A 243,793-nucleotide genomic window follows, 5' to 3' on the forward strand; every position below is an offset into this window, starting at 1 on the left:
ATCAAAGAGGAATTGATTAATAAACTTATTTATTACGCTCGTCCGAGCTATGCTCATTTCGGCCTACGAAATTTTTTCTCAAACTAAAACATATGCCATTTTCAGAATATGTAATGACGAATTAGCAAGGTGTTGCCCATTTCGAAAACTTGCAAATGACACAGCACAATACTCAAAACCAACAAACAACCTTGCACTCAATCGTCCCTACCAAACAAAAACGATTAGGTGCAGCGATCTCTTAGGGCCCATTCCAAGAACCATGAGAGGTCACTGTTATGTCTTTAGCTCCGTGAATTGTCCGCCCCCAGTAGCTGAGTGGTTAGCGCGACAGAATGTCAATCCTAAGGGATCGGGCAGCCACGATTCGTAATACATCTGAAATGTAACGTCCACTGTTCAAAGTGCCGTCAGTGTAAACAAGAGGTGACCGAGACCTGTAACCAATGGCAACCCATACCATCACGCCAGGTGATACACCAGTATGGCGATCACGAATACACGCTTCCAATGTGCGTTCACCGCGATGTCACCAAACACGAATGCGAACATCATGATGCTGTAAACAGAACCGGATTCATCCGAAAAAATGACGTTTTGCCATTCGTGCACCCAGGTTCGTTGTTGAGTACACCATCGCAGGCGCTGCTGTCTGTGATGCAGCGTCAAGGGTAACCGCAGCCACGGTCTCCGAGCTGATAGTCCATGTTGCTGCAAACGTCGTCAAACTGTTCGTGCAGATAGTTGTTGTCTTGTAAACATCCCCAGCTGTTGACTGAGGGACCGAGACTTGGCGGCACGATCCGTTAGAGCCATGCGGATAAAATGCCTGTCATCTCGACTGCTAGTGATACGTCGCCGTTGGGATCCAGCACGGTGTTCCGTATTACCTTCCTGAACCCACCGATTCCATATTCTGCTAACAGTCATTGGATCTCGACCAACGCGAGCAGCAATGTCGCGCTACGATAAACCGCAATCGCAACAGGCTACAATCCGACCTTTATCAAAGTCGGAAAAGTGATGGTACGCGTTTCTCCTCCTTATACAAGGCATCACAACAATGTTTCACCAGGCAACGCCGGTCAGCTGCTGTTTGTGTATGATAAATCGGCTGGAAACTTTGCTCATGTCAGCACGCTGTAGGTGTCGCCACCGGCGCCAACGTTATGTGAGTGCTCTGAAACGCTAATCATTTGCATATCACAGCATCTTCTTCCTGTTGGCTAAATTTCACGTCTTCAGCACGTCACATTCACGGTGTAGCAATTTTAATGGCCAGTGGTGTAGTTCCATTAATCAGTCATTTACGTTTACGTTTTAATTATACGTTAAAGAGGAAGAAGGGTGAGGTAATTTCATCATTAAGAGATCCTAAGATCTGCTTCAGGCGGCAGTCAGACAGGGCCAAATCTTCATTTTCGCGTTCAGTATTTTCCATTACGCACATTAATTTTACACCGGCCAGGAGTAGCATCTTGGTTATGACTTACCCTACCAGGATCCTACTTAGAGTCTTCTGATAGTAGTCACAAATTGGTTTGAAACCTCAGGAAATTTTCTTCCCATTTTTAATGTTTAGGAGTTATTGATAGTGATCACCAGCATGCGTATGTAGTTGGCAGTGGTAAAGTCACGCGATAACATTAAAAATAATATTTGTTTATTTTATTGTATTTCTTTTCAGAAGCGTTGAGCTTAAGCCCGCTGGCTGCAATTTATTGATGTTAATGTTATTCTCTTTGTCGTTGTATTTTGTTTGTGTTGTAACGATACTGCTCGTTTACGACGTTGCCCTTAGCTTAGCGTCTTTGTTGTAGATATTTTATATTATGTGCCCGTTATATAATAAATCTGGGTAGTGTAAATTGTGGGATCACTCCGTGATAACAAGGGCGAAAGCGTGCTTAGTAGCACAACAGATCACTAGTTGTAACAATATAGAAATGGCAGATACACGGGGTACTCAAGAGAGCCTAAGGGATGAGAAAGAGTTGGCTTTGTTAACAGCACAAGGCACAGTTGAGGGTAATATCAATCCAAGGGAATCTTTTTAGGATGATATACACAGTCAAGCCCGTGGTGGGCAATATGATAGCGAAGATGAGGAACAGAGACACACTGAGGCAATCGTAAAGATACGGGACCAAGTGTAGGGAGTCCACCTGAACGAACAACTAAGAAGCGTAATAGATCGACGTCACGATGCAGCATATCAGAGATGTGCGGTGATGACTGTTGTGAATACCAAGAAATGGAAAGGGAAAAGGGCAGAATATCACCTAAGAGTAGAGGAAGAGAGAGTCACAATATGAGAGAAGATTTAGATAACACAGGTGTGCTGGACATCCTTGCATACCTAAAAGCAATGGGAAGTGAAATGGGTCAGCTCTGAATCGGCAAGCCAAATAAAAAAGGGGCGATGTTGAAGTACTCTAAGAAATGGGATGTAAAATTCCAAACATTAGTGTCGAGATTCAGTCGATAAAACATGAAAAGAGGGAAGTGAAACATGAGGTAGTGATGCTCCCAACAAAACTAGAACGCGAGACTGCGGACGTCAGAAAAACCGCGAATGTGGCAAGATTACTAGCGAGGGGTGCAAAGCGGATTGCTCTTGAAACATTAGAGAAGACAGAAAATACGACAAAGATAGGTAGAGGTGCATTAACGAAGTTGTAGAGGTGCTTCAAACAAGTAGAAATAACGCAGCTGCAAAAGACAGAAATTGCGCAAAATAAGGCACTGACCGTGGAGCTCTCACAATTTAAACAAAACATGGAAAGCGAAATTAAGCAAGTCAGGTCGCAACCTGACCTCAGAAAAGAAATAGTAGGCGATTTGGAAATAACAGAAACCGAAAGAGCCAGTTCAAACTCAGCATGATCATGTCCAAGCCCAGACGATACTAGAATGTGCTCGAATGTGAGTTGCTCGTCAACTACAGACTGAAAACGTGTGTGGAGAGCAACGAAATATCGCTGGAGATATGGCCCCTGCGTCTACACAGGGCACGACTGGGTCGCAAATTGCGAATACGGAGAACGGCAATGAGATATTTCATGTCCATAATTGTTACCCGATAATGCGCACCATGGAACGTTTTTCCAGTGATGAAAACGCGACAGGGAGTAGAAGAGAAGACGCCCAGTTAACGGTAGACAGGAAACGCTAGCGCCAAGTGAGAATGTGGTAGGTCGAGCGGGAAGAAATTCTAATGAAATTTTCGATTTTAAACATTTTATCTCTGTACGAAAATTTCAGCATTACAAAGACGAGGGTAATGTTTGACACCCAAAAACTTTTATTGGACATTTGATTTATTATTACCTTCTCACTGGCCTCTGACTTACAAACTGGACTTCATGTGTTCGCATATCGAGGGAACATCGGCCGAAAGCATGCGGAACATTGCAAAAAGTGCACGTCATATGAAGAGGTTCGCGACGCATTTTTAAACAAATACTGGTCCAAGAAGAGACAGGACAGGATCAAACAGGAAATGATGATGAGCAGAGACTTGGAGAGTTCAGGGTTCCGTAGTCCGGTGAAGTATTTCGTAAACTTGACAAAAAAAAAAATCAGTATTTGGACGATCCATGCACACCGGCTGAGATCATAAGATTGTGTTACATGAAGCTGCCAATTTCCTACCAGCAAACGCTCGTCGGACGCTGTGGAAGTGATGTAGAAAGGATTCAAGTGTATCCTAAGAGAGTTGGAGTTCGCTTTTAACGGGCAGCATGTGCGAGAGAAACGTAGGCAGAGAGATGTGAAAAATGAGAGAAGGGAGAACAACGAAGGGAATAATAGAGGCCATAATTGGCAAAACAATCTAAATCGGCCGCCTCATCAAAACATGGACCATAGATATCGTAGTGGGAACAATGCAAGAACTATGGCATAGAATATAGGCAACAAAATGAACATAGATGAGAGCCACAAAATAAAGGCGCATCATGGGGCGACAATACAGAAACTCGTCAACGGTCTCACCAAGGATGGGGTGGACTGAATAACAACAGGAATCTGGAACAATCAATTGAAATTAGACCACCTAAGCCTGGGAGAGTACGCCAAAACGACATAGAAAGTGAACAATGACTAGGCCAGACGACGGCCACTAGTGAAAATGCGCCCGTAAACCGTCTCGGAAGTAAAAACATAAATATTATAGAATATGAGTTCATGAGAGAGATATTACTTGAAGAAAAGGAAACGCTACTCAAACAAGAAATCTATCCAGTGGTAAAAGTACATTTTGGAGGAATTATGGATACTGCTGTAATAGATAGTGGAAGTGAACTCTCAGCTATTTCAGATAGGATGTTCGCTAAATACAAAGATTCAGTTAATTCACCGATGCTCACAGTACAAAGAACGAAGATACGAGGTGCGTTAGTTGGAAAGGGTATGTAAATATCGCAACAAACACGTCTAGATTTTGAATGCCAAGGATACCAGATGACTGCAAATCTGTTCATAATACCGAAACTAACAGCTGATATAATAATGGGTGTAGATTTTCTTTCAGCGCAGAAAGCTATCATTGATCTAGGAAGAGGGGAGTTAACGTTACGGAAAGAGAATGAAATAAAAATCAGATATGATGCGAAGGCAATATAAGCTCAAATTCCGGGGAGCTGTTTAAAACTTCAATTCACGGACCAACTTGCAGTTCAGAGGGAAGAGTGTAGAAAAAATAATGAGAATAGAGCAGAGTTCAAGCCAGGACGTGATCAGATTAATGACATTAACAGTAAGATTGATTCGAAACTCGAGAATCTGGAAAACATATGAAGGGCTTATTTCAATAGTGGTACAAGTACATTACCTCCACTTTTCTGCCTATAATGCTTCTGAAATTAATGATCCAAACAAACAGAAAGAAAGGTTTATCTCTAGCAAGAAGCCATATGCTTGAATGTTTCTGGTATCTCAATTGCAGATTTTTCAGTGCTAATTTAACTTTAGGACTCTGTATCTCAATATGAAGAAAAATGGACTTGTATCACTATTGAAATAAGCCCTTCATATATAATATGGACAGGCAAGGTTTGGAGCTTGCACTCAAAAATAACGCAGAGATCTTCTTACCTAAAACCGGATACATTAAGAGACAACAATATCAATTTGAAGTAAAGAAACATAGACCATTTCGGTTACGTCCTTAAGCCATCCCATGGTCATATCGGGAAAGGGTTCTCGGTGAGCTACCAAGAATGGAGGACGAAAGCGTAATTGGGGCCGCGAGATCTGAGTACAATGGTCCATTACGCATAGTAGACAAAAAAGGACGGTGGAATTTGACTGGTGTTTGACTCATGCCAAATAAATACCGTTATTGTACCAGAGACGGATCGCCCTGGAAGGCTTGATTAGCTCCTTCAAAGATTTCACGAAGTTTCGGTGTTTCCTTCACTTGATTTGCCATCGAGCTTTCGGCAGATAGAGCTCGATCCTGACTGCCGAAAATACACGGCCTTTATTGCCTTCCGTAGATGTTCTCAATGCAAAATGCTCTCTTTTGGATTGAATATATCTTCAGCTGCATTTATCAGGGGTTTTAGCAAAATATTGAGTGAAGAATTAAAATAGAAGAATACGTGTTATGTAGACGATATAGTGGTAGCAGAAAATACCTTGGAGAGACATAACAAACTCTTAGAGGAAGTGTTAAGCAGTTTGAAAAGGTATGGGATGATTGCAAATATTGATAAGTCTTGTTTTGGGAGCAGCAGGGTTAGCTTTCTGGGACACGTGATAGCAGGAGAAGGGATTAGTCCCGACCCAGAGAGGATGGCAGCAATTGTAAAGTTTGCCACTCCTGCAACCAGAAAACAACTGAAAGGGTTTCTAGAGATAATAAATTTTTATGGAAAGTTTATCTATGTAGAAACATTAGCTAGTCCCCGACTCTGCCAATTGACGGGAAGAGGAACACACTGGGTGTGGGATGAGTGTGCAGACCGAGAATTCAATAATTTGAAGGCGGCACTCGTCAATGTTCCTATTTTGTCACATCCTGAGTTATCACCGGTTTGGGAGTTATGTTGTTTCAGGAGTTTGAACAAGACGACAAATTATTACACAGAACAATCGCCTTTGGTAGCAGCGTACCATCCAAAAGTGAAAGGAATTACTGTCACCACATTTGAAGCCCTTGCAATAGTATGGGTTTAAAAAGTTTAGATACTTTCTGTATGGTAGAAAAACAAAAATCTATACGGATCATAGGGCCCTGGAATTTCTCCTAACAGCCAAACTTCCACATGGAAGACTAGCGAGATGGGTAGCTGTGCTTCAAGAATACCAGTTTTCAACCGCCTATGTGCCTGGTCCGGCAAACGTCATTGCTGACGCCCTGTCCCGTTCACCTATTGGTATAACAGAAGAGACGAAAAAATGGTTCAAATGGCTCTGAGCACTATGGGACTCAACTGCTGTGGTCATAAGTCCCCTATAACTTAGAACTACTTAAACCTAACTAACTTAAGGACATCATACACATCCATGCCCGAGGCAGGATTCGAACCTGCGACCGTAGCAGTCACGCGGTTCCGGACTGAGCGCCCAGAACCGCTAGACCACCGCGGCCGGCAACAGAAGGGACGGCGGAAGCATTAGATCACGAGCACTTTTCGTTGTTCTACCTCAGAAAGGTTGCATTTGAAAACTTCGTCACTGCAACGAAGCGGAATATCCAGAATGAGCAGGACAAGGACCCAGATTTATTCAAAATAAAGGAAAAAAGGGAAGGATCAGCCGCAGGCCCGCATAAGACAGCACTACCTAATATTTCTTGCCTCGACCTATGTCTTAGGGATGGATGAATGACAGAGAGCATGTGCCTTAAGTCTAAAGAAAGACAGGAACTACTATTTTTGAAAGAGCATAAAAAAATTGTAAAATTAGTTAAATTTCATCTGATAACATGGGTTACTTTGCGTATTATTGTATATTCTATTTGTCATGTCTAGAAAAATTATTCCAAACATAAGTAGCAGACTGATTAAATAATAAACTTGTAGTAATTAAATATATGGCAGTACACCCATGAATGAACTCTGATGCCTCAATTGTTCCTCTGCCCTCGTATTCTTATTAGTTCGCTTGTGCAGACAACTGATGGTTATATTATTTTGAACTAGATGAGATAATACTGTAAGAATTACCCCATCCTATTACAAAATAGTTCATTAGGTGGGGGTATTGTAAGCTGGCTAGCCCGCATCTCGTGGTCGTGCGGTAGCGTTCTCGCTTCCCACACCCAGGTTCCCGGGTTCGATTCCCGGCGGGGTCAGGGATTTTCTCTGCCTAGTGATGGCTGGGTGTTGTGTGATGTCCTTAGGTTAGTTAGGTTTAAGTATTTTTAAGTTCTAGAGGAATGATGACCTAAGATGTTAAGTCCCATAGTGCTTAGAGCCATTTGAAGCATTTGTAAGATGGCTATAATTTTGCAACTTACAAGCATTCGTGTACATACTTTGTCGTGATTTACAACCAGATTTAGTTATTATTTCATAAGTTGGACATCGTACATATGAATATTTAAAGAAGACTTACATTGTCACGTACACCTTGTGAATAATTGTTAACACTTATTGCATGAAAGGTGATGGAGTGTCTTTATTATCGAAACAGCGTAATGAGTGACTGCCTATACAGGTAAAGGTTGGAACGCCAGTGGAATGAAATGGCAGGCGTAACTCAGGCCCTGGGTGGAAACGCCCACACAGGTGTGTTGGTCCTGCTTAACACAGGAAGTAACCCCAGACGGACTGCCGGGGCACCTGAGCTCTGAAGCACAATACAGCGTCGGCTGGTAGGTATTGTAGTGCTACCAGAAGGATAGCCGGATAATACTTCGAAAACTCTGAAAATCTTGGACGCCACAGAGATGAACGTGGAAGCGTTACCTCAGAACTCACTCAGGCTGGGTTATTTCCGAGGATTTTTACTCTGAGAAGAGTATCATTGTATGAATTCCTAATTAATGGTTATAGGTATTTCCTCGCAAACTTTCCGTGCTGGACGACAAAAGTCTAAAATATGGTTGGTCGGCGTTCGGAAGAATATGTAGAGACAGAGAATATTCCGTGGTTTGGAGAATATGATTCGTTTTCTGCAGTTACGAGGGAGGGGAGCCGAGCTTTGCTGGGAAACCAGCGGTGGAGAGAAAGAGGTCTTCCATTTTGAGCACCCGTGTTTGACGGTCGCTCATTATCAGCTTTTGTTGGTACAGACGGACTTGCTGTCTTTGCTCTCGGGTGGTTTTACAGTTAGCGAACAGTTAGGCACTGCACTGTTGCGAGCTTATATGATTCTGGACTTCGCCTCCAGCTAGGCAGTCGTCGTTGAGTAAGCAGCGTTTAGTGATTGGAAGCACTTCTTCTGCTTATACTCACGTGAGACGCTATCTGAACCTCGTCCTTGTGGCTGGGAGTTCGCGTTTCTCGTCTGTAGAACACAGAGAGGAGAAGACAGTATTAGATTTTACTAGTCAGAAGACCGTCTTCTGCTGTCCTACTGTTTGATTGAGCTGTTTTTATATTTTGTGCCTGGAAGTCTTCCGTCGTCGCAGACGTATATGAGAACCGTCACTCCGATGCTCCGTACGCAGTACATACAGTGATATTGGTAATTGCTTCGGCTTGTTATGGTTATAAAGCCATAAAAAGGGGCAGCTTTGGATAACTGATCAGTAATATTAGTTAGGAAATTGATTTGTGTCTCTTTATTTCCAACAGACTTTGATATATAAACATTTGTGATATATGAAGGGGTTTTAATCTACAATTAATGTACAAGTAGAAACAGCATTTATCATTTTGTAGTTACTAGTTCCATTAATCATTCATTTATGTTTATGTTGTAATTTATATGTTAAAGAGCAAGAAGGAGGAGATAATTTCACCATTAAGAGATCCTAAGATCTGCTTCAGGGGTTTGTCAAAAATGGCTCTGAGCACTATGGGACTTAACTTCTGAGGTCATCAGTCCCCTAGAACTTAGAACTACTTATACTTAACTAACCTAAGGACGTCACACACATCCGTGCCCGAGGTAGGATTCGAACCTGCGGCCGTTGCGGTCGCGAGGTTCCAGACTGTAGCGCCTAGAACCACTCGGCCGCTCCTACCAGCAAGGGTTAGTCATACAGGGGCAAATCTTCATTTTCGCGTTCAGTATTTTCCAACTGCGCACATTCATTTTACACCCTCCAAGAGTAGTGTCTTGGAATTTGTGTCTTTGATCACTGACGACGCGATGTTGAAGTGAGCAGTTTGTGTTCTTGGTCGCCAACAGCGCGACGTATATGTTGTTATGGAGTAGATTTTATGGATATATTGTATAGGGCATTAAAGGGGGACATTTGGTGTATAGGAGCACTGGTATGTGTGGGTAGACGTGAAATGCTGGGAAATCACTCGACATAAAGAGAACCATATTCTGGACCATGTTAAGATAGACAATAGTGCGAAAGTGTTTCAGGAAACATATTAGGCGAAGTTTTTAGGGCTATGATAAATTCTATGCTTTTCTGTTAGGAATGCACACAAAAACGTTTGTAAGGAAAGGGAAAATGAAGCTTAACTCACCAAGTTGGAAATAGTTCCCGCCTGTGAGTATGTCACAGTAAACTAGTCACTGCAATTCAGAGTCGTGTGATCATTTGTATTATTATTATAACTTCGAGAAAAAACATAAGTTTTGTACATTCAACGTTATATCTGGTGTATGTTTAATATATTGCAGAATAATGATTGTGTAAGATAAATATCTCCACCAAGGTGTATAATAAAAGTGATGTATCTGAACGAATTGTGTGAAAAAGGTACTTTGAAAGAGGTAAGAGTGAAGGTCGAAAGTCAGGTGATATAATCCCCTGTATGGGACATAAGGTGGCGGAAGGAGATAGTTTCATGGATTAATGCCACAGCATGTATCTAGTAGTACGATTATCCTGTATACCCATCCTGAACCACTGCATTTCCGACTGATCAAACCCAAAAACCATTAAACATGGAATACAATGATAAATATAACGTAAATTATGTACGTATCGCAAAGGTTAAATTAATAATGACAACACAAAAACAGGTTACGCACTAAGCAAATTAATTAACCCTTCATCTACACATTACTTTGTATAATTAGTTTATACTATTTCGTTGTTCATAATGACAAAGCCCGGGCCAAGTGGTCCTAGACTTGAGAAGTTAGGATATTTCATAATGTTTGTCTTGCTCATATCTTGATCACAGGGTATTTCTATTCATGTTTTACGTTGTACTATATGTAAGTAAAAGAATTCTTGTCGACCTGTACAGAGACGCTGTGCACGAGGGAGCAGACACACAACGGTCCTTCTGTCTCGTGACCAGCGGACAGCATAAGTGGTAACGTCCAAAGACTGGCCGCAGCTAGCGAAGCTCTGGTTGCCAGGGGCCCTCCCCTCACAATGCAGCTGGTAGCTGCCGGCGAATGGCAGACCTAATTTCCCCACTGAATAAGCTTAGCCGCAGCACCTGGGGTGAGTTAGCCTCCTTAGAGTGTGTTGCAGCTGCTACAGCTCAACTTGGTGAACGTTGTCGGCACAGCTTTCTAAATGAGATGAATAGTCAGCACACTTGTCACAAAAAGCAATGTAGTTAATAGACTAAACAGCCCTCCACTTGCGTTAGTAATCTGCAGGATGCTACAAATAATTAACATCACGTCGGAGGAGGAACAGAGAAGAACTTATCATTTATCCTTTTCTAACTGTAGGAAATAACTGTACCGATCCCTTGATGTTCCCATGAACCTTCCTGTAACATACCACGTAAATGGGATCAAACGGCACGACCTATTTTCGATTTCTTTGTGGAAACGTGTAGAAGAGGTCCACAATACGAAGCTGAACTTGCAACGCATTTCCGAGAACTCACTTTAAGATGAACACTGTTCATTCCACTTGTCATGGGACAATGTTATTCTGATCAGTGACAATAATGACATGCTTTGCTGCACACGCCTATAACTAACTAGACCTCCACTGTTTAAGAATAGACTAATCTGTCAACATACTTCATGCTTAAGCAACCGACGTCATTTTTCGGTGGCCAGGCATACGAGAACTTCGACTGAGTAGCACACTCTTGAAGGAAGAAAACAACGAGACAGTGCCTTGTAAATATTCATTTCTACCTTAATCATGTTTCGTCACTCTAAATCCTTTTCCTCTTCCGAAACAATTGTGTGCCATTAATTGAAATCCCAGGTGTTTGTGAGCCTTAAGTACGACTAGTGCTCAGTGCTAAAATGTAAAGTCATGTACAGATGGCAAGAAACCGAGGGTAAATTTTATTCTTTGTGTTTTTCTTATTTTCGCTTGCCAGTGTAAAAAGTCGTCTAGAGCAACATAATTCTAACATGTGTCATTCATGTAGCTTCAAAAGTAACGTCTTTACTTCGGGTTTATCTTTTCGAATATATAAAGCAATATATTTGATGGAAGAGAATATTGTTTAGAGGTATCTGTCAGTTGGTGTCACCCCAGTCTAGTGTGTTTGTAAAACACAGGATGATTCACGAAGATATGCAAATATTTTAATATGTTATTCTACAGCCGGCCGGTGTGGCCGAGCGGTTCTAGGCGCTTCAGTTTAGAACCACGTGACCGCTACGGTTGCAGGTTCGAATCCTGCCTCGGGCATAGATGTGTGTGATGTCCATAGGTTAGTTAGTTTTAAGTAGTAATAACTTCTAGGGGACTGATGACCTCAGATGTTAAGTCCCATAGTGCTCAGAGCCATTTGAACCATTTTTTGTCATTCTACAAGTAAAACAGAAGAAAAAAGTTCATATAAGCGTAGGTAAGCAAATTTTTAGTTACGGAGTTACGGCTAGTAAAATATTTTACCCGAAATTTAGCAACTTCGCGAATATGAAGCCACCGTAAAACTGTACAAGGTGAAAGTAAAGCACGATTTCAATTTACTTTGTTGTTATTGGTCTGGTGAATCTAATACAACATATTCCAGACATGTATCTGCAGTAGTTGTACAGAACTTCCGGAGAAGCAAAGATTATTATACAAGTAAATTTGTTTACTTTCCATTAAGAATGTAGAAACTGAAACGTGGTACTTAGGGAAAGCAGGAAAGGTGTGGACGGGGCCCAATCAGTTACCGTTGGTTGCTCAGAAAACACATACATTTTATTTTTAAAAAACAGAACTCTCAACAATCATTTTTAAAAGATTTTACTACACTGGCGGCTGAAAGTCTTATTAGAAGAATTACAAGTTACTGTCGGCTGAAGGCAACAAGCTGAAGGCCTGATTAAAAAGGCTGAAAATTATTCACGGGCTTAAGGCCACAAGCAATTTCAGAATACACAAGGGCTGAAGTCCTAAATTACAAATAAGGTGGACAATTACACTTTAAAAATACTAAAACCCTTTCCAATAATCTTAATGACTTGTAACAAGCTATAGTGATGGCTAAAGGCCTCAATAAAATAGGATTGAAAATTATTTGTCGGCTGAAGGCCACAAGCAATGTTACAAACAATTAACGGCTGAAGGCCCGATTAAGAAAGGATTCAAAATAAGTAGGGACTGAAGGCCACAAACAATTTTCAGAATACTGAACGGCTGAAGGCCTGCATTACAAGTAAGGAAGGTGGTTGCATACTGAAATACTGAAAACTTTTTAAAACAATCTTAACGAACTGTAACAGGCTATAGAGATGGTTGCAGGCCTTATGAAGAGAAAATTAAAACTATTTGTCCGCTTAAAGCGACAAGCAGTATTACAAACAATTAACGGCTGAAGGTCGGAATTACTAGTGGAAAAGGTAATAACATGTTAAAACATTTGGATAAATTTTAAACAATTATGACGACTTGTCCAAATAAGACAGAGTGATCCACAAACAGTGTTCCCTGGATCGACCTGAGGAAGGTGACTACAGCTGTGTAACCGGTGAGGCAGGCAGCTAAGAGTTGTACTCACGTAACAGGATGGCAACTCACACTAGGGTTAGCTTAAGCGCCGACCGACCGACTAACCAATCCACGTAACGTCCGATCACCAGTACAATGACGGAATATTTTTAGGCAAGGGCGAAGAGACGGACAGCACTATGTCTTCAGAAAAACACACAAGGCCGAGGGAAACATTAGAACCAAGGTAGACCTCCCAAAAACATATGTACAGTACAATTCAAGAGGCTGTCGAACTACACGCCGTGTTGGCCAGCACCAATACGACGAGGAAAAGTACACTGCTGGAAAAGTAGGCTAACCTCCAAGGCAGGTAACTGGTGCGTTAGCGGCCACAAGGCAGAAAATACCGCTGGTTGCGCTTCACTAATAAGAATGATACTAAATCCAAACTAACAGCAAGCAGCAGAAGGCGGCTAATAGCTTCCGCCAACCAGACAGGCTCCATTTGTTGCGGTTGGTCTCACCGACCCTGGGAGCAGCAACACGCAAACAACGGCGAGATCTCAATCACTCAACTTCAAATGTCCTGGGTTCGGTCATCGGCTACAGCCCCTCGATCTGACAGTGGCTACACGCCGCCAGCAGTCCCGGCCTGCCCTTGCGTTGTGGACCTCCTCGCTGCTCCGTCCGAAGAAGCCCCCGAACTGCCTCACACGCACGATGACCCGGAAATACTAGCCGTGGCACCACAGTTCTGGCTATCGATAACCGCTGCTGCTGCCACTCGCGGACAAGCAATACTGGCAACCCAGTGGAACCATTAACACAAGAAGGAATCGAGACGCCACTACCCCTATTACACGACGTCAAGTTATGAACGGCAGGAACGCGAGCCGCACACGGCTTAGAATCGTTTATGTCATGTCATGCGAGTTATTTCAGTCGTTTCCTAACCTTGAAACAAGTCAGTTTTCTGTGCTCTTCAGTGAAATAATATAATAACAACAGTGTATTTAAGTGAAACCACATTGTAACTGTTGTAGTTTGTAGTTTATTTATGAAATAGGGATGCCTTTCAAATTTAGACACATTCACACAGTTTCAGTTAATGTTATTACCATCATTTTTTCAAAATTAAATTCTCTACAACTTCTGTTTAAAACTTTGTGCAATTGTACGGAATTTTAAAAAAAAGTTGGGCCAAGTAATTAATAAATTATAAATTTTCACGAAATTACGTCTTTGCTTCGTTAGATGTTCTGGAAAACTACTGCAAATACACTTCTGGGACGTATTTTATTCGATCCACTAGACCAATAACAACAAAATAAATGGAAATTGTGCTTTACTTTAACCTTTACTGTTTTACGATGGTTTCATATTCGCGAAGTTGCTTAATTTCAGGCAAAATGTTTATTAGTCGTAACTCTGTAACTTAACATTTGCGGACCTATGTTTGTATGTACTTTTCTCTTTAGTTTTACTTGTAGAATAACATATTAAAATATTTGCATATCTTCATGAACCAACTTGTACAGTAGGTCACAATCATGTCAAATATCGAAACTCACTTTTACGAGAAGAAGACAATAAACTTTTGTTACACTATGTGTTTGAAGTACAGTAATATATTTTTTATGTCGAATCTGAATATATAACAATTATTTACTTAAATGAAAGTAAAAATTTCATATAACCATAGTAGCATGAATGGATCACACAATACTTCGTAAAATTTCTCTGAGAGAATGCTGTGTGGAAATCACCATTTAAATAAAGAGAGAACCATCCTAATGTACTTGTAATGTTTTCTCTTCTCCCTCGAAGCATACTTACGGTAGACTCACGTTTGCATTAACTGGGCATCAAATTCTTTAAATGTTATTGTGTCATTACCAGTCACAAGGATATAGATACTATTTTGCTTTTGTAAAACTCAGTATTAGAACTACATCTACTTTAGGCCGTCTACCAGGTGTCAAGAAGATTGGACAAACTTTTGTCACTGTGGGAGTCTAGTTAATAATATCGTGGATGAACGCGCCATTTTTCATAGTTTTTATTCATGTAAAACTACCTTTTTAAGTGCCTTACATAAAATTAAATCTAGAGGCATACAAATTTGCTATGTTACTATTTTGAATACTCAGTGAATGTGCATGATTTTCCTCCTTATTTTCTTTATTTTTTAATTCAATGACCTTCTTTCAACTTCTTATGACAATTGTAATTCAACTTTTAGTTGCATTGATAAATGTCTTTACAACGGTCGCCGAAGCGAGAACGCTGCATGGGTGGCACCACCCACTGAGATAGACAGTATGCTTTTGCAGAGGGACTTCGCCATTGCGTCACAAGTTGCATAAAGTGATTTTCCCCTCTGACGTATACAATAGGCTTCATACCCAGCTAAAACTCCGTACAAGCTTTCATATCGCCACTTATTGCACTGCAGGGTGGAAAGAGCGTTCCTCGGCCCACGCATGGGAGGGATTTATCTTGGATGCCAAATTCTGAGAATACTGGCTCATGGGAAGTGAATTTACTCCCCCGATTATGGCTGTTTGGTTCTGCTCTTTTTTGAGAAACTTCTAATAAATTATAAGAATCCTGTGACTTAAGCAATGCATAGAAAGAGAAATGCTGATTGGCTTAAATGGAGTTGGAACGCCCTAATCTGACAATGTTAAAATTTGTGATATGGCTTCCCTGTATTTCAGGAACCACTGAAGCCATTGACATGAAACTTTTACAGGACATCAAACTGTATGTTCTGAGTCTACTGAACTACAATTATTACATTTTAAGCCACTGCTTTCCCAAGTACAGTTTTTTTAAGTACATAGTTAAAATTTTGTGTACTTTTTTGTACCTTATCCTAAATAATTTTAATTATACATAACATTATGTATTTTAGTTCAGTAGACTCGTGACATGTATGTTATTACTCCCTGAAAATTTGAATACTCTACTCTGAGTGGTTTCTCAGATTTAGAGAAAAATGCAGCAGATAATGTAAATTTTCAGGAACGGCTTCTGAAGTTTAAAAAGACTGTAACTCACATGATATTTGCTTATTTTTTATTTTTAGTCACTCAGAAGCACCCTGCACCATACTGTATATCATCCTCTTGATCTTTTTGCAATCTTTTTCTTCTTTTCTTCTTTCTGGATTCTTTAGTCGCGAACCATGCTGCATACTCTGCATCAATGCGAATCTTGTCCATCCGTTCAAGTTCCAGGATTAATTCCCATATGCTGTAGCACTTTCATCCTACCAATGTTGCCATCATTGAAAGCAATAACAGCATCACTGCCCGCTACTTTAGTGTTTTCATTCCAACAAAAGCAGTTTTTGGTAAGCGAGTCCATGTAAGATCACTGAACGATTCATTGGGATTTTGAGTCTAACCATGCAGACACTTCTTCAGTAATTCAGGATTTGCCAGGTCTCTGTAAATATGTTTTATGATATACATGACTACTGCTGGGATGGAATGCTTATAGCTGTATGAACTGTTTGAGTACTCGGCACTGCGGTAATTGCACCATGAATCAGGTCAAGGAGGGCAGAGGTGGTGTACTGGTTTTTCATCAGTTGACAATCTGTGGAAGAAGGTAGCCCATGCTGCCTGCTTCATTTTCAACAAATCCTCGGTATTATTTCTAGTGGCCACCCCATAATACTGGTGTAGTTCATCCATCATTTTGTCTGTCAGCCTGCATCTTATGGTTTTACCATCAGAAAGTTTCTTGTCTCTCTAACCTTGTTTCAACTTCCTCAACCTGGTGCCCATCCTATTCTGGACACGACCTTTATAACACGGAAAGCCATAGCCTTCTGTATAAAAAAATTACCGATTGTATTAGATCATGAAGTAATGCACGTAAAAGTTTTAACATTGGAAACCAGTGTAGATATTTAAAAAAAAATTATATATATATATATATATATATATATATATATATATATATATATATATATATATATATATAATTTTATTCGGAAAATTGCAAATTTTATAAGGAGATAAAAATATGAAGATTTGAATTTTTTTCTGTTCTGACTCCCCTTAAACACCATGCCGTCAGACGGGTGGAAGAACACGTTTACCTGGCAAGCATGAAATGAAACAACACGCGGAATTAGACAGAATTTCTTTTCGTTCTTCAGTACAGTCTCTCTGCACTCTGCTCCGGCCTGTGATTGGCAGAGGTAAGCAGGAAATGATAGTAAGATGGGGAATACCAAGCTTCATACTTTCCAACACGAGAAGCCGGCCTTTGTTTCATTTTTTGATTTTCTGAGTCACGCTGACAGTTTTACGAGATTAAAAGGCAACTCTATGTCCGGCTGCCCTCGCAACGGGCAGGAGGTAGTACTGCTAACTAACTAGCAAGTATAGACAAGCCATCTGACTTAACGCATAGCCAAGTAGACAGTTGACCGAGCGAGGTGGTGCAGTGATTAGCACACCGGACTCGCATTCGGGAGGACGACGTTTCAATCCCGCGTCCGGCCATCCTGATTTAGGTTTTCCGTGATTTCCCTAAATCGCTTCAGGTAAATGCCGGGATGGTACCTTTGAAAGGGCAAGGCCGAATTCCTCCCCCATACTTCCCAAATCTAATGAGACCGATGACCTCGCTGTTTGGTCTCTTCACCAAGCAACCCAACCCAACCAAGTAGACAGTTTCCTGTTTAATCTTCAGTTGTGACAGACTAAGCTTGTTCATAACTGCAATATTTGACAGACTTCTGGTTATGCTTATGGACAGTGGAAGGCACCTAAATAATTTTCGTTCGCTAATCCATGTGTGGGGAGCTTTGGCTGTAAGTGTGGATTTGCCATTCGTGCACCCAGGTTCGTCGTTGAATACACCATCGCAGGCGCTCCTGTCTGCGATGCAGTGTCAAGGGTAAGTGCAGCCATGGACTCCGAGCTGATAGTCCATGCTGGTGCACTGTTCGTGCAGATGGTTGTTGTCTTGCAAGCGTCCCCATCTGTTGACTCAGGGATCGAAACGTGAATGCACGATCCGTTACAGCGATGCGGATAAGATGCATGTCATCTCGACTGCTAGTGATACGAGGCCGTTGGGGTCCAGCACGGCGTTCCGTATTACCCTCCCGAACCCACCGATTCCATATTCTGCTAACAGTCATTGGATCTCGACCACCGCGAGCAGCAATGTCGCGATACAATAAACCTCAATCGCGATAGGCTACAATCCGACCTTTATCAAAGTCGGAAACGTGATGGTACGCATTTCTCCTCCTTACAAGAGGCATCACAACAACGTTTCACCAGGCAGCGCCGGACAACTGATGTTTGTGTTTTAGAAATCAGTTGGAAACTTTGCTTATGTCATCACGTTGTAGGTGTCGCCACCGGCACCAACCTTGTGTGAATGGTCTGAAAAGCTAATCATTTGTATATCACAGCATCTTCTTCCTGTCGGTTAAATTTCTCGTCTGTAGCACGTCATCTTCCTGGTGTAGCGATTCTAATGGCCAGTAGTGTAGAATCTCGAAGGCAGATCAAGAATCAGTAAAGACACCGAATGAAAACATCTCCGCCATTATATCGTTACCTCTATTCTCTAGTCCGTGGATGTATAGACATAACATTTACAGAATTGCGCACATGTTAATCCCTTCTTTTCTGCTTCTGTCAATGATATTGGCTTAAGTGTGGCACTGAATGATTTTTTAACTTTCTCTTGTTAATAAGTAATGATTTGGAGTATTAGCTTTAAGAAGGCAGACTTTTTTTATACCGTTATCATGATAAGTTGCAATCAATTTTTATTACTATATTGCATACTTCATATGGTCTTTTCGGTAGTTTATTAAACACGACACACAAAAATGAGGGAGACATTAATCACCAGCAATTAAACTCCCATTTGATTCACAACAGTCTGACCAGGTCACCTGTAATGCATACTCTTGACATTTTACGGCAGACTTTTTGAACAGTGTTTTTCCTCCAGATTTCGCATTTCACAAGCATCTTTGCTAAGCGCAAATAAATAAAGAAAAACAACACGATTTCTGCTCTCAAATAAAGGTTTCAGCAATTAATTTAATTTTAATATGACTGAGTAAGAATTGGAGATTTCCAACATTAAATCGATAAGTATTCCCCAGAAATGGAAGGAACTACATAATTACTGTATTTGGGCAGATAGCTCTAAAAATGATCAAAGAGCATATTCCTTTCCTTCAATCACAGATGTAGTAGCAGCATAATGAAGACAGCAATCATGACAGTAATCAGCGAATTATCTGGTAACCTCACACGCTGCAGTTGTGTTTCTCGAACTAAAACATTTGTTGTCATAGAAAAATTTGATATTGGCATCAAATGGGAGGTGTGAAAACTAGAATGGTCCTTATTACATGCAGTCATGAGATTAGAATAATACCTGAATTAGAAACTAGCAGGTAATTACCCAGTTAATCGAGAGAGCCGGATTTTTCACAGCTTCTAGGCGCATCGTCGGACACAACAACACAATGAGGACGTTGCCCACCGTCAGTTGCAGTGGTCTGCTGGATGGTCGTTATTTGATAATTGCGGCGTATAGGTACGATTTCCACTCATAGTGTCCATTTTTAACATTCACGGAAATATCTAATTCACCTATGGTAACGCCAAGTCCAGAATTTTAGATCGCACAGTGGTTCAGAGTCCGCATTAAACACAATATCCCTTCACTACCAACAGTGTCAGAGCCTGTTTAAATGGCGCCATAACAAAGGCGGCAGCCGCCGAAGTCACAAACTCTGTCGCCAGTAGACTAGCACTACAAAGTTTATTTCATTTAGTTTAGGAATGGTTATTTCGTTCACAGTGTTCATATTTAATTTGAACTTGAGACGTTGCAATTTTTGGTCCTCGACTGGAGATCTTTGCCTTGATCAAGTCCCGAGCAGGTGCGAAAGCGTATTTTAGTTAGTAGTGGTTACGTCTGCTGGGCTTCTGTCCAGATCCACAACAAAAAATTTCGTCACGTCATTTATAGTTCAAACATGTGGACAAATGATTCTTCGTGAAAAATTAGTACAGTGGCGTTACTGATTATACTCAATTAATATTGCGGTTTCTATAGAGCGTTTACCGCTGTTTATCGCTTTTTCTTTAACTAGTTCCTTAACGACCACTTTATGCAAAAACCAATAGTCACAGGAACATTTAGAAGGTGCGGGAAAACCTTATACAGAGGAAAAATACTTCGAACTGTCATAGACCTTTATTAGTCCAGACATTGTCTCAGAATATCTTGTTCATGCAAACATTTACTTTGTTTAAGGATTGCTACGTATTTTATGTGCCATAGTTAGTTGTTTCAGATTGTAATGAGATGGTAATGCTTTTGAAAATCGTTGTAACCTGTACGAGCGTTAGGGACTAACTTATCTCTAATTACGTGTTTTTCTAGTTTTTGCAGTATCATGGTGTGATGTTACACCGCACTGATTGCCTTAAAGAACAGTGTTGGCTAGTGGTCTCTCGTGGTATCCATTTTGTATAGTCGAACGACTGTATCGCAAAGCGATTAGAGGACCCACTAGACAGCTGCGTTATGTTGGTTGCATGCAAATCACAATTCAGGTCGTTCGGATACTTTTGCGCATGATAGTACAGGGTGTTTCAAAAATGACCGGTATATTTGAAACGGCAATAAAAACTAAACGAGCAGCGATAGAAATACACCGTTTGTTGCAATATGCTTTGGACAACAGTACATTTTCAGGTGGACAAACTTTCGAAATTACAGTAGTTACAATTTTCAACAACAGATGGCGCTGGAAGTGATGTGAAAGATATAGAAGACAACGCAGTCTGTGGGTGCTCCATTCTGTACGTCGTCTTTCTGCTGTAAGCGTGTGCTGTTCACAACGTGCAAGTGTGCTGTGGACAACATCGTTTATTCCTTAGAACAAAGGATTTTTCTGGTGTTGGAATTCCACCGCCTAGAACACAGTGTTGTTGCAACAAGACGAAGTTTTCAGTGGAGGTTTAATGTAACCAAAGGACCGAAAAGCGATACAATAAAGGATCTGTTTGAAAAATTTCAACCGACTGGGGACGTGACGGATGAACGTGCTGGAAAGGTAGGGCGACCGCGTACGGCAACCACAGAGGGCAACGCGCAGCTAGTGCAGCAGGTGATCCAACAGCGGCCTCGGGTTTCCATTCGCCGTGTTGCAGCTAAGGTCCAAATGACGCCAACGTCCACGTATCGTCTCATACGCCAGAGTTTAAACCTCTATCCATACAAAATTCAAACGCGGCAACCCCTCAGCGCCGCTACCGTTGCTGCGCGAGAGACATTCGCTAACGATATAGTTCACAGGGTTGATGACGGCGATATGCATGTGGGCAGCATTTGGTTTACTGACGAAGCTTATTTTTACCTGGACGGCTTCGTCAATAAACAGAACTGGCACATATGGGGAACCGAAAAGCCCCATGTTGCAGTCCCATCGTCCCTGCATCCTCAAAAAGTACTGGTCTGGGGCGCCATTTCTTCCAGAGGAATCATTGGCCCATTTTTCAGATCCGGAACGATTACTGCATCACGCTATCTGGCCATTCTTCGAGGAATCTGTGGCGGTACAAACTGCCTTAGACGACACTGCGAACACCTCGTGGTTTATGCAAGATGGTGCCCGGCCACATCGCACGGCCGACGTCTTTAATTTCCTGAATGAATATTTCGATGATCGTGTGATTGCTTTGGGCTATCCGAAACATACAGGAGGCGGCGTGGATTGGCCTCTCTATTCGCCAGACGTGAACCCCTGTGACTTCTTTCTGTGGGGGCACTTGGAAGACCAGGTGTACTGCCAGAATCCAGAAACAATTGAACAGCTGAAGCAGTACATCTCATCTGCATATGAAGCCATTCCGCCAGACACGTTGTCAAAGGTTTAGGGTAATTTCATTCAGAGACTACGCCATATTATTGCTACGCATGGTGGATATGTGGAAAATATCGTACTATAGAGTTTCCCAGACCGCAGCGCCATCTGTTGTTGACAATTGTAACTACTGTAATTTCGAAAGTTTGTCCGCCTGAAAATGTAGCGTTGTCCCAAGCATATTGCAACAAACAGTGTATTTCTATCGCTGCTCGTTTAGTTTGTATTGCCGTTTCAAATATACCGGTCATTTTTGAAACACCCTGTACATCGCACTTATATTATCGATTACTCTTTCATCCCACTATCATGTGCTGATCGAGTTAAAAGTGATTATCTTCTTATCTCCATACATACCATAGTCTACCCTTATGTTCCCAACGTCGTCTTTCTCGAACATTTTTTCCCCGTTACTTATGTAAATAGAGTATGCCAGTCCATAAAATTCTAGCAACATGCGCATCATGCTTTTGAGGAACACATGAGGCCGCACGGGATTAGCCGAGCGGTCTACGGCGCTGCAGTGATGGACTGTAAGGCTGGTTCCGGCGGAGGTTCGAGTCCTCCCTCGGGCATGGGTGTGTGTGTTTGTCCTTAGGATAATTTAGGTTAAGTATTGTGTAAGCTTAGGGACTGATGACCTTAGCAGTTAAGTCCCATCAGATTTCACACACATTTGAACAGGAACACATGAGGAATCACATGATTGGTAGACAGCGGCTATTTTATATTAAGCTGTCGAATCGATGTAACTTTTCACCATTACGTACAACTGAACCACAAACGGGTCTAAGCATGTTAACTTCAGCACAATAGCTGACAGTGTGAAGTATTCCTCGCTCGGAATACTTCCACAACATCAGAAGTAGATGATTTACACTTTGTTTATTTGAACAGGTAAACTCTGAACACTAACAATCTGCTGTTTCTGATGCAGTACAACAGAAGAAAATAAATGTTCCCCAGAAATTCTTCTTAGTAATGTGAAGAAGGCGTTCTTCAGAAACAACTGTTCTTCAACGAAACGAAAATAGATTTTTGAGAACGTAGATTCGTTCTGTAGAGCAGTGAAAATTTATCTCCAAAACAATGTACGTATTCAGAGTTCTGTATCACGAGCAGCACGACTTGTCCACGGCTCAGAACACCAATACTCGGAGCAGATGTCGCGGGAGCGCAGCCTTCTGGCTGGCGAATGCGACGTCCGATCCGACATGGTGTCCAAATGCTGATGGTACATCAGTCGCGCCGGCCGCTGTGGCCGAGCGGTTCTAGGCGCTTCAGTCCGGAGCCACGCGGATGCTACGGTCGCAGGTTCGAATCCTGCCTCGGGCATGGATGCATGTGATGTCCTTAGGTTAGTTAGGGGACTGATGACCTCAGATGTTAAGTCCCATAGTGCTTAGAGCCATTTGAGCCATTTGAACATCAGTCGCTGGCAAGTGAAGACGGAACTGGGTCTAGCCGGCTCCACGCGAGCAGAAATACTACCGTGGTGGAAAGATACAATTTTCCTATTCGCTATCGAAGTCGCGGACGATGCAGCAGGAGATGCATGTCTGGAACGATCCCCGTAGCTCTGTTCTGCGGCCTCAGACTAGTTACCGGGAGGAGGCCCTCTGTGGATTGAGCCGAATACCACGAACCAGCCTGAACGCAGGGGTTGAGCTGACGGTAGCCCGCTAAGTACAGGTGCGATGCGGGTTGTCGGCATTGAAGGCGAAGCCGAGAGACACGCCACAGTCCAGCAGACTGGCATGTATCAAGGGCCAGTTGACGGAAAAGTACACCACGCTTGGGATTCCTGTCTTTGACAACAGCAGTGTTACCGCATCAATACTCACTGTGTTTGGTGTTGATACGTTACAATTATCAGCCCGAAAGTCATAGCAGAACGTATTTTTAAAGCATCAAAGTGTCGTTCACATATATGGCTTGCAGAAAGCGGCATGAGCGTCAGTGGTGTGAGAGTAGATCAGCAGTATTGCGTTGCTTAAGATATTGACAGCATTGAGATGGAGATGTGTTGTTTGAGATTTAGATGATTCGATAATTGTAAGATCAACGAAGGTTCAATGCACCATTGTACGCGTACTCCAACAGGTTTCGGATGCAATAAACGCGGAATTAAAACATACAAAACAGTTATTTGCGAAATACTGTCTTATAGTTTCCATTAAAACTACAGTCTTCCATACCGTACATGCACATATAGACTCCTTCTTGATTTCGAAATGTAATTTACTTACAAAGAAATGGAATCAGATGTGTGTAACTTAATTTCCAGAAGCCTGTCAGAGCAATTTAAGTACAGTGATGCTGTGAGTGGTACTCTCTTCCACCATCAACAAATTTTCCATTAAAACTAAAGTCGTCCATGTCATATACGTGTGTATTTGCTTACGAACAAAAGAATACACAGTAATCCAGCGGTGAAATGGTATCGGATGCGCGTGACATAGGTTCCAAACGTCTGTCAGGGCTATTTAAGTGCAGTGATGCTGTGTGAAGTACTCCCTGCCATCATTAAGAAACATTACATTAAAACCAGAGTCTTGTGTACCACGTAAGTTGTAAGTGTACTGTCATATCGCTGGTTTAGTTGTGGACTATCTTTGCGTGCAGCCGCGTCTAGAGAGTCAAGTGCTGGACACGGGACTGTTATGTTGTGTAGTGTGTAGCTCTGCATGTGAGAGGCATTATTAGTATGGAAGTTGAAGTGTTGCTGCAAGTGCTATTACAGTAAAATGATGATATATGGGAATAGTTCAGAGGAAAGTGCGTCAAGAAGTAATTGAAAATGAGCAGTGGCGTCAATAACGTATTTATGTATCCTACCGTTGCGTGTCGCACATCATCGATCATCCGCACCGAGTTCGGTCTCCTAGAATGAATTAATTTGAATCAGCAAAAATTAGTTACCATTAAAGAGTGCAGTCAAGTGCCAGTGTCTTGTAGCGTGAGGACGTGCGTTCGGTCATCGCGTTCCGCATTTATCAACAATCAGCCGCGCCGCGACGGTTACGCGCACGCTCGTACAAGTGAGAACTGAGAACTGAAAAATTAACTTTACGAACAGTGTTTATCATCACTAGTGACAAGGAGGACTATTACCAGATATCTGTATGTGTGACGAGCGTAGGAACTTTCGTTCGATCATTCGGCTTCCGCATCATCAACAATAACCCGCGTCGTGTCCGTTACGCGAACGCTCGTATGACTGATACTGTGGACAGATAATCATCAAGATTGTTAATTGAGATAAACATTTACGACTTAGAATGTTAACAGTGCAACCTGTGATTTCCATATCGTCTCAGAATATACCCTCCTGGAAATGGAAAAAAGAACACATTGACACCGGTGTGTCAGACCCACCATACTTGCTCCGGACACTGCGAGAGGGCTATACAAGCAATGATCACACGCACAGCACAGCGGACACACCAGGAACCGCAGTGTTGGCCGTCGAATGGCGCTAGCTGCGCAGCATTTGTGCACCGCCGCCGTCAGTGTCAGCCAGTTTGCCGTGGCATACGGAGCTCCAGCGCAGTCTTTAACACTGGTAGCATGCCGCGACAGCGTGGACGTGAACCGTATGTGCAGTTGACGGACTTTGAGCGAGGGCGTATAGTGGGCATGAGGGAGGCCGGGTGGACGTGCCGCCGAATTGCTCAACACGTGGGGCGTAAGGTCTCCACAGTACAATGATGTTGTCGCCAGTGGTCGGCGGAAGGTGCACGTGCCCGTCGACCTGGGACCGGACCGCAGCGACACACGGATGCACGCCAAGACCGTAGGATCCTACGCAGTGCCGTAGGGGACCGCACCGCCACTACCCAGCAAATTAGGGACACTGTTGCTCGTGGGGTATCGGCGAGGACCATTCGCAACCGTCTCCATGAAGCTGGGCTACGGTCCCGCACACCGTTAGGCCGTCTTCCGCTCACGCCCCAACATCGTGCAGCCCGCCTCCAGTGGTGTCGCGACAGGCGTGAATGGAGGGACGAATGGAGACGTGTCGTCTTCAGCGATGAGAGTCGCTTCTGCCTTGGTGCCAATGATGGTCGTATGCGTGTTTGGCGCCGTGCAGGTGAGCGCCACAATGAGGACTGCATACGACCGAGGCACACAGGGCCAACACCCGGCATCATGGTGTTGGGAGCGATCTCCTACACTGGCCGTACACCTCTGGTGATCGTCGAGGGGACACTGAATAGTGCACGGTACATCCAAACCGTCATCGAACCCATCGTTCTACCATTCCTAGACCGGCAAGGGAACTTGCTGTTCCAACAGGACAATGCACGTCCGCATGTATCCCGTGCCACCCAACGTGCTCTAGAAGGTGTAAGTCAACTACCCTGACCAGCAAGATCTCCGGATCTGTCCCCCATTGAGCATGTTTGGGACTGGATGAAGCTTCGTCTCACGCGGTCTGCACGTCCAGCACGAACGCTGGTCCAACTGAGGCGCCAGGTGGAAATGGCATGGCAAGCCGTTCCACAGGACTACATCCAGCATCTCTACGATCGTCTCCATGGGAGAATAGCAGCCTGCATTGCTGCGAAAGGTGGATATACACTGTACTAGTGCCGACATTGTGCATGCTCTGTTGCCTGTGTCTATGTGCCTGTGGTTCTGTCAGTGTGATCACGTGAAGTATCTGACCCCAGGAATGTGTCAATAAAGTTTCCCCTTCCTGGGACAATGAATTCACGGTGTTCTTATTTAAATTTCCAGGAGTGTAGATGTTCATACCAGACGTAGAACAGTGTTGTGCTTAACGTTGAGTGGCTCCCCTTACTCGCTTGCATATTTCGATAGATAATTTCAGGCAAGCCAAAAGCAGTGTGGAGCAGGACAACACGACCCCCACGGGATTATCAGGTACGTGGCGTGGACAGGGCGCACGGTCAAGCAACAGTCCGAAACGACAAACAGTTTAAAGGTACTCCACCCGTTTGTACTCCCGGGTGTGTTATAACGACCCATGCCGATTTTTAAAATGTACTTCCATATCGCTGGCATTTAGACAGGATCAAACTCGAACAGTCCATTCAGTTCCATAGTTATAAATCAGAGTTTAAAAACTATGTTTTTCTTAGCGGAGGAAGATGTAAATGCTTCTTCCATACGCTGAATGGTCGTACATGTCCATTGTGTTAAAAAACCTCGCCTTTACCCAATTCCATAAGCTAGAAGTCATCCATAGAAGGACACTGTAGTAGTACATTCATAAGGTCCATTTCAACATCAAGCAATTCTGCTTTAGATGAATTTCTTATATTCCCTCTACATACATTTCAGTTTCCCTAATATGCCTATTACTCCTTACTGTGGGAAATGGTACTATGTCTGTAGAGTGCATAGACTTTCCTCCACTAAAGTACTAGTAAAGGACGTCATCCTTGTTACCAGATATCTTAACAACAGTGCTAGAAAAGCATTTTTACACGGGTGGGCTTTGCCTGAGGCTCTACAGCCATGATCTTCTGATGCTACTTTCAGTATATTTGTTAGAGGTTTCGTATAAACAGCATCTCTTGCAGTAATTCTTGCATCTATTTTCTGACGGATGTTATCCACAAAATCCTTATCCTAAGCAGGTCGACCTACGATGTATTATGTCTCTGATAGGGTTTGAAGGTGAATCCCCCCGTGATACCTAACGTACAGGGTAATGCCTGAAGGAGGATTCAGGAGTGGTTGGTCTGGGGTAGGTTTCGAATGTGAATCTGCATTACACGCCACACCTGGCCCCCATCGCAAATAACCACTCACTCTCACAGATCCTGATCTGGAACGCAGACGAGATCAACAACAAAAGGGCGGAACTTGCCACGCTCGTAAGGCGTAAAGGTAACCTTATGGCACTACTGAGCGAAACTGAGCTCAAACGACGCAGCCACCTAAACTTCGCCGGCTACTGCGTCTATCGTACCGACCTACCGGCCGGCTCTGGTAGCGGTGGAACGGCCATCATCATACACAAAGACATAGAACACACAAACATAGTACTCCCTGAACTTGAAAAATTAGAGGCAACCGCCGTCAGGGTCAAATTCAACGGAGCCTACACTACACTGGTGTCAGTATACAAAAGCCCTAAGAACGTCAAGACACGCGACATGAGCACTATACTCAACATATCACCGCGAGTAATCGCCGCTGGAGATCTTTACGCAAAACACCCTGGCTGGAACTCACGTATACGAAACTCCAGCGGCAAAAGAAACTATACGAACACGCATTGGGACGAAACTACATTGCACTAGCGCCGACCGAACCGACGCACATTCCCTACCGGAGGGGTCACAGGCCAGACGTGTTAGACATGGCCCTCATCAACGTTGCTGTTGATAACGACCTGCTCTCAAATCACTAACCCGTTATACTGTACACTGAAGAAACACTGCAGCACATGGATCAACGCAGGATGTTTGACTACAGGCGAGCGAATTGGACTTTGTTCAGCGCAACGCTTGACAGTCGCATCCCATCCATCCATGCGATTAACGAGACAGCTCAAATTGATGAGGCCGCTGGAACCCTTACTAGCGCCGTCCAAGACGCAATAGCAGACACCGTACCAATCCGCACACCACAACAACACACTGCTGCCCTGCCCCAGGAGATCCTGGGCCTTATCTCAGTGAGGAACCGCCTCAGGACTCAGGAGACATTGGCAGCGTACCAGGCGCCAGCGCTTCAGACAGCACATGAACAGGCTCCAGGGAGTAAACCGGGACAAAAGACACACATTTAAAGCATAACAGTGGAACCAGAAACTCGAAGGACTGGACACCACGCGACCTGGCGTGTGGCAGATGGCCCGGCACTTCACCAGGGGGAAACTGTATACACCCACGCTACAGGGGCTCGACGGACCGGCATATTCTGTGAAAGAAAAAGCCCTCACACTTGCAGCGTCGTTCACACAGAACCTGGATCTCTCTGACCCAGCGTTCACACTTGCGACCGACCAGGAGGTTACACGCTTCTTGGCCTAACTATCTTGCAACCTCATCCGATAGGTTAGTACAGCTGAAGTCAAATGAGCCATCATGCACGCCACATCTAGGAAGGCCCCTGGTCACGATGGCATTCAAAACCGTGTCCTCCAGGAAAAAGCCCTCACACTTGCAGCGTCGTTCACACAGAACCTGGATCTCTCTGCCCCAGCGTTCACACTTGCGACCGACCAGGAGGTTACACGCTTCTTGGCCTAACTATCTTGCAACCTCATCCGATAGGCTAGTACAGCTGAAGTCAAATGGGCCATCATGCACGCCAAATCTAGGAAGGCCCCTGGTCACGATGGCATTCAAAACCGTGTCCTCCAGGAGTTCACGGATGAAGCAGTAGAACACCTCACACACATCAAGAATGCCATACTTAAACACCAACACTTCCCCGCCTTTTGGAAGACGGCCGAGGTTGAGAGTTGGCAATACTCTCTTCGGATTTAAAGGTTGGCTACAGCGCGCGCACACAAGCTCTGGAATCTAAGATATTGTTGTTGCGCTTCACAGCGCACGGATTAACTAGTGGCAGTTTTGAAGCCAGTGTAGGAGCCCGCCTGCTGTGGTGTGCACGTGTTTTGGGCAGCGACACAGAATTTGGTAGTGAGTTGATATTTTTTATAATTTGCAGCACGTTTATTAATTTAAAGAAAAGAGTTTGTGTATGTGCGTAGCAGCAGACGGTAATTTTGATAATGTTAAGAGTTGAATTCTTAAGGGAAACCATTGTTAGATTAAGTATTGATTTTTGTCATTGATTTCTTTTGTAATTTAATTGAGAAGTATTTCAGTTTGTCTCAAGAGTTTGATTAATTTGTAATGCCACTGGAGGCAGATTTACATGCGAAGCGATTGTTGAAAGAGCTCCTAGCGTTTTGTTAATTGAATGAGAAAGGATCGCTTTCAGATTATAGATTTTGAAAAAAAAAGAAGTACGTGTTAGGGTTATCATTTATCGAGTTTAGATTTGACCAAACCCTTTCTCTTGAATTATATGTAGTTGTAGTAAGCAGAAGCAGCCGCAGCAACAGCAGGAGCCGCCATACAGAACACGCATTGCACTCAGCATGAATAATAGGTTTTTTTATGTTTTTGTTAAATAATGGAATGCAGCAGATGAAGCAGTGGCAGCAGAAAGACCAAGTAAGTTTTTTGTTGCGCACAGGACCAATGAAAAATAATAAAGTTTAGGCGATCTCTGTAATAGTAAAGTTAACAAGAGTACAAGCACGAGATTTTCAGTAGAAAACACGTGATAAGGAGATAGAGCTCGCGTCTTTCAAGGTCCTAATGTTCAGGAAGCGGAGGAAAGACCACTCCCTCCCACAAAATTACCTACCCATCAGTCTGTTGAGCGCGCTCAGCAAGATCTTTGGGAAGGCAATACTAAAACGACTCACGAGGCACTGCATTACAAACGACACCCTGAGGCCGGAGCATTTCGGCTTCAGGAATCACCTATCGACAACTCAACAACTCCTCCGCGTTGTTGAATACGTAACACACGGATACAACACAAACAAAGCAACGGGGGCGGTGCTCCTGGACATCGAAAATGACTTCGATCGTCTGTGGCACAACGGCCTCATACGCAAACTCAGCGACGCGGGGTTCCCCGACGGGCTCGTACGTCTCATACATTCATATCTCACGGACAGGAGTTTAGACACCGACGTGACAATCGACACAACATGGTATCCAGGCAGGAGTACCTCATGGAAGCATCCTAGAGCCCTTACTGTTTAACCTCTACATTAATGATCTCCCAGCCACTACGCGGATGATACTGTCATCCTTGCGCAAGATTGGAAGCCGTCTAACATTAACTCACGACTACGACAGTCAGAGCGGCAGAGCCTTGGCTGGTAAAATGGCGTGCTTGAGTAAACGTCGACAAGTGCCAAACCGTTCTGTTCACTAGAAGACCGAACTACTGCGCAGTCGTGAACACTGTAACCCCACATCACTACATGCACGCCCAATACGTTTCCGCGAGAAGGTCAAATACCTCGCTGTCTGGCTGGATCGGAAACTACTCTGGAGGGGGGGAGGACCACATTCAACATGTGACCAACAAAGCAAACGCGAAGCTCAGACAACTCTACCCTATGCTTAACAGGCGTAGCACACTGAATAGGAGGGTGTCCAGGTCCAGGTAAACCACCCTTATCAGATCTCTGATGACGTATGCTGCTCCCGTCTGGGGATACGCTGAGCCCACACGTGTGCGCCGTCTGCAGCTCATACAGAACAAAGTACTCAGAATCATAAGCAACGCTCCGCGCTACACACGCACCGCGTTTGTTCACCGGGAATATCGGCTTGACACCATTTTGCAGGTATTCCAAAAACTCTCCACACGACTGTACAGAAACACGAGACACTCGCGTAACTTGTTTATCCTTTCTCTGGGAAACTACGACCACAACCATATACGGAAACTTAATAAACCAAAGACATTATTAGCAAGAACCTAAAAATCTATGGTCCATAGCACGCTAACACGACAGTACTGGCGAGCCCCTGCAACACAGCTACTACTGGCAACCCCAGATGCTCGATCCGCCGAAAAATAGGCAATCGCAGGGAAATCGTACTGTACACAGCGCGCAAACCAGCCACACTCACCCCCTACACTGTGAGCTGATCCATGACCGATCGCCCACTAACGTATGACGACCTTGAACTGTTAAAGGGACGCAGCAGCTGCAGCAGGCCCTACAATGAGCATCCGCAACGACAAAGGTAAGGATGCACGATACCACTCACTAGCATAACTACACCTTGCATGCACTGTCGCAGCTAGCAAGCCGCTACTGCCCTTACTACCTGTCCTACTATCGCAGAGGTCTTTTTTTCCCTTGGCACTTGCGTTGGCACTTTTTTCCCTCTGCCCTTACAAACCGCTACCCTTCAATCGCTTTCGTCCACTTTGTGTTTCCCTATGGACCATGTCAATGCGTAATCCTACCCAGACGCATGGACAACATCACAGCCCGCATCCAATGACTCACGATTTGAAAACTAACATGTTATACGGAGGTGACAGTTTGGTCACCACGTTGGTGTTGGCGTGGAGGAGCCCCATCCTTTTATGCCTGCGGTATGTCCAGGGCGGTTTAGTGTCTGAAGATAGATTCACCATGGCAGTTTTGGGGTGGGGTCTGTGGGTCCTCCACTAGAAACTGATATACTCACAATTACGCTAGCTTTTTACAACTGTACTACATTTACAAGCAAATTTACAAAACGTGATCAGAAGTGACATCATGATCTCGTGAGCATAAGTATTCGGAGTCTTGGATTTTTAGAGTAGGCTATATACAAAAGGAGCTTTGTAAGCAAGTTTTCTCTGTAAAGTAGTGGAGGTCGGAGGTTGTTGGGGAGAGGTATATCTGTAGAAGTGTGACTGGTAGGATTGTTTCTTTTATATGATACTTGTAACGTGCACAATAGAGATATACCCTCATCTATCTCATGAATTGACATCGTTATGCAGTTCAGCATGTAATGTGTGGGAAATTAGGTTAACTCTCAAAATTAATATAGAACATACGGTCCGACGCTGACATCTTCCAAAGGTTGTTTCTTTTTGTTTTTTGTTTTTTTGCTATTAAGAAATTCCCGAAAAACTAAGTGAACCTGCATTATTTTGTGCCGGTGTTAGAATTGAAACCGTGTGTTTCATTCTAGAGGATAGTTGAAATATTGGGATGAAACCAACAACCCATAGGTTGAGCATGCTGTGTCGTTTTTCAAATGCTTGTTTGTGCTTCCTGCGAAGAGTATGAATTTTGTGTGTAATATCTGTCAGAATATAGAGGCAAAAATTACTGCAAAGAATGCAGTTAATATTAAACCTCTATTAAATCTTCTGAAAGAAGCGTCGGGACAATATGTGAGTTTGAGAACTTCTCATATGTTCACCTATGTAAAATCTGCTTCAAGGAAGAAAGAGGAGTTCTTTTCTTTCTCTGCAGGGATATTGCTGCTAGCATCGGATGTCGACCTACCCTTCCCTTGTGTGCTGTGGCTCAGACACCTGTTTTAGCTACGAAAAGAGCATTTTTGACGAAAGCAACGATGTTGTAATGGATACTATTATTTTATGATGTATTTCTTTAACTTTGTTAATAAACATAGAGAAGAACAAAAGTATTTTCATTGAAAAGCATTCGTTTTGGTTTTTTTCCTACATCAAGTCCGCTCATAGTATGGAAGCTATGATTATACTGTGTTCTTAACACCTCCTGACCTGCGTTGAAGAATAGTCGTTTTTTATTGTCGAAACATAGCATTGACGGACAATATCACTGCTCTGTCAATGTATTCAGTCTTCCATGGGGTTAAAAAAATTACTTCATTTCGCCCCCCAGCAGAGTACTGTTGTTAATACCTGTGCTACACAGTTCCATATGATATGGTAACAATTGGTTTGCGGGATGTACGCACTACTAAGCTTGTAGCGACTAGATACTGTATAGAGGTATGTTGCAGAGAAAAAGAGAAAATCTGAGTGCTGCATACAACCATGTATCATATTAATTCAGTAAAAAGCAATATGTAACAGATGTAATCTGATATGGCGGCGGATGGGACTCTTGTTCTTTAATGTATGCAAAGATGTTGGGCAGATGGATGGTATCCTATATCAGTGCTTTAACAGACGAAAGTCTATGCGCTCTACAGACATTGCACCAGTTCCCATAGTCAGGAGCAAGAGGCATATTAGGGAAATTGGTATGGATGCATGGCTGCAGAGGAAATATAAGGAATTCGCCTAAAGCAGAACTGGTTGATGTTGAAACGGAGCTTGTGCTGGTACTATTGCAGTGTCCTTCTTCAAGATGACTACTAGCTTATGGATTTGGGCAAAGGCGAGGTTTTTTTTTATCAGAATGGATATTTGCGACTACCTAACGAATGGCAGAAAAGTTTACATCTTCTCCCGCTAAGAAGAATATGGTTTTTAAAAGCTGATTTATTATTAAGGAACTGGATAGACTGTTCGAGTTTGATCCTGTCTAAATGCTAGTGATATGGAAGTACATTTTAAAAATCGGTATGGGACGTATATGGTACAGATGACTGTGGTTTTAATGTAATATTGCTTAACCACGGCAGTGAGTACCTTACACAGCATCACTGCACTTAAATACCCCTGACAGACGTTTGGATCCTACGCTACTCGCACTCGATTCCATTGCATCACTTGATCACTGTATTCTTTTGCTCGTAAGCAAATTACATTTCTAAGTTAGGAGGGAGTCTATATGCAAGTAATGACGTGGGAGACTCTAGTTTCAATGGAAAATTTTTTCATTGTGGGAGGGAGTACCACACACAGCATAACTGTACTTAAATAGCCCTGACCGACATTTGGAAACTAGGCGACCGTATTTCGCAAATAATTGTGTTTTGTATGCTTTGAATTCCGCGTTTATTGCGTCCAAAATCTGTTAGAGTAGGCATACCATCGTGCATTGAACTTTCGTAGATCTTAGAATGATTGGAGTGATCTAAATCACAATCAGCACATCTCTATCTCAATGCTTCCAATATCTTAAGCAACGCAATGCCACTGATATACTCTCACACCACTGAAGCGCACACCGTTTTCTGCAAACTGCGTGCGTGTGTGTGTGAACGACACTTTGATGCTTTAGAAATATGTTCTACGATGTCCCTCGAGCTGTTAATTTCAACGTAGCAACACCAAACACAGTAAGTACTGATGCACTAACACTGCTGTTGTCGAAGACAGGAATAGCGAGTCAAAATGCGGTGTACTTAGCCGTCAACTGCCCTTCGATGTATATAAATTTGTTGCACAGCTTCTCCCACTCTATTTGAACGAGCCCCACCCACATAACTCATCATACAATCTCAATTTCCACTAAAGCACTGAGGTCACTGACATTTGCTATCCCAACATTGACAGGCATAGGCCAGTTTGTTGTTGAGCAATACACTATGTGATAAAAAGTATCCGAACACAACCAAAAACATACGTTTTTCATATTAAGTGCACTGTGCTGCCACCTATTGCCTTACACCATATTAGCCACCTCAGTAGTCATTACAGATCGTGAGAGAGGAGAATGGAGCGCTCCGTGGAACTCCCGGACTTTGAACGTGATCAGGTGATTAGGTGTCACTCGGGTCATACGTCAGTACACGAGATTTCCACACTCCTAAACATCTCTAAATCCACTGTTTCCGATGTAATAGTGAAGTGGAAACGTGAAGGAACACGTAAGCCTACAGCACAAAAGCTTACAGACCGACCTCGTCAATTGACTGAGTGAGACTGCCGACAGTTTAAGATGGTTGTAATGTGTAATAGGCAGACATCTATTCAGACCATCACACAGGAATTCCAGATTGCATCAGGATCCGCTGCAAGTACGATGACAGTTAGGCTGGAGGTATGAAAACTTGGATTTCATGGTCGAGCGGCTGCTCATAAGCCACACATCACGCCGGTCAATGCCAAATGATGCCTCGCTTGGTGTAAGGAGCGTAAACATTTGGCCATTGAACAGTGAGAAAAGGTTGTGTGAAGTGAAGAATCGCGGTATACAATGTGGCAGACAGATGGCAGGATGTGGGTATAACGAATGCCCAGTGAACGTCATCTGCCAGCGTATGTGGTGCCAATAGTAAAATTCGAAAGAAGTGGTGGCATGATGTGGTGTTGTCTTTCATGGAAGGCGCTTGCACCCTTTGTTGTTTTGGGTGGCACTATCACAGCACAGGCCTACATTGATGTTTCAAGCACCTTCTTACTTCCCACTTCTGAAGGGCAATTCTGGGATGGCGATTGCATCTTTTAACACGTTCGAGCATCTGATCATAATGCACAGCCTTTGGTGGAGTGGTTACACGACAATAACATCCCTGTAATGGGCTGGCCTGCTCAGAGTCCTGGCCTGAATCCTCCAGAACACCTTTGGGATGTTTTGGAACGCCGACTTCATGCCAGGCCTCACCGACCAGCATCGATACCTCTCCTCAGTGCAGCACTCCGTAAAGAATGGACTGCCGTTCCACAAGAAACCTTCCAGCATCTAACTGAACGTTTGCCTGCAAGAGTGAAGGTGTCATCAAGGCTAAGGGTGGGCCAACACCACATTGAATTCCAGCATTACCGATGGAGGGTGGCACGAACTTTTAATTAATTTTCAGCCAGGTGTCCGGATCCTTTTGATCGCATAGTGTACGTGCTGGTGCACAGTAAAATCGATTCCACAACTTAATACAACGTAGTCGCCGTCTACCAATCATGTGAGTTCTCATCTTTTCGTTTTACGTGGCTGATCTGCGAAACAAAAGCATCATGTGTATACTGCTAGGACTGTATAGGTCGGCATACTCCATTTCGATACGTAACGGGAAAAAAGTCTTTGGGAAAGACAACATATTTCTTCCGGATCCGTAAGGGTAGATTAGGACATGTATAGAGATATAAAGGCAACCGTTTTGCTCGATCAGTGCTTGACAAGATAATCGGTGGTACTGGTGTAATGTACCCTCCATCATGCACTGTAGAGAGGCTTGCGGTGTATTTGTTTTATACTTCATATGTTCACAGGCGATGCACTTGTCCACAAGTATGTGGGGAGACCTGTGGTTGGACTGATACTTGAGCTGAATGTAGCTCATTGTGTAAGAGTAAGCAGCCGGAGCGAACTGAAGAAGAATGCTTATCTCGGACTCAGATGCATTAACCCAAACATTACGAACTGACAGGCCGTCTTAAGTGCCAGCTGCAAAGCACGACTCACGCCCTGTCCTCAGAGGTTTACTTCCGCCACTAAATCTCCTACGATGCACATAAAAAGTTTCACCTCCCTGGAATACGTATTTAAATGCAGTCTGTTGTCTATAGGGGAGATGCGACACCGGTAGGCTACAGCGATTTGCAGAGGCTTGAGGATTAGTGGGAGTTGGAAATGACTCTGGATAAATACACTACTGGCCATTAAAATTGCTACACCACGAAGACGTGCTAATGACGCGGAATTTAACTGACGAGAAGAAGATGCTGTGATATGCAAATGATTAGCTTCTCAGAGCATTCACACAAGGTTGGCGCCGGTGGCGACACCTACAGCGTGCTGACGTGAAGAAAGTTTCCACCCGATTTCTCAGTCACAAACATCAGTTGACCGGCGTTGCCTGGTGAAACGTTGTTGTGATGCCTCGTGTAAGGAGGAGAAATGCGTACCATCACGTTTCCGACTTTGATAAAGGTCGAATTGTAGCCAATCGCGATTCAGGTTTATCGTATCGCCACATTGCAGCTCGGGTTGGTCGAGATCCAGTGACTGTTAGCAGAATATGGAATCGGTGGGTTCGGGAGGGTAACACGGAATGCCGTGCTGGGTCCCAACGGCCTCGTATCATTAGCAGTCGAGATGACAGGCAACTTATCCGCATGGCTGTAACGGATCGTGCAGCCACGTTTAGATCCCTGAGTCAACAGATGGGGACGTTTGCAAGACAACAACCATCTGCACGAACAGTTCGACGACGTTTGCAGCAGCATGGATTATCAGCTTGGAGACTATGACTGCGGTTACCCCTTACGCTGCATCACAGACAAGAGCGCCTGCGATGGTGTACTCAACCTGGGTGCACGAATGGAAAAACGTCATTTTTTCGGATGAATCCACGTTCTGTTTACAGCATCATGAGGGTCGCATCAGTGTTTGGCGACATCCCGGTGAACGCACGTTGGAAGCGTGTATTCGTCATCGCCATACTGGCGTATCACCCGGCGTTATGGTATGGGGTGCCATTGGTAACACGTCTCGGTCACCTCTCGTTCGCATTGACGGCACTTTGAACAGTGGACGTTATATTTCAGATGTGTTACAACCCGTCGCTCTACCCTTCATTCGATCCCTGCGAAACCGTACATTTCAGCAGGATAATGCACGACCGCATGTTGCAGGTCCTGTACGGGCCTTTCTGGATACAGAAAATGTTCGATTGCTGACCGGCCAGCACATTCTCCAGATCTCTCACCAATTGAAAACATCTGGTCAATGGTGGCTGTACTTGTACACGCCATCTAAGCTCTGTTTGGCTCAATGCCCAGGCATATCAAGGCCCTTATTACGGCCAGTGGTGGTTGTTCTGGGTACTGATTTCTAGGATCTATGCACCCAAATTGCATGAAAATGTAATCAGATGTCAGTTCTAGTGTAATATATTTATCCAATGAATACCCGTTTATCATCTGCATTTCTTATTGGTGTAGCAATTTTAAAGGCCAATAGTGTATAAATGTTGAATCTAAAATAGTCGAAGAGACGTGCTGCTGTTCTATTGGACCACTGGCTACAAATCACGGGAAACAGTACCAATCGCAAAATATGTGGACGTAAGTATTCGTATGGAGATGAATTTCTCCCCATACGTTAGTGTACTATTTTTTCTCGTTGTGATAGCTCTCTACATAGCCAGTAACGGGTAGAGGGCTACTAGTGGAACAATGCTGTCGCAACGTGATGGGGTTTCGAGAGTATTAGCAGAGCTCTGTGAGTTGGCTGGGTACATTTAGATGCAGCATCACTCGCCAAAATGAGGTAGATGCAAATGCCATGTATCGAAAAGACTGGAAGCTTCCTTAGAAAATTAAGCGATACTCTGACAAAAGGGGAAGTGAGAGGAGATCCCTAAACCGCTTCTTCTAAGTGTTGTGAGCAAACATATTACTTCCTCCCGCATACGTCTTCTGAAGTCACAGTAATGAGAAAAATTAGGGGCTAATATGTATGTTTTTACCAAGAGAAAATAAACGAACCTAAGCTGTTCCCCTTAGGAGGAGAGTCGGCGACCTTGAAGTCACGCATCCTTAAAAAATGGTTCAAATGGCTCTGAGTAGTATGAGACTTAACTTCTGAGGTCATCAGTCCCCTAGAACTTAGAAATAGTTAAGCCTAACTAACCTAAGGACACCACACACATCCATGCCCGATGCAGGATTCGAACCTGCGACCGTACCGGTCGCGCGGTTCCAGACTGCAGCGCCTAGAACCGCTCGGCCACAGCGGCCGGCCACGCATCGTGCTTTTGCTCTAGATGAGTATTTTGGCAAACTAATGGTATTCGCTCCTACCTTTCCGTGTACTTAGTTAACAACTCGCACAGCCACTGACCATGTCCGTGAGTTAGTAGTAGGAGTAATCCACTAAATTACAGGCCCATATAGTTAGCGTGGATATGGAGCAGGATTTTAGAACATATGTCGTGTTCGAACATTATGAATTACCTTGAAGGAAACGGTCTATTGACACACAGTCAACATGGGTTTAGAAATCGTTCCTGTGAAACACAACTAGCTCTTTATTCACATGAATTGCTGAGTGCTACTGACAAGGGATTTCAGATCGATTCTGTATTCTTGGTTTTCCAGAAGGCTTTTGACACTGTACAACACAAGCGGCTCGTAGAAATTGCGTGCTTATGGAATATCGTCTTAGTTTGTGACTGGATTTGCGATTTCCTGTCAGAGAGGTCACAGATGGTAGTAACTGACAGAAAGTCATCGAGTAAAACAGAAGTGATTTCAGGCGTTCCCCAAGGTAGTGTTATAGGCCCTTTGCTGTTCCTTATCTGTATAAACGATTTGGGAGACAACCTGAGCAGCCGTCTTCGGTTGTTTGCAGATGACGCTGTCGTTTATCGACTAATAAAGTCATCAGAAGATCAAAACAAACTGAAAAATGATTTAGAAAAAATATCTGAATGGTGCGAAAAGTTGCAGTTGACCCTAAATAACGAAAAGTGTGAGCTCATCCACATGAGTGCTAAAAGGAACTCGTTATACTTCGGTTACACGATAAATCAGTCTAATCTAAAAGCCGTAAATTCAACTAAATACCTAGGTATTACAATTACGAACAACTTAAATTTGAAAGAACACATAGAAAATGTTGTGGGGAAAGCTAACCAAAGACTGCGTTTTACTGGCAGGACACTTAGAAATTTCTAACAGACATACTAAGGAGACTGCCTACACTACGCTCGTCCGTCCTCTTTTAGAATATTTTACAATACTGTGCACGGTGTGGGGTCCTTGCCAGGTAGGACTGACGAAGTACATCGAAAAAGTTCAAAGAAAGGCAGCACGTTTTGTATTATTGCGAAATATGGGAAAGAGTGTCACAGAAAAGATACAGGATTTGGGCTGGAAATCGTTAAAAGAAAGGCGTTTTCCGTTGCGACGGAATCTTCTCACGAAATTCCAATCACCAACTTTCTTCTCCAAATGCGAAAATATTTTGTTGACACCGACCTACGTAGGGTGGAACGATCACCACGATAAAATAAGGGAAATCAGAGCTCGTACGGAAAGATACAGGTGCTCATTCTTTCCCCGCGCTATACGAGATTGGCATAATAGAGAATTGTGATGGCGGTTGGATGAACCCTTTGCCAGGCACTTAAATATGATTTGCAAAGTATCCATGTAGATGTAGATGTAATAAAGTAACTGTGTTTCCTCTACACTCACCTGTGTCAACGTTATGCTTTGAGCTGAATTCTCTTATCCACTTATTAACTGTTCTCTTTAAGCTATAAATGTATAACTTTCATGTTCAAAGTCAATAAATAGTGTCCACCTGCTTCCATTCACAAACAGAAGATCGCTTCTCCCATTAATACGTTTACGCGAGTGGAGTGGTGTGATACTCATTTGTTCAATGCTTAATTGGGCCACCACTATTAACTTTCATTTAAACAACTTTATTGTGCGCACGCTCGAAAATCATAGTGGCCTGATTAAAAACACAAATCCTCTAAACATCCACAGAGCGGAGAGTACACGACATAAGATTTGTACTCAGTGTCATGCAGCGTCCCGGGGGGGGGGGGGGGGGGGGGGGCGGGAAGTTTGGACGTTGTTGTAGAAGTGGTGGACAGTGGCACTCTAAAGTGGGAGTAGGAAGTGACCAGGATGGAGAGCTTTTTGAGGTGGCGTTGTGCATGTTGCTCAAGCTCCTGCACGGCAAGAATTTCAATGTATGTTATGGGTTCCAGGAATTTGGGATTACATAGCAGAAGAATTTTGTGGATGAAGGGAAGGTAGGGCAAGGAGGATTGGGCTTGGTTGATATGGTTTTGCAGGACTATGTTGGCGAGGGCTAAGGATTGGCGGAATCTGAACAGGTGGAGGTCATTGTGGAAGGAGGGATGGCAACCAGAGATGGGTAATTTGATGGTAAGGCCATTAGGGGGATATCATGAGTCAAGCAACAACGCAGGAACATCATGTGGGACTGGAATCTGGCTAGGGATAAGGAGACTTTTCTGTATTGACACAGATGGAAGGAGCAAGGATTCATGGTGGTGTAAAAATGCGAAAAATTACGTAAGAAAGTAGAATTATGTCCGAAAAGTTACGCAAAAATACACCCAAATACGTGTGAAAAGTACGAAAAGGGTGAAATGGATGCACAGGGGGAAAAAAGAGATGCAATCTGAGGTATAGAACGGAGAAAGTGTGGGGGTGGGAAGCAGCGGAAAAGTGCGTGTGTGCGTGTGTGTATGTGTGTCTACTGCAGACAAAGGCCTCAATGGCCGAAAGCGATGATTGTGTGAATCTTTTTATTGTGCGTATCGCGACTCCGCATCGCCACTATATGGTGAGTAGCAACTTTCCTTCTCTGGTATAGGTTCTTATTAAATAATATACATAATGTCTTACATTCTGTGTAGTTTGTATAATTACTCCTACAGCATTTTTAGCTGTCATGTATTGTTATATTTTGTATGTTCACAGATATTAAGTTACATATTATATGTTCAGAGATATTAAATTAAATATTACATGTTCAAAGATATTATTTGGCTATCAAGGACGATTTTGCGTATTAATTTACACTATAGTACCTGTTATTTAATAATTGTTTTAAGCCTTTGGCTAAAGGTGCTGAGATCTTTTACATTTTAATATTCTGTGTGCAAGCTGTTGTACAGTTTATGGCAATATCGATGCCTACAAGCATTGCTGGGTGAGCGAAGACTGATCTTTACAGGGGACACAGACAGTAGTCCATTCTGAGCTGTGCTTGTCAATGGATAAATGTCATGTACAGTGCTCATTCAATAAATCATGTATCAGTACCATCTCTTCTGTCTCATTATTGGCACATTCCTACTGAAACCAGGTACAACTAGGACATGCAATATGTAAATTTTCATTGCAAACGGGCTACTGCTTATTACTGTGTTCAAAACCATTCCATGGCAAAACACAAGTGCATCATGATATTAAATGAAACAATGACTGCCACCACACTGTGGCAATTGCCAATACAACATACATCCTATTGCTAGACTCTGAACAAGATTCCCCACTGAATTCACACCTCAGTTCAGTGAATCAGCATGTGGCAATCATAAGTAACTATTTCATGCCAACGACCTCATGTGTTTTGCTTGAACATTTGCACAGTCTGCATCCACATCCATGAACAGTCAGTTACCAACTGCATCAGTATGTACCGAATGAACAAGTCGAATTTGCTATAAGTGTCATGTTTCATGAATCATCGGCATCTCCTGCACTTTGTGATGAGTCTGAATGCTAACCTGTCTCATGCGTACTGACACAAACAGTTGGGTGTGATGATGTACTGGGTACCACATCCATTACCTCACCACAGCCTCCCATGTTTTTAACACTGAACTAGCTGACTGTGATCATACAACCCTAAGGTCTTCCACATTCACAGAAACTATGAACTGAGACGACCACCATTCAGAACAGAACAGCCAGTGCTATGGTTTGTCATTGCTGAGTGCTTCTGCAGTTCGCAAAATGTGGGGCAACAATGCAACATGCTCTGTGTGATGACCATCTCAGAGACAAGACAAAGCTACAACTTTGACACTGTCAACAGTTTACAGTTGCATGAATCTCATGAATGACCCTGCTTTGTGGACTCTGGATTGTCAAACTATTGCAACAGACAACTGATGTTGATTCCACAAGCAACAAAAGTGCTGCAGACATGTTTTGCCCTTGCTGTTAGGCACCATATCAACCAGGAAGCCACAGCACCACCACAGCACTCTACAAATAGGCAGGCTACCCCATGCACTGGACAGTACTGAGTGCAGCTAAATTCCACTGTTTGTGATGTTACTGCCACTTTGGAGCAGTAGACCGCACAAGGCACCAAGCCCATACCAGAAAATGTGGCAATGGTCTTGGTGGCTGATCCAGGTTACTAGCCTGCTACTACCAAAACCACAACCAATTCAGTGATGCTACACGCACGTGTGATTTTCCATTATAGGCATGCTGGCTCGCACAACTACTTCAAATTGTCACCAATCATTACGTGTGTTGCAAACACACACCCACTCATGACAATGACAATGTTTCTACACATGCTGACATACTGTGCCAGAGGCATCAAACCAACGACAGATAGGCCAGATGTCATATGACAGCTCCAACTACCACAAATTCTGGCATTTTCTTGGAGTTTTAAATTTATACTGATGCTGCCTGTCTCAAGTAGCTACTTTATAAGCACCACTGAGGGACACATTATCAGGTCTCAACGAAAACGGAAAAGGGTTTGTTGAATAGTCCAAGGGCATATTAAACACTTTTGATCATGCAAAAGAATGTCTCACTGATGCAATTACAACCGCACATCCAACCTCAGATGGTCAATTGACTCTTACCATAGATGCAAGTAACGCCTCCATAGTTGGTATGCAGTAAAGCTCCAATTTGCTCTCATAAACTGACAGTTTCCCAATCCAAATGGTCAACAATTGATAGGGAACTCCTTATGATTTATTATGCAATTAAGTTCTTCCACAAAGAAATAATCTTCTTTACATTTAGTGTTACTATCCTGTTGTTTGGTGTCCATTTGTAGACATCTCTGAGAGAATCATTGGCTTTTTTGTCAGTTGTATGGAGCAGTCAGCTGTCACGACATGGCACAAGAACTTACACTTATTATAGGGATAACAATGTCAATGGGCAACTGCAATCAGTTGGTTCTGTTGTCAGCAAGTGGTATTTTTCTCAATTGTTGATATTGGGTGGGATATTGTTATTACAGGCTCAAAAGGATATTAAGAATTATTTGGGCAGCTATGGCATTGGAAGTAGATGTTATGTCAAATGGAACATGAGAAAAAGCATGCAAAGTTTTATTGACAGATGCAACTTATAAAAAAAGATTGGTGTCTCTAATCACATTTATTTCATTTCTTCTACACAAACTGACTTTTTTTAGATTTTTTGGATTTTTTTGTTATATAAATAAACTTCTTTTAACTGATAAAATAATATGTTTTTTTCATGTAGACCATATAAAAGTGTCCATTGACATTTTTAGCCCTATAATAAGTGAAAGTTCTTGTGCCATGTCGTGACACCTGACTGCTCCATATTTTGCCAGTTTTTTCAAAAATGTTTTTTTCTGCTAGTGGATCTTCATTATAAGTGAAGTTGTTGTTCTTGGAACTCGATGGTTTACACATATTGTGAGCCAAGTTTTAGGTTCACAGTACCTTTAATTTCCTGATTTATTCAATGATAATAGAAGACCATTTTGAAGAAATTTTGACCTTTCTATTATTCTTCTGTTTACACAAACAAGATACAAGCAATATGAATGTCTACTGAAAATGACCACAAGTGTTCCTAATGGTCAAGTTATTAAAACATTTGACTGGTACATCATTCTGGTCTGCAACATAAGCATTTCTGTACTATTTTCACTACATTTTTCTTAATGTTATATGCTCATTTACAGTTTTACTTAAAACTATTTTGTTATTTATTCTATTCATAGCAGATGTTTGTTGCTTACTTTCTTTATCACAACCCACACTTACACACTGAATAAGCACTCCTAACACATGCTCTAGAATTGCAATTAGACCAAGAACTGACAGTCCAAGGAGAAAGCCTAGAATGGCACCAACATCTGCTAAAAACATCGTGAAATCATAGTCAAAATGTTCCTGAACTGTAGTTACTGTTTTTAAAGTGAAAAATACATATAATTGACTCATGTTGTGATTTTCTACAGTAGTATGAAAAGTTCTCCTGTTTCTCACAGATGCCATGTAGTTTGTGGTGACGCATCGACGAGGACAGCCACAGATGGAGAAATTGCAGCGATTACTGGAATCATAAAAGTCAGTAGCCACAACAATTAAATCATGTGAAGTTAAATTTCTCTCTCTTTTTTTACATTCAAAATAATAGTTACAATATTAGAAATGTAGTATAAAGCCTTTATTCTACATATTTCTTATGTCCATGCCAGAATATTTTATTACCTAATGTTCAAACACTTCTATGTTGCAGTTAGGACTGCAACAGTTCCTAAGGACTGTTGATGATGGTGACAGTTTCAATTCAGTTTTGCATGTATTTAGTATTTGAAGTGATAACAGAAGATTTATCTTCTTCCTGCATAAATATCTTAAGTTCGACAAGTTAACCATGAAGTAATTTAATGCATCATGAAATCAGAGCATTTTTATCCAAACTTTTGGAAAAAGGTATGTAGTCTAGAACATTGTCCAATTTTGTTGAGAGTAGCACACTTAGTATATCACAATTTGGATTCTGGAAGGGCTGCTGGATTGATTGAGCTTTGCAAGGATTAAATAATAAAAAAGGTCCACTTTCTGTGTTGACCACATCATAATCTTCTTCATTTTATGTAATCCATTTACATTGCCCATAATTTTCTTAGTCTGTCTATTGAAACTGACAGAGAGCACATAGAGGACTACACTAAAATTCCCTATGACAACTGAAGGACACATTACAATATCCATTAACCATTGGTTTTTATACTGAACAACCTGTAGTCATTTAGCTGAAAATGAATAGTCAGTGCTTTATATAATCATGATTTTTTAATGTTAACAAAGAAGTATACTGACCAGTTAGGTATATATCAAAGAGGCATAGTATTGTATCACAGAATCATAAACAGTGACTCGGTCCCAGCAATTGGACAGGAATTATGGGAAGAAATGTATAAAACAGACAATACAAACTCTTACTTAAACATATTCTGACAGGACTTTGAGGTTGTTTCCCTCTAAAACAAATAATGGCAAAATTGAATGGGAGGCTAACACAAGCAATAAAGTACCTTGTGCCAGGAAGAGATGCTCTTAAACAAGAAACAAACAAATATAGTGACCCAAGTGAAATTAAAACCCCCGAAAATGAGATTGACAGAAATGGCAACACTTTCTACATCTACATAAATACTCTGCAAGCCACCTTCTGGTGTGTGGCAGAGGGTACCACTAGTTTATCCCTTCTCCCCTGTTCCATTTGCAAGTGATGTGTAGAAGAATGATTGTTGGTAATCCTCTGTATTAGCTCTAACTTCTCAAATTCTTCATTGTAGTCATTCCATGTGATGTATTTGTGGGGAAGTAATATGTTGCCCGACTCTTCCTGGAAAGTCAAGTTACCTTCCATTAGGAATGTTGCAATCAGCGACTGTGCTATGATTTTCAAATGACAGAGCACAGCAATCTGTCTTCCTTTTCTTTCAGGTTTTGTTAGGCAAGTCTAGATCTTGGCTAGTGCCTAGACATTATCAATGCACTATTCCATAGCATCAGTGCAAGTCCTAGTACGTCAGTCCCCTGTTGTTTGGGCTTCTGTCACAGTTCATTCTTTTCTGGAAAGCATCCTCTTCAAATTTCAATTGTCAACCTTTCCATGATGCTTAACACCTCTCTTGTAGTGGGAGTTTGTTGAGCATCTCAGTAATGCTCTTGTGCCAACTGAACGATCCCATGACAAAATGTGCTACTCTTCCTAGGATCTTCTATCACTCCTACCTGTAAGGGTCCCTGGTTGACGAACAAAAGAATTGGTTGAATGAGCAATTTGCAAGCCATTTATTTAGTGAATGAATTACATTTCCTTAAGATTCCTCCACCATAGCTCAGTCTGTGATCTGATTTTCCTGTTATTTGTTTTATGTTGTCATTCCTCTTAAGGTCACTCTGGATAGATACTCCTAGATATTTTATGGTAGATACTGCTTCCAGTAACTCGGTACCAGTAGTGTCAGTTGCACAATAGTGAATTTCTTTTCCAATATTGTATTTATTTGATTCAGGTTCAACTGCCAGCCCCTGCAGCATTCATCAATCCTCTGTAGGTCTTGCTGGAAAGCCTTACTGTCTTCTGGCATTGCAACCTTATTATAAAGTACTTCATTATTTTCAAAGAGCCTTAAATAGCTTCCAACACATTCTACTAGTCTGATACTTGGTGAGCTCATATTTTTTTCACTAAAAGGCAGTGCAAGGCAGTATAAAATACCTTGATGAGGTCTATAAACATGGCATCAATGAGTGCTGGTGTCTACAGCAATGTGGATCTCATGGTGGAACAGAGGGAGCTGAGTTTCACAAGGTCTCTGATTTGTATAATCCATATGTTGATTTGTATAGATCAGATTTTCATTCTCCAAGAAGTTGTAATATGTGTGCATAAAACATGTTTCATAATTCTTCAACAGATTGACTTTTTTTTTGGAGACATCAACTACCACATCCAGTGAATACTTCCTCAGTGAGGCGGCAAACATTGCACCCACTAATATGGAAGCAAATAAAGGTGCATTAGAGTTACTTCTACAGACACTGCATGCACCACAAACTGACATTAGTTTCAAAATTGCAACTTCTAAGGTGAAATGTCATGTGGCTAGGCCATCCCATTGGGTAGATCATTCGCCTGGTGAAAGTCTTTTGAGTAGATCCCATTCGGCGACTTGCATGTCAATGAGGATGAGATGATGATGAATAGGACTTCACAACACCCATTCCCCGAGCAAAGTAAATCTCCAGCCCAGCTGAGAATCGAACTCAGGCCCTTTGGCATGCTGTTCTGTCTCACTGACCACTCAGCTACCAGGGTGGATGAACTTCTAAGATGACTGCAGAAAATGTCGGCTTACTAAAAAGAAGACATTCTGCTGGCTTTGGTGGTGTTTCTACAAAAATATTAAAATCCAATGCTGACTTGATAGGATTATCTGTAAGGTAATCTTTAATCAATCAGTGACTCAGAACATATTTCTAGACAGACTTAAATATGCTGCAGTAATATCCATTTATGAAACTGAACAAAAGTAAAGTACATCTAATTACAGATCTATACCATTCTTTCCTTTCTTTTCAAAAAGTCTTAGGAAATAACATATAATAGAATACTAACTGATTTGTCCCAGTGGAAATTGTTAATTGCCACTCTATGTGACATTTGCAAAGGACTCTTAATAGAGCACACAATACAAATTTTTCCCCAATTTGTTTCAGTACTTCCTCTTTCTTTATTCTATCCGCTCATCTAATGTTCAACATTCTTATTTAGTGCCACATTTCATAAGCTTCTCTTTCTCCTTATCTGAACTGCTTATCATCTATGTTTTCACTTCAAAACAAATCTACACTCCAGGCAAACAGGTTCAAAAAAGAACTCTCCACATTTAAATTTTCACGCCATGTTAACAAAATCCTTTTTCTAGGAATACCTTTCTTGCTATTGCCACTCTGCATTTCATATACGACATTGGCCATTGTTAAACAATGGAAAATACAGGATGGACTGTAACAATACCAGAGAAGGAAAGTTGCTACTCACCATATAGTGGAGATGCTGAGTCGCAATAGGCACAATAAAAAGATTCACACACTCATAGCTTTGACTTTGTCAGCAATAGTCACACACACACACACACACACACTGACGCAAACATAACTTGCACGCACATCTGCAGTCTCAGAGAGCTGAAACTACACTGCGAGCAACAACACCAGTGCATGATGGTAGTGGTGACTGGGTGGGGCTAAGGAGGAGGTTGGGGCAGGGAGGGGGAGGAATAGTATGCTCTTAGTATTATAGTATACTCTTAGTATTAGGGCTTTTAATATTCACACATGTGCTTCTCTTTTCTCCAAAGATCTCTGTAATTTTCTATGAACTACATGTACTCTTTCCCATAGTCAAGGATGCGTCTACAACTTTGCATTTGTCATTTGCCAGTTTGCACTTCATGTCAAACTCAGTTTTAGATGTCTGTACTCCATTTTCTCTTCTTCATTAACTGGATTTTCATACTTTCTCCTTTCATCAGTTAGGTTTAATATTTTGTGTGTTATCCCAGAATTTTTACTGGACCTTCTCAGTTGTCTATTTGATCCTCTGCGGCCTTCACTATTTCATCTCTCAAGGCTACCCATTCATCTCACACTGTGTTCCTTATGCCTCTTTCAGTAGCTACCTCTACATCCATACTCTATTGTGAAGTACATGGCAGAGGGTACTTCCCACTCTACAAGTTATTATGGGTTCTCCCCATTCCAGTGGCATATGGAGTATGAAAAGAGTGATTTTAAACACTTCTGCATGTGCTGTGTTTAATCTAATCTTGTCCTCATGGTTCCTGAGGGAGCTATACGTAGGGGAGTGTAGCATACTCCTAGAGTCCTCATTTGAAGCTGGTTCTTGAAACTTTATAAGTAAGTTTTCTGTTGATAGTTTGTGTCTATCTTCAAATGTCTGGCAGTTCAGTTTCTTCAGCATTTCCATGTCTGCCCTGATAGCTGAATGGTGAGTGTGATGGACTGCCATCCTAAGGTGCCTGGGTTCGATTCTCTGCTGAGTTGAGGATTTTCTCCACTCAGGGACTGGGTGTTGTGTTGCCTACATCATCATTTCATCCCCATCTGGCATGCAGGTCGCCCAATGTGGTGTCGAATGTAATAAGACCTGCCCCAAGGCGACTGGACCTGCCTCATAAGGAGCCTCCCAGCCAATGATGCTAAACCCCCATTTCCATTTCAGCATTTCTGTGACACTCTCTCATGGGTTAAAGGAACCTTTGTCTATTTGTGCTGCCCTTTTATGAAAACATTCAATATCCCCTGTTAGCTCTATTTGGTACTGGTCTAACACACTTGAACAGTATTCTAGGATGTATCATATGAGTGATTTGTAAGCAACCTCCTTTCTAGACTGATTGCATTTCCCAAGTATTCTGACAATAAACTAAAGTCTGCCACTTGCTTTACCTATGACTGAGCCTATGTAATTGTTTAATTTGATATACCTATGAAATGTTACACCCAGGTATTTGTATGAGCTGTCCATTACAACTGTGACTCATTATACTGTACTCATAGGGTACTTCTATCTTTTTTATTTTGTGAAGTGCACATTTTTACAATTTTGAAAATTTAAAGCAAGTTAACAATTTTTAAATAATTTTGAAATCTTTTTTGAGTTCTGGCTGAATATTTGTGCAGCTTTTTTCAGATAGTATTTCATGCCAGATAATTTTGATAACTGCAACATTGCAAACATTCTGAGGTTACTATTAAGTTAGTTCGTTAGTTTCATGTTCCATGGAACATTTGCATGATAAATTGTAATGATCTGGAATGAGTCATTTATATTCACATTGCAAATTAATTTATAAATTATGCTGAACATATGTAATTTTTTTAAAATCTTGTATTAAATATGCAGATGTGATTTAGTAATACCTACCCATTGTGGTTTACACACTATAGTAACAGGAATTATTCTACAGGATAGAAGGAGCTATCAAGGAGAAACCTTTTCATTTTGTTCAGGTTTTATTTTTGTGTCTTACAGACATTTTATATCAGTCAAGTTATCAAAAATTTTGGTTACAGCATTGTGCGTCCCTTTTTTTGCTAAAGAAAACTTAATGTGGAGTAATGAATGTTATTTTTCCTTTTGGTATCGTAATTTTATATATTATTATTCCTTTTGAACTGCAGTGGATTATTTACAGTAAACTTCAAGAAGAAGTAAATGTACTATGAAGAAATAGTCAGAATGCCAACTCCTTAAACAGATTTCTGTTAGATGATCTTGGGTGTGTCCCACATATTATTCCTAAAGCACATTTTTGAGCAATGGAGGCTTCCTTTTTTTAAACATGAGTTACCCCAGAACATTATCCCAAATGACATTATTGAATGAAATATGCAAAATATGTAAACTTCCTGATTTGTCTCTCCCTAGATCTGCAGATGTGGATGAACTAGGTTGTATTCTCTGTGAGGTCTTTAATATACAACATGACAAACAGAAGTCCTTACACACTTTCCTGGGCACATCTGAAATCATTTCTGCAACTTTAGATGACTCTTCATCCAATGTAACATGCTGCGTTCTCACTACCAAAGAATCCTCAACCCAGTCACAAATTTCTCCTGATACCTCATATGATCATGCTTATGATGATATGTGTAGATATGCTGCTGCGTCCTATGTTTTCAGAAACTGAGAAATACAACTTCGATCTGACTGCCTTGATCTGTAATTTTCAAGATGTCATTTTTGGAAAGTGCAAGTTTGGTTACATATGATTAATGTTTTCAGAATTCATGATTTTTGGCACAGAGATGGTCATTATGTTTGAGGTACCTCATTATCTTTGAGCTCAGAGTATGTTATAATAGTCTACAACAAATAGGTATCAAGGATATTGGATGGTGGATCATAGCTACTACCCTTCTTGTAGATGGGTGTGGCCAAGCTTTCTTCCAACCACTGGACAGTGTTTCTTGTTCAAAGAATACAAGGTAGACTGTAGTTAAAAGATCAGTTAACTCTGCTGCAAATATGGTAGAGAATCTGATAGGAATTCCATCAGGTCCTGGTGCTTTGATTAATTTTAGCGATTTCAGCTATTTCTCAACACCACTGACAGCAATATATATTTCACTCATCTTTGCAGTAGTGTAAGAATTAAACTGGAGCAGTACTCCTGGATTTTCATTTGTAAAGGAACATTTTGAAAGCAACTTCAGTGTTTCTGCTCTTGTTTGCTACCCTCAATTTCAGTCCCTGTTAGTCCACGATTTTCTGAATATTAACTTTGGTACCATTAACATACTTTACATACAAATAGAATTTCTCTTGGCCTTGTGAGAGATCCTTTGATAGTATTTTGCTACAGTATTTTTTTGAAGGCTTTACTCTCTTGACACCCAAATGTAGTTTATTCAGCATTTCCCTGTCTTTATATAGTCCTATGCTTTCTTTTAGATCTGTTACATAGTATAGCCAGTTTTTTTAGAAGTTCTTTACAGTGACTGTATACCATGTTCTCCTAGGTACAAATCTATAAAGTGCATGGTTGATTACTGTTCTAAATATGGGCCACAATTCTTCTACATGCTCCTATCCAGAGCTAAATGTTTCAATTTTCTTATTGTGAGAAATGACACCACTGCCCTTATATCTAGTCTGCTGAAAATACACTCCTGGAAATTGAAATAAGAACACCGTGAATTCATTGTCCCAGGAAGGGGAAACTTTATTGACACATTCCTGGGGTCAGATACATCACATGATCACACTGACATAACCACAGGCACATAGACACAGGCAACAGACCATGCACAATGTCGGCACTAGTACAGTGTATATCCACCTTTCGCAGCAATGCAGGCTGCTATTCTCCCACGGAGACAATCGTAGAGATGCTGGATGTAGTCCTGTGGAACGGCTTGCCATGCCATTTCCACCTGGCGCCTCAGTTGGACCAGCGTTCGTGCTGGACGTGCAGACCGCGTGAGACGACGCTTCATCCAGTCCCAAACATGCGCAATGGGGGACAGATCCGGAGATCTTGCTGGCCAGGGTAGTTGACTTACACCTTCTAGAGCACGTTAGGTGGCACGGGATACATGCGGACGTGCATTGTCCTGTTGGAACAGCAAGTTCCCTTTCCGGTCTAGGAATGGTAGAACGATGGGTTCGATGACGGTTTGGATGTACCGTGCACTATTCAGTGTCCCCTCGACGATCACCAGAGGTGTACGGCCAGTGTAGGAGATCGCTCCCCACACCATGATGCCGGGTGTTGGCCCTATGTGCCTCAGTCGTATGCAGTCCTGATTGTGGTGCTCACCTGCACGGCGCCAAACACGCATACGACCATCATTGGCACCAAGGCAGAAGCGACTCTCATCGCTGAAGACAACACGTCTCCATTCGTCCCTCCATTCACGCCTGTCGCTACACCACTGGAGGCGCGCTGCACGATGTTGGGGCGTGAGCGGAAGACGGCCTAATGGTGTGCGGGACCGTAGCCCAGCTTCATGGAGACGGTTGCGTATGGTCCTCGCCGATACCCCAAGAGCAACAGTGTCCCTAATTTGCTGGGAAGTGGCGGTGCGGTCCCCTACGGCACTGCGTAGGATCCTACGGTCTTGGCGTGCATCCGTGCATCGCTGCGGTCCGGTCCCAGGTCGACGGGCACGTGCACCTTCCGCCGACCACTGGCGACAACATCGATGTACTGTGGAGACCTCACGCCCCACGTGTTGAGCAATTCGGCGGTACGTCCACCCGGCCTCCCACATGCCCACTACACGCCCTCGCTCAAAGTCTGTCAACTGCACATATGGTTCACGTCCACGCTGTCGCGGCATGCTACCAGTGTTAAAGACTGCGATGGAGCTCCGTATGCCACGGCAAACTGGCTGACACTGACGGCGGCGGTGCACAAATGATGCGCAGCTAACGCCATTCGACTGCCAACACCGCGGTTCCTGGTGTGTCCGCTGTGCCGTGCGTGTGATCATTGCTTGTACAGCCCTCTCGCAGTGTCCGGAGCAAGTATGGTGGGTCTGACACACCGGTGTCAATGTGTTCTTTTTTCCATTTCCAGGAGTGTATAATAAATGCTTCTCCTTGTTTTAGTTGCCATTTGTAATTTGTTAATCATATTTGCTGTAACTGCCTCTTGGTCATTGATATCAGTTTCCAAGTGAACATACTCAAAGAAATCAGGTCAATTTGTATCTATTAGATTCATCATGAGTGGGGTTCTGAACGACCTGTGTTAGGTAGGTTTCGGAAAACACATTTAGTAATGTTATACAGATCATCTTGTCATTCCCACTGAATATGAAACTGTAATTTTTCAAACTGACTGTTAGATGATTTAAGTCTCCTCCAATGATGAGTACAATTGGGGAACTTACATACTAGTGAACTTAGGTTTTCTCAAAAGTGTCTGGTTACATCTGGAGGAACTTTTGCCTGATGCTTCCTTTGAAACTCCCAACAACCTCTGGTTCTTTCAAATTATCCAAATTTTCTGCCTTTCTGCAGTTTATTTAGTTTTATTCTGCAGTTCATATACAGCAAATTATGGTAGTAGTTCACATCTGCTCCTGGAAATGTTTTGCAGTCAAAATGTGATTTGAAAACCTTTGTCTTACCATTATATAACCTATTTGAAACCTTCCAGTGTCTTTAGGTCTCTTCCATGTAAACAATCTTCTTTCATGTTTTTTAAACCAAGTTTTAGCAATGATTAAATTGATCTTGATGCAAAATTCTACCAGGCAGCTTGCCATCCATTCCTCTTGACCAGTTCCTATCTTCTACTATTTATCCTTCTATGTTTATTGTGCACATTATCCCAGCATCCATCATAATCTGAGATTTCAAAATGCATTATTATATAATTAAGATGGAGACAGAACTATACAACATGACTAGTAAGAACATAGATGGGTAACTGTTTTAATGACATAGAAAATATTGCTCTTTTTGAGATGAGGTATAAAAATATGAAAAAGCTTTCACAGTATGTCAGAAATGAATAATTCTGAAAATGAAATCCAAATAGTATGTAGGATGGTTAGATAGGAACTGACAGGGAACAAGACAATATAGTAATTAAAGATCATGAGCATATTAACAAACTTGTAGCAAACCTCATTAAAAATCACATCGTGAACATGTCAGAGAAACTGTGTACAGTGAGTTCAAAAGAAAAACCACTGTTCTAAATTTGAGAGTTAGTACTACAAGCATTCAGTCAATCTGATGTCTTCCAAGAAAAAAATCATCTTCCTAAAGCAAAAATTCTTGAGAGACTGGTAGCTTTTCAAATAGGATATTGAAAGCATTGTAGAGGGAGACAAAGCCCTGACTACAAAAAGTGTGTTACAGTGGATGTAGCTTACAATAGTTATATTACTTTGGCAGACACTGCATACACCACTAATAGGCAATAATTTTTAAAAGAGGAGCCCATTTTAAGTTTACAAAATGTATTATGTAACTAAAATGTGGTAATTATGATGGTTGGGATGATGTCTTTAGAGAAAGATTAAAATCTTCTGCTGACTCAATAAAATTACCCTTCAGCCATATTCATAACCAAAGACTCAGAGTTCAACAATGAAAATTTCCAGGATGGAATATAACAACATTATGAAAAGGGTAGATTCTACTCACTAAATAGCAGAGGTGTAGAGTTTCAGATAGGCACAACGGAAAGACTGTCAGAAAATGAGCTTTTGGCCTACAAGACCTTAGTTGGAGATAGAACACACACACACACACACACACACACACACACACACACACACACACACACACACACACACACACACAAATGCAACTCACACAAGCATGACCACAGTCTCTGGCTGCTGAAGCCACAGACTCAGAGTGTATTTCATGATATAATTAAATATGCCCTAGTGAAACCATCAATAAAACTAGAGATGAGCTAACCACCTCTAACTACAGCACACCCATTTCTCTCATGTCAGTGTTTGCAGAAGTTTTTGAGAAAGTAATTTATAATAGTATTCAGTACTGACTCATGTTTAAGGCAGAATTTCCCTACCACTTCTAAGTTTGTCTTTTTAATAGAGTAGTCCATAGAGAAATTTGTACAGTGACACACAATAAGAATACTAGCAGAGCAATATCGTCCTACAACATGGAATAAAACACACCATCCATATCAAACATGAATTCATGGCAAAAGCGTGGACTCTCTTCATAGAGGCGATAAGGCTCCATCTCCAAGTTTAAATTGTGGAGCAGCCAGTCAAACCGTCCATTACATAGTTACCAAATGTTCCAACAGGGCCTGTTGTGGTACTTATGATGATTTCCTGATAGCAATGAATGACACAATTGATTATATCAAAACTCTGCATGTCTGTTAGTAAATTACATGTGTTATTGTCTGTATTATATTTAATATTGGGCTTAAAAACTGTACAATAAATAAATCAACACACTGAAAATTTTCCTGTTTGTAAATTCTGTAAACTTGCCGAAGCCATTGATTGTGTGACTCAGAAAATTATACTTGAGCAACTAAAATGTTGTTGCATTAATGGCATTTTACATTCTTAATGGATGACAAAGGGTCACATTGACAGACTGGCAGGAATAAAACTAAACTCAGAGTGGAGGAACATGATGTGAGGTGAGGAGAGGGAGGGGCAAAAGGATTGCTCTTATTCTTATGCTATATAATTAATTTTCAAGAGAGAGTTCAAAAGCTGTAATGTTTGCTGTTAGCACCAGTATGTTAATTAAAAAGTGAAACTCAACCTTTCAATTATGAAAACTGCAAGAGCTATCTAAGATGACTCGTTGCTTCCAATCACTTACTGATACATAAGAAGAAACCCACATACACATTGTATCTTGAAAGCCATACACTTTCAGTATTGGCAAATCACTGTTGTGATTTTTACAATCCAATGCCTTAAACAGATCAATAAAGTCACGGAAAGTAAAATTTTGCCTTCAGGTACATTCCTACACAGTCAACAAAATAGCAGAGAGCATGGTCAGTGGAGAGGCCCTTCTAGAATCCTAATTGTGACAGACTCAGAATATGGTATCTCATTTATAGACATAGTCAACTATTCTTAAGTGCATTACCCTTCTAAAAATATTTTTAAAAAATGTTTACAATGAAATGAGTAATTATTAATATCTGTTCTAATTTATGTTTTAAAGAGTGGTCTAACAATTACATACTTCAGTCTGAAAAGATACCCTGTGGAATTAATGTTCCACAGATCCTATCTTCAGTCATATGGAATAAGTCAAGTTATGTATTAACAAAATACACGTAACTTATTTGCACACTGTATTATCCAAAAAGTATCACTATATTGTTCAGTGCTATTTTTGTATATGCTCACTAAATATAACCCAAAAACTAGTAGGAAAGACACTGTTTTGAAGGGAAAAACTGCTGTTTCCTCAGTTGCATCAAATAGCAGCTATTGGTTTCCTTCTGGTGGCTTAGTATTTACATGAATACATTGGTATTTTTCAAATAAAATAGTTACTTACACTGAGGCTTCTTTACAGTGTACGGCTACTTCTCATACAGTTTTATAATGTATACTGTTACTTGACATGAAACTAAAAGGAATTCCGAATTCTCACATCTAAATATACAGATAATCTTTAGGAGTGGCTAATTAACTTTTGGATTGGCAGATATTCAAACTGGCAGATATTCACAGTTTCTTTCTTTATGTTAGACGGGGAACTTGTTAAAGATCTTTATGTCAAACATATAACTTCTCCATGAAAACTACCCTAAGAGACAAGATATATGTCAAAATTATATTTGTGTCACTTAGTGAGAATATGTAAATCACATTTGAAATGGAGCAGTTTTTTATTATCAGCAGCAAAAACAATTAAGGAGTAAAATAAATGGGATGGTAGTGCAAGAGTATCTATATCTTTAAGGATACATAATATTCTTACTGTTTGTTTCTGCAGAATGAATACTTACACAGAAGATAGCACCTTAAGACAAAAAGGAAAGAAAATCCGCAAAACAATCCACTCAACCACATCTAACCCTTCATACCAGTTAGGTGACAGTGCCAAAACAATTTAGTTTAGTAAAACTAAAAAATGGAAACTCCAAGTTGGGATATCAACCATATTAGGAAAATTATAGAGTGCTGCTTGCCATAAGGATAACACATTGAGTGCAGACAGGCACAACAGAAAGTCTGTTGTGCATTTAGCTACTGTCCTAAGCTTTATTCAGAAAAGGAAAACACACACACATTCATACAAGGATGCACATCACACACACAAAAGACCACCATCTTTGGCAGCTTGGGCCAGAAAGCCACTCTCATGTAGAACAAAAGTGATAATCTAGAGTGGAGCAGGAAAGGGGAGGGATAACAGGGTACAGGTTGGGGGAGAGAAGACTGCTGTCTGGCAGAATGTGAAGGGACAAGATGGAGGCATGACCAGCTCCTAAGTGCAGTATCAGGAGGAGTGAGGTGGGGAGGTGGGAGAGGGGAAAAGGAGGGGAGCAAGGAAGGAAACGATGGGTGGATGTGTTGGCAGAGGGTGGCACACAATGAGGGTGGTGGACATGAATAAGAAGGAGGTGATTGGATAGAGGGAACAGAAACTGTTGGATGGATGGTGTGCAGGCAGTAGGTTTTTGAAAGTTGAGGCTGGGATAATTTTGGAAGTGGAGAATTTGCTGTAGGGATGAGGCCCATCTGCACAGTTCAGAGTAGTGGTGGTGGAGGGGAGGATCCAGATGGCTTGGGCTATGAAGCAGTCATTGTAAACAAGCATATTATGTTCAGCTGCACTTTGTGCCACAGGGTGGTCTACCATGCTGTTGGCCATAAAGTTGTGATGGCCTTTCACCCTGATGGACAGCCAGTTGCTCGTCATACGAATACAAAATGCTGTGCAATGGTTGGAGCAGAGCTGGTGTATGATGTGGTTCCTTTCACAGGTGGCTCACCTCTGATGGGGTAAGATAAGCCTATGGCAGGACTGGAATAGGAACTGCTGTGGGGGTCAATTGGGCAGGTCTTGGACCTGGGTCATCGACAGGGATATGATCCCTGTGTCAAGGAGTTAGGACTAGAATATTGTGGAGGAACACCATTTTAGGAGGGGCTGGAAGGATCTTGGGTGCAATTTTCCTTATTTCAGGGCATTATGAAGAAGAATTTGGTTCAGTTGTTGCAGTCCAGGGTTATATTGGATGAAGAAGGCATCACTGTTTTGCAGCTGATTCTTGGTGATGGGAGAATTGGAGTATGTGTGGGGAAATGGCAGAGGAAATCTGTTTATGGAATAGGTCTGGGTCACAGTGCCTGTATGTGAAAGCTTTGGTGAGACCTTCAGTGTACTGGGTGAAGGAGTTCTTGTTATTGCTGACATGCCATTTCTGGATGGCCAGGTTGTATGAAAGGCATTTTGTGGCATGGAAGGGATGAAAACTGTTGAAATGCAGGTGTTGTTGGTGGTTGGTAGGTTTTATTTTGCCAGAAATGTGGATGAAGTCATCTGAAAGAAGGAGGTCAACGTCTAGGAAGGTGGCATGTTGGGTTGAGAAGGACCAGGAGGAGTAGATGGAGGGAAGGTACTGAAGTTGTCAAGGAATGAGGACAGTGTGTCTTTGCCCTGAGGCCAGATCATGAAGATAACATCAGTGCATCTGAAGCAGACCAGGGCTGTAAAAGGAGGGTGACATTTGGGTTTCCATGACTATGCTGCAGATTTATTTGTTTACCTTCCTTTCAAAGGAGAAGTAGTTGTGTGTTAGGATAAAGTTGGTAGAGTGCAATGTGGTGTGTTCCAAGGTTGGAGGACTTTGGGAAACATAGTGCTCAATAGTGGCAAGACCATGGGCATGAGGGATGTTGGTGTATAGAGAAGTGGTGTAAACAGTGATGAGAAGGGATCATGTAGATAAAGGGGTGGGGATGTTGGAGAGTCAGAGAAGGAAGTGGTATCTTTGATGTGGGGGACTAGATTTTGGGCAATTGGGTGCAGATACTGGTCAGTGAGGGCGAAATTCATTTAGTCGGGGCACAATACTTAGCTTCAATGGGGTGTCCAGACAGCGGGGTGTGCAAATTTTGGGAAGGTGGATATGTGGGGTGTCAAAGGGGTGAGGAGGAAAATGGATTCAGGGAAGAGGTTTGGGAATGGTCTAAGGTTTTAAGAAAGGATTGAAGGTTATCTTGTACTTCTGGGATGGGATCACTCTATGAGTTTGTAGGTGGAGGAGTCAGGTAATTGACAGAGGCCCCCCACCAGGTAATCACTGTGATTCATAATGACAGTGGTGGAGCCTTTATCTGTAGGTGAGATGATTAGGTCAGGATTTGTTTTTCAGTTGTGTATGACTGTCCTTTTTTCTGCTGAAAGGTTGGTGTTCTTAGGAGGAGACATGGGGAAAGATGGTGAGGTCAAGTTGGAGGTAAGGAGTTCATGGAATGTGATCAGGTGGTGGTTAGGTGGAAGGTGGAAAGGACTGTAATTGGATGGTGGTATGAACTGAGAGAGACAGGGTTCAATGTTGGGCTTAGGTTGGCTTTGGTAGGAGGACTGATGGCAAATAAGTATTTCCACTGCAGGGATAAAGGGAAGGAGAGTACATCTTTGACAAGTCAAACATGGTTAAATTTTGGTGTAGGGCTAAAGGCAAGGTCTTTGAATATGACTGAAACTCCTGTGGGGCTGAGGATTTTCTGGAAAGGCTAACAGCAATGTTCTGGAATGTTGCAGCTCTGGAATCAGTAGAATGCTGCTTGGGAGTTTTGGGGGCTATGGCAAGTTGAGGTCAACTAGGCAAGGTCTGAATGCTATGAGAGGTTGATAAGGAGGAAAACTGTGGTTAGGACTGGAGTTGGATAGTGGTGCCCCAAGGCAGCAATAGGATGTCAGTAGGTTGGATAACTTGTGCTGGAGAGCAAAGGAGTCAATTTCAGAGATGTGATGTATGTAGCTGGGATTGCACAGTAGTGTTATCTTACAGACGGAGCAAAGGTGGTTCTGAGTGCTTGGGTGATGGACATGTGTTTTTGCAACATCAGATTTGTGAGGGCCGGGGACTGGTAGAATCTCAGTCTTACCAACTTTACCATAACACAGTACGATTGCTCCTTTGAAGGGAAGGTATTCAGACAAATCTGTGGCACAGCTATGAGCACCCACATTGCACCCTCCTACGCCAACATGCTTATGGTCCAATGGGCCACCTACAAGAAACCATCCTAGCCTCCCAAAATCCCATACCCCTCGTCTGGTTCAGGTTCATTGATGATACCTTCATGATCTGGATGCAGGGACAAGACACTCAATCCTCTTTCTTTCACAACCACAATATCTCTCCCACTCTCTTTACCTGGTCTTCCCCAACCTACCATGATACCTTCCTGGCTGTTGACTTGCTCTTCTCTGGTAGTTCCACCAACATCTCTGTCCTCTTTAATTCCACCAACCAAAAACAGTACCTGCATTTCAACAACTGTCATCCCTTCCACACCAAAATATCCCTCCTATACAGCCTGGACTCTTGGAAATGTTTTATTTGCAGTGACAAGTACTCCCTTGCCCAATATACTGAAGGTCTCACCAAGGCCTTTACAGACAGATACTAACCCCAGATTTACTCTGTAAATAGAGCTCCCATGCCATTTCCCCACACAGCCCCATCCTCCCACCAGCACCAAGAATGAGCTACAAGGTGGCACTTCTTTGTCACTCAATACCACCCTGGACTGGATCAACTGAACCACATCCTTTATCAGGGCTTTGATTACCTGAAACGAGGGATATTTTAACTAAGATCATTCCTGCCCCTCCTAAATTGGTGTTCTGTCACTACTCAACCTTTACAACATCCTAGTCCAACCCCCTGCCACTCCCAATCCTTGCCACAGGAATCATATCTCTGTGGAAGACCCAGGTGCAAGACCTGTCCGAACCAGCAACACCACACTTTCTATTCCAGTCCTGTCACAGGCTTATCCTACCCCATCAGAGGGGAGTTATCCTTACAACAACCATACTTACCCCTTCCAAAACCTACAGTAACCTATTGTCCTCAAACCCTCCATCCAACAGTTTCTACCCCCTCTGTCCTATCACCCACTCCATATTCACATCCCCCACCCTCATTGTGTGCCACCCCTTGCCAATGCACCAGCCCATCTTTCCTCTTCCCTGCTCCTCTCCTTTTCTGCTCTCTCCCTGTCCCTCGCCCTCCTTGCCTTATAGCCTCCCGATGCTACACCTAGCAGCCTTGTCATGCATCCCTCTAGTTTTTGCAGGCACTGCCAGACAGCAATCTTCACTAACCCCCGACCATAACCTTCTATCCCTCCACCTTCCCTGCCCTCTCCTTATTGCTGCTTTCCTATGTGACAGCTGCATTTGGGTCTAAGCTGCTGGAGATGGTGGTCATGTGCGCGTTAGGGGTATTTGCTCATATGACTGTAAACATGTTTTCTTTTCTGAAGATGGCTTAGGCCGAAAGCTAAAAATGTAACAGTCTTTTTGTTGTGCTTGTCTGCAACTCAAAATGTAATCTTTATGGTAAGTAGCAATCTTATCATTTTCCTAATATTTTTGTTTTATTGAGACCATTTAATGTGAACCAAATACATACCAGTTCAGCTATCATATGGACTGTGTCTTGTAAGTTTGAGCTGGCACCCATGCCTAATGCCCAATTTGGGCACTGGTGTTGTAATGGAATGATTATAAGTGACAAGATACTTTGTGTTGATGTTAAAGATGTGATGGTGGGGCAACCCAAAACTCATCAAGAGAAATTAGAAATACAGAAAAAAACTATGGTGATCAAGGCAAGTGTATAATCATTAGTGCCAACATTGTCACAGATCCCCTGTAAGATTTTGTATCTAAGGTGCTTGTCCCATCAACAAACATCCTGTTTTGGAGCTTTCCTGATGACAACTACTCTTATCTTTTGTTATTCATTTGACCATTTTCGTGTTTCACATGTGTTTCAGTGGGTCCTTTATTATTATTATTATTATTTATTATTATTATTTATTATTTATTATTTATTTATTATTATTTATTATTATTTATTTATTATTATTAGACAGTTGTTAATCATGTTTATACAGTATCTCAAATTAAATTAAGGGAATTTCACTAAGTAGTTTCAGAAAATGAAATACACTCCTGGAAATTGAAATAAGAACACCGTGAATTCATTGTCCCGGGAAGAGGAAACTTTATTGACACATTCCTGATGTCAGATACATCACATGATCACACTGACAGGACCACAGGCACATAGACACAGGCAACAGACCATGCACAATGTCGGCACTAGTACAGTGTATATCCACCTTTCTCAGCAATGCAGGCTGCTATTCTCCCATGGAGACGATCGTAGAGATGCTGGATGTAGTCCTGTGGAACGGCTTGCCATGCCATTTCCACCTGGCGCCTCAGTTGGACCAGCGTTCGTGCTGGACGTGCAGACCGCGTGAGACGACGCTTCATCCAGTCCCAAACATGCTCAATGGGGGACAGATCCGGAGATCTTGCTGGCCAGGGTAGTTGACTTACACCTTCTAGAGCACGTTGGGTGGCACGGGATACATGCGGACGTGCATTATCCTGTTGGAACAGCAAGTTCCCTTGCCGGTCTAGGAATGGTAGAACGATGGGTTCGATGACGGTTTGGATGTACCGTGCACTATTCAGTGTCCCCTCGACGATCACCAGAGGTGTACGGCCAGTGTAGGAGATCGCTCCCCACACCATGATGCCGGGTGTTGGCCCTGTGTGCCTCGGTCGTATGCAGTCCTGATTGTGGCGCTCATCTGCACGGCGCCAAACACGCATACGACCATCATTGGCACCAAGGCAGAAGCGACTCTTATCGCTGAAGATGACACGTCTCCATTCGTCCCTCCATTCACGCCTGTCGCGACACCACCGGAGGCGGGCTGCACGATGTTGGGGCGTGAGCGGAAGATGGCCTAACGGTGTGCGGGACCGTAGCCCAGCTTCATGGAGACGGTTGCGAATGGTCCTCGCCGATACCCCAGGAGCAACAGTGTCCCTAATTTGCTGGGAAGTGGCGGTGCGGTCCCCTACGGCACTGCGTAGGATCCTACGGTCTTGGCGTGCATCCGTGCGTCGCTGCGGTCCGGTCCCAGGTCGACGGGCACGTGCTCCTTCCGCCGACCACTGGCGACAACATCGATGTACTGTGGAGACCTCACGCCCCACGTGTTGAGCAATTCGGCGGTACGTCCACCCGGCCTCCCGCAGGCAGACTATACGCCCTCGCTCAAAGTCCGTCAACCGCACATACGGTTCACGTCCACGCTGTCGCGGCATGCTACCAGTGTTAAAGACTGCGATGGAGCTCCGTATGCCACGGCAAACTGGCTGACACTGACGGCGGCGGTGCACAAATGCTGCGCAGCTTGCGCCATTTGACGGCCAACACCGCGGTTCCTGGTGTGTCCGCTGTGCCGTGCGTGTGATCATTGCTTGTACAGCCCTCTCGCAGTGTCCGGAGCAAGTATGGTGGGTCTGACACACCGGTGTCAATGTGTTCTTTTTTCCATTTCCAGGAGTGTATTATTTGACAAAGATTTTCTTGGAAAGAAAAAGATATATTCATTGTCATATAGGCTTACATAGTTTCAATTTGTTTGCTATGAAATTCACAAAGTTATTTAAACAAGGCTTTCCATGACCAAGTGCATGCCGCAAGATTATGAAGATGTAACTTTCCATGTAGAACTAATGCTAATAATCTGTTTTTCCAGTTTTCGATTATGTGTACATAATTGAAATTTATTTTGTGTTATTCTTCCTTGTCACACCAGACTAATAATTCACAGACAAGACACAAAACTTTTGTGCAAAATTTTCAAGAACTTACTTCATGTAACCATCCATCAATTTCTTATTTGAAGTGTAATTTGAACAGTGTGGCATGTCAACTCCAGATAACCATGGGGCAGAACAACCCACATTTTCAGCAAGCTGCTTGTGACAACACAATTCTTCACACTGTAATAAAGCAAAATAATTTATTGTAATGAATTACCATTTCATTATCAATGAATGGATGAATATATTTTATTTGTGAATTTTGGGAAGGACATTTTCCTTATCATATAGCACATATGACTCTGGTGGCCCACTCTGCAAACACTGTCCTGTGAACTCTGTTATGACTGCCTATTCTGAATTTATTACTAGTAATATATTGTGTAGGTGAAGGCAATCTTGGAATTGACTCATATCCTGTATATACTTGTGTGCATTGACCCAGGATAATCATCATCAGCTGTTTTACATGCTGGATAAAGAACTGTTCTAGATCTCTTCATGTAAGTCTTCTGTGATACTCCATACTGCTTCTGCATGGTTGGTTGGTTGAGTTGGAGAAGGGGGAGTGGTAGGGGGGGGGGGGGGGGGGAGCAAACAATAAAGTCGTTGGTCCCATCATATTTGGGAAGGATGAGGAAGGAGATCAGCCAAGCCCTTTCAAAGAAACAATCCTAGCATTTGCCTGAAGTGGTTTACAGAAAACACAGAAAATATAAACCTGGTTTGAACCGTCATCCAAATGCAAATCCTGTGTGCTAACCACTGTGCCATCTCACTTGGTGCTTCTGCATGTTTTCTAATGTTATGTATCCACTAGGTCATATTCTCAGTCTCTTACATCATGGGATCAAGCAAATGACTTCCTTGGCCCCTCCTCTATATATTTATCTGGTTACATGCATAGGACACTTCAGATTCACCTTCATTGGAGCCATAATTATATTTTACACTCTAATCTGTTCTCTGATCCATTTATTTGGTTCTTTGCCATGCCTGGTAATTCTAAAATATGTATGTCTCCATTGCCTGTTGAGAAATATTCAGCCTTTTAATAATTTTCACATTACCTGTCCATTTCCCATTGCTGCAAATAAAAACTAATAATACTTTAATGGGATTTAGGTTTACTCGGTGCTTCATAGGACACCTTTCATAAGGAACTGTTGTGCACAGCGGCCTTAGACTATTAGGAAGGAGAGTCATGCAGGAATCAGTCATATTACCATTAGTTTTTATTGCTCTTGCATATCTAGATTTTGGCTTCAGTCCATTTGAGTCTCATGGCATAAACTGCAAGGAGTTTGTTGGATTGTATCTCCAATGCAGTGAAGATGGCTATGTATAGCCAAAAGCTAGATATGCAAGAGTAATAAGAACTAATGGGATTGCGTCTGATTGCTGTGTGCCTCTCCTTCCTTATACTTCTTGCTGTCTTACCTTTGTTGTTGATATACACTCCTGGAAATTCAAATAAGAACACCGTGAATTCATTGTCCCAGGAAGGGGAAACTTTATTGACACATTCCTGGGGTCAGATACATCACATGATCACACTGACATAACCACAGGCACATAGACACAGGCAACAGACCATGCACAATGTCGGCACTAGTACAGTGTATATCCACCTTTCGCAGCAATGCAGGCTGCTATTCTCCCATGGAGATGATCTTAGAGATGCTGGATGTAGTCCTGTGGAACGGCTTTCCATGCCATTTCCACCTGGCGCCTCAGTTGGACCAGCGTTCGTGCTGGACGTGCAGACCGCATGAGATGACGCTTCATCCAGTCCCAAACATGCTCAATGGGGGACAGATCCGGAGATATTGCTGGCCAGAGGAGTTGCCTTACACCTTCTAGAGCACGTTGGGTGGCACGGGATACATGCGGACGTGCATTGTCCTGTTGGAACAGCAAGTTCCCTTGCTGGTCTAGGAATGGTAGAACGATGGGTTCGATGACGGTTTGGATGTACCGTGCACTATTCAGTGTCCCCTCGACGATCACCAGAGGTGTACGGCCAGTGTAGGAGATCGCTCCCCACACCATGATGCTGGGTGTTGGCCCTGTGTGCGTCGGTCGTATGCAGTCCTGATTGTGGCGCTCACCTGCACGGCGCCAAACACGCATACGACCATCATTGCCACCAAGGCCGAAGCGACTCTCATCGCTGAAGACGACACGTCTCCATTCGTCCCTCCATTCACGCCTGTCACGACACCACTGGAGGCGGGCTGCACGATGTTGGGGCATGAGCGGAAGACAGCCTAACGGTGTGCGGGACCGTAGCCCAGCTTCATGGAGACGGTTGCGAATGGTTCTCGCTGATACTCCAGGAGCAACAGTGTCCCTAATTTGCCGGGAAGTGGCGGTGCGGTCCCCTATGGCACTGCTTAGGATCCTACGGTCTTGGCGTGCATCCGTGCGTCGCTGCGGTCCGGTCCCAGGTCGACGGGCACGTGCACCTTCCGCCGACCACTGGCGACAACATCGATGTACTGTTGAGACCTCACGCCCCCCATGTTGAGCGATTCGGCGGTACGTCCACCCGGCCTCCCGCATGCCCACTATATGCCCTCACTCAAAGTCCGTCAACTGCACATACGGTTCACGTCCACGCTGTCGCAGCATGCTACCAGTGTTAAAGACTGCGATGGAGCTCCGTATGCCACGGCAAACTGTCTGACACTGACGACGTCGGTGCACAAATGCTGCGCAGCTAGCGCCATTCGACAGCCAACACCGCGGTTCCTGGTGTGTCCGCTGTGCCGTGCGTGTGATCATTGCTTGTACAGCCCTCCTCGCAGTGTCCGGAGCAAGTATGGTGGGTCTGACACACCGGTGTCAATGTGTTCTTTTTTCCATTTCCAGGAGTGTATATCTGCACTGAAGGCTAACAGCATAAAGTTTTCAGTAAAAAGAAGATGGCTCCAGTAGGTTCCATTACCAGATTTTTTTGTATGTCCTCCCCCCTCCCCCCCCCCCCCCCCCCCCCCCCCCGTCCAATTGGGGGTCTGAAAACATTCTCTGTGCCACAGAGAATAGTTTTAGTGACATGGAACCTCTTTGCCTCATTATTGTTATATAGTTAAGAATTCTTCACTATCCTGACATATTCTAATGGAAGCAGCAGCATTTGCAGATACATCCTAATAGAAGCAGTAGCATTTAAGCTACACATATATACCATACAGGTCAAATCAATTCCTTGATTCTCATCTGATCTGTAATGCAGTTTTTGTTGAAAGTGAGCTTTCTGAACATTAATTAATCCTATATAAAATTTTCATTCATACTCATTGCTAAATTCCATAAATTTGGATTTGTCTTGCAAATGGCCCGTACTGTTACATCCACTTTTACAGCCAACTTAAAACTTCACTGAGTACAGTACTTTGTAGTTTTTTCTATATAGTTAGTGATAATAGTATTACATACCTTGCACAGTATATAGAAGAGAGTGACACATCCACAGCTTTTTATGTATCATGTGTCTGCTTCCTGGTATAGTTGAAAACACAAAGCATTGTTCCAGTTTTGGGGAATAGTCTTCCTTTGCAAAAGTAATGTGATTTGGGGAAATTTATCCATCCACACTTAAATATTTTGAGACCACAAGTTTGTCAGATGAATTATTAGTGGTGCAAATTCAAGAATTCTTTGCAGAAGCATATTTATTCTTCAGTGAAATTTGCAATAATAAGTTATCTGTCTTACAATCTAACACTACATTTTCAGAATAATTAGTATGAATCAGAAAAATTTAATTATACAATTTTTTTTCCTTTTTAATATTATTACCATGTACTGCCAAGCACTACAGAAAATTCAATTAATGTTAGGAACAATTTACATAAAGACATGTTGGCATCTGTGAAAAGTTTATTTGTTAATAAAGTGGAGTTTAATGTGAGCCTAAATGGTCCATTGAAGGTCAGTTCCTCCCATTCCTTTGATGAATTTCTTTACAAATTTAATTGGCGTATAGAAGATTTAGGTTCAATCGTAGTTGTATCTAGGATTTTTCGTCTGTCTCATATCACATTTTTTACGCAAAACAATTATTTGTAAATGTGAAAGTTAAGAAGCTTCACTGTGATTTGTAATTGATGTTGAACTGTAGATTTTCATATAACTGATTGGGGAAGTCAGTTCAGAGGAAGACAAGGTTATACTACATCTAAAAGAACAACACATAACAAAACCCTATGGAGTTTAAGCAAATCATTGGGTTGGTGTCAACTTTACTCTATTATTAATAGTATTGCATAATGTGAATAGTACAGTAAGGTAATGCTCATTTCTTGGCTGATGCTGGCTGAGATTTGCAAACATAGGATGTGTCCCAATGAAGGCTGAGTAGAGCTGGCTAGGTAACAATATGAGATGCATTCCAAGGGAGAGTTTGATAGTACACAGACATGCACATAGTGGGCAAGGACTCGGATAGCTTGATGAGGAGAACTGTGGATAGACATATGAGGCCTGGAATTTCCTAGCTATTGTATGTAGAACACCAACTATGTCATTCCTGTTGCATGCAAGGAGCCCTAGTGGCAGTCCTTGTGTCAAGCTGCAAACAAATCTAATTCTCAGTGTTCCAACAAAGTAGCAAAAATGCCAATTATATAAGCAAGGTTATGTCAGTGAGAGAAATTGCTTGTCACTTAATATAATACATTATGAAAAGTAAGGCAGCTATAAGAGTTTACATAAATTAATGATTACACAAAATACTTGTAAAAACTGCATGTAGATACAAATATTCACAATCTCAAATGAGGTGACAGATAATGGATGTGTGTGTTAGGCATTACCTCTGACAACCTTCTTTCAAGGCAAGAAAAACTTTTAATGTTACACCAGACTTTAATTAGATCTTATTATGCAAATGTGTGAGGACTTCAAATCTTCTGCATTTACACACTGCATGAATGAAGCATTATATGCTGCCTCCCACTTTCTGTCTTCCAATATGTCAGCTGTTTAGGCTTAAGATGTTCTGTACTTCATAGCCAAATAAGTACTTCTTTATTTTGGCCAATAATAAAGACATATGTCATTTGGGTATAATGCAGCTCATGTAATTTATGAAAGCACATTCAAAAAAAGCTCAAGAATTGCTTAATTTAATCAGCACATGTTTATTTACACGTGAAGTTTGAACAATACTATTAATGTAACTCTTCAGGCTTTCTCGGCGAGATTTTGACATGTGGAATAATCAGGTCTACTGCCGGGTGTTTGTGTCACTCTGGCACAATATTTCAGCCATGTAACTTGTTGCCTTCTTTAGCTCCTGAAGAAGGCAACAAGTTACATGGCCGAAATATTGTACCAGAGCGACACAAATATCTGGCAGTAGACCTGATTATTCCACATGTCAATATTATTAATGTTTAAAGTACTAAGCATGTATATATAAAATTGTATTGTTATTAATTAACTAGGAATAAGTGAACTTAAGATGAAGTGTGAGGTCAGAATTTGACCAATGAGGAGAGGCACTCCTTGCAACATGGTTGCTGTAAGTCACTGTTACTGTAAATTTGATAGGGAGCCATTTTACTGTTGTTCAGTGGGAGTGTAGAAGCAGCCCAGATGAGCCTGTATAAAAATGGTACTAAGTCATTAGTCCCATTATTCAGCAGCAAGTTATGCTCACCTATTCGACAACTCTTTTAAAAAATAGACATGAAATACACCTTCTTTCTGCTCCTTAAATGGATTTTTACTCCAGTGACCTACAACTAACTATTGCTAGAAGGGGAGAAAATTATTTTGCGTAATCTGTGTAAGTCTATAAAAGTTTCACATTGGATTCACTTGCCTTTCATCTGTCCCTCAGAATATTCCTTGGAGCATACATGCTTAAAGCATATTGCAAAATTTTATCCACTGGTACTTCACATCTTCATCACCAGAGATGAATGTTGATGTTAACTGCTCAGATAATCTGCAGTCTGATTCTTCTCACACTTGCCAAGGAAAAACATTTTCCTCCCTTAGTGCCTCAAAGTTAATGATGCCACAATAGCTTTTTGTTCACTGGTTTTCTATTCTACGGTAGCTGAATCAAAGAGCTTGGGTCTATTGGTTACTAAGGGAATAATATTTTGTTTTCACTCATGAATTCCTGTAAGTAGTTTTCAGAGAAGATGGAACAATCTCACACAAATCTCTATGTGTAGCTCTTCTTTTAACCATATGAGTCTTCTTGTCTACTTCTTGAAGTTGAAATCTTCCACTATTATTACAGCATGATAAGGAAATTTAAATGTGATACCCTCAGAGACCCTCAGAGTCTTCTCTGACTCTTGCTCCACAGCTCCTCAGGCTGTTGGTCTATATAATGATGCATTCACTAACCATGTTTGACCTACCTTTGATGATTAAGTCCCAGCAGATTATATTACTCTCTAAATCTATAATAAGTTCACTAGATACTACGAATTCTTTACTACAATAAAGACACTGCCACTATTGGAATCTTGTGATTTATATTCCATTCAAAATCCATGAATTTTCTGTTGTTCACTTTTGGTTTCAACCAGTTTTTTTGTTTCTCGTACTTTGTGGCCATCATACTTATTAATAAGTGAAACTACATTTGTGGCCTTACTATGCATGTATATGTAGCCAATTTTTATGACCTTAATTAAGGTTGTGTGCCACGCATACTGTGTTAGACTAATACCTGGTTCCTGTATGTAAAGTACACCTATCCTATTGAGGAGGACATGACAGTTTTCCTCCAAATAGCAGAGTTCAAGAAATCTACATCAGCAAGCATCACACAATGATCTGAGCTCTACCACACAATGATCTGAGCTCTGGTTGAAATTCTCAACTGAGTTATAAACCAGGGACCACAATGACTTCTGGGTATTATGTTACAAATTGTGAACCTTGCTTTTCCCCCTTTTGTGAGGCTCATTGTTTTACCTGATTCAGCCTGCCATCTGATGGTCTCTGAACATAGGTGGCAGATATCATCCATTATGACACGTGGTACAATGTGTTGCCAGCTGCACCCAGCATTTTAATAGCTGCTGGCAGGTTTTCCTTCACATCTTGAATGAGACCCTGGGTGAACATACCAAGTCCATGCTGGTCTTCCTTCCCAAGCTGCCAGCTGCTTACTGTCTAATGCCGAAGTTCCCAAAGACCAGTGCACTCATCCTCTGTGCTTGTCCAGATTTTACAAGAACGTTAGTCACAGGTCCAATAGTAAGACATTCTGGCTGACAAGCACTCATAGCCAAGAACAGCACCTAATATCCATTACTAAGATGTAAGGGAGCAGTTGTGGAGCCATTACACATAGTCACATTTTCCCAATGATCTGCCAACCCATCAAAGCTCATCACTCATCCTCAGATGGGAACAAACTGGACAGGTCAGGCCCCTCAGAGGATACAGAGATATCAGAATGTTTATAGGCACCAGAGGTGACATAGCTTTTGCCACAGATGCTTCAGAATCACTATAACCCAGGATAGTCACCTGAGGCCTGTTGCAAATTTGTCTTGAACCTGAACCCAACAAATACATTCTTTATTTGACTTCCACTGTACAGAACTATACAGGTGCACTATAATTCAGTTGCCATAAACTTGTTTGGTGCATTAATAATACGCAAATGAAAATACAAATTTATCATCAACATGGTGATATACACAGAAATAAATGGACCCACAAAAAATGCTCAAAGTGGTTTCTATGCTGTTCCAAGAAAACAGTGCCTCTTTTCAACACCAAATTTACAAATTTTGTCACAAATCTTCCAGGACTGTAGATTTTCAAGTCTGATCAGATTCTTTCCTTCAAACGCTCAATATCATGAACTTGGAATAGATGACCTTTTTTAGTTTATCCCAGACTGAAAAATCTGTGGGTGCTATATCTGGGGGATATGGAGATATTTCAGTAGTGCCCCATCTGCCAATCCATTCATTAAGGTTTTTAGTTATAAGTCTCTCACAATAACTTTGTATAATGCGGGAATATTCCATCTTATTGCCATACCAACTTTTCCTTAACCAACTGCAGATGTTCAAAAAGTGGACTATTTCCCTGTTCTGACAACACTTCTTGAAGTATATTTGTGTAATTTACAAAAGTGACAGTACTGTTAAAAAAAAGAAGGCCTGATTAGTCCACCTTTGAAAAAATGAAATGAGTGTATGGCATCATTGGCCAGGAGGCCCGTATTTAGGGAAGTTCAGCCACCAACTGCAAGTCATATTTCACTCGATGCTACATTGAGTGGCTTGAACGACAGTGATGAGGATGAAATGATGATGAGGACAGATGCTGGGAACAACACAACACCCAGTCCCCAAGCGGAGAAAATCTCAACCCGGCTAGGAATCTAACCCGGGCCCACTTGCATGGGAGTCGAGCATGTTACCACCCAGCTAAGCAGGCAGACTCTACCTTTGAAAATCCCTGCCCATAAATTCATGACAGGATAGTTACACTCTGTCTCCATCACTACAAAGGAATTTGTAGAATCGTGATGTATACAGTTGTATCTGTTCACTCTGCCATTCAGTTTAAAAATCACTCCAAAGAATGCTTTTGTAAAACATGGGACCAGTTTCCTATCAGATTGTGTACAACTTGCAGAACTCTACATACATGTCCAGATCATCTTCATACAGGCCTTAAAGTAAATTAGGCTTAAACAGTTTCAATTTCAGCTTTTCCTGAATCCTTCATATGCTTCTTCTTGCTATTCTGTACTACTTAGCCACTTCTCTTGAAGATTCAGTTGGTGGCTTCACAAGACATTATATGATAACATTAAAATTCTCTTCTGTAGTAACAGACTTTGGTGCATCTTAACGAGGAAGGTCTGCTACCAAACTAGTCTCTTCAAATCTAAAATTTAATTTGCAAATACCTTCTTGACATTTAGAAGTTGGATATTTAGAAAATGTCCCACAAACTAATCACAATCAACACTGTAATTATTGTCATATTTTCATCATGGTTGCAAAACAATCAACTTTCTCTTAATTGTGTCTCAGACAACACAAACATAATAATCTCAAATTACTAGCATCAGATGACTTATAGATACCACACCCTAGTCAAATTGATAATGACTATCACTATGCTAAGCAAAAGAAAGTCTTAAGGACTGCTAGTGATGATTGACACCCTGTATAATAACATGAAACTGAAGACTAACTGAGGAGACCATTGCAATAAGAGACAAAACTACACAACTGTGGCATTGCAAGCAGTTGGAGCAAAGCAACATTGGTCAAATATCTACTATAGAGTGTGGTGTTGCTTTATTTCTGTCATTTGTGTCTTAATTTTTACTTGTTATGTGTTTTTTCCCACAAAATTTGATAACATTAGTTTCCATTCATTTGCAGGTTGGTTGTTGTACACTGTGAGAAGGGAAATATAAAATGATACACGGAGCAGGGGCAACAACTATGATAAACTTTGAATTGATAACATTAGTTTCCATTCATTTGCAGGTTGGTTGTTGTACTCTGTGAGAAGGGAAATATAAAATGATACACAGAGCAGGGGCAACAACTATGATAAACTTTGAATTTGTCTGTCAGCAACAGTATTCATTAAATATTGCTGCTGCAGGGAATGGAAATTCTAATTGTTCAAAAAAATCACAGTTAATAAAATTACACTCTCATGTAAAACATAGTCCAGCTCTCTCAGAAACCATCATTATCTGTTTGAAACTGTTCCGTAAGGACCTCTTCTGACTTTGCAGATTGTAACAAGTATATCACTTGGTAAATATAATCTTCAAATCTCAATAAATTAATACATGACTTTCTGTTAAAATGTGACTCAATGTGAATTATCACCACCAACTCTCACTAAACTTAAGCTTTTGTTCTCATTGAAGTTAAGCTGACAAACTCTCAATAACATGACATTGGTAACTGACTCTTAACATGAAGTTACAAAAATTATCATAAGAGTCTCACTGAAAAAAATGGAGCAATATGTGATCATTACTCTGAGGGACAATAGTGCATTATGACATATGACCAGATATTTGACATCATTTCTCATCTCTCAAGGTTTCACACTTTCTCTCCACAGTTAGCCTTTACACAAAAAAAGAAAAATACATTTTCTTTAGTCAATAACATAAAAATAATTCAAAACATTATAAAAACTTGAGAAAATGTGTCAAATGTAATTTAGGTCAGCGATTTGGTGGTGGTGAGAAACAAATGTCACAAATAAATTTGTGGCACCACTTGTCCCCATCATCAGCTGATCAATATGTGAATGTCAAACTGTTTCTTTAAAACATTTAACTGGAATAGTCAACATTCATTATCACTCAATACAGTCAAACAAGGAGCTCATTTTGATCCCCAATCTAAATTTTATAGTTTCAAAATCCTTAACAATAATAGTTTCAGTTATTTACATTTTTCTTTAATTGTCCTTAGCTTCATTACATAAATCTTACCATCATGTGTCTCACACAATTTCTTTTCAGTCATTCAGCTAGTCAAATTACTCATTTTTGTATCAACTTATTACTGTCTAACTTCTATTTTGAATATTGTGTGTTAATTAGTTTTCATGTTCAGTTGCTTATATGGTTAATAATTCCATAATTTTTTCAGTTTGTAATAATAAGTACTGAGAAATGCAAACTCATTGTTACTTTTCAGTATTCCTTTTAATAGTATTCATTCATTTGTAATCACAATTATCTTTTGTTGACATTCCATGAAGAACTTAACTAGTAGTGTATTTATTCCTAATGGGTACTTTGCCCTTCTGACCATTGAATGTCAGTAGTTCTTAAATATTATTCCACAAGGTGACAATTAAGTACCACTATATGCGACTCCTCCCTTCTATAAAATGGATAAAATGGTTCACAACTGTGAGATTGCCCTCTTCTTCCCTGCATTGCCCTCACAAAAATAAACAAGCTCCTAGGGTATGCTTACTTCACAAAATATGTCCTATATGGGCCCCAGCCAGTGGAGGATGCAGAAAAGCGCTAAAGATATCTTGAGCTACCTTTACTTTTACCATAATAAAAAATAATCGAGTCACTTGAAAAGTTTAGGAAAGTTTTATTTAAACTGATTATACACATACACAAGACAATGCCATCTTATGATGTAAAAAAGTTGCAATTTTGGTTCTCTTCCTTAAATTGTGAATTTATGCACCTATTCTTCCTGGCAAATTGGTCAATTACTTCGTCAATAGGATAATCAATGTCAGCGTGAGTGTTCAACAGAACTAAGCCATTAAGTCAATCTACCTTAATTGGCTACCTCAGCCACGTCTTCGTAAGCCACAATATTGAAAAACTTATTTCTACTGTAGCAATAGATGCATGTAGACAAGCAAATATTTTGTACAGTGTGTGCAAAAAAAAGAATAGTCAGATCTAGGACAAACAGACAATGCTTGCATAACAGAATCATGATCATTCAGAGCATTTGTTCTCATTTGTTTGTATTGAAGAATCTCTCCCATTAGTCTCTTTTTAATCACAAAGAGTGATTCTTCTCCAAAGAATGGTAGTTCAGTTAAGCACCAATTCAATTCAAGTGCCAGATCATTACTGTCATGTTTCAGTAGTTGTGAGGGCAAAAGTATGTTGAAGTTTAATGATAATGCTGCATAGGAAAGTACAAGTACTCGATAAGTTGATTCAGTTGAGTCAAATGATGAGAGAAACGAATGAATAGCATGTGGGCTGACTGGCAGGGGTGGCGCAGGTGACAATGTGGGCGGCCCCATGAGGGGGGCCACGCATCGCCCCCCCCCCCCCCCCCCCCATATGTATCCACCACTGGAGCCAGCTCTATTACTGTATTAGCTTTTGAAGTACATCATATTAGCAAGAAACCCCCTCTGTTTCCTAACTACATAACTCTACCACCTTCCTCCTTAAATACTATTATTTATTTATTTGTTTGTTTATTTTCTGTCCCTATAAGAATCAGTTTTTGGACATTGTCATCAATTTCAGTTCATATATACAATGGTTTAGTCAACATACATAAGTGCACACATTGATATAAACAGTGAAGATCAGAAATTATCATTTTTGTTGTTGTTGCCAAAACAAACTTATGCTATACACGTATATTTAAAAAGTGATATTACAACTTGAAATCTTCTATTGAATAACAGCTTTTCTCTATTAATAAATGTTTAAGTTAATTCTTTAAAGTGTTTAAATTAGCTTTCTTGGGGTCAGATTGTAGTTTGTTATAAAAGATTATCCCTATTGTGTGTGGACTATGGTCTGCAACCATTTTTTTACTTGCAATTTTGTGAAAGCTTTCCCTTGCCCATGTATTGTACCTATGTACATTACTGTTTGTTATGTTATATTCTGCATTGTGTTTCACAAACATTATTGCCTGCAAGATGTACATAGAGTAGTAGGAATTGCACAGTAGCACTATCTTGTGAACAGAGCAGTGGTGGTTTCGGGTTGCCTACCTGTGCAATGTAAATGTGTTTTTGGAGTAGCAGGTTTGTGAGGGACAGGGACTGGCAGAATCTGGAAAGGTGGAGGTCATTTTGAAAGGAGGGGCGGGAATCAGAGAAAGACATTTTTCTGGTTAGGCTGTTTGGGTACATTCCATGGTTTACGCACATTTAAGGAACAGGATCTGGGACTGGATTTTAGCCAGGGAAAGGGATACTATTCTGAACTTGTCCAGGCATATGGATCAGTAGCCCATTGTAGTGGGGATGGCATTGGACAAACAGAAAATGACTTAGGAAATGCCCAAATGAAGGCATTGATAACAGAAGAAGACATGTAAAATATGTACAGGCAACCAAAAAAATGCACAGATAGGTACAAACATGAACAAATACATAAAAGTAGGCAGAAAAATCAACAAATACAAAAAAAAAGAAAGAAAGAAAAAAAACGTACAAAAATGTGGCAAAAGGGCAGATGACGTAATGGAGTTCATATGGCATAGGTGGGTATGGAAAACAAAATGCAAAAATATGCAAGGGTGAAGGAGGAAACATGAACAAAAGGAATAACTATAATAACGGGTGGGCAGAATGTGGAGCATTGATGCTGCACCCACAGTCCATCCAGCCACATAGCTGTATGCGGTGGGCGGATGAGATCATTGATACATTGGGACTCAGAAGTCAGAGGCTGTCTGCTATGGAAGGTGATGAAACAGACATGAAGGAAGAGAAAGAACAGACACTGAGAAGAGTAATGTGTTAGATATAATTACAAAGGAAAATAGCACAGAGTTCTGGGATGGAAGACAAACAGTTAGGCAAAATATTAGATTGCTGCTCAGTATGATGATGACCATTGAGTAGCAGAAAGGCACAATGCAAAGGCTATTACACGTTACAGCTTTTGCTCAAAGCCTTCTTCAGCTAATAAAATACACACAGATATTCACACACATAAGCACACTTCATGCACACTTGACTGCTACCACTGGGAGCCCCAACTGGATGTGAATGCCATGTGAATAGCAATCCGTAGTAGGGCAGGGAAGAGAGAGGCATAGTAGGGTATGGGTGAGGGGAGAGAAAAGTGCGGTATAGCAGATGAGGGAATGTGGAAAGAGAGGAGCTGACAGGACGAGGGAGCGGAAACTATTAGGTGGAGGGTGACAGGACAGAAGGGTAATGTAGGTTGACGCCACAATAATTTCAGAAGTGAAGAATGTGTTGTAAGGATAACTCCCATCTGCACATTTCACAAGAAGAGGTGGTGGAGGGTAGGATCCAGATGACTTGGGTTGTGAAGCGGCCATTAAATCGAGCTTGTCATGTTCTGCTGCATGTTGTGCCACAGGGTGATCTACTTTGCTCTCAGCCACAACTTGGCGGTGGCCATTCATCATGATGGACAGCTGGATGGTCAACTTCTCTGAATTGTGCATATGAAAGTTATCATTACAACATATTCTTTGCACTCACAGTTATCCTTGTCTCAACCTATTGTAACCTACTGTTCCCACATCTTCCACTCAACAGTTTCTGCCTCCTCTGTCATATCACCTCCTCCAATTTCACTACCCCTCACTCTCACTGTGTTCTCTGCCAACACACTTACTGATCTTTTCCCTTCCTGCTTCTTGCCTTTTTCTCTCCACCCTCTCCTTCCCCCACAGCCTCCCAACACTGTGCCCAGCAACCTTGTCATGCTCTCATCTAGCCCTGCACACTGCATTAGACAGTGGTATTCTCTCCCCACCCCTTCAATGATAACATGTTATCCATCTCCCTTCCCTGCCCCATGAGTGCTGCTTTTGTTCACTGTGAGAGTTGCATTGTGGCCACATCAGCTGGAGATATTGGTCATGTGTATAAGGTGTGAGTGCTTGTGTGAATGAATATGTGTTGGTTTTCTTTTCTGGAGAAACTCAATCTGTAACAATCTTCTCATTGTGCCCATCTGCAACTCAAGCACGTCATCTTTATGGTGAACGGCAATCTATCCTTTTCATACCATTGTTGGTATTCTAACTTGGAAATTCCATTGTCTGAAATAACATTCTTTCATACATATAACATATCAACAATAAATAAACTGTTTTCAGAGTCAGTGCCATATTAAATTTCAGTGATTGTCAGCTCTGCACCTCACCTCTACTTCAGTAGACAGGAAAAGAACTATGTACCAAGTTGTTTGCTAGCTATTGTTGACGGCGACCAGAAAGCAATAACTACCAGTCAGTGTAACATAATTTCTATTGATTCAGTTGGTCCCATCATCGACCTAAGCAAGAATCATCTTGGAATGTCCATATAGCATTACCCTTTAAGCAAACTGGCTGACCTTGAGATACAGTATGCATTCACTAAGCATGGGGCCTCCTGCAAAGTTAGTGTGCAAAGTGGGTTCAGAGATAATCTCTCTAGGTCCATTCAACAGAAGATTCCCTGTTGCAGCAGCTGTCTCTGTTTCAGAATGTGTATAGTATTACTACAGCAGATTTCCAAAAGAACTGCCTTGTTGCTCAACCTGTCTTTTGAAGGGACTTTTAGGAAACCTGAAATCATTGCAAGTGGAAAGCAGTCATCAGTCTTGTTTACTGTTGGGAACTCACATTTGTCATTAATACAGCTAGGAACTCAGGACATAAGTTAGTTTGGGTTAAAATTTATTACAGGTACAGAACGGGACAGAAGCACAGACATTTCAGAATTAAATAAACATAAATAGTGGAAGGAGTTGAAGCACTGAGTAGTTGACAGGCACACAAAGAAGACTGAAAATACTGCTACGGTTTTAGACAGTATCCTCCTTCTGAGCTAATTAATATAACACACACACACACACACACACACACACACACACACACACACACACACACACACACATTGTTTAGGCTGACTACATTGTCAGCTCAATAATGTGACAGTGTGTGTGGGGGGGGGGGGGGGGGGGAGGGGAAGGAGTGACACAAACACAGAGCATGTTTTGCCTATTACAGGCTTCTACAGGTTATAGAGGGGGCTTACTGGATAAAGTCAGATAAATAACTACCTTTGGAAAGATGCTATTTGTATATAAAATAAGTTTCCAGATCAGATCACTTTCAAATCTTCCATTTCCTGGTATGCACACAATGGAGACAGTGAGCTGTGACCCATTTGCTGTACTGTAGCTGCTCTGTGTGTTGACTCTACTGTTGGTTACTTAAAGTGTACCTGTGATGCATGCTTTTATACACATGGTCCACATGCAACAACACAGTTAACTCTCCTAGTTGCAAACACATCAGTTTCTTGCAGCTGTTGTAAGCAGATGAAAATGGTACTTAATGGACTGAGGCTGTGGACAGAGTACGTTCCTCCCACCATCCTACTTTATGTGTCTCATATTTCTTGTATAAAGGTCTATACAAAATTTCATTAACTTTCTTTTCAAAATTCCCACATTAAAGTTCTCACATTAAGTACATACTACACATATTATTAAAACGGCTTAAATAAATTCCTCCCCCCCCTTCCCCCCCCCCCCCCCCTACACACACAAAACCTTATCATATATAACATTTAGTACATGTATCCATAGGAAAAATCTCATGAACTAATAGCTAAATTCAGAAGGAAAGACCATTTCCAGATTAGAGAGTTATTTTTCTTCTCTTCAGTGAAATGTTGACATTAATCCAAAGATAATTAATTTAAAAGATATAATAAATTACAGATTTCACTGGGTCCAAACTTTCAGTGCCAATTATAGCTAAACTACTGCAAATTTTTAGGATCTATTGATATACTTCAGATTGCTTGATTTTTCTATAGCTATTGACACCCATTATAATGAGCAAGAGTCCTCAATTAAACATTTTCAATAACTAAATCTTAACATACAAAATGGAGCCCATGCTCATAAAACTGGGATTCCCAATGCATGGGCATAAATTAGTACTTCATTCTTTAATAGCCTCCCCCACATGAACTATGGACCTTACTGTTGGTGGGGAGGCTAGCATGCCTCAGCAGTACAGATAAGCTCCACTGTAGGTGCACCAATAACGGAGGGGTATCTGTTGAGAGGCCAAACAAACATGTGCTTCCTGAAGAGGGGCAGCAGCATTTTCACTAGTTGCAGGAGCAACAGTCTGGATGATTTATTGATCTGGCCTTGTAACATCAATCAAAACAGCCTTGCTGTGCTGATGTTGTGAATGGCTGAAAGCAAAGGGAAACTACAGCCATAATTTTTCTAGAGGGCATACAGCTTCACTGTATGGTTAAATAATGAAGGTATCCTCTTGGGTAAAATATTCTGGAGGGAAAATAATCTCCCATTCGGATCTCCAGGCAGGGACTTCTCAGGAGGACGTCGTTATCAGAAAACAAAACTGGCATTCTATGGATCAGAGCAGGGAAATTCAGATCCCTTCATTGGGCAGGTATGTTAGAAAATTTAAAAAGAGGAGTAGATAGGTTAAAGTCAGATATAGTGGGAATTTGTGTAGTTCAGTGGCAGGAGGAACAAGACTTCTGGTCAGGTGAATACAGGGCTATAAATAAAATATCAAATAATGATAATGCAGGAGTAGGTTTAATAATGAATAAAACAGCATAGTGAACATATTATTGTAGCCAAGATAGACACAAAGCCCATGCCTACCACAGTAGTACAAGTTTAAAAATTTTATCATGAGCAGCATCTATTAGAGTTGCTGTTGTGGTCCTCAGTCCAGAGACTGGTTTGATGCAGCTCTCCATGCTACTCTACCCTGTGCAAGTCTCTTCATCTCCAAATAACTAGTATTGCTGTTGTGGTCTTCAGTCCAGAGAGCTGGTTTGATGCAGCTCTCCATGCTACTCTATCCTGTGCAAGTCTCTTCATCTATAATAACTAGTGCAACCTACAGCTTTCTGAATCTGATTAGTGTATTCACAGTTTGGTCTCCCTCTATGATTTTTACCCCCCAATAGTAAATTGGTGATCCCTTGATGCCTCACAACGTATCCTACCAACTGGCTCCTCCTGCTACTCTATCTGTGCCACAGATTCCTCTTCTCTCCAATTCTATTCAGTACCTCTTGATTAGTTACATGATCTACCCATCTAAAATTCAGCATTCTTCCATAACACCACATTTCAAAAGCTTCTGTTATCTTCTTGTGTACACTGTTTATTGTCCATGTTTCACTTCCATACATGGCTACACTCCATACAAACACATTCAGAAAAGACTTCCTGACACTTAAATATACACTCAATGGGCATAGCCAGACTACATTTTATATCCCCTCTACTTTGACCATCATCAGTTATTTTGATCCTCATATAGCAAAACTTATTTACAACTTTAAGTGTCTCCTAATCTAATTCCTGCAGCATCACCTGATTTGACTACATTCATCTGTTTTGCTTTTGTTGATGTTCATCTCATATCCTCATTTCAAGATTCTGTCCATTCCATTCAGCTGCTCTTCCAGGTCCTCTGATGTCTCTGAAAGATGTGTAATTGGCAAACCTCAAAGTTTTTATTTCTTCTCCAATATACAGATTGAATAACATTGGGGATAGACTACAACCCTGTCTCACTTCCTTCTCAACCACTGCTTCCCTTCCATGCCCCTCAACTCATATCCTCATTTCAAGATTCTGTCCATCCTTGGTTTCTGTACAAATTCTAAATAGCGTTTCAAGCATTTCACTCCCTGTATTTTACACCTGCCACATTCAGAATTTGAAAGAGAGTATTCTAGTCAACATTGTCAAAAACTTTTTCTGAGTCTACAAATGCTAGAAATGTAGGTTTTCCTTTCCTTAACCCATCTACTAAGATAAGTCGCAGGGGCAGTATTGCCTCGCATGTTCCAACATTTTTACAGAATTCAAACTGATCTTCCCTGAGGTCGACTTCTACCAGTTCATCCATTTGTCTGTAAGGAATTCATGTCAGTATTTTGCAGCGATGAATTATTAAAGTGATAGTTTCGAAATTTTCACACATGTTAACACCTGCTTTCTTTGGGATTGGAATTATTATATACTTCTTAAAGTCTGAAGGTATTTCGTCTGTCTCATACATTTTGCTCACCAGATGGAAGAGTTGTGTCATGGCTGGCTCTCTCAAGGCTAGCAGTAATTATAATGGAATCTTGTCTACTCCCAAGGCCTTGTTTTGACTATTCTTCACTCAGTATAGCATCTCCCATTTCATCTTCATCTAAGTCCTCTTCCATATCCATAATATTGTCCTCAAGTACATTTTCCTTGAATAGACCCTCTATACAATCCTTCCACCTTTCTGCTTTCCCTTCTTTGCTTAGAACTGATTTTCTATCTGAGCTCTTGATATTCATACAAGTGGTTCTCTTTTCTCCAAAGGTCTCTTTAATTTTCCTGTAGGTGGTTTCTATCTTACCCCTAGTGATATATGCTCTACATCCTTACATTTGTCCCCTAGCCATCCCTGCTAAGCCATTTTGCTCTTCCTGTTGATCTCAAATTTTGAGACATCTTCTATTCCTTTTCACCTGCTTCATTTACTACATTTTTATATTTTCTCCTTTCATCAATTAAATTTAATATCTCTTCTGTTACTCAAGGATTTATACTAGCCCTCATCTTTATACCTACTCAATCCTCTGCTGTCTTCACTATTTCATCTCTCAAAGCTACTCATTCTTCTTCTACTGTATTTCTTTCCCCTGTTCTTGTCAACTGTTCCCTAATGCTATCTCTGAACCACTGTACAACCTCTGGTTCTCTCAGTTTCTCCAGGTCCCATCTCCTTAAATTCCTACCTTTTTGCAGTTTCTTCAGTTTTGATGTACAGTTCTTAACCAATGAGTCCACATCTGCCCCTGGAAATGTCTTATAATTTACAACTTTGTTCCTAAATCTCTGTCTTACCATTATGTAATCTATCTGATACCTCCCAGTGTCTCCAGGCATCTTCCATGTATACAATCTTCTTTCATGATTCTTAAACCAAGTGTTAACTGTGATTAAGTTGTGCTCTGTGGAAACTTCACCCAGGCAACTTCCTCCTTCACTCCATACCCCCAGTCCATATTCACCTACTATTTTTCCTTCTCTTCCTTTTCCTACTATCAACTTCCAGTACACCATGACTAATAAATTTTCATATCCCTTAACTATCTGAATAATTTCTTTTATTGCATCATAAATTTCTTCAATGTCTTCATCATCTGTGGAACTAGTTGGCAAATAAGAATTATTATGCTCTGCATTTGTCTTGTAAACATTAGAGACTGTAAGAGACCTGGTCACCAGTGATTTAAAACTCATGAACCTTCAACTTGGGGTCTTCAAAAAGAGGCATCTGGCTATTTATGTTAAGGATAACTCCAACTGCAGCACTTTTAGGTGGTGATATAGTGAAGCAGCACAGAGACCAAGGCTTATTGCATAAGAGGTAGAACTAGTTTACACAACAAGGTGATCCACAAAACATTCCTGATACATATGGTATTCAGCTGTACTATTACAATGGTACCATAAAATGACAGATTTGAACATGATTTGATGTTCAGACTTATTTTATATTATGAAGCCATATTTCTGGATATGGTTTCCATATTGAAACTGTCTACTAAGTCCCATCTACAACCCCTAGAAGCCTGTAATTGGAATAGTGGAATACCATGTATATAGTGTCTATGTTTTGTATTAGTTAGCTCTGAAGTAGGACATTGCCAGTAAGCTTAGTAAGATTGTCAATCTTTTTTATGTGCTTGTCAACCGCTCAACAACTCAACTGTGTATATATGGTGAGTTGATACCCATACATCTTCCATTATTCGTGCACCATCAAAGACCTTCCATCAACATATTTAGATAAATGTAATCAAGACTTCACAGCAGATTTTATTTGCCCAACATAGAAGTGTGAAATAGGAAACAAAAGCTGAAATATTGCAGTATCTCTATACAAAACAAAATAACTTTCACACTTACCGCTGAATAACTGTATGATGATGAAGCATTACAGGGGGCCGATACTTGACCGATAGCTTTATATTGCTGAGCAGCGACTCTAAGATGTAATTCCTCTTGTAAATCCAGAAGAAATGAATCTTGCTGACCTGATATTTGAAGGGAGTTTTCTGCACAGAAAGTAGAAAATTACTATAGCAATTATTATTCATATTTAAACTTTCTATCACTGATGGAGCAGACCACTGGGGGAGTGTCACTTCATGAGTGATCAGGATTTCCACAGGTTCTGGAAGTCAGGAAATATCAGGGAATTTCAAATGGGTCAGGGAAATCCTGGAAATATCAGGGAAATTTGAAAAAAAAAACATTGGAAAAAATCTCCTTTTTTGTCTCAATGTATGAAATGGTGTTTTTACTGAGACATCACGAACCATAACTGGTTGAGTGCAACTGAGCATGTACACTGTTTCCCTGCTCCCTCATTACTACTGTATCTCCCCTTTCTACCACTGCCCTCAGCTCGCTGTCAGTGCCACCACCCCTTCTCACCTCTAGCCTAGCAGCTGCAGAAGAGAGGCAGGAAGGCATAAGGAATGGTTTGTTTGCATCTGATTCTCAGAGACACAAGATGTAGCAGCCAGAGATGGCAGTTATGTGTGCATGTGTCTTGTCTGTGTGATTGTATCAATGAGTGTGTGCTCTCATTTTCTGACAAAGGCTATGGCCGAAAATTTAGTTTTGAGAGTGTGATTATCTTTTCTACATGCCTGCCTGTGGCTCAGAAATCATGTTTACGTTGAGTTGCTACCTATCCTCATTATTATTGATTCTCAGGGTATTTGCACAAGTTATCTGTTGCACAGACTGATCACAATGGTCCCAATTCATGAACATGCTGACTGTGACTCCAGAAAATCTGGCCACACTAGTGGATTTCCAGGACAGGCCAAAACTGCAGGCCATTTCTTCAGGTATCTCTAACGGATTGAGCTTGCCAATCTTTTCATTTTCCAATAATGTTCAGGTCCTGCCCCTCAGATCTAGTCTGACCAACCTGCCCACAGGTCAGGTCTGTTAGTGTGTGGTGTAATGCAGTGGATTTTCATGGTTTATCCATGAACTGAGGACTGCAGTGCTCCTCAGCAGGCCAGAGGCCAAGGGTGATGGATTTCAGAAATTGCAAAATGTGATGTTTTAGAGACATTTATTAATTGTAGTACATTTTGGCACTTTTAAAGTAGTTTATGTATTAGAAAATATGCATGATAAGGAGAAGAAAATTGTGGCAGTTGCTTGTGGTTTGTACGCTACTTAATCAAATATTTCTCAAGAAAATGTCACATAATGTCTGGAAATTAATGGTTGTAACACAGTGGGTAATAACCGACAATAATGGACATAGCAGAACCAACATTTTTTTGGTTATCACCTACACTATGTGATCGAAAGTATCTGGACACCTGGCTGACAATATGGTGTTGGCCCACCCTTAGCTTTCATGACAGCTTCCACTCTCACAAGCATATGTTCAATCGGGTGCTGGAAGCTTTCTTGGGGATGGCAGTTCATTCTTCACAGAGTGCTGAATTGAAGAGACGAATCAATGTTGGCTGGTGAGGCCTCGCATGAAGTTGGCATTCCAAAACATCCCAAAGGTGTTCTGTAGGATTCAGGTCATGACTCTGTGCAGGCCAGTCCATTATAGGGATGTTATTGTCATGTAACCACCCTGTCACAGGCTGTGCATTATAAATAGGTGCTCGATCATGTTGAAAGATGCAATCACCATCCCTGAAATGTTCTTCAACAGTGGGAAAACAAGAAGGTGCTTAAAATATCAAGGTAGGCCTGTTTTGTGATAGTGCCGCACAAAGCAACAACAGATGCAAGCTCCCTCCATGAAAAACACGACCACAACATAACACCACTGCCTCTGAATTTTACTGTTGGCACTATACATGCTGGCAAATGGCGTCCACCAGGCATTCATCATACCCACACCTTGCCATTGGATCGCCACATTGTGTACCGTGATTCGTCACTCCACACAACATTTTTCCAGTGTTCAATTGGCCAGTGTTTATGCTCCTTACACCAAGTGAGGCATTGTACGGCATTTATCAGCATGAAGTGTGGCTTATGAGCAGCCGCTCGACCCTGAAATCCAAGTTTTCTCACCTCTTGCCTAACTGTCATCCTACTTGGAGTGGATCCTGATGCAGTTTGTAATTTCTGTTTGATGGTTTGGACAGGTATCTGCCTATTAAACATTATCACTATGTTCAACTGTCGGCGGTCTCTGTCAGTCAACAGATAAGATTGATCTGTATGATTTTGTGCTGTATGTGTCCCTTAACATTTGCACTTCACCATCACATCAGAAACAGTGGACCTAGGGATGTTTAGGAGTGTGGAAATATCATGTACAGATGTATGACACAAGTAACACCCAATCACCTGCCCACATTTGATGTCCGTGAGTTCCGTGGAGTGAACCATTCTACTCTCTCATGATGTCTAATGACTGCTGAGGTTGCTGATATGGAGTAACTGGCAGTAGGTGGCAACACAATACACCTAATATGAAAAGCAAATGTTTTTGGGGGTGTCTGGATACTTTTGATCATATAATGTGTAGTGTTGGTTTACACAACTCTTCCCTCCCTTACATGCTTCTTTCAAGAGGCGTATATTTTCTGAAATTATTTCTGAAATCAGTAAACTTATTTTTAATCTGTCTTGTGACTCCAAGGAAATGTGTATTTTTGTCACCATATGTGCTTCATTTTATTGAAATAAAATAACATCAGTGGTCTTAATGAAATGCATATATCATTTGGCTTGCTCTCACCATTTAACAACTGTTCATTAAAAATATGTTGATGTTAGTACTTCAGATTTTTGCTCATGTTAGGAAACACCATCTGCTTGCAAGTTTTATTTAGGTATTTCCTCCTTTGGCACTATGGTTTTTTGCACTGTAGCTGCAAAGACAGATTGTCAAGCTACATCTTTACTTACCCTAGAGGTCTCAAAATTTGTCAGGGGAAAATTCTGAAACTTGCTTGGAAATCATGGAAATATCAGGGAATTGCACTTGGGATACTTGTGGTAACACTGGTGATATTGTGGATCCTTAACTTGATAGTGCATGTTATTGAAGGACTATTGATGTCAGTTAAATATGGTCCTGTGATGAAGATACTACACACTGATTTGATGCATATACAGGGTGTCCCATTTATCTTGACCACCCTTAATAACTGTTTGTCCAGATGCAAACTACAAAATGTTTCAATCAAATGTTCTTTAGCCATCATGGGGACATCAATCAGTATGATTGCCTTCGTTGTAGCTTTGTTTTTTACAAAGATATGAACAGTGATATGACATTTTTAAATGACACCCTGTTTTTTATATTTTGTAATTTTCTTCTCCTAAAGACCTATTCAAAAATGTATCACAGTGTACCATTCACTGAAACGCAACATTATTAATTACGTAACACAACATTGATGTTGACATTCTCAGCGCTTAGTGCAGGTACTCGTGGTAATGGAACACATCCACATACTGATGTTGACAGAGGACAAATGTAAACATAAGTAGAATGAACACCTATCATTCTGTCAACCATCGTCAGTTGAAGAGTTGTGTGAATAGAATGTACACCAACGAAGAGAAGGTAGAAATGCTACTCATCTATGGGGAATGTAAGTTAGCAGAACAGTAATTGCAATACTGTTTTCTTATGTACAGGTCCATTTAGTACAATAGTTTAGTCCTTTTAAATACTTTTGTGTAGAATAGGCATACAGTAAAGACTGTCCTTCCTACAACAATTGACATAACATTTCCTTTACTGTTCTTGTTATTGTTGAAGGTAGGCAAAATGCTACGCAGGCAGTGCTTCCTCAAGCAAATTCTTCCTCCTCTTCTGGATGAAGTGCTGCTAAGAACCAAAATGCTTATGTGGCATCAACATCATGGATGTGCAGCAATAATTCCTTGCACATACATTGTGTTCTGAACCAAAGATATCCTGCCAGATGGATTGGTAGAGGAGGAACAGTTACTTGGCCTGCTAGATCTCCTGATTTAAATCCTCTGGGCTTTTTTTCTTTGGGGATGCATTAAAGACATTGTCTATCACAATATTCCAACAACTCCAGAGGACATGCAGGAATGTACAGTGCTTGCTTGTATTTCTCTTCAGTAGGCAACACTGGAAGCAGTAAATAATACTTTCATTCAACAAGTGGCCCAATGTATTGGTGTCCAGGGTCACCACTCTGAGCAACTTTGAATGTTCTACTCATGGGCAATGGTACAGGAGAGTCAGTGTTGTGTTGAGTTTTTATTTGGTTTTCATTTTTTTTCTGATAACTCCAGCAAGTGGATGAGTTTATGATCCCAGGCTCAAAGTCAGTGTTGTGTTATGTAATTAGTAATACTGTGTTTCATTGAATGATACAATGTGATACATTTCTGAATAGGTCTTTAGGAGAGGAAATGAATTACCGAATAAAAAATACAGGGTGCCATTTAAGAAAGTCATACCGCTTTTCATATCTTTGTAAAAAACAAAGTTATACTGAAGGCAATCTTGCTGATTGATGTCCCCCCGATGGCTAAAGAACATTTGCTTGAAACATTTTGCAATTTGCATCTGGACAGACAGTTATTTAGGGTGGTCAAGATAAATGGGGCACCCTGTGTATCAAATACACCTTATGATGAATTAGAAGCATTACAACTCATCATAGTATAATAAAATGAAGAGCATTTACGTGCAGTCTGAGACAATTTCTCTATTACCTTAGTTGTTATTCATACAGTGACATTTTCTTTATTGACTAGCAAGATAACCAAGTCATTATTCCTATGTATTAAATGTAAGCCACATCATTACTCCTTGCTAATACTAGATTTTGGTGGCTTAGTTTTCACTAGGATATGGATAACAGTTAACCTGACACCCTCAACTACATCATGTGAGGGATGCCTAATGCAGAAGCATGCACAATGAAAGACTCTGAAGACGCTTTTCTCGTTACTTTAATAGAATTCAAATTATGTGCAATTTTAATTATGTAAATATTAATTAGCTGAAAATAACAAAATAAATAATGTGAAACAAATTAGAAAAGTAATGTGTGGTGTATACATAGGTTTTATAGCGTGTGCTGCATTGCTATTATGTGTAACTCTCTTGTTTCATTAATTAAACAGACTTTTTATTACATTATACTTATTTCATGTAGTAGCAAATGCGGTACCATATTTTTCATGTATTGCGCTCTTTCAAATGGTGAATTGTGCTGTCCTGTAATCTGTTTGGATGCTGTAGTATGAATATATACTTGTGTCATAAAGGGCTGGTAACTATAAGTCATCAGTAGAGGTCGTTTCTCAACCTGTGACTTCCAGTGCTCAGCTCCAACAGGTGCATATAGGACTGAAACACGGTGAGGTGGAATAGCTCCACTTGCGTAATCCCACTCCTCTAATCTCTATCTCTCTCTCTCTCTCTCTCTCTATCTCTACTCTGTACATAATGCATGTACTGTGAATAAGTCAAGTCTCCAATTTTTTCTGAATACTGTATTTTTCAATACTTTATTATTCAGTATACAATTAACAGTTTGCTGATAAAAATAATAATGACAGTTTATGTTGAAACTTTGTACCTAGAAAATTTTGAAATTTTGCAATTTGTGAAAACCATATTTATTGCCAAAACATGACCCCACCAATCATTTTCCATTTCACTTACTCTTACCTGGAAGACCCCATTTTAATATTTCTAAAGGACATATTATCTTCCGTGAAAACTGTATAATTCAAAACTTATATTTATTTAAAATTGTTGGTTTGTAGATGGTTCAAATCTCAAAATGTAATCCTTCTGAAAATTTAATGTTATTGTCTTGTAGCCCTAATTTTTCTGCTTCCAAAAATGTATAATTTTCTGAGAAAAAAATGACAGCTTGTGGAATGTTTCAGTTAGAAAATCTTAGTTTCCAAAAAAATATTGGTCACTCTTGGAAATCCCAGTGTGCACCCAAATTTTCACTCCATCAAGTAGAACCATAATTTGTACCAATTTGTGGACATCCATCCAACTGTTGGCCAAAGTAATATCTTTACCTAAAGTGCATTTGTAATATATACATTTTCTGTCTTTTAAATTACTATCTAAAATATAATAATTTGGTATTTTAACATTTTGAGTTATCTATCCAACTTTCATCTTAAAATAGACATCATGCACAAAGCCGTAGTCAATCTGTAGCTGGCACTGAACAAGTGCAAACACTATATAATGTTCTGTGTCAATCAGTATTATACACTGACATGACAAAAGTCATGAGATAACTCCAGATATTTTATTGAACATTGTTTTGATCAGCGTCTTGTAGCAACTTGATAGGGCATGGACTCAACAAATCGTTTTAAGTCCCCTGCAGAAATACTGAGCCATACTGCCTCTGTAGCCATCCATAATTGCAAAAGGATTGCTAGTGCAGAATTTTGTGCATTAAATGATCTCTCAGTCATGTCCCATAAATGTTTGATGGTATTCATGTGAGTAAATCAGCAGGGCCAAATCATTTGCATGAACTATCCAGAACGTTCTTTAAACCAATCGCAAACAATTGTGGCCTGGTGACATGGCACATTGTTATCCATAAAAATTCCTCATTTTCTGGAAACATGAAGGCCATGAATGGCTGAAAATTGTCTCCAAGTAGCCAAACACAACCATTGTCAGTCAATGATAAGTTCAGTTGGACCAGAGGACGCAGTCCATTCCATGTGAACGTAGCCCATACCATTCTTGATTCACCACCAGCTTGGACAATGCCTTGCTGACAACTTGGGTCCATGGCTTTGTGGAGCCTGCATCACACTCAAACCTTACTATCAGCTCTTACAACTGAAATTAGGACTCTTCTGGCCAGGCCACAGTTTTCCAGTCACATAAAGTTCAACTGGTATGGTCACGAGCCCAGGAGAGGCACTGCAGTTGACGTGCTGTTAACAAAGGCACTTGCATTGGTCATCAGCTGCCATAGACCCATTAATTCCAAGTTTTGCCACACTGTTTTAACTGATATCTTCATCATACATCCCACATTGATTTCTGCAGTTATTTCCCACAATGTTGCTTGTCTGTTAGCACTGACAACTCTCTGCAAATGCTGCTGCTCCTGGTAATTAAGTAAAGGCTGTCGACCACTGGGTTATCTGTCGTGAGAGGCAACACCTGAAATCTGGTATTCTCAGCACAATATTGACACTGAGTTTCTTGGAATACTGAATTCTGTTATATGATCCTATCAACTGTATATGTGCATATCACTACACCGTGACTTTTATCATCTCAGTGTGTTTTAAAGGCATTTGGTGACATGCATTCAAAAAACAGACATTACTATGACAGTCAGATTGCAGCTAACACTCAAAGAACATGATCACTATGTTATTTGTTAGTGAGTTTGTTAATTTAGTTAATGGGTGCCCAGTATTCATTAGGTGAAGGTTTGTATCAGGCAGTATCGCAAATAATACTGTGTTTAAAGCCAGTCTATGGTTAGAATGCAGTATAGAAAGTTCAATGTCAATCAGCATATTTTCAAGTGACCTAGCGCTATATAATTATTGATTATTGCAACTTGTACATAAATTTGCTGAACTGTTAAATGAAACAAATGCACTCTGTTCTAAAGCTGATCATCACTGTGAGTGATACAGTTAATAGACATACATAAATGTGAGTATATGTTCCCAAGTTGTTGTATACAATCATTTTAAAAAATCGGATTCAAAATTCTTCAGATCAACTAATGAACTTTGAAAAAAAGAAGACTACTAAGGAATGTGATTTGCTGGTCAGAAAGCCTACAGGTCAGTGGCTGCCATCTCAGTGACAATTGCCACAGGTGTCCACATGGTGTCTTCTGATACAAACTAAGCCAAGCCCAACTTAGTCATGAGCCTTCTGTTTGTTGTATTGCATGTCCCATTATTGTACTCTCATCTCCTCCAAATTTCTCCCTCTTCCCAAGTCTCTCTTTCTTACATACTCTGCCCCATCATTTTTGTGACTGTCACCACAAATAATCCATATGTTTATATGTTTCCATTGCTGCTGTGGCACACTGCTCATGGGAGCACTTACCTATCCTTTCTTGTTCCCCCTTCCCCCTCCATGTACCATCTATCTGGGTAAATGTTTATAAATTGTCTGCATTGGCCACAAGCGAATATGCATGCATACCTCTCTCTCTCTCTCTCTCTCTCTCCTCTCTCTCTCTCTCTCTCTCTCTCTCTCTCCCTCTCCCTCTCTGTGTGTCTGTACAGGGGGGGCCCTCACTCAGAAGCTAGTTATAAGTGCAATATTTACATATTTACAGTCTGGTATTTGGGCTGGAATGAGGTTTAAATCCATATCTAGACCTTCATATTTCCATTTCCCATGTTCTCCTGATAGTACGTAAGTTAGATATCTTCACAAAATGATTTCATACTCCACCCTTGTATAACTGAGTTAGTGCTACTCCTACAATGACCTAAGTATCTGAGGGACATTAAATTACATAACAGAAAAAGGAACACCACATTCTCTTCCTATATGTTACAAAGACACTGCAGTTTGAAAACTGAGGTTCACATTATATGAATTGTTTGACAACTTACCTTGGAAAGAATTCAGTAACGACTTTTGTGATGGAAAACATTGAGCAATAGTAAGGATATTAAAAAGTCACATTGCATAACTGTAGACAGTCACACAAGACCTCCTAATGTAAATGCTGCTTTTGGAATTTTTACAGGCATGGATAATCAAAGCAAAAGAATTAAGGTTTCATAACAAACACATTGACTTGTGAGGTTGGAGTTTCTCCCATTGTATTCAGTGTTCAGGTAACTTATTGAATGCAGCCAGGTGACATCATTGACAAACACCGATATTTCGACAGGTGACCGCCCTGTCAGTTTCAAGGCAAAACTCCTACAAGTAAGCACTGTTCATAGAAATTTAAAACCTCAGTTAGCAGAGAAATTCCAGAAAGATAATGCACACCTACACTTTAACACTAGCACTACCACACAACCAAAGATGACTGGCACCCGACATTATAGGTACTGAAAATTACTAAACAACGGGTGAGGTAGCATTAGCTCTGCCCTTCTGTTGACAAGGGAGAAAGCAGGATTTCATACAGAATTTAAGAAAACACCTCAATCTCTGTTTAAAAGTATGTCTGACAATTTAATTTCAACTGCTTCCTTAATAATACTCCCCCATAGCAGGAAGTGCATGCCAGAATTTCCATATTGCTACGTTCCCTAGGACGACCAGTGGCAAGACAATGTTCTGGAACAGCCAGTTTGCTTGGCTGTTGAAAGTGTGTGTGACACTTATGCTCAGTACACTGATCTTCCATGGTCCTGATAGTCTGACCAATATAGGACAAAATGGTTCAAATGGCTCTGAGCACTATGGGACTTAACATCTTAGGTCATCAGTCCCCTAGAACTTGGAACTACTTAAACCTAACTAACCTAAGGACATCACACAACACCCAGCCATCACAAGGCAGAGAAAATCCCTAACCCTGCCGGGAATCGAACCCGGGAACCCGGGTGTGGGAAGCGAGAACGCTACCGCACGACCAGGAGATGCGGCAATATAGGACATGACATGACTGTGAGGAATACAATAGAGAGATGTTTTATCTCCTTAACAGAATCTAAAAGATCCCAACCTTAAGTGGAGGTTGGAAAAGACATTTCGCATCATAGTTTGACAAAATAATAGAAATCTTGCTTGAAATACTCCCTGTATAAGTCAGAAAGGCCACAGACATTGTTGCCAACTTGGTATTATCATCACACACACGGTGTACAGTTGGTCAAAAGTGCAACATATGTCTGATCTGTCCTTCACTATATCCAGTCTGATGAAAGGTGACTGCAAGATGGGTTAACACAGCTGACAAACTCTCAGGGCATGAAATGATGTGGGCTCTGTGAACCAAGCTACAAAGTACTCCTACATGCTGAGCTGGCTGTAAGGTGGACATTGTTGAAATTATTTACACTATCCTTTGGATAAATGAGCTTACTAACCATGAAGGCACAACAAAAATGTAAAAATGTTCCATTCTTTCATGGAAATTCACCAGACTTATCAAAGCACCCTAGTATCCAGAACTGCAATGCCACTTGCACAGAGTGATTGTAGTTACATGCCATCAACCTCAGAGAGTTCACAACCTGCATGAGCTTCATACAGTGATGCCTCCAATGCCCCAGTTGTTCACTGTATTACTTCTTGTCTCAGCTTCTTTATAACAATCTCTCCATCCTGTACAATTATATAATTGTACTTTAAGGTATATTTCACTATCATTTCTGTACCAAAAAATACATCTTCAACTGCTTCAAGGCCTACATGAATAAATCAGCAATTGAGCAATTGAAATCTCTAGGTTTTAGGTGGTGCCTCCCCCCCCCCCCCCCCCCCCCTCCCAGGTGGTATTTATAGGGACGTATGAGAGCAGAGAGATTGTTCTTATTATCATAATTATCATTATTATTATTGTAATTAATTTTAGTTTGAACACTTACAGTATACAATTTTTGTGGCACACGTGTAGTAGCAGTTTTTAAATGGATGACATGAGTGTATGATAAACCAATAGGAGGTCACTAGTGCTCTGAAGGTAAAGAAAAGGTACATTACCTCTATAATTTTGTTAACACATATCCAGCATTGTGAGAATTGAACATTAGCACCCATCTCGTCAAGGAGGGAAAGAAAAGGATCAGAAGTACTAAATTTAGACTATGATGCATGATGTGAGGTACACATGTTGCATTATGGAGCTATTGTTATGGTTCAAAACGAACAAAGTTTGTACACCATGATCACAGTGTAGACACTTTTATTGTTCCAAGATGGCTGGTTTCAACAGCTTTATGCTGCCATCATCCAAATTTATGGAACCTGTTATGAAATTGTCATGTTACATTTCATGAAGTCAAAGCATTAAATACCACTCCCTACATACACATGTCTGTCTCTAAGGTCTATATTCTTTATTCCTGTTATAAAATTGTTATGTCACATTTCATGAAGTCAAAGCATTAAATGCCACTCCCCACAAACACATGTCTGTCTTTGAGGTCTATCTTCTTTATTCTTCGGTTCCAACATTCCTAACCTTACTTTTCCCTTCTTTCTTCTCCACCAGGAGTACCATTTTATGCTTTCTCTTTCTGAATTCATTATTCTCCATTGTGGAAATCCTTTTCTTGCCCATATACTTTAACCTGTTTTCACATGAGTGCCTGAGATGTAGCAATACCCGAGTATATCCTGGGTGTGTTAGATAATTTTAGATTCACAGCATGAACTGAATGGCTCTGAGCACTATGGGACTCAACTGCTGTGGTCATTATTCTCCTAGAACTTAGAACTACTTAAACCTAACTAACCTAAGGACATCACACACAACCATGCCCGAGGCAGGATTAGAACCTGCGACAGTAGCAGTCACACGGTTCCGAACTGCGTGCCTAGAACCGCAAGACCACCGCGGCCAGCCAGCATGAACTGACACTTACTTGTTTTGTTGGGAATGAATAAAAATGGTTGCTTACCATGACTTAATTGAGATATTTGAGATTAAGATAGAGGTGCAAATTGTTTAACAGCCCTCTTTGTGGTTAGTTCACAAGTATAGATTAACAGAAGAAACATACATGTAGTTCATGAATCCGATATTTATGGATGTGTCATACTTAAAAAATTTAAAGTGTAATTACATTATTTATGTGAGTAAAGGGAACTAGTGTTTCTTATTCCAGTTTTATAATGATAACATATTTACAGTTATTATGTAATATGTTCTATGGTTGTAGCAACATCATTTGTCTAAGGGGGGATATATGTGGTGTAACTATATGATGCATGGGACACCACTACTATGGTTTACCACATGTTGCAGTACCTACTGGGCATGGCATTTGTTCTATGCTATGATGACCCTGCTTGGAGAAGCAGGTTTCACTGCTAAGTAAAGGGTGTGCCATGACAATGCTGATGGTGTCATTGTGGACAAAAGCCATTGAGAGAGATCTGTTGAAAACTGTTGTGTATCAAGCTGTCAATTTAACATTTTCAATTGAGACTGCGAGTAAAGCAATTATGGTAATGTCCCTTTGCAAGAAATGTTAATATGAAGAGTTATTGTATTTGAGAGTAAGAAGACACACCACCTTAATCATTTACAAAATTCCATATTATGCTAAACTCTACACTTCCATTGACTATTGTGGAACCTGGAGAAGTCATAATTTTGTAGTTTTTATGTTCAGGAAAAAATAAAAAGGTGAGCTGAATAATATCCAGTAATTATAACTCATGAGCAAATTAGTCTTGTACATTTAGTGAAAACATTACAAGCTGTTAAAAACTGTATCAGTAACTAACTATAGCTAAACAGTAATAAACTATTTGCATTTACTTAAATTAAGTTAAACACATTAAAGTTAACCACATAATCGGTACTTTAGATTAAAGAAAAGTTACAGCTTCCTAAGTTATACTAAAAAGCTGCTGTTTATCTACTAATTCTAATTTGCTGTCTACATAAACACACTACAGTTATCATAAGACCACTATTGCTGGTATGTACTAAGTAAAGAGTACTGATTACAATGGACATTGCTACTCATATTATGTTAGATCTGAGCCTGGTGAAGATTTTTGCACTTAACACTAAACTCTATACTAGGAGGCAATTTTAAATGAAACGTTCTTCCATTCTGTTTCATATTGTAGTTGTGGACAGCACAATTCAGTTTAAACAAATTTTCATTATTAGCAATAAATACCACCAATATGCAACAGTAACAAGAAATGAGAGAATTATTCCAAAGCCCTTTGCAGAGGCCTCTTCAAGATATCCTGTCATTGGCTTCACATTACACAGATGCTGTTCACTTTTGCTAAGTAAATACCTTCCTTACTTTGACTGTGTTTCCCAAAATATAATTCTGTAAATCAGTATGGAGGTGCATGTAGACCTACCCAAAATCAGCTAACACAAGAGTTTTTAAGCAAATACAATGGCAAATATTTCTAAGAGATAACCTCACTCTATTGAAAAGTTGATATGGTTTATGAGTTTTTAGTCTATTTCGCTCATTCAGCTGGATCCCAAGAAATTTTACACACTGTGTTTCATTAAGCATATGACAATTAATATTTATTTCTAGTATCTGCAGATCATTTCTGTTTTTCTGGAAATGCACAGTATAGATATTTCTAAGGTTAAGATTTCAACTGTGTGCTGTTAATTGGTTTCAGGCCTTTTCATTTATGATCTGGGCAGTGTCTGATATAGCTGATAGTCCGTGGATGGTCCTTGAAAGTCTCTTACATAGGCTTAGAACAGGAGCATATCCAGACATGTTCCATATGGGAATCTATATTTTATATTAATTTTGAATTAAATTTTATTCCTGTGGTGCCCTCAGGGGAAATTCAGAAAATGTCACAAGGCTTCTAAAATAATTAGGAGCATGTGCATTCCCGAAAAATGCATAGCTTGTCTACTACTGTTAAAAAATTTGAAAATACTTTCTATTACATCCCTTTACATATATAAGTCCTTATATAAAAATCATCATACAATTGACACTTTCTTTTTCAACCACAACTACAGCACTCACCAGAGAAAGAATTTTAAACTCCCAACACCCTGCTTAAAACTTTATGCCCAAACACCAGAATATATGGGATTAAAAATGTACACTAAAATAAAAGGCAGTGATATATTTAACATGGAGCTTTTTTCATTGAAAAGTTTGATCTTTACCATTCTTGTGGAAAAGTGTTATTATTTTATTGAAGAATTCATTGAATATATGGGATTAAAAATGTACACTAAAATAAAAGGCAGTGATATATTTTAACATGGAGCTTTTTTTCATTGAAAAGTTTGATCTTTACCATTCTTGTGGAAAAGTGTTATTATTTTATTGAAGAATTCATTGAATATATGGGATTAAAAATGTACACTAAAATAAAAGGCAGTGATATATTTAACATGGAACTTTTTTCATTGAAAAGTTTGATCTTTACCATTCTTGTGGAAAAGTGTTGTTATTTTATTGAAGAATTCATTGAGGACAGTCTCACTCTTTCAACAAAGGAACTACACATTTTACTTTTTTGTATGCTAGAAACTATAATATGTATTTGTGTAGCAGCAACTCAGAAACTTGTGAAAAATAGTGGAAACTTTTGTTATTTTTCTTAATAATGTTTCTTACTGTAGATCTGGAAATGTATCCTAGATGTCAAATCAAATTATTTGAAAACTGTGTCACACGATGAGCTAATGGCATTTCACACAACTACTTTTTGCTACAAAGATTTGACTTTTTAGTTTCCTATTAGAACTTTATGGTCAGCAATGTACAGGACTGATAAATCAAGAATTATTCAGTGAGAAGATACACACATATTTCATGTTCCTGGTGAGCATTTTTCTGCACACATGAAATCACCTAGAGCCCTTTGTTTATCTACCACCAGCTCTCCATAGCCAAATGATGTGCACAGCTATGCTGCTACACGTTATCAAACTGACTTACCCACTTGTCGTCTTCTGGCTTGAAACTAAACTAATCAAATGGCAAGCCATTAAATGTGTGATATCATGCAAATAAAGTTATTTTTCAGTCACTAATAAAAATCAGGTGAGTGTATCCCATCATGCATATTGCTAGGCATCTTCGCAGGAAGTGTTGCCAAGAAGAATACCCGCTTCTACAAGGCTTTTTGGGAAAAACCACATGCTTCACAAAGAGGTGAGCACAAGATATAGTATTGCTTGATGTTATGCACAGTCTGTGATTCTCTATATGTCATTTGACATGTCATCTGCATGGTGATAGCCCATGTGTATTGGCAAATGGGTGGCACTTGTGAAAATGGATTTTGCACCTAGCCACACAGTTTCCCCCTTGTTAGTGATGACAGTCAGCTGACGAATGCAGCGACTGCAGCCAGTGTCAGTCAGCACTCTGAGGCGGGCAATGGTGTGTGTGTGTGGCATTGTATGTAGTAACCTCTGGTAGATGATCTGGCACTGCTCATGGAGGGCAGTCGCATGTTGAGCTACCAGTCAGGGAGGAGGTGTCGAAGTGTTGCAGCCAGCTGGTGGGGTCGAATGGGCTATGTATTTCTTGGCACCTAGGCAGGATGTACAAGGTATCCTATGAGCAGGGTGTACTGCACACCATCGTTTGCTGGTGCAACAGGCTGTCGTCATAAAATCTTGATGGAAACATGGGTCATGTGCTGTCGTGTGAGCACAGGCTGAGATCATGGAGTTGGTGACCCATCACTCATCCCACAGCATAGTTAAAATAGCTATGTGTGAGATCAGTGTCTGGGGTGTAGCAGTGGCAGGCATCATGGGTAGCTCTGGTAGTGTACGTGGTGTTGGGTATGGTAGCATAGCCCCCAGACTGGAGTTCCAAGTGTCAGCTGCTGGGTTGGTGGTGGCAGCCGGCATTTCGCTTACAGTATACAATGGAAACTCAATCTCGATGCTGGATGTTCTACACAGGCTGAGAAGGTCCAGTGTGTATGCCAGCTTTAGACAGTCAGTAGAAATTGTGATGGGGTTACCATGGAGATGGATGGAAAAAAATCTCTCCTCTCTTGACCACCAGGTGCTGACAAGAATATTGTGAAGGTAGGAGTGACTGTTCAGTGTCCACTCGGAGCATAACATGTGTGCACATGTGGCGGTCTTTGTGTATGAAGGACTTGTGCTTGTCATGGCAATGTAGGTGTACCAGATGAAGGTGCACCATGTAGTTGTGAAGCTGTTCAATGTAGGCTGGAATTCGGCCAGTGGTCGACAATGACTGATGCTCAATGAAGTCTCATGGGATGATGAGTAGTTGCCTGTATACTATTTCATCAGTGGATGCACCCAAGCTGGCTTTGTGGGCCACATGCAAACCTAGGAGAATCAGCAGTAATGGTAGACTAGACTGTATTTCAACATGTGAGGAAAGCTTTCAATGTTCTGTGAAATCCCTCTACTGTGCTGTGGGGGGGAGGCAACTGGTGGTGAACTGATTGAGTCTGCCCCATGTTACAGCTAACATTCATTTTAAATAGGCCTGATGTGAACTGTCATCCAAAGTCTGCTGTTACGTGACAGGGCACCCAAAATGTGAAACCCATGTGTCCATGAAAGCTGTAGCTACTGTATCCACCTATGATGTTGGGCAGCAGTATGGCCTCTTGCCACTGGTTGAACCTATCAATGACAGTGAAAATATATACCTATGGTCATTTGACACTGAGGGGGATCCAACTAGGTCAATATTGATATGGGAGATATAATGGTCAACCAGAGGGAAAGAGGCAACTGGAGCATGGACATGGCGGCCTCCTTTGGCATGCTGATATGGGAGGCATGATCATGCCCAGATGGTGCAATCCCATTGCTTGCATGGCCATATGAAGTATCCTTGCACAATAATCACGGATGCCCGAACACCAGAGTGAGACAAACTGTGGAGTTTGTCAAAACCCAGCTAACAGAAGTCGCGGGATAGGTGGGCTCATATGCATTCATTAGGACTATCTGAATGGCCAGAACTCACACATAAATTGCACCAAATATATGACCCCATACCTGGGATCATATACAGTTAAAGGTTGAGTCTGGTGCTGGGATCACTGCACACTCTTTGTAATTTGTGGTATGCAGCATAATCAAGGGGGGCTGTAATTGTAGGCAGCTAAGACAGTGACAATATTGTCAATGCCTGACACACGTCATATGTCAGTTGTGATTTCTGCAACATATTCTTGTTGTTGGAACTGCCAAAGGAAAATTTGGCTGCTGTCTTTTTGTCAGGAACCTGTGGCGAGGGACTGGTGGTCAGTGAACACTTTAAAGGGGTGCCCTTCAACAAAAAGGTTGAAATATTTTATCACTTCCTTTACAGCAAGAAGTTCATGGTAATAAGTGGGCCACTGCTGATTTGGTTCAGACACCTTCAGGGAGAAAAACGCCAGTGGCTGCCGAGCACCTTAGACGTGTTGCAGTAGGAGAGTCATGTGAGCCAGTTTATAAGCACTAGGTTATTCGGTATTATCATAGGTTCGGCCAGAGCACACAGATGTTTCAGGAGCTGTGAGGGCTGCATATCAGTGCATTCCTCTTTTGAAAATAACACATGTGTGTGCTCCATCTCTGACAAGGTCAACTGGCCTAATCAGTCAGTCTTTAAGTGCATGGAGTTTGCCTGGTTCAGATGGAGCAGTGATGATGTCGTAAGCTTCTGCAGCAATTGAAAGCTCCAGCTGTGTTACCATCAGAGTGAAACATTTAGTGTCATGAGCCACTGAAGATCATGCAAAAATTGCTGCCTTGGAGGCAAACCATAGCTGGGGGTCCCAAGAATTAAAAGGCAGCAGGTGAACCACAGCATGAGCTAGCTGGGTGGGGGAAGGTGGGGTATGTGCCTGGCAGTGGTGTTTTGTGCATCCTGGGAGATGGGGGGGGGGGGGGGGGGGCTGCTGGCCAGAGCAGAGCTCAAAAGCAGCTGTTGGCCAGCTGTCCGGTTTGACCTATGATTCTAAGTTCTTAAGGCATCTGTTATGCACCTCAGATGTGGTCACCAGTGTGGGAACGGTAGTATATTCTATGATCTAATCTGCTCCAAATAAATGTTACATAGGAATGGATGTGAAGGAATGGCCCAGGGCTTATGTCACTTGTAACAACTTACTATTTATCACAAAAAAAGAATTCATAAAATTAAAAGAAAGAATCTCATTGACAAATTACAATGATCATGTTGACACTGACAGTAGTAATTTGTGCCTAATTTTGAATAAGCAAATATTTGGCAATATGTAACTTGAAAATTCCATAAGTTCTGGAATCAACACTGGCATGGAACAGCTAAGTCTCACACTAAAACAGAAACTATTAATAGTGCTCCATGCAGCATGTATCGGACAGTGGTTTCTTGCATTGTCTACAGTAATTGATATCTTTGTTTTCAGAATCAATGTAGTTAGTTGACATTAACTAAAAATAGTTCACAGAATAATATTATTCAGTGGATGTTGCTCAACCACCATTGACCAGGCGTTTTCAATTGGTGAGAGATCTGGAGAATGTGCTGGCCAGGGCAGCAGTTGAACATTGTCTGTATCCAGAAAGGCCCATACAGGACCTGCAACATGCGATCGTGCATTATCCATCTGAAATGTAGGGTTTCGCAGGGATCGAGTGAAGAGTAGAACCATGGGTTGGAACACATCTGAAATGTAACATCCACTGTTCACAGTTCAATGCGAACAAGAGGTAACCGAGATGTGTAACCGATGGCACCCCATACCATCATGCCAGGTGATACGACAGTATGGCGATGGCGAATGGTGATGGCGAATACGTACTTCCAATGTGTGTTCACTGCTATGTCGCCAAACATGGATGTGACCATCATGATGCTGTAAACAGAACCTGGATTCATCTGAAAAAATGATGTTTTGCCATTAGTGCACCCAGGTTTGTCATTGAGTACACCATCACAGGCGTTCTGTCTGTGATGCAGTGTCAAGGGTAACCACAGCAATGGTCTCCGAGCTGATAGTCCATGATGATGCAAACATCATGGAACTGTTCACGCAGATGATTATTGTCTTGCAAACATCCCCATCTGTTGACTCAGGGATTGAGATGTGGCTGCACGATCCATTACAGCCATGTAGATAAGATGCCTGCCATCTTGACTGCTAGTGATACGAGGCCATTGGGATCCAGCACGGCATTCTGTATTACCCTCCTGAACCCACCGATTCCATATTCTGCTAACAGTCATTGGATCTCGACCAATGTGAGCAGCAATGTCCCGAAATGATAAACTGCATTCACGATAGGCTACAATCCGACCTTTATCAAAGTCAGAAACATGATGGTACGTATTTCTCCTCCTTACATGAAGCATCACAACAACATTTCACCAGGCAACACCGGTCAACTGCTGTTTGTGTATGAGAAATTGGTTGGAAACGTTCCTCATGTCAGCATATTGTAGGTGTCGCCAACCTTGTGTGAATGCTCTATCATTTGCATATCACAGCATCTTCTTCCTGTCTGTTAAATTTCGCATCTGTAGCACATCATCTTCATGGTGTAGCAATTTTAATGGCCAGTAGTGTACATAATCCACAAATTTCTAATATTTTCATTGTGCAGTGCATCTCTGCAGGAAGTGTTACCGAGAAGAATACCTACTGCCATGTCCATTTTGGGAAAAACTCCATGCTCTGCAAACAGGTGAGCATGAGATTTGCTGTTTTACATGATCTGCAATTCTCTGTGCTCCAGTTGATGTGTCATCTGCTCAGTGCTAGCCCATCTGTAACAGCAGATGGATGGCACACACGAACGTGGATTTGCGCTGCGCCACACTGTCTATATTTAGCAGTTGTTTACTCTACTTTTTAATCCTTGCATATTTTGCAATTTCTAAGTGCTACATAATTACTATTCATTAAGGTGGTTTAGTTTTGAGATAATACAAATAATTATTTTCAGTTTGTTATTGAAAAATGATACCTACACAAGTGAACAATAATTCCTCTTATACTGTTTCATATTGTGGGTCAAGTAGTGCTTTATCTTTGATAGTGGTCTTTCTCACCTGACCAAGTTTCTGTTTGATCATGGATGTATATGCTCCAACCAGTATTCTGTCGAGATGAATATGTTCCATAGTTCAGTGTAACAGAGTATCCAACTACACGTCCAACTGTTTCTACTTGAGTCAATGGTTTCAGTGTGTAGCATCGTCCTGAGTTGAAAAATGTTTTGCTTGTTACCTCTACATCTGTAGTAGAAAAGAAAGAATAGTAAAATGAAATAAATTCTTGATGAAATTTTGCTGTAATACAATAAAAATCATATGACACTTTGCAGTAGTTAACAATCGTTTTAAAAAATACAGGAAGCTCTAAAAGTAGAAGATATACCTTCCACATTCCATTGTGATTTCAATTGACCAGGACACCACAAGAGTCTCAATGTAAATAGTGTAAAAGAAGAAATAATTTCAGTCGGAGACATATATTTAATGTCATGGAATGTGGTAAGTTGAGGGTAAAGGAGTGCTTTTGAGAGAAATATTTGTAGTGGAGTTTCCATCTAATATTTAATGTCATGGAATGTGGTTAGTTGAGGGTAAAGGAGTGCTTTTGACAGAAATATTTGTAGTGGAGTTTCCATCTAATAGACAGAACACTATAAGTAGCATATTACATTAGGAAAAACATACAAAAATAAAAGTAAATTTTTAATGACAGTAAGGCATCTCCTAAACTAATAAATATGAAGAAATATGTCTTTAAATAAAAGTGATAGGAATGAATATCAATCCAGATTGGTAAAAGGTCTGTTTACTAAAATAAAAGCCAGTAAAACATTTGTAGCTATATTCAAGAAAAGAATGAATGTTAAATTTTGACAGTGAAAATTTGCTTCCATTAGAGTGGACAGATATTTAGTAAGAAGGAAACATTTCAGAGGACTTAATATGGAAGCGACTCAGGTATAAAAGTTGAACAAAATGGAACTTAATTATAAATGAACAATACAAAAAGAATGTGGAAAATTATTATAATGGGGTAGGCTAGAGGAAAAAGATATAAACTTGAAGGAAGAAAGGAAGATTATGGTTTAATGTCTCATCAACAGTGAGGTCATTAGGGATTGGACTGGTTCAAGGATGCAGAAAGAAATTGGCTGTGCCCTTTCAAAGGAACTACAACAGTATTTCCCTGAAGTGATTTATGGAAATCAGAGAAAACCTGTAAACATAAAAACATCAAAGGGGTGATAAGTAAAATTAAGACAACTTGAAGAAAACTGGATGATATGTACAGGGTGACACAGAAAAAGGGAACTTTTCCACAATCCAATAAAACTAGAAGTGATGAATTAAAGAGATTCATAGTAATTGAAACCTTACAACTTTGCCATTTATAAAACATTGATGGCATTTATAATCTTTTAAAAATTACATCCTTTAAATGGTATCCTCCTATATGAATACATTCGTGAAATCTGCTATTGAGTTCCTCATTGACTGCTGCAGCATCTCAGCTGGGATACTGTCAATGGCATCATGAATTCTCTATTTTAACTCATCCTGGGTTTTGGTCAAGTTGTGTAGACTTTGCTGTTGAGGTAGCCCCACAAGAAAAATCACAAATAGATAAATATGCAACCTAGAGGGCCAGGGAATTTTATTGAATTGTGATATCACACGGTTGCCAAACAATTCTCGCACATATGCCACTGATTGCCATGTAGTGTGTGATGTCACTCCGTCCTGTTGAAACCAGGCTTCTTGAATGTTTGGAAAGTTGTTCAATGTAGGTCTAACAAAAGTTCATAACATCTCCATGTAACAATCAGCATTGACAGTTATTGCATTTTCCTGTTCATTTGTGGAAAAATATGGTCCGATAGTCCCATGTGATGAAACACCCCACCATACTGTCACTTTACTAGTGAGTAAAGGTCGCTCATGAACATCATTAGGATTTGTGTTTGCCCAGTAATGGTAGTTCTGTATATTCACATAATCTGTGAGATGAAAATGTGCCTCATCTGACATTCACAACTTGTTTAGAAATTTATCATCATTGTTTATTTTTGTTGTCACCTGTTGACAGAATCCTAATCATAACCTGTAATCATTGTCCTACAATTGTTGCATCATCTGTAGTTTGTATGGATGGAATTTTAAATCAAAATGAAGAATTCTATGAACACTCTCCTGGAACATTCCAACCATTCCTGCTTCCTTACAAAATGAATGCCGTGAGCTCCTTAAGACAGTCTCGCATATAACATCAATGTTTGCTTGAGAGCGCACATTTCTTGGTCATCCTATTGGTTTCTTCTTGAGGTCAGGTCCAGTCTCTTCAAAGTTATTATTCCAACATTTTATTACATGTTTCGACAGAATGGCATCATGATGTCCTAAATTATAAAAATGTCAAAACTCCCTCTGCAACACTACCAAAATATCATTGTTCTTACAAAGCATTTTTATGGCTAATGCATGCTATTGTCCATTCCACTGATCCATGATTGCTGAAATGGCAGACTGTTTGCTCACTAACTGTCATGAACCTGCTGTGCTGCCACTTGCACATGACTGCCACTACTCATTTCCAATATTCCCATTACTCTGTGTCACTCTGTATTATACAGCTGCTGGAGGATAATATTCTGATGTGTTGCCATTAAAGAGTAGAATTTAAAGAACTATCAATGTGGTTCTCTCTCCTCCCAACCCTTCTCCAAACAACTGATTTACAGAGTCTGGACTGCCTAATTTTCATACTGTTGTGCATTTTTTCAATAATAAAGGAAATTCCCCTTCATTTGACTAAAATAGTTTAAAGTTTCTGGAAAGTCTAGCATCCCATATCCTTTAAAATCACTGAAAGATTTAAAAGTAACTTCAGGCATGTTCTAGGGAAGTTTGTTGGGAGTCTTGCTCCTCGTATTGTACATTAGAGTCCTGCCAAACAATGTTAATAGTAACATCAGACCTTTTTTGCAGATGTGTAGTTATCTACAAAAAGAGTCCTAACTGAAGAAAGCTTTGCAAATAATCAGACATAGCATGATAATATTTCAAAATGGTGCAAAGATTGTTTTAAATTTTCAAAAATGTAAAACTGTGGCGTTCACAAAATCCAAAACATAATATATTATGGCTGCAACATCAATGAATCATGTTTGGAATCAGTCAACTGGGTGTAACTACTCATGGGGATATGAATTGGAATGATCTCATAGCCTCAGTCACAAGGTAAACAATCTTCATGCGGCACTCTTTATTCGACTGGTAGGATACTGGGAAAATCCAATCAGTCTACATAGGATATTGCTTACAAAACAGTTGTGTGACACATCCTAGAATACTGCTCAAGTGTGTGGTACATGCACAAAATAGGATTAAGAGCAGATATTGAATGTATACAAATAAGAGCAGCACAGTTTATCACAGGTTTGCTTGACCCAACGAGAGCATCACTGAAATGCTTAAAAACATGAATGGGTGAACACTTGAAGGTAAATGTAGACACTATCTATCCCATGAAAACTTACTTACAGATTTTCAAGAGCCAACATGAAGATGGAAATTTAGGAATATCCCACACATTCCTACATAGTGCTCCAATAGGAACCATAGTAAAGCTAAGACTTTGTCTCCTGTAAGTTTTTGTGGCTTCATAATTAGATAATTTTTTTGTTCTTAAGGTGACAAAGGACCAGAAACAAACCCTGACACATTGTAAATGTGAAATAATCTCTGAAATGTGCTTCATAGTGGTTGGAGGAGTATGGATGTAGATGTACGTAAATGTAGACAACATAATACACACATCAAAAAAAGTTTTGCATCCACCTGATTCCCAGAACTCCTGAAGATAGACATTGATTGTGGATATTGTATTATAGACACAGTCCCTTTGATTATTCAGAGATGTCAGTAAACACGCCCAAAGATGTAAACAATCATGCATGAACAGCACCTATTAGATGGGGGGGTCCAACAGCCGATCAGTTCCAGTCATTCCACCAGGAAGGAGGTACATGGCTCATGTTGTCTGTAGTTCAACCTTGCCTAGATGGCCAATACCATGGTTCAATCACATCCCCATTGTTACTTTGTGCCAGGAAGGGCTCTCAACAAGGGAAGTGTCCAGGTGTCTCAGACTGAACCAAATCGATGTTGTTCGCACATGGAGGAGATACAGAGACACAGGAACTGTCGATGACATGCCTTGCTCAGGCCACCCAAGGGCTACTACTGCAGTGGATGCCTGCTACCTACAGATTATGGCTCGGAGGAACCCTGACAGCAAGGCCACCATGTTGAAAAATGCTTTTCATGCAGCCACAGGATGTCATGTTACAACTCAAACTGTGCGCAATTAGCTGCATGATGGGCAACTTTGTTTCCGATGTCCTTGGTGAGGTCAATCTTTGCAACCATGACACCATGCAGCACAGTACAGATAGGCCCAACAAAGTGCCAAACGGACCACTCAGGACTGGCATCATGTTCTCTTCACTGACAAGTGTCGTATATGCCATTAACTAGACAATTATCGGAGACGTGTTTGGAGGCAACCCGGTCAGTCTGAACACCTTAGACACACTGTCCAGTGAGTGCAGCAAGGTGAAGGTTCTCTGCTGTTTTGGGGTGGCATTATGTGGGGCAGACATACGCCACTGGTGGTTGTGGAAGGGGCCATAATGGCTGTCTGATATGTGAATGCCATCCTCTGACCGACAATGCAACCATATCAACAGCATATTGGTAAGGCATTCATCTTCATGGATGACAATTTGTAGCCCCATTGTGTACATCTTGTGAATGACTTCCTCCAGGATAACAACTTCGCTCAATAGAGTGGCCATCATGTTCTCCAGACATGAACCCTATCGAACATGCCAAGGATAGACTGGAAAGGGCTGTTTATGGACGACATGACCACCAACCACTATGAGGGATCTACACCGAATCACTGTTGAGGTGTAGGACAATCTGGACCAACAGTGCCTTGATGAACTTGTGGATTGTATGCCACAATGAGTACAGGCATGTATCAAGGCAAGATGATGTGCTACTGAGTATTAGAGATACTGGTGTGTATAGCAATGTGGACCACCACCTCTGAAGGTCTCACAGTGTGGTGGTACAACGTGCAGCATGTGGTTTTCATGAGCAATAAAAAGAGTGGAAATCGTGTTTATGTTGATCTCTATTCCGATTTTCTGTACAGGTTCTGAACTCTCAGAACTGAGGTGATGCAAACCTTTTTTTTTTTTTTTTTTTTTTTGATGTGTGTATTTATTACTGATGATATTCATAATTTTTCTACTAGGTGATGCTTATGAACAGAATAATACAAGGAAAACTTTAAATAATTACTTTTGGCCTTATGGTATAAGCCATAAAGTACCAGCACTTCATCCTGTGTATATGTTGCCTCATCCCAAAATTGCTGGAGAGAAGCATTTTCATATGGAAAATATCGCCATTCAGAAGTCCAGTGTATCTTAGTGCCCAATTTATATTTCTAGAAAGAACATACAAAATATATTAATATAATACGAAATGCAAACAATCATATGAAAAAAGAAATCATTCAGCTTTTAGTGAAGGTGGTGAAAAGTGTACACCAGGGCTGTCCAACCTTTTAGCCTACATGGTTCACATTGGAAGAGGACAAGTATTTTTGGACCCCACACAACATACAAACACAAATTATAACCACTGAGTGTATACATTAATTTATGATCCTTTATTCTGAAAAAGCAAGATGGAATTAATTTGATGCTTTATCTATGAGACTTCATTAATAATGTTATATGTAGGTCATTATAAATGTGACATTCGACTTTAAATTTGGGAAACTAATGTATCAGTATTAGGTTTGATCAAAGTGGCTGCAATTCTAGGGTGTTCTCAAGGTGTTTGTCTGAAATTTTGTTTTGTATTTTTAATCTTTGTGCACTTTGCTCTTGAAAGTAACTGTTCACAAACATATGTGTGTCCAAATAAAGATGACATCTATAATACATGGCTGTGCTGGACGGGAGATTTGTCACTGGGCAGGTATGATTTGTAAAAGTCCAATGAAAGACACAATCAAATTTTTCTTTTCATTGGATGTGAGACTGCAGTTCTATGCATTCCATCTGAAAATATTATGATGCTGTTTCTATATTGTTTATAAAAGTGTTGTTTAAATACATTTTTCCCCATAAATCCTGAAATCAGTTTTAAAGTTATTCCATTAAATTGAAAAGTTTGGCTGCATATATCATTCCATCTTTAGCATTATGTTTCAGTTTATCATTTTACATAAACAGCTCTTTTTTTCCCCTTGCAATGATATTCACTTAGGTCTGAATGCGGCCTGCAGGTTGGACATCCCTGATGTTCATGTACATAAAAAAGTCCTTGGCTGCTAGATTGTTTTATTGTGTCTATGGCATTGTGTGCTTTGAGGATGAATGGTTGATTAATTGCTTACATACTGTGTCCATTTATACTCAGTTTCTCACATACGTAGTAAGTGATTGTGATTTTCTTTACCAAAAATATTTTCTACTAACGATCTGATATCCACATAGCATATTAGCATCATAAATTCAGCAAGAAATTATCTATGAAATAATCACATGAAATTTACACTCATCCACGATATGTAACCTTCAACAGACTGTGCTTATCTGGTGATTATGACTCACTTAATATTGTACAAATACGTGTGACAAACAATTGAAAGTGACATAAATGTGAATAGTAGTTTTTTGGAATAATAAGACTTTTTGAAGATAATGCAATTATCTATAATGAAGTACCATCTGAAAAAAGCTGCAAAATTATTCAGTCAGAGCTCAATAAGATTTAAAAGTGATGCAAAGATTCACAATGTCCTTTAAATGTTCAGAAATGTAAAATTGTGCTATTCACAAAATGACAACAGTACTGATCAGTCACAGATGGAATTAGTCAATTCATACAAATATTTGGCATGAGTATGAAACAGAAGGATTACATTGGCTCAGCTGCAGATAAAGTAGGTTTACTGGTAGAGTACTAGTGAAACGTAGTCAGTGTAAAAAAGAGATTGCTCACAAATCATATGAGCAACATACTCTAGAATATTTCTCAAGTGTATGTGAGACCCATACCAAATAGAACTAACAAGGGATATTGGAAATAAATATAGAAGGGCAGCAAATGGTCCCAGGTTTGTGTGACAGAGGTACTGAAAAAACTGAACTGGAAAACACTTGAAGATTGTTGCAAACTATCCTGAGAAAACCTACTTACAAAGTTTCAAGAACCAGCATTAAGTTAATAATCTAGGAATATACTGTAACTCCTAATGTATTGCTCTCACAGGCATCACAAGGATAAAATTACAGCACCCACAGGGGAAGTTAAACAGTGTTTCTTCCCATGCTCTACAAGTGAATGGAGTGGGAAAAAAACCCTAATAAATGGCACAGTGAGAAGAATAAGGGTGTAGATGTAGATGGATTATTATTTTGCATGTTGTAATAAAAACTCGTAAATAATTAAAATAAAATTTTAACATGACATATTCAAAGCTGTCATAAATAAGTAAAATACACTCTCAGACAAAATAAATAAATAGAACAAAATATAATAATATAAAAAATAAAAATAAATAAATAAGTAAAAATACACACTGTGAAGGAGTTACCTGAATGGGATGGGAATCAATAGATGTAATGTACATGAATGAACAAACAAACAAATGATTACAAATTCAGAAAAATTGGATGATTAATTCAATAGAAAGACCTTCGCAAGTTGTGTAAGTCAAGAATGTGTTGGTCCATCTATAGCCCTTACAGAATCAGTTATTTAATTGGGCATCAATTGATAGATTTGTTGAATGCCTTCCTGAGATATTTTGTGCCAAATTCTGTTCAGTTGGCATGTTAGACTGATAAAATCCCAAGCTGGTTGGAGGGCTCTACCCAAATGCACCAAACTTTCTCAATTTGGGAGAGATCCAGCTACCTTGCTTGCCAAGGTAAGGTTTAGCAAGCACAAAGATAAGCAGTAGAAACTCTCACCATGTGCGAGTAAGCATTATATTACTGAAATGTAAGCCCAGGAAGGGTTGCCATGAAGGACAAGAAAATGGGGAGTAGAATATTGCCAATGTACTGCTGTGTTGTAACAGTGATGCAATGTCAACCAAAGGCTTCCTGCTATGAAATTAAAAGGCATTCAGACCAGCGCTCCTTGTTGTCAGGCTATGTGGTGGATAACAGCCAAGTTAGTAACCCACCACTGTGCATGATGTCTGCAGACGCAGCTTCATTGGTCATCAGGGCTCAGTTTGAAGTGAGACTCATCAATGAAGACAATTCTTCCCCATTCAGTGAAATTCTAGGCCAAAGACATGTCTGGAGATGCACTAGACAGCAATGGGATACCAACCTGACAGTCGCCTGCCATATGGCCTGACAACCAGCAACAATGCTCTGGAGTGCCATTCATTTTCATAACAGGACTCCTTAAGTTCATCCATGGTACCCTTAAAGCACAGCAGTACATTGATGCAGTTTGTTGCCATTCATGGCAAGTCATCCTAGTCTTAAATCATCTCCTCTCCAGAGAGGTACTTGATGTACAGTTTCAACTTTTCACAGTGTAATGAATAGTCCATTAAATTATGGGCATGCAGTCATGCAAATAAAATTTCCTCCACAGATATTTCAACGATGTCACAAGACTGACGACAAGGTGCCAAATGCAGCCTTAGGCTCCACTGCGGCAGTACACACCTGCAAGTCACAGATGCTGGTCAGCAGCAAAAAGGTTTTCTTGCACACACGCTGCCTCTGGTGAATGCGCAGACATTTGAATCACTTATTGATGTTTGTATTGATGTTTGTTTGGTGGTGATGACACCATGATGACATCTCTGCAGTTTAATTTTCCAAAGAGCCGGATTCCATGCTTTGTCCAAATAAAAACCATTATTTCTATTAATTAAATTATTAGCTAATTTACTCTCTATTTCCTTGAAGGCATAGTACCAAAAGGAAGAGGGGGATGTTAGAATCTTCACATCACTGTAGTTTGTGGAATGCCCTGTATCAGTACAATGTTGTGCGACAGCTGAATTGTCTGGCTGTGATACGCATGTGTATCTTCGATGTTCCACACATTTCTCATGAATGGTACATGTTGTTTTTGTCCTATGTATGACTTCTCACAATTTCCGCAAGGAATCTGAAACACACCCACGGCTCTTTACAGAGCCGAGTAAAGCTACAGTCTTCATGGGAGGCCGGAAGATCACCTTAACACAGTGTTTCTCAAGAATATGGTCTATCTTGGAGGAAAGAGTACTCACATAGGGGAATTACTATCTTCTTCCCCACCAGATACCTGCATTTTAAGGTTTGCATTGAATGCTCTATGAATTTGCCACGGAGAAAATCAATTCCCCTTAAAAGTGTTCTTGATGTATGTGAGCTCTTCTTGCAAATTATCTTTATCGAATATCCAGTGTGCCCTACACACTAAGGTCTTAAGGACACTTATGGTCTGTGAAGTGTGATGGCAGCTATCGGCATGTAGATATAAATATGATGTACAGCTGCCATCAACTTTATAGCAAATGACAACATCCAAAAAGGGCAGACAACATCCATAGTAAATTTGATACTAGTATGGATAGAATTCAAATGCTCAAGAAATCGATGTAATTCATCCATCCCACGCAGCTATACTACAAATTTGTTGTCTACATACCACCAGAAGACTGTTGGTTTAAAACTTGCTGAATCCAGTGCATTGTCCTCAAAGTCTTCCATGAATAAATTAGCTACCAGTGGGGAGAGGGGTCTTCCCATACCAACTCTATAAATCTGATCATAAAATTCACCATTAAACTGAAAATAAGATGGCAAAATCTCATGTTCTTTAAATAAGGCCATGATGTTTTTTATCAAAATGTTGGATGATAAGAGATAAAGAGTCCTTTAAAGATACTTTGATATATAATAGTGCACCATCAAAACTATTGAGCACATCTTTACTATTGAGCCTGATGTTGCTTAGCCTCTGAATAAAATCCATAGAATTCTGAATGTGCTGACTACATTTTCCTGCCAATGGTTTTAATAAGGAAACTAAATATTTGGCAGAAAAATATGTTGATGAACCAATAGTGCTCATTATAGACCTCATAGACAGATCCTCCAAACACTCCTCTTACCCATCTTGTGAACTTTAGGAAACCCATAAAATCTCAGTGGTACTGCACCTTGCAGTTTTAAACTTCTTACGACTTCCTTTGGCTGTGATGAAGCATTCAGCAAGGCAGCAGTCCTTATTGTTACCTTGTTGGTAGGATCTTTGTTGATCTTCTGGTATGCACTAGAACTAAGTAAACCACATATAATTTCCTTGTAGATTTCCTGAGGCAAAAGGACACTAGCATTACCTTTATCAGCATGCAGTATCCTCACATAGCTTTTGATTGAAAATCTCTTCCTTGGAAACATTACTTCTTTGTGGATGATGTTCCATAATTGTTTTGCAGGTTTCATGTCTAATTACTTCAGATGAATCCTCTGATAGAGGTCAGACACCTTCTCCAATGCCACTCATAAAAGATGATATCAGCAAAGTCTTTGGAGGTGGGGAAAAATTTAGCCCTTTAATAAGAGAGATAATGTAGCTTCATCCAGATCCTTACCCGGCAAATTTATGACAGGATGTAAAATAACAGAGTCCACCTAAGAATGCTGGTCTAATTGGCTATACTTGGAAATCTGTCTATTTGTATCCACTTCATAAACCCAGTCAGACTTAGCCCATGTTGTGCCATCAATCCAGTCCCACGAGCCAGGAGATAAAGCAGCTGCTATCTTCAAATGCAGATGATACAGGGGTTCAGAAACAATGTCCAACTTCCGATGTATAAAACAAATTCTTTCTCTGACAATATCAGAACTAGTCCTATGTAAAATTCTATTTACTGCAACACTATTGTCAAAGTGAACCAACCTTGAAAATTTTGGAACAACCCCGTGGTCCTGGCATTTCATTAAGAAACTCAAGGAGTTCAGTAGTCTTGGTCTCTGGTGTCTTAATTTGTCCAAACTACGGACCCATGAAACCATCTCCTCACCAAAGAGGTACTTGTTGTGCATTTTCAACTTTTTGCGGTGTAAATTTGCAGCATGCAGCATGCAGATAAAATTTCTTCCACTGATATTTTGGCTGCATATTGTCTGGCCATCCTCTGAGTGAGGCACAAGACTGATGTCAAGGTGTCAAGCACAGCCTTATATGCTCCACCACAGTGGTACGTGCCTGTGAGTGACAGACATTGATCGGCAACAAAGAGATACAGTTATACATGCACTGCCTGTGGCAAAGGTGTACAGACATGCAATTCACTTATCAACATATGTTCAGTGGCAATGACAGGAAAATATATGTGGTTTACTCAGTTCTGAAGCATACCAGAAGATCAACAAAGATCCTACCAACAATGTGACAATAACGACTGCTGCCTGGCTGAACGCTTCATCACTACCGCAGGAAGTCATGAGAAGTTCAAAAATGTGAGGTGCAGTACCACTGAGATTTTATGGGCTTCCTAAAGCTCAGGAAGATGGGTAAGGATGAGTGTTTATAGGATCGGTTTATGAGGCCTGTGTGAGCACTATGGGTTCACTAACATATTCTTCTGCCAAATATTTAGCTTCCTTATTAAAAACATTGGTAGGAAATGTAGTCAGCACATTCAGAATTCTATGGATTTTATTCAGAGACTCAGCAACATCGGGCTCAATAGTACAGATGTCCTCGTTAGTTTTGATGTGGTATCATTATATAGCAAGGTACCTTTAAAGGATTCTTTGTCTCTTATCAGCCATCATTTTGATAAGAATATCATGGTTTTATTTTAACATGTGCTTTTATCATCTTATTTTCAGTTTAATAATGAATTTTAAGGAGCAGATTGATGGAGTTGGCATGGGAGGCCCCCTCTCCTTTCTGGTAGCTAATTTATTCAAGGAAGACTTTGAGGACAAGACATTGGATTCAGCAAGTTTTAAACCAACAGTCTTCTGGAGGTATGTGGACAACAAACTTGTAGTATGGCTGTACGGAATGCATGAATTACATTGATTTCTTGAGCATTTGAATTCTACCCATTCTAGCATCAAATTTACTATAAAAATAGAAAAAGACAGCTGCCTCCCCTTTTTGGATGTTGTTGTTCCCCGACATGCCGTATATCATAAACCTACACATACAAATCTACATCTACATGCCAGTAGCTGCTGTCACCCTTCACAGACCATAGATGTCCTTAAGACCTTAGTGCATAGGGTGCACTGTATATCCGATAAAAGTAATTTGCAAGAAGAGCTCACATACATCAAGAGCATTTTTAAAACAAATGGATTTTCTCCATAACAGATTTGTAGAGCATTCAGTGTAAAACCTAGAATGCAGGTATGTGATGGGGGAGAAGATAGTAATTCCTTCAGATCAAGTGTGTTTTTGCCCTATGTGGGTACTCTTTCCTTGAAGATAGGCCATATTCTCAAGAAATACTGTATTAAGGTGATTTTCTGGCCTCCCATGAAGATTGTAGCTTTACTCTGCTCTGTAAAGAATTATTTATTGCTTTATAAGGTGGGTGTGTATCAGATTCCTTGCAGAAATTGTGAGAAGTCATACATAGGTCAAACAACATGTGCTGTTCATGAGGCATGTGTGGAACATTGAAGGTACACATGCCTATCACAGCCTGACAGGTCAGTTGTGGCCGAACATTGTATTGATACAGGGCATTCCATGAACTACAGTGATGTGAAGATTGTAACATCCACCTCTTCCTTTTGTGATTCTGTCTTTAAGGAAACTATTGAGATTAGATTAGCTAATATTTTAATAAACAGAGATAATGGTTTTAATTTGGACAAAGCATGGAATCCAGTTCATGGGATAATTAAACGGCAGAGAAGTCATCATGGTGTCATCGCCACCAAACATACATTGATAAGTGTATCTCTTTAGTGCTGACCAGCAGCTGTGACTCAAGGGTGCGTACCGCCATCATGGAGCGTATAAAACCGCGCTTGGCACCTTGTTATCAGTCTTGCAACTCACTGTGAAGATGGCCAGATGGTAAATGGACAAAATATTAGTGGAAGAAATTTTATTTGCATGGCTGCATGCCAAAAATTTAATGGACAATTTAAATAACCTATCATAATGTAGAATCCTTCATAGTGTAGAATCCTTCATAGTGTAGAATATATCACTTAACAGATACTTTTTAACTCCATATTTGTATAAGGTTATCTTAGTAACCTCCTTGGACAATTTCTTGTGCAATTTTATTTTTTTGGTTACTATTCTTATGGTTCTTTCCTGTAGTTTGAAAATTGTGTTCATATTTTCTGTATTTGTACTTCTGAAAAGAATTCACTACACAGAAGAGACATTAAGCCACAGAGAGGCACAAAAAAAGACTTCTAAACTATTAAACTTTTGGTAAAAGTTCTTCTTCTGAAATAGGAAACACACATACATTCACAAAAACACAACTTGCACGCACATGGTCACTGTCTCCAGGCACTGGAGCCCAACTGAAACTCAAGTGTGTGTGAGTTGTTCTTGTATGAATGTGCATGTGAGTTCTCTATTTTGGAAGAATGTCTTTGTCCAAAAGCATAATATTTTATCAGTCTTTTCCATTCTGTCTGCATGTGACTCAGTGTCTTCTCTATGTGGTGAGTAGTAATTTATCTGCTCCATATAGTTGTTATTCATTCCAGGCCTCTTCATTGCCATAACAGAATTCCATGCATAAGAAATAAGTGTACATATGAATAATATGCAACTAAAAGACACTGGCTGTTACTCTCTGATGACATTCTGTTTATAAGTGGTTTTGTGTGTTCATGCCATTTCAACAGAGAATCAACATTCATTCCCAGAAATTCTGTGTTTGATACACAATTTATAGAGGTAAAACTTACATTTAAGTTCCCAGTCTCATTTTTCCTCTTAAAACTGAAAGTTGTCATATGGTATTTGTTTTCTTTATGTTCAGTGTAACATTATTGTCTACCAATCTATTGTAAACTTCTTTCATGGCTTTATTTGCTTTACCTGCAAGGAGTTCTCTTATTTTCACAGTGACTAGTCATTGATGTACACTGCCTGGCAGAAGAAGTTAAGCATCCAAAAGGCACAGTCAAATGTCACAAATGTCAATCTAACTTCACACACACACACACACACACACACACACACACACACACCATAGTGGATATATGAATGATTAGAGTGGGCAATTTTCTGTAACAGGTAGAATGCCCACCAGAGTGCATTCATTTTGTGCATGTTTAGTGTTGTTACCATACTTGGTAGGGTGCATAAAGGGCATGAACAAGTTCAGATGTTGGGTGGTGGAAGATGTGGAGATGTCTCACACTCATGTGAGACAGCATTATCAGTGCCTGTCAGAATTTGAAAGCATCCTCATTGTGGGTCTCCTGTTGATTAGGTGGTTGAATCATGGATTACACAGATCTGAGGGGCATTTGGAGGTGACAGTGACCCAACATTTGACTACATGGGAATGTGATGGCAGGCAATGGCAGGTATGCTCATTGTTAAGGCTTAGGCTGACCATATTTGAACACCATAAGGGAAGATTGTAATGTTGTGCACCAAGCACATTGTAACCATTTCAAATCTATGCCTCCCATCCCAGGATAAGTAATGGAGTCCCTGCAACATTCTGTGTCATTTCACACTGCTGGTTGGAGACTAGCAGCAAAGTCTTAGAAAAATATAAGTATATGCTTGCGACACACACATCCTTTTATGAGCATCAAGTACCACTATCAGAACCCAAACTGGGATTCACTTATGAGTTGTATTTATTCATTAATCTATCTTTCATGGCTGATTTTATTATTTTTAAGAATGATGATAGCAGGGAATAGGGCCTTTTATTTTTTACATATTCTGCATCATCTATCTTTTGCAGAAGCACAAATCTTGCATATTTTAAACAATTTTGAAAATTTCATTATGTTTGTTCAAGGAGTTAGTATACACTGTTTCAGCAGACAGGTTGCATGCAGACAACTGCTGACTTTTTATTTTTATTTTTTAGCTCTTGTTTGTTATTATTGACTTTATACTCCATGGTTGAGAGTAACATTTATTTACTTAGTGATTAGTTATCAACAGGTATTATATTTGGTTTTGCTCATTCACATAGTTATGCATTTGTTTGTCTCTCTGTTTCCTCTTTGATGACTTTGCTTTGGACTTGTTCTCTGCACTGCATATTATTTTGTAATTAAATGACTGTTTGTGTAGCAATCTGCACTTTCCCATAAATCTTTTTGTACCCATGGTAGGAATTTAGAAACTTTGGCCCATTAGTATTCTTTTTCATGAATCTCAGGTACTTAGGATTTGGGAGGACTTTCTAGTACAGTTTCTCTGTAACACCTCCTTAGCAGAATACAGGAAGAGCATATGAGTGAGCATAAAACACTGAGTCCCTAAGAGCCAGTCTTAGGTTAGTTTTGTTCATAATGTATGGTCAAATCACATCCTAAAATGGAAACAAAACAAGAATAAACAACTCAAGTTGCTCAATAGGGCATATTTTGCACTTAGAAGTGTTCTTCATTATGTTGGCATGAAAGCAAGGGCAGTGGGTTATTTTGCATCCTTGTATTATGTCTTGTCTAGTGAAATTTTCATTTGGACCAGTGCAGCTGGAGTAAATATTCACTCACTAAAAGCAATTAGAAAGAGTACTATGTAATGCTGGATGAGATGATTAGATTAGAGTTTAGCGTCCCATTGACAGTGAAATCATTACAGATGGAGCAGGATGTCAGATGGTGAAAGGATGGGGCAAGAAATCGGCTATGCCCTTTTCAAAGCAGCCATTTTGGCATCTGCCTGGATTGATTTAGGGAAATCACAGAAAACCTAAATCTGAATGGCTGGATGGGGATTTGAACCATCATCCTCCTGAATGTGAATCCAGTGTGCTAACCCCTGCACCACCTTACTCAGTTGTAAAGTTGGTAAATATGCATTTTGCAGAGATGTCTCCAAATATTGAGAAACTGTCACAACTAGTTTCTAGTACATTTACTCTTTAATGCCATTTTTTGTTAGTAATATAAATAAGTTTCAGTTTCACTGTGATGTTTACAAGTGCAGCGAAAGATAGGAACAAGGAATTTCCCTATAGATTTTGCCTCATTATATAGTGTTCAGAGTGGTTTGTCGGTGTACAAGAAGCTCCCTCCTGGCAGAGAAGAAAGAAAATTAATAGTGTAATAAATAATATTTGCACAAAGCGTGGGATTTGAACCCAAGTCTCCTCACCAGGCAGATGTGGTAACCACCATGCCATCCTGCCACAGTGGCTTTGCACACCTGCATGGACTGCCCTAACATGCCTCCCTCTCAATCCAAATTAGTAGGGTAGTCTATGTAGTTGTGCAGACTGCATAGACTAGGCAGATGTGCTAACAATTGAGCCACTGTGGTACAGCAGTTAGCGCATCTGCCTAGTGAGTAGGAGGCCTGGGTTCGAATGCTGGCCTGGGTATAAATTTTCATTCATTGCTTCATTCTCCATATATACATCATAAATGTCTGAGACTTGGAAAGGTCTTTGGAACCATATAGTTTCATTTGAATATTCACAGAGTACAATTCTGCAGCTTTCTTATCAGCCAACGTACCTATTTCACTAGTCCATAACACAATATTCCAATGTTCAAATAACTGCTTTATTTTTCCTGAAATTAATTATCTTTTGTGTTAATTGAACTTGTGTTCAGTGCCACTTTTCATTGTAAATTCTATGAGAGCTGCTGTGAGAATTCTAATTTTGACTACACACTTTTCTTACCATAATTTTTCTGTACAGTATGACATAGTGTTGATTAATTAACACATTAGTTAATAATGTTATGGAATTTTCTGTAATTTCCAAAATTGTACTTACACACTTAAATGAGGTGATTCATCTTGCAGAAGAAAAATAGTGTCCATCTACAAGGCATGTTTTTTTAAGTAAGTACTGTTTTGAAATTAAAAACAGATGTGCTAAGATATCTCAATAATTTTATTTTTACATGAAAGCCTGTACCTTAATCTACTTTTCTACATCATTTCCATCAATATTGAGGCACTTGTCATAACATTGTACCAGTTTTTGAATACCCTCCTCATAGAAGTCTGCCGCCTGACTTGTTAACCACTGTTTTGACTTCGTCATCGTCTTGAAGCCACTGACCGCCCAAGTGTTTCTTCAAGTGCAGGAAAAGATGGTAGTCACTGGGTGCAAGATTGGGGCTGTATGGAGGATGATCTAGAGTTTCTCAAAGAAGAGATGTGATGAGATCTTTAGTCTAATTCGCCACATGCAGACGGGCATTGTCTTGCAGCAAAACGATGCCCATGCTCAACTTGCCATGTCTTTTGTTCTGAATTGAATGGTGCAGATTGTGCAGAGTCTTACAGTGAGCAAGGAGGAAATTGTAAAGCATCTGTTTTTTCTCACCTTATTGTCCACTTCCTGCACCAAACTTTCATTAATGACTAAAGGACGCCCACTCCGTTGTTCATCATTACATTTGTGCGGCCATCTTTAAGTGCTTTCACCCACTTTTTTACCATTACATCACTCATAATGTTTTCTCCATAAACTGCACAGATCTCATGATGAAAATTGATCATTTTTAGGCCCTTAGCTCTAAGAAATCTTATAACAGCCCGTACTTCACAGTCGTCGGGACTCACGATTATCGGAGGCATCTTAAACACACAGTACACAACGTAAACAAGGAAGAATCAGACTGTAATGGCGTCAGTGCATAGACAACTGATGTAGGTACCCAGTGCGCATGCACAGAAAGCTGACCGCAGTGCTGCAGCTGTGGTGTGGCAAAACGGTACTTACTTAAAAAAACATGCCTTGTATTTTTGACATAATCCATATCACTTCATGCAGGGGGTTTACCTTCATAATCTTGGATGTTATTGAATTTAGCATATGTTAAAATTCAGGCGTAAATAAGAAACATGCATTTCTTTTTGTTTTCTCCAAAAAAATTCCTGCCCCAAGATATAGGCCTACAAAGATGACACTAAGAACACCATTTTGAAGATGGGAATTTAGGAAATTCTAGATATTTTTTAGAGTTATTTTGTTTTAAAGATAATTTCTTTATGATGACAATGGTATCCTCCATTTGGACATATCTGTCAAAGTTCTTTTACTGTCACCTTTTGAATTTTTTTTATAATTTACAAAATTATTTTTTTCTTTTTTTTATGCTAATCAAGAAAAAAGATTTCTTTCTATTGTGTAGTGCCATGTCATACTATATTCTTTGTAAATGAGAGCTTCCACTTTTAAGTTAGACAGATTTTATTTAAAAAAATCATTTTTTAACTTTCAAGGGTAATGTACTACACATGCAAACAAAGTTGACAATTGGCATGGTGGCTGATGCGAACGACCGTAAAGGCATTTCCCATTTTAGTCACTCCCAACAGTCACTGTGCCGAGTGTCAACTTTGTTTGCACGAACAATATGTCTTCACTGAAGTTTTTTCTTACTAATTTCTTTGTAACAATGTTTATTTTTATTGTCTTTGTTGCAGTTATTTCTTATCACTTTCTTTGTTGCAATTATTACTTATCACTTTTTTTGCAGTTGTTTCTTTTCACTTCCATTGTTGCAGATATTTCTTATACTTTGTTGTAGTTTCCTGTCAGTTTCTTTGTCATGGTCGTTCATTGCAGGTTTTTGTATTGTAGTTGTTCAGCGCTAATTTGTTTACTGAAGAGACTTCTAAGAACTCTGAGACCATCCAGTTAGTTCTGTGTTTTTGTGAAGAATTTGCAGTTGATACAGTTGCAGTGTGTTTTGTGAAAAGGGCTGTTTGAAATGTCTTCTGACTGGGGTCACCGGAGAGTGAATTGTGCTGACTATTTGCATACCCATAAAAGAGTGATACATAAGACAAACAAAAAACAGACTTTGTTCAGTTTGGGAATAAGTGTTCTTATTTGAAGACTCTGTTTCAAAGTGGAGATGTTTCCAGTGACAAATGTTTGTGTTCTAAATGTTTTGACAGAATAACAACAGTGATAGTCATGTCCATTATAATTATTCGGACCGTTGTGCCGTGGTCGGTTGATGAATTCTGTGTCAATTCCCAACATTTCGTCCCCGTCTGTGGAGAACGTCTTCAAGGGGATCTGTAGCTCGATGGAAGGTCCAACGCACCCACTGGCTCACTACTGACTGCCACTAAATTCCATTCCCAGGCACCCCCGCGCTGAGGTGTGACGTCACATGTTTTGCAAACGTCAGCTCAATTGGCTGCTGTCTGCTGCCTTCAATTGCCATTGCCATCACGCGGTGGTGGATGGGTGGTACACATCTTCTTCAACACCGGCATCCATATACCACTTAATTTCACACCCTCCTCCTTTCAGTTGAAATTCTTAGGGTGTTTGGCGATTTCAATTGCCTCCCTGTAGAGCCTTTCATAATATCTGCTTGTGGCCGCTAGTACTTGCGTGTCTCTAATAATTTCAATTGAAAGGAGGAGGGCATGAAATTAAATGGTATATGGATGCCGGTGTTGAAGAAGATGTGTACCACCCGTCCACCAATGGGTAATGGCAAAGGTGATCGATGGCAATGGACAGCGGCCAATTGCACTGACATTTGCAAAACACGTGACGTCACGCCTCAGTACAGGAGTGCACGGACACAGAATTTAGCAACTCTCAGTAGTGATCCAGTGTGTGTGTGTTGGACCTTCCATCAAGCTACAGACCCCCTTGAAGACGTCCTCTGAAGACGGGGATGAAACTTTGGGAATTGACACAGAATTCATCAACCAACCATGTCATAACAGCCCGGATAATTATAATGGACATGACATTTCCAGCCGTGAAAGTCTACATTTTAGTAACAATGATAGTATCTGAACAAGGTGAAGCCTCCCACTGTGCAGATGTTGCAGATTTTGCATCAACAGAGGAAGAATTAAATACCCTGAATCAATCAACTACAGAGGCAGGTGTTAGTCCTGTTAAGAAACTGTGGTCAGTGAAGCTGAGTCATAAGCTCTATGCATCAAGAAAGCGCAGAGAAATTACTAAATCTATGGATGAATACACTACAGCAAAACTGACCACTCACTTCAAACTAGGAATTCCATCTTCAGAGGAAAATGAACCAAAGCACTCTTACACCTCTTGCCAGGAATTTTTCACAAATATCAATTAAGCTGTTGAACATTGTGCATCCTACAGGGAAAAGGTGCAAGTTTTGATTATTATTTCAGAGACATTTTCAAAGAAAACAATTTTCAACTACATTCCATCAATATCAAATTACATGGTAGACAAATCAATAAATGTGAGGTCTGTAAAAGGTGTCTTTGGAAGACCAGGTCCCTATTATGGTCATCCTGTAGAAGCAGCTCAAGTACAAATAGTGCAGTCATTTTATCTGGAAGATAAATGGGACTGTTCTTGCCAGATTTCCAACAAGAAAGACACTATAACTGTAACAGTTGCAGGTAAAAAAGTTATGAAAGTGAAGAGGTACATGACTCACAGTATTAAAGAAACTTTAGTAATTTATGAGCTACTATAACTGTAGAACTTCACATATTGGAAGATCAAAATTTTATGCATTACAACCTAAGTGGGTAGTTCCACCCCCACCTAGAGATATCTGTTTATGTGTGTACTGTGTGAATTTTGACCTTTGTGTGGTATCTTTGAACAGCTTTTTGGAGCACAGACATATGACACCTTGGCTGGGCATGTGAAGTCATTGATAGTTTGTAATGTAAAGCGAGAGACTTGTTTGTTTCTAGAATGTGGTGAATACCCTGGAAAGGGAGAACTTCTTTACAGACACTTGGCCTGGTAGACATAGCAGGTAACTCTTCAGAAATTACATATGTGACATGGGAGGAAAATAAACTAATTAAGGAAACTGTTGCCTTTGGCAGTTTCATTGATGAACTTGGTAAATGGTCAGTGGAAGCAGTAACACACCAGCATCTGAAGAAATTGCAACAACAGCACATTGCGGAAGTCAAAGGGTGTGTACAGGCTGAAGAACTATGTTTAGTTCTTCACTGTGATTTTGCTGAGAACTGGTCTGTAATTCTCCCACAAGAAGTACAAGGGAATCATTGGAGTAATGACTAGGTTTCGATTTTTACAGGAGTGACATATTTTCAGAACAAGACCGCAAGTGTTGCAGTTATAAGCGATGACACAGGAGATGACTCAGCACATGCTTTGCTTGCAATGTGCAAAATTCTTCAACTGCAAACAGGGGCAGAGAAGATCATCATTATTTCTGATGGTGCTCCTAGTCATTTTAAAAATCATCACCAGCAATTGAGCAAGTCGCTTGTGCCAACTGACTGGGAATACAGTGACACTGGTCACAGGAAGCGGCCTTTTGATGGTGTAGAAGGCCTACTGGAGCACATGCTAGAAAGCATCATCTTTCCAGACCAAATACAGCTGCAATTCAGAATGCTGAGGATTTTATGAAAGTCCTGAAATCTTACACATCCGCAGCCCTCATTCTTTTGTCCAAAGAGGAAATTGAAGAATTCTGTGAGCAGAAAAAAGAAGAATGGTTCACACAAACTATTCCTGTGAAAGGAATTCAGGAGACACATTTATGGACTCAAAGTGATGGGCGAACTCATACTGCACACACTTTAAAGAGCAAGAAAGAAGAAATTTCGTTTGTTCGGCCAACACCTCAGAAACAACAGGATAATATTCAGATTCAAAACCTAAGAAAGGGGATGTTTGTGGCATGTGTGTATGACTGTGACTGGTGGTTTATAGACATCAGTTATGAGTGAAATGAAATTGTAGTGGACTTTACACTACCACATGGACTAGCTGCTGGATATATGTTTCCAGCTGGACAGCAACACTACTATCAGTGCTCACTTCCTGTTCATAATGTTTTGAAGATTGTAAGTGTTCCAGTTCCTATTGGTTCAACAGGATGGCATCATTCTATATCAAAGGAAAATATGAAGCAGTGGAACACATTTTTAGTTCATTTGTGGGCTAATTTCAGTACAAAACAGAGTGCACAGAAGTTGTATAAATTGAAATCTTTCAGTCTTTGGACCTTTCACTTACATTTTGGAACCATTTAAAATTCTTGAAAAAATTAGTCTCTTACTCATCTTTCAAAACTATAATTATGTTAAATATGACTAGGTTTTTATTTTTATGAGCTTGTTATGTGATGATGTGGTAATGAAACAGGTTTTATGTATGGTAAAAATTTCAATTGTTTATAAATCCTGTTCAATCTTAAAAAGTGGAAGCTCTCCTTTTCAGGAAATGTAGAATTAAATGGTACTAATCAACAGAAAAAATTATGGACTGACATTTTTTTTTAAATTTCAAATAAATTATAAAAAAGTTCAGAATGCTATAGCAAAAGAACTTTGACAGATAAGTCCAAATGGAGGATTTGTTTGCAATCATAAAGCAATTATCTTTCAATAAAAACAATGCCAACAAAATATTTAGATCTGCTCCAGAGATATAGCATTTTTAATTTTTTTCCAAAATTTGCATCTTCAAAATGGTATGCACAGTGTCATGTTTGGAGAGCTGTATCTCGGAGCATAAATTTTTTTGAAGAAAACAAAAAAAAAAAAAAAAGAGCATGTTCCTCACGTGGTCCTTATTTTAACATATGCTAAATTCAATAACATCTGTGACTGTGAAGGTAAGATTTTTTGCTAGCCTGCCTGAATTAATATGGACTATGCCTTTTCTAAATTTGTAACCAGGAACATTTTCTGTTATACAAATTTTGGTTTGTTCTTGAAGTTAGCCAACAACAGTAAATTCTAATCTAGCCAAGTTCTAAAGCATGATGAAGTCTTCAGAATAACAGTTTTTTCCTATGTCAGCCTTTATTGAGACCATCTCAGTTATGAAATAATCAGTCCATGGTTTGAAAGTATGGAAGTAACATTTAAGTCTTATGTTTGCATGGCGTTGGCTCTCAACACAATTATGAATGTTCCATACCTACAAATAGATAATCTGGTAATTCCATAACTCAGTAATATTAACTTTTGAGTGAATTTTGCAACCTAAATCTGTGAATAGTTTCAATGAACCACATTATAATTAACAAGAGTGTGAAACATAATTATCATAAGAGTGAATTATTGTTGGACTCTGTGACCTGTATTATGGACAGATTTAAATGAGCTATGGACTGACATTGTTTTTAAGAGGAACTGTAATAAGTAAGAACTATGACCACTTTTTATAAAAATGAAGTGTTTATTTAGTGCCAAAACAGCACAATTTACTTCACACCTGTAATTTTGGGTGCTGATTCTTTATAGTGTCACTAACAATTTTTCTTAGTGTAAAAACAGGTCACCACAACAAATAACTGAACTCCAAAATCACGTCCCTTTTAGTGGGTAAATTCCTTCTTTTCGAAACCCCACCTGGGTAACAGATGGATTGAAATTCACCCAGACACACCTTAAGATCTTAATAATTTTTTTTTTTTTTTTTGGGGTAGCTTCTGGCCAATGTGATGTTTTCGCCACTCAATGAGTTCTATGTTCCAGGTAGTTTTTTAAGGTTTTTTCACACTGAAGTCCAATGGCTGGAGAAGCTGGAATGAATGAGGGGCCAAAATTAAATATGTGATGTTTTCATGCCTTCCCATCTCTATCAACTTCAAACATTCATGTACTTTACATCCGTGACATTTAATCAAAGCAGGCCAACTTCCTCCTTGTGATGGTAAAAATTATTTCTCAAAAACATTATCAATCACATCAACTTCCATACTGCCACTGTGAGCCGCTGCATAAATAAGTTCAGGAAAAGGTTCAGCTTCAGAAGCTTGCTATGCACTCCACATGAATTTCGCTGTAAATACTACTAATGGAGGGCGTTTGTTCGTGACTGAATATATAGTAAACAAGACAGAAATATTATCCCACCATGGAGTACTTGTTGTTCTTGACAAAGGTAATCCTCTGCCTCTCACAAATTTAGCATTTGATGGATCCCTAGCAAATCCTTCCTCAACTAAATTAAAAAACATATTTGGTATATTTTCAAGGCCATGAGCTTTTATAGCAACTTCAATGAAGTTGTAATGGGGATGAGTAATGAATAAATCTACACAATTTTTTTGCACATTTTAGTGTTTTGGAGTTTTTTAATAGATAAGTTATTGCCTTTTATGAATTCATAGGACCAGTCATATTTTACTTTGTCATTTGTGAATGGCATTTTCAGTTTATTACTTTTAAAAGACTTGCCCACCAATGATGAAACATGCTACAAGGCAGTCTAAAATCGCGTTTTTCTATTTCAGTTATTCTGCTGCCATGCTCTTTTTGACATCAAGTGAAAATGCTGTTGAGTGACCCTGAGAGTATTATGTGGCTTCTCTTCTGTCTTTGGCATGATCTCTTAATGTAAATTATGGTACATTGTACATCTTAGAAATGTGATTTATATTCATTTGGCCAGATTGCACTTCCTCCAAAACAGTTTTCAGAGCTCTTGCTGTATCCTTCTTTCCTCTCTCCAATTGCCTTGAATAGTTTCTCATTAGAATGAGATTTTCACTCTGCAGTGGAGTGAGCCATGATTCTGCAATATCCATTTTTTCCAGGAGTACTAATTCTGCATGGTTTGCTGAAGAGCTTCTGTGAAGTTTGGAAGGAAGGAGATGAGGTATTGGCAGAATTGAAGCTGTGAGGATAAGTTGTGAGTTGTGCTTGGGTAGCTCAGTCAGTAGAGCACTTTCCTGTGAAAGGTGAAGGTCCCAGGTTTGAGTCTTGGTCTGGCACACAGTTTTAATCTGCTAAGAATTTCATATCAGTGCACAATCCACTGCAGAGTGAAAATCTCATTCTGGAAACATCCCCCCAAGCTGTGGCTAAGCCATGTTTCCGCAATATTCTTTCTTCCAGGAGAGCTAGTTCTGCAAGGTTCACAGAAAAGCTTTTGTGACGTTTGGAAGGTAGGAGATGAGGTACTGACAGAACTGAAGCTGTAAGGATGGGTCATGAGTCATGGTTGGGTAACTCGCTCTGTAGAGCACATGCTAGTGAAAGGGAAAGGTACCGAGTTCAAGTCTCAGTCTGGCACACAGTTTTTAATCTGCCAAGAAGTTCCATTACTGTGCACACACTACTGCAGAATGGAAATTTCATTCTAGAAACACCCTCAGTCTGTGGCTAAGCAATGTCTCTGTAGTATCCTTTTTCCAGGAGTGGTAGTTCTGCAAGGTTCGCAGAAGAGCTGCTATGAATTTAAGAAGTTAGGAGATGAGGAAGCTGTGAGGATGGGTCATGAGTTGTGCTTGGGTAGCTCAGTCAGTAGAACACTTTCCTGTGAAAGGCAGAGGTCCTGAGTTTGAGTCTCGGTCTGGGACACAGTTTTAATCTGCTAGTTTCAGTTCATCATCATTTCTCACCATAACATAATTCTACAAAGAGTACCTTTAAAAATGTTGAATGTACTTAAAGAACAGTATTCATTCAGCTGAGAATTTCATGCATTAGCTACTCATTCATTTTTGTGTTCAGCATTTTGGCCTTCACTGCGCGCTTCCCCCAAGAAAATTCAGTAATGGAGCAAGTGCACAGTACTGTGCACTTTTCTCACAAATTACAGTGCACTAACCCCAGTATGAATTTTGTGAAAATGACAAGGCCTAAGTCTCGAACACAAAGAAAGTTGTTAAAAGGATAATGCATTTGCTAAACTACACTATCAATGCTATTTCCTTATGTTCTCAAAACTGAAAAAATGCAAACAATCCTGTGAATATGATAGGTTAGAGAGACATGCTGGAACTCAGCAGCCCTGCTGTGATGGAATGCATGAGTAGGAATGCTTCTGGAAATACTACACCTGACACCAGTGCACTCTAAGTCAGAACAAAACACATATAGTTCACTATATTATCTTGTGATGTATGAAACATTTCAGAGGAGCTATGAACTAATTGTGCACTTGTTCCAAAAGTGCATTTATCCCACCTTATCTTACTAGACTGTAATTTCCCAATTCACTAATCACTAGTGTGTCACAGAATTCAAAGTTAGTGGTGTTTAATGCCCGGAAGTAAACCATTAATCAATCACACTAAGAAAGCCTGAGAGATCACAGCATAAAAAGTGTTGTTCAACACAATATCCCTTAACCTGAAGGGTTTGGGAGTTAATGCCAGTTTTTTTCTTTTATATATATATATATATAGGCACTAACCTTTTGAGCTACTGATTCCATAGTAGTAATGTATTAGTTTGTATCCATCTACATATTTTTTTTATTTTCTTTTAAGCTCAGCACATCTGCTGACAAGCCACACTACCATTTTTGTGTATAACAGTAGCAGCTCCTCCTTGCTAACATTCATCACTTCATCCAAGCTGCAGTGCTTCATTTTGTTAACAGTTGTTATGACTGCATCTACAATTATCTTGCAGCTTTGCCTTTTGGAAGAATTTACCATTAAAAATCCAAATAAAAATACCCTGGAAAAACATAGGATTTTCCTGGTATAGGAGGGGTAATGAATGCTCTGCTCAAACCAGATGCTTTTAGTAATTACATCTGTAAGAAGCCTCTTACCACAAACATTTAGATGCAGACTTTGTTGTGTTCATGCAGTCGAGTGAAGTGTAATGATTCAGTCACACACATCTTGGCTGTACTGCAGCCCACTATGTATTGCTTATGTATGGTCTGTGATAACAAGATTAGACAAATTGTAGTACGCACAGAGGCATTTAAGCAGTCTCAAATGAAACCACAATATGGTTCAATGGGAAGTCCTTTGCCACGTACTTCATCATGACTTTCAGAGGGCAGATTAAGTGTAGATATGGACACTCTTATTCTCTATATGCACAAATGATGTGATGGAAGAGCGAGCAGCAATTTGAGGCTATTTGCTGATGATGCTGTGGTATTTGGGAATATGTCATTATTGAGTGACTGTAGAAGGATACAAGATGATTTAGGCAAAAATTTTTAGTTGTTGTGATGACTGGCAGCTTGTTCTAAATATACAAAAATTTAATTTAATTCACATGAGTTAGAAATACAACCTCATAATGTCCAAATACAGCATTAGAAGTGTGCTGCTAGAGACAGTAATACTGATTAAACATCTTGGCATAATGTTGCAAAGTGATATGAAATGGAACACGAATGTAAGAATATTAATAGGGAAGGTGAGTGGTTAACTTTGGTTTATTTGGAGAATTTTATGAAAGTATGGTTCACCTGTAAAGGAGACCAAGTATAGAATACTACTGGGACTCATTCATGAGTACTGCTTGAGTGTTTGGGATACTTACATGACCAAATTGAAAGAAGACATTGAAGCAATTCAGAGTCAGGCTGCTAGGTGCATTACCGGTTCATTCAATCAATACACAAGTTTTATGGAGATGATTTGTGAACTGAAGTGAATGTGCTGGCATATGCCTTTGCCAGCCCACCAGTTGGCACTAGGAAACATTGTATAGATTCAGGAATCAGTACTTGTTATTTGATTGTTGTTAACCAAGAAATTTAGATTGCCCATCATTGAAGTTAAGTTCTCAATTGGTTCCTGTAATAAAGTGTATTTTAATCATGTGTGCCTTTTGTGTTGTAGTGAGGAGAAACCAGCCGCCCATCCATCATACTGCCCTCTCCTCATCCAGCCAGGAACCACAAAACATTGCAAGAGGGCACAGCCACAACAAGTGGTGACAAGTCTGATCAATACATTTTTCTAGGTTGCTGCAAGGGAGCTGTCATTACAGTGCTTCTATTTGTTCATTTGTGCTTGTTGTTGCTTGTATTACAGGAGGGGGGCTGCAGAACTAACCTATTTCTCTTTTCAGCGGCTTTGCACACTGCTTTTCTATTTGTCTTTTCAAATGGTTCAAATGGCTCTGAGCACTATGGGACTTAACATCTGAGGTCATCAGTCCCCTAGAACATAGAACTAACCTAAGGACATCACACACATCCATGCCTGAGGCAGGATTCGAACCTGCAACTGTAACAGTCTTTTCAAATTTTGCTGTAATTTATTAGCATTAGAATTGTTACCTATCCCCTCCACCCCCTGCCCCTGCATCTATGTTGCAGACTGCTCCTGCTCTGGAATTAAATCAGATTTTTCAGTTTCAGAGCCAGCAATTCACCACATTGCTGTACAGCAGTTTCTTACTGCACAAACTGTGTTGGCTGCCCAACCAACCGACCACCTGGTCCAACAAGTGTCACCAAACAACATTCCACCATTTCAGCACTTCGATGAAAAAGAAGAGGAATGGCTTGGGTATACATCCCATGAACCCCTGTTTTTACTTACTTCAAAAACTCTTCACTACATTGTCTCCCAATCCACTCTCCTGTTATGAAATAGTAGATGCATTAAGTCAGTATTATGAACAGCAGTTTCGGGTCACATCAGCCAGATTTCAGTTCTTTCACCTCAAGAAAAAGCCAGCGCAGATATACCGTCAGTGGTATACTGACTTATGGGGTCCCACTAGGAAGTGTAAATTCAAGTGTAATTCTAGGAACTTTTAGAGTGACATGTTGAGATCATCTGCAACTCGTGGTCTAGTGGCTAGCATTGCTACTACTGGATCACGGGGTCCCATGTTCGATTCCTGGCCAGGTTGGAGATTTTCCCTGCCTAGGGACTGGGTATTTGTGTTGTCCTCATCCTTTCATCATCATCATCATCATAATCATCATTCATGATTGTGGCTAGATTAGACTGCATTGGAGTGTGAAAAAATTGAACTGCAGTTGAACCCCCCATAAACCAAACATCATCATCATCATCATCATCATGCAATCACATACAAAGTCCCTGATAGCAGAATCAGAGAACAGATTCTCAAGTACTCAGATCCTTCACTACATAAAGTGTTGCAAATATTAGAACAATTTGATTCCGAACCCATAGCCACCGATAAATTTGATCTGGTCACAATTTGTCTGGTTGAGTCACCTCTTGCCAGTGACCGCCCCACTGCTGCCACAATGAGCATGCACACAGATGCACAGGCAGACTATTAAACAAGTATCCAGGCCTGTAAATCTAGTGAAGTCTTGGCCTCGCTGTTTTGCTTGGAATAAGTGGCAAGATTGCCTGTCACACAAAGCGACTTGTTACTCATGTGGAAAGAAAGGCCTTGTCCAGGCAGTTTGGTTGCAATGGCAAATGAATGCCAATTTTGCCCACTCCCACAGCAACAGTTTTCATGCACATTCTGTGAATGTAGTGTTTTCAAAATCAACTATGGGTTCTAGCAGTAATTCAAAATTCAAGTAAGGTTGTGCCCTCATCTTGCCCCAGAGCAGTATTTGCTATTCCAACAAACTATCTGTAACATTACAAATTTCTGGCTGTCGTGTTGACTTTCAATTGGACACAGGTGCTTCAGTAACTTTGCTTAATCATGCCACTACAAACAGTTAGGCTCACCATGCCTGTCAGAATCTTGTACACTCCTCACTGCATAAAATGGACAAGAAATCCCAGTACTTGGACAGTGTAGTTTGCCTACCACTTACAAATCTCACACTATGACAATGAAATTTACTGTGTTGCAATCAAGAGGCAGTGAAAATATTTTTGGCTTCAGTTTGTTTGACTTGTTTGGCTTTAGCATCCACGACAATGTAGTTTCAGCGACTGCTTTTAATCCAAAAGAAAGTGTAGCTAGTTTGCTTAGGGAATTTCCTGAACTCTTTTCTGGTGGACTTGGGAAAGTTAATAATTTTATAGTGCACATTACCTTGAAAGACAATGCACAGCCTAAGTTTTCCAAGATCGGCCTATTCCCATTGCTTTATGAGACAAAGTGAATTAAAAGAATTGCAAGACAATGGTGTGATTGCTCCAATACACGTTAGTTAGTGGTCAGTGGGCAAGTCCACTGGTTTTGAGGATCATCCCTTCAGGTCGTATTCACATTCATGTTGTCTTCAAAAGTACAGTCAATCCACAGACTATAATTGACACTTATCCATTGTCTCACACTGAGGAACTTATGGACAGGCTTGGTGCTGGCCGCTACTTTTCTAAGATAGATTTGCATGATGCTTATTTGCAAATACCACTAGATGAAGAATCACAGAAAGTGTTTGTTGTTAATACACATTTAGGCCTTTTCAAGTATTTGTGTATGCCCTTTATCAGTGCCTCTGCACCCACCATTTTTCAATGTTACTTGGAACAGTTGGAACAGCTAACTGCTCAAGTGCCATTCTGTTCAAACTACCTTGATGATATTTTCATCTCAGGTTGTTATTTATTTTATTTATTTATTTCATTCATTCATGTTCTGTAGACCCATTAGTGATAAATCGCTTGAGTGTAGAACGTGTCATTTACATATATTTGAGACATTTGTTTATAATAATAGGTTGTACAATGAATAATATATTGTGCAACAGAGGAACACATTGCCAATTTGCATACCCTTTTTCAGGTGTTGTCAGATACAGGACTCAAGTGTGATCTCGAAAAGCATGTTTTTCTTTCTTTTTTTTCTTTCAGAAAGAACTACAGTTCTTAAGTCCTGCGATAAATAATCAGGGCACACCCCCTCAAATCTCATTTGCTTGTAATTCATGATCTGCGTGCTCCTCACACTGTTTCTGAACTGCAGTCAGTGCTTGGCACGTTGACATACTACATTTATTTCATTCAGAATGCTTCATAGATTGCAAATCCATTGCATCGCTTGCATCTAAAAATTGTGCCTTTCATGTGGACCAAAGAGTGGCACAGTTCATTTCAGAAACTCAAAAATGCCTTGCCCAGTGATAGGTGTTTAGTAAATTTTGATCCTATCAAAACAGTGATTTTGCAAGTAGATGCTTCCTCTTACGGAATCAGTGCATTGCTTTTGCACAGAATTGGTGCACAAGACAGACCTATTGCTTTTGCCTCAAAGTTGTTAACTCAAACTCAGTGCAATTATTCACAAATTGAAAAAGAAGCTCTTACAATTGTGTATGGTGTGACAAAATTCCATCACTATCTGTTTGGTTGCAAGTCCTATTTAGCGACAGATCAGAAGTCTTTGCAGTCCTTGTTTCATCTGTCAAAGCCAGTTCGTACATATACTGCTAAAAAATTGCAACGTTGGGCTTTGCTTCTATCCCAGTATGAGTACAAAATTGCCTACAGACCTACAGCACAGCATGGCAATGCTGACACCCTTTCTTGCCTTCTGATCAGCTCCAATGCTGATTTTGGTTCCTCTGACGCATCTTGTTGCCAGATCAATGTGTAGGTCTCTTAATAGCTGCAACCTTTTCCATTAAATTACAGAGAAATTGCACAGGCCATGGAAGCGGACCTTGATCTGAAGATTTTGCTGCATTACATTTGCACATGTTAGTCTCACTGATTGAACAGTATTGACAACTCAGTAGTGTGTTGATATTTTGCTTGTCAGCATAACCTTTCGGTTCAACAAAGTGTGATTTAGTACAATCTGACAGTGAACAACTGCATATGCTCATTCCCACAGTGTTGCAAAATAATGTGTTACAGCTGCTACACCTAGGACATTGAGACACTGTTCAGACTTAACAGTTAGCACACCAACATTGTACTTGGCACAGCGTGGACTCCTACACTGAACAGATGACATCACAGTATTGCCCATGCATGGGAAACCAATCCAATCTATGACAGATCTTCTCAGCTTGGCCTAAGACACAGTACCCATGGCAATGAATGCACACAGACTTTGCAGGACCATTCTGAAACACTCATTGGCTCATAGTAGTAGACTCTTTTAGCAATTTCCCATTTGCAATTCCTATGAACTCTACCACATACTACATCATGTAGCACAATTCAAGTGTTGTCCTCATTTTTTTGCATTGGAGAATTGCCTGAAGTCACTGTTACAGACAATCGACCTTATTCATGCCACATGACTTTGAACAGTTTTGTTACAAAATGGTGTTCATCACCTAACAAGTGCTCTGTTTCACCCCCAATCCCATTTAGAAGCAGGATGCTTTGTATGCATTTTTAAACAATGATGTTGAAGCTTCACACCTTCCACACATAGGAATGGGCACTGGAACTCTTTCTCACCTCCTATCGCTACCACTCATGTGACAGACCATCACAGGGGGAATTTCTACATGACTGCTGCCATCGGACACTGCTTAACCTGCTCCACCTGCTGCACCATCTGGTGCTGCCAATGGTCCACAAGTATAACTTTGCACTGCTTGATCTTGTTCTTTGCAGGGTTTTGGTGTGACATCAGCACTGGGAGCAAGATGAGATCCAGAAATGTATAGGCACATATATGTATCTAATTGCAGGTCCATATGGTTTGCAGCTCTGTCACCAGAATAAAATTTGCATTTGTCATTTGCCCAATGATTCTGCTGCTTTTCTTCCCTCAGATTCACAGCCTCCTGTGACCATATGGCCTTTGCAGCCACGTGCTGGTGTCACCACTGCACTCCAGGACAAGCCAATGGACGTCACATCCTCGCATCCTCCGTCAGTGCTCTCCGACCCAATGGAGATGGACCCACCATCACCATCATTGCCACTGTCATCATCCCAGGAGACACCCTCAGGATTGGACACATATCCTGGGCATTGTTTCTGGGAGGACGATCCTCTGCTCTCGCAAGCCATCCTCCACAGCTACAGCTCCTGGCTCATCTCTACATTCAACTCCCTGCCTCCCCTCTCCTCCCCCCCCCCCCATTTCCATTGTCATTTGCATCTCCAGTACATGGCATTGGTGCAGCGTTTTGGAAGGGGGTGGAGGGTGGGGGGGGGGGGGGGGGGAGAGGGAGAGGAATGTGCTGGTGTACGCTTTCACTGGTGTATGCCTTCACCTGGTGTACGCACTGAACTAATCATCCCTATGACAAGAGAAGACCAAGAAACGACCCCAGGCTAAGTGCTGATAATGCCACCTGAGCAGTGTGCAATAGGTTGCTGCTGATGGTTGAGCTCTCTCAATCTCAGTACTTCAATATGTTGCATTGGGGCTCAGTTCACATTGCACCTCAATACATCACACTGTGCTCTAGTCTTCCACAGTGATAGTCATCACCTTGCACCTTAGCTAGCTGGGGGGGGGGGGGGGGGGGGGGGGAATGTTATTCATTGTATATAGCTGTGATATGGACACAGACAAGATTCAAGAATTAGTACATGTTATTTGATTGCTGTTAACCAGAGAACTTCAGATTGCACATCACTGAAGTTAAGCACTCATTTAGTTCCTGTAATAAAGTGTGGGAAACTGGCCACCTACTTATCATACCTCCCTCTCCTCATCCAGACAGGAACCACAAAACATTAACGCAGCCACAACAATGAGAATCCCTTGAAGGAAGATGACATTCTCCTTGTGAAACAATGAAACAATGTGCAGAAGATTTAGAGAAGTAGCATTTGAAGTTGACTGCAGAACGGTTCCACTCCAACCAACATACATTCTGAGTCAGGACCTTAAGGATAATATAAGAGACATGAGGGTTAATACAGAGGAGTATAGATAGACATTTTTGCCTTGGTCTGTTTGTGAGTGGAACAGGAAAGGAAATGACTAATAGTGGCTCAAGATACCCTGTGCCAAAAATCGTATGGTGTCTTGTGGAGTATGTATGTAGATGCAGGTTTATGAATATATTTCTCTCCTATACAATTCTCCAGCCATACACTAAAATACTCCACAGAACACTTCATCCAGGGCTTATCATACTGCTCAAAGAATTATACAATGTCCTTACACTGACACTGCCTGTGTCATTCCATATTTTACTTTTTCTAAAATTCTATGCTTGACATGTCTATGTATAATGTAAGTAAATTACACAAATAAATATTTTATATCCTAAAGATAAAGATAAAGCTGTCTTCAACCCAAGGTTGATTTGAATAACACAGTGCTTTATTAGGCATGGTTCTATTGGTACTTTCCTTCAACCTTTGAACTGATGTACCCAGCGAGTTATGGGTGAGTGTACAATTTAACATGGAAAACTGAACTACAATGCAACTTGGAATTTTTCACATAAAAAATCATTTCCAATGGTGAAAGAAGTGAGAGAAAAAGAAAATTACTGGTGATACATATTGCATAAAAAGTAACATGAGTAATAAAGAATAAGAAACAAGAACAATAGTGATAACATTTGAAATTGTAATTGTGATTCCTTACCAATAGTACATCTTCTTTGTAACCTACAGCACGGCAAATTGTTACAGCAGGGTAAGTCATGGTCTTGTTAAATGTTATACGTGAATGTGTAGAAACTGGAGGCTCAATCAGTCTACCAAAGCATTCCATAAGCTGCAAGAAAACAATTATAATGTTAAACAGTTACAGTGGAACATTGTTACTTTTTTCGTAATGTTAAGCAAGTCTGGTGAATAAAAATATTTAATTATTTTGTAAATGAATGTATCAAACCTGTTATCTTAAATGAAAGTATAAAAAATCACAGTGTAGAATTAGGATTGTATGGCTTGATATTGTTATTCAAAAATTATTATTATTATTATTTTAATTAAAGATGTTCAGGATGGCACTGCCAACATTTCTCTCACTTGATGTCATATGCTATAACTGCACATGCCTATTGGGGGACTTATAATTTGTTTTGTTGATTTATGTATCTCATTTTCTGCAAGGAAGAAAATTGCTTGTAACGATGTGGCTTTCAGAAACAAACAAATTTACTTTTTAAGGAATATAGCTCTTTGTGTTCTGTGAATGAAAAGGGCCGGGCATAATTTGGGAAAGAGGCCACTTTCAAATAGTGCTGGCTGACTAAGAAACTTGGTGACATTATTACAAAACTGAACTATGCTGTGTTAACTCAGTTTCTGAAGCCTTGCACTTTGGTCATGTGGCACAGTCAGTAATATTACAAGAAAATTAACTTGATTTCTATTCTTTTGGAACAAGGCAAGGCATTTCTGTATAATATATGCATCCACTTTGCATCATTGTCTGAAATCTGAATGGAGTTTTATATAATATTACTAAAATCTTTATTAGATTACTAGTACAAAAGATGAGGCTCTCTGCAAATTTAAATTTATTTTTAAAAGCATACATTACTAACTAATTCTGTAAATGATTTGTTTATGTTGATGTAAACTATATGGTGCAGTTCAGTTTTTGAGGGCACAAAATTTTGCACCTTGTGGCATTAATTGTAGTTTTGTCACAATATATGTCAAAGATGTTATTAATGTGGCCATTTGTCACAAGTGTTGCCTTGTATTCAAGAACAGAGAACAGTGAGATGTTATGGTGATTCTCCATCATTGTGAATATACTTTAAGAAAAGGTAAATCTTGTCATTAACCAGGACATAAATCATTCTGATAATGAAGAGACCAGTTGCTGTTAAAAGATTCATAGAGTATAGGAATATGGATACCTTGGAACATCAGTGCTGGCATGACTCGAATATAGCATGAAACAGCTGTCACTTACATGGATAGGAATCCAAAAACAAGCTGTATGTTGCTGTTATGTTCTGTCTTGCCAAGATATCAAGGAATACAAAAACATACATGCTGGATGAGAAATAAAGCTCATCCCATTTGATAAGTCTCCCCTGACCTGGTGTTTGGGGTGACTTCTAAACTGTAACCCTTTCCCTAAACCTCTTCAGTCCTTTTCCTTCACCACTCTTCCTTCTGCTTCAACTCTTCCACAAGGAAGAAAAAGCCACTGGCTCCAAAAGCTTCTGAAAGTTAAATTGTTTTGTGAGTGTGTTCCCCTGCCACTGCTTGGCGAGTAGATTTTTTTATCTGTTCTTTCACATTATATTATCAATAATTGGTTGTTTTCATTGTTTCATTTATTATTGTTTACACTATTAATTTCCTGTAGTAATAGTGTGTGCAAATGATTATCACTATCTTTCACAAATGAACAACTCTTTTTTTAATACATTTGTATTTGGATGTTTATTAGGAACTGCTACAGTCGCTGTCACTGCAAGAAGATAATAATCATTGACTCTGATTGATTGATTAGTTGATTTTTTATTGGTCAAGTTTTATCATACAGCACAGATTTTACACTTGATATTGGACAGGTCAAAGAAACATTGCAGTGGTAGATAGTATTAGCTAATAGTAAGCAAATTAAAATTCAGTACCTATTCTTATAATCTAATTTTTGAATAACTTATTTGTTACATATTCAGAAATACCTTTACACAATAGAAACAGTGCTTTATGTGAAATGCCTTCAGTTAAGCTTTAAATATTGGATATGTAGCAGTTTTTATTTCCTCTGGTGTCTTATTATGTAGTATTACACCAATGTTAATTATGCACTGCTGATAGCCTTTTATTCAAGATATTTTTATGTATATTTGATCTCCCTCTGGTGCAACAATTGTGTACATTTTTATTCTACAGTAGATTGCTTGTTTTCAAGACATAGTTTCTAGTGAACAAGATAGTTTCATAAATGAATAAAGTTGGAACATCCAGAACACCAAGCACAGTAAAATGAGATCTACAGATAACCCTCTCTTTAAGGCCACAAATTATTCTTAGAACTCTTTTTTGCATTCTAAAAACCTTTACACTCTGAGCTGAGTGCTCTCAGACAATGATCCCATATCAAAGCATAGTATGACTGCAATACTGTTATTTTGCTTGTTGTTGACTTTAATATTCATAAACCATAGCACATGGGTGAGAGTTGCCAAGACAAGTTATTTATATGTGTCACACTTTAAATCTTACTGAATCCACAGACACCTACATTTTCTAGGGGATCATTTTTAATGATGCTTAAATAGACATTTGATTGGATAGAAAAAATAAATGAAAGTTGATGCACACAGTTTTTCAGTATTTGCAGTGAGTTTGTTTTTGGTGAACCACTTTAGAAAGTCTTTTCATAGAACTTTCTGCTGTTTACTGCAAGGTTTCTGGGATGGATCCAGTAAGCAATATGCTGGTGCTATTGGCAGATAAGATAATTTTTTGGGCAGTCATTTATTCAACAAAGTCATCCACATAAGTAAAGAAGAATAGTGGATCTAAGATTGAACCCTGCAGTATGCCATATATTATTGGTAATGTGCTAGAAAGGAAGGAGCTGTTATTTGTTTTACTCTTAATATTGAATTCTTACTGAAGTGACACCTCTGAATTTTTATGTGCAAACACAACCAGCTCTGTGAGCACCCCTTACTCCTCATGTTTCTGAGTTTTTGAGCAGATGCTATGGTACAGGCTTTTGACAGGTCTATAAAAATACCTGCAGCTAATTTATGTTGATCAAGGGCTTTAAAAGCACAGTCTAAGAATTTGAAAATTACTCTCTGTGTGCATTTAGACTTCTTAGAACCAGAATTTTTGAGGTGGAAGTTAAGTGTAACACAGGTCAGTAGTTTGATATTTTATCAGAACCTTTTTTTAGCAGTTGCTGAACTTCTGCTATTTTGAGAATGTCTGGAAAGACACCAGTTTTTAGAGATAGGTGGAAAATTTTTGCCAATGGTTTTGTTATGTGGTGAGCATATGCTTTTAATATGAAATCGGGTACTTCAGCAACTCTGAGCGAAATGAAAGTGTTCTTTTGACACTCATTTACTTCCATGAAGCATAATAATGCTAGTCATTCGCAGAATTTATACTTTCCAGAATAATTCCTATAAAATTTGACTTTTGCCATGATACTGTAGCCTTCTCCTAGGATCAGCACCTATTCCTTGCTTGTGGGTTGACCTTATGAGAGCACTTTCTCTTTCCATTCTGTTACGTACACCCCTTATAAAACATTGCTATTTTTTAGGCCACTGGTCATCCTATCTCCATGTAGGTATGCCTGCCCTTTATACTTAGTGAATGCTGGGTACACCCCCCTTATCCTTTCTGAGTAGGCCTCACAGTTCGTTACCCTAGTATACATTTCTCTGTATAACATAATTAAGTACTTTCTGGTAAAGATATAAGTCTATCTTAAGCTTCACATTTATTCTTTAATACATAATTTACTCCCCAGAGTCCTTCTCTACTCATCAACTTCTATACTTTCAATACATACTATGTCAACATATACTATTGATGTTCTACTATACTTCAATTCATTAGAGTATTTATTATACTGACATTTGTTATTGATCAGCTTGATTAACATTCTCTCCTACTTTCATTTTCTCTCTTTACTCATGCCTCTTTCTTAGTTTATATACACCTTTTCTTATGTATATTTGATGTAGAAGTGTCACAGCTTCCTATATATGTGTGCATATTTCTAGATGTACCTACATTTCCCCCTACAAAATTCTGGTGCATATGTGATGACACTGAAGAAACTTCAAGCTCGGAGTTGTGTTCGACCACTTCGCCAAAAGTATGATGTTTTGTTGTTGCTCGACAATGCACGGCCACATGTCAGTCAAAAAACCATCAAAGCAATCACAAAAACTCTGATGGACAACACTGGAACACCCACCTGGGTGAATAGATAACTTCACCTGGATCAAATGGATTTGATATTAACTTTTCTTGTGCACTGGCAGACCAGAATTTTTCTTTAAATTTCCTTTGAAAGTTCTCCCAAAAGGAAAAATTCTCAGTATTTACCATTCCCCATTCTGAGGCTTTCCCTAGAAGGTATCCCACAGCAAATTTGATTTTCTTAGACTCTTCCCAATTTTTTGGTAATGCTTGGTTAAACCTTTTTAAGAAATGGGTCAGTTGTACATCTCTGTCAGGCTTAAATTTAGCCCCCCCCCCCCCCCCAACCCACCCACCCACCCACCTCCTGCTACTGTGAGCAGTGTGCCATGTCACAGTCCAAAAGTTCCTGCTCACCTCCTAAGTGAAATGAAGAGAGTTATGATATGCATGCATCATACTCTTGATCATGTACACACCAGCGTGTATTATCTGATTACCTACTTTGCATGACAGTGTAATATGGCAGTGAAATGACTTTGATTTGCTTATATGCAAAATCAGATTTCCAAAATGGTAGATAAACTGGATTGTGCTGGACTTAACAAGTGTGTGGAGAGACCAGAGGGCCTGTCATCTTGCATTACCTTGCTGCACACTATATTTTTATGCAGCATGTGTGCCCCACTTCAGAAATGGGGATAGTGTGGCACAACGCCAAGAAAAAAATCAGACCTAACTTGAATGTTTCACAACATACCCAAAGGTTTCAATAATGAAACACTGGCTAAGAATTGGCAACTCTCTAGCCATTCCTTATAATTGAGACAGACAATGTGGAGACATCTTCTGGAACACCACACTTATTCACTCAATTTACCACACCATTCAAAGAACCAAACACCAGGCTGCTGACTATGATATTTGAAGTGAGCGTGCCAGATGGAACAGAGGTCATTACAATTGATGTGCACATGTAATGAATTCCAATAATCAAAGAAAGTTTTTTCCTCTAAATGTAACACATGTCCAAAAAGAAATGTTATACAAGTTAATGATGCTGCTCACAATTCTGATTTATGAGAAACATCATGAATGCGGTGCAGAAACCACAAAACTATGAGACACCATGGAAGGTAACTCACTAAAAAAAGATAAAAAAAGCATAATAATTAGCACATGGGCACCACCAGCTTAAATCTAATGTGGATCTAAAAAAGATTCAAGTAGTTGATAAGGGAGAAAAAAAGGAAACTTATTACTATAGTGTGACCTGCAGGGTACGAAACCCAAGGCAAGGGTCGACAATATGGAAAGTAGCCACATGTTTGCTATTGTTTGACCCTTGACTGAAATGGAAGACAGGGGGCAAAATCATGATGTTATGCAAATAACACCTGAGTGGACTTATATTGAATCTACACAAGTTGTGTAACACAGCCTGATAACATATAAACATATAATACAGGTATCCATAAACCAACATGCAAAAAATAAAATTTTTCTTACTATGCTAATGCTACGTTACATGATCAATAACTTTGTGTGTAGTCTGAATTTTCTACTGTATTTCTAGACTGACTTCGAGCAGGAGTGTGATGCACTTTTTGCTGAAATCTGTATGAAAATCAGTGTTAAAGGTCATGATAATCTCAAAGAAAATTTAAAATGCAGGAAATGTTGTACATGGAACTTTTAATGATGGAAAAGTATTACATTGACAGAATAGGACTCCTATTTTTTTTTAAATGGGGAGGGGGGGGGGGGGTGGAGAGAGAGAGAATATAAAAGCAGAGTTTTGCTGTACTCCGTGGCTACTAAAACTTGTGTGACACCTGCCTTTGCCATTGGTAAGAGGCCTAAGATATCACCAGCTACTATTTCTTTCAGATATTGGGTGTACACTGCATGATGCTGTCAATGTACTCGAGGGTGATAGTGTTCATCTTCTCACACAAGTCTTGCATTTTAAGTACCTTTTGTCCTCTCCAGGCCACGCTGTCAAACGTACAGTCTTAGACATAAAAACTGACCGCCAGCCAGCTGCCATAGAGACTAAGTCTGAGTCATTCACTTAAGGTGGCCAGTACATCAACTGCCCCTGACAATGCTAAGTCCAGCCATCTGCACACTCTGTAAGATACAGAAGTGTCAGGAGGCAGTGTTATCTACTTCTGAGACATTGTGGGGTAATGTGTGCCCGTGGTCTAATGGTAATCGTCGTGCATTCTAAACTTATAATTGCATGTTTGCGTCCAACTGTATCTCTCTTTTTTTCTTACCACATTTCAGCCCTTGTCTAAAATTATGAGTCTGATTCAACATCAAAGATAATTTGCTTCACATTCTACCCACTAGTAATAACAAATACTTCCAGAAACAGTTCCACAGGACAATTCGTGGCAGCATCGTTATCAGAACGGCTTACATTCGAGCATTTCCTCTGCTGCAGCAGCTATCGGCCCTTGGCTAGATGCCACCCACCACCTAAACTCGGGCACCACCCAGGTGAACACAGCATGATGCTGTCAATGTATGTATCAACTGTCATTTTCGAATATGAAGTTCTACTTATCATCTTGCAGTTAAGCATTAGATTTTGCATACTTGAAAATCATGAACTATGGGTTAAGCGTTGTGAAATTGGTTTGCAAGTGGAAAAAGTTGTGACATCTGCAACACAATATTTACTTTTGGTATAACAGAGGGGTGAATGCAGAGGAGGCAGCTTGAAAGATTTGAACTGTGTGTAGAGCCAGTGCATTTGGGAAAAATACGTCAGAAAAAGATATTCTTGTTTCAACAAAGATCATTCTGGCATGAATGATTTTCCACATTAAGGAAGTCACAACTACTGATATAAGTGACTGATTACCATTTAACCATCATACAATGTTTACAATAAACAGGAAAGATTCAGGAGTCTGATGTAGGAGTACTGAATGCTCTAATTCGAAACAACAAAAATCAATGGAGTGGCTATTATTGCTGTTTTGCTTGAATGTCATTAGGTCACTCATTGAGTATTCCTATGCAGTACTGTTACTGGTGATAAGTTATGATGCCTTTAACTTTAACTTCTTAAGAAGAAATAAAAGGCTGAACCCCACCAAAAGATGTAAACTCGAGCAAAGAGTAATGTGAACATTTTCCATCTGATAGCTCCAAAAGTGTGTTTTGTACTACAAATTCTTCCCAAAGAGTGTGTTTATCACAGCTGGAATTTGTTGCCAACAAGTGAGACACCTTTCAGTCACAGTGTAAGAAAATTAACCAACAAAACTACATCACATGTGCTACTGCATGATAACGCACTCTGTTCATTTGGGAAACAAAACTATCCAGGAGATTGATAGGGAAGTCACCTCTCAGGCCTTGTCCCTGTGATCATATACTCATAAAAATTTACCTTTCCCACTCTTGATTGATCAACTGTCAAGGCAATTCATTTATAGATGAAAATGCTCTTCAAACAGCACTGGTTTAATGACATCATTAGAACTGTCAAGTTTCTACAGGCAAAGAATTAGTAAACTACTTTAGCACTGTCAGATTGTTTTAGATATTGTGAAAGAATATACAGTTGCCGATAAAGTTCTCTTTGATAATTACTGTTGTGTTCACTAAACTAATGGAAAACACAATTAAAATATTCACTGTACTAATACAAATTAAATTCAACTTACTGTATGACGTTTGTCTATCTTAGTAAAGCATTATAATAGAAAGATATGTTCCACATGGGAAAAATTTATTAAAAAAATGCAGTTACTTACCAAACGGGAAAGCGCTGGTGGATAGACACAATAAAAAAAAACACACACACACATATCAAGCCCCCCCCCTTCTTGCAGTGGTGTACCGTAGGTCTCTAGAATAGCAAAGCATTCCAAAGGTTTGGAAAAGGGCACAGGTCATCCCTGTTTTCAAGAAAGGACGTCGAACAGATGTGCAGAACTATAGACCTATATCTCTAACGTCTATCAGTTGTAGAATTTTGGAACACATATTATGTTCGAGTATAATGACTTTTCTGGAGACTGGAAATCTACTCTGTATAATCAGCATGGGTTTCGAAAAAGACGGTCGTGTGAAACCCAGCTTGCGCTATTTGTCCATGAGACTCAGAGGGCCATAGACACGGGTTCACAGGTAGATGCCGTGTTTCTTGACTTCCGCAAGGCATTTGACACAGTTCCCCACAGTTGTTTAATGAACAAAGTAAGAGCATATGGACTATCAGACCAATTGTGTGATTGGATTGAGGAGTTCCTAGATAACAGAACACAGCATATCATTCTCAATGGAGAGAAGTCTTCCGAAGTAAGATTGATTTCAGGTGTGCCTCAGGAGAGTGTCATAGGACCGTTACTATTCATAATATACATAAATGACCTGCTGGATGACATCGGAAGTTCACTGAGGCTTTTTGCAGATGATGGTGTGGTGTATCGAGAGGTTGCAACAATGAAAAATTGTATTGAAATGCAGGAGGATCTGCAATGAACTGATGCATGTTGCAGAGAATGGCAATTAAATATCACTGTAGACAAGTGTAATGTGCTGCGAATACATAGAAAGAAAGATCATTTATCATTTAGCTACAAAATAGCAGGTCAGCAAGTGGAAGCAGTTAATTCCATAAATTATCTGGGGGTACACATTAGGAGTGATTTAAAATGGAATGATCATATAAAGTTGATCGTCGGTAAAGCAGATGCCAGACTGAGATTCATTGGAAGAATCCTAAGGAAATGCAATCCAAAAACAAAGGAAGTAGGTTACAGTACCCTTGTTCGCCCACTGCTTGAATACTGCTCAACAGTGTGGGATCTGTACCAGATAGGGTTGATAGAAGAGATAGAGAAGATCCAACGGAGAGCAGTGCACTTCGTTACAGGATCATTTAGTAATCGCGAAAGCGTTTCGGAGATGATAGATAAACTCCAGTGAAAAGACTGCAGGAGAGACGCTCAGTAGCGCGATTCAGGCTTTTTTTAAAGTTTCAAGAACATACTTTCACCGAAGAGTCAAGCAGTATATTGCTCCCTCCTACGTATATCTCGCGAAGAGACCATGAGGATAAAATCAGAGAGATTGGAGCCCACACAGAAGCATACCGACAATCCTTCTTTCCACAAACAATGCAAGACTGGAATAGAAGGGAGAACTGATAGAGGTACTCAGGGTACCCTCCACCACACACCGTCAGGTGGCTTGTGGAGTATGGATGTAGATGTAGAAGCTTTCACAACCCACAGTTGCTTCATTGGGAAAGAGGGAAGGAGCAGGAAAGACGAAAGGATGTGGGTTTTAAGGGAGAGGGTAAAGAGTCATTCCAGTCCCGGGAGTGGAAAGACTTGTCTTATGGGGAAAAAAGGACAGGTATACACTCGCACACACACACATATCCATCCGCACACGTACAGACACAAGCAGACATATATAAAGCCTGGTGGTGACCAGATTTTCACTCAGACGTGTCTGGATTTTGGGTTCAGCGGTTTGAATAAACATTGAGGATTGTATTAGTACTTGGTCCATCCAAAGTATTTGATTTTCTCAGTACCACCCATATCTGAGAGGCTTTCCCCTATCCACCGCCTGGGGAGGTGCCTGATGAAGTGTCTAACAACCTCACATGGGATTATTATTATTATTATTATTATTATTATGTCATCAGTAAATCCAATATGGTGTATCTTCCCACCACTGAAATAGATGTGTGTTGTTTGATTCAATATTTTCATCACACAAATATAGGTTATAATTACATTACATTGCTGTTAGGAGACATATTTCTCACTTTTTCTTAGACAGTTGCTATCTGTTACTCCATCAAAGGAATTTATGTGTGCAGCATTTTTGCAATATAGACAATCAAATTATTTGACTTCTGTAATTTCAGTTTGGTACCAGATTGTTCTAATCGGATTCAGCCAGTCAGTCTTAATGTGGATTTCCAACTACAACTCCCATCATATGATAGACTCAGTAAACTGCATTCCGAATCGGACTGTTGAACCTAGTTCATTTATCTATGACAGGACCTGAATTCTTAAACACTATGGAAAATACTAATACAATGTGCTTATTACAAATATGTTATTTAAAAATAAAGAAATAAAGTATGGCGATAACAATTTATTTACAGCAGCACACCCCATCCATCAGAGCAAAGCAGTGCAAGATTGGTTTCAGGGCCAAGAGAGGATAAATCTGTTGCCGTTTGTTCCACGATCACCAGACCTTAACCTGATATAGAATATGTGGGCAGAGGTAATGAGGTGACTGCCATGTGGACCTACAAATGCAAGTGACCTTTGGATGAATATAGAAAAAGTAAAGCACCACGATACACTATAGAGGACCCTAGTGGAATCAATGCCCCGACACCTTTGAGAAATCTTACATAATGATGGTGAGTGGGTTGGTTACTAAAAGTATACTCGTCCACAAAACCCATGTGGACAATTTTCTAATATTCGGTCAAGCTTTGCTTTGTCGCAGCTCTTTAGCATACTGGTCCATTTACTTTCAGTCTCCTGCTTACAGTTCTTGCAATGCAAGGTAACTGAAAAATCTCATCCACTTGACACCAACTAAGGAATTGGTTGTTGGCGGATTTGTTGTTCAACAGACAGCAGTCACCACTCTCACTGGAATCAATGACAGTGTGTGTGTGTGTGTGTGTGTGTGTGTGTGTGTGTGTGTGTGTGTTAGACAACCCATGTCCTGCATATTACGTTAAGTATGTAAGATGTATCATCTCCATAATTCCATAATATCATTAGCAGAGACAGTGCACTCTTGTTGTCATGGCTCATGACAAGTGCCACGATTAGCAGTGCTCAATGCTGTCGTGATTTGTTTAGGTGGGCTGAGCATAGACACTGCAACAGATGCTTTGCCATAAACAGAAAGAAGTCACCTTGCCTTTGACTGCAGTGGGCAGACAATCACTGCTTGCATGTTCTTATAGTAACAAACATGACACTCTACTCACAGGTGGCACAGAGCAATTAGAATGGGTATCGTGCCATTAGTCATCAAAATATCAACCAGTCATGAAATGTCCACTCTATTTGAATCCCAAGAAAAGAGAAACCTTCTCACAAATTAGTGTGAGGTGATATAAAAATTTATCCACCACACAAAAATTAACTACAGAGCTTTCATTCCTGCAGTACTAGCACAAGAGGAAATATTATGTCTTGGAAGCTTATACTTCATTTCCTCCTTTCATATCAATGCCCTTGTTTGAGTACAAAGTGACCAAATAATCCCAAAAAATTACAGTTTCTGAGAAGCACAAAAGTCATTTCCTCTTCTCATATCATAGCTTTTTTACTACAAAGTGAAAAAATAAACAGTTTAGGTTTCTGAAGCATAGTATGACACCAGATTCTCATCGTAGGCCCTATCGGAAACACAAAAAGCTAGGAGCTCTCCATTCTTTCGCCCAACAGTCTGTTTCCTTTCATGCATTACTACCGCTTACAGATTCTTATTTAAGGACCTGCTGGCATCAACTTCTACAGCAGAATGAGCGCAGCATTAAGTTCTACAGCAGAATGAGCGTTATGTTACTGTGCTAATTATGGTATGGAAAAATGCAACAAAGACGAGTTCCCCTAAATCAGTGAAGATATTTGCACATGTCTGTATTCAGCAATGACTGCCAGCTGCCACAATACTTTACAGAATTCTTGTGGCAGACAACACAACTGTGTGTGCACTTCAGACATCATTCAGTAAGTCATCAGGAGATGGACAGAAATGTCAACTTAACGTCAATTTCCAAGTCATATTCAATCCAAAATGAGGTGTTGTTAAGGTAGTTGAGCATTCTAGCAATTAAACTTTGATAATTCCCGTATGAGTATTCCAATAGTCAAAAGAACCTATTAGTGTGAAACCATTGGGAACCACATTATTATCAAAGTGCAAGAACTCGAGACAAGACGTGGACTCTTTCCTTCACTGGGTAACCTCTTACTGTTATTTAGGATTCTCTCTGAGCAAGGCATAATGCAAATAGAACTCACATTCATGAGGTGCTTTCTGCTATTCTTGACAAACATCAGCAACTTGTAATTACTGCAAGTAACAACTGTGTGGTGATAATGGTACAGGGTGTCAGAGGATGTGGTGGTGTTATGTTGTCAAACTGCTCACAGTAACGTTACAGGTTGTCAGTGGATGTGGTGGTGTTACATTGTCAAACTGTTATCTTGTCAAACTACACCACACACCATTAGGTAGCTTGCAGAGTATGGATGTAGATGTAGATCTACATATATACTCTGCAAGCCACCTGATGGTGTGTGGTGGAGGGTACCTTGAGTACCTCTATCGGTTTTCCCGTTCCATTCCAGTCTTGTATTGCTTGAGGAAATAAATATTGTCGGTTTGCATCTATGTGGGCTCTAATCTCTCTGATTTTATCCTCATGGTCTCTTTGCAAGATATACGTAGGAGGGAGCAATATACTGCTTGGATCCTCATTGAAAGTATATTCTTGAAACTTCAACAAAAGTCCATATCGAGCTACTGAACGTCTCTCTTGCAGAGTCTTCCACTGGAGTTTATCTATCATCTCCGTAACACTTTTGCAATTATTAAATGATCCTGTAATGAAGCGTGCTGCTCTCTGTTGGATCTTTTCTAATCTTCTCTCAACCCTGTCTGATATGGATCCCACACCGATGAGCAGTATTCAAGCGGTGGGCAAACAAGTGTACTGTAACCTACTTCTTTTGTTTTCGGACTGCATTCCCTTAGGATTCTTCCAATGAATTTCAGTCTGGCATCTACTTTACCAATGATTAATTTTATATGGTCATTCCATTTTAAATCAATCCTAATGCCTACTCCCAGATAATTTATGGAATTAACTGCTTCCAGTTGCTGACTTGCTATATTGTAGCTAATAAATCTTTCTTTCTATGTATTCACAGCACATTACACTTGTCTACAGTGAGATTTAATTGCCATTCTCTGCAACATGCGTCAATTCATTGCAGATCCTCCTGCATTTCAGTACAATTTTCTATTGTTACAACCTCTCGATGTACTACAGCATCATCCACAAAAGCCTCAGTGAACTTCCAATGTTATCCACAAGGTCATTTATATATATTGTGAATAGCAATGGTCCTATGACACTCTCCTGAGGCACACCTGAAATCACTCTTACTTCGGAAGACTTCTCTCCATTGAGAATGATATGCTGTGTTCTGTTATCTAGGAACTACTCAATCCAATCACACAATTGGTCTGATAGTCCATATGCTCTTACTTTGTTCATTAAACGACTGTGGGGAACTGTATCAAACACCTTGTGGAAGTCAAAAAACACAGCATCTACCTGGGAACCCGTGTCTATGGCCCTCTGAGTCTCATGGACGAAGAGTGCAAACTGGGTTTCACACGATCACCTTTTTTTAAACATGTGCTGGTTCCTACAGAGTAGATTTCTAATCTCCAGAAAAATCACTATACTCCAACGTAATACGTATTCCAAAATTCTACAACTGATCAATGTAGGTCTATAGTTCTGCACATCTGTTCAATGTCCCTTCTTGAAAACAGGGATGACATGTGCCCTTTCCAAATCTTTTGGAATGCTACGCTCTTCTATAGACCTACAGTACACTGCTGCAAGAAAGGAGGTCAAATTCCTTTGCATACTCTGTGTAAAATCAAACTGGTTTCCCATCAGGTCCAGGGGCCTTTCCTCTTTTAAGCAATTTTAATTGTTTTTCTATCCTTCTGACATCTATTTTGATATCTACCATTTTGACATCTGTGCGAAAATCTAGAGAAGGAATTGCGGTGCAATTTTCCTCTGTGAAACAGCTTTGGAAAAAGACATTTAGTATTTCAGCCATTAGTCTGTCATCTTCTGTTTCAGTACCATTTTTGTCACAGAGTGTCTGGGCGTTTTGTTTTGATCCACCTACCACTTTGACATAAGACCAAAATTTCTTAGGATTTTCTGCCAAGTCAGTACATAGAACTTTACTTTCAAATTCATTGAACACCTCTCGCATAGCCCTCCTCATATTACATCTCGCTTCATGTAATTTTTGTTTGTCTGCAAGGCTTTGGTCATGTTTATGTTTGCTGTGAAGTTCCCTTTGCTTCTGTAGCAGTTTTCTAACTCGGTTGTTGTACCACGGTGGCTCTTTTCCATCTCTTATGATCTTGCTTGGCACATACTCATCTAATGCATATTGTACGATGGTTTTGAACTTTGTTCACTGATCCTCAACACTGTCTGTACTTGAGACAAAACTTTTGTGTTGAGCCATCAGGTACTCTGTAATCTAATGTTTGTCACTTTTGCTAAACAGAAAATTCTTCCTACGTTTCTTAATATTTCTATTTACGGCTGAAATCACCTATGCTGTAACTGCTTTATGAAACTGATTCCCTATTCTGTGTTAACTGTTTCAAATAGTTCAGGTCTGTTTGTCACCAGAAGGTCTAATACATTATTACCATGGGTTGGTCCTCTTTTTAACTGCTCAAGGTAGTTTTCAGATAATGCACTTAAAAAAATTTTCACTGGATTCTTAGTCCCTGCCATCCATTATAAACATTTGAGTCTCCCAGTCTATTTCCGGTAAATTAAAATCTCCACGCAAAACTATAACGTGTTTGTGAAATCTACTTGATATGTTTTCCAAATTTTCCTTCAGTTGTTCTGCAACAAGAGCTGCTGAGCCAGGGGGCCTATAGAGACATCCAATTACCATGTTTGAGCCTGCTTTAACTGTGGTCTTCACCCAAATTATTCCACATTTCCGATCTGCATCAATTTCCTTTGATATTATTGCACTTTTTATCACTACAAACATGCCAACCCCTTCACTGTCCACCCCGTGTCTCTGGCACACATTCCAATCTGAGTTTAGAATTTCATTACTGTTTACATCTGGTTTCAGCCAACTTTCCACTCCTAGTACTATGTGGGCATTGTGACTGTTTATTAATGAGAGCATTTCTGGGAAATTTCTACAGATGCTTCTGCAGTTTACTATTACCACATTAATATTGTCATTCCCTGTTGTGTTTTGCCTACTGCTACCTTGTCACATCTCAGAAGGCATCTTGTCAGGTCTAGGGAGGGAATTCTCTAACCTGAAAAACTCACATGTGCACTCCATATCTACTCCGCTACCCTTGTAGCCACTTTCTGCATGTAGTGCACGTCTGACCTATTTGGGGGAGCCCTACATTGCTCCACCCGATAGCTGAGGTCGAGAAATTTGCACCCCAGATCTCCGCAAAATTGTCTGAGCCTCTGGTTTAAGCCTTCCACTTGGCTCCAAAGCAGAGGACCGTGATCAGTTCTGGGAATGACACTATAAACAGTTAGCTCAGATTTCACGCCATGAGCGAGGCTTTCCACCTTCACCAACGCCCCCAACCACCTGTATGAACTCAGGATGACCTCAGAATCCAGATGGCAGGAGTCATTGGTTCTGACATTAGCAACAATTTGCTATTGGGTGCACCCAGTGCTCTCTATTGCTGCTGGCAGGGCCTCCTCCACATCTCGGATGAGACCCCCTGGTCAGCAGACAGAGTGAACACTGGCCTTCTTCCCCGAGCTATCCGCTATTTCCCTATGGGGCTCCATCACCTGCCTAACATTGAAGCTTCCAATCACTAATAAACCCCTCCCCCCATGTGCCTGCTCAGACCTTGCTGAAGGAGCAGCCAATGTCCACTCATAAGCAGAGTGGGCGATGCCACATGGCCAGCCTCCACATTGACCCTCCACCTCATGTGATGGGGACGCCGTTGGACCTGCCACTCCCCTTGGGGAGAGTGTGGCCCAACCGCGCCCAGTACCCACAAAGATGTCTCGACAGCAGGGACTGTGGGTGAAGCATGTAATACCTGGGGTGTACCATGCGATCACCAGACTCCCCACTGCAGCTACACTCTGAGGCAGCAGCCTGAAGACGGTTGACAGCGGCCACCAGCACGTTCAGCTGTTCGCAAACAGTGGCCAGCTCCTCCTGCATCTGTACACAGCACTCACACATCCTATCCTACCTAAGAAATCAACAATTTACTGTAAGGAGTTAAGTAATCAACTTTTAACTAAACTGCTAATTCACTAAAGGCAGCTGATATCTGAATAAACTGTGGTTACTGGACACTTCTCATTGGAAACAATGGAAATAAGCACTAACTGTCTCTAGACTTTATTCAAAACAAACATGAAATCTATGGAACACTATTATTAGTATTCGAAAATTAAATCTTCCTAAAAGCAAAAACACACAGAAAAAGGAGTGACAAGTAGAAAAACACAGTTAATACTTATATATCTAAAAACAAAGATGATGCGACCCACCAAACAAAAGCACTGGCAGGTCGATAGACACACAAACAAACACAAGTTAGGACAGTGATATGTTTAAATGTTTCTTCCTCATTTATGATTGTGTAACTGATAAGAGATAATCGCATTGTAGTCGGTACCAGAGGGAGCAGGGATTTTGATACTGCAAGGGGCTACAAGAGAGGAGATATTGAGAATTTTAAGACGCAAAGTAGATAAGTTGCTTTTGGAGAAGGGACAGTGATCTAAAAGGTTAGAAGCACTTGAAATAGTTTACCACAAAACTGTGGAGTATAGGGAGGGGCCAGAAAGACCATGTGGATTGGAAAATAGGAAGTGGGTGTCAGAATGTGAGGAATGTGTTGAAGAAAAAGAGAGGGAGCACAAAGGAGGGAGATGGAGGAAGCTGAAAGGGACAAGAACATGCATGTGGATAGTTTACTTGTTCCTGTGAAATGGCTGTCTGCTGTAAATGTGGTGGAACCTGTCTGTCCTGGGAAAATTAAATCAGATGTAGAGAATGACAAAGTACAAGTTCCTGAGAATTTACGTGAGGCACTGGATAATGATATTATTAAAGTTAGGGTAGATAATGTAGAAGTGCCACCCCAATATCCAGGGGAATTTTGGAGTCTGAGGTAGCAGGAATAAGTGTGGGCTGTACAAAAGTGATTAAGTATGGGGATGGCAACATGGGTGATTTAAATGTAGTAATATCTCCCCCATTGGGGAACAGTGGGTGTTGTGTTGAGACCAGAGAGGTAGATCCAGATGCACAGGGAGGTGCATTGGGCAACAATGGGTGTTGTGTTGAGGCCAGAGAGGTAGAGCACAGGGAGGTGCATGTGCTAATGGTTTTTGTGTACTGCAGAGTGGAACTGCAAATGATTTTGTTGTTTTAGATACTACACAGAATGCACAAGAACTTGTTGATAGTGTTGTTGCAGATAACCAAATCAAAAGGACTCAATCTGCTCAAGAGTGTATGCTAGAGGTTCAGAATGTGGCACAGTTGCAAATACTGGATCATAGCCTTGCAGAGCAAGCAGCTGACATGTGCAGTGTGCTGTTTACTGTGCAGCCAAAGTCTCACGTATGTGACGAGTATGAACTGGGTGAAGGGTGCTCTGCGAGCCTAACTGTTCTGATTGAACATCATGCCTAAGTTAACCTTCAGTGACACAAGGCTGTTGCCAGTGTAGAGTCATCATGAGGTGTAGCTATTGAACAAGACAAACAAGTTAAACTGTATACAAATCCATTAAGGAGTAATTTACTCATCAAGAGCTGGCAGAACACATACATAAAAGAAGGTTATAATTAGGGAAATTGTCAGAGTCAGTGGCTTTTTCTTCAGGCAGAAAGGTTGAAGGGGAGGGAAGAGGGGTGAAGCGAAAGGACTGGAGGGGACTAGCAAAAGGGGTAGATTTCAGGAAAGTCACTCAGAACCGCGGGTCAGGGGAGACTTACTGCACGGGATGAGAAGGTAAGACTGATTGCTGAGGCTGCATTGGACAAGATTTGAAAACCTGAGAGCTTACAGGAAATGGTTGGTATCTTTGATATAAGAGGGAAGTCTTTGTACCATGGGTTGCAGGTATTGATCAATTAAGGGTGATACATGTACAGTGGGTGTTTCAAAGCCAGTAACTATAGGATGTCCAGGATGATTTGGTTTATGGATCATATGAAGAAGTAAAAGGTGGAGGTGCATGGTTTGGGTAGAGTGATGAGTTCTATGGAGTGAGGTGTTAGGCCTTCAGAGGGGCCTGTGGTTTTAAGGAGGGGTGCAGGTCTGTTTGATTCAGAAGGACAGGATCCTGATGGCAGACACTGTATGAAGAGGTGTCAGACAACTAGTGTAGACCTTCACTAACATACTCCTTTCAGTCAAGTGCCACAGTGGTCAATCCTTTGTCTGTTGGAAGGATAATGATGGAGTCATCAACTTTTACAGAACATAGGTTGGACAAGCTCGATTTGTAGGAGTAGTAGTTGATCGTGTGGCTGTTTAAGAAGCTGCAGAGAGACAGGAAGGGAAACATCACTATTCAGGTAGTTTAGGAGAAGGTGAGGTACCTTTCTGAGGTGAAGTTTGGCATTCTGTTTCTGTTTGAAGTTGGCTTGGAGGATGATACCATCCAAGGAAACATGAGGGGCAGATAACTGTAGGATTTTGTAGGAGAGAAGTTTGGTGGAGTGGAACTTGGCTGGTGAGGCATATAGGTTACAGGTTAGCCAGGTAAGAGCAAGAGAGTTCTGTATTTGAAACTGTAATAGAGCCTTGTGTAGAGTAGGATTACACCCAGAAACAGGGACTTTCAATTATAGGCCTTTTGGAGTAACTCCAAGCACCCACCGAACTTATATCTGCCTTAGTTGATCAGTACCTTCCACACATAGTAAAAAATTTCCCTCCAATATCAAAGATACCAACCATTTCCCAGATCACTGAAATCCATGACCGTCCCACACCCACCACACACCTTGCTTGTTATCATTGATGCCACCTCCCTCTATACCAACATTCCCCATGTACATGGTCTGTCTGATGCTGAACATTTCCTCAGTCAGTGTCAATCTGATACATACCTATGACATTCTTCCTACTCACTTTAATCAACTTTATACTTACCAACAACTACTTCACCTTTGAGAGGCATATATGCATACAGATCAGGGGTAAGGTAATGGGAACCAGGATGGCTCCTTCCTATGCAAACCTTTTTATGGATCACTTGGAAGGAACTTTCCTGGGTTCTATGTCTTCAGCTGCTGGTTTGGTTTAGATACACTGATGACATCTTTACCACATGGACTCATGGTGAGGCTGGCCTATTAATGTTCCTGGAATCTCTGAATACCTTCTCCCAATTACATTTACATGGTCCTATACCAAATTCCAAGCCATTTTCCTTTATTTTGATCTCATCCTCACCAAAGGCCAGCTACACATTTCTGTCTACATTAAACCTACCAACAAACAACAATACTTACACTTTGACATTGCCATCCTTTCCATATCAAACATTCCCTACCATACAACCTTGGCATTCGAGGCAAATGTATTTGTTCTGATGAACTCTTTATGGCAATACACCACCATTCCAACCTCAGCCTTCACTGGATGTAATTATCCCACTGGGCTAGTTCAAAAGCAGATTTCCTAGGCCATCACATCCAATCCTGGTACTGCTGATACCTTCACACCACTGGTCAATCAGTATTATCCTGATCTACATCTACATCTACGTTTATACTCCGCAAGCCACCCAACAGTGTGTGGCGGAGGGCACTTTACGTGCCACTGTCATTACCTCTCTTTTCTGTTCCACTCGCGTATGGTTCACGGGAAGAACGACTGTCTGAAAGCCTCCGTGCGCGCTCTAATCTCTCTAATTTTACATTCATGATCTCCTCAGGAGTTATAAGTAGGGGGAAGCAATATATTTGATACCTCATCCAGAAACGCACCCTCTAAAAACCTGGACAGCAAGCTACACCGCGATGCAGAGTGCCTCTCTTGCAGAGTCTGCCACTTGAGTTTGCTAAACATCTCTGTTACGCTATCATGGTTACCAAATAACTCTGTGACGAAATGCGCCGCTCTTCTTTGGATCTTCTCTATCTCCTCTGTCAACCCGATCTGGCACGGATCCCACACTGATAAGCAATATTCAAGTATAGGTCGAACGAGTGTTTTGTAAGCCACCTCCTTTGTTGATGGACTACATTTTCTAAGGACTCTCCCAATGAATCTCAACGTGGTACCCGCCTTACCAACAATTAATTTTATATGATCATTCCACTTCAAATCATTTCGCACGCATACTCCCAGATATTTTACAGAAGTAACTGCTACCAGTGTTTGTTCTGCTATCATATAATCATACAATAAAGGATCCTTCTTTCTATGTATTCACAATACATTACATTTGTCTATGTTAAGGATAGTGCCACTCCCTGCACCAAGTGCCTATCCGCTGCAGATTTTCCTGCATTTTGCTACAATTTTCTAATGCTGCAACTTCTCTGTATACTATAGCATCATCTGCGAAAAGTCGCATGGAACTTCCGACACTATCTACTAGGTCATTTATATACACTCCTGGAAATGGAAAAAAGAACACATTGACACCGGTGTGTCAGACCCACCATACTTGCTCCGGACACTGCGAGAGGGCTGTACAAGCAATGATCACACGCACGGCACAGCGGACACACCAGGAACCGTGGTGTTGGCCGTCGAATGGCGCTAGCTGCGCAGCATTTGTGCACCGCCGCCATCAGTGTCAGCCAGTTTGCCATGGCATACGGAGCTCCATCGCAGTCTTTAACACTGGTAGCATGCCGCGACAGTGTGGACGTGAACCATATGTGCAGTTGACGGACTTTGAGCGAGGGCGTATAGTGGGCATGCGGGAGGCCGGGTGGACGTACCGCCGAATTGCTCAACACATGGGGTGTGAGGTCTCCACAAAACATCGATGTTGTCGCCAGTGGTCGGCGGAAGGTGCGTCGACATTGGACCGGACTGCAGCGACGCACGGATGCACGCCAAGACCATAGGATCCTACGCAGTGCCGTAGGAGACCGCACCGCCACTTCCCAGCAAATTAGGGACACTGTTGCTCCTGGGGTATCGGCGAGGACCATTTGCAACCGTCTCCATGAAGCTGGGCTACGGTCCCGCACACCGTTAGGCCGTCTTCCGCTCACACCCCAACTTCATGCAGCCCGCCTCCAGTGGTGTCGCGACAGGCGTGAATGGAGGGACGAAAGGAGACGTGTCGTCTTCAGCGATGAGAGTCGCTTCTGCCTTGGTGTCAATGATGGTCGTATGCGTGTTTGGCGCCATGCAGGTGAGCGCCACAATCAGGACTGCATACGACCGAGGCACACAGGGCCAACACCCGCCATCATGGTGTGGAGAGCGATCTCCTACACTGGCCGTACACCTCTGGTGATCGTCGAGGGGACACTGAATAGTGCACGGTACATCCAAACCGTCATTGAACCCATCGTTCTACCATTCCTAGACTGGCAAGGGAACTTGCTGTTCCAACAGGACAATGCACGTCCGCATGTATCCCGTGCCACCCAACGTGCTCTAGAAGGTGTAAGTCAACTACCCTGGCCAGCAAGATCTCCGGATCTGTCCCCCATTGAGCATGTTTGGGACTGGATGAAGCTTCGTCTCACGCGGTCTGCACATCCAGCACGAACGCTGGTCCAACTGAGGCGCCAGGTGGAAATGGCATGGAAAGCCGTTCCACAGGACTACATCCAGCATCTCTACGATCGTCTCCATGGGAGAATAGCAGCCTGCATTGCTGCGAAATGTGGATTTACACTGTACTAGTGCCGACATTGGGCGTGCTCTGTTGCCTGTGTCTATGTGCCTGTGGTTATGTCAGTGCGATCATGTGATGTATCTGACCCCAGGAATGTGTCAATAAAGTTTCCCCTTCCTGGGACAATGAATTCATGGTGTTCTTATTTCAATTTCCAGGAGTGTATATTGTGAAAAGCAGTGGTCCCATTACACTCCCTTGTGGCATGCCAGAGGTTACTTGAACGTCTGTAGACATCTCTCCATTGATAACAACATGCTGTGTTCTGTTTGCTAAAAACTCTTCAATCCAGCCACACAGCTGGTCTGATATTCTGTAGGCTCTTACTTTGTTTATCAGGCGACAGTGCGGAATTGTATCGAACGCCTTCCGGAAGTCAAGTTGGTACCTGGGAGCCGGTATCTAATATTTTCTGGGTCTCATGAACAAATAAAGCGAATTTGGTCTCACACAATCGTTGTTTCCGGAATCCATGTTGATTCCTACAGAGTAGATTCTGGGTTTTCAAAAACCACATGATACTCAAGCAAAAAACATGTTCTAAAATTCTACAACAGATCGACATCAGAGATATAATTCTATAGTTTTGCGCATTTGCTCGATGACCCTTCTTGAAGACTGGGACTTGCTGTGCTCTTTTCCAATCATTTGGAACCTTCCGTTCCTCTAGAGGCTTGCAGAACACGGCTGTTAGAAGGGGGGCAAGTTCTTTCTCGTACTCTGTGTATAAACGAATTGGTATCCCATCAGGTCCAGTGGACTTTCCTCTATTGAGTGATTCCAGTAGCTTTTCTATTCCTTGGACACTTATTTCAATGTCAGCCATTTTCTTGTTTGTGCAAGGATTTAGAAAAGGAACTGCAGTGCGGTCTTCCTCTGTGAAACAGCTTTGGAAAAAGGTGTTTAGTATTTCAGCTTTACGCGTGTCATCCTCTGTTTCAATGCCATCATCATCCCGGAGTGTCTGGATATGCTGTTTTGAGCCACTTACTGATTTAATGTAAGACCAGAACTTCCTAGGAGTTTCTGTCAAGTCGGTACATAGAATTTTACTTTTGAATTCACTGAACGCTTCACGATCTGAAATGTATTGATCACCTACTTCAACAGGGCCTTGACTTCGTAAAATCAAGCCCTGAAATGAGATCTACTCTGTATGAAACCTTGCCCACCACACCTAGAATAGCTTTTTGTTGCCCTTCCAGTCACACGATATTCTTGTCAGACCCCATGCTCCTTCTGCACCCATCTCCCTACCCTATGGCTCCTACCCCTGTGACCATCCCCACTGCAACACTTGCTCTATGCACCCTCCTATCTCTACCTATACCAGTTCTGTAAAGGGCAAAAAACATACTATCAAACAGAGACCCACCTATGAATCAACACCTGTCATACACCAGGTGTTATGTAAAGATTGTTTGGCCATTTACATCAGCATGACTACCACCAAATTATCAATTAAGATGAATCAGCATAGGCAGAGGGTGTATACTGACAACATGCCATATCTGTTGCAGGGAATGCCCTAAAATATGACAATCATGACAGTGGTGCCCCTATCATCCCCACGTGCCATCAGTATTCTTCCTCCAGGCACCAGTTTCTCATAACTCCACAGGTGAGAACTACCAGTGCAACATGTCCTTGGTTCTTGCCACCCACCTGACCTTAATTTATGTTAATTTCTTCCATCTCAGCATTTCTTCACAGTAAATAGTCCTTTCTTCACTCTCTTTTAGTTCTCTACATCTTTCATTGTCTTACCTGTCTGTTTTTCACTGCCCTCCTTCCCACCTCTGTTATGTAAAATGCACTTAGCTTTTCACTCTTATTAACTAATGCATGATATTTAAGCAGTAATCTCTGTCTTGCATATTATCGTGTCCTCCACGTTTACACTCTCAGGTTTTCAAATCCTGACCCATGGTTCTGGATTACTTTCCTGGAATCTACCCTTATTCTAGACTTCTCCAGTCCTTTTGCTTCACCCCTCTTCATTTCTCTTCAACCTTTCTGCCTAAAGAAGGAGCCACTGGCTTCAAAAACTTGCCTAATTATGTGTTCTGTCACTGCTTGTTGTGTAGATTTTTTATCTATCCAATTAAATTACTATGTGAAAAATTGATAGTTTTGATTATTGCATTAAGGAGTAATTTGTGTGCTTTAGTGCTGCCAGGCACCATGAAGTTGTTTTGGGTGAGCAAGAGTATGGGTAAACCAAGCGTTTATAGAAGAATTTGGTTTATAGTGGATACGATAATAGAAGGGATGCATGGGACTATCTGTGAAAGTATTGTGAATGGTAGTAATGTATGTGGTTTTCTCATGAGGATAGTTTTTGAAGCATGTTGTCTTTGGAACCATAAGGAGAACTGCTGTTGCAAGGAAAAAGTGCTAAAAGTTGTTCGAAAACAAAGGATGGGCATTAGCAATGAGGGTGGAAACGAAACTACAATAATACAGGTAATTATGGGAAGAGAGAAGGAGGAAATTAAAGGAATAATTATTAGGAAAGAGGTGACAGAAAAGAACCAGAGTTAAATGACAGCAATAAGAATGGGAGTAGAATATACGAAAACAGAAATAGATCATGACAGGGAAATAACAGGACATTTCACAACAATAGATATGAGAATAGGTGTAGTGATCAGATAAATTAGGTATCATTCCACTGGGAACCTGTAAGTTTGAGGAGAGGAAAGGCAGACCAAATCAGGCTAATTATCACAAAAAAGGATTATGAAACAGGGAGAAATTTTGGGCCCTAAAGGAAATAAGAAGCAATAAATATATTATATTTTAATAGGAAATTTTGGCAGCGAATGAACATTGACACTTGTGGGGCAGATAAGTAAAACGTTATTCACAGTGTGGAAGTAGGGCCAGGTGCATAATCATTAACAAATTTTACAGTCTTTCATGTAATGAGGTTTTATTGGGAGAGGAAAGAACTGATGATAATGCTCATGATGTTGATGAATTTGGGCTACATAAGTTAATGATTGAGAAAATTGCAGGTTAAAAAGGGAATTTACTGTTTTTTTATGTTGAAGATGGTCATTAGACAATGAAATTCCTGGGGAGGAGGTGGTCATGTCAGATAATAGCAGTAAGAAGAGTGAAGAGGATGTTTTGGATAATTAATGAAGCAGATATGACTGCCAATAGTAATGAGAATAGTGAAGATATTGTGGAGCATGTTGAAGATAAAGGATTAGAGGAAGGTATTTATGGGGATAGCAATGGACACAACCAGGAAAGCCAGAACTGTGAAAGGAAGGTACATGAAAGTTGGCTTTTGCCAATTGATATCAGTAAAACAGTAAAGAGTTGTTAAGATTGGAAGGAATTTGAAAAAGGTGCATAAGTAATAACATTTTAAGGGCAGCTTGTCATTATGATAATAAAAGTACTGATAGTAGTATAAAAGATAGGCTGAAAAAGGTGTGTAAAAGTTTGGATCCAGAATGGTGGGATGAGACAAGAGATAATTTAGAGAAAACTGATATGCTTCTGAGATCCACGCCACCAAGAGTGGACACAAACATAAACAATGTTGAGGTAAAAGGTATGGGGTTCAAAGAAATTGAAAAGGATCTTTTGTATGAAGGAGAAAAGAAAAATGATTGTGATATGCAGGTAAGTTCATACACTCAGATTCACATAAATGGAAAAGTAATTCTCTGAGTGATACAGAGAGTCCAGTTTATGGAGTGTCTGAAAGATTATGTAAAGTCACAGTCGAGATTTTGTTCAGTTACCTGTAATAGGAATTAAGATTATAGGAGCTACTAAAAGACATTGTGTAATAGTGAATCAATAAATATTGTTTTACTGAACATAGAAGTGAAATCTCTTCTCAAACAAAACTGATCACTCTAAATGGCATAAATAGTACTAATCAAGTCAGATGAGTGAAGTGCATTGATGATAGAGGATGCTTTGAAGAACACAAGGTTGAAGTGTTTTTCTTGTTAGTTTAGGATATTATGTAGCTGTTGGCTCACTGCATGTAGTTGGAGCTGAATTAGAACACTTAATGAGAGCAGTCACTCAGTGTAATATCTTATGTATTTACTCCTTTTTTTTTTAAATGGTCAGCATAGTTGTTTGTGAAATAGAGGTCCTGCAAATCAGTGCCTCTGAAATCCTGTGTGTAGCCAAGGAAAGGCTTGACTTCTTCTCCAGCTGTTATTGGAGCAAAAGAAGATAACTTCTATTCATATAATGAAAAAGCACACTGCTTTCAATTTACATTAACTTCTATTCATATAATGAAAAAGCACACTGCTTTCAATTTACAAACATATATTTCCATGAACAGGTGTACAGATCAATAGACTGACTCTTGAATTAAACAGAATATAACTTTTCATATGAGATGCACCTCAAAAGCTCAACATGACATCCAATATTATAATATATTTTGTTTGTGACCAAACCATTCAGTCTTTTGTTTTCATTCTTGGAGAGTGTGGTTAGATTAGATTAGATTAGATTAGATTAGATTAGATTAGATTAATACTTGTTCCATAGATCATGAATACGACACTTCGTAATGATGTGGAACGTGTCAGGTTAATGAAAGATGTCTGTACAAGATATTACATTACACAAAATATTGCATGACACTAATGCTTAAGTTAGTTTTTTTCCCTCCCTTAATTTATATCTAAAAATTCAGCCAATGAGTAGGAGTTGTCATCTAGAAATTCTTTTAATTTATTTTTAAATGTTGGTTGACTATCTGTCAGGCTTTTGATGCTGTTTGGTAGGTGACCAAAGACTTTTGTGGCAGCATAATTTACCCCCTTCTGTGCCAAAGTCAGATTTAACCCTGCATAGTGAAGATCATCCTTTCTCCTGGTGTTATAGCTATGCACACTGCTATTACTTTTGAACTGGGCTGGATTATTAACAACAAATTTCATAAGTGAATATATATACTGTGAGGTTACTGTGAGGATCCCTAGATCCTTAAATAGATGTCTGCAAGATGACCGTGGGTGGGCTCCAGCAATTATTCTGATTACACGTTTTTGAGCAATGAATACTTTTCTACTCAATGATGAATTACCCCAGAATATGATACCATATGAAAGAAGTGAATGAAAGTAGGCATAGTAAGCTAATCTACTGAGATTCTTATCATCAAAATTTGCAATAACCCTAATAGCATACGTAGCCGAACTCAGACGTTTCAGCAGACCATCAATGTGTTGCTTCCAGTTTAACCTCTCATCAATGGACACACCTAAAAATTTTGAAAATTCTACCTTAACTACATACTTCTGTTCAAAGTCTATATTTATTACTGGAGTTGTGCCATTTACTGTACGGAACTGTATATACTGTGTTTTATCGAAATTTAAAGAGAGTCCGTTTGCTGAGAACCACTTAATAATTTTGTGAAAAACATCATTTACAATTACATCACTTAGTTCTTGGTTTTTGCACTGGTTGCACCTTGTTGCTGAAGCCACCACCAAGCCGTGAAGCCAAAACATAAAAGGCCCCACCCACAGCAGGTGACACCATTTACTTGTCATCACACCTTGCTGTTTTCTCATATTCCACACCTCCTGTTTAATGTTTGCACATACGAAAACAAACATATGCATACAGTTTATGTTCTGCAACTTACTCCCTACTTAATATTATTCTGTCACAACCATCTTTCCTTGTACTACACAAGGTGTTTGAAATGTTGTTTGCCTAAATGACATGTAACACTTCATGTTCCCCCACTTAAAGGAAATACATGTTCCCTCTTTTAAAGGAAAAATGTTGTGACCTCTCACAATCTCAAAATAAATAAATAAATAAAAACAAAGGGTTTCTCATTAACATGCAACTGTAAACAACCTAATTACACATGATATGTTTTCCTTCTTGAAAAAAGAATAAAACTTCATTTTTAATAACAAGTCTTTTGAATTTTGTTGTTTCATTTCTGGTAAATTGTGTTAAACAGTGTTAGTCTACTTTTTATATCTCTATCTTATTTACTTCACATCCTGTGTGATGCAAGAAATTGTCTTGCAGTGTCCAGTCTTTCTATATAGCAAGAAATGACTTTAATATATATTTGTGTCATGATTCAACTGAAATAAACTTCTTCAACTTTCTTACGGTTTTTACATTTATCTGTTTATTTAAAAATGCATTGCCTTCAAACCAGTATACTCAGGAGTTTCTTGTTTACTTCTTGTATTTGTACATGGTTGGCTACCTGTTACTCTTTCTCACATTATTATTACATGAGTAATTGCTTGTTGGGTATATGCTACTATTAAATCTGTAGAGTCAAATCTCAGCACAGGCTCTTGTCAACAAATGTGGAACATTCCTGCTACAACAACTTTCATCTTTACTATCAGGTAAGGCTACTTGATTATAGAACCAGTTTGGAGAAAACTTTCATATTGTAACCACCAATCATTATACAGCTTCATACTTCTGCATTCAGTGCACTTACAGGCCTTCCAGGGGCAGTCACTGTATCAAAACTCTATACCATATAAATTGGCCATACCCTTATTAAAAAAAAGTATGGTAGAGGTCATTCCCTCAATGGATTCACCTGACCAAGATATAGACCATCCCTCCTAAGGGTCCATCTAACCTTACCTCTCTCTCCTACCTACATTAAATGGTACAGGTCATTCCTCCCATGGATTCACCTGACCAAGGTATAAGCCATTCCTCCTCTGGATCTACCTACTCTTTTCCTCTGCTACACCTCATCCATTATTTCTGTATGCCCCATCTTAACTTCATCAGTAAACACAGTTTCTAGCACACTTTTACTGTCTTTTCTCACTCCAAATGATGATTTTCTCCAATAATTGCTTTCTGCTGACATTTCCTGATTGTTCTCTATCTAAAATAATGTCACTACATACTCATACTTCTCTTGCTTATTTATAGTGCTTCTACTTGCTGATACACATAGCTTATCCTTTACTTTCTTATAATCATAAGATTTAGACAATTCAAAAGATTGTATTGTATTTCTTGTGACTACACTTCATCTCCTGTTACTAAAATTTATTCCTCATAGACCTACTCCTTGTTGAATACCAGTTATAAAACCTTCTTGTTCTCTTGTTAACTCATAAGACCTTGTTTCTTATTTAGCCAGGCATGTTAGCACACCATCAGTTTGTCTTGCCTTCCATCTCCTACCTGGACTCTTCTCCCCTACAATGTGTGGTGTGACTAACATGTGTCACGTACTTAACCCCAAAGAAATCCTATTATTCTACTGTTGTCATCATACACGAAATACCGGCCAGTGCAATCCTGCTGTTGTAGGTTACAATTTCTACTATAGAGACAGTAAAAAGAAGAGATCCTGTGATAGGAGCTACGCCATCTGCTGAGGTACTTCATCATGGCACCAGAGGGAGAAGTTGTTCAGCATTCCTTACATAACGAACTTGCCACGGTTTCACCATTGCAGACACCCTAAAAATTGACCCTAACAAACCCATATGAAATGCAACGAAATAGGCAAGTGTATTCATGCAAGTCATCGTCAATGGTCAGTATAATTTCTGTGGTCAGTCTATTCATTGGTCCATACTCAGTAGACATGATATCACTAACTATGATTAACCTCCCCTAAAAAGTTCAAATATAAACCCAACCATTGTATTATTCTTTCTTTATGTTTAAAAAATGTGCCCAACTAATAACTTCTTACTCTAAATTCCAGAATATTTATCTTAGTATATTCATAGCTTATGCAAAGACCTTGTGAGTTAAAGCATTTCCAGCAAGTGTCATACTACTATAACCTCCTCCACTTCTATTACTATCATATGATAATAGAGCTAAAATCATTCTTTCTCTTGGCTTTTTGTGTACTACACATATATTGTGCATCTTCAAAACTTTCCTTAAAATGTTAATTTATAGTTAAGTTTATTAACAAAGCTCATGGCTATTTTTGTAAATGTACCAATGCAAGTATTATTGAATAAATACTAGATGCTATGCAAACAGGTATGGGGCTCATATTTTATTTTATTTTTACAGTCCTATTTCTGGAAGAAATGGTAGTAGAAATTGTAATATTAATAAAAGGTAGTAGATGAGTCAAAGAAGAGAGAAATTGTCCCAGAGAAAATTAAGATAGAAATATGGAAACAATTTAACTCAGACTGCCAGTGGTCACCTATCTGCTGATTTTGCAAAGAGTTCGAACTCTCCTGGGGCCTTAAATCTGTTATTCATATCTATACTGTGTAATCCTTTATTTTGCCCTGAATCAAGGTCTATTAGATATACTACTTTTTGAAGCGGTATTCTGAACTTTAAAAGATCCACTGTAACACTGAAAAAATTTGCTTGTTTCCTTCTTTAAATTCGAGCTGTGATGAAATTTGTCAACTAATACCAAATCATTTATTAGAATTTTGGTACAACAGCATTATCATTAAAAGTTCTGACTATTTTTGTGCCTGTGTAATCAGTTTCTCTTGCATCTTCCCTTGCATCTTTCGAAGTCAATCACTGGTGAATTCGGCCATGTAAACAATTTTAGGCACCCCTGTAGAGGTTTTATTCATAATTTATACTGGAGTTAGACCTGTTGTCACACGCAGTTGTTCATAAAGGATTACTTGAAATTCTGTCAAAAGTTGTGTCCAGGTAGTGTGCCTCATAGAACATTATGTTTTACACAGTCATCCTAATTCCTTCATAACACTTTCACAAGGATTAGTTTATGGACTATAATTGGGTATAGTTATGTGTCTTACCCCTTCCCAAGCCAAGAATTCCTTAAAATTATGGTTAATAAACTGTGGGCCATTATCAGTTAATAGACATGCTGGTTTACCCACATATTAAAAATGTTCTTGCAAACAATGCATTACTGTAATAGTATTTGCTTGTTTGATGGGATAGAGTTTAACATACTTTGACCAACATTTGACCAACACCAATACATAATTTACTCCTCCCCTACCTGTAGAAAGGAGGGTATAAGATGAACATCAACAAAAGCAAAACGAGAATAATGGAATGTAGTCGAATTAAGTCGGGTGATGCTGAGGGAATTAGATTAGGAAATGAGACACTTAAAGTAGTAAAGGAGTTTTCTATTTGGGGAGCAAAGTAATTGATGATGGTCTAAGTAGAGAGGATATAAAATGTTGACTGGCAATGACAAGGAAAGCGTTTCTGAAGAAGAGGAATTTGTTAACATCGAGTAAAGATTTAAGTGTCAGGATTGTTTCTGAAAGTATTTGTATGGAGTGTGGCCATGAATGGAAGTGAAACATGGACAATAAATAGTTTGGACAAGAACAGAATAGAAGCTTTCGAAATGTCTTGCTACAGAAGAATGTTGAAGATTAGGTGGGTAGATCACGTAAATAATGAGGAGGTATTGAATAGGATTGGGGAGAAGAGAAGTTTGTGGCACAACATGACTAGAAGAAGGGATTGGTTGGTAGGACATGTCCTGAGGCATCAAGGGATCACAAATTTAGCACTGGAGGGTAAAAATCATAGAGGGAGACCAAGAGATGAATACACTAAGCAGATTCAGAAGGATGTAGGTTCAGTAGGTACTGGGAGATGAAGGAGCTTGCACAGGATAGAGTAGCATGGAGAGATGCATCAAACCAGTCTCAGGACTGAAGACCACAACAACAACATACCTGTAGATAATTGCCAAAGAAGTCCACTGCCATTAAATCATGTCAATCTTTTGGAATTATCAGATATAATTTATAGTGCACGTGACTGTTATCCTCTTTAATGAGCTGACAGGTCGTACATGATCTCAACACAGTAACTGCCTTCTAGCTCATATTCTTGAATTAAAAAGATTCACATGTGTGTTTAATACATTTCCTTGTTCCAAAATGATCATATCCTTTGTGTGTGAACCGTATCAGATCTATTTCTACACTACACAGAATACTTTGTCCCCATCATAACTGATCTGATGGTGCTTTCCAAAATAACACATCTCTTATTATCATCCATTCAGAATTTTCAGACTGGTGTAATGATAGCTCTTAACAACTGTTATACATATCATTAATGTAAGGACCTTCTTTCATGTCTTGTTTTATCCTTAAGGCTAAAGTCATTACATCACTGTCCATGTAACTTAATCCAAAAAAACTGATGGCAAAAATCACCACAGTCCTTCAGTTTGTTTAACATTATTCATACCTATTGGTTATCATCATAATGCATCAGGGACTATATTTTGCAATTCTTTTACATAGCTAATTTTTATGTGATGTTCTCGTAAGAATGCAGCCCAGTGTATAAATCTTTGTTGCAATAACCTGCTTGCCATAAAAAATGACAACGCTTGATGGTCGGCACAGATAATAGTATGTGATCCCCATTTTATTGTCTGGAATTTGTTAGTACTCCACACTATTGCAAACAGTTCTTTCTTTGTGACTGTATTATTCATTTCATGCTTTGTTAAGGCTATCATTCTGTACTCCCCTACTTTAGTATTCCACTCCCCTTGGAATAATTCTGTCTGATTCCATACTCTGATGCATCTGTGGCCACCTCATTCATTACAGGATGACTGAGAATAGCTGCATCTACCAGCACCAGTTCAATATTTGCGAATGCTTTCTCTACACCCTCACCCCATAACCACACAGTTTGCTGCTTTAAAAGCTGTAGTTACCATGGATCATTCAGTACTTGTTCTTGAACATATCAATGGTAGAATCCTGCTAATGCAAAAAACAAGTGCAACTGTTTTAGATTTTGAGGTTCTGGATACTTGTATAGTTCTTATTCTGTCTGGATTTCGTTTTATGGCATTAACCCCAACTATATACCCCAAAAATTTTAATTCTGCCCTTGCAAAATGTGATTTTGACAGTTTTACGGTTCTCTCCTTTTCATTCTAACTTTGCAAAGCTTTTGTGAGTAAATGACAATGGTCTCCCCAAGTTTTTGATACCAGAAAAATGTCATCTACATAAATAATGAGTTCTTGTAACAGTTCCTTACCTAACCCTTTATCGAGTGCCCATATGAAGACTAACACTGTAATATTTAATCCAAACAGTAACACTCTAAATTGATAACATTTTCCATCAAATAAAAATGTGGTATATTTTCTGCCAATACCAATAACCACTTGTGAGATCCAAGGAGGTGAAATATTTGGCCTGTTCAAATTTAGTTAGTAATTCCTTTATACTAAGAGGTCTGTCCCTTTCAGTTTCTATATGTTCATTTACTGTATGAGCATACCAAACAAACCTCTCCTGAAGCCTTCTTCACTACATGTAATAGATTATAATTCTTGCTTTTTGCTCTGGAGTTAACAATGGTGATTCATAGGGTGTGTTAAATATCAGCCTTTCACTAGTTAGCGCGTCATTTGCTATTTCTTGTGAAACTAACTAAACAGTCACAATTAAACATGTTTTTGTGTTTAAGATAAGGGTTGGATTTATCTCAGCACCCAACTAAATGGTATTTCACTGCTGCTTCCATTGAAATTACAAAATAAGGTCATAGAATCAAAATATACAACAACTTTATACATTAACAACAAATCCATACCAAGTAATACAGGTAAATTTATATTCAACAGTATTAATAAATTTTTTCAAAATTCATGTTCTCCTATGGTGATATTTATTCTTGTCTCATGCTTCACATGCTTACCTTTGGTTCCAGTAATACCTACTAAATATACTCCTGCACCAAGTACTGTTGGAAATACAGATTTGGTTTTCATAGTATGTACTAGTTATTGTGAAACTGAAGATACTTCACTATACAAATCAATATAAATATCCACAAGTTTTCTATAAACTGTCCCAGTTACTATTCGTTTCAGTTGAATACCTTCCTTTTCTCTTTCTTCCTCTTCTAGTAACAGTTCTCTTGTAGGTATTGCATGGGTAAAGGAAACTACCTTTTGTATGTATGGGCCTAATAGCTGTTCGTTATGTCCTGGATCATGGCCCTTGTTCCAGGACATTATCCATTTTCCGTAACTATTACAGGGTAATGCATTACAATTATTATATTCTCTGTTCCTCTTTGATTTTCATGTGTTCTGTTGTCCTCACCATTACCTACTACTTTAGACATAAATACTTGTGGGTACGGTATGTATCATTTGTTTTGTACGATTGTCCATTTTTACCAATGAATCATAATAGGGAGGAGATATATTGGCATGCTTTTGTCAGTATTTCTAATTTTCTGAAAAGGTTCCTACAAAAATGTGTAAGCTGGACTCCGCTCATTATCCTAATAACTCTCTTTTGGACAATTAATATTTTTTTGGAAGGTATATTGCTGTTTTGACACTATTTATTGTGTTGGGGGTAGGAAATGTTTTGCCCACTTGTAGATGTATTCCTGTTTTTGTTTTCTCTTCATACTTGGCAAAGATTAGGATTTTGTTTCTTAATGAACTTATTTGGGAATCATTCATTATCCATGCTATTACTTCCCCTGTTATCCTCTGGCATATGTTCATTTCTTTCTTTTTTCAGTGTATCTAACTCCTCTACAAAAGTTAATTAACCATTAACATTCATCCAGCCTTTATACCACACTTCCTTTCGTACATAACATGGTAACCTATGTGTCAATATTTTGAATAAACTGGATTCATCTAGTGGCTTATCTAAGTATTTAGAACGATTCAGGTGCCATTCCATATACTTCTTAAAAATTCTACAAGATTTATTATAGTATTTTGGGTCTAATAACTCTAATGTCAATTTCTCTTGTGTGCTCTTATAGCAATATTTTCTCCTAAATTTCTTCTTAAAATCCTCCTAAGATGAAAAATCCTCAGAATGAGCAGTACCCCATTCTTTTGCACCACCTATCAAATAACTCAAGGCAAAATCTTATATTTTGCTATCCTCCCGGGTTCTTGTTACAAATATAGAAAATACTATCAAATACAGGAGGGATGTACTGCTCCACCAGGTTTGAATTTTGGAAATTCCTTTGATAAATTCATATTAATTCCTGATTGTAACTCCTCTAATAAACTTATAAAGTTATAATTGGTGGAGACTTTAATCTACCCTCGATTTGTTGGCAAAAATGCATGTTCAAAGCTGGTGGTAGACAGAAAACATCTTCCAAAATTGCACTAAATGCTTTCTCTGAGAATTACTTTGAACAATTAGTTCATGACGTTGCGAAAAAACACTTCACTTCTTAGCCACAAATAATCCTGATCTAATGGAGAGCATCATGATGGGTACAGGGATTAGTGAACACAAGGTCATTGTAGCAAGGCTCAAAACCATATCAACCAAAACCACTAAAAATAAACGTAAAATATATCTATTCAAAACAGCAGATAAAAACTCACTTGATGTCTTCCTAAGAGAGTGTCTCTATTCCTAACAAGCTGGTTATATAAGTGCAGATCAGATGTGGCTCAAATTCAAAGATACAGTATTGACAGCAATAGATAGATGCATACTGCATAAGTTACTAAGAGACAGGACTGATCCACCATGGTACAAAAAACACGTCAGAACAATGTTGCAGAAGCAACGAAAAAAGCATGCCAAATTCAGAAGAACGCAAAATCCCCAAGACTGGCTAAGTTTCACAGGAGCTCGAAATTTAGAGTGCATGTCAATGCAAGATGCTTTTAATAGTTTCCACAATGAAACATTGTCTCAAAATATAGTAGAAAACTCAAAGAGCTCCTGGTTGCATGTAAAGTACACCAGTGGCAAAAAACAGTAAATACTGTCACTGCATGATAGCGTTGGAAATGTTATTGATGATGGTTCCTCTAAAGCAGAGTTACTAAATACAGTTTTCCATAATTCCTTCCCGAAAGAAGATGAAGTAAATATTCCATAATTCAAAACCAGAATAGATGTTAGCATGAGTGACATAAAAGTAGATATCTCAGGTGTTGCCAAGCAACTCAAATCACTTAAGAAAGGCAAGTCTTCCAGTCCAGATGGTATACCAATCAGGTTCCTTTCAGAGTATGCAGACACAATAGCACCTTTCTTAGCAATCATATACAACTGCTCAATTGACAAAAGGTCTGTTCCTAAAGACTGGAAAGTAGCACAGGTCACACCAATATTCAAGAAAGGAAATAGGAGTAACCCACTGAATTACAGACCCATATCACTGACCTCAATTTTCAGTAGGATTTTGGAGCATATGCTGTACTCGAACATTATGAGTCACCTTGAAGAAAATGACTTATTGATACATAACCACCAAAGATTCAGAAAATATCATTCTTGTGCAACACAGCTAGCTCTTTATTCCCATGAAGTAATGAGTGCTGTTGACTAGGGATCTCAGATTGATTCCATATTCCTAGATTTCCAGAAGGCTTTTGATACCATTCCTCACAATCAACTATTAATCAAATTGCATGAATATGGAGTATTGTCTCAGTTGTGTGAATGGATTCATGATTTCCTCTCAGAGAGGTCACAGTTCATAGTGATAGATGGTAAATCATCAAGCAGAACAGAAGTGATATCTGGCATTTTGCAAGATAGTGTCACAGGCCCTCTGCTGTTCCTGATTTACAAAAAAGATCTAGGTGATAATCTGAGCAGCCACCTTAGATTGTTTGCAGATGATGCTGTAATTTACCGTCTAATAAAATCATCAGATGATCAATTCCAATTACAAACTTTAATTGGATAGACCACATAGATAGCATTGTGGGGAAGGTGAAACAAAGACTGCGCTTTGCTGGCAGAACACTTAGAAGATGCAACAAACCCGCTACAAAGACAGCCTACATTACACTTGTCCATCCTCTGCTGGAATATTGCTGCACGGTATGGGATCCTTACCAGATAGGATTGATGGAGGACATCAAAAAAGTGCAAAGGAGGGCAGCCCATTTCGTGTTATCGCCCAATAGGGGTGAGAGTGTCACTGATATGATACGCAAGTTAGGGTGCCAGTCACTGAAAAAAAGGCAGTTTTTTTTTTGTGGCAAGATCTATTTACGAAACTTAAATCACCAGATTTCTCTCCTGAATGTGAAAATATTTTGTTGATACCCACCTACATAGGGAGAAATGATCATCATAATAAAATAAGAGAAATCAGAGCTCAAACAGAATTATTTAGGTGTTCCTTTTTCCCACGCACCATTCAAGAGTGGAATGGTGGAGAAGTAGTATGAAAATAGTTCAATGAACCCTCTGCCAAGCACTTAAGTGTGAATTGCAGAGTAACTATATAGATGTAGATGTAAATGTGCTCAGTAACCCACTGTTATTTACACCTGCCTTCTAATGGATTTCCTGCTAAGTATTCTCAATAGCCTTCCATAGCCTCATAGTCCTTTTTTGTGTTCTTCAGCACCTTCCTTAAAAAGAGTGTTAGTATTAAGTGATTCTACTTTCTCTTGTATGGTAGGATTTACAAATTAATGTAATTGTTTCTCTAAATTCTTTGTATTTTTCTAAAATGGTTACATGTTCATTTGCCTCTGAGATTTGCTCTTTAATGTGGTAAAACTCTCTAATGGCAAATTGACCTACATGGTTAATTTTACCATCTAATTCTTTGAATTGCTCTTTTACTTCCTTGCAAACTAAATTGCACTGATTGTTGATCTCATCCTTCAACTCCTGCCGCAAATGGGTTAAAGCACTTGTAATGTTAGTTAATTTAGTTTCTATTTCCTGTTTGATGTGTTCTGTTATTTCCCATTGCTGCAGTCTCTTTCTTTGTCACTTATAGTCTGTTGGCTCTTTCTTCAACTCCCATTGTATCCCCTGCACAAATGTCCTTGGGGATGGCTTTCTTGAGGTTTTGACCCATAGACTGGAAACTTTAACATTTGGGTATAGGAGATGGGGGAATGTGGGAAAATTTGTTGTGTTAATGTCTGAGCTTGGTCACAACTCTCATTTCCACTGTCTCATCTCTCTTCTGCTCCAACTGCTGCTATCTCCATCCATCTCTCTTTCTCTTTACTGTCACTGTTTCTCACTGACTAATTACTGTCTCATCTCTCTTTGTCTACCACTGCTATTTTATCTATCCATCTTTCATTGCCACTTTATCTCTCTCATCATCACTGTCTCCTGTCTCTTTCTCGCCCATTGGCACTGCCTTGTCCCTCATCCAGTGTTACTGTCTCTGCTACTCTGTTTCAGAACAAAAAGTGCAAATACATTTGCATGCCAAAATTTTTGGTGAGGAAGGCAGAATGAGAACTAAAGCACCTAGTTCCACACTTTTTGTCAGTCTTTTAAAGAGGAGCATATTTGCCTTTCTTGTGCTCCCACTGGAGCATTTTTCAGTTGCCCTGAATATAGTGTCAGTTTCTAAGAGCTGCTCTGCCCCATTCGCTAATTCTCCACTGTATAATTTTTGTTTATTTAAACACAAATTGTTAGAAGTAACTTGCAGTATCAGACATAATTTCCTTTATCACTGCCCACAAACTGAGGACACACTGTGATGACTTCTGGACAGTTTCTGGTCACTTGCAATGTAAAACATAATTCCACTCTTCACTGCCATTCCCACTAAGACACCCACTGATAACTGCTAGACTGAGAAGATGCTGCTGTGCCCCTTGCCTCAATTCTGGACTCAATATTCAACTATGTGGTACTGTCCATGTGAAAAACTGGACATTACTAATCATGCATTATACATCTTGACACATGAGCCTTGTGAAAGCAGGAAGCCATAATCATGTATTAAAATCTGCTTTAGTTGTGCCCTCTCATTACTATCCACTACTCTAAGTCCCCTAGGCAATCTTTAATTAGAGAATATGCGTTACTTGTCAAGAATGTTTCAGATGCCTAATAAACAAATGTGTTTTAGTAAACTTTCTCATTTCCTTTGGCCATTTATTTTACAGTTTTATCAAGGATATAATCCCCCCCCCCCCCCTGCGTGGATGTAACTCCAAACTGGCTCTTGTTCCAAAATAGAAAGAAACTTCCACATGGAAAAAATATGTTAAAAACAAAGATTCCAAGACTTACCAAGCGGGAAAGCGCCGGCAGACAGGCACATGAAAAAAACACACAAACACTCACACAGAATTACTATCTTTCGCAACCGATGGTTGCTTCTTCAGGAAGGAGAGGGAAAGACGAAAGGATGTGGGTTTTAAGGGAGAGGGTAAGGAGTCATTCCAATCCCGGGAGCGGAAAGACTTCCCTTAGGGGAAAAAAAAGGACAGGTGTACACTCGCACACACACACACACACACACACACACATATCCATCCGCACATACACAGACACAAGCAGACATATTTAAAGGCAAAGAGTAAGGGCAGAGATGTCAGTCGAGGCAGAAGTACAGAGGCAAAGAAGTTGTTGAAAGACAGGTGAGGTATGAGCGGCGGCAGCTTGAAATTAGCGGAGGTTGAGGCCTGGCGGATATCGAGAAGAGAGGACATACTGAAGGGCGAGTTCCCATCTCCGGAGTTCGGATAGGTTGGTGTTGGTGGGAAGTATCCAGATAACTCGGACGGTGTAACACTGTGCCAAGATGTGTTGGTCGTGCATCAAGGCATGTTGAGCCACAGGGTGATCCTCATTACCAACAAACACTGTCTGCCTGTGTCCATTCATGCGAATGGACAGTTTGTTGCTGGTCATTCCCACATAGAAAGCGTCACAGTGCAGGCAGGTCAGTTGGTAAATCACGTGGGTGCTTTCACACGTGGCTCTCCCTTTGATCGTGTACACCTTCCGGGTTACAGGACTGGAGTAGGTGGTGGTGGGAGGGTGCATAGGACAGGTTTTACACTGGGGGCGGTTGCAAGGGTAGGAGCCAGAGGGTAGGGAAGGTGGTTTGGGGATTTCATAGGGATGAACCAAGAGGTTACGAAGGTTAGGTGGACGGCGAAAAGACACTCTTGGTGGAGTGGGGAGGATTTCATGAAGGATGGATCTCATTTCGGGGCAGGATTTTAGGAAGTCGTATCCCTGCTGGAGAGCCACATTCAAGGTCTGATCCAGTCCCGGGAAGTATTCTGTCACAAGTGGAGCACTTTTGGGGTTCTTCTGTGAGAGGTTCTGGGTTTGAGGGGATGAGGAGTTGGCTCTGGTTATCTGCTTCTGTACCAGGTTGGGAGGGTAGTTGCGGGATGCGAAATCTGTTTTCAGGTTGTTGGTGTAATGGTCGAGGGATTCAGGACTGGAGCAGATTCGTTTGCCACGAAGGCCTAGGCTGTAGGGAAGGGACCGTTTGATATGGAATGGGTGGCAGCTGTCAGCAGATCATGAAGATGTCATCAATAAATCTGTACCAAACTTTGGGTTGGCAGGCTTGAGTAACCAAGAAGGCTTCCTCTAAGCGACCCATAAATAGGTTGGCATACGAGGGGGCCATGCCGGTACCCATGGCTGTTCCCTTTAATTGTTGGTATGTCTGGCCTTCAAAAGGGAAGAAGTTGTGGGTCAGGATGAAGCTGGCTAAGGTGACGAGGAAAGAGGTTTTAGGTAGGGTGGCAGGTGATCGGCGTGAAAGGAAGTGCTCCATTGCAGTGAGGCCCTGGACGTGCGGGATATTCGTGTATAGGGAAGTGGCATCAATGGTTACAAGGATGGTTTCCGGGGGTAACAGACTGGGTACGGATTCCAGGCGTTCGAGAAAGTGGTTGGTGTCTTTGATGAAGGATGGGAGACTGCATGTAATGGGTTGAAGGTGTTGATCTACGTAGGCAGAGATACGTTCTGTGGGGGCTTGGTAACCAGCTACAATGGGGCGGCCAGGATGTTTGGGTTTGTGGATTTTAGGAAGTAGGTAGAAGGTAGGAGTGCGAGGTGTCGGTGGGGTGAGGAATTTGATGGAGTCAGGTGAAAGGTTTTGTAGGGGGCCTAAGGTTCTGAGGATTCCTTGAAGCTCTGCCTGGACATCAGGAATGGGATTACCTTGGCAAACTTTGTATGTAGAGTTGTCTGAAAGCTGACGCAGTCCCTCAGCCACATACTCCCGACGATCAAGTACCACGGTCGTGGAACCCTTGTCAGCCGGAAAAATGATGATGGATCGGTCAGCTTTCAGATCACGGATAGCCTGGGCTTGGGCTGTGGTGATGTTGGGAGTAGGATTAAGGTTTTTCAAGAATGATTGAGAGGCAAGGCTGGAAGTGAGAAATTCCTGGAAGTTTGGAGAGGGTGATTTTGAGGAAGAGGAGGTGGGTCCAGCTGTGATGGAGGACGGAACTGTTGCAGGCAGGGTTCAATTTGGATAGTGTCTTGGGGAGTTGGATCATTAGGAGTGGGATCAGGATTGTTTTTCTTCGTGGCAAAGTGATATTTCCAGCAGAGACTACGAGTGTAGGACAGTAAATCTTTGTCAAGGGCAGTTTGGTTGAACCTGGGAGTGGGGCTGAAGGTGAGGCCTTTGGATAGGACAGAGGTTTCGGATTGGGAGAGGGGTTTGGAGGAAAGCTTAACTACTGAATTGGGGTGTTGTGGTTCCAGATTGTGTTGACTAGAATTTTGAGGTGTTGGGGGGAGTGGAGCTGGAAGTGGGAGATTGAGTAGATGGGAGAGACTGGGTCTGTGTGCAATGAGAGGAGGTTGAGGTTTGTTGGAAAAGTTGTGGAGGGTGAGTGAGTTGCCTTTCCGGAGGTGGGAAACCAGGAGATTGGATAGTTTTTTGAGGTGGAGGGTGGCATGTTGTTCTAATTTGCGGTTGGCCTGTAGTAGGATGCTATGTACAGCCGGTGTGGATGTGGGAGAGGAAAGATTGAGGACTTTGATTTGGGATAGGAGTTGACGGGTGTGTTCATTGGCCGAGTCGATGTATAGGTGAAGGATTAGGCGGGTGAGGGCTATGGATTGTGCTGTTTGGAACTGGTATAAGGACTGATGGAAAGAAGGATTGCAGCCAGAGATGGGAACTTTAAGTGTGAGGCCTTTGGGAGTAATGCCAAATGTCAGACAAGCCTGAGTAAATAAAATATGGGAGCGTAATCTGGCTAGGGTGAAGGCATGTTTGCGGAGGGAATGTAAATAAAATTTAATGGGGTCGTTGTAGGGATGTTGTGAGGTTGACATGGTATTAGTAGGTGGAAAGGGTAATATGAGGTTAAAGTGAAAGTAAATAGAGATTTGTATAGGGAGAGATAAAGGTGTGAAAAAAGTCGAAAAAGTGTTGGTTGAGATGAGCTATGTTGATCATGTGCTGAACTTAGGGTGCTCGAAAAAAAAAAAATTTCGAAAAAAGTTTCGAAAAAATAATTTCCGAAAAAACAAAATTCGTAAAAAATTTTTGAATAAAATCTCGAAGAATATGTGTGTAAATGTATTCAAAGGACTGGTTATGTACTGGCAGGTTTTGAGAATGAGGCTAACAATTGTTTGATGAAGAAATAATAACGTGTAAACCTGTGGGAAGCTGCTAAAAAATGATCGGTTATGTGGGAAAAACGGGAATGGAAATAAAACGAAAGTTGTTGGAAAAAACTGAGATGGTTGTGTAATGGGTGAAAGGAACTGAAGCTGTGAAATAGTATTCACGAGTTTACACGAAATGTTTGTAAACTTGGAACAATGGATTTTATAACAGCGGTTATGTTGAAAGCGTTGAAAATTTTAGGTTATGGTTTGGAAGTAAATTACGTATTATTGAGTATAATTAGGCAGGATAAAATGTATGGTAGATTACGGAAAAATGGAAGATGAATACAGAGTGAAACTTCTTGTACAAACGAAAAGAGAAAGTAAGACGATAGAGAAGATTTCGAAATGCAACAGAGACAATAAGAAACGTAATTGTTGGGTACAAATTAATGATGATGTAAATAAAATAGAAAGAAACTTCCACATGGGAAAAATATATAACACACAAACACACACACAGAATTACTAGCTTTCGCAACCGATGGTTGCTTCTTCAGGCAGGAGAGGGAAAGACGAAAGGATGTGGGTTTTAAGGGAGACGGTAAGGAGTCATTCCAATCCCGGGAGCGGAAAGACTTCCCTTAGGGGAAAAAAAGGACAGTTGTACACTCGCACACACACACACACACACACACACATATCCATCCGCACATACACAGACACAAGCAGACATATTTAAAGGCAAAGAGTAAGGGCAGAGATGTCAGTCGAGGCGGAAGTACAGAGGCAAAGAAGTTGTTGAAAGACACCTAACCTTCGTAACCTCTTGGTTCATCCCTATGAAATCCCCAAACCACCTTCCCTACCCTCTGGCTCCTACCCTTGCAACCGCCACCGGTGTAAAACCTGTCCTATGCACCCTCCCACCACCACCTACTCCAGTCCTGTAACCCGGAAGGTGTACACGATCAAAGGGAGAGCCACGTGTGAAAGCACCCACGTGATTTACCAACTGACCTGCCTGCACTGTGACGCTTTCTATGTGGGAATGACCAGCAACAAACTGTCCATTCGCATGAATGGACACAGGCAGACAGTGTTTGTTGGTAATGAGGATCACCCTGTGGCTAAACATGCCTTGATGCACGGCCAGCACATCTTGGCACAGTGTTACAACGTCCGAGTTATCTGGATACTTCCCACCAACACCAACCTATCCGAACTCCGGAGATGGGAACTCACCCTTCAGTATGTCCTCTCTTCTCGATATCCGCCAGGCCTCAACCTCCGCTAATTTCAAGTTGCCGCCACTCATACCTCACCTGTCTTTCAACAACTTCTTTGCCTCTGTACTTCTGCCTCGACTGACATCTCTGCCCTTACTCTTTGCCTTTAATATGTCTGCTTGTGTCTGTGTACGTGCGGATGGATATGTGTGTGTGTGTGTGTGTGTGTGTGTGTGCGAGTGTACACCTGTCCTTTTTTTCCCCTAAGGGAAGTCTTTCCGCTCCCGGGATTGGAATGACTCCTTACCGTCTCCCTTAAAACCCACATCCTTTCGTCTTTCCCTCTCCTTCCTGAAGAAGCAACCATCGGTTGCGAAAGCTAGTAATTCTGTGTGTGTGTTTGTGTGTTTTGTTCATGTGCCTGTCTGCCGGCGCTATATATATATATATATATATATATATATATATATATATATATATATATATATATATATATATATATATATATATATAAAGGGAATCCCATTGCTAAGAAATGAGTGTGTGTAGGCACAGTATGTTGTCATAAAACATTGGCTGTTAGAAACTGATGCTAACACGCTAAGAGAATAAAAAGCTGATAGCTGATGAAATTATTTTTGCCAGTAACTTTGTGTGTTCACTCCATGTTAGCTGACAATCAATGTTCATCCCTGAAAATTTTGGCGTTGCTACACGATCTATAGTTTTATCATCTGTGCTTAAAGTGACACGAGTGGCTTCCTCTCTTTATGCTGAATTGTATACTGTTTATTTTCTTTATGTTCAACATCAGTTTATTACATACTGCCCAGTTTTAAACATCCTTTAGTGTTTCATTTGCTTTTTGTAACAGGAGTTCTAATGTGTTCTCAGTGACTATGATGTTGCTGTCATCAGCAAAGAGAACTTTCTCTCCATGTCTTACACTGACTGAAAAGTCATCAATATATATGAATAACAGAATTTGACCCAGTAGATTAACCTGAGAAACTTCTATGTGTATATATTTCTTGGATGGCAATTGTTTTACTAGCAATTTTTCATCAACAGACACAGAACAATCTCTCCTGTTTGGACCTTGTTTTCCAAGTGATAATGAAACCATTCATTTGCTGTTCATCTTACATTACTTGCTTCTAGCTTACTCAACAGTATTTTATAGTAGTCAACACAATGTCGAAAGCCTTAGAAAAGTCTAAGAAAATGCCTGTAACACAATCTTCCCTATGAAGAGTTTCAAGTATCACTTTTTTTAAACTCTGCAATGGCTGACACTTTACTTCTTCCACTTCTGAAACCAAGTTGTGCTTCATTAAAGATGTTGTGTTTACTCATACAACTTATCAGTCTCTCTCTCATGATTGCTTCAGTTAATTTTAAGAATGAAAACAGCAATGAAACTAGTTTTTAATGTTTTCCACATAACCTTTTCTTTAGCATCTAAAGCATTGTCGTTGTTTTGGTATGTACTTATGAGTAAACCACTGTTCGCCTTGTCCACACTCATGTTGACTGTTTGCAACTGTAATGCACACTGCTGCTTGTGTTTCAACCTTGCTTTAGGTACTATGGGAAAACACCTGAACTAAAGGTTTATTTTGTTATGTTTGTTAATGGGACTTGTGTGATATCTATGCACATCTTCATAACAGAGACAGGAGCCTCATCTATGCCCGCTGACTTCTCATTTTGTAATTGTTGTATTGCCTTCCTGACTTCAAGCTCTGTTGTGGAAGCAACATCATTATGCCTGCTGTGTAAGTCATTGTGGTTGCTATATGTAGTTTTAGGAAGATTTTGCTTCAGTTTCTCCACAATACCACATACATGATCATTTACAAAATTCCACAGGACTTTCTATTTTCTATCCCCATATTCGGCTTGTATGTTATTATACTTGTGTTTATCTTTTCCAGTTTCATGTTTCATAGCATCCCACTCCACTTTGCTTTTATTTTCTGCATTATATATTAATTTGTCACTAAATAATTTTTCCCTCAAGCAGTACTACTACTGCGTATCTTTTATACAGGGTGGTGCACATAAAACCAGCCCAAACTGGAATGCAAACACACGTGACTAGCATTACTAGCTTGTCAGTTTCTTTGCCGACTTCCAACAGCAGTAGCGTGTGAGTAGCTCACACAGAAAGTAAACTGTGCACTTCATTGTCATGCTTTACTGCATTGAAGAACATGTGTTCATTGTTGAAGAATATGTGAAGTCTGAAGCCATTAAAGTTGTTCATGACACCTTTCCTGAAAATTTTCCTGAAAGTAATATTCCTGCAAAATCAACAATTCAGGATCTAGTGAGAAAGTGGCTTTTGACAGACAGTGTTGTTAATTCAAAGAGAAATAAGGCACTGACTCTACGTACACCTGAAGTTGTGGCAAACGTGACGGCACACATTGAAAGAAGTGCCTACCAGTCAACACGACAATTATCACAGCAATGTGGAATATCTTGCAGATCATGACAACGCGTCCTTCAGGGCTTAAAAATGAAACCTTACTGTGTGAGTGTTGTTCAGCAAATGAAAGAAGTGGAAAAGGGTAAGCTTACACATTACTGTAATTGGTTGCTGGAAAATGTCATTGGGGGACATCTTGATCCATTCCTCCTTTTTTTATGGATGAAGCTTGGTTTCATATGTCAGGTTACATTAATTCACAAAACACAAGACACTGGGCTACAGAGAATCCCCATGGCATTCTACAAAAGCCGTTATGCGATTTAAAAATTGGTGTATGGTGTGCTGTATCTGGTAACAGAATTATCGGGCCATTGTTCTACAATGAAACTGTCAACACACATGTTTACTTGCAATGAATTTTTGGCTCTGTTAACTCCAAATGAAAAAAATGTTGTGCATATTTCCAGGAAGATGGGGCAACTTCTCAAACATCAGAGTTGTCCTTGTGGCCACTCTTCCAACATGTCACCATGTGACTTTTACCTCTGGGGATTTTTAAAGGCTAGATTCTACTGCAACAATTCCAGTACACTTGACACATTAAAAAACAACAAATGAGAAGAAATTTTGAACATTCCTCAGAGAGTACTGAAAACTGTTTCCTTAACATCCTTTGATGTGCACAACTTTGCTTGGATATTGGCGGAGAACATTTTGAACAGAAACTTTAAATTCCTTTCTAAAATATGCTCATGAAACTAATAAAAGTAAGTCTGTCACTTAAACAGTTAATTACATAGTTAATAATGAAACTGAACAATAAAAATATAAGAAAGCAATGATGTACGTTGATTTTCTGCATTCATATTCAATTCAGTGCAGGGGTCGCTTTTATGTGTGCCACTCTGTACCTATATTAGTACTCAAACAACTGTAGATTAGTGCAACACTTTTACAAAATACTGAGAAATTTAAGTCACTGCCAGGACTTTCTAATACATATCAATCTATTTTCCTTAGTGCTGCAGTAGAAATGGCTACTTTTGGAAATGTCACCACAAAAATTTATCTAATCAAAGTGCTAAATTTAGAGAACTTTGCATGTACATTGCCTTTTACATACACTTCATCCCAGGTTTGATTTATCAATGCCTTAGAAAGAATATGTATCTCATGGTCTGAGAAAATCATTTATAGGCTTGCCGTTTTGCAGGTTTCACTGAACCTTTCTTTACCTTTATTATCTGACAGTAATGATCCAAAGTGTCAAGATCTCTTATAAATAATTCACAATTTTCCCCTTCAGTGTCCGTAAGTACATGGTCTAAAATTGAAGCCTAACTTTTTGAAATCCTCGTAGCAATGTTTACCATTTGTGCTATGCCAAAATTGCTCAAAATATTTAGAAAGTTATTACTAACTTTGTCCTCAACACCTGATAAATATTCATGTCTCTCCACATTATTGTGCTAGTTTTGGGGGCTGATATTCTTTTCAGGACTTCAGTTAATTTGTTGAAGAAAGTGTCCACATTACCACTAGGTCAGCATTAGACAAACATAATGATTAGCTTCTTATAGGGATCTAGTTTTGTTGCTTCAATGGCTGACAATTTGAAATATTTATCTTCACTAATTGTGGTCAAATCTTCTGTAGCTTTAAAATGTGTACCACTCATTATATACATAAATGACCCTCCACCCTTTAAGATAGACCTACAGTAGCAACTTACACCTATATGGGGTGATAGCACCATATGCTGCAATTCTTCCTCTCTTAATCACTGCTCTATAATGCATACTACAATGCTGCTCAAAGACTAATTCAGCTTCACGATGGTGTACTTTATTTTCAATGAACTGAACATTTTTATGAATAATAGATAAGTATGACCAATTTACATTGTGCTTAGACACTCCATTGTGGTACATTATATTCCTAACATACACAGTGCAGAAGTCTCCAAGCTGGTTGAGATACTTTTAAGAAAATGAAGCCTATTGTCATGGTTTATCCTAGCAAAGGCGTAGTTCTCCTACGCATGCAACAGGTATTTGATCATGTGTGGCCCCACACCCATCCACTAAACTCTCACTAATCAACTTCACCAATCTCTCTTTCACAAACTCGTTGAGGTGCAGACCTGCCACATGTAGCCCCTCTCTCTACAGCCCCACAAGCATCAACGTAATGTGTGACTGGCCAACAGTCATCAGCATCATTTCTGACTCTACATTGATATGTCTTACAGCCCTGCCAAGATGAGGCCAATCATGCCACTGGAACAGCTCTACCACGCTCACATTGGTGCCACCAGTTAGGGAAGCTATCTTATTCAGGTCACAACCTATTTGTATGCCATCTCACCATCCAGACTGTTCCCTGCCCCATCAACTGTCACAACCTGATCATTTTTTGTGAAACACTTACATAAAGGGCCTAAACCCTCAATTACCTGATCAAGCCCAACAATCGGATCATAAATACTGGTGATGTCTTCTAATTTCTCATGTAATAGAAGGTTTACACGTCTGCCAAGACTGTTACCCATCAGCAGTACTCTCTTACTCCTAACATTAGTGTTATTCCTAACCTGGGCTGAGTCTGTTGTGCATATCCTACTTCTACATCATCTCGAAGCTCCTCTCTCCTCAAGTCTGGAAGCTGAATCCTGCTGCTGGTAGTCACAGAAAAACTGTCAGTTCATGTCTTCATCCTGCTCATCCTTTTGTCAGCTGTGCCAGTTCCTAACCAACGCCTTCACCACTGCACTGTCTGCTCCTGGTAGCTGAGTGGTCAGCACGACGGTATGTCATACCTAATGACCCAGGTTCAGTTCCTGGCTGGGTCGTAGATTTTCTCTGCTCAGGGACTGGGTGTTGTGTTGTCCTTATCATCATAATTTCATCCCCACCAACACGCAAGTCACCGAAGTGGCATCAACTAGAAAGACTTGCACCAGGCAACTGGTCTACCTGACAGGAGGCCCCAGCCACATGGCATTTCCATTTACCACTACACTGCCTCATCCTCAACAGCTCTTTCCTAGCTTGATCCATTTGTTCTTCTTGATGCATATTTTGCACTTCCATAAGAGGGCCCCATCGATCTCCCCAGAGTCCTCCCCACTATATCCCCCCCCCCCCCCACCTCCCAGTGTAAACACTTACTACAGCTCCCACAATGTGTCCCACTGCCCTCAATCCTATGACAGTTCCCACAGTGACCACTCATGGCCAAATAATATCTTTAGGAACAGCAATAAGAAAAGCTTAAATGTGAAACATAAAGGAATATAATGAAATGTGTTATGTTTATTTCACTATACAAAGAATGTAAGCTTCACTAATGAATGAAGTTCATTACTACTGACAAACTGCCTATTGGCTTCTGTCTTGGGTTATTCGGCCGACATTCATTAATGATTTTACTGATGTTTTGTCAGCACGAGAGGCTGGCATTGTCAAAGCTTCATCCTCCATTCCCGGTGGTGAACTGGAGCTGAGCTCGTGGCCACAGACTATATGTACCGGCGCACCAACGACCAAGGGCTTCTCCGCGGTCATTTTCAGTGCGGTTCTCCTCTTGCTATCTGCGATGGTCGTTCACTGCAGTACGGGAAGCCAGGATCTGTACCACGATCTGTATACCTTAAGGCTTCCCTCTTTCTTGTTGAAATAAAGCCTTAAGGTAAAGGGATCCTGGCTTCCCGTACTGCAGCAAATGACTGTCGCAGGTAGCAAGAGGAGAACCGCACTGGAAATGACCATGGAGAACCCCTTGAACGATGGTGCGCCAGATACATATAGCCTGTGACCGTGAGCTCAGCTCCAGTTCACCACTGGCAATGGAAGGTGAAGATTTGACAATGCCAGACGCTCATGCTGGTGAAACTTCAATAAAATCATTAGATGAACATCGGCTGAATAACCCAAGACAGAAGCCAATTGGCAGTTTGTCAACAAGTGGCCACAAAAGCCTTAACAATTTTCATTACTACTGTCAGAAATGTCAGACAAATTCCGTAGGTCAGTAAAGTTGTGACAATTTCTTTATATACTTCAACATATTTATAGACTTTGATACATCATAACCTGGTTAGAACAGTGACATAACTCAAAAATGCAGACTAAGAATAAGAATCTTTATTAGCTGTTCAATATTTTCTTATACAATGGGCTTCATCAATAAGTTCAATTACAGTATAAAGATGGTTATATTCTCATAATAATGTATATATAAATCATTTGAAAGTTAGTGTAGTACAATAGCACACATTTGGAATTTTATATAGTGTTAATTTCACAATAAAAAAGAAAATTTTATACAAATTTATATTAAGCAGGGAGTATTCATGTTGATGACACTATGTCATTATCATATACATGTTGATAACACTATGTCATTATCCTAAGATATTGATACATATATAGAGCAAATGAAATAGGTCTCTGCCTATATGTTAGATATCGTATTTCCAAATTTAGGTCCTACTACAGGCAGAGGTACCTTTCTCTATGTAAAAACAGCAAATCTGCCATATTACAATCCTTATATTCATCAACTGAGTAAAATGCTTTACCTTTGAGCCATTGATCCAATGTTGTCTTAAATTTATTTTTAGATACTGTTTGCACCATTTTAGGTAGCATATTAAACAGTTCGAGGCCTACATATTTATAACTATTATGTATCTTGGCCAATCTAGAGTATGGCAGATCAATTGTGTGGTTTCGTCTCGTATTATGGGTGTGGACAGATGACCTAAGGGGATATTGAGCTATGTTTTCTTTTACGTGTAATAAGCAATAATAGATGTACAAACAAGTAACTGTCATGATGTTAAGTTTTTTGAAATGTTCCCTGCATGTATCCCTAGGAGATAAACCCACTATACATTGAAGAGCTTTTTTTTGCCATCTGAAAATTGATACTGAATTGGGAGAATTTCCCCAGAGCAGAATACCATATGAAAGATAGGAGTGGATATAAGCAAAATATGAATGCAGCAGTAAGTTTTGGCTGACATTATTCCTAAGCTTATAAAGTAGGAACATAGCATGTGCAAGTTTAGAACAGACGTATGTGGTATGCTTATCCCAGCTAAGTTTCTGGTCAATCATCATTCCTAACAGTTTAACAGACTTATTTTCTTTGTTTGATACCTTCAAATTACAGAATATTTCCTCAGTTTTTGTTTCATTTATGTATGGGGAGTTTACACTAAACCAATGAACTGATGTTTCAAATTTTATATTATCTTTTTCTCATAGAGATTCAAGAGTCTGTCCTGAATTGTATGAATGATTTGTGTTAGCATTAATAAACACATTATTATTTTACTTTTCTAACTGTTAAGACATTTTATGTTATTGGAGAACTGATGAAAGTTTATTTATTTATTTATTTATTCATTCATTTATTTTTTGCTGCATAGTGAACTCCTTTCTGAGTCACAGACATCTTCAATAGTGGGTAGTAAACATCATTTTTCCCTCTGGTGTTGTAGGTATGGACATTATTCTTCTTCTCAAATTGTGATTTCCATGGGTGAACACCATATATTATTTGTACAGCTCACTTTTGCGCAAGCAGTATTTCCTTTCTGAGTGACAAGTTACCCCAGAAAAGGATTCCAAAAATCATTATTGCGTGAAAATATGAAAATATTCAAAATATGTCAGAAAACCACTTTATAACTCTTTGGAAGCTATCATTTATCATCTCCTCTGTTAACAGAGTTAACACTAATATCATCAACAGAAAGTACTGATTCTGCCTGTTGAATGTTACATGGAAGGTCATTCACATGTATAAGGAATAGTAGAGGACCCAAAATTGAACGTTTGTGTGTGTGTGTGTGTGTGTGAGAGAGAGAGAGAGAGAGAGAGAGAGAGAGAGAGAGAGAGAGAGAGAGAGAGAGAGAGTCTGTTTCTGTGTGTAAAAGAATCTATTCCTTAAAACTTGCATTTCCCTAAGAGAGTAACATGTTCTACACAACCAAATGCGTTGAGAAGATCACAGAAAATACCAATTGGCAATACTTTAGTATTGAAGTCCTGTACTATTTGATGAGTGAATGTATAAATAACACTCTCCGTCATATGACCCTTCTGGACTCCGAACTGTGATATGGTAAATAAATTGTTTCCACATAAGTGTGAGACTACTCTTGAGTACATGGCTTTTTCAAATATTTTGGAAACAGATGTCAGTAATGAAACTCAACAGTAATTGTTTAAGCATGTCTTTTCACCTTTCTTATGAGGATGTTTAACAACTGCTCATTCAAACCATGTTTTTTTTTTTTTTTTTTTTTTAATTTAAGACATTTGCTATGGTTAGTTAGTGAGATACTTGCAGCCCACCATGCAAAAATGGCTAAGAACTGGTTTTTGCAGTTTTCTGCATATGTACAGTAACTTCGAACCTCTAGATCCTGGTAATAGATGAAGATACTGAAAAATTTTTTGAAGTTTCCTGAGAATATCATGGTAAGAACACATGGTAAAAATGTCAACAATTTGCCATGAATGTAAATGACAGAAGTGGCTATGTTCACAATTAGTACTTTTGGTACTTTTTTTTTTTTTTTTTTTTTTTTTGGGGGGGGGGGGGGGGGTGGTCTTCTCAGGAGCCACCCGCAAACGAATGGTACTGTTATAAACCCATAAAGTCCATCCACACCAAACCTAATGCAAAAGAACCAACCAATTTGCTCTATTTACCTGGGCTGGAGGGAGGGTGTAATGTTTAAATTTTGACCCTTTACTGTAGGATAGCTATAGTATGCCTATTCTTCTGATAGATACACATATGGCAGCTAGGCTGAGGGCTATGTTAAGTTTAGTCAAAAGCATTCAAATGAACATCTGTGGACTTGCGTGAGCCACGACCTTTTTATGCCTCTGCATTTATGTAGTAGCTACTTATGCTTTGCTCAGTCTCAGTACATGCCTACTTGACTGTCTGTCACTTGCCGTGTATAACTGTCATTATGTCACATAATGTTAAGTATCAAGTTATGTTCCCTGTATACTACATCATGTAGCACTCAGTGCAGTATAATATGTGAGTTTATTTTAATCTGGTATGGTCTAATAAAGTGTCCTGTAATACATTCGTCAGTGTTCTCAATAGAAGTAATTTCCTGGCAGTATCTACATATATATCCATGTCCATTACAGCTCCCAATGTGAATCCAAAACAGTTGACTACTTATCTCTGTGATCAGTAGAATCTGAGATGTGACCTCCTGGAAAATTGCATTTACATATGCAGCTTTTTGGGATATTTTGACACTGTGCACTGTTGTGAATGTTCCAATATATCTGACATGAAAAATTACACTACATCCCAGCTGCAATTTTTTTACACGCTGTTTTCAAAGTGGTATTCATGAATTTTAGATTGTTTCCAAATGTGTCTAAATTCACTGTATCATATTTACACTCTGTTATGTTACACTGTATACATAGTAATTGACATTACACATATATATATGAATTATAACATCATTATAATATCAAGCTGAATGAGACAGGATTACTATGTTACCTTGATACAGATTCACTTCTCATCTCTTCTATCCCTGCATTGCTAGCTCACTGACTTGTGATACATCAAACTCAATGTTACTGCATAACTTCTGCTTATAAATACAATAACTAAACTGAAACATGATATTATATCTTGTAAATAAAATACTATATTATACCCACTGTGACATCAAGCTATTTGTACCACTAAGGGTTTGAAACTGATCAAGAATTTTCACCTGGCAATGCACCATCTGAGCAAGAACTTGTAAACAAGTGTACCTTATCCCAAGAAATTAATCTGACCTCCTGTAAACAAGAATATTACCTAGTTACATGAAATGAGATGCTCTAAACTTGTACACATAGTTAATACTGAACTAATTCAGAGAATGTAATACACTTGAAGCTTTTCCTTATTAGTGACTGCAAATTCCATTACACCCAAAAGAAACAAATGCAGAGTTTTCTCTTGTTAGTTCTTACCAGCCCTTGCCAGTTCCAGTATACTCTTAAGAAAAAAAATGTGAAGTATCTTTTAGTAATGTCCAACAATTCCAGTATATTCACAAAGCTGTAAGAAGCATAAGCAGATTATCATCTTTGCTGTGGAGTTATATTATTGTGAAAGCAATACTTACAAAAGTCCATACTTGATGAAACAGAGTTAATTATACACTATTATAGTGTCACATAGAAGAAGGTGTAATTAGATGAATGACAAACACCAACTTCACTTAACAAAGGTTTATTCAGCACTTGCACATGCAAGAGTGCGGAGCAAACTGCCTCCGGCCAGAACACATACAGCATATATACAGCAAGAGAACATTCGAGTACAATGATTCTTGACATTTGTGGATAATTCTAGATTGTACTCGAACCGAATACAGAAATTAAAATTTTACAGTCTAGGTGAGTTTTGAACTCACAACACTCCATGCAACACTTTAGTATCATAACCACTACACCAAGGAGCTACTCAGATTCTTCTGTGATATTGTTCCCTCCTTAAGAGAACAGCATCTGGGTTTTATGTCCTCCTAGTCCAGGAATGAGTCATCGGTCCTGCACACTCTGACTCCTGATTCTCACCCTGGCGGTGATCTTCTTAGAACTTCTTTTGCCGCTATGCTCTTCATCTCCTTTCTGCTTGTTGCCTGTCGCTGGAGCTTCGAATTTACCCCGGGTTGCAGGGTCCTTATAGGGCTTCATTCAAAGGATGTGGACCGTATCTCTGATCTTTCGTCATCTTGTGTTGGGGTCAAAATCTTCAACTTCACAAGTAACATCAGACAACTGTCTTACAACCTTATAAGGTCCAAAGTAGAGCCCGAGGAGCTTCTCAGAGAGACCAACCTTCCGAATGGGAGTGAAGATTCAGACGAGGTCACCAGGATGGTAGGCAACAAGGCAGTGGCCCATGTCATACCTTCAGCAATCGTTTTCTTGAGCCAGCAGTGCATGAAGTTGAGCCAACAGCTGAGCTTCCTCAGCCCTGGTTAACACCTGGCCGATATAGTCATTGTCCACGTCATCAAGATGTAATGGAAACACAGTGTCCATCGTCATAGTTACCTCACGCTCATGCACCAGGAAAAATGGTATAAATCTTGTGGTGTCTTGTTTGGCAGTGTTTTAGGCAAAAGTCATGAAAGGTAGCACCTCATCCCAGTTGCTCTGCTCAACATTGACAAACATTGACAGCATGTTGGCCAAGGTCTTATTAAGGCTTTCAGTTAGTTTGCGGATGGTGGGCAGTTGTCATATGATGAGTAATGTTGCACCGATAGTTTATCTCTGTCACAAGATTTGATTGAAAAACTTTCCCTCAATCCATAATTAACGACCTTGGAGCACCATGTTTTAATACAACGTCTTCCATGATGAATTTAGCTACTTTGGATGCTTCGGCTGTTTTCACGGCCTTTGTAATAGCATGTCAGATAATCAGTGCAAACAATAATCCATCTATTGCCACTAGCAGACATTGGAAATTGTACAAGGGGTTAATCCAACATGCTGGAAAGGTGTTTTGGCTGGTGGAATTGGTATGAGTCGGCCAGGTGGTTTCAGAGGAACTGCCTATCTCCTATGGCAGTCTTGACAGTGTGACACATAGCGATGGATGCTCCTAAATAAACTTGGCCAGAAAAATCTGCCGTGGATTCTATTGTATGTCTTAATAAATCCTAGATGTCTGGACTCAGGTATGTCATGGAATTTCTGTAGAACATCTACAAATGTGTTTAGGAATCACTGGTAGCTACCTCTTTCCAATGAATCTAAGTTTTTCTTACAAAGTAATCCATTAACTACCTTAAATTGTCCTTTCACATCCTCTGACCAATTTAAGGCAAGCATAATTTGAGATATCTTGGAGTCCTTCTTCTGCTCAGCAGAGATATCCTGGAGTGCACTGAGACAGTCACTATCTTCATCAAAGTCTTAATGGTCTTGCACGGGGTTTCTTGACGGACAGAAGGCATCTAGGTGTTTTCTTCCACTTTTTTACACGATGGTAATGTCATACTCTTGAAGACGTAGTGCCCACCTGGCGAGTCATTCTGTTGGATCCTTAAGACCTGTCAACCAACAAACTGAATGAAGGTCTGTAACAACTGTGAATGGCTTTCCATTGAGGTGCTGTCAAAATTTGCACATGGCACAGATCACTGCAAAATATTCTATTTCTGTAGTTGAGTAGTTTCTCTCAGCTTTTGTAAGTGTCCTAGAAGCATAGGCTATAACCCTCTCTTTTCCACCTGAAATTTGGACCATGTGGCGATACCTGTAAGACACCGCTAGCCCACGCCTCTCGCGGTGTGCGTTTAACCCCATTTAAATGACGCGCCAAGCGCGCGCCCAGCGGCTGTACGATTAATTAAATAATCGGCGTGCGAATCACAGTTGAAATCTCTGGTCCAGAGGGACGTGAAGAGGCTGTGGTCCAGAGAGAGAGTAGAGTCAGTCGAGTCTTGTTCAGTCTTAAGAGTCAGTCGAGCTAGAAAGTGTCTTGTGAAACGATCATTCTGTGTATAATATTAGTGTGATGATTTCTTTTATATGTGTTGTGTTGTCTTCTTCGATGAGTAAAAAAAAAAAAAAAAAATATAGGTAAAATTAATTTTTGTGATGTCCATCAATAAGTTCATTCCAGTAAAAATAGAACCACTTCCCTTCACCTTTATTCACCCTTTTTTCTTTCTTTCCTTTCAACAAAACAAAAAACAAAAAGTTACCATCACCCTTTTTTTTAAATTCCGGACATCACACTGGCGACCGTTTACAGGACGCCAATCTTCGGATTTTACTGGAATGAACTTAACAAGGGCAAATTAAAGTAAAATCATACGTGTAGTAATATTTATTGTCTTGTACATTGGCTAAAAAACTGTCATTTTCTCTTTCATGCCCAATATGAAAACGAGAGCTAACGTTGTTTCAAGATTAACAAGATTTCTGCAAGCTTCAACGCAGCGCGGTGAGTAGTGCAAAAGCATTTGTTCTGCTATGCCATTGTCCAGCGTGCGCCTCCCGCCTATGCTAACTTTTATTCCCATTTCCCATGCCTTTCCCTAAACAAGAATCATACCCTTTGTCAATGGAATCTCTATTATTGTAACATTGAAATTCAACAGTAAGATATGCAGAAGTCATAGTTATGAGTCAATCCTGTTTGTTACGTCATGTCACCACTTTCAGATTAGCTACGCGAATACGGTTACAACCACAATAATAATTCAGACATTTTTGGAAATTCTATCAAGTAATAGTTATTACCGTCTAACTATTTAAATTTTATTTATCTTTTGTACTTTGCAAGCCATCGCCATTCTGGGTGTACTATTTGTATATTTCACGTTTGTTAATTATTGGCAAAAATGGAACAACAGCAACAGCAAACTGATAACGGTGATGCTACTGTATCATCAGCATCCCCTTTCCTAGGCTTTTCCAGCCCAGAATCTATGGAATTTACTGCAGGTGTATCACATCAAATAATACTAAGTAACGAAAGTAATTCATCAGGTGACACACCCAATAATCCTGACCCTATGGAAAACGATAGTAGACGTGTCCAACTAGGGATTTCCCACTCCGATCCTAATGTGCACAACTCTAGTGAAAGGAACAATGATCCAAACATCGATCCGAATCAGTACGGAATTTTAATACAACTTCTTACGCGAAGTATGGATAGCATCCTTAATGAAAGGTTTGATAAACTAGACACTAGATTTGATAAACAGGAGCAGAGTACAAAAGAATTAAACAGCAAAATCGATCAATTGTCTTCTGAGGTAACATCTACTCTGGAAAAACAGGCTAACCAAATCTCAGAACTTAATTCAAAAACGACACAATTGACCGAGTTTCAACGAATTGTCATGTCGTGTAAACACTCATGAAAATTCCTTTGTTAAATATCAAACAGTGACAAATTCCGAAATGCAGTCATGTAAAACCAAGTTGGATCAGGTCACGAACGCTCAGGCTCAGGTCAATGATCTAGTTCAGAATTTCGTGCAAAATCAAACCACCTCACAAAATAAAATTTCGATGGATATCGAAGGTATTACTCAACAAGTTATCGTAGTATGCTTACAACAATTAGAAATGAAAGAAAAAATTTCCCATTTGGAGGAAAAAACAGAATCGCTTTCTTTAGAGTGTAACGCAAACATTGCAGAAAAATTAGTGCACGAATGTGGTATTTGCAACAAGCTCATTGAGCAAAGGGTAGAAACCGCTACAAAAGAGATTTTACACCAGGCCATGTCGCAGGTGCAAACCGAGACCAACACTTTAAAAAACAAAAATTTCTCAGTTATTAACTCCCGATTCTAACGTAGTTACTGTTCCGCCTACAACCCCACTCACAACGAGTTCACCGCCTAATTTCACTGTGCAGTTTGTTCCACAGTCTAACAGCGAATCACTTGCGAGCGAAAAACATCAAACAGAGCCGCTCTCAGTGATCGCACAAAACAGCAATTCTCAAACACCCTTGTGCCATGAAGTTTCACCAGGGAACAATAGTTCAGGCCCTATAGTACCTGCCGGTATTGTTGACGGTAACATGATTAAACATGCCTATTTTCCAACGTTCAGTTCCGATGATACCCAAGCGGTGCACCCGATTGTTTTTATTAGGTCTTTTGACGGAATGTTTCCGCACAACTGGTCAGATGCGGAAAAGATTTTTTTTGTAAGTAATCTGTTGAGGGGGCGAGCATCCAGATGGGGAGCTGAAATAAAAAGGCAAAATTTAACTTTCAAGCAATTTGAAGAGGCTTTTCTGCAGGAATTCTGGTCAGAACATGAGAAAAAACAACTTCGACGTGAAGTTCACAATCCCGAACCATACAACCCTTGGAAAGAAACTTTGCGTCAATATTTTGAAAGATACCTGGACAAAACACTTTATTGGTCAAAACCGGCCGATCTTGCCGATGTGATTAACACCTTAAAAGGTCATTTACCCCTGCATTACCGGACACAATTAATTGGTGTTCCGGAAACTAACATCAAGAAATTTCTAGATTATTTGAATGAAGTAGACCTTGTGTTTAGAGGAGATTCAGGGAACACTCCACATATTTATAATGCTAATTCCAACTCTCGCCAAAACAATTGCCATAATTTCAATCAAAATAACAACAGCGGTAACATGTGGAATGCAAACCCGCTTCCTCAAAATCAGGGGCAAAAATCACAACAGCCCAACTTCACACAATATTCGCAGCAATCTTGCGATCCCCGATTCCAAAATTCCAACAATTACAACAGTTTTGGTAATGATCAATTTTACCGAAAAAGTAATAGTAATGGCAACAGACGCAATGGTAGTTTCAACAACAATCAGTACTCCAGAGGCAACAACAACCGTAACCGAAACAACAACAATCAAAACAGACGTCAGGATGGAAGATACAACCCTGGTTATTTTGAGAGAAATTCGCCATATCAGCAGAATAATTCAAATTGTCAAAATTCTAGAGTCAGTTATCCACCCCCGCAGTGGGGAAACCCGAACTATACACCACACAACTACAATTATATGTTTCCGAATGCACGACACTTTGTACCAACAAACAATGCTAATAATCAGGACTGCGGTAATCAAACTCCACCGAATACCAAACATGTCCATGAACAAAGGATAAATATTATTGAGGTAAGTGATGACCAAAATGCGTCGCCTAATAACGCGGCGGAAAACATGAGCAGACCGGCGTAAGCGCCCAAACCCCGGTCGAGAACGTGAGCACGGGCGCAAATAATCTTGCAAATTGTTTTTTGAGATTCCAAGACGGACACACCATGGAACATGACCTTCTTGCCGAGAATAATAAGTCTAATAATAACGACAAAGTAAAGGTAACGGTTCAGGCAACTGCTGTTTTATCGTTAGAGAAATCCATTGTAGAAGTGTTATTCGACACTGGAGCGTCAGCAAGCGTGATTTCTAGTTCCCTGTACTTGGATCTAGATAAAGGTTCTAAACTTCCGACGTTTCCAGTGCAGAACTGCCGAATCATCGGTGCCACTGGAAACAAATAAAAAAATGTCAAATTACAAGCTCTTCTAACTTTTGTTGTTTCCAACGTGCATGTTCGTTATCATTTCCTTGTTGTGGATAATTTAACAGTTCCATGTCTTTTCGGCATCGATTTCTTAAATCAGTATCGAGCAGTGATTGACTTAGGGAATGGTATCTGTCAATTGACGGTTGAACAGCAAAGAATTTTGATACCTTTATCTAAAACAATTAATAACAACAATTCTTATCGGGACGTACGTCACTTGAAAGTACAATCTGTGCCCATCACTAATTTTTCTATGACAAACAATTGCAATTCTTCTTACAATGCTGATAGTAAAACTCTGTGGGAAAAGTGTGCCGAAGCCTACCATCTAACTGATTTGCAAAAACAGAATCTGTTTCACCTTCTTCAACAATTTTCAGTAGTCTTTCAAGATAAACCTGGTATCATACGTGGGTATGTGTACAAGATGGATGTCAAACCCCACCTAACATTTTGTCGTACACACTACAATATACCGTGGTCTAAAAAACCAGCGGTTATGCAGGAAATTAACAGAATGCTACGTTGGAAAATCATAGAAAATTCCCACTCGCCGTATTGCAACCCTTTGTTGTCAGTTTCGAAACCCGATGGAAGCGTGCGTCTTGTTCTCGATGCACGCGAAATCAACAAAATTATTATACCGGTAAACACTCGCCCTGTAAATCTGGACGAACAACTCCTGAAATTTCACAACGCCAAATTTCTGACTAATATCGACCTACGATCGTCCTACTACCAGGTTCTTCTACATTCTGAATCACGTAAATATACCGCATTTTTGTGCGAAGGACGATCATACCAATTCCGTGTTTTGCCATTCGGGTTACGAATAAGTGCAGGAATCTTTATCGAGGCGCTTGACGACGTCCTCGGGCCAGATTTACTTTCACAAATCACTCCCTATGTGGATGATTTAGTTGTGGCGACTGCCACCTGGGAAGAACATGTCGATCTTCTAAGACAAATTTTGATTAAATTCGCCGATGCAGGCGTGACAATCAATTTGGAAAAATCAAGGTTCGCCCGACAACAGATTAAGTTCCTTGGCCACATCATCACGCCGAAAGGCATCAGGCCGACTCTAAAAAGACTGAAGCAATTCGCAACTTTCCTGCACCCCGAACCAAAAAACAACTTAAAGCATTTTTGGGTCTTTCGTCATTTTTCAGAAAGTTCGTGACGCAGCAAGCTCTTAACAGCCCACATCTTCTAAATCTTCTAAAGAAAAATTCCCTTTGGCGATGGACTACAGAATGTCAAGCCGATTTTGAAAAAATTAAACAATCATTAATCCACGCACCACTCCTCTGTCATCCGGACATGTCAAAAGACTTCTGCCTATCGACCGATGCGTCATCTTATGGACTTGGGGCCTTTTTGTTTCAACTGTCTGTTGAACATGATCGAACAATAGTAAAACCTATCAGTTTTGCCAGTCGCACCTTAACTGAATGCGAGAGATCGTATTCAGTTACGGAACGCGAGACCCTTGCAATTATTTGGTCTATGCGAAAATTTCAATATTTTCTCTGGGGAAAACATACACGCATCTATACAGACCACCAAGCTTTATCATTTTTACTGTCTTGCAAATTACTTCATTCCCGGCTCACTCGTTGGTGTTTGTCGTTACAAGAATACGATTTCGAAATTATTTACATCTCCGGCGAAACCAATATTGTAGCGGACGCCCTTTCTCGTCTTCCGCACGATGCGAAAAATCTTTCAGATTTGCATGAGCAAACTTCCGACTTTCAGGTCATGTTAATGTATGACGAATCCTACAACCGCTACTATCACCGAATCTGCAGGGATTTTGCACAGTTACAAGATGCCGATCCTAGGTGGTCTACAGTAAAAACAAAATTATGTCAGAATTCAAATTCTAATCTTCAAAATTACTACAAGATCAACAATGGTGTACTGTTTCATCGTTCCCATCTCGTGTCAGAGCGTTGATTGGTATGTTTACCGGAAGCTTATGTTGACGACTTCATTTTGTTCACCCACAAAACCTGGGGACATTATGGCATTAATAAATGTGCCGCCAAGATCCTACGCTTCTGCTATTTTCCTAACATGCGACGTAAAGTCCTGCAGTTCATTCGCAAATGTATCATTTGCCAGAAGGCAAAATATTTGAACAAACATGCATCAATTGAATTGCATCCCATTCTTCCAAAGCAACCGCTTGATTTGATTTCCGTAGACATTGGCGGACCCTATCCACAATCCCGCGGTGGTGCTAAATACATTTTGGCTATATTGGACGTTTTTACTAAGTATGTGAAATTGTACGCCTTGCGCACAGCCACTGTTGCGGCTATCATTCGTCGCTTTTCGGCCGACTACCTAGCCCGCGTCGGAAAACCTGTCGCTGTCCTAACGGACAATGCATCGTACTTTACGAGTGCAAAGTGGAAATCATTTCTGCAAGATTCCGATATTAAACATGTTCTTACTTCCCGATTTCACCCACAGGGTAACCCCGTTGAGCGAATTTTTAAAGAATTTAATCAATTTATGCGCATCCATTCTTCTACAAAACATTCCAAATGGATAGAATACCTCGCTCCGTTCGAGTACATTGTGAACAATTTGCCACATAGTTCAACCGGATTCTCACCTGCCGAGTAATTATCAGACGAACCAGAAAAAAACTCATGGTCAAGTCCCCTGCCTAAGTTGTCTTCGAACGATATTTCTTTGCAGGAAAAGGTAAGGCAAGCTGCCATTACCCTGGCACACACTGCGGAGCTCCGGAAGAAAAAAATTGATAAACGGGTCAGACCGACACGTGTGTTCGAAATTGATGATTTGGTATTGCTCACAACCCATCCCAAATCTACGAGACTAAAACGTTTGCTTAAGAAATGGCAATTAGTTTACTCAGGTCCATACCGGATCGTCGATATTCCTCACCCTGGGTGTTATTTATTAGCATACCCTACAACACAGAAAGTTAAAGGACTTTACGCCCACCACTACTTAAAGCAGTATGTAAAGTAAGAGAAAGAGAAAGGATGTGCTAGTTACAGCTAAAATGTTAGTGTTAATTGTTAGTCAATGCAAAGAATCATAACGCATTAAACTATAGCAAATCTACGTTAAACATTACATGCAATCCAAGAACTATTTAATCTACGTTATATTTACTATGCTACGAATAATTTGACTACTAGACAAGGACAACGAAGTTAGCGACCAAACTTACTCCTTAAACAGGCATTTTCTAGAACAGGAAACCATGTACAAGAAAAAAGATTTTATTATGTTAATAACTGTGATGAATTTGAGAGCCACCAGAATGCTATACTATACGCCAGCATGAGTGAATGATTGTGCTGAAATGAGTGTGAAAGAATGAATGTGAATTTTAGTTTATAAGGTAGTTTTTATGATGATGATGAGGATTTCGTTGTGTGTGAGCCAATGATGCCACCACGTAGTATTATTTGATGATTTGCGATTTATATTGAAGCTGTTCTATGAGAAGAAAGGTGAATATTAATTATAGGAAGCTGTATGAATGAAAACGATACGTGTGTATGAATACTGATAGATGTTAATGAGAAATGATTTGCCGTGTAGGCAATAAAAAAGGAGAAAGAAAAACTTATTTGGTATGTGCCCTATTTAAAAAACCATTATTTCACGCTTGGCATAAAGAGTTTGTGTGCTCTCCATCGTAGCAAACGTAAATTTTGTACATAGGTCATTGTGGAGGAAAAATGTTTATCAGCCACAGCGAAATAAATAATCTGCTTACGTAGCGAATAAAAATTGCTGTCGTTATAGAATCTCATTCTTTACACAGGCTAATTGTGTAGTACCATGCATGCAGGCTGCCTTCGTAAGATTCGTATTCTACATTTACGAAGGTCGTGTTTAATGGTTACGAACTTATGAACTCACTAACATTAACACTATTTAAAAAAATGTTTTTATCCTGTGAAGTAATTTAGGTGAAATCTAGCACTCATTACTTGATACTGTGAGGACATGGACATATGTATTTGTGTAAGTGGGATAGTATATAAGTTATGCAATTTTATGTCGTTCTGTCTGGACCTGAGTTAAGAAAATGTGACTGTCATAAAACAATTGCTAGGATACGAAGTCTCCCGCTCTCTGCTCATGTTCTCGACCAGGAAACAAAAACTACACGACTACCGGTACGACGTACAATTCACGATTACAAGAAAACATACTTTAGTGTATGAGATTTTTCTTTCTCTTTCAGCAAAGTGGATAAGTTTTTGAAGATTTGTGTGTGAAGCAGTACGACGCAGCTGTCTTCGTGGACACAGCGATTTTCTTGTCTTTATGGAAACTAAAGCGCATTCATTTTCCTTTACCTACAGGAAATTCATATATTTATTTTACTACGTGATACTCACTAAAGTACACCTCTTATGGAAGGATCCTATAGTCATTTATTAGTACGTTTACTGACCGAATTTTTTTCAGGAATATAAACTACCGTGTCATTAAGCGCGTATTTACCTAAACATGACTGATTCAAAGAGTGAATTAAACCATATACGGTACTCACATTGATTCTTGCAAAAATCTTTGACTGATTTACAGGAAGTGATTGACAATGATCATTGAATTTCTTTTTGCTTAAACAGCAATTCGGATCAACTTTAAAGGATGAAACTGAATACAACGTGAATTGGCTTAAAGTCAGTGACACTTGCGCAATATCAAAGTTTATGATCCATACGTTACGCAAACAGATACACTATTCGTCGCACACATGTGTGAAAACACTACTGTATTGATGAAGATTTTGTAAATATGAATATAACCCAATCCTTCTATCTTGATCCTACTCCCACCTCCTTGCCCACTGCTGGACGATGGATAGTGGGGTAGTGAGGTTTTTGCACTATTCTTTTGTATATTTTGTCCATTCATAATTTGCAGCACTTAGGGTCTCTCGTCGAGTTTTGCAGAATTCTTGATGGCAGATGCCATAGATTTCAATATTCTGTAAAGAAGGAGATAGTACTCCGTTAGTGCACATGCACAGTAAGAAATAGATGGCACAACCTGAATTTCGTGTACATAAATATGTCATGTCATGTCTAATTGTAAAATTTTGTAAATGTAAACAACTAGCAATCTCAATATAAATCTGAATTTTGTAGAGTTTCACAGGTCACGACTAGCAAAGTATTTCAATGGCTATGTAGCAACTTAGCTACGAAGAAGTTCATTTGTATTATGTATATTGAATTTCATGTCTATAGTAGGTAATCATTTTATGTATATGTACATGTCCATTTTTTCTATGTAATTTTGAGCTTGCCTATTCAAAACTTAAATGTCCTCTTGTGAAGGCTACACACAAAACAGTCTTACTATGTGCACCTAATATAAAAGGAGAAAAGATGCAAAGTGTAATTTTGCTCAAAAGTGAAGTGTCTGTGAAAATGCGTTCTCAGAAGGAACAGGACGTCGAACCTCCCTTCTGAACAGTGTAAAAAAAATCAAATAGTGTTGATAAAGAGAAATCAACCAGTCAAGAGTAAAAATATGATAGAAAAGTGTTTTCCGTACAAAGTGATAAGTTTAATCTCAAATTCTACGATAAAGTGCAATGATGCGTATCACAGTGATCCCTACCTTGGAAAGTGCTTGGAAGTCTGCGTTGTACGGTCTTCGGATGCGGCTACCAGTACTGTCGCGTCCGTCGTAAGGGGTGGCGCCGCCAGACGTGTCACCGCCTATTATACCTCAACAGCGGACCCGAGCGCGAGGCTGTACGCAGTGCCGCGGTGGATGGACCACTTTATCAAAATTACTGCACTCGTGCACGCACAGCCACTCTTAAACACCAACAATACTGACATGAACTTTGTTGTCATCGACAACTTAAAACCAAATTGTATGACCTTTTGTGTTCTTTTGTCGTAAGCAGATTCATTACCTATTGTCCTGATGTGCAAACTGTAAAGTAAACAAAGTTGTGGTGCTGTGACTTTTACTGTGCTTCGCACGACGCACCACACTGAACTGAGGCAAAGCATAGTGGTCACTGGTCGACACAATAAGAACTGTGAATACAGGGTAGCAGCTATTGTTTTAATAACAGGACTGCCAACGGTGCAGGCATCTCTCTAAAAAAAAAAAAAAAATGAATCATCCATTGATCAATTTCAAAGTGGCTATTTTGTAATGTGCAACAATTTATGTATATTTACTTAAACTTTGTACTTTAGGCTATAATTCTTTATATATGTATGTACTTGTCATATGTTTGAAAATGTTGTATAATGCTGGTGCAAACACTGCACAACCTTGTTCGTCAACTCAAATCTGGTACTGCCGCGAAGTTTGAAAAACTTACGCACCAGTAGAGGGGGCCGTGTGGCGATACCTGTAAGACACCGCTAGCCCACGCCTCTCGCGGTGTGCGTTTAACCCCATTTAAATGACGCGCCAAGCGCGCGCCCAGCGGCTGTACGATTAATTAAATAATCGGCGTGCGAATCACAGTTGAAATCTCTGGTCCAGAGGGACGTGAAGAGGCTGTGGTCCAGAGAGAGAGTAGAGTCAGTCGAGTCTTGTTCAGTCTTAAGAGTCAGTCGAGCTAGAAAGTGTCTTGTGCAACGATCATTCTGTGTATAATATTAGTGTGATGATTTCTTTTATATGTGTTGTGTTGTCTTCTTCGATGAGTAAAAAAAAAAAAAAAATATAGGTAAAATAAATTTTTGTGATGTCCATCAATAAGTTCATTCCAGTAAAAATAGAACCACTTCCCTTCACCTTTATTCACCCTTTTTTCTTTCTTTCCTTTCAACAAAACAAGAAAAAAAAAAATTACCACCCTCCATTTTTTTTTTTGAAATTCCGGACATCACAACCAGAACAGCACCGATCCCATACCTGGTGGCATCTGTGTGTAGTTCTGTAGGTGCTCTCTCATCATACAGACCAAGTACATGGTTAGTCATCAGAGCTTTACACAGTACATCGAAAGAATCTTGTTCAGCACCATCCCAGATAAATTTAGCATCAGCTTTTAACAACTCTTGTAGTGGCCTGGCTTTCATACAAAAGTCTTTGACAAAACAATGGTAATAAGAGCATAATCCGACGAAGCTTCTCACATTTCTAATACTTTTAAAAAAGGAAATTCCATTACAGATCTCACCTTTTCTGGGTCTGTCCGCACACCTTTATTTGACACAAGGTGTCCAAGTATTTTGATTTCTTTTGCTCCAAACAGACACTTTCCTGGATTAAGTTTCAATCCACCTTGTTGGAGACACGTAAGAATGGCAATCAGTCTTTTTATATGTTCATCAAATGTCTCTGAGACCACTATAATGTTATCTAAAGAACAAAGACATATCATCCACTTCAGGTGACCTAGAAGATTATCCATCATCCAGTCTAAAGTTGCTGATGCATTACACAAACCAAACGGCATTACCTTAAAGTCCTACAGTCCCTCAGGGGTGATGAATGCAGTTTTCTCACGATCACCCTCATCTGCTTCAACCTGCCAGTATCCTGAGTACATGCCCATAATTGAGAAAAACTTAGCCGCTTCAGACAATCTAGTCTAATGTCAATTTATGGAAGAGGGTGAACATTCTTTTTAGTTATCTTATTAAGCTTCCTGTAATCAACACAAAAGCGCCAACTGCCATCCTTCTTCCTGACTAGAAACACTGGTGATGACCAAGGGCTCTGTGAAGGCTGAATGATCTCATTCTTCACCATTTTCTCTACCTTGTTGTGAATTATTTGATGTTCCATTGCTGACACACAGTATGCTCTCTGGCTTATTGGTTGATGGTCTCCAGTGCTAATCCAGTGTTGCACCATCCATTTGTCTAATTTGATCTTCACCTGTGGACTGAAGCATTCAGAGAACTCTTGAAGAATGGTGAGTAGCTTCTTCTGTTGTTCCTAAGTGAGATCTGGTGATAGTTGAGCTAGAAGATCTTGTCTCGTAATGGTAGCATTAATTTATCCCAAAGACTCGGCATGGGAGGTTTCTATGACACTCAGCTGTTCTTCAATTAAAGGCTGAGAATTTGCTATGCACATGCGTCTTGGAAGTATCTGTGGTTCTCGGTGACAGTATACTATCCACAATTCACCGAATCCATTCTTAAATGAGACGACAGAGGCCGGGATGACCAAGTTGTTTTTCAGTGGTATGCTTCTCTTACATTCCACTACAAGATCCATCGGTTGATGCATGGCATGAGACGTGACAGTAACCTTTCTAGCATTGACTGCAAGAATGAGCACTTCATCAAGCACACATAGTCTCCACACACTCGGGTGCGCATCTTCCTGTCCACAGTATCTCATCTCATCTAGCATAATCTTCGAGTGACCACAATCTATAAATGCCTGAGAAGCTTTCAAAAAGTCCCATCCAAGAATGACGTCATGACTACACTCTTGTAAGATGATGAATTCTAAGGGCTGTGTATGTCCTTCCTATAGGTTTTACATATTTCCCATTCACCACCTTCAGCAGAGATGTTTTGTTGTCGACGAATACGGTTTTCTGCAACTGGCAACGGTGCTTCTCTGAAATGACTGAATATGATGCTCCAGAGTGCACAAGAGCTTGGGCTGGCTGACCATCCATGAGGATATCAATGTAGTTTCCTATCATTTTTGTAGTGATTGATGACAGAGGATTTTTTTTCTTCATCGGCCTCACCTCCAAGGAAGATCACACCCTTTAGTTTTCCAGGTTGCGGCAGCTAGGTGATTGGCTGGAGATTCTGAACAGCAATGGAGACCTTGATCAGCGTGTCAGGATGTGTCCTCTCCAGCAGCTAGCTTGCGGCAATGGTGACCTACGTCGTCCTGCACCCACATCTTATTGTTCATCTTCATCGCCCCGCAGCTGGCATCAGCTGAAATTGGTCTGCCGTCTTCTGGCATGGGTACCATCATATATCCACTGCCTTTCTTGACAATAGTGCACCACATGTCCCAGTCATCCACAGTGGAAACATATTGGCTGGTTATACTGGTTTCTCCACATGTCTTCCTTGGTGCCCAAACAGGTTCCTCATGCAGCATTGTAGGAACGTAACTCCGCCTGGGTCTCGACTTTTTCACCATTTTAAAGGGAAATGAAGGACGAGGGATTGGGTTCAATGTCTGTTCCACTTACTCCCTTATGACCTCTAGAAGCATCTAAGTTTTTTTGCTCGCCATGCAATCCAAGTGCCTTCTGAACCTCCTCTCTCACTATCTGACAAACAACCCTTGTGAAATCAGTTCCTTCCCCCATCACAGACATCGATATGACATTTGGAATCTGTTCAAACTTCTTATGTGTAATTCTTTTTTGATGCAGTGTCTCAATATACTGGCACCATTTTATGAAGTCATCTACTGTGGAAACCTCCTTCAGGTGTAGGGCTTGATACATGTCCTCAGCAACACCCTTCATGAGATGTGCAACCTTATCTTCCTCCTTCATTCTAGGATCCACTATTTTACACAGCTCCAAGATGTCTTGAATGTAGTATGCTGTAGTTTTTCCTTAATGCTGTGCCCTGCACTTTAATTGATCTTCAGCCTTGCACTTCTGTGATTGTGTGTCGCCAAAATACATGTGTAGTTCCACCTGGAACACTTCCCAACTTGTGAACTTCTCCTAGTTGTTGTCATACCATTGCTTGGCAGTGCCCTCCAAGTAGAAAAATACATTAGCCAAACACATGGTGTCATCCCACTTGTTAAATTTGGGTACACACTCATATACTTGTTTGGATCTTGGCCATAATCACCCGAAAATCCGGAAAGATGTCTCATGTGGTGGCACACAGTTGCGATCTGTTGAATATGGATCGAACTCAGGTTTCTTGCCACATAAATGGCGGCTCTCTCATGGCCTCATGGGAGCCACTGTGTCGTCGATAATGTGTGCTATCACAAGTTCCAATACCCAGTGCCTCCACAAGAATAATTTCATGTAGAAGAAGGTATAATTAGATAAATGACGAACACTAACTTCACTAAACAAAGGTTTATTTTGCACTTGCACATACAAGAGCAGGGAGTGAACTGCCTCCAGTCAGAACACATACAGTATATATATAGCTACAGAACATTTCAGTACAATGAGTCTTGACATTTGTGGATACTTCTACAATGTACTCAAACCGAATATAGAAATTAAAACTGTACAGTCCAGGTGAGTTATGAACTCACTACTCTCCATGCAACACTTTAGTATCATAACCACTACACCACGGAGCTACTCAGCTTCTTCTGTGTGACAATATGAACTTCACAAGTCCACAGGCTTGAAAATACACATAAGATCATTTGTATAATAAATGTTTAATTACATGAGAAATGATGAGAGGAAACTGTTTTCAACTGGTTAAAACCTGTATTAGGTACAGATATTGAATCTAGTATAATGTTATCAACTAAAATAAATACTACACTACTGTTGTTGTTCAAGCTAAAGAATTTGTATTTATTGAGGAACTCTATAGTATGTATTTATTGAGGAACTCTATAGATGTAGCAGTCAGGGTGAACAGGTTTAGATGGTGGGGTCATGTTACACGCATGGGAGAAGCAAGGTAACCCAAGAGACTCATGGGCTCAGCAGTAGAGGGTAGGAGGAGTCGGGGCAGACCAAGGAGAAGCTACCTGGATTCGGTTAAGAATGATTTTGAAGAATGATTTAACATCAGAAGAGGCACCAATGTTAGCATTGAATAGGGGATCATGGAGGAATTTTATAAGGGGTCTATGCTCCAGACTGAACGCTGAACGGCATAATGCTGACTGCAGGTCCGCCGGCCAGTGTGGCTGAGCGGTTCTAGGCGCATCAGTCTGCAACTGCACGACCGCTATGGTCGCAGGTTCGAATCCTGCCTCGAGCATGGATGTGTGTGTTGTCCTTAGGTTTAAGTAGTTCTAAGTTCTAGGGGACTGATGACCTCAGTGTATGATGATGATGATGATGATGATGATGATGATGATGATGATGATGTGGAGGAGGAGAAGGAGGAGGAGGAGGATACACACTGGTGTTCCATTACACATATTACCTTTTACAAAACTATTTCATAACAGTAAAACCTTTTGCAGGGACAGCAACATCCAGCATCTTTTTATGTGGCAAAATGACTGTTGTTATTTAAGATACATGATCCTTTTAAAGATAACTTCTGTGTGGAAAATCTTGCCATGTCGTTTTTGTAAGCATAATTTCATATACAAATACTAGTTAACATTGTTGGAAAAGACAGATTGCTACTACCCTTGCAAAAGGACATGTTAAGTTGCAGACAGACATAATTAAAGGACACTTACATAAAGCTTCTGGCAAGACCCTTCATCAGTAAAGGAGAAATGCACGCCATTCACACACACAAGCAAGCACACCTCACACAAATATGGCTGCCAACTCCAGCTGCTTCGGCCAGAATATTTGTTACATCTTTGAAGAAACAATCTCAGATGATTATTGCTTATATGAATTCACTGTGATGGGCCACAACAGTGTAATATGGTGAAGATAATTTACAATATTTGTTTGTGACTATTATTTGAGATGCACAATTATGTAAATATTGTCATGATATGAAGAAAATTGCCATTCCTTATACAAACATTAAGCGTAAGCACTTACAAGTACGTACACTATCCTAAATGGAAGTTGAAGAGGTGACTTTACTAGCAAGGGGCATGAGAGGCTGAAACTGATTTACCACTGAAATATGTTCACATAAGAAAATACTTATCAATGCAGAAACAAAATTTCATAGAAAAAGGAATAACACCTGTCAGTTTAGTAGCTTGTACTAATGAAAAACCAAAACAAAGTTCAAAGATGAATAAGAAAACAATTTATATTTCATTTAATGTTTATGCTGCCATCTTTTTAAATGCTACTTGCTGAACTGACAAAATAATCAAATCAATTGTAACTACTAATGCTTTTGATTAGCACATTATCTTGTAAAATTTGGCTCCTCATATGCTAGAAGCATCCTCAATGATAGAAAAGAAATACTAGTTACTAGGAATATATATATAGAAAGAAACTTCCACATGGGGAAAATATATTAAAAACAAAGATTCCAAGACTTACCAAGCGGGAAAGTGCCGGTAGATAGGCACAATGAATAAAACACACAAACACACACACAGAATTTGAGCTTTCACAACCGGCGGCTGCTTTGTCAGGAAAGAGGGAAGGAAAAGGAAAGATGAAAGGATGTGGGTTTTAAGGGAGAGGGTAAGGAGTCATTCCAATCCCGGGAGCGGAAAGACTTACCTTAGGGGGAAAAAAGGATAGGTATATACTCGCGCGCACACACACACACACACACACACATACGCATATCCATCCATACATACACAGACACAAGCAGACATATTTAAAGGCAAAGAGTATAGGCAGAGATGTTTTTATTCAAGGCGGAAGTGTGGAGGCAAAGATGATGTTGAATGACAGGTGAGGTATGAGTGGCGGCAACTTGAAATTAGCGGAGATTGAGGCCTGGTTGATAACGAGAAGAGAGGATATATTGAAGGGCAAGTTCCCATCTCCGGAGTTCGGATAGGTTGGTGTTGGTGGGAAGTATCCAGATAACTCGTACGGTGTAACACTGTGCCAAGATGTGCTGGCTGTGCACCAAGGCATGTTTAGCCACAGGGTGATCCTCATTACCAACAAACACTGTCTGCCTGTGTCCATTCATGCGAATGGACAGTTTGTTGCTGGTCATTCCCACATAGAAAGTGTCACAGTGTAGGCACGTCAGTTGGTAAATCACGTGGGTGCTTTCACACGTGGCTCTGCCTTTAATCGTGTACACCTTCCGGGTTACAGGACTGGAGTAGGTGGTGGTGGGAGGGTGCATAGGACAGGTTTTACACCGGGAGCGGTTGCAAGGGTAGGAGCTAGAGGGTAGGGAAGGTGGTTTGGGGATTTCATAGGGATGAACCAAGAGGTTACGAAGGTTAGGTGGACAGCGGAAAGACACTCTTGGTGGAGTGGGGAGGATTTCATGAAGGATGAGAAAGCTCGAAATTCTGTGTGTGTGTTTTATTAATTGTGCCTATCTACCGGCGCTTTCCCGCTTGGTAAGTCTTGGAATCTTTGTTTTTAATATGTTTTTCCCATGTGGAAGTTTCTTTCTATTTTTTATATGCACATGAACAAAACACACAAACACACACACAGAATTACTAGCTTTCGCAACCGATGGTTGCTTCTTCAGGAAGGAGAGGGAAAGACGAAAGGATGTGGTTTGCTGTTTCTTGGAATCTTTGTTTTTAATATATATATATATAAGTTGCACTATCTAAAATGTAAATGATTTACTCATATGCTTCTACCATATACTAACACAAGTACTCGAGACTTTTAACTTTTAATTGTGTAATATTAGGAACTGTAAAACCTAACCATGCATTTTGATCATTAAAAATTATTTATGTTTTTCTGTAGTTGCACTGTGAGTGAACTGTTGGTAATGGAGACTGTCTATTATTTTAGAAAAAAATGTTAGCGTGAAGTTGAGAAGTATGACACCAAATAGTGATCTTTCAAACATCGGTTTTGGTTATGGATACAAGTTCATAGGGTGGAGGGAGGGCATCCAAAATGCATTTATAAAACAACAATGTATGTTAATAATCTGTGTAATGATATGTCAAAACAGTACCTTTTATGAAATATCTATGAAATGTAAACAATATACTAGAATTTATCATTCCTTTATTTCACAAAAATATACAGACACTACCATCTCTTTGTATAACAAACTTCTTATTCAGATGAATGCATATTATGACAACATCTCTCCCAGAGTTGTTATGTGCAGTACTCTGTGGGTCTATGTAATGTGGCAGTATGGAACAGTATCAAACACATTGTACGATTCCTTCCATTTCAGGGATAGCAATACTATAATGCAATCTTTACTCAAAGTTATATGTGTGCAGAAGTTTCAATTGAAATGTTTTTAGCTTTCTATATCTATGAAAAGTAGTTGATGTTTTATGAAATTAAACTAATAGTATTTAATTATCATCAATTTATAGAAAAATTTTACTAGAAACCAAAAATATTTCAAATCAAATGTAAACACAGACTGAAATCACCCTTTGTACAAATAATACACAAAAGAGTAGTAATAATAATGACAGAAGTCATTGCAAAGTCATTGAAATCATGATACATCCAAAAGTTATGCTGTGATTGTGAAGTAATGAACAAATATAGGCAAATTATTGTTATCAGTGTATATCTCATGAAATTTCATCATGAAAACAGACATATTTCAACATGACAAGTATCACAATTTTTAACCAGTTTTAGGAAAGCATATAAATTTTATTTGGAAGTTCAATAATGTTTAGTTTAAACAATATGTAATGCGATCTTGTTAGTTGTTGTAAAAGCAGCAATGGGAGTAGCCACAGAGCACCAGTGTTTGTCAGTATTAACTCGATTATAGTATCAAGTTTTGTTAGTCTGGATGAGATTTTGGTGATGTCTCTGTAGAAATAAATTAGTGAAAGTGTAATCCCAGTGTATTGACTGTCTTGACATGCTGACTGCAGGTCCGCTGGCCAGTGTGGCTGAGCGGTTCTAGGTGCTTCAGTCTGCAACCGCGCGACCGCTACGGTCGCAGGTTCGAATCCTGCCTCGAACATGGATGTGTGTGATGTCCTTAGGTTTAAGTAGTTATAAGTTCTAGGGGACTGGTGACCTCAGATGTCAAGTCCCATAGTGCTCAGAGCCATTTGAACCATTGGAACTGCATGTCCAGTCTTAGCTGGCACGGGGCAAAGTGCAAAACTTCTGTGCAGTGCACTCCCATATGCCCTCCTCTCCGTCCCTCTTCCAACACAGGTTATATACCTTCTTCATGTTCAAAAAAATTCTAAGTTTCTTCATTGACATACTACCAATATATCAAAAGACTGTTACTACAGCAGACTTATTGTTGTGATAAGAAAATAATTAATCAGAGAAGGAATCTTAATAGGTATGGTAATTACTAAAATGTTAATCATACACTAATCCTTCCAGATTAATGAAATTTAAAATCTGATAAGGTTCACAAGTGTTGTTCAGGATATACACTTAAATGTTTTCATCACTTGGCAGTGTTCTATATTTACAAGAAATTAAATGAGTTGTAGGTTATAAAACTAAAGGTTCTCTGCTTTATACACTTTGCACAAAACATATTTTCCTTGCTTTTTGAGGAGCAAATTCATAAGATAATAAAAATTCAATTTTGAAACCACATTGTGTTCCACTAACAGCGTGGCAGGAGAAGATAAGTGTTCTTGTGAGATGCTGCTTCTGAAATAATTCTTGATAAGCTTTAAATGTGAAAAGCTCCTTTCAGCAGAGACGATAACCACTGGCACAGTTAGAACAGTTCTGTAGGCAAAATAAGTGTTGGGAAATGGTTTTCCAATGTCATTCAAGTATTTCAGTATTAACATTGGAGTTTTCAAATCCCCAGGCACCTTTTCTGTAAGCTGTTCAACTTCTGTCAAAAGGTCTGGTGCAACATTTTTCAAACATTCACCATGTATGCTTCCACTTAGCTATTTTTCAAGATTTTTACATAGCATTTTCAGTTCTACATCCTGTTTAAACAGCATAGTGAACGCATTATTGTGGCCAAGATAGATACGAAGCCCACACCTACTACAGTAGTACAAGTTTATATGCCAACCAGCTCTGCAGATGATGAAGAAATTGAACAAATGTACGATGAAATAAAAGAAATTATTCAGATAGTGAAGGGAGACAAAAATTTAATAGTAATGGGTGACTGGAATTCGAGTGTAGGAAAAGGGAGAGAAGGAAACATATTAGGTGAATATGGATTGGGGCTAAGAAATGAAAGAGGAAGCCGCCTAGTAGAATTTTGCACAGAGCACAACTTAATCATAGCTAACACTTGGTTTAAGAATCATGAAAGACGGTTGTATACGTGGAAGAACCCTGGAGATACTAAAAGGTATCAGATAGATTATATAATGGTAAGACAGAGATTTAGGAACCAGGTTTTAAGTTGTAAGACATTTCCAGGGGCAGATGTGGACTCTGACCACAATCTATTGGTTATGACCTGTAGATTAAAACTGAAGAAACTGCAAAAATGTGAGAAATTAAAGAGATGGGACCTGGATAAACTGAAAGAACCAGAGGTTGTACAGAGTTTCAGAGAGAGCATAAGGGAACAATTGACAGGAATAGTGGAAAGAAATACAGTAGAAGAAGAATGGGTAGCTCTGAGGGATGTAGTAGTGAAGGCAGCAGAGGATAAAGTAGGTACAAAGATGAGGGCTGCAAGAAATCCTTGGGTAACAGAAGAAATATTGAATTTAATTGATAAAAGGAGAAAATATAAAAATGCAGTAAATGAAGCAGGCAAAAAGGAATACAAACGTCTCAAAAATGAGATCGACAGGAAGTGCAAAATGGCTAAACAGGGATGGCTAGAGGACAAATGTAAGGATGTAGAAGCTTATCTCACTAGGGGTAAGATAGATACTGCCTACAGGAAAATTAAAGAGACCTTTGGAGAGAAGAGAACCACGTGTATGAATATCAAGAGCTCAGATGGCAGCCCAGTTCTAAGCAAAGAAGGGAAGGCAGAAAGGTGGAAGGAGTATATAGAAGGTTTATACAAGGGCGATGTACTTGAGGATAATATTATGGAAATAGAAGAGGATGTAGATGAAGACGAAATGGGAGATACGATACTGCGTGAAGAGTTTGACAGAGCACTGAAAGACCTGAGTCGAAACAAGGCCCCTGGAGTAGACAACATTCCATTAGAACTACTGACGGCCTTGGGAGAGCCAGTCATGACAAAACTCTACCAGCTGGTGAGCAAGATGTATGAGACAGGCGAAATACCCTCAGACTTCAAGAAGAATATAATAATTCCAATCCCAAAGAAAGCAGGTGCTGACAGATGTGAAAATTACCGAACTATCAGTTTAATAAGCCACGGCTGCAAAATACTAACGCGAATTCTTTACAGAGGAATGGAAAAACTGGTAGATGCAGACCTCGGGGAGGATCAGTTTGGATTCCGTCGAAATGTTGGAACACGTGAGGCAATACTGACCTTACGACTTATCTTAGAAGAAAGATTAAGAAAAGGCAAACCTACGTTTCTAGCATTTGTAGACTTAGAGAAAGCTTTTGACAATGTTGACTGGAATACTCTTTTTCAAATTCTAAAGGTGGCAGGGGTAAAATACAGGGAGCGAAAGGCTATTTATAGTTTGTACAGAAACCAGATGGCAGTAATAAGAGTCGAGGGGCATGAAAGGGAAGCAGTGGTTGGGAAAGGAGTGAGACAGGGTTGTAGCCTCTCCCCGATGTTATTCAATCTGTATATTGAGCAAGCAGTAAAGGAAACAAAAGAAAAATTTGGAGTAGGTATTAAAATTCATGGAGACGAAGTAAAAACTTTGAGGTTCGCTGATGACATTGTAATTCTGTCAGAGACGGCAAAGGACTTGGAAGAGCAGTTGAACGGAATGGACAGTGTCTTGAAAGGAGGATATAAGATGAACATTAACAAAAGCAAAACGAAGATAATGGAATGTAGTCAAATTAAATCGGGTGATGCTGAGGGAATTAGATTAGGAAATGAGACACTTAAAGTAGTAAAGGAGTTTTGCTATTTAGGAAGTAAAATAACTGATGATGGTCGAAGTAGAGAGGATATAAAATGTAGACTGGCAATGGCAAGGAAAGCGTTTCTGAAGAAGAGAAATTTGTTAACATCGAGTATAGATTTATGTATCAGGAAGTCGTTTCTGAAAGTATTTGTTTGGAGTGTAGCCATGTATGGAAGTGAAACATGGACGATAACTAGTTTGGACAAGAAGAGAATAGAAGCTTTCGAAATGTGGTGCTACAGAAGAATACTGAAGATAAGGTGGATAGATCACGTAACTAATGAGGAGGTATTGAATAGGATTGGGGAGAAGAGAAGTTTGTGGCACAACTTGACTAGAAGAAGGGATCGGTTGGTAGGACATGTTTTGAGGCATCAAGGGATCACAAATTTAGCATTGGAGGGCAGTTTGGAGGGTAAAAATCGTAGAGGGAGACCGAGAGATCAGTACACTAAGCAGATTCAGAAGGATGTAGGTTGCAGTAGGTACTGGGAGATGAAGCAGCTTGCACAGGATAGAGTAGCATGGAGAGCTGCATCAAACCAGTCTCAGGACTGAAGACAACAACAACAACAAACATTCTGTTTGTATTTTTAATCTTCACAAGAAAACAAAAAGCCAGCTATTTTGTAGTACTTTACCAGCTGCCCAAACCTTTCTTTCAAACTTTTAGCAGTGTATCAATGACAGGGTATAAAAAATTGATTTTGTATTTCTCCTCTGAAGGCTGAGCTCTGCAAACCATGTCATCACCTTCATAATCAATTTGCTTCACCTTCTTGCTAATTCTCTTTCCTCAAAATTTTGGTTCAATATGTAAATTTTCAGCTATTACTTTCACTGTAATTGCTGCATTAACAAAACCTTCTTCACAGAAATTCTCAATAAACTTTACTAGACTGTTGATGGATTTAGTTATTACTTTCATGTCCATGTTTTCTGCTCAAAGTGTCTTACCAAATTATAATGCCTACAATAAACTTGATGCTTTCTAATTCATTCACAGCAAACAACTGTGCTTCATTCTTTGTTCATTCAACAGTACCATTGAGCACCTCATGAAGGGCACCTCTGACTTCTATTGTTTCATATCTTACAGTTTTGACACTCTCCACCCTACTGTCCATACCTGAAAGCTTCTTGACTGTTAAAGCTGGTATCCTACTTGATAAGGTTTCCCTTCTCTGAGTGTATGCAATGAATACAATGTACAGTCTTGTAATTAGAGCAAAAATGTGAGTGCTTTTGCTGAGTATGTTGCTGCATCTGATAACACAAGATTAATACTGGATTGCACTTTAGGTATTTGCCTTGAGCTTCCACTTCACTAATATTTCATATTTGCACAATTTTCATAACTTTCGCCTCTGAAATCGTGAATATTGAGTCATAGTTGATCCAGTTTCAACAAAAGGACTTCAGTTAAACTTTCTCCTGTTGCTGAAGTGATGTTCAGAAAGTTGAGAAGTGTTCTTCTACAGTCACTGCATCTTCTGATAAATGTACAAACCTAACAATTAATGTCATTTGTTCATGGTGGCTTTTATCAGGAGCAAAATCAAATGTGACAGGAAAATGTTTACTTTCTCTTACAAAATTAACAATGCTATATTTTACTTTGTTGGCAAGCAAATGTATGAGTTGATTCTGAATGTTTTTCCCAAGACAATGGTCATGAATTTCTTGAGTTTTTACCAGCATTAAATGATCCTGCAAAACAGAGTCAAATTCTGCCATCATTTCAATCAAACCACAGAAACTACCATTATTTTCTTGACACAGCTTGTCACTGATTCCCCTAAGGCCATATTATGTTGAAGTAGATACCTGATGGTGAGTATAATTCTTTTTAGAACCTGATGCTCATGTTCCTTCTCTTTTTCCAGTAGTTCATGGTCAGTTTGGACCTCACATTTTATCCATTTTTTGCATGATTGTTCATTCCCTTGAAGACAATTTCCTGAATGAACCCAACCATGGAGTTCATCACTTGACAGCATATTTGACAGAGATTAAAAAAAATGTGTCAGTGGATTTAATACACAAGCCATGTATGATCCCTTTTTTCTCCATTGGGTAAAGTTCTTACGTGAAAATGAGCTGAAAATTTTCTTCTGTTCTCATTTAAGGGATACTCAAAATTTACAATTTTAATAGTGCCTTTCTGTCCAATTTCGTGTACCATGGAGAATGTTAACATATTACACCAAGTGCCTGAGTCCGAATTTGCCTTTACTTCACAACTACTACTACTAGGCCTACCTGAATGAGGGATAGCAGGAGGTTCGCATTCCAATACTTCATGCTCACTTCTATCTAAAGAATTACATGATGAGAAGCTACTGTTAATGCGATCATCCTTTAAACATGTTTTAGTCTCACTGTCTGAAGTCGTTGGTTGAATAATTTTTTTTTGAAAGTGCCTTTTTGTGAGTTCAAAAGCTGTTTATGATCTAGCTTTATCTTGATCTTTTGAAGCACCTGAATCATATTTTCTAAATCTGTTCCTCTCATGAGATATTTTCCATTTGGCACTTTGAACTATACAACAGACAAAAACACTGTATCTTCATACAGAGTGCACACACAACATGTGAAATGCCGTGAACTGGAAAAGTACCTTATGTTTAAACTGACAACAATGAACAGATCATTCTGTGAGAAACATCTGCTGACAAAACAATGTAATGCTTGATTATTGGCCACAACAATGAGTAGACAGGGCTCAGAGAGGTGTTCAGAAATAATGAATAGCATACCTCTTAATTTACACAAGAACAGTAATCATGTGTTGACAATAGATATTACTATAGCCCATCAATATCGTAGATCCTGGATCCCCCAACTATGATGCACGCAGAATTTTCTGAGATGTACTCCAGTGGCCATAGTTATGTCACAATGGGTATATAATTGAATTACATTACATTGAAAGTAGTTTCAGAAACACCTTACTTTATTTTTTCAATTCACCTGTAATAACAAAATTACAGGTGACAGTTTTCAGATTACTTCCTAATGTTTTGTGCAGGCCCCTAGAAGTGAGGGGCCCCTAGAACTTCAGGGCCCTGCGTGGTTGCATTGTTTGCACATGCATAAGACCGACCCTAGGTGACTGAATTACCAACTGTGCTTCATAAACCATGCATTATTTATTTAATGAACAGTTACATCACCCATTCAGTGAAAACAACTATAAACATTAAATGTTCAAGATTGTTCTCAGAATCAATGGAGCATTGTACACAACCTAACTATAATTCTTGTGTGTCCAGGTGGGATAGGATGGATACATGCTCTGTTTTTGTTTCATTTCTTTGAAATCTCTCATGCATTCTTGTGTCCACTGACAAAAACTTTGTTTCTTTAATGATCCTTGCAAACTTAGTTTCCAATTAAAATCTACAAAAATTGCACAGACCAAAAACAGAGTGCAGTAGTTTCTTGCCTTTAGGTGTAGGTAAATGGCAAATTGCCTTCTGTTTCTCTGGGACAAGTGCAATACTCTCATAAGTTGTAATGTAAACAATAGTTTAGAATTATTACTTATTGTCAAAAGTTCGGTCGTATGGGGTATTCATCAAAATTTGTGACTGAACTGAGAACTTTTTGTTAGGGAGAAAACTGCTTGTTATCTCCAATGTAATGTGTTCACAAGATGTTGAAGTAACTGCAGGTGTGCCTTGGGAAATGTGATGGGACCCTTGTTGTTCATATCGTATATTAATGACCTTGCAGACAATATTAATAGTAAGATTAGACTTTTTGCAGATAATGCAGTTACCTATAATGAAGTACCATCTGAAAGAAGGTGCATAAGTTTTCAGTCATATCTTGATAAGATTTCAGAGTGGTGCATAGATTGTCAGCTTGCTTTAAATTTTCAGAAATGTAAAATTTTGAACTTCACAAAATGAAAAAGAAAAGGTAGTAGCCTATAATATCAATGAGTCACAGCTAGAATCGGCCTGCTCATAGAGCTACCTGGGTGTAATACTTTGTAGGGATATGAAACAGAAAGCAGGTGGTAGACTTCAGTTTATTGGTAGAATACTGGGGACATGCAATCAGTCTACAAAGGAGAGTGCTTACAAATAATTTGTGTGATCCATTCGAAAATATTGCTTAAGTATGTGGGACCCCTACTAAAGAGGATTGACAGGCAGTATTAAATGTATACAGAGAATGGTAGCATGAATGAGCACAGCTTAGTTTGACCATGTGAGAGTGTTACAGTGATGCTGAAGAAACTGAACTGGCACAGTCTTCAAGATAGACATAAACTATCCAGAGAAAGTTTACCTACTAAGTTTCAAGAACCAGTTTTAAATGATGAGGCTAGACATATACTACAATCCCCTACTTATTGTTCACATGGGGATCATGAGGACAGGATTAGAATAAATACATCATGCAGAGAGTCATTCAAACAATCATTCTTTACATACTACATGCATAAATGAAATGGGAAGAAACCCTAATAAATGGTACAATGGAACATACTCTCTGCCATGCACTTTTCAGTGGTCTGAAGAGTATGGATGTGCATGTAGAGTTATAATGTGACCAACACCTTTTTCATTTCCTCCACTGAATTCAGGTTTCTGTAAATTTGTGGTCACTCTAGCTTTCTTCAGGTTTCTGTAAATTAGTGGTCACTACAGCTTTCTTGAAATGATCAAGTACTTCTGCAATCAGCTAGTCTCCTAAACAGTTATCTATTATTGGATGAAAGTGGTCAATGACAAGTTAGATCTGAATGGTAGCATCCTGTACTCCTAGCACCCACCCGCACAGAGGAACACAGTATACTACCAAAATGCTTCATGCAACTAATTCAGTGCTAACCCAGTGTGAGATGCATGTTGTTAAATAGTGCAGTCCCATTACATTTTTGCAAGAGTTCCTCTAGATTTTCTGGATGATCTAGTACTCATTCTAAAATGTGATTTTCTTTCCTTATAAATAACAAAATAGTGGGCTCCCCATTCCATTTGTCCACTAAAAACAACAGACTGTTATACTGGCTAGCAGACCTTTCCATTATACTCAGTTTTAGCAACCCCCACATTTCTTCCTCGTTTAATGTTTTCTTGACATGTGCTATCAGGTATGGCTTCGAAAAGTACAGTTCGCATGGTTTTATTTTTATCTTATATGGTGGTGCTTTTGCTATCCCTAACTTCCTGAAAAATACTATCTTATACGCATTCAGTAAGATGGCTAATTTATTCTTTATTGTACAACAGGTATTTCCTATTTCTGTGATCTGAGTAATTCCCTGTTCTTTAATTGTGTATTCTTCACTTGGTAGATGCTGTTGTATTTCATCTGATGTTTTTCTTCCTACTTCCCAGAGTAGTAAATCCTTGTAAATGCCTCCATTTCCTATATTTTATTCATTATCCTCCTATTTAATGTAACCTTCTGCTCCTTTTAACTCTCCTGAATCTTCACTGCATTTTCACTGAAATTAACCTCCACTTGATGCTCAGTCACCCACCCTATTTCCAATATATGACCCATACATAAATCTGGTGTGTCCCAAACATCTATTTTATACTTTTCTCCCTACTTCAGCATTCCAATAATACTTGGCATTTTACAGGTTTGCTCATAGCTCCTATTGTGCCTATGATTTTGTTCCCAGGGAACTTACTAACTTGTCTCTATTTTTCAACAGCATTTCATAGAGATTTTCTGAAATAAGAGAAATATCACTATCCGAGTCTAAAAGAGCTTTCATTCCCTATTTCTTGATTTTAATCTTTATTGTTGGTGACCTTTGTTCTGTCCCATATCTTGTCCTCTGACTTCAATTTCTGTTGGTCTTCTTTTAGATTATCACATTGTATTACTAGCATTTGTGCTGACCCTGCAGTTCCAGATCAGGCCTCTTCTAGAACTTCACTTAGTTCTCCAGTTCCTGAACAAGGACTCCTCCTTCCCTTTGTTCTTCCTGCATCTGCTACACCTATTCATGCCACAGATAAATCATTCCATGTCCACAGCTGTCGCGCCTCACCTCACCTCCTCATTTGTAGCAGCTGTGTTCCTGTCAAGTTTGTGGAACAGGCCCATTTATGCCATCACCACTCCAATCATAGTCTTGTTGTTGGTAACTCACTTCTGCTTCCTACCAACTTCCACATTCCAGAATGAGATTCTCACTCTGCAGCGGAGTGTGCACTGATATGAAACTTCCTGACAGATTAAAACTGTGTGCACAACCGAGACTCGAACTCGGGACCTTTGCCTTTCGCGGGCAAGTGCTCTACCATCTGAGCTACCGAAGCATGACTCACGACTGGTACTCACAGCTTTACTTCTGCCAATATCTCGTCTCCTACCTTCCAAACTTTACAGAAGCTCTTCTGCGAAACTTGCAGAACTAGCACTCCTGAAAGAAAGGATACTGCGGAGACATGGCTTAGCCACAGCCTGGGGGATGTTTCCAGAATGAGATTCTCACTCTGCAGCGGAGTGTGCGCTGATATGAAACTTCCTGGCAGATTAAAACTGTGTGCCCGACCGAGACTTGAACTCGGGACCTTTGCCTTTCGCGGGCAAGTGCTCTACCATCTGAGCTACTGAAGCACGACTCACGACCGGTACTCACAGCTTTACTTCTGCCAGTATCTCGTCTCCTACTTTCCAAACTTTACAGAAGCTCTTCTGTGAAACTTGCAGAACTAGCACTCCTGAAAGAAAGGATACTGCGGAGACATGGCTTAGCCACAGCCTGGGGGATGTTTCCAGAATGAGATTCTCACTCTGCAGTGGAGTGTGCGCTGGTATGAAACTTCCTGGCAGATTAAAACTGTGTGCCCGACCGAGACTCGAACTCGGGACCTTTGCCTTTCGCGGGCAAGTTCTCTACCATCTGAGCTACCTAAGCACGACTCACGACCGGTACTCACAGCTTTACTTCTGCCAGTATCTCATCTCCTACCTTCCAAACTTTACAGGAAGTTTCATATCAGTGCACACTCCGCTGCAGAGTGTGAATCTCATTCTGGAAACATCCCCCAGGCTGTGGCTAAGCCATGTCTCCGCAGTATCCTTTCTTTCAGGAGTGCTAGTTCTGCAACTTTCGCAGAAGAGCTCCTATAAAGTTTGGAAGGTAGGAGACGAGATACTGGCAGAAGTAAAGCTGTGAGTACCGGTCGTGAGTCGTGCTTCGGTAGCTCAGATGGTAGACACTTGCCCGCGAAAGGCAAAGGTCCCGAGTTCGAGTCTCGGTTGTGCACACAGTTTTAATCTGCCAGGAAGTTTCAACTTCCACATTAATTACTGTTCACCTGTTGTAGGTTCCACTGGAAGTGCTTTTCTTGCTTGAATTTCCATTATAAAACCTACTGTGCTGCATCCATGGATTCCATGACTGCCCAGCTACCTTGGTTTGCAAGTCCTATGACATTCTTTTATTACAACCAGAGATGAAAAATTGTGCTCTATACATTTGTAAATGTCAAGCTGTAAAACCCACAAGTGAGCAATTATGAATGAGAATGAAGAGAAAACAAATTTAAAGACCCAGACATTTCATTATGTAAGGCATAGTTTTCTGTTACAGAGCCATAAAATCACAAGAGAATAGCCCAGAAGGTTCGAAAAATTGGAACAAATAAAATTAATATATCAAAAGTTGGAAAGTTTGGAATAAAAGGGTTTACTGTATATGATCTGCTAAAAAGTCACTTTTCGAATAGATCTTAGGAGGAGAAACTGAAATTTAAAGAGTGAAGTAGATCTTCTCCAAGTGTAAATCTAACATCATGTGCACCTGGATGAGGCTCACCAATTTGACTCAAAATACGTTAATAGAAGCAAGTAAATGCCCCTTTCAAGTTCACAGAGTATCTTGCCAGATACTGATAGTGCCACAAGGGAAGGTAAAATGGTCTACAAAGATTTATGCATATAGTATGAGGAAAATTCATACAACAGATGTCAACAGGCATGGCAGGTGAGTGCTTAAGAGTGCAGACTTGCAAACTAGCAATTTGGTGGCCTATGTTTGAATCCTGCTGTTACCATGATTTTTTTCTATTATTTTATTCCTCGTAATGTTAAAAAGTGATTATAATATTTAAATACACTTAAACAGTTCTATTTATATAATTAAAATTAATATATTCACCATAGTTATGATTACTACCATTGTAAGTCAAAAAGCTATAGCCACCTTATTGCAGAACATTTGTCAAATTTTGCATGAACCACCACTGGTACTAGCTGAACAATCACCTTCTTAGGTTGAATATAAATATAAAATAGAGTTGTAATACACTTCATTCCCAACTGTCACATGTTGTTCCACACCCCAAGGAAGACAAAAACTTGATAGTTCTGCACAAATGCCCTATGGTGGCAATGTTAGGCAAACTACTGTCTTGGTTCATACAACAGTTACTTTTCATGATCTTGCACTGTTACAGCTATGCGGTGTGATGTGTACTATGATGCTGAAGGCTGCTCCCTGTCATTGTTTAGTTTCTTCTGTCATTTCACTTTTGTGAATACATTTTGTTTGTTCAGTTACCATGCAAAATTCCACCACTTCATTCCAACTGCATTGTTCACTATGGCGCCTCTCTGTTCAGCAATGGGTATGGTGCATTTGGGAGTGCAGGGTTGGGGGAATAGTGAATACCCAGTAGTAACATACTAGCCACTCAATGTGTTGATCATTTGGAAAGATAAATAACTTTTCACACACCATAGTCATGTCAAAGAACTATCATTATACTGAAACGGCTTCTTTATCACAAAAGAATACAAACACAGACACTTGGACCTATTTATGTAAATGTTCCTGCTTCAACTTCTGACAATAGCATTTGGTATGATGACTAATCATGGCAACTGGTGCCAACTACTTGCACTCCACAACTAAAAATAAAGATCACTGTAAGGCAAAAATACCTTACAATGGCCTTTCATCCCAGGAAGTTTCATCATATTTCCGCCTCCCTTCCTGAGTGTTTAACTTTTTTTGTCAGCTAATGTATATTAGTTATGAGAAATTTCATTATGGAATACATAAGCTGGGAAGTAGTAGTTAGTACTGACAGATCCTTGAACAGTCCTCTACAGGACAATCTTGAGTTCACACCACAAACAATCTGTACTACATGCTTTTAAACTTAGACAACTTTAGCACAGTTTCATGAATTAAATCATCCTTATGATCCCTCATAACATTATAACAATGAAAATAATCAATTTTTGGCAAAATAATTTAATTGGGTAGATAACAAATCTACTCACCAAGCAGCGGCAGGAGAACACACGTACAAAAAAGGTTTTACTTATGAAAGCTTTTCTAGCCAGTGCCTCCTTCTTCTGGCAGAAGGATTGAATGGGAAGGAAGAGGGGTGAAGGGAAAGGAACTGGAGAAGTTAAGGAAAATGGGTAGAATTTGGAAGAGTCACCCAGAACCCTGGGAAACGGGACACTTACCAGACGGGATGAGGAGGAAAGACTGATTGTTGGGGACAGCACAGGACAAGATTTGAAAGCTGAGAGCTTAAAGGTGGAAGGTGGTATGCAAGACAGAGATTGGTGCTAAAACATCATGCATGAGTTAACAAGAGTGAAAAGCTAAGTGCATTGTTTGTAACAGAGATGGGAGGAGGAAGGCGAAAAATAGACAGGTCAGAAAATGGAAGATGTAGAAAACTAAAGCAGAATGAAGAATGGAGGTGTTAACATGAAGAAATTCTGAGACAGAAGAAATTAAAGTAAATTAAGGCCCAGTGGGTGGCAACAACTGAGGAAATGTAGCACTAGTTCCCACCTGCAGAGTTCTGAGAAATTGATGTCCAGGGGAAGAATACAGATGGCACATGTGGTGAAACAGGTACCAAGGTCACAACTGTGCTCTGTAATATGACATTGTGTCATGCCAGTATACACCCCCTGCCTATGCCCATTCCTCCTACCCAATAACTTGCTGGTAGTCATGCCAATGTAAAAGGACAAACAGTGTTTACATAAAACCTGGTATGTGACAGGTGTCATTTCACAAACGGCTCTCCCTTTGATAGCATATGTTTTTCCAATTACAGGTCTGGTATAGTTAGTGGAAGGAGGGTTCATTGGGCAAATTTTGTAGCAGGTTTGGTCACAGGAGTAGGATTAATACGACAGGGAGATGGGTGCAGAAGGAGCGTAGGGTCTGACAAGAATTTTGAGGAGATTAGGAGGGTGACAAAAAGCTACTCTAGGTGTGGCGGACAAAATCTCAGACAGAATGGATCTCATTTCAGGGCACAATTTTAGGAAGTTATCGCCTTGTCAAAGTAGCTGATTAATACATTCCAGGCCAGGATAATACTGATTGACAAGTGGTGTGCTCCAAAGACGTTTTTTTGAGGAATCAGCAGTTCTAGAGTTGGATGTGGTGACTTGGGAAATCTGCTTTTGAACTAGGCTGGTGGGGTAATTACATCCAGTGTAGGCTGAGGTTAGAATAATGGTTTATTGCTGTAAAGAGTGCATCAGAACAAATATGTTTGCCTCAAATGCCAAGGCTTTATGGGAGGGAATGTTTCACAAGGAAAGGATGGCAACAATAAAAAAAAGTAAGTACTGATGTTTGTTAGTAAGTTTAATCTGGACAGAAGCCTAGCTTTTATTCAGTGAGGATGATATTAACATTGAGGAAAGTGGCATGGGATTCAGAATAGGACCACATGAAATTTAATTGGGAGAATTTATTTAGAGATTCCAGGAATTTTAATATGTCAGCCTCACCATGAGTCCATATGGCAAAGATATAAACCAGAGGCTGAAGTGTTATGGGTCCCAGGAAAGCCCCCTCCAAGTGGCCCATGGAAAGGGTGGCAGGAGCCATACTAAATCCCATGGCTGCATCCCTGATCTCTTTGTATGTTTGCCCTTCAAAGGTGAAATAGTTGTTGGTAAGTATAAAATTGAGTAAAGTGAGCAGGAAGGATGTCGTAGGTTTGGAATCAAGTGGGCATTGACTCACAAAATGGCCAACAGCTGACAGAACATGTACATGGAGATGCTGTTATAGCAGGAGATGTCATCAATGGTAACAAACAAGGTGTGTGGTGGGAGTGGGACAGGCTCATTATGAAATGCAATGAAATAGAGCATGCTATCTTTTTTATTTCTGTATCATCTATGTCTGACAACATCTACAGTGCAAATAAAAGTTTGGTTATTGGCTGCAATAGTTCTTTGGTATTCTTCACTCAATTCAATTGATTACTAAGTTGTAATCCCAAGAATATAACACTGTCAAGCTCTTCTATTAGTTTCTTATTATATTTTAGACACATACTCTGGTAAAACCTATAACAAGTTCTCAATAGCATATAATGGGTCTTTTAAAAATATAATTACAAAGAATCAGCTAAAAACATTTATTAAGATCTAAGAAAATTTTATTAATCAATATTTCTATAACTATACTTGATTTGCTATGTATTTGGATGTTTATGTCATCTTTATGTCATCAGGAAACCAAACAAACTTGAAGTGTGGTAATGTTACTGATGGAGAGTCATTAATATACACAAGAAAAATAAGGGCACCAAGATGAAATATTATGAACACCACATGTAATTAATTATTTCCTGAATGGACAATGACCAATAGCAAAATACAGGATCATTCTCTATTGAAAGCATTGTTTCCTGCTAGAGAGATATGATTTTAATGATTTCCAGTTATACTGTAATAATCAATTTATCTAAAATCATAGTGTTATTTACTTAGTCAAATACTGTTGACAGACAACAAAATATTCCAGTATCCTGTAATCTGTTATCTAATGAATTAAATACATACCAGCTGTATTCGTAAACAGTGTCCTCAACAGTCAAACTGTTTAGAAATCTACATTGTAATTGTAACAACATATTATTTATAGTCAGGTGGTTAAGAAGATGCTTGTATATTAAGTTATCTAATTTTTAAAAATGCTGAAAAAAGTGATATCGGATGGAAGTCTGGGGATACTTCTTTGTTTCCTTTTTTATAGAGCTGCTTAAATTCATGATATTTCAGCCAACTGGGAAATTTTCCAGTTCAATCTGGAGCTGGTGACACAACTGTGCAGTCACATATTGATGTTTTATTTGTCGCAACGCTATACGTCCAGATATTAGCAGTAGGATGGATAGGGTGTGTGTGCGTGCTGTGTGTGGGCACAGGAGGAACAGGCCGCAGTTCGCGAGCAGCTGAGCATGCTGTTGACCACTTTCAGCCGCCTTTAGGCCGCTGCCTTGAGGTGCAGTGACGGCGGAGGGTCTGGCGTGTCGCTTGAGACACCCCAGGTATCGCTTTCTGCGTCCACTGACTCAGCCGCCGAGGCACCTTCTAGTGTGTAGCCGGTGCGTTGGGGCCGTCATCACCTCAGGGTGAGTGGGGCAATGCAATGCGTTCGCGTTGCTCGAGGCGGAGGGTCAATGCGGAGGCTGGCTGGCTGGCCTCGTCCATTCCTGTCAGTGGGCAGGTGGCCGCTCCTTCAGCAGGACCCAAGCAGGCACATGGGGGCAAAGACTTGCTGGTTATTGGGAGCTCCAATATTAGGCGGGTAATGGAGCCCCTTAGGGAAATAGCGTACAGGGCTGGAAAGAATTCCAACGTGCACTAGGTCTGTCTGCATGGGGGGCTCGTCCAAGATGTGGAGGCGGCCTTGCCTGCGGCTATCGAGCGTACGGGATGCAGTAGTCTGCAAGTAGTTGCTCACGTCAGCACCAATGATGCCTGTCGCTTGGGTTCTGAGGCGATCCTCAGTTCATACAGGCATCTGGCGGATTTGGTGAAGACCACTGGCCTCGCACGCGGGGTGCAAGTAGAGCTCTCTATTTGCAGCATCCTTCCCGGAGTAGATTGGGGTCCTTTGGTTTGTAGCAGAGTGGAGGGTCTCAACCAGAGGCTTCGTCGACTCTGTGACGGTCTTGGCTGCAGATTTATTGACTTGCGCTATTGGGTGGGCAATTGTAGGATGCCCCTAGATAGGTCAGGGTTGCACTACACAAAGGAAGCGGCTACTTGGGTAGCAGAGTACTTGTGCCGTGCACATGGAGGTTTTTTAGGCTGGGCAGTTGCGAGGTGTCCTGATGAACACTCACCAGTCAACGTGCAAGCAGGGAAATCAGGATGCGCTCAGTGTAAACACACTTCAGCTATCAAGATATTAGCAGTAAATTTTCAGAGTGTTCGGAATAAAGTTCCTGAATTTAATGCCCTGCAGCAAGCATGTGGCACGCAAATTATTCTCAGAATTGAGACCTGGCTGAACCCTGAGATAGGAAGTTCTGAAATAGTTAGTGAGGGTTGGAACGTGTATCAGAAAGACAGGTTAGACACCGTAGAAGGTGGTGTCTTCATTGCAGTTGATAAAAATATTGTGTCTACTGAGGTCGAAGTAGAGTGTGATTGTGAAGCTCTCTGGACATGTTTAACAGGGCTAGGAGAAATAAAGTTAATTGTTGGGTGTTATTACTGGCCACCAGGTTCCACCGTGACAGTTCTAGAATCATTCAAAGGGAGTCTACACTCTGTATCGCAGAAGTACCCAGATCATGCTACATTAGTCGGAGGCGACTTCAACCTACCTAGTATAGACTGGGATGTCTATGGATTCATTACAGGTGGTACAGACAAGCTGTTGTGTGAATTACTTTTGAACACATTATCCGAAAACTGTCTTGAGCAGCTAAATCAACAGCCAATGCGTAAGGGAAATATTTTAGATCTGGTAGCCATGAACAGACCAGACCTCATTGACAGTGTCAGTGTTGAGACAGGGATTAGTGATCATGATGTTGTCATTACAACTATGGTTACAAAAGTAAAAAAGTCAGTCAAGAAGTCTAGGAGAGTATTCTTACTAGAAAGAGCAGAGAAGCAGTTGTTAGCATCCCACTTAGTAAATGAATCGACTTCATTTACTTCCAGTACGATGGACGTGGAAGAATTATGGGCAAATATTACACACATTGTAAATCACGCTTTGGAGAAGTATGTGCCGAAAAAGTGGGTTATGGATGGAAAAGACCCACCGTGGTTTAACAGCACAATTTGGAGAATGCTCAGGAAGCAAAGATAGTTGCACTCATGGTACAAGAAAGATCGGAAGAATGAGGACAGTCAAAAGTTAGTAGAGATTGATGCTGCTGTAAAAAGAGTGATGTGCGAAGCATACAACCACTACCACCATCATACCTTAGCAAAAGATCTTGCTGAAAACCCAAGGAAACTCTGGTCTTACGTAAAATCGAAAAGCGGATCGAAGGCTTCCATTCAGTCACTCACTGATCAGTCTGGCCTGGTAACTGAAGACAGCGAAACGAAAGCTGAAATTTTATATTTAGTATTTCAGAAATCTTTCAAGCAGGAGGATCATACAAACATACTGTCGTTTGAGTCTCGTACAAATTCCCGTATGGAGGACATAGTGGTAGACATCCTTGGGGTTGTGAAGACGGTGAATGGGTGGAAAATAAATAAATTGCAAGTTCCTTATGGGATTCCAATTTGGTTTTACAGACAGCACTCTATTGCATTGGCTCCTTACTTAGCTTTCATTTATCATGAATCTCTTGCCCAACGTAAAGTCCTGAGTGACTGGAAAAAAGCGCAGGTGACGCCTGTATATAAGAAGGGTAGAAGGACGGATCCTCAAAATTACAGACCAATATCCTTAACATCAGTTTGTTGTAGGATTCTTGAACATATTCTCAGTTTGAATATAATGAATTTCCTTGAGACAGAGAAGTTGCTGTCCATGCATCAGCATGGCTTTAGAAAGCATCGGTCCTGCGAAACGCAACTCGTCCTTTTTTCACATGATATCTTGTGAACCATGGACGAAGGGTATCAGACAGATGCTATATTCCTTGACTTCCGGAAAGCATTTGACTCGGTGGCCCACTGCAGACTCATAACTAAGGTACAAGCATATGGGATTGGTTCCCAAATATGTGAGTGGCTCGAAGACTTCTTCAGTAATTGAACCCAGTATGTTGTCCTCCATGGTGAGTGTTCATCGGAGGTGAGGGTATCATCTGGAGTGCCCCAGGGAAGTGTGGTAGGTCCGCTGTTGTTTTCTATCTACATAAATGATCTTTTGGATAAGGTGGATAGCAATGTGTGGCTGTTTGCTGATGATGCTGTGGTGTATGGGAAGGTGTCATCATTGAGTGACTGTAGGAGGATACATGATGACTTGGACAGGATATGTGATTGGTGTAAAGAATGGCAGCTAACTCTAAATACAGATAAAATGTAAATTAATGCAGATGAATAGGAAAAAGAATTCCGTAATGTTTGAATACTCCATTAGTAGTGTAGCGCTTGACACAGTCACGTCGATTAAATATTTGAGCGCAACATTGCAGAGTGATACGAAGTGGGACAAGCATGTAATGGCAGTTGTGGGGAAGGCGGATAGTCGTTTTTGGTTCTTTGGTAGAATTTTGGGAAGATGTGGTTCATCTGTAAAGGAGACCGCTTATAAAACACTAATATGACCCATTCTTGAGTACTGCTCGAGTGCTTGGGATCCCTATCAGGTCGGATTGAGCGAGGACATAGAAGCAATTCAGAGGCGGGCTGCTAGATTTGTTACTGCTAGGTTTGATCATCACGCAAGTGTTACGGAAATGCTTCAGGAACTCGGGTGGGAGTCTCTAGAGGAAAGGAGGCATTCTTTTCGTTAATCGCTACTGAGGAAATTTAGAGAACCAGCATTGAGGCTGACTGCAGTACAATTTTACTGCCACCAACTTATATTTCGTGGAAAGACCACAAAGATAAGATAAGAGAGATTAGGGCTCGTACAGAGGCATATAGGCAGTCATTTTTCCCTCATTCTGTTTGGGAGTGGAACAGGAAGAGAAGATGCTAGTTGTGGTACGAGGTACCCTCCGCCAATCACAGTATGGTGGATTGCGGAGTATGTACGTAGATGTAGATAATTGACTGGTTACACAAATAACTTACTGAATTCAGAAGAATACTGGCTTATTAACTTTTCTGTTATTTCATCATAGTCATTACAATTTTTTGATTGTCAAGATTTTATGATGGACATAATTAATAGCCTGGCAGAGGTTCATTGAACCAGCTTCAAGCTATTTATGTAACATTCCACTCTCAAACACTTAAATGTTTCTGTGTGTGCTCTGATTTCTCTTATTGTGTTGTGATGATTATTTCTCCCTATGTAGGTGGGCGCCGGCAGAATATTTTGTTACTCTGAAGAGAAAGTTGGTGATTTAAATTTCATGAAAATATCCTACCACAATGAAAAACGTATTTGTGTTAATGACTTCCACCCTAATTCACATATCATAACTGTGGGACACTCTCCCCTGTTTCACAATAATACAAAATGAGCTGCCTTTCTTTGAACTTTTTTTATGTCCTCCGTCAATACAATGTGATGTGATCCCATACCACGCAGCATTACTCCAGAAAAGGATGGACAAGTGTACTGTAGGGAATCTCTTTAGTAGACCTGTATCTTTTTCTAAGTGTTCTGCCAGTAAATTGCAGTCTCTGGTTTGCTTTCCCGCAAACATTTGAGTTTAAGAAACTTCCTGGCAGATTAAAACTGTGTGCCAGACCGAGATTCGAACTCCGGACCTTTGCCATTCACGGGCAAGTGCTCTACCAACTGAGCTACCCAAGCACGAGAGCTTCTGTAAAGTTTGGAAGGTAGGAGATGAGGTACTGGCAGAAGTAAAGCTGTGAGGACGGGGCGTGAGTCATGCTTGGGTAGCTCAGTTGGTAGAGCACTTGCCCGCGAAAGGCAAAGGTCCCGAGTTCGAGTCTCGGTCCGGCACACAGTTTTAATCTGGCAGGAAGTTTCATATCAGCGCACACTCTGCTGCAGAATGAAAATCTCATTCTGGAATCATTTGAGTTTAAGTTATTTGTAATTGTAATTCCTAAGTATTTAGTTCAATTTACAGCCTTTAGATTTGTGTGCTTTATTGTGCAAGAAAAATTTAATAGATTCCTTTTAGTACTTATGTGGATGACTTCACACTTTTTATCATTTAGAGTCACATTCAATACCAACATTTTGACTGATATAGTGCAGCAACCATTATCAAAGAGGCAGTCTCCAATCACCACTACGCTGAGGGCAGTGCCTCGGACTCTTGCAAGCAGTACACTGCCAATGTAGACTAGTTAGAAGTGGCCTTGGAAGGAATTTAAAAAAAATCATTTTGCCATTCAGAACTCTAAAATGGTGTGTCAGTAGAATCTGTTCCCAGAGCTGTGAATACTTCAGGACAATGCAAAAGGACACACACTACAGCATTAATATGAAATGTTTTTGATAGTAAGAACTATCCTCACAATACTACCATAGATGCATTGCTGGTGGGCACTCTTGCATTTCTAGAACTCCTACACTGACTGTTCTGCCAGTTTGACAAAAAAAGAGCACTTCAGGATAAATCTCATAATCATCCACAGACTGCAATAGCCAGGTGATAGTACCGAATTTGAACACTTGTAACTGTCAGTCGGTGATCTATTGTGACTTTGCAACTTTCCACTTTGTGTTTGTACATAGTTCTGTGAGCAAATACTACTAGCACAGCTGTCCAATGTGTTAAATGGTGTAACCTCCTTCCAAGTCCATTCTGAAATACTCTAGTCCAGCTGGAACCAACACACCACTTGCCAGAGTCCGTCACAGCTCCCAGTGTATGCAGGGACTGGAGCTTGCCTCCACTGTGTTGATTCCAGTGCAAAGCTAGACATAACACTTGCAATGTACCTGCAGTATGTGAAAACTCTATTTTGCAACATGGCATCATATACTGAACATGATATTTTTAGTAAAAGTTATGAAATGCTCCTTAAAAGTTTTGTAAGATTGCAAAAATCTGTAATCATTGAGGGCATATTTCCTGACAGACTTAAATGTGCTGCAGTAACCCCCAGCTACAGAAATTGAGCTAAACAAACCACCTGTAATTACAGATGATACAACACTAAGTCATTTAACTGAGTAGAATTTGTTACTACTTCTCAGTTTGACTTTCCTCAAAGAGTCTACACAGAGAAAGCAACATAATACTTCTGTAATGAAACACTAACAGAGCCAAACAAGAATTATTTTCTACATCTATATCTATATCTACAACCATAATCTGCAAACCACTGGGATCTGCATGGCAGAGGGTACATTGCATTGTACCAGTTCTTTGTGACCCTGAAATTAATCTAATTTTGTCCTCACAATCCCTATGGGAGCAATGTGCAGAGGATTGTAGTATATTCTTAGAGTCATCATTTAAAGCTGGTTCTTGAAACTTCGTAAGTGGCTTTCATCTGTCTTGAAGTCTTTGCCACTTTAGTTTCTTCAGCATCTCCACGACACGTCCTTGTGCGCTGAATAAACCTCTGACCATTTGTGCTGCCCATTAGTTCTATTTGGTATGGATCCCACACATTTGACCAATATTTCAGCATCGACCACACAAGTGTTTTGTAAGCAATCTCCTTTAGAGACTAATTGCATTTCCCCAGAATTATATCTGTCAACCAGAATCTGCCACCTGTTTTACCCACCTGAGCCTATGCGATTGTTCCAGTTCATATATCTTCTCATTGTTACACTTAGGTTTTTGTATGAGTTGAGCAATTCTAATTGTTTGTCATTAACATTGTAGTCATAGGATACTGTTTTTTTTATTCTGGGAAGTGCATTTTTATATTTCTGAACATTTTAAAAAAATTGCTAATCTTTGGGCCAATTTGAAATCTTATCAACACCTGACTGAATATTTGTGCATGCAGTTTTTTCAGGCAGCATTTCACTGTAGATCACCATTTCTTCTATGAAAAGTCTGACATTGCTATTAATAATGTCTGTCTGGTCATTAATATACAACATGAGCAGCAAGGGTCCCAACTTCTCTGGGGCATACTTGAAATTATTTTTACATCTGCTGATGACTCTCCATGCAAGATAATAAGCCCTGTCATCCCTGCTAAGAAATGCTTAATCCACTCAACACAATGTTGGTATATTATGTATCCTTGTTAAAGCCTTTGACTGTGTGGATCCCAAAATCCTACTTTGCAAACTACAGTCTTATGACATTAACACCATCCCTTCTTAACAGAAAGCATATGGGCTCATTAACAGGGTGTGTTGCAGGCATGAGACTAACCTCATGTTAGGGAAATACAAATGTTGAATGTCACAAGGAAAGGCCTTGGTTCCACTGTTGTTTCCAATCAACATAAATTATCTTCCTATGATTCTGAAAGATGACTGAAAAATTTTAATGTTTGTTGATGATATTAGCAATCAAAGACCCAAACTCAACCCTAACAGGCAGGTCAGGACATGGCTGAACAGGCCTACAAGCAATTCACAATGAGTTATTTGAGTCTTAATCTCGCTATGACTCATATTATGCAATTTTAAACCAGCAAATCTGCTAGCTCTGGAAGAAGACCTCAATGGTCATACACTAAATGAAACACACTATGTAAAATTTCTTTAAGTCCACTTGGATAACAAGTTACAGTGGAGTCAACACATAGATATACTAATCAGAAAGCTCAGTTCAGCATGTTGTGTCCCTGTAAGAATCTCTCATTGTGTTGACCTTGGGAGAAAATGCAAATGTTGGAGATTGAGCCACAAACAGTGTTTGAGGCCTTCATAGAGCGTTTTTGTAACGAATGCAGATAACAAATTGATTAATCAACAGTATAAATTAACTTATTTTTCTTACACAGAGTAACAGAATGCAGGGTAATGAAAATAATCTCAAAACTCAAAATAAAAACACCTTGTGGTTGGGATGACATACTGTCCAAATTACTTACAGACTGCAGAAATGAATCAATAAAACCACTTAACACATTTAATAAACATTTCAGTTGGCCAGGGGACATTTCTTGACCTTTAAAAATCATTGAGATATAACCAGTGTATAAAAAGGGAGCAACAACAATTCACATAAATGATTACAGGCCAGAATTGTTAACTTCAGTGTTTGGCAGTCTACTTTTAAGAATAATTTTAGAGAAAACTTAATCTTTGTTCTATAAATACAACCAACTAAACAACTCAGAGCAAGGGTTCCAAAAAGGGCAATCCACAATAACAGCAGTAACATTTTGTGTGAACTGCTAAAAAGGCTGAATGCAGGAAACAAAGCTAATGGGACTTTTCTTGATTTGTTAAGACCTTTGAAACTGTGGATCATCCAGTACTTCTATCAAGTCTGAAAACTTACATTGTAAGAGAGGAGCCACTAAATTTCTTGAGTTCTTGTCTCTGAAATAGAAGATAATCCACTAAACTACATTATAAGAATGAAAGTAAGATCCTAACAGTAAAATCAACATATGGAGTCCCATAGGGAACAATTATTGGGAAATTTTCATTTCTCATACCTATAGTTTTATGACACAACACAGTCACAGAACTCATAAGCTAGAGAAGTAGGTTGACCATAATCTTTATTATCTGGTGCTATACTGAACAGCTAGTATCACAAAACAATAAATAGAAATTTGATATGATCACAGACTATCTAACCAATGAATAAACTTACTTTCAGTAAGAACAAGACTGTAATGGTTTAGTTGTTCTTAAATTATAACCATTCTCAAGAGGATATAAAAACTGCGTTACTATCTATGGCTGAAACATCCAATACATACACATTTTTAGGTATTGTGGTTGATGAACATTTTAAGTGGAAACAGCATGACAGCTACATACATAAAAAATAGCTGCAACACCTCCTCTTCTTATACAAATATGCTATGGTTTAAGTCATTCATATGTGCAATAAGCAAATGAATATTGTATCAGTGCACCCTCTGTCTACATGGATAGGATATTAAAGCTTCAGAAGAAAGCAGTTTGAATAATTGCTAATATAAGTAAATGCCAGTCCTGTAGCAGTACTTCATCAAGTATAACTTAGTGATTGTTTGTTCTTTCTATGTCCTTCAGACAATTATGCTTCTACAAGAGAATGAAGAATTAATTCATAATTACAAAACATGAACCAGTGTGATTATCACTGGATACTGAATAATAAAAGAGTTACAAATTGTAGTCCACTTGCTGGTAGAAGACAACTGCCAAATAAAACCAAGCAACTCTAAGGAAATGTTTTTAAGGGAAATTTAAAGTAGTTTTTAATTAAAAGATTTCTAGACTCCATTATTGATAGTACTATTTTTGTTCATTAGAGCATATTAGTAGTGATAAATATTTATATAATACTATCTAAGAGCAACTTGAATATATTGATTACATTTATGAGATAGGATCATTGTAAATATTATTAAAAATGATGATATCCGCAGCTGCAAATTTATTATGGACAAATAAAGATTATTATTATTATTCTGGGGAATTGCACATAATGTAAATAACATGTTTCTTCAGCAGTAAGAATATTTTGTAAACTAGATAACTGTATCTTTTGCAAAACCCTTTTTAAGCATGTTGGATTCTTACACTCACTTCCTAGCACATTTATTCATTAATAGTTTTTGTTCCCGATTGTGAAACACATATGTGCCTAACAAAGATTCAGGACCTCAATTACTTAGTGAGTTGTTACCTTAACTCCTTAAGTTATTTATGTGACTTAGTAGCTTGAGGGAGATTTCTTTCAAATTAGCATAAAACTTTAATGATCTACTGTAATATTGTCAGTAATGGAAGAATGACAAATTTTGAACAATCTTATTTTTGTATTTTCTTCAGTGTTCCTTCATTATTAACTGGATTATTGGTGGTAAATACTATGACTGTCACATAATGTCTAATGCATCTATATTTAATTATTTATTGATAGTATTTATCTTTTAATGTCTAAGGAACAGAGAGGGGTGAAATGATAGTGGTAGCATAAGAAACCTCTGCCACAAACCATAAAGCAGATTGTGGAGAATATATATGTAGATGTAAAAGCTTTTGGGAAAATATCCATCTTCTTGGGTAGCCAATGTTTTCAATTATTGGCTGGGAACCATTTCTTGTTTCCATTTTCATCGCCAAGCTGTAGTGTTTTTCTGTGCTAGTACATGTTTCAACTGGGACCATGTTTATTCTGCAGTTTGTCATTTCAAAACGACCTCCTTTAGAAAAAGCCCAAGTAAGCTCATCGTTAACCACAAGAAATGGACAGATACTGCTTTGATCAGAGTGAATGCTTCTAGAAATTACCTATCAAATAGAAGCATACAAATGCAGTCCAGGTTGTGTATGATAAAATCCAATGATTGAGAGTAGACAGGACAATATATAATATGTTCCACATAAACCTATAAAGCCACTGCATATTTCTTGTTAAACATTTTAACAGCTATATGTGCTAAAGTTTCAATCTAATATCTATTCATAATCCTTGTTAAGACATGTAGTAATTAGTGAAATTTACAATAAACTTTTTTTTACCATAAAACAACTATATAAAAAGTGCAGGAAACAGACCTGCAAGATGACAACCAGTGTGCAGACAAATAGTACCACTGCTCTGACAACATATCTGCCACCACCAGTATACTGTGTGCACAGTTTGTTCACACATGAATTACTGCAAAGAGCAGCACACATTATTGTGAGGTATGGTACATGTCACAAGGAAATTCAGAATCTAAATGACAAGCTGAAACAATGACTTTGTATGTAAGTGTGTGTATCTTATCACATACATGGGCTAAACACTTACTGCTTTCATTTAGTCCAAGATAAGAAAAAAATGACTGCTGATAAAGCAGACAGTTATTAACATATCAACCATATTATGGTCAACAACAGTAAATCACACTCTCTTTTAATATGAATACTGAGATTTACTGCTGTCATTCTATGCACCTATGAGATTCACATAAAAATAAGAAAGAACATGCAGAAGATACAGATTATTTTATTTCAGTATAGGACATATATCAGTTCTTGGTAAGGTACACTGCAATAGGAATCTAACTCTTTATCACACTGTTTACTATAGCATTCTATAAACAAATTAATAACACATGTCTGTATCCATATATGAAGTGTCTAACAAATCTCTATTTGCAATGTGAATTGTGTCAGACATAGGGGATATAAAAATGAAAAAGCTGGCATCAATCTTACTTTCATTCCATAATGTCATATGGGATTATTTTTTGGGGTAATTCATCAAGCCAAGCTAAAGTTTTCTGGGCACAAAAATGTGCAGTAAGAGTTATATGTGGTGTGAACTCAAGAGCATCCTACAGAAGCCTGTTTAGGGAACTAGGGATACTAACTACTGCTTCCCAATATATTTATTCCTTAATGAAATTTGTCATTAAAAATATATCACTTCTTCAAACCAACAGCTCAATTCATGTAATCAATACTAGAAATAAGAATAATCTTCACAAGGATTTAAAGTCACTTAGACTTGTACAAAAAGGTGTGCATTATTCAGGAACACTCATTTTCAATAACTTGCCAACAGCCATAAAAAGCTTAACAACCAATGAAATTCAGTTTAAGAGAAGCCCAAAGGATTTATTGGTGGCCAACTCCTGCCCCATTGACTAATTTCTCAGTAAAACCAACCGATTTGTGTATAAAGTATAACTTCTGCACAATTTCAGTGCAGTAATGCGTTCACTGTAAATGAATGTGTGTGTGTGTGTGTGTGTGTGTGTGTGTGTGTGTGTGCAAGTACAATCTAACTTCTGCACCATTTCAGTGCAGTAATGTGTTCATTGTAAATAAGTATTATAGTAGTTGTATTACATGTTTATTACCTTATAAATAAATAAAAAAACTTTTTTATTTTAAATTCAGTGCATTAGTATTACTATTTCATATAGTGTTCATTATGACGATTATTCCACTTGGGACCTGTGGAATGGTACATTAGCTTATTTGTTTTAGTTGTAAATATTTGTCATGTATTGTTGTTTTTCTGACATGTTCTGCATCCTGGAGGACCTCCTCACTATGGATCAATCGGAATGAAAGTAAATCTAATCTAATGTAATCAAATATTAACTGAAGCACAGCCTACTGATTTGTGTACATTTTTGTGTTGCTTGTATTTCAGTTCTCTCTCATTATTATTATTATTATTATTATTATTATTATTATTATTATTATTTCCTTCTTATCTCAGATGTTATGTCTGGTCAAAAGTAGAAAGTGAAGCGGACCTTGATCAAGCGTGACTTCCTTTTAACTGTACGGTATATGTTATATTGCATTTAGGAACTTTCGGGTAATTGAACATGTATCAATAATTACGGATTTCTGTAGTTGTATATATAAGTTTGGATGTAGCTGTATTGCATTGATGTACTGGTGGATATTGTGTGGTATGACTCCTGTAGTTGATAGTATAATTGGTATAATGTCAACTTTATCCTGATGCCACATATCCTTGACTTCCTCAGCCAGTTGGATGTATTTTTCAATTTTTTCTCCTGTTTTCTTTTGTATATTTGTTGTATTGGGTATGGATATTTCGATTAGTTGTGTTAATTTCTTCTTTTTACTGGTGAGTATGATGTCAGGTTTGTTATGTGGTGTTGTTTTATCTGTTATAATGGTTCTGTTCCAGTATAATTTGTATTCATCATTCTCCAGTACATTTTGTGGTGCATACTTGTATGTGGGAACGTGTTGTTTTATAAGTTTATGTTGTAAGGCAAGAAGTTGATGTATTATTTTTGCTATATTGTCATGTCTTCTGGGGTATTCTGTATTTGCTAGTATTGTACATCCGCTTGTGATGTGATCTACTGTTTCTATTTGTATATATATTGCCTTTTCTTAGCCATGTGTTGGATGTGTCTTGATCGATGTGTGGCTGTGTTAGATGATATGGGTGCTTGCCATATAGTGTTTTCTTTTTCCAATTTACTTTCTTCATATCTGTTGATGTTATGTGATCTAAAAGGTTGTAGAAGTTGTTATGAAATTGCAGTGGTGTAGCCGATGTATTTATATGAGTGATTGCTTTGTGTATTTTGCTAGTTTCTGCTCGTTCTAGAAAGAATTTTCTTAAATTGTCTACCTGTCCATAATGTAGGTTTTTTATGTCAATAAATCCCCTTCCTCCTTCCTTTCTGCTTAATGTGAATCTTTCTGTTGCTGAATGTATGTGATGTATTCTATATTTGTGGCATTGTGATCGTGTAAGTGTATTGAGTGCTTCTAGATCTGTGTTACTCCATTTCACTACTCCAAATGAGTAGGTCAATATTGGTATAGCATAAGTATTTATAGGTTTTGTTTTGTTTCTTGCTGTCAATTCTGTTTTCAGTATTTTTGTTAGACTTTGTCTATATTTTTCTTTTAGCTCTTCTTTAATATTTGTATTATCTATTCCTATTTTTTGTCTGTATCCTAGATATTTATAGGCATCTGTTTTTCCCATCGCTTCTATGCAGTCGCTGTGGTTATCCAATATGTAATCTTCTTGTTTAGTGTGTTTCCCCTTGACTATGCTATTTTTCTTACATTTGTCTGTTCCAAAAGCCATATTTATATCCTTGCTGAATACTTCTGTTATATTTAGTAATTGGTTGGGTTGTTGATTTGTTGCTGCCAGTAGTTTTAGATCATCCATGTATAGCAAAAGTGTGATTTTGTGTGGGTATGCTCCAGTAATATTGTATCCATAATTTGTATTATTTAGCATGTTGGATAGTGGGTTCAGAGCAAGGCAAGAACCAGAAAGGACTTAATGAGTCTCCTTGGTATATTCCACGCTTAATCTGTATAGGCTGTGATGTGATATTATTCGAATTTGTTCGGATATTAAGCGTGGTTTTCCAATTTTTCATTACTATGTTTAGGAACTGTATCAATTTAGGATCTACTTTGTATATTTCCAATATTTGTAGTAACCATGAGTGGGGTACACTATCAAAAGCTTTTCGGTAATCAATGTATGCATAGTTGTGCGACCTTTGTTTAGTTTTAGCTTGATATGTTACCTCCGCATCTATTATCAGTTGCTCTTTACATCCTCATGCTCCTTTGCAACAGCCTTTTTGTTCTTCATTTATAATTTTGTTCTGTGTTGTATGTGTCATTAATTTCTGTGTAATGACTGAAGTTAATATTTTGTATATTGTTGGTAGGCATGTTATGGGGCGGTATTTAGCTGGGTTTGCTGTGTCTGCTTGATCTTTAGGTTTCATATAAGTTATTCCATGTGTAAGTGTATCACGGAATGTGTATGGGTCTGCAATGTAACTGTTAAATAATTTAAATAAAATAGAAAGAAACTTCCACATGGGAAAAATATATTAAAAACAAAGATTCCAAGACTTACCAAGCGGGAAAGCGCCGGCAGACAGGCTCAATGAACAAAACACACAAACACACACACAGAATTACTAGCTTTCGCAACCGATGGTTGCTTCTTCAGGAAGGAGAGGGAAAGACGAAAGGAAGTGGGTTTTAAGGGAGAGGGTAAGGAGTCAAGGAGTCATTCCAATCCCGGGAGCGGAAAGACTTCCCTTGGGGGGAAAAAAAGGACAGGTGTACACTCGTACACACACACACACACACATATCCATCCGCACATACACAGACACAAGCAGACATATTTAAAGGCAAAGAGTAAGGGCAGAGATGTCAGTCGAGGCGGAAGTACAGAGGCAAAGAGGTTGTTGAAAGACAGGTGAGGTATGAGCGGCGGCAACTTGAAATTAGCGGAGGTTGAGGCCTGGCGGATATCGAGAAGAGAGGATATACTGAAGAGCGAGTTTCCATCTCCGGAGTTCGGATAGGTTGGTGTTGGTGGGAAGTATCCAGATAACTCGTACGGTGTAACACTGTGCCAAGATGTGCTGGCCATGCACCAAGGCATGTTTAGCCACAGGGTGATCCTCATTACCAACAAACACTGTCTGCCTGTGTCCATTCATGCGAATGGACAGTTTGTTGCTGGTCATTCCCACATAGAAAGCGTCACAGTGCAGGCAGGTCAGTTGGTAAATCACATGGGTGCTTTCACACGTGGCTCTCCCTTTGATCGTGTACACCTTCCGGGTTACAGGACTGGAGTAGGTGCTGGTGGGAGGGTGCATAGGACAAGTTTTACACCGGG

At 39.9% G+C, this 243,793-nt stretch overlaps 1 protein-coding gene across 1 annotated transcript; it reads right to left on the reverse strand.

Annotated features, from left to right (window-relative positions):
- Positions 1-44,519: 44,519 nt before the first annotated feature.
- Positions 44,520-239,307, reverse strand: LOC126355398 (uncharacterized). Its single transcript, XM_050005696.1, has 7 exons — positions 239,185-239,307; positions 138,937-139,068; positions 109,957-110,104; positions 104,641-104,826; positions 84,886-85,034; positions 64,492-64,622; positions 44,520-45,074 (listed from the first exon to the last, which is right to left on the reverse strand). The coding sequence occupies exons 1-7, from the start codon at positions 239,305-239,307 to the stop codon at positions 44,666-44,668; spliced, it is 1,278 nt and encodes a 425-aa protein (XP_049861653.1). The 3' UTR covers positions 44,520-44,665.
- Between the last annotated feature and the right edge of the window lie 4,486 nt (positions 239,308-243,793).

Source organism: Schistocerca gregaria, chromosome 3 (genome assembly GCF_023897955.1).
Source record: "Schistocerca gregaria isolate iqSchGreg1 chromosome 3, iqSchGreg1.2, whole genome shotgun sequence".
NCBI lineage: Eukaryota > Metazoa > Arthropoda > Insecta > Orthoptera > Acrididae > Schistocerca > Schistocerca gregaria.

What these genes read in the sequence shown, in the direction of transcription:
- LOC126355398 (XM_050005696.1), bottom strand. Translation starts at nt 239,307, where the DNA reads ATGTGTGCTGCTCTTTGCAGTAATTCATGTGTGAACAAACTGTGCACA. An exon ending in CATCATACAGTTATTCAGCG is followed by an intron (nt 64,623 to 84,885) that starts GTAAGTGTGAAA and finishes GCTTTATTACAG; the next exon opens with TGTGAAGAATTGTGTTGTCA. An exon ending in TTGATGGATGGTTACATGAA is followed by an intron (nt 45,075 to 64,491) that starts GTAAGTTCTTGA and finishes TTATGATTCCAG; the next exon opens with TAATCGCTGCAATTTCTCCA.